Source organism: Chaetodon auriga, chromosome 21, assembly GCF_051107435.1.
Source record: "Chaetodon auriga isolate fChaAug3 chromosome 21, fChaAug3.hap1, whole genome shotgun sequence".
Taxonomy (NCBI): Eukaryota; Metazoa; Chordata; class Actinopteri; order Chaetodontiformes; family Chaetodontidae; genus Chaetodon; species Chaetodon auriga.
Genome location: NC_135094.1, coordinates 20,663,468 through 20,929,751, shown reverse-complemented (window position 1 = coordinate 20,929,751; position 266,284 = coordinate 20,663,468). Strand labels below are relative to the sequence as shown.

General features: G+C 39.8%; 2 protein-coding genes across 9 annotated transcripts; one reads left to right on the top strand and one right to left on the bottom strand.

Annotated features, from left to right (window-relative positions):
- Window positions 1–45,804: 45,804 nt before the first annotated feature.
- On the bottom strand, window positions 45,805–93,447 carry plppr4b (phospholipid phosphatase related 4b). Of its 2 annotated transcripts, XR_013079379.1 has the most exons (8): window positions 92,964–93,447; window positions 74,746–74,931; window positions 65,309–65,438; window positions 64,665–64,860; window positions 60,125–60,182; window positions 54,611–54,784; window positions 46,340–52,862; window positions 45,805–46,258 (listed from the first exon to the last, which is right to left on the bottom strand). XR_013079379.1 is itself a non-coding variant. In XM_076761232.1 (7 exons), exons 1-7 carry the CDS (start codon window positions 93,033–93,035, stop codon window positions 51,162–51,164), a joined length of 2,517 nt encoding a protein of 838 aa, XP_076617347.1. In that variant the 5' UTR covers window positions 93,036–93,447; the 3' UTR covers window positions 45,806–51,161. The 2 variants fall into 2 exon arrangements, 1 of the variants encoding a protein (XP_076617347.1); XM_076761232.1 differs by having other exon boundaries at window positions 45,806–52,862.
- Window positions 93,448–98,169: 4,722 nt separating this feature from the next.
- plppr5b (phospholipid phosphatase related 5b) lies at window positions 98,170–238,103 on the top strand. 7 transcript variants are annotated; one of them, XM_076761177.1, is made up of 8 exons: window positions 98,170–98,328; window positions 101,377–101,471; window positions 129,233–129,421; window positions 166,484–166,616; window positions 196,006–196,256; window positions 214,845–215,021; window positions 222,471–222,605; window positions 225,292–228,484. In XM_076761177.1, the coding sequence occupies exons 2-8, from the start codon at window positions 101,409–101,411 to the stop codon at window positions 225,409–225,411; spliced, it is 1,068 nt and encodes a 355-aa protein (XP_076617292.1). In that variant the 5' UTR covers window positions 98,170–98,328; window positions 101,377–101,408; the 3' UTR covers window positions 225,412–228,484. The 7 variants fall into 7 exon arrangements, with proteins under 7 accessions (XP_076617292.1, XP_076617296.1, XP_076617294.1 ...); XM_076761181.1 differs by lacking the exon at window positions 225,292–228,484 and adding an exon at window positions 232,258–238,103 and having other exon boundaries at window positions 98,205–98,328; XM_076761179.1 differs by lacking the exon at window positions 225,292–228,484 and adding an exon at window positions 232,255–238,103 and having other exon boundaries at window positions 98,205–98,328.
- The last annotated feature ends 28,181 nt before the right edge of the window (window positions 238,104–266,284 follow it).

The window sequence follows — 266,284 nt, the reverse complement described above, 5'->3', positions numbered from 1 at the left end:
TATTTTTCATAGAGATACTTATTTACTTATTTATGACCTTAAAGGATTAAAGGAAAGACTCTATCTTTTTGTGATTGTCCACAAGTCCCATGAAGAGACCAAGGCAGCTGCCAGATTCACATCATCAGACAACTCAAGATGACTTTGTGGGTTAATAATATTGTGACAACACAACACTATATCCATAAAAGATTGAGTTAAGTGACCTTGAATAACATAATTTGTCTGGTGTGAAACATCCTTTTGTTTGGTTTTCTGGCACTTCTATAGTGGCAAGTGGGATATATAGTAAAAACAGAGAATCCCCATCATATTTACGACATGAATGTCGACAGGAAGGCTTTTTACAAGCTGGAAACTTCATACAGTATTATGTTACAATAGCGCTGATGTAAAAGATTGCTAGGTGCCTGAAATCACTCCCTTGTTAATTCATTCTGTACTTAATAAACTCAACAGTTCACTCTATAGTGAGCAGTAAATTGACATTTCCGACACTTATAAATCTTCTTTGTGTTGTGTCATCACAGACAGTGTCAGCTTTTGCATCTATAAAATGTGTTATAAATCATGTGCATTCATAACATAGACAGAACAGAGACCCCTTCAAATAACCATTGCTCCACAGTCATACTAGTAGTCAAAAACATGATACATTTAAAATTCATATGTGTTCATACGTAGGGTACTATAGCATGTCTCTACTTTTAACTTGTGTTTGGAAAAAGCTGTGTCTTTAGGATTTTTTAGACTACAAGTGTGCACTTTAGTCTGCAACACAGGGGGAAATCTCTATCTGAAAATTTCTCTCTCTCTCTCTCTCTCTGTGTGTGTGTGTGTGTGTGTGTGTGTGTGTGTGTGTATGTTCAGCTGTCCATGCCTATGATGGACATGCACAGCCATCAGTGGTGACATGCAATTAGTGTACCACTCCTCTCCATCTCTCCATATTTAGCTTCAAAGAGTGTTAGCACTGAAGTGTGTACCAGCATATTTCTGTATGTTTGCATGACATTCTCTGTGTGACTCAACTCCAGTTATCCTGGGCCAACAATACAGTTGAAATACTCCTGCTTCAACACTATAAGGCACACTCGCTGTGAGCATTCAGGTTGTCTGACAGCTATATGTTTTAATGCAGAAGTCATCAGTCATTTTGATTCAACTTCCATGTTAGAAAATGTAAAATGCTTCATTCTTGAGTCCCCTTTGAAATACTGCTCTACCTAAAAGCTTTAATTGGAGAGGCTGCTGTTGCTGTAGCAACATTACCCGCTCCAAATTTGTACATAGTGGGTAGACAGACCAGAGAGAAGGAACGCCTGCTTCAGATCTGCTTTTCAAGCACTGTGTCTTCATAGTGGCATAATGATGGTATATGTTTAATGTTATTTACTGTCCCTGTTAACATCCCTGGATTCAAGTTTGTCCATTTAGGGTTTATCTGGCACAAGGTTGATTTCATAATTTGTATAATTAACTAAGATGGGATCCCACGAATGTTGTAATAGCTTTTTCATCAGAGAGCATTTATTCATTGAGTTGCAGGACACTAAGGACCCTTTGTTGCATACTGGACAGAATTAAATAAGGTAAGTTGAGTTTGAAAACCCGAAAAAGTGCTAATAATGTGTTCAGGGTGACTCTAAAAAGCAAATCTTTCTCATTCATTTGAATGTCATATCTAAGGAGGCGTGCCAATTTAGAGGGCTCAGGGAAAAAAACTCATGACCCAATATGTTATGTTGGCCAATCAAATTTGTGCAAGTTCACGTTCCCCATAGATTACTTAGTGTGAATGAAGTATATCTACTGCTTACCTTTCTTTTGTTATAAAGAAAACATAAAACAATTTACAGCAGTGATAACTTTCCAGAGTTGTGACTTTCTATCTTATTACAAACCTCTGTGCAGTGTTTGGTGTTTTGGCGCTCAATCTCATGGATCAGTTACTCAAACTGGATGACCTAGATCGTCATTCATACATCCATCATCTCAGCAGTAACAAAGAACCCACCAACGCAGCTCATTGTATTGTGTTTGTTCAGTCTAAGCATCTGCTTATGTCACAATCAGACTGCCCAATATTTAGGTTTTTTGAGATTGTCCTTTCATGAGATTTGGAGATCATAGAGTCTTAAATTCATGCTGTGATTTGGCCAAGAACATGTTGATTATATGATGCGATGAGTGTTGCACAGAGGTGATGGGTGAGGTGCCACTGGACTGACTCACTGTTTCAATAATCATGGAATCAGAGATTCTGAATGAAAGTGAAGCTGGAACCATTTATGTGGTGAAAGTGGGCTCTGTCATTTTGTGAGAAGGTGTGTGTGTGTGTGTGTGTGTGTGGGTGTGGTTCATCCAGTCATATTCATGCTGGTTTCCAGCACATATATAATAACCTCGCTTATCAATTATCACTAATATTACTCTGCTGATTAATCCCATGTTTGTTGCTGCAGTTCCCTCCATCATCCCAACCTTCTCCCAGTGTGGTCTTTTATATTGTTGATTCAACTAAGATTTCGTGTTTATATTTGTGTTTACATAAGTAAGTAGTGCTCCACACTGGTATAGCAGCCACCCTCTCCTCTGAAGGACTTTGCTTTCAGGACAATTTTTAGAGAATCTGTATCTGAACCTTGTAGCAGATCAAGTCATTTGGCTGTGATATTCACTCACATGACTTCCTACCACAGCTATACAGATGACAAGCGACTGAAACACAGGTGCCAGCAGAAATCTGTTTGTCTAGCTGTAATCTCTCAGTTGACATCTGCACACTTCCTGAGCTGCTTTCCTTCCAGGCAAGACATTTTCCATCCATGTCCCTTACCAATGAGGACTTAGTGGTGTCCCCAGCTGGATGACCAGCTGTCCTTTGCTGCCAACAATGGATACATCCATTCCTCACCCAGAAGGTGGCACAGTTTCTGGTTCTGGCTCTTGTTATATTGTGCCTAGACTACTGCAAGCCAGTCCTGGCTGCTGTGCACTGCAAGTGCCATCCAAACCCTACAGCTTTTCCAGACTGCTGCAGTCCAGCTCGTCTTCAGCATACCCGTTTCCCACATTACACTGTTTCTCCACACCCTGCACTAGCTACCAGTGGCTACTTGAATCCAATTGAAGATACTTGTGTAGTGTGCTGTGAAGGCCCATCCTACCACCAGGACATGGTCAAACCATATGCCACAGCCCATCAACTACTCTCTGCTACAGCCAATTGGCTTGATGCTTAACAAAATCATGCCTATTTGCTGTCTCCACCATTGTGGAAATGGCAGAGAGAGCTCCCCATTGATAACAGGACAGCAGAAAATGATAGAATAATCTTCCATTTCAGACAGAAAACTACCTTTTTCAGGCTGCACATTGGCCTATAACCCTTTTTTTCCCCTCTCTTCTCTCTCATATTCTCTTGTTCTAAATGTAACGCTTAAAGCAATTCAACATATTAGATGAAATTTGATGTATTTGTGTCGCTTTGGATGAAAATAATGTTTGTCATAATCAACACAACCCAATCTAAAGATATCATATACATAGTGATATAAAGGGCTAAGATCCTGCTGCACTCATTCATAGCAGTTTTCATCATTTCATCATTATATTCATTCTCATCTTCAATACACCAGTACTACTCTAGTGCCGTTAGGCTGGCACTCCCGTCTCCATGGCAACCACTGAAGTGAAGCATTTTAGCTGCTCCAGTCTAAAGATAGAGCCCTTATAAACACACCAGTTGGGCAGCAGAACCACAGTGATCATTTTCAACAAAGACAGATGAAGAGTGGCTATGGCAGAAAATGGATGACACTGAATGTTAAGTGGCACACACTGGGAATCAGCCTGAAAGACAAAAAGCTGATTTTTCTCACTCCTATATGATCACGATGGGTTGTAAAGCAGATGGGAGAGTTGTTATCTCTGGCAGATTCCCCATTCAACGTGCCTAATATTTTTTTACATGATGATTTAAAAAAAGAAAGACATCCTTTATTAGTCACACTACATGCACATGCACACACACGCCCTGCTTTGGTGAAATTCTTCCTCTGCTTTTGACCCATCCTGGTCAGTCCTTCCTCTGCGGCAGACCAGGAGCAGTGGGCTGCCAGCTGACCGGCGCCCAGGGACCCAGTTTCTTCTTCGTCACCATTGGTCAGGTGGTGATCTTCATGCATGTTTTTTAGACGGGGGTTTCATTTTTATGGAGGATACCCCCAGTTGAACATGGGGAGAACAAACTCCACACAGAAAGGCCCCTTTAAGGGGCAGCAGGCACCGAAGGTATGGTGGAGGACACACCCTCAGCACCCACAGAGCGGGAATCGAACCCGGGACCTTCTAGCTATGAGGCGACAGTGTTGCCACGATCTGCTTCTCATCATTACATTTCTCTTCTCAATCCAAATTATGAAATTGGAATCATAATCCTATTTATGCAGTGTGTAGGGTTTCTTTTGTTTTGTTTTTAAAATAATAGTACTCCATGCCCCAAATTTCAATCAAATGAAAATAATAAAGGTACTGATATTAGAGTAGTCACCATGACGCTAAATGCTCCATTATGTTATGAACCAACAAGCTTGATGAGAACAGTCAGACTGAACCAAAACAATAACATTGTGTGCTGTAAAAAAAAAAAAAAAAAAAATGAAGGTGAGGAGAACGGTGGCATTGGTTCTTTATTTCACATTACCTGTGGTCACTTGATACAAAAGCACTGTATTGCTTAAACTATCTTTACATGCTCAATATGCTTACAACAAAATGCCAGTCAAATTGTCCAAGCATCCAAAATCTCCCACTCACATTATTGTAAAGGCAAATGAAATTAATTCTTTGGTAGAGATGGGACACTGCACAATACATTCATACTGCCATTATTGAAAGGGTTGTTTGATTTATATAAGCTGCTATACGGGTCAAGTGGCCGTGTACATCCTGTGCAAAGCTGTGGCCTGTCAAATCCACACTACATTCAACATCCAGCTTGAGATGACATCCAGTGGCAATTTGTGGTTTTTTACTTTTCTGTGTCTCATCAAGGCCTGACAGTGACTGTGTTGGAAACAAGCCTTTTCTTGAGTCACAATGTATGAAAATAACATGTCATAAGCGTGTTGTTGACATGTTCATGTGCTTCATTTTGTAGCCTAAAGGGTGCGATATCACTGGTTTTAAACAAGTCCAGCTAAACTGGAGCTTGCAGAGACTTAAACTGCAGCTGTACTCCAAACTGGACCTGATTGCAGTGTCAAAACAAGCACTGAAACAACTCTAAACTGGGTGCCTGAGCCATATCAGAGAACCTCATATCATGGCACAGTAGGAGTAGGATTGTCTGATGGCTTGCACTGGGGCAATGGAATTATCATTATCATTGTATCTGAATGCAATACCAAGAGTGATATTGTGTGCATGACTATTGAGATTCTCACCTTTGACAGGGATCTGATAACTCATTGCACTAATAGTACATTTATTTCCACCGATTAATCAAATAAAATGAGATGTCGTCACTGTATATCTGTCATCTTAAAACCTTCAGGTAACTGTTTTCTTAAAAGTCTACAGCTCTTCAGGACATCACATCTGGAATGCTACTTAAAAACACTTCTTCTGGTTGTCGCACCTGGCTTTTGACTTCTTTACCGGATTTACTGACTTTTGTCGGACTGGTCTTTTGCTTGGCTAGCTTAGCTAGCACTAGGTGTTTTTCTGCCTGATTGCTATTGCTATTGCTACGTGGTCTCTGAAATATCTAATGTTCATCAAGGATATTTGTGGACACTGCCTACCAGTATACTCACGGTTACAACATCATACAACTGAAGCAGGATCTCAAGGACAAGTATGAGCTAATCCTTGGGATTTCATTCCTAACTACTACCCAAGCAACAACAGCACCAGACGCAACACAGGTCCAGTTCTGCCACTACCAGTAGGGAGCTGATCCTTTCAGCCAAGGTCCTGGCTGGAGGTGATGGGGCTGAAAAAAAGTCCAAAGTCTGCTTCACTCCCTGCAGCTCAGAGTCGTGGGTCCTGGTCAATGAGTCACAGGGGTCGTACTAAATGCTCCCTCCCGCCGTTCTCATCTGAAAGGCTTCATCTTTACAATCTTTTCCAGAACTGGATAATGGGGATGGGCTGTGTTCTCCAGTCAAGCACCAGCTGAGTGGCTATCCATCTTCTCCATCTTTCCGTTCTCAAGCTGGTTGGTGATGCCTCAGCCACCATGGACTTTGCCTTGAACCATCAGGAGTCAACTCAGCTCCTACATCCAGAGCACTGCCTGTGCTGTTCGTGCACTTTGTGGAAGCTCTGCTGTACACTGGAAAGCAGGTAATTATTTTGCACCGACCCCTTGTTTTTGTGACTTGAAGTACTGTCACTTACACCAGCTCTACATCTAGCTAAAGGGTTACTGCAGGAACAGAGATATCCTACTTGTTGACAAATTTTGCAGCCAATTTAAACAGTACTCAGCTTTTGAAACCCTCCTGTGAAGGTTCACACCTTTTATCAATCAACATTGTATTCATTTTGTACTGTAATGTTTTGAGCCCACCTGACTGTATCTCCCTGGCCTCATACAGTATTCCTGTTAGGATTATGCCTAGCTCTAATAACCACTACTCTACACATTCAGTGTTTTCAACTGCTCAGTCAGCTAATCTGCTTACAGTCTGCTGTAGCAATTCCAGTCCAGCTAAGATCCTTATCCTAGTTGTCTTTGCTCTTTCAAGCTCTGACTGTGTCCAATAATCTCTCCTCCTCAATGATTTACGTATGTCCCATAACCTAGACTTCTTAATCCTTACTGAGACCTGTCTTAAACCTGGGGAGTGCTCCCCTCTCTCTACTTGAGCTCTGCCCACTCAGGTACAATTTAATGAATGTACCTGTGTTGGGCATATTACAACTTTTGAAACTCAGCTTTTTGAAGAATCATCTCACTTGTAATCCTTTTAGTTTTGGTTCTTTTATCAGTTTTGAACAGTTTTAACTGCTAAAATTGTGTCTGATAACCCAACTTGTTGTGTAATCATTTATCAACCCCCCAATTCAAATATAGGCTTGCTCAGTTGCTGTCATCTCTTGCACTTAAATTTGATAGGGCCATTATTTTTGGTCATTTTAACATTCACTTTAACAAAATTTCTGATATTTTTGCCACAGATTTGATAACCATTTGCAAATCTTTTAATCTTATGCAGCATATTCCTTGCCCCACACATAACCACAGACACACCCTTGACTTCGTTTTCACTCTCAGCACGTCTCTGAATTCCCTCAGTGAGATTGAATTTGTCCCTGACCACAAATATATTACATTTGATGCACCCTCACTGCCTACTACAACAACCCAGGAATGTTTAATGCAATTAAATGCCCTACACACTTCACCCACTTGACGCTTCCCCTCCACTTCACTTCCAGGTTTGTCCCAGTTATTAATGCAATCCCCTAGATCAACAACATCAGAAAACAAAGAAGAGAATATAGGATTATTAAAGATGCATGAGCTCCCAATTTCTCAGGCTTAATTAATAGTAATAAACACAATCCAAGGTTCCTGTAGGACTATTAACCAGCTTGTAAATCCTTCTCCTCCTGTCATTCCGGCCTCATCTTCTAATGACTGAAAATTTCTTATCCTTTTTGTAGGAAAGATTGAATCACAGACCATTCTCCAAACTACCCTTTTCATGCAAAATCTCTGAAACTGACCAATTCCTGAAGAAGGCTGAAGGTTGTAAATTTCAATCTGGCTTCTGTCACATGCACAGTTGTGAAAGCACTTTATGGAGAGTAACCAATGATATTCTTACGCATGCAGACAAAGGTGCAATTTCCATTCTCATCCTACTTGAATTCACTGCTGCCTTTGACACCATTGATCATCCCACTTTACTTTACTTTATTTGTAACTGTGTGTTTTAAAAAGCACTATATAAATAAAAGTCTTACTGTCTTACTAATGTGTAATCTAAGAAAAGTAGTAAAGGACGGAAAAAGGAACAAGAAGAAGAAAGTGAAAGTACCATTTCAGGAGGGCTATCCCAGAAGCATGTGGCAAAATGGAAGAACAATGAAAGACTACAAACTCCACACATCCCCCTTGTCAAGTGTTGATGTGTCTCTAGTGTTGAGCTAAACTACTTTTATGCTTGCTTTGAGGCCATTAGCAACCAGCAAAAAAAAAAAGATGCACCTTTCACACCTATCACCTTTTCTGAGCATGACATGGGGAGAGGTTTCAAGCATGTGAACACCAAGAAAGCAGAAGCACCAGATGGTATCAGTGGGCGAGTGCTCAAACTGTGTGCTGACCAGCTAGCACTGGTGTTCACAATGATATTCAGTTTTTCCCTGGCTCAGTCTGCCACACCCACATGCTCCAATAAATCCACCACCACTCCTGTGCAAAGAAAATAAGCTTGTCTGAATGATTACCCCCCAGTGGCACTCATCTCTGTAGTGATGAAGTGCTGGTCAAAGATTGCATCTGCTCCTCACTACCTAGCACACTGGACCCACTACAGGTTGCCTACTGTCCTAACCAATTAATGGAAGATGCAATTGCACATGTGCTACACACCACCATATCTCATCTGGGCAAGAAAGGGAGCTATGTGAAATTAATGTTCATTGATCACAGTTCAAACTATATTTACCTTATATTACTACATGTGACAAATACATTTGTTTGGTTTATTGATTGTATGGAGCAGCATTACTATGAACCTCAGGCAGACTGACCTCTACAGGTACAGTAATTTCTACAGAACACATAGCCAGGTTCAGACTAAACCACTGGTGCAGTATAAACCCACTGAGAAAACAGCAGTGGGATTTAAGTGATCATGTAATTTTGACTGAGACAAAGTTTAAAGCAACTGAAGTCCTTTTACTTTAGACTTTGTTGTCCCAGGGGGAGATTTGTTTTCACACCCAATTCAACACAGAAACATATAGACACAACAGCATACAGATAAAGACAACACACAGATCACCCATAAATTCTTGTACATTCATACATCCAAGCACACAACATTGTCTCTGATGTAGTTTGTTCAATGCTGCAACGGCAGAGGGGACAAAACTCCTTCTGAAGTGAGCTGTCCTCCATTTTATGGTCCTGTATCTCCTCTGTCCTGATGGCTGTGATGTGAAGTGATGATTGAGGGGGTGTTCAGTGACATTTGCTATTGTGAATGCTAGGAGCGTGATGGCTCTGTCCTTCATGTCTGAGAGGAAGGCTAATTATTTTACAGGCTGTGAGTGTGATACTGTTTTTTTTTGGAGGGGGGGGGGCGGGGGGATTAACATAGTCAAGAAGCAGGGGGAACAGTACAGCAGGGTGGTTTTAATCATGCAACAACAGGACATTGGGGATCTCTTTAGGGATCAGATATGGATGGTAGTGGGACGTGATGTGTTGATCTAAGCTGGATTTACTGTTTATAGTATGTCCAAGATATTTAAAGTTATTGATCTGTTCTACTGTCTTGCCATGGATGGAGGTATTTGATGTGCTAATGACCAGTTCTTTTGTTTTGACCATGTTCAGCTGCAGTGACAAATTGAGTTTTAATGGGCTATAACAGAGTTATTATAATTGAATAGTCCAAGAAATGCGCTATCATTGAGAGTATTTGAAGTATGTGGTGATGGGTGAAGGGCTGGTACTGTCATTTATGTAGAGGGTAAAATAATCTGTGGTCTGTTGCTGAAGAAGTAGTGAACCCAGTGGAAGAGGAGTGGAGGGATGTTGAGGTGGTGATGCTTCTTGATCATCCGGTCGTGTTGAATTGTATCGAAGGCAGAGCTGAAGTCAACAAAGAGGATTATGGCAAAGTTGTCTTGAAATTCCAGAGGGTGGAGCTGACATGCGACAGCATCCTCCATCCCTCGTTTGGCCATGTAGGCAAACTGGTGGGGGTCCAGTTGTCGTCTGATGGCTGGCAGGATGATATGCAGGATCAATTTCTCCAGGCATTCCATGATTACTAAAGTCAGCGTGACTGGTCAGTAGTGGTTTGGTTCTGAAGGACTAGGTTCTTGGATACTAGTATGATGGTGGGTGTCTTCCAGAGGGTGGATATTTATGCACACCTTCTGGATCTTTCTTCTGTAGGATTCTTTAGCTCTCTAGGACAGACATCTGTGAGCTTGAGAACCTAGCTGGGATGCCATCTAGCCCTGGCTCTTGCCAGGCTCGCACCTGTCCAGCAGCTGCTGGTCATCCTCCTGTGTGAAGGGGGGATGTGCAGGCTCTCAAATGTGGAGAACCCCTCAACAGCTCCTCACAGGCAGCAGAGTGATTATGGTTGTCCAACTGTGTATAAAAAGTGATGTGAATGTTCGGAAAGGTGGCGAGGTCTTATTTTGGAATGGTTTTGACTTGATTCACCCCTTAAGGATTTTACATTCTGAAAGTCTTGTTTTATGTTCATGTTTTTGAACTCCTGCTTCACTTTTAATGATTACTGCAAATAAATTATCACACTGGTGTTCTGTAGATATTCTGCAAGATACAGGAGAATTATAGAAAACAGCAAGAAGACAAACCAATGATCCCCATAAAATGTACACAAATAGGAAGAGATAACCCCACCAGCCAAATGCATTCCTTCTTTGCACATGACCATGCCACATTCTCCACTGTGTCTCTAATGAATGGAAATGTATGGAGCATCTGTGCTGGCATCGGTGGGCCTGATGTAAGGCTGCCGGTCTCTCTGAAGAGGCCTTCATAACACATCCATAGCCTCCCACCCACTCACATTCTGTCTTGGAGAGGAATTATGTGTGCAGCCATGAGCCACAACAAAGTAGAATGATTAAGACATTACAAGGCACACAGAGTGTGGCCGGTTGTTATTCCTCACAAAAATAACAGATTATTCTAACAAGGATGCTCAATAGTTGAAGTGACAGCAGTGGTTTAACACATTTGTTTGGAAGGCCTGTTGAAGTGAAAATGGAGCCTGCTATTTTACAGAACCACAGTATATAATATGTAAAGATGTTTTTTTTTCTTCCCTTTGTTTGCTCTCATCATAAATTACTGATTTTCAAACTTCTCACCCAAATTTGATCTTGAAGGTTCATTCTTTGAAATAGATGTTGACACAACTAACTCAAAACGGCTCTGGAGCTTTTGACTGTGACGAGAAACTTGAGCTGTCAGGTTTTGGCAAAAATGTCATTATTCTTTGACCTTTGACCTTGTGTCGAATGCAAGCGATTGTGTGCTGTCCAAACCAAGCCCCTCACAACCTCATTGTAATTGGGGAAATGTTGTTTAACAGTGTTGATTTGGATTCATCACATCTGATAATTTCAGCAATGTGACAAAGTGTTTGGCCACACAGTTTGTCCCATTTGCACAGTTGCATATTTCTCACCAAACATGTTATTTGAGAATTTAACCAGAATTACAGTTATGTTATTAAGTTATTACAGTTATCCTTGGTTTGTTTGTTTTTAGCATAATGCTTGACTATAGTTACCATCAAGATTCTCTGGTTGAGTCAAAACACACAGAAACTATGGTCTAAATTCAGCTATTGTCTACTGATGTAATCTTGAGTAATGTATTAGCTTTCTTTCATGGGAGTTAAAGGGGTGACAACCAAACAATATCTACCTTTATGCTCTTGTTGATGTCATCAGTGATGTCATGGGTTCACCCAAGTATTGGTGGGATTGTATTAGGTTGAATGTTTTTCTGATTACAGTTCAGTTTCACCTGTTTTTCGTTAGTTTTCCCTCCTAGGTGACTGTAGTCTTTGTGCTCCCTCCTCATTTTGGCAGTTTGTCTTAGTACCTCTGAGTCTATCATTCCGAGCATATCTCCTGTTCCTTGTGGTAACTGACCTAACATCTTGTGTTTTTTTTAAGTCTGCTTTAGTCTTGTGATTTTGGATACCTCTGTTTTTACTTTTGGATTGACTAAACCAAACCTCTGTTTTCAAATGAAAACTTTTGTACCCATCTGCTCTGAGTGTTGAGCCATGCATTCGAGTTCCCTATCTGTCGGTACCAGTGTTACAGGTTACCTTAAAAGGTAGCGTTGAGGAGATAAAACTTTATGAAGATTTGTGGCTTTACCTGTGTTTGTGCTGAAATAATGTTTGGGGCTTCAGGGCTACAAACAGAGCAAGCACAGTGACATCTGGTGGCTTTTACAACTTATAGCAGCCCTTCAAGACTTGGGCTGAAGCACTACAACACCTTGCTGATTTTAATAATTTTTGTCACTGTCATAAAAGTGCATGAAGCCTGAGCAAATCCAAGTCATGTTTTTGTTCAGAAGTGTTGCATTAAATGTAGATGTTTATTATGCAATATGTTAAACTAAAATGCAATCAAATGCATTGTCCCAAAAAGCCAGATATAAAATATTTTTGCTTACATGAAATATTAATGTGCCTTGTCATTGTAGTTTAGGCCCAGTGTCACTGTGACTCATATGTTCTAACTTGATGGCTGACATTCATATAGCCTCTGAAGTCTTCGAGTGAACAATTAAAAGTTGTGTTTGCACTATATCTGTATGTAGACCTCACAGATACATTCTGCGAGGTCTATCAAATGTGTTTTGATTTGTATTGTGTATTGTGTGTTTGTATTTTAATTTACATGCAGGTTTACTTGCTTGGGGTCTTCTTCCATGCCTTTGCTGGTGCATTGCAACAGATCTTGGCAAGGTAAGGCCACCTGTTGATCAACGGAGTAATGTGACATCATTGGTAGGACTGTGTATCATTGAGTATATTGAATTAAATGACTTAAGGGCTTTGAAGACCTGCAGATACCCTGTGTAAGGACAATAAGTAAAATGCTGCAAAAGGATACAATTGGAGAGGGATGACTAAGATATGTTACACAACAATGTCTAGTTTTGACCTCAGAATGTTTTAAAACAGCAACATTCCATTCTGTCTGTGCCAGTTGTCCTCCTGACAAAAGTTTATATGGAAAAGCTTCATAAATGACTCACTACCACGCTGTGTAAGGAGTGTTTTTAGTCCTACTTTAACTTTCAGCACAATTCTGAGGAGGGATTCTCAGATGCTTTATAAACTCAGTATTCATTATTCAGCCATCCGTATTTCTAATATTACATATCTTATAAGTCCTGGTTACAGCACTGGATATGAGGACAGTTGTGTTTTTTTCATGTATTAGTCCATTAAGTCACATACAGGAGGATTGCACAATGATGTAACACAATTTGCATTGCTTCTGTCTTCTCATTTATTGGTAGCTCGGTCACACTGCAGTCTGTACTATATAGTATATTACCTTTGTTATTACCATTATTTTGACATGATGATTATATACATTGCTGTTGTTTGAACAAGCAAACAGGAAACAGATTAAAATTATGGACAGCTGCCTCAGTACAGAGCACATCTACACCATCATAGCCATGTAGAATGCAGTTAAGCTCCAAGGCTGAATTTGAATTACTGAACTGTATTTTGACTGTCAAGTGTTCAAGAATGCTTGGATGATGTAGCTGGCCTCAGGCCTGTCACAATTATTAGCTACAGCATATCTCACCCCACTGTCATATTTGGCTTTTTATTTCTAGAGCCTTGTGTCACTGACTGCAGTCACATTGCCAGCCAGTTAGCATCAGGTGACAGAAATAGCTCTGGTGTCATGCATTCTGTCCTGTGAACACACATGTCCTACTGGTAAGATGATGGTATGGTAGAAATGAGGCAGAAATGCACACACAATGCTCAAAAAATGAGGTGAACACTTAATCATTATAATATAACACCAAGTCAGTTAAACTTCAGGGATATCAATCTGTCCATTTAGGAAACACAAGTGATTGTGACTGAATTATACCTGCTTTGGTGCAATTGAAAGTGACAACAGGTCCAATGGAGAGCAAAAGGAATGGGTTTACATGTGTTGGCCACAGACAATTGATCCTTATCCTTCCTGACTGATTCTTCTCTAGTTTTGAGTTCTGTAGCATGAGGCGGTACCTACCGCCCAGTCAGGTTGCACAGGTAGTCCAGCTTCTCCGGGATAGCACATCCATACGTGTGATCACAAGAAGGTTTGCTGTGTCTCCCAGCACACCTCAAGAGTATGGAGGAGATACCAGGAGACCAGGTGTTACACAAGGAGAGATGGCCAGGGCCATAGAAAGGCATCAACCCAGCGGTAGGACCAGGTAACTCTTTGTGCGTGGAGGAACAGGAGGAGAACTGCCTCAGCTCTACAAAATGACCTCCAGCAGGCTACTGGTGTGCATGTTTCTGATCAAACTGTCAGAAACAGACTCCATGAGGGTGGCATGAGGGCCCCACGTCCTCTAGTAGGACCTCTGCTCACAGCCCGACATAGCACAGCTCGACTGGCATTCGCAACAGAACACCAGAATTGGCAGGGCCGCCACTGAGCCCCTGTTCTCTTCATGGATGAGAGCAGGTTCACACTGAGCACATGTGACAGGTGTCAAAGAGTCTGGAGATGCTGTGGTGAACATTATGTAACATCATCTAGCATGACCGCTTTGGCGGTGGATCAGTGATGGTCAGGGGAGGTATATCCTTGTAGCTTCACACAGACCTCCATGTCATAGCCAATGGTACCCTGACTGCTGTTAGGTACCGGGATGAAATCCGCAGAGCGATTGTCAGACCTTACGCTTGTGCAGTGGGCCGTGGGTTCCTCCCGGTGCAGGACAATGCCTGACCTCATGTTGCCAGAGTGTGTAGGCAGTTTCTGAATGATGAAGGCATTGATGCCATTGACTGGCCTTCACGTTCCCTTACCTAAATCCAATTGAGCACCTATGGGACGTTATGTATTGGTGCATCCGACGCCACCAAGTACTGCCACAGACTGTCCAGGAGCTCACCAATGCCCTGATCCTTGTCTGGGAGGGGATCCCCCAGGACACCATCCATCAACTCATCAGGAGCATGCCCAGGCATGTCCAGGCGTTGTCGGAAGTGCCATACACACAACTGAGTCACATTATGAGTTGCTGTGATGAAATTCATGTAAGTTGGATCATTCTTTGATTTCAGTTTTTTACTCTGTGTGATTTTGAATCCTGCCCTCAATTGGTTGATGATTTTGGTTTCCATTGATCATTGTATATATATATGTATGTATGTATGTATGTATGTATGTATGTGTGTGTGTGTGTGTGTGTGTGTGTATGTACATGCATATGTGTGCATGTACGTATATACACATACATGTGTATGTACATATACACATACATGTGTATGTACATATACACACACACACACATATACATGTATATATACTTCTACACTATTCTTGAAAAAGAAAAAGCTACACATTAAAGGAGCCTGCCAACATGGTAACTGCTGTATTTAACAAGAAGAACCTCACTTATGGGAGCTTGCTGCCATAAGATTCACACAACTCTTCTTTACTATTATTAAATAGGATGGTATGCCATCACAAATCAAGACTAGCTAGCAAGCCAGCAGGATAAAGAGCCGGATTGACGGATGGCTACTAACTTCATCTGGTACAGGCCAACTATTTTGCAAAGAAAACTATGCCTATATTTCTCAAATGCAGTTAAGGGTCTATGACTAATTGCATTTCATTTTCCCATTTGAATGATTGATCGATTGACGCTCTATTAACCACTTCAGAAACATACTGTTAAGCTCTAGCCTACATCTTCTCCAGCACTGATGAACAACACAGTGAGTGCTGTTTGTGTACATATGTAGACAACCTGATAATACCAGAGGGCAAGAGTGCGTGTGACTTTTTGAGGTATGATCTATGACATAATTAGAAGAATATCTTTAAAGCATAATATAAAATGATCATAACGACAAAAGATAATAGTGATATAATACTGTATAAAATAAAATAAAACCATTCAAGTGTAACCCTTTTCACCATCGGCTCGTGAAATGTGAAACCCTTTACTTAACACTAAATAAAGAATTAAAGCTCCTCAAACTCAAATTTATACTCATATGGTGAAAGAGACATCTCATTGTAAATTAACTGTCTAGGGTAAATTATGACTCTCACTGTCTTGAATATATATTTAGAGGCTAACGGGCATACCTCTGGTTTTGAAACCTTATAGTAATGTAAACAGAAATACATTAAACACCATAAACAGGAGGCAAAAACACACAAACACTGAATCTCAGTTTAAAGGATGTATTGACAATATTACAATACAAATGCCAACCCTTTAATATGAAAAATAAAAAATAAAATAAAATACCCGGGGTTTCTTTAATAATTTGTCTTAGTTTCTGAGTGCACTCTTTGTTTAAATTTGATTTTGCAAGCTTGCTTTTGGATCGTTGGCGCGCATTGAAAGTTGGAGCTCAGGCAGACAACAGTACCTCCGTGTGGGGAAATGGAAACGGCTCCTACCGCAGGGAAATCCTCCTCTGGTCTCTCGTCTGCAGCAGCAACAGCAGCAATGAGCAGCAGCATCCACAGCCTCTCCAACCAGGGGGAAAAGTCGGTCCTCGGCCCTCAGCACACACAGCCACGACACCCGCTGAAGCTCCTCAGCTCAGGCAGCCTCCTCCGACGTCCGTGCGGGGAAAGGAATGCGACAGCGTCTCTCCCACGATGGCGGTGGCGGCTAAGCTAACTCAGCTAGCTCAATTTGCAGCAGAAAACAGACACGCTCGGTCGGCAATTCACAGTCCATAACTCTGTAATTTAAGAGCGTGTCGGCTGGCGAACCGTTAACAGTCTAACTGAACAAAAATTAAAAAAAAGTATAAACACGGGGTAGTCTGTCTCCTCACTCTCTTGTCTGTCTCCATGCTCTACGCCATTGTCCTCCTGCTTCTTCTCGTCTCTTTTCTGCGCACTTTTTCTCCTATTTCCTCGCACACCCAGGTGAACCGGAAATGCAAACTTTATAGATCATTACTACAAAACACAACTTTTAACATTTTTAAAGTATCGAACCAGCAATGAAATACATTTTTAAAGGCACCATGACAACTGAATAGTAATCAGGCATCTCATCAATAATTGAAAATATCCACACATTTAAATGACAGGAAAACAATATCTAAATATAACTGATATTTATCAGGTTATTACACAAGCAATCCAGATATCAAAAATTTGGATGGGCATGATGTGTCTGGATGTGATGGCTTCCACAGATTGAACAGTCAAGTTCATATTATCCACTTAGAAATCAAACCTTTCGGGCTTACACTAGTAGTAGTAGAAGTAGTAGTAATAGTAGTAGTAGTAGTAGTAGTAGTAGTAGAAGAGGAAGAAGAAGAACAAGAAGAAGAAGACTCTTGTTTCCTGGGCTTATAGTTTGTGGGAATGACAATGACACTGCCAATCAAAAAAGGCCCACAGAGGTCTGCTGCTTCATTCCTCTCATTACATGCATTGACAGCTTCATTCTTTAATCATTCTGCATTAGCCTTAAAACCAGCAGCAGCTAAATATAGAAGAACTATCTTACTTTTACTTGTTTCAGCATCATTCATTCAATAATATGGTGTCACTATAAAGTATTACATAATCCAGTAAGGTAAAGACATTTTCCTCAGGGACACGTGAAGGATTAGGCAGAATATGTTGAACCATTTTCCTCACTGTGGTCTTGTAGCACAGATGAGGGAAACATGGACAACAGATGGATGGAGAGATGGACAAAGAATGAATGACAATGACATGGATAGAATGACTGGTAGAGCAGCAGATGGGTGATCTGTTCTCCAGCAGCACATAGCAACAGGACAGCTGAACAAACCACTGAGTAACAAGCGGCTGTTAGCACTAAACAAGCTCCTAACTGCATTTGTAGTGATAAGAAGAATTAATTAACAATTAATGTTAATGTAATATTCATGTATTTGTGATTCATGTCTGTAAGAAGACTGGTTTTGATATCTATTCACTAATTCACTTCACATTGTCAAGTTTCAGGTAATTCAGTCTCCTATTTTAATTGAAATGCTTTTATTTCCCCAAGCAGAAATTAGATTTGATAGCTAGTAGCCCTGGCACTCCCTGAGCCTCAGCACCACACTGTTGGTCATGTGCATGTATCCTGAAAATCAGACCATTACACAGCCTTATTAGCTGATTTCTGTTTGTGAAGGTTGGTTACTTTGTCCTAACAACTCAGCAGTATGGAGAAAATACATTAAAGGATATGTAATTTCATATTTTTGTTAATTTTAATGTGTCTCATGAAAAGACCAAAACAAACTGTGTTCGCCTTGCACAACTTCCTGACTTCCCTACCCAGTCTGTGGCTCTCAGCTTCAAGCCCATTGAATCTCACTGAAAACGTTTAGTCTTAAAAAGCACTTCACAAATATGTACTGTCATTTATTTAAAAAAAGGCACAGTATTTTCCTACAACAGCTGGACACGGTAGTTTTTAGCCAACAATACAACATTATTATAAGTGTGGCTCACTGATGTGTTTTTAACAGTTTGTGGAAAACAATGAATGTCTATAGCAAGGAGGAATTAGATATATCAGGCTGTGTATACAATTAAAATACTTGTTAGTGGGATACATTTACTGTTGGCTTTATTGACAATAAGAAAAATGTTGAATATCAACTAGCTTATTCTTTAAGATTGGTCCTCTGGAGTACATATGTATCTATCACTAAATAGCATGTGGTCCAATGCGTAAACCAAATGGATGGATCTCCATTCTTGAGCCCCACCACTAGTAGAGCAAAACTATATGCTATTGCCAAGAACTGAATCCAAACAAGGGATTGTTGTGCATGAGTAGGCAAGAGAGAAGTGTTGAAATGATCAGAACCACAAATCAGGGGCTTTTAACATCTGTGTCCATCAAATAATAATCAGTTCATCTCCCTACAGTGGACCCTCTTTCCATCTCTCTCCTGCAATCACAAACTCACTAAATCACACACAGACTGACAGTGTATTCATATTAGCAAACACATTCACACATGCTTGTATGAACGTCCGGTATATACTGCATATACTGAAATAGCTAAGGGCCACATTTTAACAGATGCTTGTTGAATTGCTGTGAGACTTGCAATCCATTACATCCCAACACTGGACGTAGAAATCCTGAGGTAGGACAAGAATCAATGTGGATAATAAATACAGTGTTTTGCACAGTAGAAAGAAAAAATATACAAGACAGAAAAAAATTGTGACATATTGCACGATGTAAAGGATATGGGCCAATAACAGTAATGCAAAAACAGGAGGTTTGTGGTGTTGTACTGGGAAAACAACATCAATGATGATTATGATGCTGGACTTAGTAGTTACTTATACAAATTGCGTCCAGTTTTTTTTATATTTACTGCAGTGCTTAATTCAATTCAGTATCATCTTATAGATGTACATATCTATAGGATCAGATGGGTCTCCATATTTATGAATGCACACAGAAGGATTCACAAATGTATTTTAGGATTGATATGCAATTTTTTGTATAAAATTAAATATAAATCCATAATCCATATTCCTGCAATCATATTTATGTAATCATATTTCATAATCCACATGTAATTCATATTACATGATCCACATTTTGATCCATATTTCATAATTCATATTTCACACACAACTATTTTTTTTAATGAGTACACAAATATGTTCATTCATGAATGAATTGTTTGCAGTTTTAATCAAAAACATATTTGGATGTTACATTTCAGACTGCTGAACCTGCATTTACAAAAATGCTTGTCACATGACTGCATTTGTGTGAGGCTGTTTTGAGACTGCTGCTGCTGCTCAAATGCATTTTTATTTTCACCGTGAACTATCTGTAGCCTATTAGATGTTTCCTTCTATTTCAGCCAATCACATGAGCGTAGCTGTGAGGGTGTGATTTAATATGATCACAGAGCATTAATTCTGTGCAGTCTGCAATTATGAAGTTGGACATGTGGAGTTTTTGAGTTATAAATGTTTGCTTGCTTGCTCATAGTTGTAGTTTGTGTAAAAGATGACATATATTTGTGTGCATCAGAAATACATTTGTGAACCTTTTTTTATTTGTGGATATTTTACAGTAATACCCAATAATAAATATTTTTGTATGGATTGAAAAATATTTTGGTGGTGAGTCATTTATAGAGAATGTGTAATCCTTCTGTGCACATTCAGTAATATTGAGACCCATCTGATTCCATATATTTCTTGTTCTATTAATAACAAACATACTAAATATTTCAGTCTTTATGTATGTTTCTACTGTTTGGCTTTGAAGAACCATTGTCTGTAATAAAAGTTTGCACCTGATGCTTTATATCTATACCTTGATACTATGATGTGTGTGCATGTGAAGACTCACACACACTGTCTTCAGTTAGGGACACACAATCACAAGCACAAGCACACAAACTTTCACGGGAAAATACACCCAAAGACAGACAGTGCCCTCTACAGGATTTGATGATTTGAGACAGGCTTCCAATCCTCTCCCATATGTACACAGTCAGTGTATGGGGACCTACTCCTCACACTGTCAGCAGAGCAGATGTCACTGTGGATTTAACTCTGAATCACTTTTCGTTGCTTTCACACAAAATGCATTCAATGACAACATCTTTCAAATTTCATTTTTATTATCACTCAAACTCAACCACCTCTGTGTTTACAGTCCATTTAGCATGTTTGCAGACAGTTATCAAAACTGTGAACTTTACTTTAAAACCAAACATAATGAAAAATAATTGTAAAAAATATAAATGCAAAAAAACACTGAGCACCTGTTTTCATTCCTTGAGGACCTCAATGAAAGACCTGTGTCAGGTGAGGACAGTGGGCAAGCAAGGAAGAATCCAGAATGGTTTGGAATGGGAGTGTGTGGTGTTTCTTCAAGTCACATAGAGGTTTACAGCAGATCCCAGGATCGCTTTTCCTTCCACCTTACTCTCCCCAACCCCACAGAGGAATTCTTTTCCTCATGGAGGTGGAAAGATTGTAACCACCAGCCACAAGATCAGATGCCCCTCTGTGACACAATGAATGCTGGCTGTCCAGCAATGGATCAATCATCAAAAAGATCATTTTCCAGGTGTGTAGGGGAATCAGGTCACTAATCCCTTGGGTCTAATGTTTGCACTCGTTAATGTGAAAAGGGGTACCAACCTTCCTCAGCTCAGAAGGATTTATTTATTCTTTTCTTTTAATGCTGATTTAATAATAATTAATGAATTTATGGTAAATTAATCTGATAATCTGAAGCATAAGCCTTCGATACAGGGATCGTCTATTTCCAGCTCAAAAGTACACCGTCTCACAACGACTTAAATGAAAAGTATTATTTATATGACACAATAATGAGAATGCATATGAATAATGAATAATGAATAATACGACAAATAATATGGATTATATAATGTAACACAAACAGAAACTATAGCAAAATAATAGCAGAATGATTTGGGGAATAGTGAGAAGTAGTTTTGAGGAAAAATAAGGACATTCATTAATTTCTTGAATGAATGACTAAGCGAGTCTAATGGAAATTGAGATTGTTCGGGGTGTCTGTGATGAACAGGCCTTCACACACTTAGAATGATTGACAGGGGAATGCTGTGATTCATCCTATAGAGAGAAAACATTAACTAATGATTGAGTGCGATGGACTCATCTGCTTCTCACTATGGTCAATCACAGAGTTTAAATGATCAAATTTCAATCTCACAACATTGTTTACAACATGTATGCTGACACCAATATGCATACATCAGACACATTTGGTTGATTAATGACAATATTCTTCAATACTAATACTAACTCATATGATGACTAATGGCATAACTCTAATAGAACAAAGGAACAAGGAAAGGCAGATTATATTTGGTGAATTAAGTGTTACCAATTATAACCGCCTCATGTCACGTATCTGAAACCTAACTGCTTCTAGTCTCGAAATGGCAGTATGGTTCCGTGGTAGAAACCTGATAAAACAAATGATTATGAGAGCTAAGATCATAGTTTTGTCATTTTACAAGCTAGAAACACGGGAAAAACATTGATACCATACAAATTAGTATGGTATACTAAGTGCTGTGGGAACATCCAAAGTTGAATCAAACATATAGATTGCATTATCCTGATGTGATAGAAAAGAAAGCACACAGACATACAAAACAGGAATACAGGAATGTCTACAGGAATGTCTTATTTACAACTTGTCAATGTTATCTGATTCTTGGAGTCTCTCTGAGGCCTGCAAACTGTCCATTCAGACGTTTTTAACGTGTTCATCTGGTGTGGGGCTGTAAAGAAAGAATTAGAATCTCCATGAGAACAGTTTAACTGACAGGCAATTTTGTTTTCCTACAGGTGTATTACAGAAGACAGGGTTGACTAGAAGACAGGGTTGACTAGCACTGCTTTATTTCTATATCTGTAGCTATCCTATACATGTATAGTGAATATGTATAGTTCTGTATTACATTACTGGAATTATTTAAGTTTCATTTAAGATAGATGCTAAAAAAAAGCAATAAAAAAATATATTTCAAAGGCAATTGTGATTATTAATTCTACTTGTGTGTAGTGTTATTTTAGGTCATTGTGTAATGAGTGACAAAGTGTTCCTGTTGGGACACTAACGTCAGTGTTCACTTACAGTTGATTCTGTTTTGGTTACATTAGTGCATTTTGAATGTGAGATTAAAGGTTGTGGTAAGCTGCAGGCCAGTCACTATGTGAAGTTTTGACTTTTGAGTTTTGAAATTGCTACAGAGAAATGTGAGTTAGAAAATGTAAAAGTCATAAATAATTAAATATGACATTGTGAAATAATCAAATAAATAAATACAGACAAAATTCATGTAACATGCATAATATTGTGAAATGATCCTTTTAACTCCTGAAGCTTATTAGCTCACTTTGGGTCTCCAAATGTGGCATGACAGCTTTCACATATTTGAAAATATTACCACATTGCTTTTCATACCAATTGCACACACATACGTCAAGTATCCACTGTTCATGTGCACATAAGGAACAACAACAACAATAACAACATAAGTGAATGCTGAATGAAGAGTAATGACAAGGGCTGGACGTGCTGGTTTCTGTGGAGATCTGCAGTCCTCCCTCCCATTGTGCTCCTCCTGGTCTGGATTCACTCGTGCGCCGGTGCACATTGGAAGCTGGGAATGATGACAGATACTGTATGTCTTTGATTTGTGACCTGGAAGCATTTATTTAAATAATTTAAGCCAAAAGGTCAAGTGTAGTCAATTATATGGTAACGCAGCCACTGGAGGTGGTGGAGTATTCTCAGATTCTGCCCATAGCATTGCCAGTACATCTTCAACTGACTCACCATAGAAAAAATGCATGCTAAGTCATTGCAGTACCTTATAATGCACTTCTCTTTCCTCTTCAGTGTACAGTATTTACCAGTATGCCCCAATAACTTTCCAAAATACTTGGGGCATAAACATTTGTGTAGTTGCAGGAGTAAAAGTCAAGTAGCAAAATCAAGCACACAGTTTTCAATACGTCAATGAAAAAACAATTTGGATGCATCCAGAAATATGATGGAATTGAGAGTTACATGGTTGATGTCCCAGTTAATCAATGAGTGCATTCCCATGAAACCCCTTTTTTGTAAAGACCTGTTGTAATCATACAAGCTAAATCTTATTACACATTAATTGCGGATAATAATAAGCTACTTAAAACTTGATATCAGCCAGGGCTCAAGACTTTTTCCTTTGTTATAAAACAGCACATTGTTATTGATGTTAATTGTCTATGCGTTACCGGTAACTGTTACCTGTTACCAGTTACCGGTAATACTTAACAGTTAAGTTGGAAAAAAAGTGTTGTTTTCTCTACTGAAAACTAAAGCTTCCAGTTGAGAGCACAGTGCTGCTTGTGGAATAAATTAGTCTGGAGCCCTGAGATGAAAGTAAGCAGATACATCTACTCCAGTTCTGTAGTGAAGTACATTGCTGAGGTACTTATACTTTTATAATAAAAACTTAATGTGCTTTAGATGAGTTTTGTCACCAACAACTATAGATGATAACAACAAAGAAAAGAAATCATTCTTTGATTTCTGGGATGGTTTACATTTATTTTCAGATGATAAAAATTCTTTTTCATGACAGGATGGTGGTGAAAAAAGTTAATCTGGCGCCCTCTTCAACTGAAGAATTAGACTTAGACTTAGACTTATTATGACTTATAAGATAAGATAAAATAAAATAATACTTGATTGATCCCACAACAGGGAAATTCATTAATTTACTATTATTATTATGACTGCATGTTCTAAACATGAATACATGCTTTTTGAAATGTGACTTTTACCGAACAAGACATTAGAGATGGCAATGCTGAGTTGAATTAAATAGTTTCCCAGTCGGTGTCAACATGAGGTCTTGCCTTGATTCATAACCATAAATTCCATACAAATGCCATACCAAGATTAATCCAACAGATGTCGCCATTTGTCTGTCTCAAACAAAAAACATTCAACAAGCTTGAGTCTCAGTGGTTCTGTGCTCTGTGAAGCTTTATTTTGGTACAGACAGCAGGATTATGGCCACAGGAAGGAAACTCGACAATTGAGCCAAACATGCCCCACAAGAACCACCAACCACATATTCTAACATGGCAGTGCCACATGTAGTGTTGACATGATGTCACCACTGGTTAGAATAACCTGCTGTTTGACCTGGCTCAATGCAATTTCATCATGCACTGTGTTGGACAAACAAATACGCAAGTACACAAAAGAATTTTGGTCATAAGAGCCAAAATTTATTTATTAAATATCCAGTTGTTTTCACCAATCTTAATGTGATATATTATGTATTTGTAGTCCCACACGACCTCAAGGTCCAAGCCCTGGATGTTCACCGGTGTAGTCTGTGGTACCTTCCTTTGGAAATCAATCACCATCTCCTTTGTCTTGCTGGAGTTTATGTGCAGGTGGTTTAGTCCACACCAGTCTTCAAAATTGGTTATGACCTCGCTGTATTCCAGTTTGTTCCCCTGTAATACAATGATACAATGATGGCTGTATCATTGGAAAACTTCTGTCGCTGGAAGACAACCTCTAGCCTCTCTAATCCATGGAACCACAATCAAGAATCCCCCACACCTGAAATGTGTTGTTCATGCTGACAGGAGTGTAAAACAATTCATCAAAGGGACCCACCCTCTGTGTGTTCTGCACTATTGCTTTAGCACCTGCTGGTGCTGCTGTACATCCTTTTATATAGTGCTATTCAATATCATCACTGTTGAGGGTTTCATCTTTTGTGCCCACACATCCCCTCACTAAATGTGGGCCAGCTAGGTTAAAAGCTGGGGGTTCTGTGGCAGGGAAGCACGCTGACCCTGGCCAGGCTGGTGGTTAGGGCAGTTTCTCTTGATGTGATTTGCCTTAAAGCATGCCAGGCAAAAGTGTTTCTGCCTGCAGTGTGCTAGGGTGGAGTGTTTTTCAGAGTGGCAGACCATGCAGGGCTTATGCTGAAACTGATCAGGTGAAACTGGTTTGTGTGTAGCATGGCTGTTCTGTGACATTACGAGGTCAAAAAAACTGACTTTTTCAGGTAGTCACCATTACAATGGGGTCTGGAAGTTGCACTCTACTTATTCTGCACAGGTGACTTGGTTTGCTTTGTGACCTGATGTGTGGCAGCATTTCGGCTTTCCCATTTCAAGAGAAAAAAGGAAACTGAGAAATGTAAAACAATTTGCAAATACTGCCTTCATCCAGGCAAAAGGAGCCTGAAAGAAGCATTTGGAGGCCCACTTCTGCATAACAGTCCTAGAGCTGAAGAAATAAAAAGATGCATCAGTGAATATATTGCCAAAGACTTAAGGCCGTTTTCTGCGGTTGACAACGATGGATTTCAGAGGTTAGCAAACACGCTGGAGCTTAAGTATACAATTCCATCAAGGCCACACTTTTGTCCAACAGTGATAGCAGCTCTGTACCAAGAGACAAAAGCGAACATGACACAGACCCTAAAAGAAGTAAAGTACATCTCAATAACCACAGATTCAGATTCAACTTCATGAGCTACTCAGAGCTATATTACAGTCACAGCTCATGTTAACAACATGAATAACAACAATCATCACAGTGTTGCTGTCATTACAGACAATGAATGAAATATGGATGTAGAGTGTTTGAGTGTTTTACACACACATTAAACCTCGCTTCACCAGTGGGTTTGAACATAGGCCACTCCAACCGTCTGCTTGGTCCACTGAGGTGTGTAGCAGCGTTTTTTCACCACAGTTCATCTGCCACAGCTGAGCTGACCACCAAAGAGAGACTGTTAAACCTGCCAGCACATAAACTGATCATGGATGTGGTCACCCGATGGAACAGCGTTCCACCTTTTGGAATTTTTATTTCATGAACTCTTTGAAGAGGATTATCACAGTAGAATTTTATGGTGAATGATTTTTTTTTTTTTTTTTGTGAGTGTGAAGTTAATATTAAACATTAAAAAGATAGGCTGTTTTCATTTTCATGCTTGATTTAGTAATTGTAATAATATTCATAACAACTGGGTTTGGGCTGTTGGTTGGATGAAACAAGCAAGTGTGAAGGTGTCACTTTGGGCTTGTGTAATTGTGAAAAGATGTCACTATTTCCATAATTTTCACAAATAAACCCTATAAACCCTAAGCCTATAAAAACAGTTCAAAATGAGCTGAACCTCAACCATTCACAGCAGTAAAATTAAAATCATGCTTTAAATACCTTAACAAAATTTTTCTATCTATACTTACAGCTTAAGTAACAATTTCAACGCAGTGATCTGTTGCCATTTTTTCATCCTGATTTGAAAATTACACAGGTTAATGACTGCTTACTCTGTTAATATGATACTGATTTCTGGCAAGACATTTTCTGAATCATTCTGAAAGCTGAAAATGGAAAGAGCATTAGGAAAGACAGAAGAATAAAGTCAAAGTGGCCTCTCTGGTTCAGGTACAAAAACGACAGACACACTGGTATCAGGGAGCGCACCCCTCCCCCCAGTACAAACAAACACACAAATTATCATGCATTGAAATGTGTATCTACCACTAGCCTTTATGCCAGCACACTAAATCAATTTAAATGTCATCAACAGGAAAGGAACATTTCTCTCCCCTTCTCCTGAACATCATAGCACACGTGCACATGATAGATATTCATCATATTCATACACATATTCTCTGACCTATAGCACTAATTAAAGACTGCAGTTGCGTGACCCGTAAAGGAGTGACAATGGAGTTGCAGTAGTTTTACAGTGTGTGGTCTGTCAGATTAGATCTGTCTCCTGTTCAGGCTGAGAGCTGCACACAGAGAAGCCAGGCGTATAAGGCCATCACGACACACAATTCAGACTGTCATTTATAGTAGCATCCATCTGCAAAGACAGAGAAGTGTGTATACATACTGGTATGATTCTAAGATGGAGCCAAACCAGTATGTATTGAGCAGGACAACAGGAAATACTCAAGAAGTTTGCAGGTCCAACACAGATGGACAGGAGCCAGACTCAGGCTTCATTTAGACCAATAATTGCATGTCTGAGACTAGCTGTTGAACATAGCAGAGCATTTAGCTGCTGAAGAGATGGGTATTTTAATCAGGAGGTGGTGGAGACCAAAAAACACAGCTAGAAAGACAGTGAATATTGAATTCAGCTGATCAGGTGGACACAAACATGCTGGATGGTATTGGGGTATTTTAAAGCAGCTATAGAATATGCATTGCACTGTATTTGTTACAGAATTAGCTGAAATTAATTATTGTCAGCTATTTTTCACTAAAAACAGCGACAGGATTTGGACATGTTTGGCACTACGTGATCGGTGGATTAGTTTAAGATACTGCATAGAGGAATGCTAAAGGAAGAAAGTCACAGAGAGCTGCTAAATGAAGAACTGCAGACGATTTTGTGCAGTTTGTAAGAACCAGCACACTTCTAACACGTCATCAAGGCAGCTTTGAAAAACAGAACAATCCAAACTTGTCTCAATTCATCAACAATCAAACCCAGCAAACTCAGTTATCCATGTATGAAGAACAAAGCCCAGGACACACAGTTGATAGGATTTACGGTTGCAGAAATAAGACTTATTTTAGAAAGTCTGACATGAGGTCTATTTGGTCTGGACTACTATGTTGTTTTAATGCTGGTCATCAGCATGTTGTTATCTTTGTGCTGATACTAGGCATGTGTATCCAAAGAAATTTCAACATAGCCTGGTTCTTTTTCCCCCCCATTTATACTGTTTATATTTCTTTGCATTTTTATAAACAAATAAAAGACAGAACACGTGATACAACAACAGCAAAAATCAATACAGGATCCAAGACAATAACAACACACAGTACCTATCAAGATTGGGGAAGGGAGCACAGTGCTGAAATTCAACTGGGAGTACACACATATCACATGTCAGCATCCGTGCAGATGATTCTAGATAGATAGATGGTAAATAAACAGATGGCTAGAGAGGATAGATTCTGTACACATGGAGATCTTAGGTAAGTAGAAACGTGTAGAATGGCCAGGCATACCATGAACACAAATTCTACAGGACAGAAATATCTATGTTCTTGTGAGTCTAGCAAGGATCTTAAAGTATCCCAGATTTTGCTTGTGTCATGGTCTAATCCTCCATCCACTTGTCTCTAGAGAAACAGAAGACCTTCCTCATCTTCCATTCCAACATTAGTCTGAAAACCTCTAGTCATCTTTTTGCATTTGGGAAGGATCCTGTTCCATATACCCAATGTATTATCTGCATCTGTATTCATCTGACATATTAGCTCATGAGAATTAAGTCCCTCCACGAACTTTCCCATTCAGAGGATGTCAGGCTAATTCCCACATCATGCTGACATTGCAGTTGGATCGGGGGAATTGCAGATGGGAGAGCCTGTTGTGGTTTGAGAATATTCTTTTACCACAGGCAACACCCTTCAGCTTGTCATCTATTCTCCTGTGGCCAAGGGAGTTAAATATTGCGTCTACTGCGGCTTTGACTGTTAATAGATTGGGATTGAAGTGAGTGAGTGACTTGCGGAAGCTGATATATGTTCTGTCTTTGCTGTGATTTATCAGATCAGATGGTTCCCGTCCACTGATAACAATGGATTGCTCCATAGAGGACAGAAGGAGAAGGAGATTCTTTCAATATCTTTCAATTTCACTTATCATCTCATTGAGTATAAAATGCTTAAATGCTCACAAATTCATCTTGTGTTATCCTGAACTGCATTGATGGAATCAGTGTGTGTGTGTGTGTGTGTGTGTGTGTGTGTGTGTGTGTGTGTGTACATTAAAAAAAAAAAAAAAAAAAAACTGTCAAGAGTGTGGTGGAAATTCTTGTGAGCTGAAGGAGGGAGTTCACCAGGAGACTTCAGATGTCTTAGGCAGAAGTATTTATTGCAGGCCTGATGCATCAAGGAGAAGTTGATGAGCAACACAATGTCCACAAGTGAACCAAGGTAGTGCCACACCAAACTCTGAAGATGTCCTTTCTAATGGGGTGTATAAATACCCATACCTACGTCTGCCCTGACATCCAACCCTCTAACCGAGGACACCTTTGACCTAATAATAATGATAATGAGAAAACAATCATAGAACTACATGTACGGAAACACGGGAAGCAAAGTAAAATGTGACACATGAGGAGAACCTCAACATAAAACAGGAAATAACAAAATTCAATAAACCAGATTATGACACACCACCACTAAAATGGGTGATGCTTTTAAAGCTTAAGTTCTAGTTAGATAACACAGTATCACCCCTCCATGCTATTTGAAAGGCAAAGTTGGTCTGTTTGGTCAGTGGAAGTGAAAATCATCACACCTTGATATGCTTCCAGTTTAAGACATAGTGCTTTTGGCTAGACAATATACACTGAGACCTCGACCCTGTTGCTATGCCAACCTTGAGGAAGAAAGATAGAGATGGTTACAAAGAAGAAGAAGTAGGACTAATTAAAACAGAGAATAAAAAGGGAATGAATTTCTTTCCAGGCTAATCATCTGTCCGCTCACACTTCTGTCTGATTCTATGACACTTATGATTAAACAGTTTTGAGGTCTGTAGATTAAAAACATCAGAAATTTCCTTGAGTGCTTTTAGGGCCAACAAAATCTGCAAATAACTTTGATTTGTTGGATGGCAGAGTAGACTGAGCTGTGACTGGGAGCAGGGTCCAACAGCTTACCTCTGCTCTGTTATCAAAGGCCACTGTCTTTTCTGTGAGCCCACACTGGATAGATTATACTGTATAAATAGAATGCAGAGTACCTGCCACACATACACACATACATACACACACACACACACACACACACGTACACACAGACATTTATACTTTTTTCTCCCATCTATGCTCTGTGTCAGTTTTAATCAGGCACATTTCTTAGACCCCAAGGCCTTGTAGGCAACATCAGTAGTTGTTGCATCCCAGTACTCTTTTTTTCATGATCTCTCTCCTTGGGATTTCCATCCGTACTCTTACCCTTTTCTCTCGTTAACAACCATTGAAATACCAAGCTGTCAGTGGAGACTCTTTGCAGGCTTATCCTCCAAAAATGCTTAGATCATTTATGTTAAGGTGGACTTATATATAGTAAGTGGTTAAACTATAGCTCACGTCCACCTACTCAAAAATATAACTGCACTTGGGGCTATGACGACTACAGAGATAGAGACAGATAGTCCTGGAAAATTTGCACATGTGAAAGGGGCTTTTTGATGGCTACACGACTATGGCTGGGACGTGCAGTGGGGCTGCTTGAATATGCTCATGTGGCTGTTTCTTATATGCTTGTATAAAATATTTGTTTTGTCTGTTTTGAACCCATCTCCCAATGAGAGATGAATTCCTCTTTCTTTTTAGTTTTAAGAGTTGAAAAATGGAGGATTTGAGGACTGAAATCTTTGACATTGCCACTTAATATCTTGTTCAGTTGCCAGTCTGTCATAGTTTAACTGTCCTAGTGAGTACATATTCCTAGATACTTCTCCCTAAATATTTCACTTTCTCCATGTCCCATTTCAATGGGTATTCCATTTTCAATGAAATGTACCTCATAGGGTCATAACTTCACATTTCTGCATATTTAGTTTATACCCCCATATGTAGCTATATTCTTGGGCTTTTGAAATGCCATATAATGTCAAACTTGTGCATACAGGGTACAGGAAACCAGAACCAGGTGGGACCCAAATTCAAACTACAAGGGCGGAGCTGGACAGTCCAAACAGGCTAATAAATCCAAATCCAAATCCAATAAATCCAACATGACACAGGCAAGAATCAAAAGTCTGATATATAATCAAAGTCCAGGCACACAAAACAAAGATCCAGAAACACCAAAAAAATATGGAATGCTTGATACACAAGGTACTAAGACAAAATGGCAAGGAGTGAGAGAAACCAGTCAAAAAGGTGGGAAAGACAGAAATTAAAACAAAACATGACACATGAGGAGAGTAACCTTCACCCTGAAACATGAAATAACTAAACTCAAACCACAAATCATGTATTACATGGACTGTAGCCAGGAGATGAATTTATTGTCAAAACCAGGTTTTTGACAGGTTTAAACAATGAAAGACCTCTCTATCAACTGCTTTCTCTGTAGTGCTCTGTATTATAAGCATTATGGTTTTTTTCATGTAGTTTTGTGTTCATCATTGAAAACTGTGATGAAAATACTTTTGGATGACCTATAATGAAATGTAACCTTTGAAAACTAATTAGTGTTTTAATGAAATGTCTTATTATACAACCTGCATGCATCTGCAGAATCACACACACTGTAGCTCCTGATTAGTAAAACAGTTTCCTCTCTTGTTCAGAAGTTGAAATAGCTGCTTGATCTGTTGCACTGCCATTTATGAGAATCATTTTGCATTCATTAACATTCTGTCTCTGTTAGTGATTTTATCTGATGTTATTGGGGGGGAAAAAAAACACATTTATGGACTAACTTAATCTACAATCCGCTGATGATTGGACAGTAAATGGCAACAAAACACCTAGGAAAAGCTACAAAAACATGTCTGTTACATACTTGCAGAGCTGACTGACATGACACTGTGTGTACAAGTAAGCAGTGCCTTTCCTTCTGACCTTGTGATAGATGAGAATGACACCTATAACCTTCATAACTGTAGATAGCAAGAGCTCTGGAAATGCTTAGAAACCATAAAAATGTAAAATGCAGCATTAAAATGAGATCAGATTTCACTAATATTTTTCTTGAGTAAAACCAAATCAAAATCTGGTGCGAAAATTAACAAAAAACAATATAATCATCACAAAAGTCCCATAAAGCTGAATACAGCTGAGGTATTCACGTGTTATCCAGTGGGTGTAGGTAGCAGCTGATTTATTTTCCAGTTCCAGGTTGACTCTCATGATCCTGTTTCTGTGTCACAAGCATAGTTAGCTTAAAGCTGTAGCAGTGTAAAGCTCATATGTCAAGTGTCTGCCTCACGGGCAGATTTATTTCATATAGTAATCATTGTAGGAGGATCTTATCAGGCTTAGTGTAGCATAACTTTGTATACATACTACACATAATGCTGATCTGAGTCCTGCTTTGGTTGGTGTGAAATTTATGCAAGACATTTGATAGCATCCTCTGACACAGTTGTTTATACCATTGCACCTGAACACAAGCTTTTGTCAGTGGACTTGCATAAATAAGTCTTTAAAAAAAGAGTTATGATGATTTACTGGCATTTCCCTGTGAGTGCCCTTCATCAATGTTAGGGATTGTGTGTAAGCTTGCTGCATTAGGCTATTAGAGTTGTCTTTAGTTGAATTGGTTTTCTGGTTGTGGCAGGATGAAAAACATCCTTGGTCTTTGATAGAGGGGCAGTTCCACAAATCCAGATATAAGACTTTAGACTTTACACTTTAGACTGCTTCTTTATCGATCCCAATTTGGGAAATTGTTTTTTGTTGCAGTAGCAAACATACAGACAACACAAAATGTATACAAGAATTGTTTAAACAGTAACAAAAAGTAGTAAAAAATATAGATAGGAAAAATACAATATAACTAAGAATATAAACAGATATTTACATCAAAAAATGTGTGCAGTTTCAGGTGATAAATAAGGATACTTTCCATAATCAGTAGCTTAAATGATGCCAATATTTGTTACGCTGACAGACCTGAGTGCAGCTGACTTTGTATTGCAGCTTGGAAGTCACATCTTTGACTGAGTCCACTGAGCATGGACACTTTGCATACATCAGAGAAAAAAAAATGAGGCGCAAACTTTAGCTGCTGACAGCTGGGTTTGAAGCTGCTTTGAGGAATGCTGTCTATTGTCACATGTATCCTATTACAGCAGGTCATCCTGAGTCAGTGGCTATGTGACTCATCACTGAGATGAGTCACGGTGTTTGGTCAAGCCATTTAATATGAGTAGAAGGTCACTGAACAAACCACAACAGCAAATGTATAAGGCATAAATAATAACACGTAATGTTGCCATTTTAACATGAATAGCTGTAACTACTAATAATACAGTACCATACTATAAATAAAGCACATGAGAAAACTTTCTTCCTTTCAGCATACATTTAACATTTTATGAAGATGATCTGGATATTTGAATCTGCTACATTTGACCAAAAATTACATAGCACAACTTGAAAGTTTTCTGATTTCCCAATGCAGCTGTTTTGTTCATTTTTCATGGAAATGGTTGGAAATGGTTAAGTAACACTGAACAAACTTCATCCACTAACAAAGGCCACACCATGTAGCTGAAAGTGTCTGAAAACTTCCAGTGAGTAGACCTTGCACAAAGAATTTTTTGTGAAATATTGTTTTCAATGAGCAGATGTTCAGCCAGGAGGAGTATTTTTCTGCTCACTCGTTATTTACATTCTCTTTCCCTCTGGCCCTCTCTTTTCCTGTTTCGACCTAAATTAGTTGTCTGTGAGTGTTTCCCTCTTTCACTTAAACATGTCATATTTTTCCATGACATCCATAAGTCAATCATCTCATTTAAAACTGTTCCTCTCTGCTGCTGTCAGTTGTCATTTCAGTCAAATCAGTGCAAATGGAAAATCTTCACATTAATATTTTTCAGTTTTCTTGTCGGTCGTAGCAAGCCGGGTCTAATTTCTCAGCCAAGAGAACAGACTTCTTCTCCGACTCGTTGTCCTGCTTCACAGTCTCATCTGCTATTTCACATTCCGCTGCAGGCACCACCCTTATTGCTATCATGCTGGCTAATTCCAGCAAGCTATCTATGCATTCCTTCAGTCCCTGGGAAATGCACAGCTTTTGCCTCTTCATCAGCACTCCTGTTGTAGCTTGTCATTTCAGCCTCTCACAGATAGTTCATTCAAACATACTGTATATGTCTTATTAGCCTCATCCATTATCTCACGAGTGCAACAAAAAGATCACCACAAGGAAAAATATCTATATTTTTTCTGAACTATAAAATGTGAAATAATTCCCCAAAGGTGACTTTACTGTGGTAAAGGGATTCTGCAATGGTAAGATTAACAACTTGTGAGTGGGTGGTGAAGTGAATGATCATGTTGTTAGTACAACATGGTAGTTCGTTGGTTATGTCAGCAATTTGAGGAAACCGGACAGGCAGCTGAATCCATGCAAAACATCACAAAGGCAATTGGAGAATTTACTGCAATTTACAGTGGACAGTAGTTCAATGCCATTCACCCATAGACATCAGCTGATGAAGAGCTCCTGTGCAGTTGTGTTTCATTAGACATTGTGATGATGGCTAGTAAGTGGCACATTAATGAATTAACTAGCTGGCTAGCGAGCTAACTTGAATTCACTCAATCAAATGGTAGACTGATTAACTTTCAGTTGCAATTGAAATGATTTGCTTTCAATTCAGTTTGTGGAAAAGGTTGAAATTTATGTTAAAATAATGTTTGCCTGTATATTTTTATTTTAATTTCAAGATCATAGAAGAAACCAGTAACATTTCCATATAAAAATCAATCAACCCTGTGTTTACACTCTTCTCTGATATGTATATAGCAGTGAGGACCCTTCAGCAAGGTCCGTAATGCTGCTTGCCTACCTCAATATGAGTGAATCCACTAGAGTCAAACCTGCTTGGATGTCGTCCAGGTCAACAAGGTCCACGTCAGGTGTTGGGGAACCAGGGTGCCCTGATGAGAAGTGGGCTACTGGAACTATAAATAAATGGGTTAGAGCAGAGAAGACTCTAACCCTAGAAAGAGGGTACATGAAGAGGATGCGGGATACCTGGATGCTACAACAGCAATTCTACGGCAAGGGGGAGCCAGGATGACATGTCAGAGGGCAGGTACAATCATCCTCCCCACACTCCGAGATTGGGCACTGACACCGATTTTGCTTCAACTGACTTGAGATTGAAGACTAATGCTCCCGACTACAACAACTGAGTGATAAAATTCCCTTTGACAGTCTGCTTGAAGATATGAATGCAGTACTGCGAACTATCCCGACTAGGACCATTACAGAGACCAGTCAGCTCATGTACACCTGCTGATGCTCGGCTTTAAGATGAACAGCATGAACAGCTACATCCTGATTATTATGATAACTAGTATAATAGTTATGATGATATGCAATGGGACGCTAATGATTGAGCTCTGTGGGTTTGCGTATTGGGATTATTGTTGTGGTTTTCCAGAGGGTGGTATTATGACAGACAGGTAGGATTCGCACAAGAGTGAGAGTTCCATGCATCAGCATGCATCAGGCCCTAGGGCCTTAACTGGCTTACACCAGCTAATCTGGCTTTGTAAATCTTCCTGTGAAAAGGGGGCAATTTGGGTTCAGTGGAGAGAGGCCTCTCAGCTCTTTGTTACATTCATCTGTGAAGTGCTGAGTTTCAAAGCAAATGAAGAGTGAATTGAGTTTAGTGGTTCTGCTGACATTGGTCATCACATCGAGGTCATTGCTGACCTCATTCCTAGCATTCTTCTACCTCATCAGCAGCTTAGCTAAAAGTAAAACTGTTTTGAGAATCATTTGCTGTAACTTTTTTCGTGAACACCCCCAAGCCATCTCCTGAACCATCATGTAACTTATGTTAGCTATTATCTCGCACACTGCATATTTGTTCAGTTCAATTCAATTCAGTATTCCTTTATTAGTCTGTAAGGGTTTACAGCAGCACCAATAAAGCAGATAGAGTAGTGTAACACAGAAATTATAAATAGTATTTACAGACTATTATGTACAGTTTGGATTGCCCAGATTATTGCACAGATAATTCACAGATTACTTGGAGCAGTTTTTTGTTGTGTAGTCTACAGATAAAACATGAGCAAAATAAACTTACTGGTTGATCAACATGTGGGCTCGTACTTGCTCTGTCCCCAGGATGAATGGATGGAACAGTGTGAGGCTTCAATATAAGTTTGATGGCAAAGTAGTTCTCTGGAAAAAGGGCTACTGAGGGCTACACTTTGGCTCTTGGATTTTCAGATCGGCTGATGATACATGAAGGCTCACCATTACTCTTTGGGTTTCTGTGAAACCAAAAACAGAGCACTTCTCTGCCCTCATTTTGAAAATTTAGCTTGCAAAAAACAGATACATAGTCACACCCGCCTTCTCCTTTGATACCCCTCATTTCACCGATTGTTCCATATGGAACCCTGGCTGTCTGAATCTGTGTTTGTGAGACTGTCATTTGTCCACTGCAGTTCATTGGTGGAAATGATCAGGCATAGCACTGCCTGCCTATTTACTGCTTATTTCACTTGTGATATGTCTTGTACCATATAAAATAATCACCATATGGACATGTTAAAACAGGGTTAAAAACTTGAACAGGTTGAGTGTACTCCCCATGACAAATAAACTGACAATTATATCTTAAATCTCAGAGGGTTTCAAGCTATTTTTTATGATTATCATGACATTTTGAAAATGTTACAGCAGTTTTCTAACTTTGATAATATTGTGAGGAAACCCTTTGAGTGCTATTTTACAATTCAAAATCATTTATCTTTATTCATACATTTTCTCTTAAAACCTACTCTTTCTCCATCTGCAGTTTGTAGCGTCTCCTTCCTCACTCACATACAAACACCCACATACACACACATAAACACACACACACTCACTTACACACTTTCACATGCAGGCTCTCAGCAGGGACTAAGATATTCACCAGTTAAAACAAATGGGATCAGGGTTGGGTTGAATCCAACAAAACATTATTCTGACAAGGAGAGACTTCACTGTGCCTCAGAACAAGTCACAGCTGGTGTTGTGGGTATGCATTGATTTCCACTAAAAGGTCAGAGTTACTGTTGGTGTGTACAGGAGCTGCAGCAAAGAGTGGAGGAAACATAGATAATACCTAAACCATCTCCACATCCCATTACCACCTCAAAACACCAGAGACAGACAAAATTGTGACACTGTTGGAGCCAACTTGATTTACCTTTTTCTGAGCACAACATAACAATCAATAATACAGTCAGAGATTGGTTGGTAAATAGTAAAACTAGCACCTCTTTCCCCTCAAACTGACTTGTGTTTATTGTAGTTGAAACTCAACTGTGAACTATGGTGAGTGTGCTGGAAGGAAAATGGAATTCTGGGACACTGTCAGGTGCTGTAACAGAATAAGGGTGTAAGCCATAATTCCAATGAGGATAAAAAAGACATGTCACCCTCACTTTTACTGTTTCAGTTTGACTTATTCATTAAAATCTCAGTGTCCTCCTAATGTCCACCACGCATTAAGGCATTGCCTTCATGTGTAATTCACCAGTAAATTTTTTATGGACTTTAAGCTCATATCATCTGATTATTGGACCTTGCTTGGCATGTCCCAAAAATGAGAGAAAGATATAGTACTCAGAGCTTAATTTATTAGTGTGTCCTCATCTGAAAAACCACCTTTAAAAACATAATTTGATTTTCCAATGGCAATGTGTGACATTCTCCTAAAATGTTGTTAGCATTGAATATCAATCAATATACCATCACCTTAGTTATTATACTCCACCTGTTTGCAAATAATTCTCTATTTTGTATAAGTCACAGAGCAGTATGGGTATCCTATTAGAGTACTAATTAAGTCCACCTGAAAAATGTAAGTTGGTTAGAGCTTCACTTACTTCTGAGAACTGTATCTGTCTATCTGTCTGTTAAATGCTCCACTGTTCTCAAATATTTAAATTTTATTGAATTAAAATGTAAAATGTTTTATGAATTTAAGATTATTGAAGTTGCCATTTTGCATGTATTTGACAGTGACAGCAGAGACATGAGAAACATGACAACACGGGAAAACATGAGGAGAAAGAAAAGTGTGACATAACACTGTAGCTATATGGTATCTGCCTCAACTACCACCTCATGAGGACGACCCAAGGCAACCTGTTTTGCTTGAAAACTGACTACCTATGAATTGTTTCTGGATCGATTATGGTCTACTTGAAATAAAACCAACAGAGTTAGCTAAGACGAGTCTTAAAGCAGCATAGAGGTGCTGAAATAACTATTTTTGTCAAAACTATAATGTAATATGCAATACCGATTTAATTAATAGTTTTGATGAGTGTGAACAGCTGATCTCAAGCCAGCCAAATCTGACACTGAGTACAAAATTTTGATTTTCATAGAGAAGTATATCATAATACTGACAAAAAAACCCCTAAAACTGCAAGCCGACTAGCACTTCTGTCCTCTTTTCCCAGCCACAGCAGAAACAAATCTCTACAGATCGAATGTAGCAGTGCAATGCACCTTTAAATAATTTGTCAGGCTCCTCATCCTTCTGAATGAGACAACTTTAGAATTTCTAGTGTGTATTTTTAAATTATTCACTACAGTTGTTTGAATTATTCACTGTTAACATGACATGACTGTAAGGGTTGAAAGCAGTCTTTTAAGCTACTCAGAATGGTCATGCTTTATGAACTGTTCATAAAAAAACAGCCATGAGCAATCCCATGACACTAAAGGAAAACATATTTCCATATTAAATGTAATGACAATGCAAAATGTTAACCTTTTCTTCTTCTTCTTGTGACAGTTAATCCATTACTTAAAGTAGTGACAATTTGTAAAATGTGACTCTCTTGCTGTACATCTCAGATTTAGAGAACAAATAATTCTTCCTAAAGCTGAAAGGTTGTAAACTCAGCAAATATTGCTGATAGCAAGACCAGTAAACATTGAGGATGTCAGAGACATGCAAACTCCATAACTCAGATATGAGCTCTGTAGTGTTTTCATTTGAAAGGTAGCTTTTTTTTTTTTCTCAAAGCTCCTCTGAAACTGACCAAAAGTAATTTCAGAGGACACAAGCAATGCATTGCTTTTCCTTTCTACAACCCATTGTGCACAGGTAACTTTTTGAAATATATTATTAATATATATATATAAACACACACACACATATGTGTGTATATACAGTATATATGTCTGTGTGTGTGTGTGTATATATGTATATATACATATATATACACACACACATATATATATATATATCTCCATACAGGAGGGCGGGGTTCGAATCTCGCTTAGGACAATAGATCCTCAGGCAAGACCCTTTGCAGTTAGATGCCTACAAACCATAGATAAAACCATACTGAGGATGTGGGACCTATGGATGCTTCGAAACCCCACATCCATGAATACTGCAAAGCAACTTGTACGCTCTAATATCTGTAAGAACAACCTGCTGTCACAATTAGGGATTGATGAGGTGCAAATGTGCCTCATCCATGGTACAAAGATGCTATGGCAAGGGGGAGCCAGGAGGACAGGTCAGTGCAGGGATGACATCTGCATCCCTGAATGACAAGATTGGGTACGAAGCCCCAAGAAGCACAGACACCTTGAACATAAGGGCAGCTGACCTGAGAGAACAGATAACAGAATCCTGGGGGAACACAACTACCTACCTGCCAGGCCTACCTGCTAAGAGACAAAATACCAGATGAATCTCTACTGGAAGACGTGAACATGGTACTGACTATACCCACAGAAACCATCACCGAGACCAATCAGCTGATGTATGCGCATGCTAGACTGCTACAAGATGAACAGCAGTAGCCGGAAGGAGCAGGGGAACCCTCCATGGAAGAGGAGACTGGAGAGCAAGATCACGTCAACAAGGAGGGAGGTTAGCTTGCTAAGTGACCTAAAGAAAGGTGTAAGGATCAGGAAGGAAGTGCCAAAGAGATACAACAAGCTGTCCATAGATGAAGCTCTGGAGACTGCCAAGCAGAGGCTCACAGCTCTGGCTACCCGCCTTAAGAGATACAGCAGAGAAGCCGAGAGATAATAAATAGACTGCTCTCCAATAACCCAGCTAAGCAAGGCAGTAAGAAGACCCATATAGACCCACCAAAAGCGCATGAACAGCAGAAACTGAGCTCTACTGGAAGAATATCTGGGAGAAGGAGGCATTGCATCGCATCGCAACCCAGTGGTTGCTCGAATTGAAAGCAGACCACAGTAGCCTCCCAGAACTGCAGACACCTTTCATTCACATAAATTCCTGAAAAGCTTCCAGAAAAAAATAAATAAATAAACCAGTAGTGGCTGAAAGCTGAAATTTAAGATGAAATTATTCTTTTTTTATTCAAAATTTGGAATTTAGATTGTAATAAGCCACACCCACTTTAATCAATAATTATCTATTTTTTTGGCAGTGACTGAGTCATAACCATAGGGTGTACAGACAGAATTTTGTACGAATCCATGAAATATGAACTTTTCACATGAGTTTGCCGAAGCCAACTTGATTTATGAGCATTTATGTATAATTGAACTTAGAGAGATGATCCTGAGGGTGTCAAAAATAAGATTTTGATAAAATTGACATTTTGAGAGCAGAAGGAGATCACCAGAGCAAAGATGCAGATGAATTCAGATATGAAAATGATGAAATTATTTTGACTCTAGGCCAAGCCTTTTACAAGAAAATGAATATAAATGTATAAATGTCATTTATTTGTGGCTTAGTAGCGGATGGAATTTGGAACCACCTGCCAATATTGTGTTTTTGCTGCACAAACGCTGAAAAGCAGAGGAAAAATAAGCAGAAAGAATAGTAAATAATGAGAACACACATAATAAGGTTCCAGGAATGTGTGTCAAGATTTGGACTCCAAGGCCTTGGAACCCTGAAAACAAACAAACAAAAATTAAATAAATAAATAATTTCACTGAATACAATAGGGTTCCGAGCACTGCTGGCATGTCACACACTGCCCCTACCACCCTGAGACATGGACCCCATATGAATGAAAAGTGTTACTCTGTGTCTGTGCGATGTTTGTTTTTGATTGCTAATGACTTTATAAGATGATAATATGTCAGTATTGTCTTTTTATATCCTGTTTGCCTGCCCCCCACGTGCCAGAAAATGTCATAAATGCAGCTTTAAAGAGCAACATTAAAGCAGCTGAGAATCTTGTTTTGCTGAGCTCTGGTGGTGTAGCTTCTCACCTGCAGTGATGTAGAAGTATACTCTAGGATTTGTCAGTTCTCTTTGACATTGCAGTTGGGTTTGGTTACAAGTGCATCAGAGTGGAATTCTGACTGCACTTAACCATCAGTGATATTGACTGTTCTCAGCTTACCTTTTAGAAGGTAACTGTTACAGCTATGGCCATGACTCTGGCTATCCTTATACTTCAATGTCTTCATCCACCCTGCTACATCCATCTTTCACTGCCCTCTAGCCCTCTGCCTCAGCCAGATACCTCCCCGTTCATTTGACCTCCAATTGCTGCTACTGTTAAAGTAAATCCTTTTAATTAATCTTACCTTTGAGTCTGGGTCTGCATTTGGGCACCCGCTGCGAAATTATAACAGTATTTTTTCATTCTTCATGTGGAACCCCATTAGGTGCCACAGAGTGGTTGCCAGTCTGTCTGAGGACCACACCAAAAAATCGTAAAAGTAAACAGCAATTTAAATAATACCAATGGAACAGTAAAAATCTGCACAACCAAAATTAATATTAACGTCAGAAAAAAAGAGATTTTGCATATGGCCAAGTCTAAAACAATTCAGCCAATTCAAAATGTGCCAGTGCTGTGGCAGGTTTAGACATTGAGGTAACAACTAGTGAAAGTCATCATATTAATTTATATTACACACAATATCAAAAACACTGCTACATTATTTCAAGGTATAAGGGTTTTTATTTGTCATTACACAATATGATCATCAATATGATCAATCATGTTGGTACTTGGGTCGAATGCTGAGCTGAAATAAAAAAACAGCATTCTGATATAGGTGTTACTATTTTCAAGGTGTGTGAGCACTGAGTGGAGATGGCATCCTCTGTGGATCTGTTAATTCTGAATGCAAACTGACAAGGGTCTAGACTAGCCGAGACGTTGTTTTTGATGTCCTTTAGAACCAGTTTCTCAAAGCACTTCATCAGAAAGAGTTTCCATGCCACAGAGTGGTAGTCATTTAGACCAGTGGTTCTCATCTGGTCTGGCTTCGGGACCCACCATCACCCTTTAATGACAAGCCACAACCCAAATCAAGGAAAAAAGACGGCACTCCACTGCATAAAATATCCTCTTAAAAATAAAAGCACAGGATTTTTTTTTTTTTTTTTTTTGCCCAGGCAAAGGCCCATGACCTACTGACAATGGGACCCACCAGTTGAGAAACACTGATTTAGACTAGACCGCAGACTTTTTAGAATTCAGTAATGCCTCATTGTCAAGCTCTTCTCATTGTGCTTCTTCCTTGGCCTGTTGATGCAACTGGGCACTCCACGTGTTTCAGAGACACTTGTTTGTCTACACCCTCCCCAGGTCAACAGAGTTAACAGAACTGTAGTGCAAAAACAACTGAACCTTCTAAACTGGGAGGAAAAGGGTAAAAATGCAGGAAAAAAAACACATGATTCAGATCATTCATAATAAATATTCTCTTGAAATAGTCTCAGTCAATATTTATGAATGCCCCCAAAGTCCCTGGTACTTGTGCAGTGAGGATCTGACAGTGACTTTTCTGAAAATGGAAGCACACAGCCCTATTCCATCTCCCTTAGCTCACTGCTGCGTGGAAATAGGAGACTGGGTTTTCTGGTTGTGGTGAAACTTTAGCTATGAAGGCAAGCCATTGACCCACAGGGCACAGACAAAGAATGCTTGGCTCACTACAAAAGTAAATTATAGTGTCATCATGGCTTTATCAGTTCAGACATCATTTGATTTGATTTCTAAAAAATAGCACTGCATACTGTTAGTAGTGAGATTACAATGCATAAGGTATGGAAGTTTCTAGACATTTGGGATATCAATTATGATAAATCCACATCACAGAAAGTCTATTATTTCTCTACTGTGGTGCAATGTTTTCAGTGGCAAGTCATTTATGGATTTTCTGACTGCATTTTATGATCCAATATCTATTTTAGTTCTATTTTTCACTATTCCTTTTCCTTAATTATACATCTTATAATGTGCACTTTAGACCTGCATTAAAATTAATGTAGCAGTTTAGATATGGTTTGTGAACCAGTGTGAATTAGCCCATTATTATGAAAACATTAACTGTTGGCTTCTTATGATTTTTTGCATAGTATTTTCTATAATGGTCATAGTGAGGATGGTCTGGACAGGAATTAGACAGCCATCAACTTCAGCATGAACAACAGCAGCAGTTCAGAGGTGTGCTCACCTGTGAAATGTAGCTGAAACAGATGCAAAATGAGAAGTCTGCTCCCACTGTTCACTGCAGCTTGCTGCCAATATCACTAACTGAACTGCCTTGACACATCCTCACATTCTTTCTAAATTGAGGATGTAGATCTTATCTTTTTCTTTATTTTTTGTTTCACTCTAATGTCATGGCTTACTGACTTACACAGGACATGATGAAGTTGAGGGTGCATGTAGTGTCCTTATCATGGATGAGAAATCTCTTCTTAAAACAATTTCAATGGAAGGGACAAACACAACACACCACAGTTGCTGCTCTTTGAAAAATAAGTTAAGCTGAAGCTAATATGAGACCTATGCAGTCCATGTTACACAAAGTGGGTATCTTCCAGAGTTACAATATTTTTAGTCTGAAATTCCCTCTTGCTTCCACAGTCCACAGACTTTACAATCAGCACTACTCCCAGTAGACCACACACACTCAAACCGACTAAATCAGTCGTGCAATATCAGTTCATACTAACTTGGGCAATATCAATATTTCTGATGTGCAGTAATGTGAATTCAATCACTGTCTGCACTGCAAACTTCCCCTTTGTGGGATTAATATATCATTTATCTCATCTCACTCTTTAAGAGTGTGTATTTCATGTGTGTATTAATGTGAGTGTGCCTTGTTGTGCCTTGAAATTTAATGTATGAGTGTTCGTACACACCTCCAAGTGATTCTGTAGTTCAACCTTACAGATTTCACCAGACTCTCAACAAGATGAGCTTTCCTCAGTGAATTCAGCCTTCCCATAACCCAGTAGTTGTACGTTTATTATTTTTTTTTTTTATTATTGCAGTTTCTGTCACCCTCTAGTAGTTAGAAAATGCTTAGTGCAGCTTTAAGCTGGATCAGGCCAGCCTGTTCATAATTTTGATGATGTACCTGGAACCAAATGATGATAATTACACATGACAATCCTAGCGAGTGTTGTTACACGTCCACAGTAACAAGTAACAGAGAGCCTGGTGGGGGCAGAGGAGAAAGAAAGGCAAGATTTTCTGGAAAGAGAGAAAAAACATGCCTAAAATGTGTGAAATTAATGCTGCATTATTATTGTTCTTCATCTTGTTCTTACCAGAAAATCTGTCATCCCATGCAGGAAAATACATTTTCCACATAGGTCCAATCCAAGGCCAAACATCTTTAAGTGGCAGTCACAGATTCAATGACTTTGCACCTTTCACCTTAATCTAGGCCCAATGTGCAGAAATGTTCAGATGCTTTGAGCTGGCAGGAATTAAGAAGTCCATTACTGTTTTTCTCCAAAATTGCCATTGCATGCTACCGTGGTGATTAGCTAGTCTGTAGAGTGAAGAAACCTTTGGTTTCTCCCTTACTACAAGATCATGACTTGTCCTTGGTATCTAAAGTTGTGAGTAAGAGTCCTGGGTGATGCAGAATGCACATGCTAATGTCCACTCATTAGACATTATGCTGTGTAGATTAGAGACACTTGGGATATTTTTAACTTACCTTACTTTACCTCAGGTCTAGCTACCTACCTTGCAGACATCTAGTGGTTCTCATTATCCTCCACCAGCAACATCCACCAGCCAAGACCCTGGTGGACATCGCTTGCACCGAGAATGCTGAGCTCGGGGACGGCACCACCTCCGTCACTCTCCTCACCTGAAACCATTGAAGTCTTACTTGAAGGAGGGTCTCCACCCTCAGACCATTGTCAGTGTGTTCCACACCACCAACAACCTCGTTGTAAACAAGATCAAGGTATCCATCATCTCTGTGAAGAAAGTAAAAATGAAGAGAAACAGTACTGGATGGAAATAAGCTTCAAAGTTTGATTTTCTTGTCTGGGACAATAAACAACATTTATGATATTAGTTCACAAAACCTGCTATATTAATCCTTTCATATTGGCAACAATTTCCACTATTTCAAGCTACAACCTGCTCTGTGTGATAAGATTGTAATGAAGAGCAGCAGCTTGTGGTGAATACGCTGGTAGACTTGCGCCCTGCTTCAAAATACAGAACACAGTCTTTGGCAGTTGGCAGCCACAGCCCTCTGCTGTGGTATGATAATTCTGAAATGCAATACACCTCTGTACAATTCATTCAGTTATCAAAGACAAAAAGCTAAATGGCAGTCCTTTTAACATGCTTGTCATTTAATTATAATACAGTAGAGGAAATACATAAAACAATGTTTATTGTGTTCACTTTATTTCTTTGATTTGTTTTATTTAAATCAAATCAAAACAAATGGAACTTTTTATCCAAAAAAGGAAATTCACTTGGTCAGAGGGGCATACACGGGTGAAAACAGTAACAGCAAAAAGAAAAAAAAAAACTTGACAGAAATTTAGAAATTCTTTTACTCTTTTTCTTATATAAAAGGTTTTCTTGATATAGAAAAGTCAACAATAGTTTTGAAACAAAACAATTGTTAACCTTTGACAGTTTACTGTTTTCTAAAGGATAAGGTTTAGTGATTCAATTTCCATTTGTATTTTTTGCAGTGCAATAATCAGCTAGGCTACTTAAGTAAAATGCTCTGGGATTTTGGCCAGAGTAAAAGAAACTGTTAAATGACAACAGCCACATGGATGAGAGGACATACATTGATTCTATAGCAAACATTTATTCCGATCATTTAGACAATGCACAATTTGTTATCTACCCTGATCAGCGTGCTCTGAATACTCAGTGTGATTGCTAGATTCAACTGTCTTCAAGCATTCAATACTTTTAACACAAAGCCGCAACAAATGGGGCTTTTTTTTTTTTGCTTTTTTTTTTTTTTTGGAACTGAACTGATGGTAATTTAATTTACACAGTTTTTTTTTTTTTTCTTGCTGCATAGAATTCACACAGCTGATCACAGTATCAGAAAACATTAATTATTCATCCAGGGACAACACAAGAGGCTACACATGCAGAGAGCATCCATTCACAGGTCTAACCATTGGATCTACATTTCTACTCATGTGTCACATTAAACTCTTTGATTTCACAGGCCTTTGGGACAGACTCTAAATCAGATGAACAATTCAAAAAAATGCAACAGAAACATCCATATATATATATTTTTTTTCCATTTTTTTTTGTTTGTATATCCAATCTATATATTAGATATGTCAATCTCGGGGGATTTCTGATATCTCTATGCGCCATCCTAAAGGGAGTATGGACAATGTTAAGGCTTATATCTAAAGAATATAACTTGTATTTTGCACCTTCTCATCATGCAAGTTCAACTTTGTAAAGATGACCACAATTACATGGTTTCACATATATCATGATTGTATGTTAAAATGGCAGTCTTCTTCGATATGTCCATTGTAAATAGGCTGGTATGAAATGTTATTCTTGAATAAATGAGTGCCCTACTGTATTGTCTCAGTGGCCAGCTCTATTGTGCACAACATAGAAATGTACTTTAGCTTGTAATATAGTCCTATATTAGATTTTGAAATGAGCTCCTGTACTGTACATTTTTTCTCTGATGGCAGACATATTTCTCCAGTATGTAGGCCTAGGTTAGTATGTTTTGTTAACATTAGCCAAAAAGCTATCAATATAATAGACCAGTAACTGATTTGCATTAGTCTGCAGTGCAGTGTAAGAAAGCATAAGAGAACAACAAAGGATACATCTGGTGATTTATGTCTTAATGTCATCAAATCTTATGAACAGAGCCAAACCAACAGTGAATGTTTCCGCTAACAAATATTGTGTGTGATCCCACACTTAAAATATCTTATTCCTCTCTGCCATAGAGCTCCATTGTTGTCCAGAATCGACTAAAAACACATCAGTGAGCCATACTGTTGCACTGGGTGATATGTTCCTTTATTACCACATTACACCACGTCACACACTGTAGTTTATTTGGACTCCATCCAACCATGCACTGTCTTGCTGGGAAAATACTCACTAGACCACAACATATGCATTATTCCTTTGCTAAAAAATAATTCCCAAATTCCTGAGCTTTTTTTGACAATGAAACTATATATTTGTCAGTCAGTTTCAAAAATTCATATCTTCAGTTGGAAGCAATGGGGTTGGTGCTGAGAGGGAGACTAACACGTTGTTGGTTTTGGTCTTTTCATATGATGTGTTGACAATAGGAAAATTACAATATAAGAAAAATGTAGCATTTTGCTTTAAAAAGTAAAGTACCACTGTTTGTCCTTGAAGGATTGCATTAGAAAAGATCACTTGGGAGAAGTTGCTACTCCAAAATACACTGCAACTCTTACTGGGATATGTTGTGGCTATGTATTTATGATTGAGACTGTATTGTGTATTGCAAGTATAAATTCAAACAGAAAACAATTGAATATAATATTTCTCTCTCAAAGTTGAGCCACCAGAACACATCATCTTCCTAAGACTTACATCAAACATCATTTTGTATGGTAGCCAGTCTATGTGTAAGTGTTTATTTAACAGGTAATTCATCTCTAGAGAATGCACCTCAGTAAAACTGCGAAGAATGTAATTTTTGGCTAAGCTATCTAGCATATCAGAAGTCGAAATACTACAATCCTGCAAAAATTAAATCTTCACTGAATTGCAATGTTTCTGTTATGTTTCACATTCTAACATTTTGAGAGCAGTCAAACCTACTGTAACTGCACCAACTTATTGTGTGGCTACAAGAAATTATTCTGACACGCAACTTAAAACCATCTCCAGTGACTCAAGTGCTTGAGGCAGTCAAACACTTGACACTCAGTTTGAGAGTTTAAATAACACAAAAGGCTGTATTTAAAATATTCAATCCACGTGGATTACTTTAAAAATAAATATTTTCTTTTTAAGAGTTTGATTCAGCTGAATCTAAACCTCAGCTATTTTTATTAAATTATGTACACATTTCAAATTAATATGATGCAGATTGAGTGGCAGCTTCATTTAAGGAAAAACAATAAATAAATAAATAAATAATAATAACAATAGCCCGCCAGCCTGAAGTGATGACACTACTACTACTTACATAAAAAAGATTGTCATATAACTCGTAACAGTGAAATAAAGAACATACTGTTAAACATTTCTGTAAATTCAAAGTAAAGCACATTTATGATAAAAATGTTGATAAATCTTGAAAAATTGTGATATGCACTTTATAAAAGTGACCATGCAAATGTTAACTGGGGTATAGAATAAATCATGTACAATATAATGCAGGCTTGCCATACAAATGCTGAAAATTACATCTGATAATTAATATTCTTTTCTAATGAAAAATTCTGGCTTTGGCAAATTTTCTCACAGTCACTCTGGCAAAATATTTTCATCGGACAACTGATGCCAATACTCGAGTGCTTGTATCAAATATATTTTATATACAGTGGGTGCTTATATAATCACTGAGATACTAGTTAATGATATGCAGCAAAATGTAAACCACAGTAAACACAGATTTTGTCATTACTCAAATGATAAACAGTCACCATCCTGTATGTACTGAGTATTAATGAATAAAAACAAAGAACAATGTGGTTTCTGAGAGAACTGGCAGCATCTGCTGGCCTCTAGGTTGCAATTTGATGCACTGGGTTGGATTTCAGAGAAAATGTGCTGGTTGCTTGATGGCACAAAATAAAATTATAGCACAATGCTGAAAGAAGGTGCTGTTCTTCCAGTGCATATGATGGAGGGGGTGCTAAACCCACCAAAAATCATCTGTTACATCTGTTACTTATTCTGCTCAGCAAAGCCAAAGATGCTAAAAGGTTTTCATTTAATGATGATAATTAAACAGAGGTATTAATCTAACCGCAATTTTATATATTCTTGTCAAAAAATGCTACATGTAGCGCCTGTAAATGTGTGCTACAACAAATCATGTTTGATTTTTGCTACTATGTGAGCACAGTGCTTTACAGAGTATTCTGCTTAAAAGAACTAAGATCTGAAATTATTTTATTTTATATATTGTTTTTTCTGAGAAAAAGATGATTAAAGAAACGGCAACATTTTGGGAAATAGGTTTGTTTGCTATATGAACCAGAGTCAGAGGATCAACATCTGTCTCATGTCTGTGGATCCAGTGCAGGAATAGATGCAGGATATGTTTAGCCAAGCAGAAAGACTGGAAGAAGGGGGAAACTTGTAGCTTGTCTTAATCCTTTGAAAATGAGACATGTGGGTACTTGTGTTGCTTTTTTTTTTTCTTTTTTTTTTTTTCAAATTTGTAAATTGCTGTTTCTAAATGTTCTTTTTTGATATCGTCACTGCTCCCCAACATAGAAACATGGGAAGCTCCCAGCAGTTTTAATTATTTAAATTTTGTGTCTGAGAAATCATTCCTTTTGGTTTTGTGTGGTAGTTGTTTCTCTTTTGTGATTTAACTTGGAATGTTCCAGCCAAGCCTTAGAAGTCCACAACTGCCAGTCGCCTAACCATGTCAAAGCAAAGAATGCAAAGACATGGTTTTTGTTTCAGAACTTTGTGACTGTCCATGTCAAAAAAGTTGTCCATTTGAAAGTTAAAAAGAGAGCTTTTAAGCAGAATGAAACCTGACATGTTATGATTTTTGAGGTCAAGTATTGCATTAAGTTTTGGAAAAACTAATTATCGTATGGTATAAAGAAGCATAATATTTAACTATTTTGCTGCTTTTTTGTGCTGTACATATGAGATTGACATGGACATCGAAATGTAAGTACAAGATATAAAGATAAGGTCAGGGTTTACAGTATACAAGGTACAGTAAACATATATTTCAGTGCAAGTCACAGCATATTTGACTTCATAGCTACAGAAGGAATGCTAAGCACACTTATGGTTCAAAACAGTATTCTGTTGAGTAGGTGGTATCTGTACAGTAAAAGACAAAATACAAAACATATCTCTGTCACAAATTAATGACATTGTTGTTCACTCTTTGTAAAATAATTAATTCTTTATCTATTCAAATTATACAGTATATTGTATATTAAATAGTATTTTCTGGTGTAGCACCCTTTTCAAACATACACAGTATTTACAGTGCAGGGAAGTAAACAATGGTTTCACAGCTACGAAACAATTATTTTGCTGTATTTGCTGCTTTTGCTACAGTTTGAACATTACTGTCCGACTCGCTTTTTTCTATTTTGTGATGATTTATATCCAAAACACATGGAACTGTTTAAAAAATGTTCTCCTATCCCCCAAAGCACTGGCACAGCATCAACATTACAACAGGTTTCCTTTGGAGAGACCACAAAAGTACACAGTGATTATTTCTACAACACTTAAAAGGTTGTGATTTAGTGTAAACACGTACAAAAATCCCATGCTGAATAAAACCTTTTCTTTTGAAGCAATTATGATATATACAATGGTGGGTAATACTGACTGTTGTCACAGATATGGGATACTCTGAACATCCAGCTTTCTTGTATTATTAGCTACATCTCAGGAGTCTCCATTAATTTAGTACATTAGTCCTTAAAAACAGGAGTTATCGACGTTCCCTTGTAGAAAATGTTCCGGGCATTATCAGGACTGTTGGCTCTCTCTGGAATCAGGATGATATTATTTCCTTTTCTCCGCAGTGTGGACTCGCGGCTGGAGGAGACTGAGGGGGTTTCTGAAGTGGTCTCCCCTCCTCCCCCACCACCACCTCCTCCAGATCCAGAACCACTACCATCCCCCGGAGTGACCCTTATGGTAGAGAGGCCCTGTGGGTGAAGCCTCTGCTCTGACTGGCCAGTGTTCTGGGTGTGAACAGTAACTATGGGTGGGGTGCTAATGGTGGCAGTGGTAGTAACGATGTGATTGGCACGCTTCCTGTCAATGGACCCTTCACGCATAGAGTCTGAGCTTTCTGAGTCTCTGTTTAGATCATTGAGCTCAAAGGACTGCCTCAAACTTCCACCTCCTCCTGATATTCCTCCTGTTCCACTGGTCCCTGTACCCCCACCAGCTCCTGTGCCATGATCCAGGGACCGCCACCTCCATGATCCACTTCCATCTGTGGACGGAGCTTGGATCACTGGTTTGCTATTTTCAGGGTGGGCCTCTACCCTAACAATTGCTCCAGTACTGCCTGAAATACTGCCTGTGGTACTACCTAGTGAGCTGGGCCCTGTGGTGCTAGTGGGGTCTTGATCAGTTAGCGCCCTGTAACTAGCAGAGCCCTGGCAACTTCCAGTGGTGCTGCAGCCAATGCTACTCTCATCTAAGCTCTTAGAGTGGGCCTGTAATAGGCCTTGCTGCTTGGACATAGCAATCACTTGCATGATTCGTGGTTGTGTGTTGTGCCCATTACCATTGGTCCTGCAGGCTGTGGTCTTCTCTGCTGCCCTTTGCCAGTTAGCCTGAGCTGTGGTATTTAATGTCGACATCCCCTCACTTCCTCCACCTACCCCCATTCTTGGTGAGGTGGTGTTGTAATTCTCATGAGCTTCCTCTGGTATGTGGACCAGCTGTGATGACCCAGGTCTGGATTGCATGGATATCCTAGCCCCTCCAGTGATGCCACTACAGTTACTGGGCAGAGTGGTACTAGCACCTGTGGCCAGCTTGGACATGTACGCATGACCATCAAAGCCTCCATTCAAGCCCATGGCTGATGGTTCAGAGCTGGATCGGAGCTCCATGCTACCGTGGTGGTGCGGATGCTGGGAGGACTGGCCAGATGATGAGTCTACAGAGGAAGAGAAGGAGTCTGGGACCTGCAGGGAGCATTTATGGTTGTTGTTCTTACTTTTCCATTGAGACAGAAGCTGCTTTGAGCGGCTGGAGTCCATGGAGGCATGGTGGAGGGTGGCAGCATGACGTCTGGCTGCTTCCTCATATGCTGCCATGGCCTGCGGGGTGTGGACTCGAGGAAGGGTGTGGCTAAAGGTCACCATGGCATCTTTGTTCTGAGGACTGCGGGGGGAGATCACTTCGACATCTGCACTGGATCGTTTCAGACTGTCATCAGGTCTCTGCTGTTGAATGCCTCGGTGGAGGAGGCCCTCAGAGTGGGAGGTGGGTATGCCAGCTTCCCCAGGCATGCTGGCTTTCATTTGCAGGTGGTGGAGTACAGCTTCTTGACTTATGTGGGGCAAGGAGCAGGGGGGGCGTTGCAGCAGTGGAGGCAGGCTTGCACTGGCCTCCTCACTAGGCTGAAAATTTCCCACTGCATACAACCCCTGGCAACAGAGAAAATAGAAAAACATTATGTACAGTCCATTTTACTTGATGCTTACTTTACTTAATGCCTTTACGAGTTTTTTGTCAAACCATTACAAACAGACTTACGGAAAAGTTAACCCTATAGAGATATTCATGATTTTGCTGTGGTACAGCTTTAATTGTGCATAATGTGATTCTTAAAACTTCAAAACTAACCGAACAAATGGCATATGGATTCAATTTTACTTAGCCCCCACCTGCACTGCTGTTCTTTCATCCCTTCCCAGGAGATTTAACAACTATTCACAGTTAGCGTCATGACAACTCCAATGACTGTCATTTAAACTTACCCCGTAATAGGCCCCTCAGAGGTTAATTCCTGGGACTCCCCTTCAGTCCGTTAGAACTGAAGAAGCCCCTACAATCAAGTCTAGTTGCCCTGGATTCAACCCTAGGATAACCATGATTTGGATGACTAAGAATCTTACAAGACAATTTGATTTATTATTTTACCAAATTACTTTTCTAAAATTAAGCCCTAACGTCAATTTTGACTGCAACTTCTTTTCTGTCACTGGAAGAAAACTGCCACAAATTGCATGACAGTAACTGTGTAAACTCCTAAGGACACACACGTAAGTAGAAACTAATCTTGAACCATGTCATCACCATAGCTCTACAGGGGGAAATGTCTGTGAGTCGGTCAGCTCACTTCTTTGGTCGAGACTGAAATATCTCAGCAACTACTTTAGGGATTGATGTGAAATTTGGCACAAGTATTCAAGGTGTCCTTGACTTTGACTGTAACTGACTGGTATTTTTGGTTCAAACTGAAATGTCTGGACAACAGTTGGATGGGTCACAATGACACAAAGATATTTTATCGTCAGTCATGAACTGTAATACTTAAGGATACTGTGGCAACCCCCAGACTTTTCATCTAGTGCCATCACAATATCAAAATGATTGTTTTATTTCCACATACTTAATACTGCAAGACTAATCATCAGCCTTAGCTGTATTTAGCATTTAGCAATTAACAAATGTAAACATGCTATTATGCTAAGCTAATATGTTGAACATGGTGAACATTACTTAGCATTGCCATTGTGAACATTTTAGTATGGTGATGTTAGCATTTAGCTGAAACCACTGCCACTGCAGAGTCTTTAGTTTTGTTTAGTCCATCACGTTAGAATATATGGATGTGTTTCAGATAATTTTACAAACTGCTCATGCTTCCTGTCAAAGCACAGACATGATTTTTACATTTATCTTAATTTTCTGTTGTGTCTCGTTTAATTAAGCTAAACATGCCCAGTTTTTCATATTCAGCACTCACACCCCCAGATGACTTATCTGATTTAAATATTTTTTTCAATCCAAGTAAGACTGGAAACTTCTGGGTTAGTGCATTTCTTAAAATTTTGAGGTGGAAAAATGCCAAATCAGCTGTCATGTTATGAATGATCTGTGTCTACACAGGACACACTGCAAGTGACTTGCTGTTGCTTTGGTTTAGATGTGATTTGATGTTGCACTTTCAGGTGCTTTACAAGGGTGCAGAAATTAATTTACCATTTTTTGGCAATTTCTCATTTCTAATTTCAGTAACTCTAAATCAGTGTGTAAGTTTTTGGCTAAAAAATTCTGGTAGACTGTAGCAACACATGTTTAAACTTTGTTTTTGAAGGACTGCTGCTCCTCTCTCCAGATAGGCCTTTTATACAGGGAGACCACTAGAAAGGAGGTTGGTGGCACCTACCAGGTAGACAGCGATAGCACCTCCAAGCAAGAAGCCCAGGTAGACATCGATGGCGTGGTTCTTGTACTGAATAATCCTGGTCAGACCACAAATGATGGCACAGATAATGAAGGAGAAGACCAGCAGGGGCTTGAGCAGCTTGGATGAGTCTGTCAGAGTGCTGTTGAAGTACATCTGTGGACACATGACAGATTTATTTTCCACTGTACTTAATAGATTACTACTTTGGGTTATTATCATTACTGTTGTAACAACTCTGATTCCAAAAAAATTATGATGTTGTGAAAAAATTAAATAATACAGAATACAATAATTTGCTAATACCTTCTGATATATATATATATATTCAATTGTAAATAGTGCAAAGGTAATATATATGTATGTTTTACCTCATCTATATTTGTCTCAGTACAAATCATATTTTTGTGAATACAAGCCTAATCTGAACCTGATGCTGTTTGAAACATTCCACCAGTAAACAGGTTCATTCGTAACAGGTGATTGTGTCATGATCGGGTATGTAAGGTGCATCCTTGAAAGGCTCAGCCATTCACAAGCAAGGATGAAGCAAGGTTCACAACTTTGTGAAAAACTGAATGGGCAAATAGTTTAAGAAGTTTAGTTTCATCTGCAAGGAATATCAGGATTTCATCATCTACAACTCATAATATCATTTAAAGATTCTGAGAATCTGGAGAAATCTCTGCAAGGCTTAAGACCAACATTGAATGCTGGTGACCTTCGATCCTCTTGGCAGCACTGCATTAAAAACGAACACCCAAGTATTTGTACACATCCACAATCTCAATGTCCAAAGCCTGGATGCTGACCGGTGTAATCCGTGGCATAGTCCTGCGGAAATCGATTACCATCTCCTTTGTCTTGCTGGCATTTATATGCAGGTGGTTCAGTTCACACCAATTGCCTACTCCAGCTTCTTCCAGCTTCCTCCTGAGTAGTGATAGTTGGATTGCGTTGAAAGCAGTACAAAGTTGAAAAACATTACCCTCACTGGGCTCCCAGTGTTCTCCAGGTGAGAAAGGGATGTGTGAAGCAAGTAGATGACTGTATCCTCCACACCAATGCCTGGTAGATAAGCAAACTATCAGGGGTCCAGCTCGTTGCTCACCAGGTGACGGAGGTGGTTCAGTGTGATCCTCTCCAACATCTCCATCAGGTGGGAAGGTAAGGCTACTGGCCTGATGTGGCTGGGCTCCCTGGGATGCGCGGTCTTTGGGACTTGAACCACACAGGAGGTTTTCACAGAGCTGGAACTCTCTCCAGACTCATATTGAAGATGTGCAAGTAAGGTCCAGCTGATCTGCAGAGTCGCTAAACATTCTGGAGCTGATGCCATCAAGGCCTGTAGCCGTCCTCGCCTGGAGTGCAATATACATCAACTGAAGCAACTGAAGTCGTATGTCAAGCAAGAATTGGAGAGAATATTAGTGTTCTCTGTTCCCAAACATTTACTGTGAGTTCAGATTCAGAATGCTTTACCGACACCTGCATGGAAATTGCTTAAAAGGAAATGTGATATAACACAGTGGTAAACATGCTCCTGCCCCAACTTTGAATGTGTTGCAGACCTCGAATTCAAAATGAATGTATACTGTACTTATTAAAATACAATAAAGTTGTATATTGTCTTTGTTCTGTATTCAATTGAACAAAGGTTTAAAGGATTTGCAAATCATTGCATTCTGTTTTTTATTTATGCAGCGTCCCAAAGTTTTTGCTATGTTTTGGTATTTAAAGGATCCAAAATGCCACAACACAAGACAGACGAGACTGGAGACTAATAAAAGTCAATAGTTTTAATAATTGTTCAGAGAATGTGTAAACAGACAAATCCAGAAGAATCACAATGCACTGAAGATGACTGATAACAGGCCAGATGAGTGTTGATGAATCCAATTCTTTCACTGGGCACAGACAGACAGGGCATGGACTGAGACAGGCAAAGGTTAAGCACCTGAGCACAAAGAACAAGAGTCAGGAAGGCAGGTGGCAGACAGGAGTGCATCTTCAGGTCTTGGTTGTTATCACATGGATAAACTGGCAATTTGACCATTAGATTGCGGATGGAAGCCCGAGGACAGACTAACTTATGCCCCCAGGGAGAGGCAGAACTCCCTCCAAACTTGGGAGATGAATTGTGGACCTCTGTCAGAGACAATATCTACCATGCAGATGGAATACATGATGTACTAACACTAATGGTTAGTATGACTGTGTTACCTTGGGATGGGGGTAGTCTGTTAATGAAATCCAAAGCAATGTGTGACTAGGGGCGGCTGAGAACAAGCAACAGTCTGAGGACACTGGCAGGTGCTTGATGAGAAGTCTTCCCCTGGGTGTAGACAGAACAGGTGGTGACATACTCCCGGGTTGTCTGCTCTCATCCTAAGCCACCAGAAATGTCGCCTGAGCACCCTTAGGGTTCGATTGGCATCGGGGTGGCAGGTGAACCAGGACTCCTGACTCTTTGAAAAAATGAGGATGTCATCTGACTAAACAACAACAAAATGATTAATGAAGTCCTGCAGAACATCATTGACTAGGTATTGAAAGATGGCTAGGGCATTGGTGAGCCCAAAAAGCATCGCCGGATGTTCAAAGTGCCCCAGTGGTGCGTTGAATGCCGTCTTCCACTTGTCCCCCTCCTTTATTCTCACTAAATGCTGGAATTCCAGAGATCTAATTTGGAAAAAACAGTGGCTCCCCAAAGCAATTCAAAAGCAGAGGAGATCGTTGCAGAGGGTTTTTTAGAAACAAAGATATCCCCGCATCAACAGAAGAGGAGGGACAGATAATACCTGTGGATGTTTGTAATATGGCACAGTGTTAGGTGGCAGCCTGTTGCAGTAGCTCCATCGTTTTTGTTTGTTTTTTGTTCATTTAGTGTGTTTTTTTCCAATCTTTTTAATTCGATTTCTTACTTGTGCTTTTGATAACTGTGTTGTGGTGTTTGCGCACAGTTTTACAACTTGGCCCTCCTGCTACTTTTTGCACTCTTTGTAACGGAGGGCCATACAGAGGGGAGTGGGGGTATTGTCTACATACATGAGCAGCTGATCGTGGTGTTTAAACCCATGCTGCTGCCCGGAGAGAGGATTGTAGAGAAGCTGAGGCAGAGCAGAGATGCCTACAGGAGGAAGCTGGAGGCCAAACTCCAGCAGAACAGAATGAGGGATGTGTGGGCAGGAATGAAGAAGATCACGGGGCTCAAGGCAAGAGACAGAGCAGCAGCCCGCAGCCTTGAGAGGGCCTTTTTTTTGTTGTCTCTGATTGCCCTCTATCCTATGTATATGGATTTTTACAAGCCTAAACTTGTTTATTTGAGGAACCAAATGCTCGCTCTACAAACAAAGTCCTGTGCCGGTGTGGTTCCCCAGTTACCTGACCAGGTGAGGAGGCCGTATGGAGGCTGCAGAGCCGGCGCTAAGCTAAAGGCTGAGAGGCTAGCGAGAAAGTGGAGATACAAGCCTTCGGTACCTTTTGTGATCATGGGAAATGTGAAGTGACAACCGAACAAAATTGATGAACTGGCTGCGCTGGTGAAAAATGTCAAGACCTACAGTTTGCTGTGCTTTTCTGAAAAATGGCTCACGACAAACATCAACACAAGGTGGTGTAATCCTGGGCATGTAAGCACCAAAATCTCCAACTGCTGCAGGGACATCAAACTTATGGCTGTAAATTTGCGTCCTTATTATTTGCCTAGAGAGTTTGGACATGCCATTGTTGTTACTGTTTACATCCCTCCACAGGCCGACGCAGAGGTAGCGTGTGACGTCATCCACTCCGCTGTTGCCAATCTACAAACACAGCATCCTGAGGCCATTGTGTTGATCTCTGGGGACTTTAATCACGTGACTCTGGACACAACTTTGCCTGCTTTCTTCCAGTATGTGGACTGTAACACCAGGGGAAATAGGACTATTGGCCTACTGTATGCAAATGTAAAGGACGCATACAGTGCCACCCCACTGCTTGCACTGGGGAAAGCAGACCACAACCTGATTCTGCTTCAGCCTCACTACAAACCAAGAGTGAGAGATTGCTTTGCAACTACAGACTGGGATGTACTGCAGGGGTCACACTGCAAGGACATTGAGGGGACTGTGAACTGCACGACTGACTATATCAACTTATGTATGGACGTTGTCATTCCCTTAAGGACTGTACGCTGCTATGCTAACAACAAGCCCTCTACACCAGAAGAAGAGGGCTTTCAAGGATGGTGATCAGCAGGAGCTTAAGCATGTGCAGAGGGAACTCAGAGTATTGCACCCCCCTCCCCCACCCTCTGCTCTCCCTCTCGACACCAGCACAGAGGAGACCATCCCCCTACCGAAGATCACAGCAGTCCCGGTGTGCGTAGAGCTGAGGAGGCTTCATCCCAGCAAGGCAGCGGGTCCAGATGGGAGTATCCCCTCAACTGCTGAAGGCCTGCAGGTTGGAGATGGGAGACCCCCTACAGAGCATCTTCAACCTGAGCCTAGAGCAGGGGAGAGTCCCTCAGCTGTGGAAAACATCCTGCATCATCCCAGTCCCAAAGAGACTACAAACTGAGGAGCTGAATGACTTCAGGCCAGTTGCCCTGACATCACACATGATGAAGACCATGGAGCGGCTGGTGCTACACCACCTGAGGCCACAGGTGTGCCATGCCCACGAGCCTCTGCAGTTTGCTTACCGGGAGAAGGTGGGAGTGGAAAACTGATGAAGATGAGTGTAGGCTCACATCCCCAGTCATCTCTTTATCGATAAAGTTGTCCACTGCCCTGCAGTCCACCAATGCTTGGAGCTGAAGGGAGAGAGTCTGAAAGAGTGGCAGGCAACTTTAGCCTAGACATGGGTGACGAGTTAGTTGCTGGCTGGTTGTCCACAAGGTATTAAAGTCCCCTGCCCCGGGGCCAAGAGGGCATCTGGCTAGAGAACACAACTGACTAAATGAGACACATTTGAGCTGGGAAACATGAAATACTGGATGAATTCTCATAGTGGCAGGGAGTTTTAGTCTTGTGGCAGTGGGGCTGATGATGGAATTCACTTCGAACACAAAGACACAATGGGAAAAAGAAGGGGAAAACTGCACATCCCCACACAGGGTTATATTATTATTATTATTATTATTATTATTATTATTATTATTAGTAGTAGTAGTAGTAGTAGTAGTAGTAGTAGTAGTATTGTTATTATTATTATTATTATTATTATTATTATGTATTCAGCAGACTAGCTTATAAGCTACCTACCTTGCAAAAAAAATGTTTGCAACCTGGCTTTTTCTTAGTTCCTGGAAAGTTGACACTGAGATGAGTGGATTCAACATAATGAAGCAAAAATAGCGTAGAGGAAATAATCATGCTGAAAAAGTAATCTTGGCTAATTCCATTATCCACCACTCAGTCTCAATCTTTGTTCTCTTCTACTTCTTTATAATTAGGCTCTTCGTGGGAGCATGAGCAGCATTAAGTGTTTGTGTGGGCTCAAACCATTACTCACCGAAACATAGACAGCTGCGAAGGATGCAAGGGTAGCATGCTGTGACGGGAAGGATTTTCTGAAAGAAAGGAAAGAACACAAATAGACTCAAGCAGCATTCACATCTGTATGTGTGTCAACAGAGGGTGGAGAGAGTTTGACCATAATCAACAAAATGCAAGCATAATGAAATATCTCAAACACCACCCTGAACATGCACACCTGAACTAAATTATTTGTATCTTTTCATGTTCTTTTAGTTTTTGTTCACATGTAAGAACCCCACAAATGATTTAACAAAAGGCATAGCCAAGTACCAATGAAACATAAAGTGTGAATGTATGAAGGTCTGATCTACAGTCATATGCTGCAGTGTGGTAGCAGGAGCTTGACTGTGTGCTACATAATACAAGTGAACCTGTGGCCCAGTTTCTCACTGAGCTCCAACCCAATGACCTACATCTGACGACTCCTGGTTCTCAGTCCTCCAACCAACACTCATCTTTGCTCCTGACTATGCAAGTGTGTGAATGTGTGTATTTTGGTGCATTCATGCAGTTGTATGTATCTGTGCATGTATCTGTGTGTGTGTGTGTGTGTGTGTGTGTGTGTGTGTGTGTGTGTGTGTGTGCGCGCGCGCGCACACTCTTAAACCATCATTTACAACATCTGTGGAGCCATAAAAAATTAATTCACAGCTGAAAACTCATAGTGCTGCTTTTGAATGAACTGACCTACTTTTAGCATGGAACTAATTAACACAAACTGTATTATTATGCATCTGCTATTATGCATAGATTATTATAAATGTATGTTGTTATACAGATAATAGTTTGGGTTTCTAAATACTACGATATAAATATGTATAATAAACATTTATTACAATTCTTATAGTCAGGTGCCAATGTGTAAATTGAAAATAATTTTTGCTTGCTGTAATCATTGCTCCTGTTCATACTGGCTGTAAAGAGATCCTTTTCTGACATGCTTATAGTGTAAATGATGGTGGACAAATTTCACAGTCTGTGCAAAAATATACATAGACACAGTCTAACTAATATGGCCCATACCATACATATTATACTGTATATCACACTGTTTTTTAATGATTGATTACATTCCCTATAAACCTCAGTGCTTCCAGCTACATTGTGTGTGCCTATTCACCTAGTGTTGGCATTTTTTTAGCCCTTTTTAACAAACCACTTGCAGCAACCACCTCACCTCTAGGTAGTTACTGCACTAGGAAGTACTTTAATCTTTCCTGTTTGTGTATCCACCACATCTGAGTGACTGAAGTTTAGGATGATTACATGAAGGATAAAAAGCTACAACAAAAACAACAACTTACAGTTAACTTGTTCTTTGTAATTTGCTCTCACAGTCACATTGTCATGAACGGACGTAGAAGAAATGAGAAGATTCTCCTTTATTTTACATACAATGATACTTTGTATGTGCAACAACTCCAGCCGGAAATCAAAGCCAGGATGCTAATCACTGATCCAACATGACGCAACATGCTGTAGAGGTGATGATCATCATAACTGTCCTTAATCAAATGGCAAATAAATTTTGCCATTTCTTGTCCATCTTCTGCTAGCTTTCTAACTCTCTGCTCTCTTTATCTCATTCTTTTGAGAGTCATTGGGAAGTCGAACTACATGCAACCATGTGTCCCTTCTTCTAGTATTCATATCAGTGGTATCCCATGGTGCTTACATTGTAAAAGAAGCTGTACACAAGTTATTTCAACCTGAGGTTTGTGTCTGACAAACCAGCGGTCTTTAGTCCTGTAGCAGCAACTTTTTTGGGTCCAAGACTGTGGCCAAAAAAAGTACAGAATGATCCTTAGTTAAAAAGGTTCCTTGAAAACTTTCCTTCTATAGGAATGCACTATTTTGGCTGGCTTAAAGGCATTCATAACTATGGCATTTTTTATTAGTCACTTGGTCCTTCTGCTGCTGCAGTTAAAATAGATTAATACCCCTGGTGCACAGCCACTGCTACAAAACAGCTTTCCATGCTGCTCTGGAAACGAGACTGAAGCTACAGCTGCCACAGAGAGCATGGAAGACAGTGTTTATGCCAGGAGCAGCAGGTTATATTTAGACCCGATAGTCTGCAGTCAAATCTACATGTGTCCCAAATGAATGGGTCAAACCTAGCCTTATGCCCCTCACCCACATCCCTATCTGCCTACTGCCACACATAAACATAATCTCACATGGAGATATCCCATTGAATCACACAGAAACCTCCATTAAGGTACCTGGTTAAATCTGAAGCATTCATGTTGAAGAAATGCTAGGGCTGCAGACACCTCGGCACATACAGCGTTAGCTCACCTAAAGTTAGCTTTGTTGTTGTACAAAGCCTGTTCTGCTCCAGAATTCTCACTGGTATGTGAGCATGTGCCGCTGCGGTATGTAACTTTACTTGAAAGAATTGTTCAGAAGGTAACAATAGGGTAACAAACTGCAGTTTGTTATTCCGATTAGCACCCAGCAGCTAGTTTGCTCAGACCATACAAAGACTATTACAAAACTGTAACATTGGTGTAACACTGGATAGTGAGGCCAAGACTAATATGGATCAGATTCCTGCTCAAACATGTGTGGTGGTGATGTTTTTATTTTAGATATGATTATTGTGGTGATGTTCACAATAGAGGTGCAGCTAGCTGGAAGCTAAAAACACCAGCAGAGTTGACAGGAAATATGCTGAGTGGTGCCTGCTTAGGCCTGTGTGAACTGATGGTTGGGGGGCCTCAAGGAGGACTAGAGATAAAATGTGTTTCAGACAGAGAAAATCAGTGTCGCAGCAATGGACAGTAAGAGAAAAATAATGTGCGTTTGAACATGAAAGCACGTAAACCTATTTTAATAGACACCTAAAATAATACTATGAACTTGAAATTGAGCATAATATGGCCTCTTTCAGCTAGTGTCAGTCCAGAGGACGTTTGCTGAGCATCATTTAGCTTTGCATCTGTCTGTATTGACTACTGCTTTCAGAGGACTTAAAAAGAGCTTACACATGAACAGCTAAATCACAGGGAAATAAGTCACATTTATCTCCCAGTGAAGAAATTAAAGAGGTTGGTTTCCTTGCTGAATTAATGTGTGGGAAAATGATGTAGAAATGGATATTCCAAAAATACGGATATTAGCTATTACACACACATGCACAGTTACACACAAACAGCAGCTACCATGCAAGCATTGGCCTGAACATCAGGAGCTCAAGAACACTTCAACACGCGAATAAGAGGAACTGGGGATAGAACTGTCAAACCTGTGATCAATGGACAACCCGCACTACCTCCTGAGCCACAGCCCACACATTATTACTACTCAGTTTCTAGTTTGCTAAAAAAAGATCAAATACCCAAATTTCCTAAAATGTTTAACATTTCCTTTAATATAAACACATAACATAAAGAATGCAGTAAATGTGGTTTGCAAAGATTTGTGACTGAGTATGTGTACTATTATGAGTGGGAAGTTTACATTGAGAGGCAGAGAGAGGCAGTCCGTGTAAGAGACGTTAAATCATAGTATAGAATTGAGTCCAAAAGGCACAATTACAAATCTGTGTGCTACTTCAGCACAATGGACAGCACCATGGGTTCATCAATACACAGCACAACAATGAAACAGCCTCTGATGCTGCACTCTCTGTTACTAAAGGATGGAGAAGGGGGGTGGCAGAATAACAAGGGGTATGCATCCCCTCTCATCCCCCCTCAAATCATCTACTGACTGCACTTATTTCATATTAGATTTCTTCTTGTCATCTTAGTTTAGCATGTATTAATTATTGAGTCTCCTTTTTGTCATCACTCGGAACAAGCTTCAACAACTGGGAAGAAAACATTATAATGATCTGGTTTTCTTGAAAATCCATGCAGAATTCCAGGGACCTGTCAGCACTTGTCTTTGCAACCTCATTAACATGAATATCCCAAGGATATCCCCTTCTCTCTGTCTACTTCTCTCTGCGAGCAAAATAAATCTGCTCTGGCTCATATTTGCACGAAAATAGATTCCAGCAACAAACAAAAAACAATCTGCAAAATCCTTCTACAGACATCAAGGCAACTTGTGGTAATACAGTGAAACTTGCTAACTGCTGCTCACGCTGTTTGCTATCATAAGGCATAAAACACTGCAAGTGTATGAGAACCATTTTCATGACAACATGATAGTGTAAATGCAACATGGTAAACAATAGTAGGGTCAATATGATGTAATTAAATAAACAGATTGACAGCAGTTGATATTGTTAGCACTGTCCCATTGATGACTTGATCAGAGTGGATGTCACTGTGATTCGTCCTTCTACTATAATATTTCACATGCTTAATTCAGCACAATATTTTCGCAGCACTAATTCTATCAATACAGCATCAGAGTCATGCCATACTCTACATCTATTCTGTTGTCTAGTTAAATACAAATTTTGATCTCTCAAAACGAAATTAGTGTGGCTCCTTGCACCTTTCAGTGGAAGTCTGTGTCTTTTTAAATTAAAAAAATCTTCTCAAATGCCTCCTCACCTGCCCTGGTTGATGGCTCCAGGATCGGCCCCTGAACAGATATCCTCCATGACGTAGGGGTTCTGCTCACAACTGATGTTGAGTGTGGTGTAGTTGGGTTTACACACAGTGAGGAAGTAGGGTGTTGGATAGCCTGTCATTAGTTGGAGGATGTCGGTGATGAGGGCCGTGGCACAAAGACCGAATGCATGAACGCCTAAGGACAGAGGAGGATGACATGTAATGGTTGGCAAACAATGTTATCAAGTAAACAGGCTGAATGTAAAGCCAGAAGTAAAAACTCTAACACAGTCAGCCTTTAAGATGCATAGTTTCTATCATTGATGGACAAACAGTATAAAATTCACACAGACATAAGCAGTTAAACAGATAGTAGGACTTGCTTTATTTCTAATTCAAATATACATGAATACAAATTAAAACAACACAGTTTCGCTACAATGGTTGGTTTGGGTTGAGAAATCTTCACATAACATGACTAAAAGTAAAAAAGTAAAATTTGGTTCTTGCTCAGTGGAGAAGCTGAGCAACTGCCAAATATTTCCTCTGCCTAATGCTGCTAACAGAAAAAGCAGAAAAATATACTGATCAGTCAGTGGCCATACTTTCAGGCCAGTCTATAGAAAGAAAATAAATCAGTGTACCAACGAAGCGAACGGCTCTGCGTATAAAGGAGTTGAAGTTGCAGCCAGCAGCATTGATGTTAGCTTCAGCCCCAGCGCCACTCTTCCTCCGAGACAGACAGCAGAACAGGATGGCCTCGCCAATCATTATCTGTTAACACAATAACACATTGTTCACGTGTTTACAGGCAGAAGTGGCAGACATTTTCTCAAAGGGCATCTTATGCCAGCATGCACTGTGGAGAGGCAGATGACACCCTGGACTTCTTTTGGTCTAGCCAGTCAATTGTTTTTTTGTGATTATTTGTGATATTCATATATGCAACTTCATATTTTTACATCATACTTTTACATCAAGGTTGTAATCTGCGTGGTTTGGCTGGTTGATGTGGGCGGCGTCCCACAGCTTGACGCATCCATAGCCCTCCAAGACACGAGGTGTTGCAGTGGGAGATCTGACTATCTGCAACTATCTAAGATCACAGATCTTTTCATGAAAGGAAGGAAGGAGAACAACTCATGTATAAATGTATATAAATTTGAAAAGAGAAGAGAAGCAAACAATATATGAACATAAGAAATGGGAAGGCGGCTTCAGTGATGGACAGAGTGAGGGATTAGAAGTATAATACTGAAACAGACACACTCTGTATTGAAGAGTCTCACTAAACCAGGGTTTATTCTCTTGCAAAGTACAGCCAGTTTCTCTGCATTTGTCTTTGGAATTTAGATTATTTAGTTTCACTTACAGACAAGGGATTGCTATTGAGAGTCCTTCACATTTGATAATTTTTACTGTGTATTCAGTGCTGAGAATAAAAACATCTTGACCACAAAGACACTTAGCCCCTCCGCTAAAAGCCAAAGAGCTACAAACTGGGAAAGAATGGGTCAGCTGTCACGCTGACAGTTTGACAGGTCTTTTTTAAACAAACATTCATAATACACCAGATGTAAAACAGATGTTATTTCAATCAGGTTTAAGCATGAATGTTACATCAACTTTTTGAAGTATTAATAAAGCATCAGGTTGACAATTTTCACACAATGGGGCAACCTGTTAATTTAAAGGCAATAGGCTGACATGTTGAGTTAGCTCATTTTGACCATCAGTCTGCATGGTCTCAGCAGTGCTGCTTGTCATCTCGCTGTTATCAGTCTTATTTATTAATTCAAAACTTAAAAGTTCACAGCAGCAGTTCTACCAACCACAGCATCTATCTTTTTACTCATTCCAAAACTCAGCCAGTTCACCCAATATCTTCCACAGCCACATAGGCATGTCTTATGAGTTCATCAGAGGAACATGAACTGAGTTAGAGTAACTTCAACTAAAGTCAAACTCATTTTCCCATAAGCCTTGAGGGCAGGCAGGAGCTCTAACAGAGAGTGACAGTCAAAGCGCTTGATCGCTCAGCAGCCCGAGAGAGGCATCCTGATGTGAGGACAAAAAAGCCCCAGGTCTTCTTCTGCTACACACGTTGCTGGGAGATGGATCTCTCTGGAAGAGTGTATTATCAGCTGATATGAGGACTCTATTGATGTGTGAGGCAAAAAAAAAAAAAAAAACGTGCTATCAGAGGGGGCTGTATGAGATGTGCATGGCTCAGATCAGTGTTGGAGAGTTGAGTTGTCCTTTTTCTTGTTGGTTAGACAGCTCTGCTGCACATGTCGATAGTCACTTAACTTTAGATAGTGAGCTTATGGGAAGACACTGTGGTTTTAGCTCTTTGTGTCTCTCCTGCCAAAAATGACACTGCAACTTACTATGGACTCAGCCATTCACTGGTAATCATTTGAAGTGCCTGTGAGCTAAGAGACCTGGAGTTTTGGGGGGATTTTTTCCTCTTTGTGCCTTTTTTTAATGTTCAAGGCATTTTGGAGCCTGGCAGCCAGGAACATGGAAGGGAAAGAATAAGATTTTGATGAGAGAGCTCAACGTTGATGTTTCAAAATACTCTAAATATCAAGCTGGGAGGATCATGGTTGGTTTACGTTTTGGGAACGCTATCTGACTATAACAAACTCAGAGAGCCTGGCTATTACTATATGTTGCCTTCAGTTATACACATGCACTCAAAAGTAGAACAATTTTTCCCCTGGGTTTTGCTGCTCAGGTCATATAGAGGCTGTGCACAGCCTGAGAGGAGGCTCTGCAGACACTAACCTGGACTGAAAAGAAAAAACAAACAAACAAACAAAAAATCTACTCAATATCATATGCATGTTCTAGGGGGGAAGTCTAATCAAAGCTAAAGCAGGAAGACCAAAATTATATTGAAGTCTTGCAGTAATGTATTAAAATTCATTTAGTTTTGTGGTTTGGGGCTTGAATTTTCTTTGAATTTATCTCCCAAATAAAACCAAAGCTATCTGCATGGCTGGATTAATTAAATAATTTATTCATTCATTCATTCAACCTTTATTTTAACTTGGGAATACAGATGAGTAAAAAAACATTCACAAATGATCCTGGACACCACAAAACACAAATATAAAGCTTAGTTAGAAATGACAATAAAAAATAAAAATTATAAGGCCAATTGAGAAAAAATAATAAAACATTAGGAATAATAAAGCTGATGAATCAACTAAAACAAGAACAGCTAAAAGCATAAAAAAAAAAAAAGATGAAAGATTTCAATTACCCGAAGGATAAAAATGAGGTAGGCTTTAGATGAGGGGTGAGGAACCTCCAGCCTCAGACCATTTGATCCTCTGTTTTTTAGAATCCTTACTGCCATGTGACATCAGACGCCTTGCCAAACAGAAGCAGTTCCAGTCAATGCAGAGGTTAGTGTGATATGTTTTGTTCCACTGTGTTCCGTCCTACATGCACCGTCAAACCCCATCGAGAGAGATTCAGAAGTGGAGCATTTTACCTGCCTGAATTTGTTGTCTTGCTCAGTTTTACTAGTTTGGTCTTTTTGTTCTTGATTTTTGTGCCTCTACCATGGGTAAGTAGGATACATAGTTAAATGATGTCTTGTTATGTCTGTTTCAGTTGTGTTTATTGTTGGCTTGATCTACTCTGTGCAGCTTGGTGCAGCATCAAAAAAAAAAAGACTTGGTATGTATTCTCTGAGCAACTTGCTACTGAAATGCGTTGCAGTGTGCCAGGTGGAATTGCATGCATTGTCGAGAATGCCAGCGCTCACCTCCACCAGCCATGTCAAGACATTGATTTTGAGATTATCATAATCAATATTTTTAGCTCTGGTGGAAAACACAAATTTAGTTTTATCTGCATTGAGAACTAATTTATGGTTACTGAGTGTAACTTGGAAATCAGCAATGTCGTGTTGAAAAGACTTGACACCAGAATGTATATCATCCAGAATACGGTCCAAAATAGTATCGTCGGCATAAAGATGGATGTTACACCCAAGAAGCAATATCATCCCCATAAAGGGTTAACAGGACAGGTCCCAGAATTGAGCCCTGTTGGACACCTCTTGCATTTTGCACAAATTTAGATTAATCATTACCAATAATGACACACTGACTTCTGTTCATGAGGTAACTCTGCAACTGTACTGAATAATAAATAGAGCTGCGCAGTGTCTCTTTCTAACCAAATAATGTCATTTAAAACATGAGTGACAGCAGTGACAGTGCTGTGCTTTTCTCTAAAACCCGATTAGAATAGAATAGAATGTGCAATGATTTAAGTTGACTATTTAGAAGAGATTCCGGTATTTTTGCTCAGCAGCTTAGAAAAAGATCTATGGTTCTTAAGTTTGCATGTTCCATTGCCCTTATGTAAAGGAGTTTCATCAGCAGTATTCCAGACCTTATGAACCATACCAGTTAAAATTGAAATGTTATAAATGTGCTCTGAATATAATGAATAGAATTGGTGCAACAAGCTTTAAAAAAGCTGGGAGATGAATTCTTTACATTTCTAGCTATAGAGTAATGATTGCAATTTCCTATGACTGTAATGGTACCTTGAAGGTGTCCACACATCTTATGATACTTGATGTAGCACAGCATTAACACCAGTAATTATGGTGAATGCAGATAAACCAGGGGTTGAAGATCCTTCAGTGTCATTAAAGACTGCTGTTTGGGAACATTAAGCTTTCTCAGTTAACACAATGCCAATGGACAAAGTCAGGTGTTGCTGGTATTGTACAACTGTGATCGCGTATGTAGCTGTCTGAATGTCAGACTTGCTCACTCATTTAAGACAGCTTCACGAAAGCGTGAACATCACTGGTACAGGAAAAAAAAGAGTGGAGTGCAAACCCAGCTTCCCCTGGCGTTTAAGCACCCTCTCACTAACAATTCCAGCCAGGTCAAAGCAATACAAACACTTTATATAGCAGCGGATATGCAACCATACTCTGTTGTACTGTTGTTGAGAACACAGGTTTTAAAACAAATGCTGAAAGTAAGTTACATTACATTATTACCATTACAAAGTTTCCTCTCGTCATCCCTCTAATTTTAGCCAGCAGATCATACAAGCTACAGTTGTCTGCGACACGATCAGTCATGGTGGACATCTAGGGCTGCTGAGAGTTTCTTAACAGTAGCAGTGCACAACGTCACTCATGACTGGAACATGGAAAGCCAGGTTCTGCAATAGTCTGAAAACAAGTACAGTACAGTTCAAGTACATATTATTTTCTAAATGCTTCACCTTAATGCATATTTATTTAATATTCTTTTTAGTTATTTGAATAAATCAGCTGTGGTGAGAGGAGGAAATGAGATGGAAGAATTCACTGCATTCCAGAATGTTGATTAGATTGTTACAAATCATTTGAAAGCCTTGTTCTTACTCTTTCACATGAAAAATGGAAAACAGTGCAGTCAGTTTTATTTGTTATAGTGTACCACTCTCCTGGTCCTTATTTCGAATTTATATCTGAGTTCTCTGAGTTTTTATCAGGTTTAGTCCTTAAAACCGATAAGGTAATTATTGCAGGTGACTTTAATGTACATGTTGACACTGATAATGACAGCCTTAGCACTGCGTCAGAATGTACATGAACCTACTCACTGTTTTAACCACACCCTCGACCTTGTTCTGACATATGGCATTGAAATTGAAGACTTAATAGTCTCCTCACAGAATCCTCTTTTAGCGGACCATCATTTAATAACTTTTGAATTCCAGACTACCAGCCAGTAAGCAAAGATTCGTATATGAGACTCATGTCTGATAGTGCAGTAGCTAAATTGAAAGATGTGATCCCATCAGCATTTAATTCAATGCCATGTCTCAATACAACAAAGGACTCCTACGCTAACCTTAGTCCCTCCCAAATTGACTACCTGGTTGATAGTGCTACAGGTTCATTGCATATGACACTTGACTGTTGCCCCCCTAAAAATGAAGAATATAAAACAGAGGAGGTTAGCTCCATGGTATACCCCTCAAACCCGCAAATTAAAGCAAACTTCACAGAAAATAGAAAGGAAATGGCGTTCCACCAATTTGGAAGAATTTTGGTTCACCTGGTAAGACAGTCTTAAAATATACAGGAAAGCCCTTCGCAGTGCTAGGCCAGCCTATTACTCTGCGCTAATAGAGGAAAATAAGAACAATCCCAGGTTTCTCTTCAGCACTGTAGCCAGGCTGACAGAGAGCCATAATTCTGTTGAACCATGTATTCCTTTGGCTGTGAACAGTAATGACTTCATGAGCTTCTGTAATAATGAAATTCTTACTATTAGAGACAGAATTCATCAGCTCCTGCTGTCAACAGGTACTGTTTTGTCTTCAAACACCGAAACTGTAGAAACTGTTATTAAACCTGCCGCAGTTTAAGACTGTTTTTCACCTGTCAAACTTCACCAACTAATTTCAATACTTTCCTCATCAAAATCATCAACCTGTATTCTGAACCCCATCCTAACTTAAAGAAGTTTTACCTTTAATTGACTCTTCCTTATTAGATATGATCAATCTGTCTTTATCAACAGGCTATATACCACAGTCCTTTAAAGCAGCTGTAATAAAACCTCTATGTACAAAGTCAACTCTTGAGCCAGGGGTTTTAGCCAACTATAGACCGATATCCAACCTTCCGTTTCCCTCAAAAATTCTTGAGAAAGCACTTGCTCATCAGGTGCGCGACTTTCTACACATCAATAGATTATTTGAGGATTTCCAGTCAGGATTTCCAGTGCATCATAGCATAGAGACAGCACTGGTTAAAGTTACAAATTACCTTCTAATTACATCAGATAAAGGACTTGTCTCTGTACTAGTCTTATTAGATCTTAGTGCTGCATTTGACACCATTGACCATGACCAACACTTCATTGGCATTAAGGGAACTGCGCTAAGCTGCTTTAAATCCTACTTTTCAGATCGCTCTCATTTTGTACACGTTAATGACGACACTTCTTGCTTGCTAAAGTCAGCTACGGAGTTCCGCAGGGTTCTGTGCTTGGACCAATTCTATTCACCTCATATATGCTTCCTTTAGGGAACATTATCAGGAAGCACTCAATGAATTTTCATTGCTATGCAGATGATACCCAGCTATATTTATCAGTGAAGCCAGAAGAAACCAATCAGTTAATGAGACTACAAGCATGTCTTCAGGACATAAAGACCTGGATGACCTGCAATTTTCTAATGCTAAACTTGGACAAAACTGAAGTTATAGTACTAGGCTCTAAACATCTTAGAAACTCACTTTCTGATGACATAGCATTTATGGACGGCATTGCACTGGCCTCCAGCACCACTGTAAAGAATCTGGGAGTTATCTTTGATCAGGACATGTCCTTTCACTCCCATGTAAAATAAATTTCACGAACTGCCTTTTTTCACCTACGTAACATCGCAAAAATCAGGCACATTCTGTCTCAAAATGATGCAGAATAACTAGTCCATGCATTTGTAACTTCTAGGTTGGATTATTGCAATTGCTTACTATCAGGCTGCCCAAATTCGTTGCTGAATATTCTCCAGTTGCCCCAGAACGCTGCAGCACTTCTTCTGACAAAGTCAGGGAAGAGAGATCATATTTCTCCGATATAAGCATCTCTGCCCTGGCTCCCTTTAAAGCAGGCATCTCCAAACTATTCCACAAAGGGCCGAGTGGCTGAAGGTTTTCTTTCCAACCAAGCAGCAGCACACCTGACTTGACTCATTTCATCAGCTGATCTCAGTCTTCAGAGAGCTGATTGGTCAGACTTCGTGCTCTTGATTGGTTGGAGGAAAAACCTGCAGCCACACGGCCCTTTGTGGAATAGTTTGGAGATGCCTGCTTTAAAGTTTAGAATAGAATTTAAAATCCTCCTCCTTACTCACAAAGCCATAAATGGTAAGGCACCACCTTATCTTAAAGAGCTCATAGTGCCTTATTACCCCACTAGAACACTGCCTTCCCAGAATGTAGGCTTACTTATGGTTCCTAAAGTCTCAAAAAGCAGAACAGGAGCCAGAGCATTCAGCTATCAAGCTCCTCTCCTGTGGAACCATCTTCCAGTCTTTGTCCGGGAGGCAGACACTGTCTCTACATTTAAGAGTAGGCTTAAAACTTCCCTTTTTGATAAATCTTATAGTTAGGGCTGGCTCAGGCTTGCCCTGGACCAGCCCCAAGTTATGCTGCTATAGCATTAGACTGTCGGGGGGACCTCCAAAGATACACCAAGCTCCTCTCTCCTTCTCTCCCTATTCATCTGCACGCTTTCATGTCCTACCACAGCGTGTTACTAACTTAGCTTCTTCCCCGGAGCCTCTGTGCTTTTTCGTCTCGCAGGTTCCCATGGATAGTGGCTGAATCTGGATTGTGGATTACAGCTACGTCTCCTACCATAGCCCTGCCTGACATCCACTGCAACTGCTACTACTATCACTACATCCACTGTCATTGTTACTGTGATTGCATTTCTGTCTGTCTCTCTCTGTCTGTCTCTCGCTCTCTCTCTCTTGCTCGCTCTCTCTCATCCAACCGGTCAAGGCAGATGGCCACCCACCCAGAGCCTGGTCTGGCTGAGGTTTCTGCCTGTTAAAAGGAAGTTTTTCCTCGCCACTGTCACCAAGTGCTTGCTCATGAGGGAATTGTTGGGTCTCTGCAGGTAAAAGAGCTCGGCCTGTACCAGCTCTATATGGAAAGTGTCCTGAGACAACTTCTGTTGTGATTTGGCGCTATACAAATAAATTGAAATGAAAATTAAATGATGAACTGAATATGATTTAGGAATTAAAAACAAGTAAGGAAGAAAGTCCTGAGAACCAGGAATTGAGTTATTCTGTATTCTATATTTTATAGAAGATGCTTATTAACTACTGAGTTGAAAAAAAGACTTACAAAAATGCTCAACAGCTAATTCAGCATCTGGGAATTTAGATAGATACTACTATAAGTAGTTTGTACTTTGTGTGAAATGTCCCTTTAAGGTGAACAAAGACTGGAGGGAAGCGCGTCACAAAGCGGCAACTAGGAACAAAAAGAACAAACAGAAAAATGAAAAGATTGTTCAAGGAGAGACGGAGATAAAGAATACTGGCCGTGCTGTGTTGTTACTCTTAGTTGTCAGAAACTGTAATCAGGAAGGTAAAGTATTTAAAGTGTTTCCTGTTTTTTGTCAGCACAAAATGTTGTTGAGCTTGTGACTTCTCTATCAAAAGCAGCTTACTATGAACATGCCCTGTAGTTTGAATAAGGTAATGATTCATTGCTCTGCTTCAGAGGAGCTGCAGTAGTCCGGATGCAACATGAAACATGACTGAAGTCTGAACAAGGAGATGAGGAAGAGTTTGATATAATGAACACTGTAGTGGATAAGTGGGGTGGATTCATTACACCCTTCATTATAATCTCACTGTAAAGAAACGTTTCTTTTTTTCCTTGATTCTTCTTCTAAGGAAGTCATAACATGCTTCGTTGGCATACATGTGTTTGAGAAAGCCTGTCTGGCCTGAGGTAGACAGGATCATTCCTGGCCTGGAGAGGTCTGTCCTGCTGACCCACAGCTCAACTCAGACTTTCTGGATCTACTGTGTGAGGACAATTGTTGGTATCCCTATATTAGAAGGAGTCCTTGCCAAAGGCAAAAGCTTTTTATACTGTGGGTGTGTATTTGTGTAAAAACATTACTATACTCCAACTGAGTCTCCATGTACCCAGATGTGATAATTATTAGGAAAATTGAGACAGGTGTCAGACAATAAGATATAAACATATATAATAATAATAATAATTTATAATATATAAAAAAAAAATAGACTGTTAATATGTGTACTACTACTGTATATGTCTGTCTATATGTCTATATATCAGTATGACTATAGCTAGGTGTCTTGGTGTACATGAAAGCTGTTTCCATGGAAATGCAGCTGCCAAGGCATTGGCCATACAGAAGTGAAATACACCCTTTATCACATGGTAAAGGGTGTATTTCATTGTGCGAAATCTGCATAAAATTAGTGTCATAGGTTTCTGTTTCATCGTTTTCTTTCCCAAATGTTGGTTTCTAAACCTTACCGTGATGGCAGGTCCGGCGAAGGCCAGGCTGAGCAACATCAGCAGGGGGATGACCTCATGGTTGGGATCAATGTAGGGCAGGCTCAGGCTTCGGTCATGGCAGTTGAAGCCCGATTTCACTGGCTTGAACAAATCCGTCCACTCCAGAAAGTACAGACTGACCACAGACGATACCAGGATTGGCAGCTACCAGACAGAAAGACATAAATGTAAGGGAGTTCAAAGTCATAAACAGCTGAAGGGACTTTAACAGGTTCACAATGAATGACAATGAATAAATAAATAGCTGAACAGGCAGTGAATGCTGCACATGTCCTCATAACCCCATGGTTCATTGACCATACTAATTTGATTTGATAAAGAGAACGAAGGCATGGAAATTGTTTTCATGACCTAGGGGGTTGAGGATGGGACTGAGGGTGAAGGAAGATGTCAGCTCAGCTCTAAACTGCTGTATAAATTCTAGTACTAGTGTTGCTGTTTCCCACAAGCTATCTACCTCTGTGTCAGTGTCTCTCTGTCTTCTCTCTCTGTATCTTTAGTTTTCAGGCTTCAGTTTGCTGAACCATCGACCATGCGGGAACCTCTCTGTCTTGGCAGTTAGGACCTCATTCAGATGTTTGTGACAGAGATCCAGCCTCTGTTCTTCTCTCCCTCTCTCTATTTTACATTCTATCAATCTCTGTCTCTCCCTCTGTGTGTTTGTCTGTCTCTGTTTGTCTGTCTCCATTTTTCCTTATCCGAATTGAGGATGTAATGACAGAGGGTGTCGTCCAGGTTTCGTATGGCTAACTTGAGGTCTTAAAATCATAAAAGACCAATCACAGCACAGCAGGTCAATCCCAACCATGAAGTAAAGTTAAAGTAATTAGCTGGTGTTGTTCTCTCAGTTGAGCAAATCAAAGTGCTTCAGTAGTCTGTGGAGGAAAGCCAGGGATCAACTTTGCAGAGGGCTCAGTTAGTTATGCAGTGTTCTGCTTGAGACATGCTCAATGGCTACCAACAGCAATTTCACCAGTGACCGGTCACAGTGTCACTGTACAGTGCACTATAAGCTGGTGGCATTTTACCAGTGGATATCCATTCCTGTCAAGAGCACACAGACAGCAGAGCTGTTGAGTTCAACTGTTTACCAGAAACACCAACAAAGCTAGTCAAAGTCTGCTTTCAAAGTTTTCACTTGTCCATATAATAGCTACATGTTGCAAGTGTATAGGAGGAAAACTAGAGACAAGATGCAAGATGGCACATGTTCACGTCAACAAAAGGTGTTTACCCAGTGCATACACAGAAATTCTTTTCTCTCTTTCTGGCTTGGTTCTGTGTTGAGCAGCTCTTTACATATGTGCAGTAGTGGTTCTCTGAATTTTCTTCATTCTGGTCTCTCTCAGTCATCAATTTCTGCAACTTCTCCAGAACACTAGAATCTTACATATACATTTTTTACCACATTGCTCCAAACCTAATCTCATGCCAGAATCACAAAACACTCACCCTGACCTATAACATTATATATGGTCACCTCTACGTTATTACAACATATTCACCATTCTTTTGATTCTGGGTATTTATGCATCCCTACAAGTCACAAAAATCTGCAATTTGACAAGCATTTTTATACCATGGTCTTCCCACTTAAATTAGAATAACTCCTTCTTTGGAAGGCCAGAAACAAAACTCAGCTATTCTCTGTCATACAATGTATGACGAACCGCAACCTTCTGTTTGGTTCATCCACCTGTGTTTAAGTCTTACCGTGCACCTTGTGGCTTTTAATTGCCATATTTTTTTGTTTTTTATTGTTTTTATAATTATATGTCACTGTCACATTTTGTTAGTTTAGCATTTATACATAAACTCTGGAAACCATAAACATATGTTCTGTTTTGTGTTTGTCCTTTCATGTACATTTGTGAGAAGTGGCCTACACAGCCCAGTAAAGTTGAAAGCCCTTGTTGTGAAGAGATACAGAGGTAACGTGTTAGCATGTAACATTACATGTAGCACAGTAACTTACGTAATGTAAAGACAGTAATTGTCAGGGTGTGGGGGGTGGAAAGCACCATACGTGATGTGAAACATTATACAAGTAATTCTTTCTGGTAAAAGCCATCCACTAAACATATGAAAGTTATTACTGTAACCGCTATGTGTTAACCATTTACACACACTTACATCAGACCAGTGATACTTGCCATAATGGGGCAGAAACTTGCATGGAACAGACTTTACCCTGTACCACATCAAAATAATGGAAGGTAGAATTACTCATCCTAAAGTAATTTTCTTATGACCTGAAAAACTGCTTAGTAACAAAAGTATCTGCAGCTACTGTGACCGATTGTCAGAGATCATTTATTCTCACATAACAATAAACTCTGGAATGAGATCCCACATTACATTACAGCAATAACTTCTATTACACATGTAAAACAACTATATAAACACGATCTGATGGAAGGACACACCTGCAACCACTGATTCCACTCACATGCCATCTTACTCCATTCAAGTCCTCTCCTCTGTAGTGTCTGCGTAGCTGTTTGTGTTTGTCTGTTGTCGTTTTCATTTTGTAATTTAATCCTGTCTTTTATGTGCTGCAGAGCAGGAACCTGCTGTAAACCAGTTTTCACAGAGTCAGGCCAGTTTAAATGTATTATATATTTTAACATCTATAATGTTACCTTGAATCTTGAGAACATTGTGTAACTTATATTGTGATCTGTTAAAACCATTCCAAGGTTTTTGCTGTGAAACAGAGAAATGTCTCATGTTGCTGACAGTCACTATTTGCTACCTGTAGTAAAGGATTACTTGAAAAGTCTTTCACATTTTCATCGACAGGATGTTAAATACACCAGGTTTTTTGACCCTTCTACATGCATGAAATGATGTATTTCTCTGATACCACGTGTTACGGCTGCCACCGTTTTGGGTGTGTTTTGTGTGTGTGCGTGTGTCTTGCGTGTTTGTGAGTGGTTGCAGGTGAAGGGGTGTGGAAACTGGATTCCTCCTCCGAGCCAGCCGCTGCCCAATCGCCTGCAAGCTGTTATTTCCTGCCGGCTACAAGAGTCGTCTCAGCCTGGCAGTCGGTGGCTGGCATCTTTCATGACCAGTCCTTGGCACAGGAGAGATTCCACTGTTTTGTGACAGATTTGTCAGAGCTCTGCTCCTCGTAAATTTACGGTAACCAGACTCGAACTGGACGAGGACTGATTTCACACCCACACTTAGTTGTATTGTTTGTTAGCCTCAATAGGCTTAGGGGTGCTTTTTCATTTTGTATTTTGATTCTCGTTTCTCACCTTTTACTATAAGGCCTCAATTAGGAGGGTTTTATTTCTATTTCTTTTTGTGTGATAGGCAAACTCTCATTTTTGAAGAGTTCTCTTTTAGTTATAATTAGTTAAGCTCTCATTTCTGGAGAGTTCTCTTTTGGTTTTGATTATTTCATTTGTTTGAAAAGCACCCACTTGCTCTTTTCGTTGTCTTGGCCTTTTGCCTTTTGTGTAGTAAAACAATTTAAAACACTTTGATTTAAATAAATAACTAATTTCAACCATTTCCATCCAGTTGTTTTTAGTTACTTCCTTTCCCCTAGCGAGCTGGGTTGCAACACCACGCAACCTTTAACACATTTAAAAATGACCAAAACCCACCTTAAAAATAAAGCACTTTATTCATAACCAATGAAATGGAAATATAAATTGGGTACATATAATGCACAAAGCAGCAAAGCCATAACTTTTATGTAAACTGTCCAGATCATGTCCTCCATCAGGGTAAAAGGTCTCTGGTACACTAAAGTGTCAGCTGGTTGTGGAGCTCTCAGGTCACAGTGGATATCCTGACAAGTTCTGTGGATACTGACACTTCATGATGCGGCTGGCTCCTGTGTTGTTGCTTGACTGAGGCATGACACCTGCCCTGAGGAACACCTCATCAAACATGAGCTTCATCAGGTCGCAGATCATCTGTAAAACAAGGCAGACTCACTGTCATTTACATTACATTGTCATGTTTATCAGGGTCAACCATGCCATCCTACAACTGAAGATAAATTTGGTCTTGACTGGAGATGCATGTAGGTGGATGGTGATCACAGTATGACCAGAGGAAGCCAGACAGAACAACATGTGAAGTGTGAAGTGATCCGCCCCTTGTAATCTAGGCTGATAGCGTAAACTATGTGTTTCATTTCATTTCTATTGACATTGAAATATTTTTCTTCAGGATCACTTCCAGAGTTGGGTTGATGAAAGTGTTGTGACATTTGGAAAGGTTTTTTTTTTTTTTTTTTTTAAAGTTTATTTTAGTGTTTATTGTAATTGCAGTAGGTATGATTTATTTTCATGGTAATTATTTTAGGTTTTTTTTATTATTATTATTTTTTTTTTGAGCAGTGAAACACTTTCCCTTTTATTTTTTTTCCCCCATTGTCATATTCTCTGTTTCTATAACTACTCTCAGTAATTGCACCTACCATGGTCTTTATGTAAAACCATAGGATTACACAGTGGAAAGCCTCAGTGGTGATGGCTCGGCTTCTCCACATCCCTGAAGACTGCCTGGATTAACATTACAGAAAAGGTTCAAACACTGAAGTAGACTGCATTAGTTTCAGCAAATAAACTGGTAACTCATATATACACACACTTATAGGGATATTTGAGTAAGTCACAACATGTCTGTCAACTCTGTCAAAGCTGTGACGGAGTCTGCAGGATCACAGGTAAGGGAAAGGAATTCATTGCAGTTTGACCATTTGTTTTTCATGCGTACCACGGGGCAGGTCTATCAAATACATTTACATACAGCTGCAACAGATGTACATACTATCAATCAGCAGAAGGGACTTTCGTGTTAGTTGACAACAAAGCCAGCTGAGCTAGTGTTGCAATATTTCATTTTATAGTTTTACAAAAAGCGATGTGAAAAACCAGTTACGTTCATCCAACCTGCTACTGTCATTGATTAATTGGCTTGAAATGAGGCCTAATGTTCAAACTGTTTCTCTTGACTGTCCCTCAATTTTAAATACCCCAACACTGCTCCAGCGTGTGGGCCTACAATAGACACTAGCCAGATTAGTCGTGCAACATGCTAACACAAGTTCAACAGGCTAACATGCAAAATAAACAGTAAAGCAACATCAAAATGGCAAAACTTACAGCTCCCAAGTTTGAAGTTGGTATCGATCCATCCTTGAGCTTCATTAATCCTTTGTACTCGCGCTCATTGAAAAAGTAGTCTGAATTAAAATGATTCATCCACAAGTTTTCCAGTTGTTTAGCAGACATTTCCCTCAACAATAAAGTTAACCCTCTTGGCTCTCGAGTCCTCTGAGGATTTAGAGATTAAGTTTTTCATAATATGGTTTTTGTCTTGCAGTGCTGCATATGGCCACTGGGACAAACTCGCTGCATGTCTGGCTTTGCACACATTTTATCCACCAGTCTTGTATCCATAGGAAACAACTGTGTATGTTGTGTGAATCAGGCATCTTAAGAATGTACAGAAACTATTAAGAAAACAGTGTTGGTTCATATGTTTGCATGAGCTTCTGTTAGTTCTTTCGGTTCCTGAGTTAGAGTAACATTCATCCTTGACAGTCAATCAATCATGTTTTGTATGGTAGAAACAAGACTGTGGTGTTAAAACCTCCCATACAAAACCAAAGTCACATAATGAGTAGAGAGATGGACTGAAATGGCACAACTGAGTCAAGTAAACATGACCTACACATCAACAAGTGGCTGGTAATAACACTGCATATCTCTTGGGGTAAATGTGACCACCTAAAATTGCTCTGACATATTTCTCATTGAGATTTAAGAAGAAAGAAATGGAAACTGACAGACAGATGACTCCATTTTGCACACCTCTGCTGTCATGTTGTGTCTAAATTCCTTCCCAAATATTTTCTAACAGCCCCTCAGGCTCTGTGGTGTCCCATGAAAGAGTACCAGAGACAAGTGAGGTGCATGTGTAGGCACAAAGCTCTTCTGTAATTGAAGGCAGTAGAGTGTCCACAGAGGACTGCACTGAGGTGCATCAGTGGGAGTTGAATGTGGCCTAAAGCATCATGGGCTTTATCATGCAGCTTAATACCCTGATTCACTGGTACACAGTGCATGCTCACTCAGCTAATGCTAAGAAGGGCAGCGTGATTGAGGAGGGCCCCACTAGGAGCCCAACAAAAGGAGATCTCTTCAAGTCAACACACTCCTGCTGGGAGATGAGCCACTGGTAGACAAACACACAACTACACAGAGAGCCTCTGCTTGCAAACTTTATTCCTCTTGTCTGACTCAGGTTTCTGAATACTTTTCTTACCTTTCTGTCCTAATTCTGTCATTAGCATTTTTTTAACAGTGATCCTGCAATACTGCTGAAAAAGACCCATTGTTACGCTATTTTGCTTCTTTATGCTTAACAATGCCAGCATAATGCTGCCAAGTGTGTGATTCAAGATTGCATGCTGGCCAGAAGCAAAAGTTATGTGACATGTAACAGAACAGCGTCAGCCTCTGCGGTGATGTAACATACGCACCGGGCGGTGGCATTGCTTTGGAGGGAAAAGAGCTCACAGACCCCGTTGTTTCCCCAATTCACAGACATTTCGGTTGCTGTAGGTTAGCTTGCTTCTTCTTCAAGACAGCTGCTAAATGCTGCAAGCCCTTTTTTAAATCCCACAGTGGTCTGTCACAGACTCAAAACATCATCAAAATGTCACACTCTTGTCCAGTCCTGCAAGTTCCCCCACTTTACAGAGACAGCAGTTCGGCTCTGTTACTTCCTCCATTGTCAGGTCAATGGTGGAGCAACAATGGCCCCCTTTTCTTGTTTGTACAATTTATACGATGAAACATTCCCACCTTGATGTAGCTGTATAAAAGGGGCTTCTCCCACTTTTCTTTCCTTTCTTCTTTCCTTACAAAGAGGGATATTTTATCCAGTTTTGAACCAGTGAGTTTACTCAACCTCAGAGTAATTACAGTATCTGGTGAGACAGGGAGACATGCACATAGTGGGCAAGAATTAGAATTGTCAATCAGAATCTTACTAAACATCGAGCCTTTTTCTTTTTCGTTGGACTTTTCTGCACAAATTAAACCACATATAAACAGTGTAAGTGGCTGCCCTCCATCTTGGTTTTAGACCAGAACCAGCAGAATGTGCAACATTTAACTGTTCTTGCAAGGTTGTCTACCACCACAGTGGTTACTGACCAGTGGTTCAGTGTGATGTTTACAGTATTTAGTCAAAAGGTTTATGCACCTTACTGACAGTCTATAACTAAAAGAATCTGTGTAAGTTAGTGCAAATAGTGTTTATGTGTGGTTTGCCCAGATTTCAGTTAAGGGTTCCCTGTGCAGTTGGTAAAAGAAGTTTCTATTCATATTGTGTATCCTTAAGGTCATGAACACTTTGAATATACTTCCTTCCTCATTAAACATTTGCAATGCCACCTTTTGAGCATTTTATCTTTTATCTTTCCCTGTTCAGATCTAGGTTTTCTAGTCTTCTTCTCTGTCTTTGTTGGCATAATGCTAAATTTGTTTTGTGCGACTGGAGATCAGTGAAATAGTGTCAAACCAGTGGTATGACTATGACTGTGTCGCCTGCGTTGTCATGCGTGGACACAAAATGGATAAAAGAGGGACCCACTCATAAAGCACAGCTCCACAGCGTTATTACAATAGAGGTCAGTCCACCTGATAAATTAAATTGCCATCTGAGAAGATGGTAACATCACATAAAAGCAGAACTCCTCTAATTCCTGCATCCATTTTATGTTTTGATGAAAGTCCTTCTCCTCACTCTGAACACTGCTGTCTTGAAGGATACGCTTTTGGCTATTTTATGGAAGAAATCATATCGAAAATGTCAAAATGCTGAACTTAGAAATTGGATTAGAAATTAAAAACAAATATATTTCAGGTCCAAAATGCATTGAGCTCAAAGGGTATCAGTGGTGCATTACTACTACTTACATTTCTGTGTAATTTCAGTAATTCAGAATTAAAAATTTCACATAATGATAATTAGATTCATTAACTGATAATTCAGCCTTTTTGATGAATAATAGTAAAGGATAAAACTCATTAATAATTTAATAAAATCAACAGAACATCCTGCTGTATGTCTAAGAAATGTCACAGATAACACAGTGTTGTGCTTAAAATTAGAAAATTTCAGCTCATGTTGATCTGATGAAACCTAGGGTTACGAGCGATAAGTTGTGTGTATTATACCTGGACAATGTCATATAGATACATTGCACAGAATAAGCCATTTCCCTAGATAAGAAACCTTTTACAGTGCAGACAGGGTTGGAAGACAGATAAGGTTGTTGATCTATTCAACAATAAAGGATTTGAGTAATTCACAGATATCAATTTCCCCTGTTCATGCATCTTGCTGAAGGTACATCCAGTACACGCTGCCTGTCCGAACAGCATGTGTGTCACTGAACCTCTTGCGTTTCATTTCATTCTTCACTCATTCATTTCTGTGTTAACAGGCTAAACACACAGCCTACGTGAGCAGCTGCAGTGGTGCTTCATCAGAGGTTTGGCGTGCCACCTATTGTTTTCATGTGATGAACCTGGTTCTCACCAAAAACAGACAGTGAAAAGTATGTCATTATGTCATATTGACATCACATCAGTAACATTACACTTTTACTACACTTTCCAATGTCTATATCTGTAGACTGACAGATGTAAAGAAAGATACATTTTTTAACAGAATGCTTCCTGTAATCTGGATTATTTTTCTGTCTAAACTAAATCTAAATTAAATTTGTAACAAAATGACGCTAAACACTACGGTCATTTTCTAAGGTAAACACAATATAAGGAGGACAGGGCAGGTAGTAGCAGCGCCGCAGCAGCAACTCACTCATAGGTAGAGGCAGGCAAGACCGATCAAATGCACTGCTGAAAACTGTTAAGCTTGAAAAAGCCAGTTACACTAATTGAGTGACACTTAATTAGTCACCCTTCTTGCTTCTGTGTCCTGGAGACTGAGAAACATTTATAAGAACTTTTTCTCACCTGTTTAGACTAACTTTTTATTATTATCTTGTGTGTCTGTAAGTGTTTTGTATTTGGTTTGTCAGCTGTATAAAAATACAGGTCACTGCATTTACTCTAATTAATTAATTAGCTATTAAAAATAACATTTTTATGATTGTTTGGTTTATAAAATGTCTTAAAAGAAATAAAAAGTCTTTCAAGTTTGCAGATATCATCATATTGCTTGTTTTGTATTTTCCTTGCGAGGCAGCTGGACACAATATCATGCAAAACGAGAATATGTTATACCTGAGTTATATTAGAAATAGAGTGTATTACTTCATTGAAAGTCATGTGTTATCATGTGTGGACCTGGCCATTCACTGCCAGGTACACACATGAGAACAACATGAATGCTGGAAGAGCATCCACTGTTGCCTGGATGTTGAGGGTAAAAAGAACAATTATTTTACAGCTAACGCCTGTTGGGCTTTGATACCCAGGAAACCTGTAAAGGGACATCTGGAACCTGGACCAGCACACACATAATCCTCGCTAAAGAAAACAACATGTGAGCCACAATATAGCAAAAGAAGAGTAAAGAGAGATCTAACGATTTCCTATAAGATCAAATGACATGTTGTATTTTTTCTTTTCTTTTTTTTTTTTTTTTGCTCCTTTACAGACAATCATAAGATGTAGCGAATTATTTATTGGATCTTGAATGGATGAATAAATGCATGAAACAACATGCATGGAGTAAGCATCTTGCTGGTGTGTTCCATAATGAAAGCAGCTCATGCAGCCCTCACTGTCAGCCTCCCTCACCTCTCGTCCAGCGTTTCAGCTTGTGGAAATGAGAAATATAGGTCAGCAGCATTGGCACTCGCACTGCACATGCTCTGCAGAGGAAGCAGCAGAATACTGTACTCTCTGGACTTCAAAGTAGATTTCTGCAGGATATTTTATGTCACATCCTGTTATTTTGAAAGTGCGGTGTGATTTGCTCAGGCCAGTAACAGCTAATCGTATTTGACACGCTTCAGTGTCTGCACACATGCTTGGGATTTCTTTAATTTAATGGTGAAACTAAGTACTGTACAGAAAGTAAGTCATTCACTATCTCATCAAGATTTATGCATGTGCTGTTCAAATCACTGCAAACAACATTAAATTGTCAGGAAAGATTTCATACAGAAAATAGAGTATCAAGCATAACATGAATAAATTATGCATGTTGCACACACTACCTCTTGGCCTAATAGCGGCCGGGCCGGCAGTTTATCAGTCGGTCTTTTGGTCTGTCTGTCCAACAGGTAGTGGTGGATTTGGAGCGGATATTCATGGCCCCTGAAGCAAGATGCGTCATGATTTGATGACCTCTTGAACTTTGGCCGAGGACTCACCAAAAATCTGTTTGCCTGCAGAGATTACTAGTGACTCACAACTAAGTCAAAATTCCCATTTGCTCTATGACATCTGTTAAACTTTTGCTGACCTCCTAATCATTCCTAAGCTAAGCTTCCTATTTTTGTTTCTTGGTGTCTAGGATTTTTTGTCTGTTTAGTTACTTGTTGTAAATGAGGCCTCCCCCTCAATGTATTTCCAATTTAAAATAAAGGTAGAATGAATTAGTGAGTTCCTCTTGTGTGGGGCTTCTGAAAGTATTTAAGTTTAAGGCTGAAGCCTCAATTTATTCACCCATAAAAACATAGAAATGCTCTCATCCTGATCTACCAACACTGATTACCAAAACACAAGACTGAATACCCATAAAATAAAACCAGAAATAAAAACACAAACTACACTCACTACACTTACTTTGCTGGGTGTTGAAATTTGGCCTTGTGCCATACCCCACTGAAGGTGTTCCTGATGATAATCCCTCTACTGGCTCCCATGTGTTGCTGGCTGCCCCTCAGTGATTACAGAGATGAGAACAGGAACGAGACAGTGCAGTTTGAATAATAGATGTATAAAAATGGAAAGCAGGCTCCAGTGGGCTTCGGTTGGCAGTTATTTTTGGTGGGTGCTGGGCCAACAGTGCTGACAGTCATTGCGCTTTCTCAGTGGGTTGAGGTGTCCAAATGGTAACGATTCAAGTCTCTCAGTAGAAAATTGGTTGTGTTATACAGTGGAATAAATCAACACATGGATATTTGGATAAAATGGAAGGAAATATGTTCTACAATTGCTGAAAAGTGATTTGTAAACTGGCACTATTTAAAACTTCACTGGCCAACTTGGTTAACTGAAAATCTGATCGTGTCAACAAAAGCATCAGTTTCTAGAAATCCTGATATCGGTTTGGATTCACTCTGGCTTTTGCATTAGTCAGTTGTTGAGTTACTGTGGGTTTAGAAGTCTTCCTGATGTGCCTCGTCAACTTTAGATACAACAGTGTTGTGTTAAAAAGAGATATCTTTTTTTTGAAGAACCCTTATTTTAACTAATACATATGGCAGCCAAAGCTTTTCAAGTAGGGACATAAGCCTTGTGAACAGATAATGTTCCACAGCTGCCCTCAGTAGCATTACTTCCACAGGAGTAAGAACAGGTACATGACAGAGGAGGCATTTCTCATCTTCATTGCAAGCTTAGGGTTTTGCATTCGCACATCTGCCCTCAATCACGTTTGGATAAATATTTTATATGACCATTTACTACTCCAGTAAATAGTGCTGACCGATAAATCATATTTTCATCATCACATGAAAATGCACAATAAACAACAAGAACAACATTTCACTTCACCTGCACCCATCAAGGGATCCAACATTAACAACAACAAGTGCCAAATGTGGGTAGATTTTACATTTGTGAAGTAAATCTCGGAAAACTAGCCACTATCTAAACAGACATGTAATAAAAGCTATCATTATTTGTATAGTTGTTTTGCTGTCTGTGCTGGAGTTTGTTCATTCAAGCACACACAGGGACAGGGTAAGCCTTCATGGTGCATTCAGTTGCGCCTAATAAACTCTGAAGTGTATATCGCTTCATAGAGCAAAGCACATGGGCACCAACAGTGACTTCATAGTGCATTCATGTGCACCTCCAAAACACAGAAATCTATACTTAAATGTCCATGAAAGATGTTTTTTTTCTTTCCTTTGATGGAATACATAGGCCTACATCTGACATGACTTTCTTGTTCTTTCACTACAGCATTTTTATTAATTGGATTAAAAATTCTATACGAAACAAAAAAGGATCTTATCAAATGGTTATCAACGAATTCAAACATGTTATTGTACAAAATGTCGATAAGTATATCTGTCCTAATTTTCAAATTGTTTCTGCAATGCTTTTTATTACATACTAAATATGCATTCATTTTGACGGATTCAAACACATATCCAGCTGGTGGATTTACTAACTATAGCTGTTAGATAAATGTAGTGGGGTACATACTATACTTCTCTCTGAAATATAGTGGAGCATGATAATAAAGCAACAGAATGAAAACAAGTAAAGGATAAGTACGTCAAATGTGCACTTAAGAAGAGTACTGGAGTAAATGTACTAATTATAGTTCATCACTGGTCATGTCAAACACATAGTGGAAAAGAGCTTCTGATGAACACAAATCAAGAAAAAACATGCAGAGCAAAACATGAACATACAGTAGGCAGCTATTGGACAGAATTGAGAGAGAGAACATGTTTCAAGCTCAGTGCTCTGCCTCAGGCTGAGATGCTGTATACCTGCCTTCATTTGCAGCAAATCAGGTGCTTCTGACTGATTCTGACATTACTATTAGTTGACTATTTTAGTGAGTGACTGGTTTTACTAACTGAATGACGGCCTGCCTTTACTGGCTGATCTTACGGTGACAGTGATGAGAGAATCTTCTGCAGGCTCATAGAACAAACAGTGTAGTCAGAATGAAGGAATATGAGAGTGATAAACCAGAGCAGAATGTCTTAGTATTCCTTACGCTCTCTTTCTCTGAAAAGTCTTGGCTCCTCTGGGAGAGTTCAGCTCAACAGAGATGCTCCATTGCCCCACATCTGCTAACACTCACTGCCAGCCAGCTCTCTGTGTCTCATTCTCTTTGCCTTGCCTTCATTACCTCAGTTTCTGTCACACGCAAAGGCTCTATCTGTGTCACATATTGCACTGTTCTATCTCACTATCAGCTTCTTTTCTTTCATGCTGACTGGATCTCTGGCAATGTCCTACCATTTTCCCCTGTTTATCTGCCAGTACTCAGATCATCTGATATGAATTTTCAAAGCCTGATAAGATGGTGAGAGTTTTGGATCAAAACCGCAAATGAAAAGCATTGCATAAGCTAGACTGTAATTTACAGGTTTTCACCTATAGATTTGACTCTGGAGAACCAGGTCAGACACATACAGGAACAATCACCACACTATGAGGGTATCACTCGATGCTGAAGTGTTCAGTCCAAGACTAAAAATGATGGTTTCTTCTTCTGCTAATCTGCCTCTAAATACTCTTAATAGCATCAAATATAGGCTACATGTTTTGAATATTTTCTTTTTCTGCACAGCTGGGGTTATTGAAAATGCAGAGGCATTTGACGTCAATAATTGCAATCAAGACTAGACCCGAGGATAATTCAAACAGCCAACACAATGAAATCTGTGAAGTTTACGGTGAAACTGACAGCTAACAGGTGCGTCTGACAGCATTGCCGTCACTTTGCATAACCTTCTCAATTATGGGTCATACTTTGGATGTCAGTTATTTACAGGAACATTGTAACCAATAAGTAAAACGAGTAAATATTTACAAAAGTAAACATCATTGTGCTGCACTTCAGAAGAGTGGAATACAACCAAATCTGATGCACGCATTGCTTGGATCACCATAGTAAGTTCACCAGAGTGAACCAAAGCCTACAGCTTATATTGCTCAGAAGGAACAGGACTTTAGACTTTTGATTGACAGTAAGACATACCAATGGGTTCTCAAATATTCCTCACTCAAACAGAGAAATGTAATGTTGCCACAGTGCTGTATGCTGCATAAAGAATTCCTGAAATAAAATGTCCACCTCCTGCATTTCACTGTCGTTTCAGTTCCTAGTTTGTGTTAAAGGGCAAGAAATATTCTGTGTCCGACATGATTCTGATTAACCTCACTGAGTCTTTCCTAATGACAGTGGTGTAATTACCTGCTGGATGGAGCTGGGAATGCTGAGGGTACCTTTGTTGGGGTTACTTATGGTCATGATATTAACAAGTTGATGCTGGAATTACAATTATTTGGTGAAAAAAAACGAAATTTTCCAGATCTTTCACACTGATCCTAGAACTCCCTGAAGAGTTCCACTTATTGGTTGTTCTTGTTAAGCTATTTGTATTTGAGAATGGAAAAGTCATTGTGCCTCCTGCAAGAACCACTCATATGAACGAATTTGTTCTTAAGTAATTTTCTCATATTTAGAATATTCTCTTAGGGATAAACTAAACTGACATGTGGACCAGACCTGTTGTACTGTTTTAAGTCAGAAACAGATAGCCTGCCTTTCTCCAAAGGGGACAAACACTTTTGTGACTTGATTATAAAGTCATAATCTGAAGGAAAAAGCTTAAATGTGTTACCAAGTAACTTCTTCTTTTTTAAGAATAATGTGAATATATGAATAAATTTCTTCTCTGCCTCAGCTGCTGATCTGACACTTTTCTTTTGTTCTATTCTCACATGGTTCATGATGACTTTTTCATGTGATTTTGTTTTTTTCTCCGTAATGGATTTGACTTGAAATGTGCCGACTCGACTCACTTTCATCCACTAAAAGCATTTTGATCATTAAAGAAGTCACAAAACCAGAGTTTCTATTGTCCAGAAATTACCAGAACTTGCTGCTTTTTTCCCCACAACAGAATTAAAATTTTCACAATCAAATGTCAGGATGTTTTTTTTACAATTCGAATATATATTTGGATTTAGAATATTCCTGGACAGCCCTACTGCCAGGAAGTTTTCTCTACTTTTTTTTTTCTGCATATACTACCCCTCAATGTAGGCGGGATTCTTAGCTCACTTCACATTTCCAGCAGCTAGGAAACAACACATGGGCGTGAGTGATGATTCAAGTGATGATTCTCTGACCAATCAGTGGTCTGCAGTGTCTTCATGTCATCTTTTAGTCTCAGCTCAGCTCACTTGGAACCTTGACTGACTCTTAAGATTATGTGATATGGATGTGACAAACAAATCATTAAAAGGGAAAAACGTGAACTGCATGAACAAATGAGACTCATTGATTATTTTGTTATTACTTTCATACCATGACATTACATTAATTGACATAATATCTGACTTTTCTTGTTTTCGGTTAGCTTACAGAATAGTCAAAGCTTATTTATTAATTTGTCAAAAGCTTTTATAGATCATACTATATTATCAGATATTGGTATTGGTATTGAACTTAACTGGTGTAAAAACTCTCTGCTTAACAGGAAATAATATGTCATTTGTAAAGGAACCAACTCATCATACCATCACATACAGTGTGGGTTTCCACAAGGTTCAATTCTAGGTCCTCTTTTATTTCTTCTATACGTCAATGATTTGCATTTAATATCAAAAATTTGTGCATTTTATATGCTGAAGATACCAATATTTTCTTTCAGATAAAGATGAATATAGGTTGATAACTTGTACGAACAATGTTCTTGATAGGATGGCTATCTGGTGCAAATGCAATAAATTATCCTTTAATATTAAAACAAATGCTTATACAAGTTTAAAAATAGAGCCCTGTCAGATCATCTTCACCCTCCTCTCATGAATAATAATGCAATTCATAAAATGCTCACTAATTCTAGCTCGAATGCTCAACATCAATAAGTACTTTTGTATTTCAGTTTCTTAATAATTCACTTCACTTTTCCTTTCACAGAGTCTTTGTAACTAGGTCTCAAAATTCACTGTTGTCACACCAGGTCTACTGATGTTTATAGTCAGTTGTACAGAGCTAGCTATGGCCAGTTTTCAGTTAGTAACAGAGGTCCACTCATATGGAACAGCTTGTCTGCTTCACTTTGCAGTCACACCTCACTTTCTGACTTTTACAAAAGATCTTAAATAACTTCTCTTAAGGGAGTACAGCACAGTGCAAATGAGGTATGATAACAGGGTATGGAAGCAGTGTAAATACATGTAATTGTAAAACTTGGTTTTATCTCATTTTCAATCAAGAAAATACTTGAAATAAAGAGTTAAACTCTTTATTTCAAGTATTTCTTGATTGAAACTTGTTTTTTCTTCTCTTCTTAGATATTTTAAAAATACTTACATCTGTAAATTTGTGGCAAGCAAACCAAGCTCTCTTTATTTTCAGTGTTAGGTGTGTGCACCACAGATAATACAAAAGTACAAATACAAAAAACAGACCCTGAGGCACCAATCAGACATCAGTCAATTACATTTAGGTCTGTGTGAGATCTGCTTTTCTTTTTTCTGACTCAGGAGCTATCAGCATTAAGAATGCATATGGCAGGTGAACAGCCATGAGTTCTGATTGCAGAGTTAAAGGGAAGAGGGACACTTCATGATTGGCATGCTCTAATGTCCCCTCCTTGTCTATTGTGGGAGTCACAGCTGACAGGAGAGCAGGATAGGATTGAGCTGAACGGGCCACCATCTCCACTCTCTGCGCACCGGCCACTGAAACACACACTCGGGAATGAGTCTGAGTGGGCCTAATTATGCTCAAATGCTGTGGTTCACTGAATAGAATTAACTTTCAGCACTGACCTAGTTTAAATGCTTCCTGCTGTTTGTAAAAATAGAGGCCAAGAAATCCCTCAGTGAACAGCATCTTTAGCAATTTGTAAAGCTCTAGGCTGACATTTCTTGTTCATTGTAATTGTAGTGAGAGTGCATTGAAATGTAAATGAAAGATTCTGAAAACAAAACCAAATCAAGGGAATCCCCTGGCCAAGTCACCGCTGCAAGAGAAATCCATAGGAATGATGCAGTCATCCCAACAGCATCCATCATAACTGTATAATATATGATGCCAGTTTGATTAGAGAGCCATGGGCCCGTGGTGAACTAGAGCATGCATAAAGTGCACAGCAGGGGAACGAGTGACAGTCACCACAAGCTGCATGCAATCTGTACTCCACTGTTTGAAACCTTCAATCCATTAGACTTATTCTTATTAAATAAGTATTTTCAACCCAATATTCTTAAAAATACAATGCAAAACATCATTATCAGGAGTCTTGTTGGCCCCATATTAAAGACACTGTTGCCACTAAGAAATCCCTCCATCCACATCTATCGTGGCTGCACTACCCTGTCACATTTAAAGCCACTTGACCGTATGAGTCTACCATTCTGTTTGTCTAAATTTCCTCATCATGTTTGCATTATGCCTGTGCTGCACATGTTAATCTACTTTGTCTAAAATCATTTGTTGATGTGGCAGCAATTTTCAGAATGTGCACTGCATTACAAATATGATATAAATTATCAAAATATGTGTTTGAGTCTGTGATTGCAAAGTTGTCTGTTGCATCTGTTGGAATGTTGTTCATTAAAAACCTGAACTGCATTTAAAAAAATGTGTGTGTGTGTGTGTGTGTGTGTGTGTGTGTGTGTGTGTGTGTTTGTGTGTGCGTGCGTGTCCTGTGCTTTCTTCCCTCAGGAGATGTTTGAGAGACTTACTCTGTAGGCCTATATGTGAATATACACAGTCGAACTGTTACAGTACTTTGCTATGGGAACAGCGAATTTCAGGTTGTTTGGAAAAGAGAAATATAGATGAAAACAAAAGCAACATGTAGGAAATCCAAAAAGCAGCAATGCATTTCTTCATAAAATAATCAATCCAGTCATTTCTTTACATTATGGGTACAGGTGGCTACACGGTATCCTACAAGTAGGCTACCAGAGGAATGATTAACCATATTCAGGCTTCTGTTGGAGGAAAATCATCTCGACGCACTACATGCACATTGCATTTGCTGAATACAGTGTTGCGTTTTAATATTGGCTCCGTTCTTTTTGACCTACATATCTAAATAGCATCAGTCATGTTCAGATGATCGTCATAGGAAGCCCACTTTCATTTGGGGTGATCTTTAGTAATGGATCTTTGGTGATTGGTAGACACAACCACATCAGACTACACGCTCAATCAGCTGTAGTGTTGTCGATCGGGATACAGACGCGGCTCTGAATGAGAAGCATGCACCATCAACCCACCTCTACAAAATAGAAACAGGGCAGCAGGCTGACACTGTCTTTGGTCAGGATCCCCTTCACTCTCGCAGACATGGTCAGGCCTCCAAATATCCAAACTGATCCAAGATGTGACGACGGAAGAATGGCTGAGCTGTGTCGGGATCAGGAGCGCTCCATGCCTCTGTGTGCAGCAGGATGCTCAGGACAACAGCCGGTTTGTATCCAGCCCAGACTCCCGATACCCAGACCTCCGCGGCCCTTTAGCTCTGCTCGTCAGAGGCTCCGGGCTTGATTCTGTGCATGCCTCCCGATGAGCTGTCAGGTAGAAAACGAAGCCACAGAGACGGAGGAAGGAGGAGGAGAAGGAGGAGAGGGAGAGAGGCGCAGGCGCACTGCTGACACTCACAGTGAATGGATCAAACTGAGTCTGCACGCAGAAGTGTCAGTTTCACACAAAACACAACAATTTCAGCAGTGACCCTACATCCTGTCAGCGCGCTCTGGCACAGGATGGCACACATGCAGGTATCATGACCTCATCGTGACGTGCTCCCATATCCGCTGGCCTCTGTCACGACCAGGTAATCTCATCTGTGTTCCACTATACCAGCAGTCGTTGTTTGTGATTGCTACGCGGCAGAGATGAAAGCAGGATCGTATATGGCACTAAGGTTCCCTTCTGGGTTCCGCTCGTCTTCAACAGTGAGGTTAGTAGCGCCACCATGCAGCCACATACAGGCCAATGTCCAAAGAAGTATTCGCATCAAGCATCATTCACCACACAACAGTTTTCAGTATTTGCCAATTAATATTTCAGTTCTTTTATCTCACAGCTTTTTATTATTCTTTCATTTAGAACATTTGTTCTAAAATAATAATAATAATAATATGTGGACTTGTCCAGTTGTAGAAAGTAACCACATTCACTCAAACACTGTACTTGGGGGGGATATCCAACACTTGGATGTGTTTTTTAGCCTTCTCCTAATTTATGCATGTGTATTACTTCACCTCTAACATCTTTGGAATGCTCTTTGGTCTCCATTTTCACACCTTTCCTTCACAGTCTGACCATTTATACTGAAACTTCAGCTGTTACTTTAATGTGTTACAAGTGGAGGCCAGTTGTAAGAAGTTGTGTCCTCATGTGTCCAATATTTCTGTGTAAACTTGGAGCTTTCAGACAATCGGTGCATACATAGCAAACTGCATATTTCAGCTATTTATTTGTCTTCAAATATTTTCTTACATTATACCATGTCACTTCAAAATAATACATTTTACACTACATTACTTTTAAAATGAGAATGATACTGTAGTTTGTTGTCTGGTAGAGACAGAGCGAATACTCTGACTGACAGCGTAATGTGATCTTAACTTAAAGTAGAAGTTTGGTAACAAAAACTGTTTAAATTAATAAATATGTTTGCCAACAGCCTTTTTTTCCATGACTAAGATGAGATGATGACGAGACAGCACAGATGTCATTAAACACTAACTGTGACCAAACTATAATCAATTCACTGTCAGTTTTATTTATATAACGTTAAGTCACAATTGAAGTTGTCTCAGGACTCAACAGTTCCTATGAGCAAGCACTTTGGTGAGGAAACACTTCCTTTATCCTTTATGGTAATATGCAATATTGTTGCTGAAAAAAGATGAGCCAAAAACACAGTAAAAAATATGTAGATCCAAAGGGCTATGTGTGAATGTGAACAAATGACTGATATGGTTTCTTGTGCGCACAGTCTCTTCTGTACAATGTCTTTTGACTAGCAAAACAAAACAAAACAAAACAAAACAAAAAAGGACAATAATCAGCATGTCTGTAAATGTGGCAGTTATAGCCAGTTGGCTAATTTTCAATCGCAGTCTTTTGCCAACATGTTGTTTAACCAATGAAGTGACAGATTAATAAGTACAAACGTAAGACAATAAAATGCTAGAATGACAACACAACAAAACACAACCAACAGGCAAAGGACAGGATAGGACAGAAGACAGAAAAGGACAGAAATCATGTAGAGCAACAGGAGGAAGCAAAACACTGAGGCAGCAATACAATGAGCACATGCAGCTATTCAAAGCAGTGCAGCAGACAACAGACAACCCACTGACAGTATCATTAACTTCTGGTAAGATTTGATGATATATACAAGATGTGGTTTGATCAATCTATTCTACAGTGTAGAAATGTAGAAATCTACAGGAGTGCCTTAATGCTGATCAGATTCCACACAAATATTTGTGAGCATGTCAACTATATGATGGTTTGTTAAATAATATTTTGAACTTCGAGTTTTGAGTGTGTGTGTGTGCTGTGATGAGAGAAACATCATCATCAAGCCTGCGGTACAGTGTGAGGTTTAACATCTCAGCTTTGACACAGTAGCTGCCTCCCAAGGTTTCTTCGCACTGCTCTATGACTGCTGGCCTGGTAAATGGACACCACATGCACAGTAGGTCTGTGTGTGTGTGTGTGTGTGTGTGTGTGTGTGAATACGACTCTTGTTACTACTGCTGTAACAGCCACAGATAGACAGGTGTAATGCTGCCTTCATGGTCCACTGTAAGTTGCAACATCTGAAATCTCCAAGTCAAAAGACACCATGTTGCATATCAAACTTTAGGTCAGATACATGTGTCTGGAGCTAAAGCAGAAAATACAAATTATTATGAACAAATGTTGAGATGGAGTCAAAGCTAGGGAAGGTAATGTAAGGTAGGTTAACTATTTTCCATTAAAACTCTTCAGAGGTTGACACCACCTTCATTGGGCTCATCAGTGGGGACTGACCATATGGTTATGTGGGGCCTCACTTCAAAAACAGCGTGTAGAGTCCATACTAAAAGCGTAGGTGTGCACAAAAGCCAGAAATGGTTTGTGCCAAAAAAATAATCAGATTTACAAAATTGTGCACACCCACACCTGCAGGCAATGTTCCCTATATAAATCACAGCCCACCTGGAAATGTGCAAATGTTTTCTGCTGTCTGCACTCCCACATTCAAGTATAAAAGATAAATGCAAAGCACCCCTTGAATGTTGATGCATAGAAATGAGTGAGTCAGAATGAGAATATATTTACAGCAATAACACTGATTGTGTCTGGCAGCCACCGTGCTATCTCCAGTGTGCTCTGTGCGCCTGACAGCACAGTTGTGTTCACTGCAGTGATTTTACATACAAAATATACAGCTAAAATTGTACTCTGGTGATATATGCACAGCACTAGAAGATATTACTGAAAACTGCTGACAGTGTTCTGCAGTTCTTTAATGCTATGGTTTTTTGAATTTCATCATTTAGTGTAGTTAACATGGTTGAGGTGAAAACAGCTCAGTATAGTCTCATTTAAGGCTTTCCTGAATCCTGCAACATCCCACATCTTGGCGTCATCCTAACATTGAAATAGCTGTGGTGCGACTCACTACTGTGCATACACAACAGTTATAAATGAGGCCCCTGGTGTGGACAAAAAACTTTGAGCTCAACACTCTGCAGTGGAAATTGTGGATAACAAAAAGAACCTGCCTCCACCCAGCCACCTCCATCACCCTATGTGACTCCCCAGTATACACTGTGGAGTCCGTCTGCTTCCTTGGCACCATCATCACTCAGGACCTCAAGCAGGTACTGAACATAAGTTCCCTGACCAAGAAAACACAACAGAGGATGCACTTAATAGTGCACTTCTACACTGCCATCATTGAGTTCATCCTCACCTCCTCCATCACCATCTGGACGCTGCTGCCACTGCCAAGGAAAGGACAGACTGCTGCGCATCATTCACTCTGCCGAAAAGGTGATTGGCTACAATCTGCCATCCCTCCAGGACCTGTACGCCTGCAGGAAAAAGTGTTGTCTTTGCACACCCTATCCTCTTCACCTGAGCAGCTCTGACAATTTTTAAACAGATATTTTTAGATATTTTTTCCAGTAAATTTGTATTTTATATTTAAGATTCTTAAGTTACAGTACCTGTTAACTTTCCATTTCCATTACTCTGTTTATTGTAACCATGATGCATCAAAATACCAAAACAAATTCCTTGTATTTGAAAACCTACGGAGTGATTAACCTGATTCTGAGCTGTTTTCCGAAGTCTGCTCTCATTTTCCCGTCCCCCCTTGCCTTCAGCTGTCATACATCATTCCTGTTCAAAACTGCTTTCTACCTGACCTGTTCACCCTCACGAACAAACAAAATCCCTCTTTCTTTTTTGCATGAATTTACTTAAGTGCTTGCTCTCAAAGGCTGCTGTTTGTTCTGTAGTTTATATTTTACATTTTGAAAGAAATGCAACTACAAAAACTCAGTATAACTCTAACTAATAAATTATTTTAGAAAACAAGCATGAAAATATAAAGGGGTTAAGGAAACTAAAGTAAATATCTAAATACAATAATATAATAAAATGCTTAAATTAATGAATGAATATATAATTATGTGACTATGTATATCAGCGGCCATAAAGCAGCCACAAAGAAGGAGAAGGCTATGAGAAGATAGTTAAGTATTTTCAGATAGTTAACAACAACATCAAGTCAACATCAAATTGAGGTGTGGAAGACGAAAACATTTTTCAATAGAACAGCTTGTAGGATTGCTAGAAAGGCAAATCAAATCCCACTTCAGGGCGATTAGCAGACTCTGGAGTGGAGTCAAGTCAAGAAAACCTTTTGTGTGTCCTCAACACAAAATTCAGCATCAGAAGTTTGCAAAAGAGCATCCAGACAAGCCTGATCCATTTTGGAATCAAGTTCTGTGCATGGATGAAGTTTAAGTGGAACTTTTTGGCTGCAATGAGCAAAGGTATCCTTATGTAGAAAAGGGTGCAATGGTGTTTTGTTTATTGCAGTTGATTATTGCCCACTTTAGAGCTGGTTAAGTCTTTGAAAATGAAATGTCAAACAGCTTTTCTATTTGCATTTTGAAAATGAAAAAATATAATGCTATTGTGGAATTACATTTTCAAACTTACATGAACATTTTAATATAGTCCCATTTGGGCTTCCATACTCCTGATATTTTTTAACTATTACATTTTATTTTATGTCATATACAGTATTTATGTTGCTTAGCCTTTACTCCCTTTCACATTATTTCCGACAGTTGTGAAGGCAGCATTCACCTCAGCCCACAACAGAGCCGCGCATGCGCCTGAGCAGTGGAACCCCCTGTATGCGCCAGCAGGATCTGACAATTAAAACAACGAAGATGCGGAAAAGTGTGAGGAAATAAGCCGGAAGCTACGGAGCTGGTGTAAGCTGGTGATGTGACAGTAGCAGACACAACCGGACACTGCTGTCACGACCTGAAACTGCTGCTGTTTAGCCGGCTGATAGTCCAGAGAGGCTGAAAACTCGTGGAACTGTCCAAGGTAGGAGGCTCTCCCCCCGGTGTCCTTTAGCTGAGGAGCTTCACAGCGGACCGGCGCGCACAAGCAGGAAGTGCAGCCATGTGTCACACACCGTGAAGCGGTGTCACACAGCTTTAGCAAACCCTGGTCTGCGTCAGATCAAACAATAACTAAACTAGAACCAAGTTACCTCTCATTCTACGTCCCAGACACCTCCGCTGAACCTCAGCAAGGTGAGCCACTTCTTTACTTGCAGTTCCACAAAAGTTGGGACGCTGTGTGAAACCTAAAACTAAAAACACAATGCCGTCATTTGCAAATGAATGTTTACCAGCAGTGTTCCTGAGTCTATGTATTAATATCCTTCATACAATCATGTGCTCACAAAGTGCTTATCTTCACTCCATCCTTGCTTGTGACTGCGCCTTTCATATCCAATCATGATACTGTCACCTTTTACCAATGAGCCTGTTTAGCTGTGGAATGTTCCAAACAGGTGTTTTTGGAGCATTCCACAACTTTCGCAGTCTTTAGTTGCTCCTCTCAAATAGTTTGAAACGTGTTGCTACTGTTACTATCTCAGGAGAGTAACATTAAAACTTGTCTTTTAAAAGCGACATTGCTAATCAGCGTAGCAGTGTCCTTTGCCAAAGAGATGCTGATATTAATCAATGAAAGCTGAATATGGAGAGTCATCAGTGAGCCAGTAATCAGTCTGTACAGTTGGTGATTTTAAACAGTTACCGTTCCAACTCTTCAATTACTTCTTTGCTGTTGCGTTTTAGCACAGAAATCCTCAAGATCACAGTCAACAGAACAACCAGTACTATGAAATCTTCTTTAACATTCAGTTATAAATGCATTGTTTAAAGACAGACAAAGGAAATAGAACTATGAATTGACATATTTGATTAATCAGTTTGCCATATTTTTTTAAACTGATTAACTAAAAAAAATGTTTTAATAATGCATGCAGCCTTGATCTGTCTTTTGCATTCCTTCAGCAGATTTATAGTTTCTTTATAGTTTCTGGTGGGGATGTTATGCTCGAAGACATCACTCGACACAGATTTGACCTTTCAAGGCAGAAGTATAATGGCAAGATGTTTCCATGCCTCGCTTCACCATGCCAGAAATTCACAAGTCTGAGTCCAGCCATGACCACTGTTTCCCTGCTCTCTGCCTTGACTAACAAAAAAAACTAGTCCCTTAAATAAAACCTACTGAAGATTCTGCTTTACCAAGACCGTCTTTGACGGAGCGGTTTCTTCGGACAGTCTCACCTAAAACAGGTCATGACAAGATCTGTACATTAGTTACAATAGCATGAACTGTTTGAGTTGGGAGTGCTGTGCATAATCAATCCATCAAGGAATTTATATTAAATTGTATTCTGATCTTAAAAAAGGGAATAATATTTAAAATCGATAATTCTTTGTGGGTTTTATTTATTTTTTTCCTCAAATTAGTGACTTATATTCCCAGTAAGGGGAATGTCTACATTGTCTGTGTAATATATTAGATATTATGATATTTTGGAAATTTGTCTTTAGGTTATTTGACTGTTTCAAAACTCTCACACTATAAGAAGTTCAAACCCTGCCTTCTCTCACACCTCCACACACTTTTTCAGTATGTGTGCTGGATTTGTGTGCAGCGATGGGCCACATGGGCTGTGATAGGTGTTCAGAATGCAGTGATGTATTCAGATCCACACGGGTCTGTGACGATAGGCTGGCTCTCAGTGACTTACTGTGGTGCTGTTTGAAGAGGGCTGGCAGACTGCTGCTCAGCTTGATAAAGGTCACTGGAGTTCAAGCTGGATGCGCATGCTGTGCTGGGCTGTAAATACTGTGTGTGTGTGTGTGTGTGTGTGTGTGTGTGTGTGTGTGTGTGTGTGTGGGGGTACTCAGAGTGGATTGCAAGATTTTGAATGCCATCGTGATCTTCCCCTGAGTATCCACAGGTCCTTCTGATGTTTGTCACAGATTGACTTTAGGCCATCTTGGGCTTTCCAGGGTCTTGTGTATCATTAAATCAAATCATCAGCTTCACTGGATGTCATGGCCCAATAACAGTTTGTTTCCAGGCGTGCTAAGTCCTTTATAGGCCTGACTATTGAACCTCATTAGAATGTGTCCGATATTTGTTTTTGTTCTGTTTTTCAAAACAGTTTCAAAATAATTTTAGATTTGCCGAAGTGAGACGTTACAGAGGCAAATATAATTTGAAGTCTAAACATGGTGTAGAACACCTACCATGTAAGTCTTTAATTGTAGAATATTAACTCGCACCAGGTTCACAAAAAACACAGATGACGTGATCTTTGTTGAAGCAATTCTTTTGGTCAAAACACTGTTATATCTGAACATGATGATGGTCAAAATGACCTAAATTAGACGTAAATTGAAATTAAATGGAATTCTCCTTTGGTGTCCGAGCAAAGGCGATGTCAGTATCCTGTTAAATTATGGCCTTTTCATATCGACCTCTAACTAGCTGTATCGATTATTGCCGCATTTTTATATCTTACATTTTGTTTTTCTTATCAATGTTCCAAAGGGATGTAATCCTCATTAAATTTCTGCTCATTCTAGTAGTTTTGTCATGGTCCTTAATGTCTCTCTATATTGTGCTGCTACACGAACACATTTTGAGTCAGTGTGGCATCGTGACCACAGCGGTATGTTTATACTGGTTTGTAATGAATTACCTGCTCATGCGTGTTCAGCACAGCAGACTGGACGTTAGAGTTGAGGTCATGTCCTCTGTTTAATAGAACATTCCTGCAGTGAGCTTGGACACTGACTTGGTCCATCCAGAGACAGTACTTGTGCTCTGTGTTGTATATATAATACTAATGTACCAAGACAGAACAAACACAGTGTATTGATGTTCATAAATGCAAGCAAGACCTGCTGGTTTAGTGGGTTTTCAGTTGACCAAGACAAATCGTAGTCTTGGGTTTGAATCCAGTCCAGAATCTTATTGTGACCTCCTTTTCTTTCCTGTCTGTCACACTTATCCTCAGTCTGTCTTTTTTACTTGTCTGTTATTCTTTCTCTGCAGTTCTGCAGTGCTGATAAGAAGAGCTCGTCAACATGCCTGCAAAACGACTCAGTAGGAAAGAGAGAAGGAAATTGTACACCTCACTGGCAGGAGAGGTAAGTTTCACAGAGACAGTATGAGGCGATGCATGGATGAAAAGTTCACTACTTCAGTTCATTTCACCGGGTTTTCCTGTGAAGGAGATGAAATCAGCATTATTTATGTGCTTATTGGAGTTGGTGATGATTTAGTGCACACCTCATGAGCCGTCGAGCACAGTGGTGCCTGAAGAGTGTGTTTGGTTTGGTGAATAATTCATACAGCTCAAACATTCAGCTCATCAGCTCTGCAAACTGTGTTTTTTAGTCACAGTGGTGCAGTTATACAAACCATCATTTCCTGATTTTTGGTTTCCTTCAGTTTGTTGAGCGGGTCCTTGTTAACCGTAATGCCATCTAAATGTCCGTTTTAAAAGTTTATTTCCATTCACATTTCCCAAATTGCTGATTTCATGAGGGATATTAACTGCAGACGGACTCACTGTGAGCAGACTTAGACCTGCCTTTGGAGCTGAAATGATTTGCAAATTACTCTTATACTAAGTGTTATATAGTTAGGGGTTAGACCTAAGCCTCTTACATGAAGGAGTTTCTCCTAACTCAGCCAGTGAGCAGCTTCTTTTAGCTGTAGGATGGTTCACCAGTATGGCTTCACCTGTAGTACTTCTTGAAATCCCAAGGTGCATTTTACAAAAAATAATATTCTGTCGCCATCTAGTGACAAGAGAATCTAATCACATGTCTCTGCGTGCAGCAGACCAAGCATTAAGCCACGCTGAGATTCCTTTACTTCACCATATTTAGAGGCTTTTGAAAGGATTTTCATGAGACTGATCATCAGGGTTTGGACTTGAAGTGATGATGAAACACGGTCAGAGCATCCTCAGCTCCATAACATTACATATTTCAGAGGGAAACAGAGTGTGTGGTATGGTGCAGTTTGTAGAGAGATAGAAATCAGATCCTTCAGATCTGATTGGATTGCTGCTTTGGGAACACTCATAAAAAGAATTACAGAGAGATATGGAGCTGTAGGCCTCACTGTTGACCTCCAGTGAAGTGTTTGGTATCTCAGACATAAGCAAATGGAGTAAACCACAATAATAAGAGCACAATAGTGCCTTTATATCCTACAAATGCATTTAGAGGATATAAAATGGTAATATTGGATATAATCATTCATTGACATATTGTCATAAATTAGTCCCCCTTACTCACTTGCCACAGTTCCAACACTGCCCTGTAACACCCAGAGGTCTGTCAGGGATAGATACCATGGTATGAAGGGTCTGGCCAAAAAACCTGACAAATCCTCAGCTTTCACAGGTTCCAATCAGAAATGTCACCAGCCACAGGTCATATCATCTTTAACTAATTAATGCCAACTCTATGAGTAACGTGATGACGGGCCAAAATGAGAAGTGTCAGTTGTCAGTTTGTGATCATTTGTGTGGGAAGAAGCTCCACGCTGTAACACGACTATACAATCAGAGTGAACTGAGTCTGTCTGTGGTTCAAACAGCTGTGTAGAAAAACTGTCAGTTTCAGTTAAATTTTCATTCATATCAGATCAATAATTTAAACATATCCACTCAATAGTTTGGAATCAGAACCTTCAGTGCTTGGGTCAAGTAGCTCAAGTACTGAAAAATAAGGTGCATCAGACACGTATTTGAACGGGCATGTCATGTCCTGCGGAGTATATTGTTCTGTTTAGTATGTAGAGGTCAGTAGTAACGAGTTGTTTCAAGTAACTTTAGTTTGAGTAGTTTTAATGCAGAATACTTTTTACACTGGACTTTTATTATTTTTATTTATTTAGAACAGATGTAGAGAAACAGTCGTCAAGCTCAGCTCCATCAGTTGTAACCATGACAGATGTTAGTTAGCTCATTGGAAGGTATATGCTGTAAACTGCTTTAGTGCAATGGAGTGTTGAGCTGCAGGCACAGTTTAAACACATCTGCCTAAACTCCCTCTGTGGACTATATGTTGTAGATGTTGAATGAATTCAGATTGTAGATTTTGGCTTTTTTCATTTCATTCTGTGCTCAAATCCATTAAGAAGTAGACTTAGAGAGGCTGACACTGGGAAAATGAACCAGAAAGCTGTTGCATTGAGACCAGCACATGCTGAAGGTAAACTGAGACGTTACAGTGACTCATCCTTTGTGATATTTCTTCCGAAATGTCACCAGGCTCTTATTTAGTACAAGTCTTGCTCTAGAATATAACAAAAATGATAAAAGAGAAAAAAAAAATCTTCCTTTTTACTTCCCTCCTTTGTCATTTTCTACTTTTGAACAACACTCATTATTAATGCATAGTAACCAAGGCGTGAACTGCACAGTGTCTGAGAAAAGACAGCAGTGTAGAAGAACAGCTAGACAGCAGAGAAAGTCACAGAAAGGGACACCGAGTGAGACAAATGAAGCAGGAAGTCCGAACTGTGCTTGTGTCTCATCCTCTCCCAGGATGAGCCAATCACGCTCGAGTATCTCCATGGCTTCCACAAAGGACATCATCACTTTGATCTTCCTTAATTGGCCACAGTTGTCCATATAAAAAATGTGAAAATCAAGAAGTTAAAGTACTGCAGTTCCATCTTTTACTTCAGGAAATCCAGCAAGAAACTCTAACCATGAAGGCAGATGACCTGACAACTGAAAAAAGGAAAACACACTAACTTCACGAGAGAGGGAAGACTAGAAGGACAGATGAAATCCACAATCACAAGAACCGGAAAGAAAGGATAAGTTCGCTGTTATTCTTTGTATTTCAGTCTGGAGAGACATGAGAAAACAGCATGGGTGCATCCACGTCCATGATCCCGCACCTGTGCTGGTCACATCAAAATGAGGGGAATGGTCCAGAAGGTTGTTGGTTGCAGAGCAGTTTATTCAGGTCGGAAATGTACATCATTTACATTTAAACAAGGGTAAAGCCCGCACTTCTGAATATACACTACAGATATTTGGATTGGTTAAGCGAGATGTGTGGTGGTGAAGAGGAAGATAACCTCCAAAAATAATTAGACTTTCTTTAAAAAAAAAAAAGGCGACTTTAAAAATCTTTATTGTCAAGCTGTATTGTATTGATTTTGATTTGGCTGATCATTAATTGAATTTGGCAATCAAGATGGAAAGCAAAGGTAAGGAAATAAGACGAATGCTGTGAATTGTGAATATAGTTTTGTTAAATATTGCAAGAAGCGCTCCTTCTGTCTTTCTGCACTGTTGGTGTTCCAGGTTGGATTCAGCAGAGTCCTCTTCCAAAGCACTGCACGTGTGTGACTGTGAGACTCATGGACAGTTGAACAGTTCAGACAGAGATCTGGGTGTGTTGCACCTGTAGAAGCTAATGTAGCCTAGACCCAGCTAGCCTCAGTGTAGGAAGAGGAATAATCAGGACGTCATGGTGACAGCAGTTATTGATGGAGAGAAAGAAAACTTTGGCTCTGGGCTGTCTCAGCATGATAAAACCTACATGACTCACATTATGTCGATGAAATGCCGCTGGCATAACTGATTCACCTCAGGGTGGATGACCAGAGAACTAAAAAGGAAAAATAATAATTCTCATTCATTTAGAATTCCTTTTAATTAATTTTGACTTATTTTGCTATAGTTACTTGCAGCGTAATATAGACCTAGAGTGGTGTTTAAACTTTCAGGGCTGTGTTTCAGGTGTGCTGATATACAGCCGTAACAGGGCTTCAGTTTACTTGTCCTGTGAACACAGTTGTATAATGTGCTCTGTGGCTGTGGAGGAGCTTTGGTAACTTGACAGACCAGATGGTTTGTTACACAGAGCCATCTGAGAAGTCACCCTTGAAAACTTTGGAGAAGGGCAGGCACTTTCAAAAAATATTTGGCAGGTGATTGGATGAACCATCTGTCTGTCAGCATCTATCGCAGGTTTACTTCACCGGACAAGATCAATGAACAAGCAAAGGCAGTCGGGAGGAGAGCGAAAATATCTTTTCCATGGAGAAAAGCTTTCAGTGCTGTTCTTTGAGCTTCTTTCAGTGAAGACCAAGGTTATTAGAGTTAAACTAAATATTAAAAACAATGAAACTAAAATCTAGGAGACTAGCTGTGCATTAGCTGTAAGATAGTAAGAAATGGCAGTGAAAGTGAAAGTGAGGATAAATCCACTTTTTAATCCAGGAAGTTTAAAAATTAAACTCTGAGGTCTCCTCCTGCTGGTAAATGGCTCCGGAGCAGAGCAGAAGCTATGTGGGGCCAAATAATTTAAAAGACCAGCCATGACAGACACCACCTGTCTAGCTGCCCTGCACTGAGCACACAGCTCTCCCATTCAACATCAGACATGACTCAGCTGAGCACAGCACTGACTGTTGATGAGAGGGAAACCTTGTATTTATATTTGGTCAAACATTTCTGCAGCAGCCAAAAGAATTCTTTTAAAACAGTTTGTTTTTGACTGGCCTGGTGCAAAAGCATACATTACATGCAGGTTTTATATTTTGCACCTTCACTTCAAATTTGAATAATGAATGCCAAATGGAAGGTTGTAGGTCTGAGGTGCACAGACTGGGTGGACATCTCTATGTGCACCTTCTGCTCTGGTACATGACATACCTTAATTTCCTAAGAAACTTTAGAAGATAAGATAGATAAGATAGGACTTTATTGATCCCTTCACTGTGACTCGTTACAGCCCCAAGTTATAAACAGCAAGCACAGTGGCATAAAGAGGTCAAAATGAAAATATAAACGTATACAAGATACAGAATAGAAAAAACAACCATGTCTATGTACATTTGTACAGATTATTAAAAAATAGTAAATGCTAAAGAATCCTGCTGCCATAAAAAAGTACTGTTGCTAGTAGTCTTATTAGAAACTAACTACTAACATGACATGTATTGCGCTTGAGAAAATATTATTTCACTTGAGATGTACTAGGTCTATGTATATGCACAATACTTATGGTTTATAAAAATACAGTTGCTAATATGGATAATATATAATAACAGTAGTGCAAGTCAAAAGTGGGTTATGATGTAGAATTGAGAAAGACATTATCAACACGTTTATCATATCTTTATCTTATCAAAGGAAAGTTGCAGGTCAAGTTGCATTGCCTGATAACTGCCTCTTTAGCAGCTTGTTGGATTGCCTCAAAGGCAGCCAAAAAGACTGATGGTTCTTTTGGATTGGTGACAATGCAAAACGGTACAATATGATGCATATTTGGCACCTCTTTCCCTGTGTAGAGCTGTACAGTGTGATGAGCTCTGAAGGAAACCGTCCATGTGAGAAATGAAATAACCATAGTTGCAATGTGTACCTCTGAAATGGCGCTTAAAGCTGCAGTAGGTAACTTGTATAAAAGTATTTTTTTGTCATATTTGCTAAAACTGTCCCTATGCCCAGACAGCACTACATGAAACATGTAATCTGTGAAAAAAAAAACGGCTCCATTGGTCCCACCCACTGCTCCTGCTGCGATTTGCAAGAATCCACGGCGCCCGACACAAAACAACCAATCAGAGCCAGAGGAGCGTCTGAGGGAGTGTCTGACATCTGTCAATCACTTCTCACAAATGCTGCGAACCGCCCCCTCCCTCCTTTATTGCTGCCGCCTGCTGCTCAGTCAAACAGCTCTGTGAGCAGCGTCAGGAGGCTAGTGAAAGCTATGGCGGAGCAACCTGTAAACCTGTAAAGGACAAACTGCCCATACCACCGCTGCCAACAACGGCATAAGGCTAAGACAACAAATAACCATAAAGCTAATATAGTGATTGCCAAATGGCCACAAATTGGTACAGAGAAGCTGTGTATCCTATTGCATTTTGAGGCAGGAGGTCTATTCACATTTGGAATTAATGAAATTATTATTGAAATTATTCAATTAACATACAAATCAAACAAGATGTACCTAACACATGAAACATTAGCTAAACAACAACACACCAAAATGTTGGTGCCTCCATCTCCCAGATTGACAGCCTGTGAAACTGAGGGGGGAGATCAGGGAGTGGTCTGCCTTTTAACCACTGTGCCAACAGCTTTCAAGTGTTGCATCAATGTGCGTTCATGCACTGCACAGTGATGTAATGGAACTTCCTGTGTATATAGTTTCCTTGGTGACACAAAAACATTAAATATAAAAATCAAATTTGGCCCATGGCCCTTTTCTTCATTTCCTGTTTTTAATTTTAGCATAACATTTTAGTAGGAAAAAGGTCTATGTACTCTACATTCAGTGTAACTGACAACACCATGGTGTTTACAGTAAAGACAGCTTCTGATTTATAGATATGGAACCCAGGTCCCAAGATTAAGAGACAGGGTACTAAACCACTTTCTGTGCCAGCCACACAGTGTCAGATTGGGTTGTGCTGAGCTATGATGTTGAATTGTGTTGCGCATGCAGCCAGGGCTGTACAACTGCACAGCTTGTGATTTCCTCTGGTTGGAACATCTTGACTTGATAGTGCACGGTAGAAAAAGTGGAGAAGTGGTTTCTATCTTGGCCAGGCTTTTAAATTATTCCATCCCCCATAATAATCTGGTGTGGCTCAAGGTGTTTATCCCTCAGAAGTTCTGGCTGTGCCCCCGATGCCCTCCTCCAGAGCTCCCCGGTACTCAGCAGCTCTGTCCTTACCACACCACACTCAGCAAAGCCCTGGAATATTTTCACATCTAACTCACTGAATCAAGCGTTTGTATTGGCCAAAACTAAAGTTGGTGTTTTTTGGAACAATGGAAAGATGAACATGGTTTTGTCGAGTTTTATTTTGTTTCTCTTGAGTTTGAATGAAGTGTGTTTTAAGATCTGCAAGGTAAAATTGTGTTTTCTGTCAATGCAATTTGGTGGCTTTGAGGGGAGTGAGGTGAATTAAAAGCTGTTTCTGGTTAGCGGGTAGGTGTGGCCATCATACCCATTTGTTTTGGTCAGAGATACTGCTGCTAATGTAACATCTACTGGCAGTGAATGTTGTACATAGAATGTTTAAACAATAAAAACTGAACTGGAACAAACAATCTGGAAACTAACTGAAACTAAACTGAACTGAAAACAAAAATTAAAAATGGGATGGATGTCTCAGCCCTTGTCGAGACAGATTTTTCTTTTTCTGTCTGTTGTGATTCGACTTAATGGAAGTAAAATAAATCACTACATCACTGGCAATTGCCTGAATGGAAGTCTGCCATGTAACCAAAAGCATTTTTCATGCCTCTGGTATAGGCTAATGTAAGGTAAACAATACCGAAGTGCCATTTTGTGGGTCTCCTGTAACATTCTGGCATTATTTTGCCAACACCTGCAGGGCATATTCAATATATTCTTTGCTCTTAGTATCCTAAATTCACATCAAGGAAGTAGAACCTGAAAAAGGACAGAGCAATACATCATAAGGTGTGACAATACATTTTGTGTATTTGTAATGGAACACCCACCCACTCCAAGCATCAGTGGAGGAGATTAGTGAGTCATCATCAATGATCATTGTTGGTCATCATCATCATCATTCAGCTCATGTCATTTGTAAACTGAGGCTTCTGTTGGGACTCTAAATGACCAGCAGTGAGGGTGAGGGGGAATAATTGTGTTGTCCACAGTCATTTATGATCACAGACAGTTCTGGCCTCATCAAATATCAAGCTAAAGGGCCTTCAGCATCCACATTTGAATTGTGCTTCATCATATTTCACAGAAACCTGTACAGACAGTGTGAATATTGTTGTATTTATTGTTTTAAATGAGAAAGTCAGTTACAATGGACTGTTGTTGTTCAGGAGTTCACCACTGGAGGGTGCAGCCTGTACATGCAGTGGAGGGTAGGGATAGACACATACATAGACTCTGTGGTTTGTTCACTCCTGATATGCAACACATGTTTGCTTGTATCGACCAGTACAAACACTGATTGACTAAATACTGATACTAAACTATTATTAAACTATACTAAATGATAGGTCTAGTGAAGTGAATTGCTATACACTATCAGTCATCTAAAGTGTACTATAAATGTGGTGCTTCTGAAGAATGGTATTTTTAAATATGCTATACAATATGTTATATCTGCTGGTCTGTGCCACATTATACTGCTGTGTTTGTATGTCTGCTGTGCTATGTTAGAGTATCCTATCACATGCCTTGCTGTAGTATTCAATACAGCACAAAATTAATATACACTGCATTATATATTAAAATAAATAAAATATTTATAATGCACTTTTCATTCATGTTTACAGACAGCACAAGGCAATTAAGAAATATTACAGTTTTTGCTAATTTTACTGTTACCCAAATGTAGATATTCAAGCTTCTGCAAGTTAAGATGGATGAGATGGACAAGAACCCTTAAGTGCTCCCCAGATGTTACAGTATCATTGTCTGTGATGTTGTGACATTTGACTTTCTTGTTTGCTACTTTTGTCTTCAACAACTAAGCCTATGCAAAGGCTGCTAGGATTTTGAGGAGGATGTGTTGACTGCACTTAGCATGCTGGAGTGAGTCTGTCAGTGAGCCTGTACATGCACGAGCAGGTGGATGTAGAACAGGTGAGATTTATCATTGTTTGTTGTGTAGCTTATTTGACCTGAAGGATATGAAATCACCATAGCAAATAACAAATTTTTTATTAAAGGAAGTAGAAGACATCATGAGCACATGATTCAAGGACCGTCGGAATGGTGATAATCTGATTTCAGTTTCAGCTTTTTCAGTTTCACGTTATGAACATGTCATTTTCAATTTTTAAAATAAAACACGCTTTTCAAATCGGCTGGCAGGTTGTGGGGTTCAGAAGATTAACTTTTCATGTTTTGTCATTATGGGCATCATTTTACAACCTCTGTTGCATGTATAGGCAGTATCTATTGATTTAACCTATATACTGTATGTATAGGCATACCGAGAGTATTGCACAGCAGATTAAATGAGTAAAATAACACCAATATATGTCAGTGTCCATACATCCTTATATCAAAATGTTCATCAGCATTGTGTTGAAGTTGGGCACACACCATGCTCGATAAACATTGATTTTCTTGTTTGTGTGAACATCTCCTACTTACACATTTAGAACTTGTCATATGTATGTTTTGATAAGTGACGTTACTGGATTTCATTCAATTTGTCTCATCAGCAGCTAGAACGTGTCATGAGTCAGTGATAGAGAGATGACAGGAAATGAAGGGAGAGAGAAAGACATGGAGAATGACATGCAGCAAACATCCACAGCTGGTCTTGAACCTGGCACATGCATGGGAGGACTGAATGTGTTTATAGCTATGATGATGCCTGGCAAAGACAGAGCAGGAGGTGTTGGCTTTATGAATGTCCACAGCTCTGATATCTCAGTACAGATTCATCATCCTGTCTTTGTCTCTTTGTCTGTTATGTGTCTGCCTCTGTGTGTTTGTGTCTGTCCATAGTTTCACTTGAAAGAGGGATGAGAGAGATACACAGTGTGAGAGAGCATTTATCTTGCTTTCACTGGGTAGAAGTGACAAAGTAATTAATCTTCATTTCTATACAAATCAAGTATGCATCACCCATTCTCCCCAGAACCACTGTGATGTTAGTGTTATACCCTGAGCAGCTCTCATTTAAGTCTGAAGTCATAAGCATATGTGAGGCTGGACAAGCATGCTGCATACGTCGTCTACTGTGATCACTGTCCCTCCCCATCGCTTCCTGTGGAGCTTGAAGGATCTGATGAATGTCAATGTATACAGATTGACTTGTTATTAACAAATAGCTGGGAGGTAGTTGACCTATTAGGTCAAGCAGGTAGCGGCCTGTTATTTTTATATGCTATATATTTGTATTGACTCAAGGAAAACCTACATGAATCTGACCTGCACAAGTGATTTGTTCCTAATGGATCCTAAGGACAGTCAGATGTGATCCATATAGATCCATGGATAATTAAACCCCATCATATGTGATCAACCTGAACAGACCCAAATAGAGAGAACCAACTGGCAGCTGCCATAAAACAAGACCCTACAAAACCTCATTAGGCTAAATATAATCTGGCCTTTCTGGGTTCCTGGTTCAGGTCTTGGTTACTAGTAACTGCGTGGACCTGTAAAAAGCTCTCTTCTCAACTTTATTGGGTGACAGTGGACACTGGATTACCCTCAGTGATGACATTTTGAACATTAACATTTGAACAATCAAACATGAGGAACGTTTATTGAATGATTTGTTTATTCCTGAGCCTGAAAAGGATGTCAGACATAAGCCACATTTCCACCAAACACTTTTGTATCTCACCCATACCCAGTGTTTCCTCTAGGATTTTTTTCAGCAGCGGGGGCAGGCTCTCCGAGAGCCGTGGTGGCCTAAACAAATGACACTTGACTGCAGATTTTACTTTAACAACCTATTTATTGAATGGCCAGTTGAAAAATGCTTTTTAAAGGCTGAATGTAAAAACTAAAAATAAATAAATAAAACAATAAAATTACTTAAATAAAAAACAATAAATAATAATTTCTTGATGGGGCTGTACAATCAGTGGCAAAGTTTGCACCCAGGCTCAGAACAATTAATTTTTCTGGGTGTTTTATAGAAGAGCTCTAAGGCTCAGAGGCTGCATCATCACTTTGCTCTCCTGCTCCTTCACTCGGTTCTCCCCCTACTGTTCTCTGCTCTGCTTCACTTCGTTCCACTGCTCCTGCCTGTCTGTTACTTGTCTTATACGATTACATAAAACATTAATGTTAGATAATTTACACTCACATCACATCTGATTACAAGTGTAGACTCAATTTTTTACCTAACCATCGTCATTCACGAGTCAGTAAAAGGCTAATGATACCTGACTAGCGTCATCTTCATCAGCTGTCTTTCTCTTCTTAGAGAAACATTTGAACAAGCTCATCTGAAAATGCAGTCAGCAGTTACATCATGGCGTGTAGGTATTAGCTTAATGCTATCAATTAGTTTACTCACATTAGAGACACTTGTGTTGGCACTGGGCCCAATTAACTTAAGCTACTGATATGTTAAGTAACGTTAGCTGGCCATCAATATTTTGCAAATGTCTATTTAACTTGTAAAATCTATTATGAGTTTTCTTAAGCTAATTAGTCTACCTTTTCTCCGGTAAGTCGCTGCCCTATTTTCCAAGACGACACTCCTCTGACTCTCTGACTTGGGTACTTAACATGATGTCCCTTTCAAGGCCCCGCTCTTGCGAGTAATTAATGTCGGACTCTGTTGTGAAGTTGGAGACATGCAATGGTGTATTTGCGACAATAAAAATAAATAAATTAATTAAAAAAAAAAAGAAATTTGAAGGAGCAGCGGCTAGGATTTAGGAATGGTGGCCCGCCACTCCAAAATGAATGTAGAGGAAACACTGCATACCTACATGGACTAAACCGTTTCCACCATGATGGGGGTTGTTACCGTGCTTCACAGCTTCACTTTTCCAGCAGTCAGGAAACTACAGACAAGACTTTTCATGGTCTTGAAAAGCTGGAGCATTCATTTACTGACACACTGTACCAATACTTAACATGAACTGCCAGATTGACAGCGTCCTGCTAACCTTTTCTTCTGCTCTGCTCACATTCAACTAACCACACACAGTGCCTTACACACTGATTGCACACTACTCTTATAACACGACCACAGTGGAAGACATTGAATGTTTTGTGTTCTTTCTTGGTTGGAGAGAAGGCTGGAGGCAGCAAGACAAAAGACTTCTGGAAAAAAACAGGAGAGTTGGGAAGTCCTACATCAGAGTGCAGATGACAAGACAATACTGGTCATTCCGAGTCTCCCTGACCAATGAACGGACTGCAGCATTTCTAGGTGCGCTAGGTACCTCAGCAGAGGGGTAGTGAAAAAATGGGATGGATTTGAGTGGTTCTATTGGCAGCATTCAAGAAAGCATGGCTTTACTGTGCCTGTGGTCTTTCACAGACTTTTGAGGCTAGAGATTTTATTTAGTGACATAAACAAACAGTTTTGGCCCTTCGCTCCTAAGCATCATATCAGGTCTGCAACAGAGGTTTTATTTGTTGTTTATTTTAATATATGCTGGCTTGTGAGTGTGCATATGCTGGGCGAATGTGGGCCCACTGAGTGTGGTGTAAATTTGACCTGGAGGTAACCTGAAGTTAGTTAGATTGTATTGTTGTGATTGAAGTCAAAGATAAAAATGTGATTGAATTAAAGAACCGGGGGCATTCCCAGACTAGAAGAAGGATAGGTGGGCTACATACATTTAGAAATTTAACACAGACGCTCATAATCCAAGACATGCAAAACAATGAAATGGACAATATTAATGTTAATAGAAATACAGACTAAGAAATAACTGAAACATACAAGTCAGAAGCCCAGGCATTAAAGTACATAAATTACATCAATCACTCCCTTAGATTAAAGATAGATGAATTGATTCTTTGTGACCCAACTTATTTAAGGTTCTTTTGGAGGCCAGATGTGTCACAGTGCCATCAACTCACCTCACTACTCAGGCCATACCTGTCCCCTCCCATTTCTTCTGGCATTCTCCTGTATTTTTCTTGTCTCTCCTGATGTCCTGTAAACCTCCTGTATTTTTAGCATTTCTAAAAGAAAAAAAAAAATTGATGGGATGCATAACCACCCATGTTATGTGTTTGGCACATTCCCCTCCAGTACAGCAGGTGGCAGTATGTAGAGGGTAGAAGATTAGCAGGCATGCTTTTGTCGAGGAGGCACTCACTCAAATGCCACCTGACAACAGAAGAAGGAGCGCAAGAAGACAGAATGTTAGAGGGATGGATTATCTGCCAAAAGGCTCAAACTTTGTGCAAGTATCTCATTAAATGGAAGGAGGCTTACCCATACTTAATGAAGGGCAACATCAAAGTGCTGCTTTTTGTAAAATATGTCACGTGCATTTCAGTGTATCACACGGAGGGAAAAGCAACAACCCTGACAAGCATAATGCGCCCAAGAGGCACAGAAACATGCTCCACCAATGACTGCATTCATGCTAGCTCTACCATCCATTTTCATATTGACCCTCTGATACCAATGGTCTCTCTTGCCAGTAGCCTCTCTCAAAATTACAACTGAATCATAATGTGTCAGTGATGTGTACATATCCTTCAAGTAATACATAAATAAACTAAGTAGTGTGTTTATATGCCCCATTTGTGTTTTCATTTATAGAATACAGGGATGTTCACAGCATTTTACTTTCAACCAGGTATCTGATTCTGACCACCTAACTGTAGTCACTTAATGTTGTCCTTGTTGCTCTGATATTTTAAAGCTATGTGTTTTCTTGTCTCAATGTAAGGGGTGTGTGGACAGTGGTAAGGGTGGTGGGACGGACCAGGGTGGGGCACCGGAAAAGTGTTTTCAGACACACATTTAATGTTTCTATCCAGTTTTTTTTTCCTGTGTTCCCACAGCAATGGATGAGAAATTCTGTGTAGGCACTTGTAGGGGTCCAGTAGTCCCACTGCCAAGTGTAACTTCAGACAGGGCCACTACTAGTCATTGGCTAATCAGTTTTGTCTTCTGTCTCGTCCAGAGGAGCTTTGATCTTCTTAAATCTTAATCCCAGTCTTTGTTTTGATATCTGGTTCAAGGTGGCCCAAATGGTCTTTTGCAGCTGTAAGACAGGAAGTAGCAGCCTTGACGTCTGGAATGGGTTTTAACATTAAACAATCTCTGAGTTCTGCTAAAGAAGACCCTACATTTATGTAAGCCCTTAAACAGAATTCCTTAGCGTTGGGGTTGAATATCTTTACTTTAGTTTATGTCTTAACAGCACAGTCACAAAGACCAGACCATGATCATGTGTGAGAGGCCAGTGAGGACTTATCATAGTGCTCTGTGTTTTGCAACACAAGTGGAGTGGCTCTAGGGGTGGCAGGGTCAGCCCACCGCTTTGGTCTTGTCTGAAATATCCTGATTATTGCTGTAATATTTGGCACAGACATTCCAGGATGACTCATGATGTTTTTGGTGGTACTTGACTTCCTCCAGAGTCACCAGCCAGTTCAGAGGGAGATGGCTCAAATGGCTCTTATTTGATGGATTGCCATCAGAATTAGTGCATATATTATTTTTTTCTCTCAGGATGTATGGCAATAACTTTGATGATTTTCCAACTTTTCATTTCGCACCATCATCAGATCAAAATTTCAATTTGTCCAATACTATTTTAATCCTTGCAAATCGAATGCCTTTGCCATTACAAAGGATTATTAAAGGCTGAGCAAAATCCATGCACATGTCTGATGCATGTTGTAGAAATTGTTAAGTACAGTTCAATCATATTCTTTGGTCTGGTGCAGCAAAATGTCCAATACAAGCCACAAGAACTGACTCTTCCTTGTATTCAGTGCAGAAGGCAGTGCATTTGAGACAGTGTGAGGAGGTAAACAGCAAGCCTAGGAAGCACAAAGGCTTGATTGGGATGTATCATTAATTGAAACACTAACGACCCAAGAGAGAGTCTTGATCTACTTTGTAATTATCTGCCCACCAGTTGCCAGGAAAGAGAGGGGGGGAGCTGGTCCACACATGCAGGCAAGAACATGCCAACATGCAGTGATATAACTCTAACCCTAAAGCCGTGATGGCCAGTCAGAGGCCTGGAAACTCAATTAGAGGTCTGACCAGGTCTGGATCAAAACTGCAGCGGCGTCTGCAGCGGGGTCTGTGTCATGGCAGTGTTGGATTATGTCACAGTGACCTCCATAGCACATTCTGATGCTTCTGTTGCTCAGTGTAGTGGAAGAGTAACTGTATGTGTAAACAGGTAAAAAGTCCTTTTAGCAACATTAGCACCAGCACTTTTTTGGCTACGTTTACCATTAGAAATCAAATCAAATAGTATCTGGGGCCATTACAGGAAGCCAGTGTGTTTTTGGATCTACTCCTTTTTTATTTGCTGTTAATACAGAGCCCCTTACAGTCACTTATTTCAGGCCATCATTATAACATGTGATGCACATCGCTTCTCAGAGGTTCTCTTTTAAGCACAAACACTGTTGTCATTCTCTAATTTCAGTCTTTCAGCGTTTCACTACAATGCCTGCCAGCAGCTCAAAGGGCATACTTTTTCAGCAGCAAGTTAACTGTGATTTAAAAAATTACTGCAAAAAAGCACAAGTAATTTGAATTACGTTAGCATGACTTTGCTATGTGTAATGCTTTGTGAGTAATTAATCCACCCAACGTCCTTTATTTATTCTAGCCAGCAATGAACAAATAAAGGCTACTCATCCCCTGTGGGCTTGAAAGGTGTAGCTCTTAAATCATAATGCCTCAATGTCCATTGGCCTAACCCTAATACTGAACAGCCTCAGGTGTGTTTTACTAAGTGCTAATTAGCATTGTTAGCATGTCAACATGGTAAACATTAGCATTGTCATTGTGAATATGTCAGCAAGCTGATGTTAGCTTTGAGCTTAAAGCGCCACTGTGTCAAAGTAAAAGCTCATGAAGCTGCTAGCCTGGCTGTAGTCATTAAATTAGAAGCACGTCTTGATTTAAATTTTCAAAGTTTGCATTGTAAATTATGAATTAGGGTTAGGGTTAGGGTTAGGGTTAGGACAAATTATATTTGTCATGAGACGTTAAGTTCCATTTAAAATGCAACCAATCTGAAAATCAAAAACTGTAATAGCAAAAACTGCAACACAGTGTATTCTCTGTGCTTCGTGGTGTGACCTGGTGACTCCCACGTGTGCAGAGAACACAGCACTGGGGGCCTCTCTGCAGAGATGCTCCAGCCTTCAATCTCCACTTCCTCCCATGCCTGCCACAATTATTTTCATTCAAGAACATGGGCCTGCAGGAACCGCCTTCACATCAGCGGGTTGCGAGAAAGACACTGCATGAATTTCTTATGAAGTGTGACATGCCAGATAAGCCTGGGCTGCTTGAAGCATGTTACTTTGAAGTTTTCTCCTCTGCCGCTTTGCCTTTTAATAAGAGCTGTTTATTCACACGTGATGATGAAATCAAATCTTGTGGGCGACACTTGATCGCCTGCAGAAAGCCATGTATTTTGGCCCATATTTGTTATAATCAACACTTATTTAGCAAATCCAGGTCCTGTTCCTCTCATGGCTGCTGCTTGATTCTGTGTAAAAATGAACTCAGTGTGAATTTGTGTGGACTGAGAGAGATTGATATTCATTTCAAAGTGATGTGTGTGCCTGTTAGCTAAGGTGTTTTTGCATGCCTAGTTCTGTGATGTATTGACTGTATCTGGGTCGCACTGTTGCCTTTAGCATAATGGTGTGATAAAACACAATGTAAGCATTTCTCATATTTCAAGCACAACACGCCTATTTATAGAGTCTCAGTCAGTCAGTGTGTTGTTGTCTTGGCAGCATATCAGTTCAGTTTGATTTGTTTCATGTCTTTTGAATATGTCACACAGGGAGACTGAGTGATTGAAGGCAGATTCCACTCAATAAACAAAATCTTGTGGCCTGTAAAAGAGCCATTTAACATGTTAGATCTATGAATGAGTCGTGTCAGTCCCCATACCCAAACTCAGGATTTTGTATCGAATACTGATCTGATATTGGAGCTCTTTTTTTCCAGTTCATAAATCTGCCAATGTCTCTGTATGGATGTGATTCAGATAATTATTCTCTGTGCAGATGCCCCGTGCAGATTGGCTACTATATATGTATATGAATGGACAAAGGGGAGCGTCAGTGTTCCAGGAACATAAGAACCCTCTCAGTGGGAGAGACAATTATTGGTAATGCAACTCAAACAAAAAGTAAACATTAATGGTTATTGTCACTCATTTTATTATTATCTATGTTATTTCTGTTTGGATAATCATACTTGTTTTGCTACTAAAGTTGCCATAATTAAGGTGCTTTGGGAGATGTAAACTGAAGGATAATGCTGCCATGGAGACAGTTATTAGCTGAGAGCTGCAGTGCTGTTCTATGCTAAATCAGCGATTAGCAGTTCCTGAGTGCAGTTTACCAGTGGATGTATGGACAGCTGTCACTCGATTATTTTGATACTGAAGAAAGTGAAGAGTGTGTTTTTTTTTAATTTTCATTGTGTGTCATGTCTGTGTGTTCAGGTTTGTGAGTTATCACTCCCTGGAGTAGGCCTCCATGAGGCTGCGTCACCGTCACTGCTGCACCTGACCGTGTTGATCAGCAGCCAAATCAGCAGCCAAACTCCTATTGTGACCTTCCTCTGTTAGAACAACGGCATGCACCTGTGCCTTTCATATCATGCAGTATCTTTACATCACAGCCCTCCCTCAGCCCCCTCGGGAGGTGCCTCACACTTTGAACAGTCCTGGTGAAAGGCAACATGAGGCTGTAAGCAGACTTATCCACAAGGATATTAAATAGTGCTGTCATGTTTTATTCACAGTTCAAACTACAGCTTGTATGTGGTAAAAGACAAAATATTCAATCTGCAGTTATCCATCCAATTTTAAAACTCACACTACATAACAGTGGCAGCCAGCCAATAGAGGCAAATGTGTTTCGCTCCACCGTCCACAACTGATTTCAGACTCAGCAAAAAATGAGCAAATGAATGAGTTTTTCATTTTTAATCATCTTAATGTGACGTAATGTGAAGATAACAGATAAACAGTATGAAATTAACCACAAAAATGGCTCTATTTCATTTTCTCTTTCCTAAAGTGTGCTATCGCAGCCATGCAATGCACACTAATTTACCACAAGCTTCCTCCGTCTGCAACAACTCAGTGGGAATAAACAGAACAAATAAAACAATGTTTGTGAGTGATTGGCTGAGAAACAAATCAAGACCTCACACAGGGCTGTCCCTGTTAGTATTTCTGATGCTGTCAATAGTTGTATCTTATTGTTCTAGAGGCAGAGACCTTGACTGTTAGTGTGGAAGAAGCCCTCAGTATCTGTGGCGCCACACAGGTAAATAATTACCAGCAGACACTGACGCATAAACACCACATTTCTACATTTATACCAAAAATGCTTAATTATTGATTGCACACATTCAGATCAAACTTACACTGTTGAGGAGAGTGTCCAGTTTCTGTTTGAATTTAGAGACTCTTAAAGATCCTCATGTTTTTTTTGTTTTTTTTTTCCCCAGCTTTACTTTCATTATCATAGCTTTGTTCATCATTCCTGTCAGTAATGTGAATAGCTAATATCTGGGAACACAGTGACATCACTTAAAAGACTGATTCAAGACACAGAAAAGATATGTATCCGTCAGAGCTTACAACCCGCTTTGCTGCTGGTGTTTCTTGGCCCGTCAGACTGTGCTGGAGCTCTGTTGTCATGTACCACAATATCATAACTGATAGAATAATAAGAGAGAATAAATAAGACCAAATACAGTATAAAAAACACAAACTCTCTGACATATTCTTCCCTCTTAGTGTCTTCCCTGATCAGTTTCAGCAATAAGGAGGTGTTTTCTGACTTGTTAAAATCTCATTTGCATGCAGAGATAAGTGGAAGGTGAGAACACTCTGATAATCATCACTTGCCCTGGTGTTACTGTGAGATGACACCACTGTCACACTTACCCTGGGTACCGTGGTAATATTTATGGTTAACTTATGGTTGATGCTTAAAAATGGCACATTTATCACACCTACACGATGCAGTAATAATGAAGTCTCATTTATTTGAGCTGGAAAAGGCATTCACAGTCTTTATTCCGCACAACATGAACAGCCCTGTGATGTTTACAGTGTCGACAGAGTTTAAAGCAAATCCTCAGGTTTCATTTTGTTGTATTAGTGATCAAAATTGTGCTTTGGTCTTGCTTTAACTAGTTATTGCCTAAGTCTGAAAGGTTTTGGATTGTGCTTTCATGTTCTCTACAAGTGTGTGTGTGTGTGTGTGTGTGTGTGTGTGTGTGTGTGTGTGTGTCAGGCTCGGAGTCTTTTCATGCTTTAATGCTGCTGCTGTGCTGTGAGACTCCTGTATTCACCAGACAACAGAGCTCATTAGTCACTCCTCAGGGAGAAGAGCAAACACTCTCATGCTCCTTATAATAGGAAGAAGACAAAGAAAATATGCCTGTCATACTTTGCTCTGATGTCATATTTACTGTGGCAGCTTTTTGTATCATCCCTCATAGTTTTACCACTGGTGGACAGCATCTATAGCAGATTGCATACTGTGATATTATAATAAAGATTGTTTATGTTTGAAGAATGTTGAACAATATAGGTGTTTTCAGACATTAAGTGGTTGCAGCAGCGCGTAACTTTGCTGTGCCGGCTCCCGACTACCTTTGACCCTATCAGGCTGTGCTCCACAGGCTGCTGCTCGTCACTATCCACCGAGTGTAATCTCATCACACAGCTAAGCAGGTTGAATAGAGAAAACAGGCAAGAATATGACACGATTAATATACATGTTGCTTTTTGTCTCAGACTGCATAATCAAGCCTTGAAGCTGATGTTGCTCCAGTGCTGTTTTTCATAATCCATCTGTCTGTTCTGTGCTGGTGAAGAGCTGTAAAAGTGAACTCAGAGACGAGTGAACTCTGCTCCTCGACCGTTTTCTTCCTTGCAGATTCTGTGGTTGCCAGGGTCACACTGCAAAGCACAGCAGCAAGTTGGAAAAAGCTCAGCTATCACAAATTCAGACAGCAGCAGCAAGGAGTTGTGCATAGAAGCGACAGCCAGCGTCCCTCTCCTCGTGTTTACATTGAGAACAACACTCTCATATCGGCATATAAACATTGCCTGAACCTGGTAAAGGGTCTGTTCAGCCAAATGACACAAATATTTTATGACTTCCCTTCTTTCCATGCAGATAGTTTTGGGTTTATCTGCCCATGTTTTGAGAGATCTGTCTCTGGAATTTGGGCTTCCAACTGGAATTTCATCTGCAATACCAAAAGCAGTGAATATGGGAATGCTCTTGAATCAAAACTGGAGTTGTAAAGTGTCCTCTGTGCTGCTTTTTTCCTGCAGGATTCGTTAAATGCCAGGAGAATAGTTGAGGAGAAAATTGTGTTTTTCACGTTCTATAATTTTTTGTTCTAATGCCTCAAATTAAATTTGTTTCCTGCTCAGTTCAGACAGTGTTATATTTGTGATTTTCAACATTTACTCAACCAGGCAGATCTCACTTATCAAGCTTGCCTTGCTTAAACATACTACCAGGAGTTTTTAACTGGTCATGAAACAGTCTCAGTTTAATACTGGTGCCTCGCGATGACTTACAGAAGCGAACAAGACCATCAACCATCATGTTTACATGTTTTGGCCAGAGTTCTGCAGTGAGTCGTATGTTAGCTGATTGAAAGGAAGGAGCAAGAGATTTTTCTTTAGAGAATTGTATTTTTGATGTTATGTTTTGTGGTTATGGCTCATAATGGCGTAGGATCAGCAAAGAGAAACAAAAGCTAAAAGAGATAGAGATAGAGGATGAGTGTTAACAAAAGTCAGCCTGTGGGACTGTGGGATTTCAAAGGATTCCAAACTAATTGTCCCTCCTCCTCCTCCTCCTCCTAAAGGACAATCTGACTCTGCATCCTGCAAACAGCTGTGTTTAAAAAAAAAAAGGTAGTAGCTTGTTAAAAAAATAGCTCACTAGCCAGATCAAGAACTTTATGACACACAGCAGTGAAAACACGTGCTTTTGTCCACAGGGTGAGGAATTCATAGGAATGTCTCAATCAAGGCTCACGTTGTTTTGGCTCCAATCATGATTTGCTAATGCCAATACCAAGTTATGCACTTTGGATGAATATCAAAATGTATCTGGGACATTTAAACAATGGGTGTGACCTACTGACTTTGATACAAATGAAATCCAAAGTCCTGGGTCGAAACTACTAAAGTGGTCAGCTTAAATTGTTCATATGACATGAATTAGACATGTTTAATGTGAAGGTCCTGACTCCTGAAGCTGATGACCAGATGATCATTTTACGAGAGAAGACTCTTCACTCTGTATATACAGAATACATATATTTAATACCGCCATATGTCATATCAATATCAGGGAAAACAAACAAACAAGAAATACAGCCCACAGGCCCATCAACCTTCAGCAAACCACGCACAATATAGAGTCACTAACAATCCAACATTCATTCAGGTTGACATGCATGTGGGAGTCCAATGGGAGAAGAGGTGGAGACACATGGAAACTTCAAGCTGTCACACTGTACCACCGTATATCATTTGTGTGTGTGTGTGTGTGCGTGCGTGCGTGCGTGCGTGCACGTGTGTGTGTAACCTACTTGGTGCCTCAGCAGTACAGCAGACTGTGGGAGCCTTCATAGGCTGAGTGGGACAGTGACAGATGGACCTGTAGGTCTACAGAGAACTCAACTGTGTTACACACTCGCCACTGCTCACTTCAGCTGCTCTCTGATTGGCTGGGTTCAGAGCCTCCTTTCTGCATGATTGATCCCACGCGTGTTTGTATATCAAATGGCACACACACTGCATATGTGTAGAAATGAGTGCATCGGTGTATGCAAACATTGTTGAAGGAGACTTGCATTTTACATTTTTTATGGAGACCAGATTGCACCACACAACAAGCGCTACACAAGATGGAAACAGCACAGCACATCTGAAGTATTCAGAGAACAACTATATCTGAAGTCCCAGGAGCACTTCTTCTTCGCTGTCATCAGTACGTGTGGATCTTCTGCCAGTCACCTTATATGGCAATATGTGTAAGTCTATTCAAATCAATATTCCAATCAGGACATAGTAATAATAATAAATAATAAATAATAAATAATAAATAATAGAACTTATTACTATTGTTACTAACTTACTATCTAAAACACAAATATGAATTAATTTCTTTTTACATGTTAATACATGTTATGTAAAAAATGTCTCATGTGCTCAGTGTTCCCACACGTCCAGGAGAGGTTTGCAGCCGTAGAATTGATAAACTTGTCCCAGATGTCCTGGAAACAATGAGTTGCCCTGGAACTGTGTCAGATGTGCAGCATGATTACCATCAGGCTGATGTATGAAGTGTCACAGGTGTCACAGGCTGCAAATGTCTTTTTGGCCAGCATCCCTGAAACAGCTGCAGCTGATTTTAAAGCTCTGTTCAGCAACAGGAACACTGAAACTAATTATGTCCAATTTTTACATATATGACAGTATTGCTCCTAAAACATAGAACTCTTCAGATAATAATAAAAGTATATCTTTATATAGTGCTCTCTCTCTCTCTCTCTCTCTCTCATTATATAATATTAGAATTATCTGGAATATATTTTCCATTGTTAGCTCCACACATCTCCTCCATGATAAACGTGTGTTTCCAGGCCTGCTGCTGTATTGACTAATTGCTGGGTGACAGTTTAATGATTTTTTTTTTTTTTCGATAAAAAGTAACAGATCCTTGGGGGGGAAAAAAAAAAAAAAAAAACATTCGCAGTTTGACAGTTCCTTCTCTTTGTTGGATTTTTAGATCAAATAGGAATTTGTTCAGTGCTTTAGTTAACAGCTAAATGCAGACATTCACATCAGCTTCAGCTGTGCTTTGTTAATGCCAATCAGCAAATGTTAGCATGCTGCCACACTAAATTAAGAAAGTGAACATGGTAAATATTATTCCTGTGAAACATCAGCATGTCTGCATTGTCACTATGAGCATGTTTGCATGTTAACATAAGCATTTAGCTCAGTGCAGCTTCACAGAGCTGCCAGCCTGGCTGTAAACTCTTGTTTTCTATGTTGTGTATTCTTTGTCAGTTATTGCAACAATGATTCCAAAATAAACCTTAGCTATTCAATGCATGTTGAATGAAGTTACACTAATCGTCGTATCATCTGCTGTCACTCAATCCCTTGGTTCTCTTGAATGTCCCCCAAAACCACATAAAGAAATGGATCACTCCCTAAATTATTAAAAAGATCCTAGAAATGTTCCCTCTTAAGGAATTATCAGGTATCATACTCATGTTCTGAACACCAGGGTGTGAAGGTAATTTTAGTCTGTGAACACTGGATTCATAATGTATGTATCCTGTGATTAACCACTTACTGATGACATTATATAGTGAGAGTACATCATTAGCATCTCTCTGGTGTGTCTGAGCATGACGCCAGCAGCATATAGATTTGACCTGGTTCGTATTAAAATGGGGAGTGATGACGGAGTGACACAGTAATGACAGCCATTACTCACAGCTGTCAGTGTGTGCCCACCTGACTCCACACACCCTCTGCATCTCCATCTCTGTCTGCCTCTCCATATCCAATCCGTCTCTCTGTCTTCTCTGACAGCCTTCACTTATGGATTCCAGCGTGACAATGCACCCGATAAATGCATTTCCACTGCTGGAGAAAGAGACAGAGAGAGAGTGTGAAATAACAACTATAACAAAAAAGAAAATCTAAATTACTAAAGAGCCAGAGGTGGGTATTTAACAAATCACAAGCATTCCAGCATGTCAGGAAATGGAAATGTACGAGGTATGACAGAATTATGAGGAAGTTCTCCCCGCAGGAGAATGCAGCGAGACAAAAACACGCCTTTTGGCAAAAAAAAGAACATAAAGTGTGTGTGAATGAATAAGGGAAAATTAGAAATAAGATAGGGTGTGCTAATCATTCTAGGGGCTTGCATGGTGTAAAGATAATGAAGATAGTGGTTTCTGTTTGCTCTTATCTGAAACTGGGCAGGAAATCTTACACAGAATACTTGAAATGAATGAGGAAGACATTAACAAAAATCAGACTGAAGGCTTTTTTCTAGTATTCACCAATGCACATGCAGTTTATATGTTTGCCTCTTGATACAACTTTACAATATGTTGGCCTGTACAAGTGGCTTTTAAGAAGCTTTTCAATGACATCGACCTTGACTTAAGATTATTTTGTAAGGCTGCTAATCCTGAGGTCAAGAACTTGTACTTACTTGTGTATTTACAGTATCTCTCAGAAGGAAATACACTGAGTGTATTTGTCTTCTTTCATGTGAATTCCAGCCCCATTTGCTGCCTCAGCTCTCCAAATGCTGCTCCATAATTCACTCACTTCAGAATCAAAACTTCATATTTTTTGCATGTCATCAAGCAGCAGGCTGTCTTTAAGTGTGATTGGCTGAAATCACATCAAATATACTATTTTGACTTGTCATAGGGAACAGTGTTTGGGGCTGATGCAGAGGTTACAACTTAAAGGGGAGATTCACTTTTCATCAAGTGTCTCTGAAAACAATATTTGCATGTCCATGTGTGCAGAGATCTCTTCCTAATGCTCTTCCAATGTAAGAGATGGAAGAGAAAATCCACAGCCCTTGTGCCATGAGAAAGTGTATTCAGGATTTAGCTGAAGCTAATATGAGTCTTGAGCAGCCTGAGTTAATCAGATCTCATGGATTTTACACAAACAATATGTTGTCCTTGACCGTTTTTCCTTGCTGTGCTGCAGTGACTCAGACAAGTGATTTTGTACAAGAAGTATCCCCCTGGAAGAAAATGTTATCAGTTTGAAAAATTAAATGCGCCAATCTGGAGAGAATGTTGAAAGATTTTTTTAACCTTAAAAATGTATTATTTCCCCCACACATTTTATCAGCAGATTAAATACAATAGGATTTTAGAATCTGCACAAAGGATCCAAAAAGCCTGTGCAAGACAACAGAAAGTAAGCTGTAAAATCACCTAATAGTAGTTTGTGTAGTGTCCATTATTAATAGTCGTCCATTGCATTTGGAAACTGGTGATCAATGAAAAAGAGCAGCATGTCACTTTCTCTAAATGTTTTCCTTCTGAAAATAACACAAGAGGCAACACCTAATATTTCTTTGTAACATCCAGCATTTTCTATGCCGTTGTCATGTTTCCACTCAGCCTGCACCGAGACAATCATCTATCAATGTTAATAATTCTCTGTTCTGCTTTGTTTCTGGTCTGCCCTGCCAAAAAAAAAAAAAAAAGAAGAAGCTTATTTTAGAAAAAAATGGCTGTCCTCTGCCACTTATTCTTGGAAATAAGCATTAAATGAGCAACTTCCCATTTTACAATAACAGGCTATGAAATGCTTTTTGTTAACAGAGATGGTGGTGTTTGGACTCAGATTATGTCTGACAGGCAGCGATTTGAAATGGACTGCCCACCTACAGCAACTCAACACGACAACAAGAGTGGAACAAGTCTTGCACCAGGTTCACAAAAATTGGATCGTGCTCATTTAATTGTACACGCAAAATCAATCAGTGTGAAATAAATCATGGTTTTGTAACAGGACAGGCAAAATGTACTGGCTTTGTCTTCATAGCAATGGTGGCAAAGGATCATGGGACAATTTAGCCTTCCAACAGCGATGGCGAAGGCAGGACCTGCCCTACCCTGCCTCTGACTGGCTAGTACTTGTTTTCATTGGTTTGGTTGGTTAGCTGTAGGGATGATGATGTAAGTGATGATTGGTTAGGGTCAGGATATGAGGGTAAGCCAATCAAAGGCAGAGTTGGCCAGGTCATGCCTTTGCCATAGAAGGATTCATAAATTTGCCTCCAGGACATGCTCTGGCCTTTGAAGCCAGTTTGACGCTATAAAATCTTCCTCCTTCAGTGACAGAACATCATCAAACAAGTGCATAAGTAACACAACAGTTCAGATAACTACACAACACAAAGAGAATGATTCAAACAACGTGCAAGTTATATTTTCAGTGAGAGTCCTGCAATCACCATAGCAGCAATAAAAAATGTTAAAAGAAATCCTCTGTAATAACTAACAAATTTAAAAGTTACACACATTCACTCAATGAGCAGTATGACAATAAAACATACCTTTCTCTCTAGAATTGTTATCAAAAATCTTAAAATATTCTTTTCCACTGACAATGACAGAAAGATCTGAAAGAGATGTCATATGAAGAGCGATTAAAGCACTTAGAATTACCAACTCTCGTCTATAGGAGGTACAGAGGTGACATGATAGAGGTGCACAAACTTGTCCACAAAGTATACGATTCCACAGTAGAGCCTGTTGTCAGTTTTTGGAATGATGGGTATGAATTAAGAGGGAATTCCTTAAAACTCCTCCCAAAAATGTGTCATTCTGACAAAAGAAAAAACTCTTTTACACTTAGGGCCGTAAGAGTGTGGAGAGTGAGCTTCCAGAGGAGATAGTGCAGGCTCCATCAGTGAATTCTTTTAAAAATAGACTAGATAAATTCTGGTCAAATAAGGATTTTTTATACAATTATAAAGCAAGTATATGATTTTTGTGGATTTGGACTGTTTTTGAGATAATGTGAGAGACTATCCTGGATACGTTGTTATATGTATTTAAGTGACATGTATGCATTATTGAGGTTTTTAAACTGTATATTGTATTTTCTTTATTTGTTTTTTTTGTATGGTTGTTATTATTTTGAGTCTGATGTAGAGGATTTATATCCTGTGTCAGATGTATTTTCATTAAATTTCATTAAATTAAAATAAATTTCATTAAATGTCTCCTTTTTTGTTTGCTTTCACAAACAGAAACTTGACAGTCATGTGACATAAATGCTGAACATTAGAAAAAAATAGGCAGAAAAAAATGTATCTCACTATTTTCAAGCCTTTATTGTTAAATTTGAGTGTTTTGTGCTGTGGACCATCAGTATATACTGATATAGCTAGTTGTGATGTTAAACTGATGCTGGGGATTCTCAAGAACCGCCTGAAAGCACGTATGTTAGGAAGAACGTGGAATATGCAGGACTTGCAATCTCATGTTTCTTTTTCCTTTGAGGATCAATGAAGTACTCTATCTATCTATCTATCTATCTATCTATCTATCTATCTATCTGCCTGCTTCTGCTAGCGTCATTACAGCGCGCCACCCAGCCGTGTGCCATGGAACACGCTGCTTCAGGAGTTGTCATTTTCATTTTCATTGGCTGTTACATCTTAGCTGTACTCCAAACAAGTGGATTTATTAACTCCAGAACAACATTACAGCATGAGCCAACCTTGCTCATTCACAGTTTGTCTCAGCTTAGCTGCTTATTCTAACTCTCTGATTGGTTCCACACTATGTCTGTAAACCTGTATTACTAAATACTTGGACACCCAGGCAACTTCACAGCTACACTGTTCACCAACACATCATCAGGTGACCCATTTGGAACTCAAAATGGATCATTTTGCTAAAATGTGAGGAGTGAGCATGCCTGACTCAGGATCCTGTCAATGAGATGATATGACAAACAGCACTGTTAACAGTCTTTTCTTATTTCTCTCTGATGAAATATGGGCAGAATGAGACTCAGCCTTTGACAGTGGTCAGACTCTCTCTCTCTCTCTCTCTCTCTCTCTCTCTCTCTCTCTCTCTCTCCAGCTCTCCTTCCGTTCTGTCTCTTCTTTCATTGTCTCCCTCTGCTTTTCTCCTGTCTGCTCCTGATTTGGTGAAATATGGTAATGCATGTCATAGTTCTATGTACAGTTTACACACACACACACACACACACACACACACAGAGGGAGCTCCTCCTATTTGCTTACACGTCCCTGTAATCTGTCAATCACACACACAGACGTGGAAAGGGGGTGAGCCAAGCCTCCTCATCTCTTACATACTTGCACATCCTCACCCCCACCCTCTCTCTCTCTCTCTCTCTCTCTCTCTCACACACACACACACACACACACACACACACACAGTCTGTAGTCGCAGCAGAAGCGAGCAGAGGAAGCCAGGGTGCTTGAGCCTCCACCACGATCAGAGAGCGGCTCTTTGCGTGCAGCGGAGCCATCATGAGCCGGTCAGCGGGTTTCGATACCGCCGGAGAGGAGGAGGAGGCCGGCTAGGAGAGAGACAGAAAGGCTTTGTTCTAATTAAATGTCTCTCGCTCTCCTGCATCATGCTGTACTTCCAGCTGGTGATCATGGCCGGAACCGTCATGCTGGCCTACTACTTCGAGTACACCGACACCTTCAGCGTGCACGTGCAGGGCTTCTTCTGCTACGACACCACCTTCACCAAACCGTACCTGGGGCCGGAAGACAGCAGCGCCGTCCCGCCCGTCCTGCTCTACACCGTGGTGGCCGGGCTGCCCACGCTGCTGGTGAGTGCGCCCTTCATCCGCAAACTTCATCCATCACACCTGCAGGCTCGCTGATGCTCACTTTTGAAACACTGTAGATCACTGAAAGATAAAATCATTTCCCTCGACCGACAACCGATAATTGTGAACTGTTTGAATCACTGATGAATTCTTTAGGTTATTTGACAAGCAAAAGCATTCTGTGGATGCAGACGCTCCAGCGTGGGTTTGGGCTCTGAAGTGTTGGTTGGACAAAGTAAGACATTTCTATCTTATTCTGGGCTTTAGAATCACTTGATGACAAACTGTCACAGTTTTCTGATGCTTCTTGACAGAATAACTAATAATGAAAATATTTATTAGTCACTGCCCTCTAAAAAAATATCTCATTTTGCTGCTAACTGTCCAATATAATGCAAAACAAAATGTCAAATGTCACATACACTGTACATCAAATGTGAAGCCCACCTGTTTAATCTGGTGAATTTTTAGCCTCATTTCATTTGAGATAAATGATCTCCTTGATTTTTTCCCTCAGCATAGCCTTTTCTTTGAGATGACTTCTGCCTGATCGTTGCTCCATGATGTAATGTCAGAAATGACAATGTCAGATTTAAAAATACATATCCAGACTGCTTCCCCATAACTCACCACACAAGATCAAATGTGAAACCTACACGTTTATCCGTATTGACTTCTTGTCCTGGAAATTCACCAATGTGAGATGACTGCTGGTCAGTCTGATGAATTATGAGCTGTCATCCTCGATGGAACGTTGTCCTGAGTGATTGTGTCAGGTTTCAGCCTGTGTGTAGATTACTGCTGACTTTGGTCTGATCTTTGCTCCACAATACAATGTCAAAAATAGCCCATCAAATTTGAAATGGCGTTTAACTGAGGTGACTTGCCATTGCTCAGTAAACATGGTCAAATGTGAAACCTACCTGTTTGTCTGCTTCAGAGTGGAGCCAAGAAAGATAAGTAAATATCAACCTGAACGATTATTAGCTGCTGTCTCTGAGGGAATATGGACCCCCAGTTTTTAGTGTTGTTGTTGTCGTTTTGCCTCTTGGGGGCAGTGCGAAAGCTGTACAGCATTTCTGTGTTATCACCTTATAGGTTCAGCTGATATGGTGAATGTGTCAGCAAACAGTTGCCTGCTCATCCAGGACATACAAAGCAACATTAGCATTCATTTGGGTTGAGCTCAAGATCTCTGTTGAGCTGCTGAAAGCTCGTCCTGTGTGTTCATCAGCTGGTCACTGGCTGCTGTTTGGTGCCGAGCAGGTGGTGCATGCTAGGCTTATCTGAGCTTCTCTAGAACAGTGACTTTAAATTTCGGCGTTGGAAATGTGCTATTGAAAAAGGAAACATTGTTATTGAAATGCTTGTGTTAGAAAAAGTTGTATTGGCACTGAAAAAAATATTTGCACTGAAAATGTCCCACTGAAAAATAAAACACAACCAGTAAAAAATATTTTATTTTTTGATTTTTTTTTATTTCAATGTGTGTTTCAATAACAGTCTTCGGGCCCTTTTTTTTTTTTTTTTTTTTTACCCTATCAGGTTTTTAGGTTTTCAGTTTCAACTTTCTGTTTCTGTTGTATTGTGGAGGGGGGGTGGTTTGAGGGAGGTGCAAAGAGAGAATCATTCGCACATCTACATACTAATGACAAAATGCACTTCTCTGGATCCAAAGCCTCAGATATGACCACACACTGAGCACATAGTATCTGCTTCCATGAGTTTACCTGGTCTGCCAGTGGGTTGCAGGAACAGGTGCTAACCTTAGCTAATGTCAGCTATCAGAGCTAAGCTAAGCCAAGCCAGCTCCTACCTGGATTTTGTTTAAAAAAAACAACAAAAAAAAAAACTGTCATTGAAAAAAGACAAAAAAGACAGACGTGGAGAAAATCTCTGAAGATTGTCATTGAAAAGCACATCAAAATCCAAAAATACCAAAATAACTTGTTAAGGTTCCAGTACATCTTTTCCAGTGTTTCAATGACAATACATCCTTCTTCAGTGCCAAATTTGATTTCCGATGCCAAAATTTAAACTGTTTGTTTGACAACAGCTGCCTGCTGCTCCTGGAGCAGGACTGATGAGAGTGGAGTTTGTGGGCCAGAAAACCAAACCAATGACCTTTAAGAGGCTTGTTAGTTTGACTGACATCTTCCAAAGTTCTCACAGTCATTTGATCCATTTTGAATATTAAAATATAGATTGGTGCAGCTATGAGATACAGCTTCCTGGCAGATCACAGCTGACTTTTGCCTTAGCTGACTTCTGTGTTGTGATGCTTAACACGACAGGATCATATTTAAGAAACCTTCAGCATCTGTGTATCTGTATTGATTGGATGTCTTCCAAGTGGAGCCATCAAACATGACTATTTTTTATCTGATCAGTCTGATGAGTTGTTAGTCAGTCCAACATCTGCATATATTCCTGTGGTTTTTGCCTCATAACCTCAAAATAACAGGTTTAGACTTAACTTGGACTGCAGAGATGTCCTTAACTCATCATATTAACTCCCTGAATGAATGATATTTGTGTTATTTTTCACTGCTCGTGTACTGCTCTGCCAATTATGAGCTGATTGTGGAATGAACATATAAACTGTAGTCAGCAGGGATGCAGTGCACCTTGGATGTTAAGTGCCATGATTACTGCTGCAGAAGCTGGTCTGAAGTTTACACACCGTAACCCTGCTCTGGACTGTCTGTACACCTCTGTGTCTGTTTCAGCTGCTCGCATGCTTGCCTGTCTACACACGCACGCACGCACACACACACACACACACACACACACACACACACACACACACACTAATACACACCGTTGTGTTCTCATAACTTTTGGGGACATTGCAGAGACTTACCCAAACCATAACCATGATAACTCTGACTCTAACCTTGACCTAAACCTAGCTTTACCCTGACCTTAAACCAAGTCTTCACCCTAAAATTAAATGCGCGCAAAATGCAAATTGCAATGGGGACTTGTGTTTTGTCCCCATAAGGAAGGCAAGTCCCCCACAATGTGACAGTGTAAACAGATTTCTATCCCCACAACATGACTAATACACGTCCACACGTACACACAGCTGAAATCACTATGGAAAACTGAACACAGCCCAGGCATCCTGCCACATCACTCAGCACATGGTCTCAAAGCAGCAATATTGCATTTAACCAGATTTAGCAGCATAAGTTTGCTTCTATCTCCTCTGCTGCCCTGAGACTTTCTCTTTGATGGCAGCCTTCACTGCTCTGCATACCACTTTTGATGTAATTAAGTTGGGATGTTTTTATTCAGACTGACAGGGTATTCAACATGTAGCGTGGTAGTACAAGTGAGCAGGTTCAGTGCAACATGGGCAAGGACTTGGACTAAGCATAAGAGATTGTACTGGTACAGAACAGACAGCATGTTAACATGTGTTTTCCTTTTCAAATTAGAGTAGAACAAGGGAAAGCAACCCCGATAACTAAAGCTTAACAACCCGAATGATGCTTCCTCAGGAAATTGTATTGTTGTCTGGATGATGCAGCGAGAGGCAGATGGTGTGGGCTTTTAACAGTTTATTAATACAGTAACAATAGCAATAATTCCTCTGTATCTTATGTCATAAATGGTCACATCATATTGTAAAATGTGACACAGCAGCATTTACACAGTGATGGATTTCAAGAATAAAACATGGAACGTCACTTTTTCTAAAAAGAAACGAGGCATTGACACACAACATAAACTGTGAGTGTGATGTGTGTAGAGGTGCATGTGGCCATTTTGTAGCAGCCTGTTGTTGGTTTCACGTGATTTAATGAGGGTAAACACAGTGGACATCCGTTTGTGATGGCACTGAGCTCTGATGCTGCAAATCAGATCAGAAGCTGCAGATTTATCAACATATGTGTCCTGCTAAGTTCAGATGGCTGCAGGGTTTTAATGAACTGAAGGAGAAACTTTTCATACAGTATAAAGCAGCTGACACCGTAAGAATCAACATAATCATTTATAGATAAATGCAGAATGATTTGCTGTTGTTAATTTTAACACATCTACTGGTTGGAAAGTGTTTAATTAAATTCGTTTATTGATATTTTTAGTCTCAAGTCTAAGATCCGTTTGCTACCAATATACCAACAACTCACTTTAAGCTGCCTCATTTAAATGAGTCTCCCAGCTGTCTGTGCCTGTCCTCCCACCCATGCACCAAAATACCACACAGCTGGGCAAACACAATTTCATGGTCAGGGACATATCAAACTGTCGGAGCACCTCTTGTATTGGTTGTTGCCCTATTTCTTTATGGCACAAATGAATAAGATATATCAGGTTGTGGATACACACATTAGTTGAATGCATTTATTGCTTGTTTGGCTATGCACATGAGATTTGTTGACAAGAAGAGAAACCTTGTTCTTTAAAAATGAAGTGCTTCAAAATTCTGATTGAGGCTACTCATGAAAGAAAAAAAGAATTTGTAAAATGTTATCAAAGTATCAAAATTCTGACTATAAAAACATTTGATTGCACTCAAATTATTAACTGTATGGTTGGAAGCCATCTGTTATTAACTATGCATAGTTAAAATGACATATTTCTGTGTTCATCTAGAGTTTTGAATGTTTTTTTCAAAACAGACTGCAATCCTTTGACATTACTGCCAGAAGTCAAAATCTGATCCAGAAGACAAACAATGAGCCGACCTGAATGCTGTGAAAAGGCAAATTTAAATTTGCAAATATTTCTATGAAAGCAGTTGCTGTTCAGAAGCAATGTTAAGAGAGTGACTGTTCACCAGCACTACCATGCCTTTTATTTCAATCCAGCCCATGTTGCCCTGTCATGGTCACTATAACACAGAGATACGGCAACTTTGACAAAAACCACATCTGTTTTTATGTTCACTGTCATGGATTTTTCGATTAGAGCAAGTTTATCAAATATCGAATATCATTTATTGAATATCAAAAAGTTAGTTTCAAACTGTAATGAAGTGAAATCAGTAGATACTTGGACGGGACATCAGTCGTGGTCTGCAGTAAAGTGATATGTGCTGTTATACTGAGATAAAAAGTGTGAAGAGAGTGCTACATTCTCCCTAGACTTACACTCACATGTCTAGCAGGGACTTGGGGGGGTTGTGTTGTTTGTCAATGAACAGGAAAGCCTCTTCCTCCTGCTGAGACTAAGAAAATGTAATGAGTAGCTGTGATTCAAGTGTCAGCAGTACCGGAGGGGAAAAAAGAAATGCTTTAAAGGTACTCAATAGTACAGCATTTAAAGGACAGGCTGACGTTTTTTAAAGTCTGCTTCATCACAACACTCATATGGTCCTGTGCTATAGTGCAGACAAATAAAGGCTGGTCTCTAATAAAGGTTAGGTACAACATTGAGGAGGGATGGAATTACCTGAATCCTAACACAGGCATGCCACCCTGCTGCTCCTCACAGACATACTGTTTTCAGTCACTGATTATTTGCACTCACTTCTATTCTGTCTTCTGTGCTGTCTTTTTTTTTTTTTTTTTTTAACACTATTAAGTTATTGTCTATAAAATTCAATACTTCCTGCAGAGAAAAGCCTATCAGGAGCAGGAAGGCTTTAGTGTCAAGTTTAAACCTAATTGAGGGGAAGAGAAAGCAAGAGTTTCAGTTTTTCAGTGAGGGAGGTGTTTTACTACAGTGTACTTTAATAAGATATGCTCATAAAACAGGGCAAATCAAAAACCATAGCCTGGTTCATCCTGTAGCAGGCTAAAAGGCTAAAGGCTTAGGCCACTGTTTAAGATTTAATTGTATTTGGCTTTGGTAGTCTGAGGTAGACAAAAGTTCCAGTATTTTTTATATGAAATTCCCTGTTTGTGTCATTATTCCTTTACTGCAGCTCAACAAGCACCGGTCTAAAAACACTGCAATATTGGAAGATACTGTTTTGATTCGTCTCACCCAGACTGCTGAAGCCTTATATTAGCTTCACCAGCTGCACTTGTTAATGGATTTTATATAGAACAAGGATCTCTCACAGTGGAATTAGATTGGCATGAAACACTTCAGCTTGAATCATCCCTACAAAAGACGAGTTACAAAATATATGGTTCTCAAAAAAGTACATTTCAGCAAAATATATCCAATCACCAAGCGGTCTGTTCTGTGTTCTGTGGCGGGCACCATCAATGGAGGCTGAGAAGCCAACGATTACAGTCGTGAGAAAGCTGATTTACAACCTGTTGTTTAAATCAGTTCACTTTCATTCTGGGTTCATTTTGAATGACTTCAGCAATCATGCCCTGCATTTTTGTTCTCAACTGCTGTGATCTGTTTTGAATTCACTGCTGCTCTGATTCACATCTCTGACTGGCGTCTTGTCCAGAGCAATGGTTGCCAAGGCATATGGGTATATTGTAGTATTTACAATGACAAATAAAACATGATTTCTCTGAAATGAAGCAGAGATAACTTAAGTGGTGTACTGGCCTTATGGCCGCAACATAAACCTATAGGAACACAACATTATCCAGGAGTGTCCTGACCTTCAATATTAACAACACTGAAGAGGTGGCTTGAAAAAATAAATAAATAATGGAACTCAGAAAAAAGCCTTATGCCTGTGCACAGAAGGACAGATCCTTGAAAACTGTGATAGGACTTGTAGCTCAGTCATTTACACTAAGACATCACATTGATAAGACTGTCACCGGCATGGCTCAGTGCCTCTCTAAAGGAAAGAGGGAGAGGTTCATTAATCCAGTTTACCCATGCAGACTACCAGCAGCTATGGGTAATGAAAGCAGCAACACCAAAAGCAATGCCTATTTTAAATCATGTCTCTCCATGATATCCACCAATATTGCCTTCTAATGCCATCTTTCCACCTTTGAAGCTGTAATGCTGTAATCTGCTGTTTAAAAAAGGTCCGTGCAGGTCACCTCTTTCTGTTCATTCCTTGCAGCAGGTAGTGTGTCTTATGTGTAGTGAGGTGGAAAGTAAGGCTGTGGAGGTCTGGGTGGTGGATGGACATGTAGCACATCTGACTTTCATGTATGAGGCCTGAGTTCTTGTCCTATCACAGACGTGCAGTTGACATGTCAGTTAACATTTTTTAAGTGATTCATACAGCTCTGATGTAGTTCTCATCTATGGTTGTTTTCCCAGTTGGAAAAGCAGCCAATCAGAGCTTTGTGAATGAAGAATGGGGACATCGTTATTTTGTGCTGGGCTGAGCAATATGACGCAGAAAAAGGCATGACGATGGCACCAGGCAGGCATGAGATGGACAGAGGTGTACAGGAGTTGACTTACAGAAATAACAACTCTGCGTAAGCCTAACGACGAACCTTATCTTCCTCTAGTAATCGTTGTGTTTATGACATAATGACAGAATGTCTGAGCCCACCACAACACCCCTTACTTTAAGCTCCAACTTCATTTGACTTTGTTCTCATGTGCATTTTTCGAGGGTGATTAGATGGTTTTTTTGGTTTGTTTGTTTGTTTTTTTTGCACTTGACACTTTCTTTCTCTTCCCCTCAGCTCAGAAAGTCCTGACAGTCTGAGTGTTTGTTTTCAGAATCCTGTGGATGCGTGATAGATGTGATTGGCAGCTTGAAAATCATAGAATATTCTGTAACATTGCCAGCTTTAGTCGGACTGCTTTAGAGACATGTTGTGTAGATTAGGTCAGAGACAGCTGATTTGTTAGAAGTCACTTGTCTGTTGTCTTGGAGTGGTCGATTACCTGTCTGAGGTTTAACGCCATGTTAGTTAGTTTGCATGAAAGTGAAGCACAGAGGATGTTCTTCCAAGAGAGAATAGGACACTGTGATGTCTATCTGCAATCTGGCTGACACCGCTGTGTGTGATGTTACACACACTGTTTTTAGAGACATTTGTTCTGAAGACTTTTTCACATGGAGACCATGTCTGGTTGGTCTTCTCCATACACTTTTCCTCCTTCCACCTGCTCTGCATAGGAAGGTTTTTAACTGTTGTAGTTGTGCATTGTGTTCATTCACCATAAATCATCAAGTTTTGCTTTTCAGAATTAGAAAGTGACAATTGATTATGTGGCACTAATCATTTGGAGTGAAATGATTTTTCACAGTGTTTGCAGTGATCATCTCCACGGTCACAGTTCAGACTGTGATGCTATTCAGTACAACTCAAGTCTGATCTGTTGGCCACTCAGCAGCTCCACTGGAACAGTAGAGGGTTTTCAAAGTCTGACACTGCAGTTCCCATCATTTTCAGACTTGGAAATACAATGTTGCTATATAGTCAGTGACAAAGCTGTGGGCTACTTGCAAAATCCTGTTTTTTTAGCCTACATTTTTTTACATTTTGGCAAATTGTCACCATTAAAAATATGCTGAATTGGCTATTTGCTGTTCCTGTTAGCAATGTAGCCTTGCATGTGCAGACAGCTATTACTGGATTACTTTGATTCTGAAGAAAACCAAAAACGTATGATTCTCATACAAATTCTGCCATTATAAGGACAGTCTTTTTCTTGAAATTCTTTAATTGCATAATTTCTACGTCCATAATTCTCAGTGGGTTTATAGATGGTCATCAGAAATAACGATCTCTTGAGAAACAGCTATGACTCAGAAAAGAGAATGATTTTTTCATGCACATTGCAGTTATCAGCAGCTAAGGGTTTTAAAGTACCTTGATTGCCTCCATGAGCACCTCCATGTATCACAGCCACTGCAGCTGCACCAACCACTGACCGCATTGATGAGTCAAATCAGCAGCCAAACTACAATAAGTAACTTACACTTGTTTTTAGAACACCAGTATGCACCTGTCTCTTTCACCTCATGCAGCATCGTTATCCCACATCCCTACCTCTGCACCCCATCTTCAACTCTCCTGCATTCACTGGGGATGCACCTCACAGTGTGAACACCTCTGCTTTAGGATCCAAACCAACCCACAACATACATTCAAATATTACACATTTTGGAGGAAAGTGTTTCCTCTATTGTGTTCATGGGCAGTGCATCCTGACTGCTGCTTCAAGGCAGTTTTCACATGTTCAGTATTTAATTTGATGTTAGCTGTCTCATCAGAAGATAGAAATAATGAATGGGTATCCTTACTGTGCCAGCTGCACACAGCGCTGTGGTGGATCCTGGAGAGGGCTGAATGTGCGCCCATGCCATGGAGTTGGTTCTGAGCAAACAGAGACACATGGAGGGTGTTTGCCTCTGCAAAGAGTGTTTTTTTTTTGTTTTTTTTTATCTTCATCACATTTTTACCCATTTGAGCTTTGAGGTGCAGGGAAAGTACAATGACCTCACATCTGTGATGAGGGAAACAATCTGACATTCTACAAGTTGTGGAAAAGTCATTCATCAGCATTGACATTTCTGCAGAACTCTAACTCACTGGATTAAACCATATGGGTGATATTATTATTACTGATAACCTGCTGGCCTGGGGATTGAATAAGCAAATTTATGATTAAAACAGTACTGCTCACAGTTATAGTCCTCACCACCTGCGTACTTCATTCTTGCAAATTGCAAGATGCATTATTCTGCTAGTGTTCATTATCACTGCTTCAGCAGCTTCCAGGACAAACTGAGTAACTAAACCATGTAAAAACAAACAAACAGATCCACAGATTCCTAATTACCAACATCATTCAGAATGGGAGTATTGCAGAAGACAACAGGGTGTCCGTATAGTTTTCCTGCTCCTCTCACACTGCCACCCAAAGCAGCAACCATTGAAATGCATAACACACATTGGCTCCCACTGTTCTCAGTAAACTATTTTCTTTCCAAGAATAAAAGTGCCATAAAGATGGATGTGCATCGGCACAGCAGAGAGCTTGGCAGAAAGCATCAGCCTGCAGCACCCAGCTCCTGAGAGTAAAATCCATCTGAAAAATAAAAACACCGCTAATCCCAGTATATGCCACATTCCTGCCCCGACTTTATTGATTTATTTTTATTGATGATTGTTTCCTTTTCCTGTGAATTCTTTACTTGACAAAGACAATGGGCTTCACACAAGACCTATTTGTATGAACAGATTTGTTCTTCTGTGACTCGTGTGAGTGATTTAATTGAATTTAACAAGATTTGTTGTATTTCAAATTCTTTTTTGTTTTTTTTTTTCTCTCTCTCAGGTGAGAAATTGAAAGTGAATGGTCGGGACCTGTCACAGGTCACATACAGATAGTGGGACTTTTTCCACAGAGGGAAAAAAACACTTGATGTTGATGATGTTATCTTCATCTAAATGAAGTTGGAGTTTAAATATGATACCAAATTAAATATGCTGTGTGACTGACATAAAGTTAGTATTCACTTCCCCACATTATCACCATAGCTGCCAATTTACAGTGAAATTTTACAGATTTTATGACTTTTATTGGCATATTTCAGAACAGCATCTTCAGTCAGTGGTGAGAACACTCTCTCACTCAGCTGTCTTGGGGAGTTTCCCTGTTCAAGATCATCCTGTTACACCTGGCCATGTAACATCATCTAATTTGGGCAATTATTCTCTTTGATGTCATATAATGTTACCTTGTTGTCTGCTGATCTCTGACTGCAGGAGCAGAACAGGCTGTCTTGTTTTGCACTTTTAGGGATATTGATTATACTAATGATCAAATCTTGTGAACATGCACCTTCTCATGTACATGTGGAATTCATCACCCTGAAAGCAACTTCTTAAGTTTGCACAGCAGGAATTTGATGAATCTAACTTGGACAACTTATGAGCAAACCTCAAAGGAGAAGAAGAAGAAAATAGAAAAATAAGTGTTCAATTAGTTATTCTGATATGGAGAACTGATCACAGTGCTCTCACTGCACTGAACCTATTAGTATTTTTCTTATGAGGTAACATGAGCCTGCAGCTTTATGAGCTCCAAACTTGCAGGTTGGCTTTTTTCCTTCTTTTTCTTCACAAATCAGAATTGACCTGCTAAACATCATAGCTGCCAAGTAAAGACAGTTTAGCCAGACTGACCTTTATGGTGCTTTTCATGAGTTGATTTGTGTTCTCTGCTGACATTCTATGTGCTGATGTAGAGCTTGATGGATAGAGCAAACATGGCGTTGATGTGCTCATCTGTGACACAAAAGCACTGCCTCTTCACTGCAGGGAATTAAATGAGAAGCAGCTCTAAGGTCACTGTTAACTGGCAAAGGGTCTATTCCACACTAAACCCAAACTCTAAATCCAAAGCTCATGTACCATGGCACATTTGAAAAAGGATCATGATAACAGTTATATTAGGCATTCCGGTTCTGATCTCCCATAAGCCCAGGGGTGTACTTTGTCCTTTGACCCTCCAGTTTGAGCCAACTTTATTAATGTATGACCTCACACATGCAAATGCACCCATTTCACTTTAATTAGCATTCCAGTCCACAAGTTGGATGTAGCGGTTTCTAAAATATTGCTGCATGGTGCTGTGCTAAAAAAGTAATGAGAGGAAGAGTAGGAGGAAGGGGGGAGTTAGAAGCTTAGCTGAGAGCCAAGAGAGACACATGCCACTCTAACATCTGCATTATAATCACGCAGTAAAGGATTATCATCCTCATTTGTAATAGCCCAGTTAACCTCTTGGAAGAATCCAGTCATAGATCTCAGTGTGACAGACGAGATACCGCAAAATACTAATTCACTTTGTCTCACATGACACATTGCAACTGCAGTGGGTTTGAAAACAGCAAAAGGCATATGACCAGATTAGACACATACTGGTGTCAGTAGTTAGGGGACACATGAACACAGAGGTTCTGCAACGACTGAGAAAACCCCAAAATTGCAATACTGTATACAAATGCTATTTCCTCCGTTTATGTACTTCTATCAATCTAGCAAATAACATGGAGTAATTAATACACTTACACCTCTTAAAACCTCAACCTCAGCTGTCGAAAAAAATGTGTTTACCTGATACTGATATGAACATTTAGATTAGAATATTGTATTTGCCTCTGTCCTTTACTGCCATATATTTGACTGATTTGACTTTTACACTACAAACAAACCACAGCAAAGACCGACCACAGGACTTTGTGATGGCAGCTTTGTTATTGTGGCATAAATTCAAAAGCTAAGATACTATTAAATCCACCTGCCAACCATTAACTATCAAGGAAATAATCTGTAGAGGCGATCGATCTGATTATGTGAATATGATACTTTGGAAAACAGCGAAACAAGATGATTATGAGATAAGGTGTAATCTGATCTCAGACCAGGTATATGATTACAAGATTATTCCACTAAAAATCCAAGACTGGATTAAATTATTCTTGATATTATAAAACATTGACTGTGGGGAAGAGTGAGGCCATTTGTCAGAATGTGATGCATTCTTCCCCAGATACACAGTGTGTCAGTGTAGTGTTTATCAAACATAGACTGTATATAAATATATGCTTTGTTTGCTGCCATAGAACATGTTCTTCAAAAGAATCACAGAAAAAAAATCATGTTAAAGGTCCTCAGTGTGATTGTGAAAGTGAATGATGGAGTGTGGTGTGATAAACTTGATTCTGATTTTGACTTTCCTGTAATTGTAATACTTTGACTGCATTTACTTCAGTCCTGTACTGAGACATGTGAACACCATCTCACCTCCATCTCCTGCATTTAGAGCTTCTGGACCTCTTGTGTCTCCTCTCTCACTCTTGTGTGTGGTGTGTGTCTTTGATGTGTCTTATTGTGTCACTCCATATCCTTTTCATTTTCCATGATGCTCGTTTCATGACTCTTATTACATTACGAATATTGTGTCTGTGTGTGTGTGTGTGTGTGTGTGTGTGTGTGTGTGTGTGTATGTGTGTGTTGGTTGCCTCTCTCCCTCCCTACCCCGCCTCTGGTTTCATGCAATCTCATCCCTGCACTCCCATTGGATATAGCCTGTGTGCTCTCACTGGACACTGTCCCTGTGTACTGTTCATGTGCTTTCATTAGATATTGCACTTTTCATGTCTCAGTCTTGTTTCCAAGGCGCTCTGACATCAAAGTCATCCAACTTTAGGCCAAGAGAAAATCAAGCATGTTCGAAACTGTGGTCGTGTCTGGACAACTCACAATGAGGTGAAGACAGGTGTCTGAACTGCTTGCACTAAATGACCTGTCCTGACAGCCATAAGCACAGATTCTGTGCTGTCTTGAGGGTTTTAGTTTCAGATCAAAAAAGATTTGTCTGACACAGCCAAATTGTGCCAGAAGTCTTTTAATCTGTACTAGCCCTGAAATGTATTTTCACATGTTCTGATCTGAGTTATGACTCTGTTTTTGAAGCCTGCATTTTGTGGTCATTTGAGGCAGTGCATCTTAATGCATCTCTGCATTGGCTTCATGCCTCAGCTGTGTAGCTGCTGGGTTTAGGGTGCTGTTCCAAAATGACTGCCATGTATCACTGTGGAATACAGAGGCCAGAGGCTTCATTCATGCCTCAGTGGCTGCTCCTCCTCAGTCCCCGGAGTCTCTTTGTATTAGCGTGTTCAAAAGGCCTCTTCAATTGTTCAGATGTCAGGCGCTGTCTTATTTTCCAGTTAAAACTTGTTGCCATTGCAAGCCCAATTAACCTGTAAATGGAGACATATTGAGACACTGACTTTTATTGTGAAAACTATATCTGAAGGCAGGCACACTGACCAGCAAACCATTGCAAATGTTGGTTCAATGTCAGTGTCTTTTCCCATTGGCTACACTCTGACTTGCAATGCTGATGAAGATAGATTAGACAGAGATTGGTGTGAAATTAAATAAGTAGGAGACTCTATAGAAGAGCTATGGAGGAAGAGAATGAGAGGAGTAAACAAGTTCAACCCTGACCAGAGGAACAGTTGAGTAAATAAGCAGCATGGGTCACCCTGGCCCTGTCATCATGACTTAGCCAGCAGGGAATTGCTCTACAGTGAGGGAGACAGAGAGCGAGAGGGCAGGAAGGTAGTTAAGGGACTAAACAAGCAGCACATTGTCACTGTGGCCCTGCCAGCTTGTGTTATTGACGATGAGAAAGTGGGACAAATGGCCTGTGGCTGTCTCAGTGTTGCTCAGGCTTTTTGGAAATCAGGCCTTCAGCCACTTCTTGCCATTCTCAGTGAAATCACAGGCAGTAAGTCGTGGCTTCTCAAAGTCCATGAGCCACGCTAGTATGGGTGACTGCTACTACTAATAAAAGTAATAATAATAGCACTTTATAAAAATAGTGTAGTAGTTATTTCTCAGTGGATTAATTGATAATGACACATTGAATTTTCTCTCATTTTTGAAGAATTTCTTGCTTTAAAGGCAGCTTAATTCAGAGTAAGTGAAATTTGACTACTAGCAAGAAAAAAACCCAACATGTCTGTTGGGGAGTTTTTTTTGGTTTTGTCCTGTTTGCTTTTCTCCTGCTTTTGTGATAAAACTGTCTGTCTGTGGCAGTGTGACAGTAGCACAAGAAGAATCATAAGGTGCTTTCAAACCTAACCTGTTTGGCGCAAATGCTCTCTGGTGCATGCGTTCTTTTGGCTCGGTCGGTTTGCTTCTGATGGAGTTTGCTCAAAAAAGAGGGTCACGTTGTGCTTCCAAGTAGATTCTGGTGCTGTTTTTTTGTGGTGTGGAAGCAAAGTGGACCAACCATATTGCAGTCTCAACCAGTAATGATTACAATCAGTTATGTGTTCCTTATCTGTTTGTGACACCAGAGACGGTGAATCAACGCAGGTTCAGAAAAGTGTTGCTTGGCCAGTCTGAATGATTTACCCATCATGTTAATACCGCTTGTTTTGTTTGTAATAAGCCAGTGACAATGACACAAAATGGACCAGAAGGAAAAGTTTTTTCCCAGATCAAATGAACTGAACTGCAGGTATGAAAGCAACCATGAAGTCAGTGACCTGATTAAATTCACTGAATCAGTTAAGGTACAGAGATGAACAGTTATCTTTCTGAAATTAAAAATATATATATATGTAATCATTTTTTAAAAATCCACCAGTATATAGCTTGTGAAAGACCTAAGGACGCAATCTTCTTCCTTCAGATTATTACTGCTCTCCAGTAGCTAAATTCCACCGGCACGGCAGCATTCTGTTCCAACCACAATGAGGCCGCCAGAGCTGATGGCGGCCATTCTTGACAATTGCTTGCAATTTCACCAGGCGCACTGCAGCACATTTCAGAAGCGTCCCAGAAGCGGCTCTCTGCTCTGCTCCACGGAGAATATCTGTCTCGTCTATTTTTGCTGGGCGCCATGTCAAGCTGCAGAGAGCATATCGAGCCAGGCAGGAAGTCAGACACAGGAGTGGCATAGAGAATCCTGTCAATTTTCAAAATAAAACAGCCTGTGCAGACTCCTGATCATATATCAACAATAAACACAACTAAAACAGACAAAAAAGAGAATGTCCAGTTTGGGCACCTCAGAACTGCTTTTCTGCTCTGTGCAGATTACATGGTTCTGCAGGCGTTATCAGATTGTGACCTTCAGCGTTCACTGGGGTGATTTGCTGTCTAATGCGAACTGGCTGGCATGAGAGTCAGCACCTCCGAGGCCACTGGTGTCTTCTGGGAAATCTGGGCTTGCTCCTTCTGGGCTGTTTCTTGTTCATGAGTGAGGGTAGAATGGAGCTTGAGATTGACATGCACGCTGGTATAGCATCAGCAGCAACACAGGTATTATACTGGACCACTGTAGTGAAGCGGGAGCTGAGCTAGAAGACAAAGCATTTGATTTACTAGTCGATGCACATTCCAACCATTGCCTATTGTCGTGAGCTTTGGGTGGTGACCAATAGAATGACATTGCAGTTACAAGCAGACTAAATGAGTTTCATCCAAAGGATGGCTGGACTCAGCTTTCGAGACAGACATGTCCTGGGTCTCAGAAACTGGCATTTCATCTTACAATGTCATCAGGAGCCAGTTGAGGTGGTTTGGGCATCTGATCAGGATAACTCCTGAACGCCTTGCCTTAGAGGTTTTCTGGGCATGTCTTACTGATAGAAGAGACCTTGGGGTAGACCCAGAACACTGGAGTTATTATGTGTCTCATCTGTCTTGGGAATGCCTCAGGAGTCCTCAGGAGGACCTCAAAAATATTGCTGAGGAGAGGGACATCTGGACTAAATTCACTTACCCTACTGCCATCTTGACTTGGCCCCATGACACCTGTCATATGGATGGATGGAGCAGAGGTCAGAGAGAGAGTGAAACAGTGTCAGAGAGAGCAGCCTGATAAAATATCACCAGTTAGACAAGAATTAACTCCAGGGGAATGATCTTTTTATGTTTGCTACCTGTTGTCCTTCCTTTTTCTCTGTCTTTCCTTCTTTCTGAAAGAAGTCTCCCTCCTGGTACAAAGGGATGATCCTGTTATACCAGGAGAGAGACTTTGTCCTGTTCTAACAAGATTAGTGTCTGCAGTGGAGAAAATTCTCTCAAAAGAAGAGAGGAAAGCCATATTTGACTTGAAAAGTGGCATTTGACATTGTCCTTTTTTCTTGTACAATGCCTTGTGTTGTCCACAAACAGTATTGGATCTTCACTTAAAACAAATAACATGTCTGCTCAAAGGAACTGAAAATTGCAAAAACAAATGTTCCATTGCAATATTAATATGTTAAATAATATCTTTGCACTGTGAAACATCTGATTATCAATGTACTTTCTTAGAACACTGAAATCCTTTGGTTTTCTGAGTGCTTATGTGACCAACTTTAGTCACTTTTCCACATTACTTTGCTCCCAAAACTCCCAAGTGACATCACATGTAAGGGTAGAAAGCAAAGCATACAGTAATAAGGGAGAACTTATGAGCAGATTAAGATACAAAGTTGTTGCCGTAAACTGCATGAATCACAAGTAATTTGTTGAAAATGTTCAATACCCCAAGAAGGAGACGTCCCTCTCTGCTCGGTGCAAAATTAGCTCTCTGAATCTTGTTATCTGTACAGAGCCCTGGATTCTGTTTAGAGCTGTTTAATGAATGGTTAGATTTTATTATCAGTGCCTTGCTGATCAGTTTGATATTTTTTTAGAGTCTTCACATGGGACAGCTATACATAATACCTGTTAATGCCCCTACACAGCTATGGGACACCCAACGGGTGTTTCAACTAATTCTGCTGAATAAAAGTTTTTCTCAGGACTACTTGATTGACAGCTGACTTACTTTCCTGTTAGTTTTGTTAAATTTGTTCGGATGGACAGCTTGTTAGGGTGGTGACATCATCTAATTATGTGTTCATTAGCTAAAGTCCATGATCAGAATCAGAAATCAGAATCAGAAAAAGCTTTATTGCCAAGTACGCTTTTACACATACGAGGAATTTTTTCTGGTGAAATTGGTGCATGACACATCTACTAAATATGACAGATCAAAACCAATGTGTGGTGCATAGTTAAAACATTTTGGAAATGTGTCCTTTATTTTTACTGGTTTCAAACAAGTTGCTTTATTTCTAGGTATTTAGAGGCATCATATTGTTGTGGCATTGTTTTCTGCCCCCTGCTGACAATAACCTCTCCAGCCTCATCCTGTAGATAGCTCCTACAATGAAAGGAAGGAGAACGCATTCATGGGAGGGTGTTTTGAGGAGAAGAAGTGTCCTGTTCCCTCCCGGCTTGTGTTTGTATTTAAGTGAGATGAATATCATGGTTTTGTTTCATAATAACAGAAGTAATTTGTCTTTAATCAGCATACATGTTATGAATTAAATCGTGGTGTGTTCTTTGCTTCTGGCTTTGGAATGCAAACTGAATATATTAGTGTACTATTCACTGGCTGTTTTTAGTGGTGTAAAATGATATATACAAGGGATGTAACAACATATTGAATCTTGTGAGAAACAAAAGTGACACAGAACCTGAAAGAAGAGGAGTGCATCTCAACAACCACAGATGGGTGAAATATTCTGAGCTCTACTGCAGTCACAGCTCATGTTATGAGCAGCGAATGGGAAATGAAAAGTTGTGTCCCACAGACGCAGCCTCTTTTCCAATCACACACTGGACTCAACGTAGCTGAGATTTTAAAATCTGCTGTTTTGGAGTGGGAGCTCAACATGAAGAATAAAAATCATCAGGGCATTGTCGACGTTATAGACAATGCACGAAATATGGATGTAGCGGTGAGAGAGGCCAGACTGTCCCCACACATAAAGAGTTTTACGGTCCGTGTATATTTTGGCGATTGGATTTTCCGTTCTGAAATGGGTATTAAAAAACAAAAAACGAGTGGTTATTTGATTTTTGTTTTAAAATACAAAAATTAAAATTGAAATACAAGGCGTTTTTCCTTTTCATGGTCAAAAAGGGATATACAAAATTTTAAAAATGCTTTGATTTTCATTTTCTATGTAGAATAACAAAAAATGACGCTCTCCCACCACCTCACATTTTTTATAAATTAATTAAAGACAATTTAATTCCGTGATTCATTGTCATTTCATCCTCCCCCTATAACATACAATAATATCGTCATGTAGAAAGCTGGTATTTGGAAAAGATTCCCTGGTAGTCACTGAAAAATGTTAATTGAGAAAGGGTCGGAAATGAAAATGTATTTATTATAACTTGACGTGTGAATTTCTTGACAGGTCTCATCTCGTAGTCTGTACATGACTGACGACGCAAACATGGCATTGTTTCCTGGGGCATCTGGCGTTTTCAGCTCATTGGACCTCAATCCACGAACTCATTATGAGGTTCATGGTGAGGATGAGGATACCTCAGGACCTGCAAATAGCACAGGGCAACGTTTTGCATTCTGGTCCATGTGAATCTTGTGTCCCATGTATTCAGCATGATATGGTATGGAGTTGAGATTGCGGGCACCCTAAAAGAGAAAAAAATGTAACTACTTCACAGTATAAAAAATCCCATTAATCATATACTGCATCAGTTAAAAGTTTTATAAATGTAACCATGTCTATTTGTACTATCTCTGTCAAAATGAAAATTAAAAATAACATGATTTTTTTTAAATCTTTTGCTATGTAACTGCAGCTAAACAAGCACCAAAACACACACACAAGCTCATAGTTAGACATAAATTACACAAGTCTGATGATGTAAAATATGAAGGCTGAGACAGTAACATGCCTGACGCCTTGCTTCATGGTAAGGCCGATGCATAGTTCTGAGCACTGATCCAATTCGTGTCTCTGCAGCATGCGCTCCTTTCATGGCGAGATACCCCTTCATCATTCTTCTCCCATATGTAGGTCCAGTCTTGAAAATAACAAATTAACATGATTTCCGTATTCAAAAATCACACCTGCTGATATATGTTTATCATGACAATAGACAGGGCAGTTTGTGTGTGTGCTTTGTGGAGTGTAGCAAGGTTTACATGTATGTTGACTATGATTACCAGTGGTGGAAAGAGTACTGAAAATCAGTACTCAAGTACAAGTACTATTACATTGCTAAAATATTACTCAGTTACAAGTAAAAGTACTGGTGTTAGAAAAATACTCCAGTAAAAGTACAAAGTATTCCTAAAAAAAAGTACTCAGAATATTAGTTACTTTTAACCGATGTTGTCACTGTCACTTCTCCAGATTAGGGTTGCAAATTTTGTGTTTTGCGTGACCAATAGTTAAAACGCTAACACTCCAAATTGATAAGATACAAAACAAGTGTCTTTTCCCTCATTTTGATTGGTTGTTTGTGTTTGTCTTTTTTTCTCATTTTAAGGTTTTTATTTCCCTATTCAGCAAATGTCTCTGGCAGACAAAACAAAATTAGATGAGGTGCATTTACTGCCACAACTATTGATTTAAAATCCATGAATACATTTTTAACTGGTTAAATTCTTAACACAAAATCAATTAAATCAAAATCAATTAAATCAATCATTAACATCCTTTTTTTTGTTTTGTTTTGTTTTTCGTCCATATGGCCTGGTTTTGATTGGTCAGTTTGTGATCAGATCACCTTATTGGCTACAAAAATGCAGATAAACGGTTTGGATATTAATTAAAATTGTACTAAGTACTCAACTATGATTTTAAAAGTAACTAAGTAGATTACATGGTGAAAAGAACACTGAAGTACAAGTTAAAGTACAAACTTGAAAATCTGCTCATAAAAGTACATGTAAAAACTACTTAATTACAGTAATTTGAGTATTTGTAATTAATTACTTCCACCCCTGATGATTACTTAGAAGTGATGGTAGGCTGAGGCTCTTTATTGTGATTTATTACCTATTTGTGATTATAATTGTACATAATCCTTGAAGAGATGCGGACATAGTGTGTATGTGTATGTATGCATGCATAAACACGTTTGCTCTCACACTCTTTCACTTCTCACACGCACACACACACAGAAAGAAACAAGTCGTGAAGAGCAGATGCATACCTCGGTTATAGCTTTTGCCACCTCTAACTTCAAATGTGCGTCAGGGAGTCCCATTAAGCTGCAGCCATGGTCAGTGCAAAATTTCCTCACATTTCTTTCAGAAAATCCTCTTCCACCCCTACTTTCTTGCAAAATACGTGCAGATATTTCTGCGGATGACAGGCCCTCTTTTGCCATGTCTAAAATAACTTCACAGTAGGGTTCCAAAGACATTTTACCTTGGCTTTATCTCTAGCCTAGGATCCAACCGGACTGGACACACCGGCACACATATGGGGCGCTCTTGCTGATGACCACATCCGGTCTCAGAAAATGAAAAAACTGACCTTTTTTCGTTTCTGTCTTACTGGTTTTACTTTTTGTTATTCTAAATAGAAAGTGAAAATCAAAGCATTTTTAAAATTTCGTATATCCCTTTTTGATCATGAAAAGGAAAAACGCCTTGTATTTCAATTTTAATTTTTATATTTTAAAACAAAAATCAAATAACCACTCGTTTTTTGTTTTTTAATACCCGTTTCAGAACGGAAAATCCAATCGCCAAGATATACACGGACCGTTTTACACACTTTAAACCTCATTTCACAAGTGGGTTTGAACCAAGGCCACACCAGCTGTCTGCTTGGTCCAATGAGTCATTTTTTCACTGCATCTGAGCTGACCACCAACAGAGACTGTTGAACCTGGCAGCACATAAAGTGATCATGGATGTGGTCATCAATGGAACAGTTCTTTTAGTGACTGTATTAAAGGACTGGCTGCTGTATTGTTTTTGTTTTGAAATTGTACATAGTTTTAGTATTTTGCACATGCTTAGGTTATGTCTGACTGCTTTATTTTATTTCATGAAAGAAGAAAAGCAGAAGCACTTTAAGTTAAAAACAAATTTTATGGGATAAAAAGTGCTTTACAGACTCATTTATTAATACAGGACATGTTAAGTCATTTTGGTATTGTTACACCCCTAATACAAGCACAAACACTAAGAAGTATGTGAGATTGTGTGAAATCTGATCTGGTTCAAACCACCTCTGAAGTGGTTTGAGACACTATCCAGCCAGTTGTTCAGAAGGTGTAAATGCTTGAGACTGTCTCCAGTCTGATGGCAGTGGAAATTACAATGAATGCTAAAATTAGTCTTTCTATCTGTCATATTACACAACAAGACACAAGGCTATATCATGTACAGAAATCGAGTTTTGAGATTCAGCCATTGTTTGAATACACTTTTTTTGAGAACATATACCATATTCCTGCAGATGCAACTTCAGCACATGCAGATGACACAAGAGTTATTCCTTTCTCTTTTTATTTGTTCTTCTGTATCTTTTTTTAGCTATAGTCCCAGGTTTAGCCAGGCAGCTCTTCAGAGGTGAGAATGAAGGGGTTTGCATGGCTGGACCATCTGTGTAAGGTGTCTGTAACCTAGATTCTGAGTGCTGTGGCATGTTATTACCGGAGATCATACCCATGTGGCCCCAACAGAATGTAATACTAGTCATGAGGAAATACTGACTATCAATGGTAAGTTGCTGTTGGTGCTGATGCAAAATGTTTCTTTGGAAAAGCAGATACCTCATTTACTTATTTTCCTTGCATTACCAAACTAAAGAGACACTCCATTTACTGTACTAGCTTTTTCTGGGGTTTTCAACTGCATCTCATGGTTTTCCTCAGTAGATGTAGTGGCTTAGTTTTCATGGAGATGGGTCCCTCTCATTATATGACATGAGTCTGGAATTTCCATCACAGGTGAATGTATGTGGGTGGAGATGGTAACCCCTGTGTCTGTTCAAAGCTGGTCTCCAGTGTCAGGTCTGTCCTCCTTGATCTGTCTCTGGTCATCCACTGACTCATGGTCGATGACCTTAGACGTCTTTCCAGTCAATGCTGGAATTAGTTTTTGGTGTGGTGTTCAGTTGATGTTTCTGGTGTTCATTCAGACTCTTGTCCAGGGTGCTTGCTGTTTCGCTAGTGTTACCCACACGTTACATGTGATTTCATGATGACATCATACACCTCCCCTGGGACAGTCCTGTCTTCAGGGTGCAACAGCAGAAATGTTAAGTTGTTGAATGGCTTATGATAAGTGCTGATTCTTTGTTACTTGAAGACTCTGGTTACGACATACTCTGGGGTACCTCAAGTGATCTCTATTTAGTTAGCAGTGTCTGTCCTTGTTTTGAGTCCTGTTGCGGTGAAAGCTCCAGAAATTGCTAGCAGATGGACAGTGTGTCAGACTGTTTGTCAGACTACTATTTCCAAGGTCAAGAAGGAACTTCCATGCTCAGTGCTCAGTGTTGACCCTACTCATAGCTGATCCCATCATCAGGAATGTTAAATGTTATGTCCCAGGTGCCACTGTACACACCATACAGAAGGCAAAGCTATTGAGATCCTCACAAAAGAACCAGACTAGGGTTATTGTGTATGTTGGTGTGAACAACATTTATAATGAGCAGTCTGAACTTCTGTGAAGTGACTTTGTGCACTTGTTCTGTTCACTTAACAGAACGGTGAGACATGTTTCCATGTTTGAGCCCACCCCTGCCTGTGGCTGCAGTGTTGACTGCTTCAACAGGCGAGTTTCTCTCCACACCTAGCCTTCTTAAATGACAGGTATTTTGTCAATTCAACTTTTGAATTGAATGATTTTATTTAAAAGCATTTATTTTAAGCTGCCTATTTTTAACTGACACCTGACGACACACAGACACATCAGTCACTCTGTCACTGTACGTGAACCAACTCATCGCTGTGGTCATACATTAGACCTGGTCATTACACAGGGACTGACATTTCATCAGTCATGGGTGTGGTTCTGTCTGTCTTCATATGCTGAATTTTAATTCTAGATGCACTATGAAATGCCAGTATCATACAGCAGAAATGGCAGAAAATTGTATGTCACATATAAATGACATGTCTTAGCCCCGTGATTCTCAACTGGTGGGCGGTCGCAAACCCATTTTCAGTGGGTTATGGGCCTTTTCCTGGGCAAAAAAAAAAAACATGTTAAGAAAAAAATCCTGTGCTTTTATTTTGAAAGAGATTTTTTATGCAGCGGAGTTCCATCTATTTGTGCCATGGCTTGTCATTAAGGAGTGGTGCACTACACACCAAGGAACAGGTCAGAAACCTTGGTGTTATCATTGGCTGTGATCACATTAGAAACATGATGAAAGTGTCCTTCTGTCATTTAAGGAATATTGCATCAGAGTAGGATCTTTTTATCCCAGACAGACTCAGGAAAGTTCAGACATGCTTTTATCTCCAGCAAGCTGGACGACTGTGATGCTCTTCTGTCTGGTGTGTCAAAGAAAGCTATTGGTCAGTTATGCTTGTACAGAACGCAGCAGCATGTGTTCTGACAGAAAACCAGACAGAGAGCCCACATTACTCCAATCTGGAATCTTTACAATGGTTATCTGTCTGTCACATAATTCATTTTAAAATCCTTTTAATGGTTTTTAAATCACTGAATGGCTTTTCCTCATCCTATCTGTCTGACATGGTTAAAGACTTGTGTGCCTGTCAGATCCCTTAACCCTCTGACCTCTTCACTGTTCCTGAGATCAAAACTAAAATGTACGGAGAGGCAGCCTTTTTAATCACACTCCAAAATTCTGCAATAATCTGCCTAAAGGTCTTAGAGGCTCAAAATATTTTGACACTTTTAAACAAATCTCAGGACACATCATTTTACCACTGCTTTCTCCTGAGTTTTTTTTTTTTTTTTTTTTTATCTTATGTTTAATCTAATGTTTGCTGTTTTATCTTTTCTCATCCTGCTTTTTAAAGATCAAATTTAATTTTATTTCCTTGTTTTCATTGTTATATCATTATATCATATATCATGTTATGATTATCTGCTTTATGTTAAGCACTGTGTGCACCTATTTTTATAATGGATGGTGGAAGCCATTGCTTAATGCTTGCCAAACTTTGATTGACAACTTTGATTTGGGTTGTAATGTCTCATTCGACAATTTCAGTTGTCACATATAAATGCTACAGTGTAGATCACTGCCAGGCTTACATTCAAGATGGTGGTGAGGATAACAAAAAATGGGATTTATGCCTAACTAGTGGATCATAATATACCAGGTATGAAGTTAATCTTCAGATTCTCCAGTTCAAGATGTGATCAAACTTTACTATGGATGTCAGCTTTTGAGCTACAATGAGGGCCGAAATGTGACCTGCAACAGAATAAGTAACTTTGCTTTTAGCCGAGCCGAATGTGTTTTGCTGTGTTGTCCTTGCAGCCCCTACTGGCCGGTTAAGAGGAGTGAGAGTCAGCAGTCAATGACAGTATAGCTGTGTCCCAATTCAGGGGCTGCATCCTTCGGAGGATGGATTTGAAGGCCGATTACGTCATAACGCTGCGCGAAGGCTGTCCCAATTCGTCCAAATTCGAAGGATCCTCCAAATGCAGCCGACAAATGCGTCCTCCTTTTCCCTGTATTTGGAGGATGCGTCGCTACTATCCTTCTCGGCCTCCCATATCCCAAGATGCTTTGCGCACCGATAGTTTTTTTTAATAATGGCGACCTGTTGATATGAGGAGCTCAGTTAACAGTTAGCCTTATAAACCCTTCACTTACAAATGTTACAAGCTCGCATGTCAACTAATATCTTATTTTGGGTGAATACTCGATTGTGATTGGCTGCAGGGTGTCTGTTAAAAAGTGTTGTAGGACAACTATAAAAAAGTTCTGGTCAAATAGCCTGATTGTTCTAAATTTTTGCGCTGGCTCAAACGCTAGTTGGTAACCGTGGCAACAGAAACTCAGAACATACGTTATTTCACAGTTTATTTATCACAACAGCAAGACAGTAGACAACATGAGTGATTTTATAGTTTCCTTTAACCACATTTAATCATCAGAGTGAATGGTGGATAATATTTCTTGCAATAAAAATGATTTAGGAAACTATCTGTGGACTTTGAGTCGTTGAAGCAAAATTTGGCATCATCCTCTGGACACACACAAGCGGTAAGAGGTGCACTTGCCCTCTGAAACGATACTTTGTATCACGTAACATAACGTTAAGCAATCATGTCACTTCCCTCCATTGATTGGTCTAATATAACAGTTGCGCCGACCGAGCTGCAGGTTCTGTGGCCAGAGCCGGTTACCTTGGCAACGCGTCACAACGAGCGATATTAAATAGTCCACTCAGCCGCGTCTTGTGAAAAACTTACGATTTTAACGGTAAAAAACAACATTAACGTATTAATAATTGATTTAATATTTATTTCTTTCGTAAGTGACCATGGTATAAGCGGGATAATGCCCTTCGAGGTGTCCATTATCAGAAATTAATGGACGATGCGGAGGCGTGAACCGTCCGACGCGAAGCTGTGAAGATATTCACATCAGGTGCATTTGTAAGTTGTATAATAGGCTACATTTCGCGCCTCTTACAAGTGATAGGAGCTGTACGGGCGCCTCTCTGCACCCCGTGCGTGTGTTTTTCCCGGGTTAGGAGGGAAGAAGTTATGACGTCGTGACGCAATCAGGAAATACTCCGAAGGCTAGACCGTCCCATTTAGCGATAGTTGATGCGGCCAACGGAGGATCCTCGGAAGGACCCAGCCGCCGGGGACCGCGTAGGCTGGGTCCTCCGAAGGATGCAGCCGCTGAATTGGGACACAGCTTGGGAAACAGAGCAGACAATAAAATAGGTTTTTTAAAAATTGTGAATCATGGCAACCATAAGAGGCCCCTGAGCATAAAGCCATGAATGTGAACAGAAAATATTAGATTACGCTGATTGTTCCAATAGTACGTGTTATTAGCAGCAGACAAATACACACATGGAAATGTATATTTGCAAGTTGAGGCCAAGTTTTTTGGTTTCAGTTCTCCTCCTGTCCTCTCCTCTACCTCATCCGCCCTCTTCACCAGTCGACCTGAATAAATCACTGTGGCAACGCCTGAGTGCTTGGCAGCTCTGTGGGTTTCAGCTCTGGGCCTCAGTACCCATCATGACCACACACACTGACTGGCACATGTGCCCAGTTGCACACACACTAGAATTCACTGTGCTGTATTCACTGACAGAGCTTTATACGTCTGGATGTTCAGCCAGGTGGAAACATTCAGAACGGGCAAGGTCAGGAGGTTGTCGGTACAAATCCCAACAGGGGTAACCTGTAAATTAAAGATTAATCCCTCAGTGCACTCACTGTGAAATCGGTCAAGCGCTGGAAGCACAACTCTGGGCTCAGAAGACACAGGGGCGTGGGGCATATCCTTGAGACAACCAGCCACAATAGTGTTTATCCTGTCCTATTGTGGGCCTCTGGTCATGGCAGCTTACTGAGAACACAATGAGCTTTAGCCAGCAGTGCCAACGCAGCCCTGCAGTTTGGCCATTGCTGCTTTATCATTGTTGTTCCTGCAGAGACACACAGGAAATGACCTGCTGACACAACTGCACAGGGGTAATCAGCTCTCTCCATGTGCTGCAAATATACTGTCTAGTCCTTTATTTTCAAGGCTTGATAAGTCCACCGTGCCTGCCATTTGATGAGTAAAATCAGTTTTCAAAAAGCAGAGCTGTTTTCTCTGCTCCACCAACTCAAAACACTCACACACTTCACACAGGTTTCCACTGGCAACTTGAAATATGAGTCTAGTCATAGCAAATCACACGCCTTTCTTCTTCAGACACAGCCACTTAGCATGTCATGTCTTCCTGAGAAAACCATGGTCGTTCCTTTCTTTCACTCATATGAGTGTGCTTTTTCCTGCTTTCAAACAGGCCCCTGTTCTCCCAGTTTAAATGGATAAATGAACAGTTGAAAAAAGAAAATTCCTGATACACATCAGAACTGGTATGATGCATGTGATGCATTTAAAAAGATTTAGCTACAGATTTACATTAAAACTAATCAATATTGTGGTTGTTGGCTGTGAAAAGTCCATACCCTGAACTTGTTCTAATCACTCCTCAGAAGTATTGTACATGTCACTATATTTTATCAGTTTAACTATCCTTCCAGAATTCAACATGAATTCATTGATTTTGGGAACCTCACAGCTCTAAGAGGTTCTTACAAACCAAGTTCTTAAAAAGGTTGTTTTTTGGACAAAATTTGGGGAGTAAAGAGTCAGTCCAAAAATATTTGTATTGATCCTCAAAAACCCATATTGGTCAGGATCACATTATCTGCCTCCCCTAATGCATATGGCACTCACAACTTTACACAGGGAGAAGGGATCTTGTCACAATTTTCATGTCCAAAGGAGTTATCCATTATTAATGTTGGGCAGTCTCACTTCACTTGTGCAGACTTGGCTTTTAAGTATTGATGAGAATGTTTGCCCAGTAATTAATGTTCAACTTATCATCATTTAAAATTGAGAATCTGCAGCTTGTCTACAAAAACACAGCACACGCTATCTGTTTACACACAAGTGCATTTTAACCATGTTTAAATCTAATTTGTCAGCGAGTGAATGTCTCTTTATGTAAAGTTGTCTTTTTTGAGTCTTTGCCAGTCCCACTGGGACCTCACAGAGTTTTGTTGTGCAGCTTCTCTAAAATAGTGAGTTAATGTACAACTTTATAGCCTTATATCAAAAAACAGACTAGTAGCTACAAGTACTGTCAAAAGATCCAAGAGTGTAATATTCCTTCTTTGTTGATGCAGCTCTGGAAATCATTGCAGTTGAAAATATTAGCATGCTATATAACACATTCTCAATTTGGGACTTAAAAGCTTACTTTTATTGGTGCATTGATCTCAGTAACATTAGTCAATGGCACTGATCACTCTACTCAATCATTCCATTCAGCCACCAGTTGGCAAGACCCACATTTAGGCTGTAATATTGACGCTAGCTGTCGTGCATTTACTGCTAAAGTTAGCTAACTAACATTTACTGCCAACTTGTCTACTGTTAATGTTACTCATTGTTTGCTGCTGTCCCAGACTGCGTTTGGATGGATGAGCCCTGCATGCTTTACAGAGGAGGAGAGTCATGTCAGTCACCTCTTTAACACCAATCAGTCTAATTTTCCATTTTTCATTTTTGCCCTTTGCCCCCATTAATTTCTGACACTGCTTTTCACACTAAATTAGGCATCAGCCAGGGGGGTAAAATCAGGCAGACATATGTACCATTCTCAACATGGTGATGGATATGTTGGAGATGTTTTGCTGAGTCCTTTTTGCATGCAATACACATCAGTCCCTCAGGCATTAGTTGTTTGGAAGTGAAAGCATTGTTTTAATAAACCATGTAAGCAAGATCTTCAGTTTCCTTAATTGATATTTGTTGAATGATTAAGCAGAACTGATTTGACAGTATTTCCACTGTGCTGCTTTTCCTTCTGCAGCTGTAGCACAGGCCCCCAGTGATAAACAAACACTGATTTCCCTCAAGGCAAAATGACAGCAATCAGGACAGAGGAGTGACAAAATATGTTCAGCACAGCGGAATCTCCATGGTTTAGCTATGAAACTGAGTGAAATTAAAACCATCCTGTTTTTAAAACTAAGAGATATATTTATTCCCCACCAATCAGACTATCTAAAAAGAGGTGGGAAGGGACTTGAAAGGATTCGTCTTGCATAAGTGGATTCAGAAATGGATTCTGGTCTGATAACATGCTATCAAACACCATCCCTAGTCAGAAGCCATATCTTTTCCTGGACATGCAGAGATAATAATAGAGTAAACTAAAAGAAATTTAGAACATGAACACTGTCCAAAAAGAGCTCACTTTGCGAAGGTTACGGATCTATTGCCAGTTTCCACCTTTCCTATAAAGCATGACAGGACAGTCATCTCGGTAGACAGAAGTGCAGTTTACAGTCATCCCCTTGAAAGACTTTGAAGTTCAGATTTTTCACACTTACATCACACTGCTTTTTAAGCTGCCAGTGTGTGAAGTTGTATTTGTAGGTTTGAGGCCTGGTTGAATATGGCTGGTCAACATGACTCAGATCCATGAGGGTCTTTTGAACCTGCAGTAAAACCTGAAACCCACCAGGCCCGGAGGAAAGACGCTTTCCAGCAAAGACAGGCCATGCCAGGGGCCAGCTTGACAAAACCACTGTTATACATGAATCCAGGGTCTTAACTGTAGCTCCAGCTCATGAACCTTTTCTTCAAACTCTTCTTACATTCACATTTTCATCATCTCAAACACAATTTATCAAAGGCATTTTTCTCTTTCTTTAGATATTGAAACTATTTTGATGTTTCAACATTAAATTTTCAGTTCTTGAGAAATGCTCCCTCGTTTAATGCCGTATTTCATATTGCATGTCAGTTATTTTGCCTTTCTTTTCTTTTCCTCTTATGTAACCTTGTTCTAATTTATCTTGGGCACACCAAAGTGTTACATAAATGAAGATGTTATGATCAAATTTTGTTATTTCATCACTGTTGGAGCAGCAGCAGCTCGGCCGATATGCAGTCAATGCCACCTCAGGCTGCAGTATGGCTGTGCACAGAATGAATATCTGAGACCTTTTCCATTATTATTTGTTTATCCAGAGCTGCTGTCTTGTTTTGCCTTGCTGCCTTAACCTCTCCTTATCTTGGCATGATGGAGAATAAAGACAGAAAACAAACTTTCACTTTTGCTTTTACTCTCACTGTTCCCTGTCAGTTTATAGGTTTTCAGTGTTTGAGATAAGGTTGTCTGCGGGCTTGTTGTTTTAAGTTTTAAACAGTATTTTAAGTTGACTTGCTTTTGGTATTCCGTTGAGATTTTTTTTTTTTCTTTGTAAAATTGTGCTGGTCTTCCAGCATGTGTTATGTTTTTTTCTAGTTAGAGAGTTGCATTCCTGGTTAGAGTTAGTTGTATTCTTTGATACTGTCTTCTGGGAAGTCATTGAAAGTCAGGTTGCTTTTTTCAAATGTTTCACCAAGTTTTTTAAAAAACTTTTTGTGCATTCAGTTTATTACATTATATATTTTTTCACCTTTATGAAAAGTAATACAAGACACTGCACAATTTGGAGATGAAATCTGAACTGACAAACAGACAAATAAATCTAGCCTGGGTCCAGACAGCAGTGATTTCAGTGATAGACTGTATCGCTCACCAGTTTCTGAAGAGCCATTGTCAAGCTCAGCAGCAGTGTCTCCAGCTGCCTGACTCCACCTAACTCCCAGCTAGTCCCAAAAAATGGCAAAGAGGTTGAGCATGGGTGGAGCTGAGGCAGGTCGAATGAAGCCTGGTTGCTGAAACACACCCATCAAGCTTGAAGCCACGAAGCTAACGAAGGCTAACAAGCTAGGCTAAGAAACTAGGCTAGATGCTACTCTCCATTGCTAGCTGGCTGACCCAATGGTCTCGATGCTCCCAGTTGGTACCCAGTAGTCCCAGCTTACCTTACTTGAGGTAAGTACACCTGAAAATAGACAAGAAAACTTGAAATAGTGATTGATCTGTTATTGAGATTATACTACACAAGCTTACAACTGCTTCAAAGTTTTTTGAGTGTATTATCATGGTAATTTGCATCACTAGGTTTTACAGAAATTTGGACAGTGTTACTTAATTTGAAGTAGATCAATAAACCTGAATTTTGGATTTTTTCCTAACTTCGGTCAGAGTTGTATATTTGGATGGCACGTGATTATACTTTTAATAAGTTAACGTCAATTATACCAAAAGAGAAATTTGCAATTTGATTCTCAGCGCAAATGATTAAGGATTTTAATTCCCTGCACTGTTTTTGCAAATGCTGTGTATATTTATGGCTTTGACACTGATAGAAGTCTGCAGGAGACAGCGCTGTGTGAGGTTATTATTATCTTGAATATGACTGTTGAGAAAGACACTTTCATACTTTTAGATATATTTTTTCATGACCTGAAGCAGTCATAACACTCATTTATTTTCCTCTCATTGTCACAATGTGGATCACTGGTGACAGCTACGTATGTCTACCGTGGTGACCAGAGAACAGCAGATACCTTGGGAAGTTATCTCAGTGTGCTGGACGTCCATGTCTGTTGGTTTGGTGGGCTGAACTGCGGTGGAAAGGCTTTCTCCTCTTCTTTTTCCACTCTCACCAGGGAAGAACAGCACTGAATATCCTCATCATCCACTGTGTTTGCAACAACATGCTGGAGGTCAACTGGTCAAGCTGGTCTCTGTGACCATTAATGAAGATCACGCTTTCTTAAGGCTTGTTACGACCCTTAGATGGATTGAGCTAGGGAAAAAGGGAAGCAACACGGTGCCGTGATGTAAAAAAAGCAGCATGCCGTTTATTGTTTAATGAAAACCAAACCACCATAACAATTATTACCAACAACAAACAAAACCCAAATATAGAAATAACCAAGGGAGAGGGCGGCGGGTGGCGGCAAATCATAAAACAAACAAAACACAGCTACGCCTAACTTAAATTCCAGCCCAAAATTGACTAACTTACAAAGAACAGCAAAAGGAAGAAATTTTAGCTGCCTGCCCTGTTTCTTACCTCAACAAAAAAAGTTACACGGGGACCACCACCCATAAACCTAGTGCGCAAACAAAAAAATTGTCGGTGTTGTGGTGTACGGTGACGTGTGTAAAACAAAATAAACTAACTACAGCCCAGCTTCCCAAACCTAGTGCCTCAGTGCAATTAATGGAACAAAACGATCGACTCACAGTCAGTACTAAATTGTACGAGTTTCTCAATGAGGCACGACGAGGCGAACTGATCACTGAAATCACAGCCGCCCCGGGCGTCGACAGCACACACTTTTTATAATGTGCGCGCGTGTCCGGATTGGAGAGGAGAGACCAGCTGGAGCCACTGGATTGGTCGGGAACACTCACGGAGGGGGGGGCGGTTCTGGGACTGGAGAGAGAGAGCATCTCCAAATTAAGAGCCGCCGTGAAAGGGAATCCCCGGTGACGTCATGGGTTCCACGCTGCCGAACTGAAGAGGCTCAAGAACACAAATTAAAAGAACCAAACACCTGACGCCCGTAACAAGGCTGAAAAGGCCAATGAGTTTGTAGTGTTATGGCTACATTTGTTCGGATCTTAACTGGTGCCATGATGGAACACCCTCACATTAACATGACAGTGCTGGGCTATTTTTGGAAGATGGACTTCATTTCATACCAAGGGGAAATGATATGTTTTTAAGCACATTAGCTAATTGGCTTGAAAACCACCTCCAAACACAGTGAACTGCTTACAGTTGGCAGCCTCTCTGCTTTTGAATTTGGACTTAAGGACCCATTTTTTAGACCAAACAGGGCTCTGACTGTCACAGCAAATGTTGAGTTTATTTTTTATGTTAATTGTCGTTGATAACAAATAACATGTTTAGCCATAACATTTACCATAACACGTTACCACGTTTTCCCTCCACACCCCGACAGTCCCACCCTTTATTCCCTTTTCCTTCTACCACCCCATGGACTCTATAGCTCTCAGCTACACCCAGCACCCATGCTCAGTGTATCTAACTGTTACCACTAGGACAGACCCAGTCTGTTGATTTTGTTTGACTAATAATGTTTACATTTAGATTTTATAGTTAAATGCTGAGCACCTTTTTTTGTTTTGTGTTCTTAAAAAAAAAAATCGTATAGCATTATCTATGGTAACTTCTGGTTCACATTTCTTCACTCCTGACTGAAAATGTTATACATCGACATTAAAATCTGACCGTCAATTGAAAGGACAAGCAAATCATACAATACAGATAAAACATGAAGCATGAATGCTCAGCTCTTTTGCCAAGGGATGTAAGTCTAGTTTAAGCAGAAGGCAAAACTACTCCCACACGTTTCTCTCTTCTGACCTTTGTCTGGACATTGTCATGAAATGTCCAGCACCAGAGTTCTTTGATAGAAGACTAATTTAAACACAGAAGAATGTTCACACATCCAAACAAACCAGTGGGTCAGTTGCTGGATAAGAGGACTCCAAGTGAAGAACAAAGAATTATCTGAACACTGAATAGTTTTGAAGCGCCCTAGGAGGCATCATTTAGGTGTGATGATGCAAACTCTGAGAAGGTCTTCCTTCCAAGCACAGGAACTATGAGACTTTTATTGTGAGGCAAAAAGAAACAATCATCTGATCGATAATGATCTCTATCACTTTTTTTTTTGTTACAACACTGGCGGAGGTGACTTTGTTGCATTTGTAAGAAAACGACATGCCAAATTTTGATAAACAATCACTAATAGGGGCTTGGTTGAATACTTGTACTGGAAATATGATCCTTGCTGAACCTACCCCACAAAACCTCATGTTTGACTCTGAAGCATGACCGTATCGTATTTTACAACCATTACAGGTGGCTTAAAGTGCACATAGATAATGTTGATGACAAAAATGCTGTGGGACTCTCTGCCATACTTGAGGCTTTTGATCTGATTCAACATGTGACAGTCGACCCATAATAGCTGACACTCTCTAGATCAAGTTGTTACTGAGAGTGCTAACATTGCAAATGTCAGTGTTTGATGTCGCTCTATTAGATCATTTCTGTGTATTCTTTGATCTATTGCACCGAACATCGACATTAGTCTGAAACTGCACCAACAAAAACTACATTAATGAGAATACCAGGACACTTTTTATGGAAGTCATCAAAACTGAAACTTTCCTATCTAATCATGTTGATGATCTACTGAATACCCTCAGCTCTGCAATTTCAAATGTAATTTATACCATTGCTTCTGCAAAGGTTATACAGATCACCAGTAAGCAAAAAATGCATTCTGGAAGGATCCAGAAAAGGGCATGCCAGAAAGATGAGCACAAAAGGCACAAATCAAATCTGCAGATTAGGGGTGGCCAAAATGACTTCAATTGTATATAACAGGATTTTTTAAATGTATTTTTTTTTTTATATATATATATATATATCACAGTATTTCAAAAAAAAAAAAAAAGGATACTCCACTCAAAACATGATTCCACCTCTGGTCATTCTATTAATGTGTAGTGCATATATTATATTAATGAAATGGAACTTACTGTAAGAGAGAAAAAGTGAATGAAAAAGCTGATGTATTTCATGGCTCCAAATAGGAATGACAATGAGGTATAGACCAACATGAGTAACCTGCTCCATAATGTATGTTAATTAGTCAATGTAGTGTCATTCATTCTTAGTTAGACAAGGGTAGGATTAGACATCTCATCAGTATGTATTTGGCAGAAGACCCAGTGTGTGTTATATAACAGTCAGCATTCCGCAGGGCATGTCTATCAAGTACATTTACATATGGCACACATAAAGACGCAGCACACAGCAGAGGGGGCTTTCCTGTAAACACAAAGCCAGCTGAGCTTGCCTTGTTGTATGGAGTGTGGAGATGGCATTAACATTACATTGCCCACATGGAAAGTGTAATGTTAACATTGCATAACTTTAGCAGTGATGTGTGAACCTTACTACCAGTACAATTGTCATGAGTTAGAATTAGCTATAGAGACCCAAAATGTTTTTCTCACCAAGCTGTTAACATGATTATTTCTGCTGTAAAGTTTAGCATTTTAATATGGGGCCTTATGGGGATTGACTCACTTTTGGAACTAGATTGATGAAATAAATGTTTAAATAATAATAAAATAATAAAATAATTGTAACTAAATAAACGTAGCTGCAATCAGTAATCAGCATTGGTAGTTATTTTGCTGAATCAGTGCTTAGTTTGACAAGACAGGTACCCCTGCAAGATATGAGCTATACTGTACACATCCAAAAGGCCACGGGAATGAATCAATTGTATATAGACTGCAACACAATTATTGCACACTCCCTCTGACTGCGTTAAATGTCATTGACAACCTATCCTCCATTGATGTAATGATAGAAAATATATATAGATTAATTAAGAGTGATATTTTTCTATTGGTGCAAATTATCACCTAACACAAGACAATGTGACTTTATGTGTGTGCCACCTAAAGGTGTTCAGTGGTCCCACCTGGCTACCCCTATGAAAAGTTTCCAGCATCACTGGTTGGTACACCGCAGGAAATCAGTATTGAACAGGCGAACTGACATTTTCCTGGGGTGCACTGATTTCCTCAACTGTACTGATTTGGTATCTTGGTGATTTGCCACGTGCCACAGTGGGAGGAGAGGTGCAGTAGAGGGGGTGTGGTGAAGCCAAAATGTTGGCGCAATCTTTGTCGACTGTTGTTGACACTTGTTCCAGAATATTTTGCCCACTTTATTTGATTAAGGCACATTCATATAAACCTTTCTGATTTCACACAAACCCCTTTATTCACATTCACTTCATCTTTCTACTTTTACTCTGCACTTTGGCATGAAGTGATCATGCCAGCAAGACAGAATAAAATGTATTTCATCTAACACAGTTGGTAGACTATATTGAGGGTCTTCCTTCCCAGTTAGTTCACTGAAGGAGCTGCTCAATTGCAGAACTGGTAATCTGTTTTCAGCAAACTGCACAGATCGGTTTAGAAGGCTGAAAGAGAACATTTGTAATTTCCACACATATATTTTTACTTCTCATGTATTATGTATGTATGACCCACTTGTGATTCATTAAACATGAAGATGTGATTGGGGGTTCCTGGGGCTGTTAGATCACAGGTAGTTACTCTGATGAGGTGAGGATATGTGAGGGTTGGTGGCACTTGAGCTCTCTGGGCTAACAACTGCTACAGGGAGTCACCAGCAGCGGTTTTTAGCCCAGAGAGCTTTGGACTTTGGCTCTGGTAATACCCAGCAATTTTGATCTTGAAGCTGTTGGTGTTGCAGTAAATGTTGTACGGGTGGTTGTCATTATGTCTTAGGTAACTGGTGGCTGCAGTATGATGGAGAACAGTAGCTGGTGTAATGTGACGGGCAAGCTGTGGAGCTGTTGGCAGCAAAGTGCAGCAGCTGTCACTATTGACACTGCACTGATTTTGGCAACACAAATGCATACAAATACATACCAGATGAAGGTTTAAAAGCTCGTATGGATACTAATCCTTCAGGACTGAAGTGTCCAATTGCTGATGTTTGTTTTGTACAGTATTAAAGATTTTTGTGATAAAAAAATCAAAAAATGTTGATAATTATTGTGTATATGCGGGGGGCTGTGGCTTCAGAGGTGGAGCTGGTCACTCATCAATCAGAAGATCAGTGATTTAATCCCCAGCTCCTCCAGTCTGCATCTCAAAGTGTCCTTGGGCAAGATACTGACTCTGTGTTGTCAGTGTGTGTATGTATGTGTGTGTGTGTATAAATGGGTGAATGTGGCACATGTTGTAAAGTGCTTTGAGTGTTCAAAGTAGACTAGAAAAGTATTACATAAATGCAGTTCATTTACCATTTACTAGGATAATGCCAAATAATAAATATCATTGTACAATGTAAATAAAATGCACCACTTGCTGCAAGAGAAGAGTTAATCTGCTCTTAATTAGTCTACATCAATAAATCAAAGATGGATCGAGTTGTGGACCAGATCCTATTTTTTATAAAAAACAATGTCACCCTGCTCACATGCACACCTGTGCTCTTTCTCTCATAGTATTGTGAGCTGACGTCCTCTCTCCCATATGTTCCTGTGTATTCCACAGCTGTGTCTGTGTAGATGGAGCCCACTGAGTAAGTAGTCACACAAGCTCTGGGCTGTGTGACAGAGTGTGAGAAAATGGTGCTGCCAACGACGGCAACTCCGACTCACAAATAAACGGTTACTCAGTTCATCTGAATTTTCTTTCCTTTCCTTCTGTGTCTGTGGCCTCTGTTTCTGTTCAGATCACAATAACAGAGACTGTGCTGTTCCTGGTCCAGTACACGTCCAAAGAGTTCGATCGGTCAGAGAAGACAGTGGCCACAGGGGATTGCTGTTACCTCAACCCACTGGTGCGCAGGACCTTCCGCTTCCTTGGTAAGTCTCAAGCTTCTGTTTAGCTTGTGATCACTGCAAACACATACAACATTTTTGCTACTCTGCGTTTTCAGATGCACAGTTGAGTTTCACTGAAGCATTTTGGGAGAAAAGTGTGCTCTCTAAATTGTTGATTGGTGTGATGGGTTGTCTACTTGCATGTGTCATTGCTGTAATAGACTTGCAACAGTTCTGGGGTATTGACCTTATGCGCTTCAGCAACAAGGAGGTGCTCCATCTCCATTATTTTGTCTTTTTACATCTTACATCTGCTGCATGTGATGATGTTGCACCCACATTTTAGCAAATAAAGTTTTAGAATCTACCACACAGCATGTAGGACTTACAGAGCTGGAAGAAAGCTGCAGTCAGACAAACATCATCAATGGAATGATTTTTCTTTCATGTTGATCAATCAGATTACAGACAAGCAAAGCAAAAATCAGTGGTCGTTTGTGAAAAAAATGTGAATTACTCAATAACTTGAATAATCTTACTGATAAATTAAGAACTCTTTAAATTTTTAATCTGTGGAGAATGTGGTGTTGTCAGTTCACATGAACCCCTCGAACATGTGGACATTTGTTCCCAACTTCAGAGAGAAATTCAAAGAGCAACTTGTGGGTTGAATTTCTAACTAAATTTATACTTAACATTTCTTGGAAGTAATGATTTGAAAACTTGGGCACAAGGGGCACAAACATGTGAAAGTAGGTTGTGCTGAGTGGTTTTAATTGAGTCTGCCTTTTACATCATGGTAAATTATTGTAAACTCCAGCTCATCAGGATATAGAGTCCACAGTTTTCCTAACAGGAAGAGGACTGGCACTAGCATTTGTGTCTGTAAACATTCTGTGCAGGTGAAAAAATGGGACTTCTGTAACGGAACAGGTGGTCGCGTGTGCTGCTCAGTTTAGACCAAGGATTATGAGCCCAGCAATATGATTGAGTTCAGGATGGGATATTGACAGTAGTACCCCGTGAGAATGATGGCTGGTGCGGTTTCTGCAGCACACACAGCATAAGTCCAACTGTAAGCAGCAGCCTCTGGTACTGCTACTGGCAGAAGTAATGGTGACAGATCTGTCAGATATTCAGCTCAACGTAAAAAGAATCTGTACACCGTGGGTCTTTGTTGTTTTTTTGTTTTTTTTTTTTTAACATTTTCTAACTTTCAAATTAGTCAGCATAATGATTACAATAATGAAAAGCAATTAATGTTAAGTATTTATTGTTGTGAGGCAGCATGGATATCTTGTTAAACTGAGCAGCTAATAAGGCATAATGGCTAATGTTACCCACCATTAGACCTTTTGTAAAACCTACCATTTGATTTGACATTATATTCTTTGTAAAGGTGCATTTTATGGCGAGGCTGTTGGATTGAATTGGATTAGATTGTACAGGTGTACCCAATAAAGTGACCAGTGAGTGATGTTGCACAATTATATAAGATAGACCTCTTTTATCTCAGCTCTATAGTTACAACCCAAAATGGTCAGTGTGAGGGAAAACGAACGTTAACCCCACTGCTCAGCCTTGTACACAGTGATGTGTTTTCAAGCGCCAACCTGGTGTTCTTTGGTGAACCATCACAAGAGCTACTGCAGGATCTCACCCCGACCTTAAGTAAGACTTTGTTTAATTTTAGATTATATGTAACGGCATTGTGTCATAGTCAGAACTAATTAGTGTTTCTCTCTTTTTTTTTTTTTTTAGTGTTGCTGACAAGTTCATTATGTGCCAAAGCTGGCTGATGTCGTTGTTTACCATTTACCCTGCCTGTTGTTGGGCGATGCAGGGTAACATGGAGCAGCAGGGGGGAACTTGTATAGACATAAAGCTAAAGGATATGTGTGAATTCTACTGATAGAAGAACGGAGGTGTATCATAACTTGTACGTATATTTTTTTTATTAATTCACTGTGCGTATACTTTATTCTTTTTATGAATAAAGTGGCTGTGTTGTGTTCCAGCTGCGACGCATTTTTTTCCATCCTCTGCCCACCAGGAGCATTTCAGAAGTGGAGCATTTTGTTGATTTGGTGATTTGGTTATTTAACCTTGATGTTTGCTCGTCTACCATTGGTAAGTAGCCTACACAATTAAATACTTTCAGTTTTGTCTGTTTTAATTCTTAGTAAATGTTTGGGAGTCTGCACAGGGTGTTCTATTTTATAAGTTGACTGGATTCTCTATGCCGCTTCTATGTCTGACTGCATACCCGACTTGATCTGCTCTGTGTAGCTTGACGTGGCTAAGCTGTGGAATCTTCCACCATCAATTCATGTACATAATCTCTATCATGGCGCACACCAGGCAAAATAAGCAGGCAGTGATCATCAGAGAACTGAGCTTGTACACTTGGGCCTGATCATTAAGATAGAGAACAGAGAACGTCTGACTTAAACTGACTTCTAAATTAAACTGGTGTAGACTAGTACAAACACATTAACTCATTACACCTGATAATAATTGCACAGTCATGACTTATCAGTATATGTAATGAATGCATACTGTATGTAGAGTGTTCTTGCAACATCAAAACTAAATATATGTTTATGTAGGATCAGCCGTAACAATTAAACTGGAGAGTGTTGCTACTAGAACAGCATAGGAGAAGGATGTCGGTGGCATTTCACAGGTATAGCACATAAGTAAAATGTGATAATGAAATAATGAGTGAGCTAAAACTAATGCTGTCTAACACCGCAGTCCAAATTTCATTGATATAAATGGGACAGAGAAAACATAAGCAGCATAAGCTCCATCCCTCTTGTATGACACAATAGAATTCAACATCACCACAAACTGCACAAACTAAAACTCTAAAACAGTTTGACCAAAACACAATGTAGCATGAGAGGTTATTGCAGTGTGGTTGTATTAGATTGCATTAATTTTAAACTTTAACTATTTATTGTATTTTAATATTCTGTCCTGTCAATGGCTAATGGCACTGAGAGGTTACTTGAACCAGTAAGGGGCAGGTATGTTTTGCAAAGTTCTGCAAAGGTGGCTGGGTAGTCTGACCTATCAAGGTGAAACCATCATACAGTTTCTGACATTTCAGTCAGTCCTGAAATATTATTTATTATGTGAGTCAATGCTTCAGCCAACTATAATGTCACTGAATGTAATTTAAACATTTTCTTTTTCCTCCAGAATATGCTTTGGCCCTCATGGATTCTCTGAGAGCGGGCTGCTTCAGGTCACCAAAGACTCTATGAATGAGAGAACAGTTTTGTCTTCCAGTGTGCCTGCCCCTAATTCTAGATTCTGCCTGGAGGTCTACAAGGATGAGGCAGTTAGCCTCTATCTTGGACGACATTAAATCCTTTTTACGTTGAGGTTGTTGAAATCAAAAGTTCAGTTCATATTAACCTAGGCCAAAGAGGTGACATATTTTGTCATGTTTTTTCATGAGATATCTCCAAAACCTGGTAAGAGATTTTGATGAAATTTTGCCATTGAAAACAAAGCCTGGTTTGAAAAAGGAAACATTGGCATTGAAATACTTGTATTGTGAAAAGTTGTAATGACACTGAAAAATAAAACACAGACACTTATTTTTTTTGTATTTTTGTGTTTTTTGTAATTGATGTTATACTGGTCTGGCAGAGGTCTGCTGGAACAAGCACTAACCTTAGCATCATTAGCTAATGTCAAAAAACATCTGACACATAGCTCATGTTTGTCTCTATGTATTTTGATGTAAGTTAAACAATTCCTATTAGTATAATAGCTAATTTCAGATTGAACAGCTTTAGATTGAAGTATGCATTGGTCAGTTGTTTTTAGTTAATAGTAGTTAATCGATTGTCTTCAGCTGCTGCTGCATGCAGGCCTTGCCATTAATACTGTTTTATGTATATGTTACCTGCATCAAATGGTATCATCAAAAAGTGTGAGATAGCTAGTGATGTAAAAATGGGCAACTTCTAATAGAGTTACAAAAAACTTCTCAAATTCTGATTTAATATTGTTTCCAATTTTCTTTTTTCCAAAATACATCTGCTCCTCCATCTGCTCACTGGCAGAGCAGATGGTTTCAGCTATGGTCTTCAGCACCTGGTCATGCCACTAACAATAGTGGCCATCTCCATCTCCTACAGAATTGCAGAGAATTGCATGCTGGCAGATCCAGGCTCTTTAACGGCTTCTCTGAGATAGATGGAATTGGAGTGTCTCCCAGGGAAAAGCAGAACTGGTCAGCAATCTTCCCTCTCCTCAGCACTAAGGATCTAGACTTTTCTGGCTTGAATGAAGAATGAGGTCTGTGATCTTCCTTGGGACATGGTGGTAACTGAGGGCAATGTTTGGCCCATCGCTCTTCTGATTGGGTTTGAAGCTTCGGGTGCACAGAGGCTCCGGGCACTGTGGGCCTAGGAGGTGTAATGCCTTTGGCAGCTTCTATAGGCAGGCACCATGTCCTCTACCCTTGTCTGCGGCACTCATCTATAAGGTTAGCATACCCCACATTCTTCCTCTCTGTGGCCTCCTCCATCTGATCCTCCCAGGGAACTGTGAACTCCAGCATTACCACTTTTCTTGTCCTGTTGTTTCTGACAAAAGAAGTATGTCTGGTCCCAGTATGGTCATTGTGATGGAGTCAGGAAACCAGAGCTGTTTCCCCAGGTCAACCAACAGCTACCAGTCCTTAGCCATTGCCAGGAGTCCTGATGGTGCCCTTTGGCATGCCTTAGGCTCCAGCCTTAACGAAAGGGATGAATCGCTGTGCTGGCCTCTGCTTTTTGGAATGGACAATGGCAGAGCAGATGGTCAATATTGCCTATAAAAATCAAGAACATGTATTAAAAGCAATGTCTTCTGCATATAGATACGTGCTTAACACTCACAATCGCGTAGTGTAATTCAATATTCCTTTATTAGTCCCGCAAGGGGAAATTCCAAATAGTCAACCCTGATAATGACCTACAGATAAATTTTGCATCTTTCCTAGATGAACAATTTTACAGCTTCACAGAAAACTGAGGAATTTCTGCTACACTGTAGCTCACCTGACCTCTGGATCATGAAATAGGTCCTACCTGAACAGCATTAATGGGAAGTTAAGTGTTAAGTGGAAAACTTTACAACAGTGGCGCCTGGCACTGGGCTCAGCTGACTCAAACTCAAATGTTCCAGGATGAGATCTGAAAAGTACTGAAGTTTCGTGTAAACGTTCTGATGCTGATTCAGGAACAATAGAACCTGATTTACAGGAACTGTCTCTGTGTATGAAGAATTGAAGTCTATATGGTGTCATTACAAAGCATGACTCACCATTTAACTATCGTTGACACAAGCTATTTGTCAGCAGCTTGGTAGGTAATTTGGGACACACAGAATCATTAGTGAAGACCCTTTCTTTCAAATGACATTATTCAAACAATATTTTAAACTAATTCCTGTTTTCTTAATGTTAAGTATGTAAAATCCAGCAACCTTAGAGATACAGTATATTAGGCTGTTTAGATGTGTTTGGTTAGCTTCAGACTGTCCTCACTGCACTTGACATAGCTTGTTACCATGTGTTTGGACACTTTGACTCGATTATGTGAAAATTGTAAACGTGTATGTATGCACTCATCCTCCTCCTTTCTCTCCTCTCAGTGGAGAAGACACATACCTCTGATGAAAGGACACTGAAATTTATGACCACTGATATGAATTCATTTTATTTCACTACTTAATTTGCTGTGCATATACAGTCTGTACACATATGCATCTGTACACGTGTTTTCGGAATCATAGTTTGTACATGATTTCCATTTATCATATTTAAACTTAAGTTAACACTGTTACTCACTTATTGCTATATTTTAGTGATAAAAAGAAATACCCGAGAGTGGTCCACACAAGAAATGGTGATGCTTCCCTTCCTGTCCTCCAAAGCAATCCCTTCCCTGTCAGTGGAACCGCCAAATGAAACAAATACTTTTTCCTGTGATATTGGGTTGATGCTGTGGAGTACTTCCAGGAGTTCCCCTCCATCAATATGATTATGATTGTTAATTACTTCAGATAATTTGTTTTAGCTTGCCATCCCTCTCACCTGCTGAATGGTGCCTTAAGCCTTATTTTACTGTTTAGTCTTAAAGATTTCATCCACTTGTACTTTTGTGTTTCCACTAGTTAATGCATCTGATTCAGATATCACACTCTATCTGATCTGTTGGTCCTCAATCACAAATTTGGTATATTGCTGCACTAGCAACTTAGGTCATTCAGCCATTGCCTTTATTTATATTTGCTGGTAGTTGCACATATTTGTTCACTTTTATGTTCAGCAGTTATTAGTGGTGTGTGTAGTTAGTAGTTATTATGCATGCAATTAGCAATGACGTTAATACTAAAGAACCTGGTTATATGAGTTGTGTGTATGGAATATTACAGTCACTGTACAAATATACAAATTATAGGAACACAGTGCACACTCAGATGATCACAGAGCTTGCCAAAGCGTGCACTACTGCATACAGCAAAACCATGTCCATCCTGGTGAAATTGCAATGCTTGAGTCAAATTGTTAAGAAGATTATGGCCTATGCCTTCTTCTTGACCTTGATGGAAAACGTCAAGAAGTCAAGGAATGATGTGAGGAAGAACCCACAACCATGGCGGTAAGAGAATCTGACCTCATTTATACAAGGCTACGTAATTACCCTATCTTTCCATGTGTCACATACATGTGGACAACCCAGTTAAAGATATTACTTCATTAGCTGCCAAGGTTGGAATTGAAATTCCTCTATGAAATGTCTGTGTCCGCACTGCATTATTATATACTAAGATGAACTGGTGACCCACGACCAGTTCATCCTAGTATAAAATAATGCATCTCTAGCCTTTCCTTCTTCATCGCCTTGGTTCCATGTTACTGGCTGTGTAGTTGCTGTGGCTGCTTTGAGATACAGTATTGGTGATTAAGTTTGCTGTCTTAGCATAGTGTAAATCTTCTCAAAGTAGTATTATTGTATGAAAATACTTTTTTGCAAGATAGGTATTACATGTTAGACCTACAAATCTAATGATGTATGTAACCAGGCTCAGCTTTACTCTACTCTGTATCTCTACTTCCATGAATCAATAACCACATGGACCAGTGCATCAGAGACTGTAACTTAGTTCACAGAAGGAATGTTAGGATCTGGACTATTTAATTTGTTAGTTCCTGTTTTATTTAGGTAGCCATCCCTCATGTGTCTAAGTGTACTTTACTTCCTGTATTTTTCCCACTCTTGTGATTGTCTGAATTAGTTCTCCTTCCCTGTCTATTTAAGTCAGCGTGTTCCTTTTGTCTTTGTGGCATCATCCCTTATGTGTGGCTTTCCTTGTTCAGGATTAATTCTAGTCTAGTCCCTGGTTTCCCTGTTTGTATTGCTTTGTTTTTGGATTTTGTACTTAGGGGATTTTGTTTGCCCTTATTTTTGTTTGATAAATCATTTGGACTGTTCCTCTCAGCTTGTTTTTAAAAGTCTGCATCATTGGGTTCACTCCGGCCATAAATCATAAAAAGGAATGAGTAATAAATATTAGGTTGCAACAGTAAAGAATATCCATAGACCAGCATTTTTTGTAACTGTTAATGTATTAATTGTTTGTATGAAAAGAAAACAAAATGAACATTTACAGCGGACATCTCAGGACAGAGCTGGCCTTCTTAAGTCTCTTCCTGTCAGTAGTCAAGATGCTCCCACCCATCAAGCTACTCCATAAAGGATGGCTGTTGCCACCACAGTCAACAAAAAAAGGTCCTTAGTCATGTCCCCTGAACTCCAAAAGACCTGACTCTCAGCAGATACAGTCTGCTCTGGCCTTTCCTACATAATGTATTTGCATTTTCAATCCAGTCCAGTTCACTGCTCAGGTGAACACCCAGGTACTTGTAGGATTCCTCCATCTCAATGTCCATTCTGTGTAAGCTACGGAAGCCCTGAAAGGCAAGGTGGAAAAAAAAAATAAAACGGGCAATGTTTAAGTTTATCTCGTACGTACGAGATAGTATCTCATACGTACGAGATACTGTCTCGTACGTACGAGATAACTCGCAATTATTATTTTTTTTCACCTTGCCTCTCAGGGCCACTGGCTCAGTTATTTTGGAGGAAAAAAAAAATCTGAAACGAGAGGTTTAACCTTCTCAGTTACTTTAACTACAAATATCTGCTGTAAACCACAATGGGACTGAGAGATTTCTCCATAAAACATTTATATCACATAATTTTATATAGAATTATGAATGAAAGCTCCATGTGACAACACGTAGCTGTTCCGCCACTGACAGTATGCCACGTCATCCAGACTGACCTGCCGTGAAAAAGTGAGCCGCAAGCGGCTCAAACATATTTGTAATCATTTTTATCAGGTGTTTGTCTTTTTCAATCGATGCTTTAAAGTAGTGGGCTAATGCACGTCATGTAGCCTACTGACTCTTGCGACAACAGATTTTAGATTCAGATCGTGGTCGATTTGTTTTTGTTTTTTTTGTTGTTGTTGTTTGTTTTTTTTACTATGGTAACTAAGTGGCGTGCTCTGATTGAGTGGAGATGCAATCTATATCTATCTTTCTATCTATCTATCTGAGAATGTCTTTTTATTTGCGTTATGTCGGTTTGTGTAATTTATGGTACCACTCAATAGGCTCTGTGCGCAAGCCTCATGACGTACTTCCGATTCCGCCTGAAATCGGCAAACCAGTTTCCGGTTTACTTCCCTCTCCAGTCAAAACAGCGCTAAAATAAATACAAGGAATGAAAAATGAATCAACATCCACGAAAGAAGACGAAGTATAATGTGAGAGGGACTTTTAAGTTCCAGAAGACGGTGAATGGCTCTAATGAGCACTGTTGTGTGCCACTTTGTGCCGGCTCAAGTCGCTATAACAGCGAGCTTAGCTTCCACTGCTTCCCGAAGGACACCGAACTTCGTGCACAGTGGCTGCAGAAAATATGCAGGACGGGATTTTCGGTAACTCAGCATACGAAGGTATGCAGCCAACATTTCGAAAATGCCCAAATTCGAAATACCCCCAAAGGTAGACGGGTTTTAGCAGCAAACGCAGTGCCAACACTGTTTGAATGGAACAGTTACACAGCAACCAAGACAAGAGCCGGTGTTTGGGATCGCCGCCCTTGACTGACATCAAGCCGAGAAACATCACCTGTGCCCTGATCTTTGTCTGACACTGAAATGGACATAAAGTCAACACAGTTAGCACAACAAGTAACAGTAAAGAACATACGAAGCAAACACAAAACTAAAAAATTAGCACGTTGCTAACGTCAGCTAGTCAGCTAACGTCACCAATAAATCACTTATCCTCGTACTGGTGAACGTGACTAGAGATGTAGAGATGAAACCCTTTTTCCCGTTTGCTCTTCGGAGCAGGGGAGTGGGCATCCACGATACGATGAACATCGTTGATAGATATCTTTGACAGATTTTGCAGGCATCTTGTAAAGTTCATTGTGATGACTAGCTGACGTTAGCAACGTATGTTCTTCTTCTGGAACTCAAAAGTCCCTCTCACATTATACTTCGTCTTCTTTCGTGGATGTTGATTCATTTTTCATTCCTTGTATTTATTTTAGCGCTGTTTTTACTGGAGAGGGAAGTAAACTGGAAACTGGTTTGCCGATTTCAGGCGGAATCGGAAGTATGTCACGAGGCTTGCGCACAGAGCCTATTGAGTGGTACCATAAATTACACAAACCGACATAATGCAAATAAAAAGACATTCTCAGATAGATAGATAGATAGATAGATAGATAGATAGATAGATATAGATTGCATCTCCTCTCAATCAGAGCACGCCACTTAGTTACCACAGTAAAAAAAACAAACAACAACAACAAAAAAAAACAAATCGACCACGATCTGAATCTAAAATCTGTTGTCGCAAGAGTCAGTAGGCTACATGACGTGCATTATCCCACTACTTTAAAGCATCGATTGAAAAAGACAAACACCTGATAAAAATAATTACAAATATGTTTGAGCCGCTTGCGGCTCACTTTTTCACGGCAGGTCAGTCTGGATGACGTGGCATACTGTCAGTGGCGGAACAGCTACGTGTTGTCACATGGAGCTTTCATTCATAATTCTATATAAAATTATGTGATATAAATGTTTTATGGAGAAATCTCTCAGTCCCATTGTGGTTTACAGCAGATATTTGTAGTTAAAGTAACTGAGAAGGTTAAACCTCTCGTTTCAGATTTTTTTTTTCCCTCCAAAATAACTGAGCCAGTGGCCCTGAGAGGCAAGGTGAAAAAAAAAAATAATTGCGAGTTATCTCGTACGTACGAGATAGTATCTCGTACGTACGAGATAGATAAACTTAAACATTGCCCGTTTTATTATTTTTTTTCCACCTTGCCTTTCAGGGCTTCTGTAGTAAGCTCCTGTGGAAGTTATATGTTCACATCCAGATTTATTTATTTATTACTTGGAGTTTGATTTTCACTTCCACATTTCTTTCTTCTATTTTCCCTTCAGTTCTCTTCAATGGACCGTCAAGTATCTTCAAATGCTTTCTAATATATTTATTTACCTTTTCTCACCTTATTTATTGTATTCTTCATTTATGACTTCATTGCAATCTGCAGTAGAATGGGCTCTATGCAAGAACCCCTCACACAAACACATTTTTGTGTTGTTAAGCCTCATGTGTGAGGGATTTGAGAGAACTTGTCACATTTATCAGTTTTGTGAGTTTGTGAATTTGTGACTTTGAGTTTGTGAGAGACTGAAGCAAAATGACTGTTGCATTCTCTTGACTGCCTGACATTTCAGCCATGGACTGTTTTGCTTTAACGAGATGCTTTTGTCATCTAACTACATGTCAGAATGTCTTTGTCATAGTTCATCTCTGTAATGTCACAGCGCTGACAGCTATAGTAATATTTTCACATTTTGCCAGGTCCCCTAATGTCACTACTGACACTGCTGTATGAGCAAACCTCATTGAAAAAACAAGAGATTTAAGATGACAACATGAAAATATTCTGTGTGTGGCACAGTGATGTGCTGGTTTCATACTTACATGGTTACATATTAACATCTAATTAGGTGCTGATCCACCTACTCTACACAATTTACAGATGCATGTGGATACTCGGGTAAAAAAACAGATGATGTTGATAAACTTTGAGGCTTTCCAAATGCACACACATCTTCCTGCTAGTTTACTGCACACTGTACAGTTTTGACAGGTACAAGCAGCATCGGTGCATACAGACATGCAAACACGCACACATTCTTACAGGTAAAACAGCAAAACAATCTCCTCAGCTACTTTCTAATGAAACACACTTTCTAGTCAAACACACACTGTAGCATAGTGTTGGCCTCTCCTTGTCCTCTCATGCCTAAGTGAGAGCAGAAGATAAAGCTGCAGAAGAGGATTATTACCTAGATCCCTGAGGGGGAATCCACTTGGTGGCCTTGCTTTAGCCTGGCATTTACACATCCAGCATGTCATTCATGCTGCTCATTAATGTTAACAGGATTCTCTTTCCAGGCTAAAGCTCCTCTTATCCCTTAAAAGACTCATTGGAACTGGTTGTCATGCATTATATACTGGTACAGTGTTGTATCTGAATAAGGCTTATGTCTTAGTGTTAATAAATGCCATTTTTAAAAAGTGCTGTCTGATGACTTTTCATTAAACCAATCTTTCTACAACATTCCAGGGGCACTCACTTTCAGTTTCACATCCAAATTAAGTGTTTTAAATAATGCAGATAAACACCTGACAGTCTGTCTGCTTGTGTTTCCTGACCCCTTGAATTCTGTTGTGGTAATGCTATAGATCTGAGTAATTCCTTTGAGTAAAATGTTATCAAATAACAGAAATGATGGACAAAACTACAAAAAATAAGACTCAAGCTTTACATCTGAATTATACTTTGAAAGTATCCTTAGAGGAAGGTGCTGAAAGTGTACAGCACCTTTCTCATCTGCGACACTTACTTCAACAAACTTCTTCCTGCAGTGTTTGAGAAATGGAGATCGTTGTTTTTTAATGTTATGGGAATGGGTGCAGAATAGTGCCTCTGCCCTTAAATTAAATGCTAACAGCTCACTGAAGCAAACTGCATAAGAGATGCAGCATTTACTTCTCTTTAATATTCCAACATCATCTTATGGGTTTGTGGTGAGCTGTCAGTGCCTCTTTACAGCAGCATTAGCAACAGCAGTTATCCCAAATTACAAAGCACTATTTAACATACACAATCTGAAAATCCCATTACACACAGTGTGTCTGCCTGTGTATTTTATAGTGCATTTGATCCATGGCTATTGATAACTACTTTTGGCAGGGTTTTTGGCACAGTGACAGAGCCAAATGACTGAATGAATCCAGGGGAAACTCTGCTGCACTGTGTTGAGCAATCAGGTGTCCAGGCACTGCTGAGCTCCCTTGTGAGGTTGAACGCTGTTGCTCACCTGTGTCTCTTTGAGTCTTATAGCCAAGGGCCCCCTGAATTGATCTGACTTGAGTGTGAAGGGATTGTGTGTGAGAGATCAGAGGGCATTAAGTTCTACAGCTGGGGAATGGTACAGTGACTGGGCTGCCCTGTAGGTTTCGAACTGTGCCTACTGGCAACACTGGAGCTGAGTGCTTCCCTTGTACAGCAGAGGATTGATAGGCTGAGGCAGTGATGTGAATGAATCCTGCCATCAATAAGTTGTTTTTTCACCGTACTTTACCAGCTTTAGAGCTCATTGTCAGAGAATCTGCAAATATGGAACTCTACAGGGTGGATTAGTAGCATTCATCTAAGATATTCAGTGAAATATTCATAAAGATAGCACTGTGTAATGTAGTGCTCGTAAATATCCAATAGGTGCTCAGTTGGATTAAGATCTTAAGAATTTTTATACTAAAACAATTGACTTAGCCCTTGTGCCTCAGCTCAACTGTCTGTATCTATCAAGGCATATGGGCCTGTTGATTAGCATTATCCATGAAATTTGGTTTATTTGTAACCATGTACAAGTTTTGACTTGTCCAATACTTCGGTTTATGACCAAATACCTACAAAACTAATGACATACCCATCAGCTTCAGCTGTAACTTGTGTTTAAAACTAATTAGCCTGTTTAGCATGCAAATATGCTACGCTAAACTACTAACTGCCCTACCTCAAAGCAGCACACAGTCACTTCCCAACACGTTTTCAACTTATATTCTTCTGTCCTCCATAACACAGTATTGAATAGCCATAAGGTGTTTCCAAAACAAAGACACATAATGATGAACAATGGATTACGCAGCTTCCTGAACCATTCTTTGTTTATGTTCTGGTGTGAGGAAGATGGTGACACGGTTTGACTTCCTGAATGGTGGGAGAGGGTTAGCTTTGTAACCCTTCTTCCTACCCCTCTAGTGGGATACAGAATGTGTTCATAAAAGTTTGGCATGTTACAATCACCAGTCACAACAAAGACAGCATCTAGGTACCAGGTCCAGCCCCAGAGCAGAACACCATGCAACTTCATCAATGCTATATCACCATCTGCTTGTTGTGGTGCACACTCAGTGGAGATAACAACAGTAAACTCCCAAAAAACATGGACAGTAGGAGATCATTAGATGCTCAACGCTGGGCAAGCAGGTGAGGTGAGGAAGAGAGTTTTAGTGTCTCTTGGATTACAGCAATTCTTGACTTCACCATCCTCTGACCAGCTAAACTTCTCTGCTCTGTCCACACAGAAAACTGAGAAGGACACTCCGTCTCCCTCCTCCAAAGATCATCCTTCCTGGTCTCCAAAGACTGGGTGCTGGCATGTGAGATACTGGCAGGAGTGGATGGTGGGCTTGGGTTGTCAGACTTTTTCAGAACACCAGCTCATCTTCCAAAATGTATTTTCTAAGATGAACTTCTGTTGTTGTTGTTGTTGTTGTCGTCATGGTGAGAGTCTCACAGGATCTCTGTCACTACACCCAATCAACACAATAAACTGTGTTTGTGTCAGGGAGAAATAACATCTGAGAGATAGTCCTCGCAGATGCAGGATCAACATGTCATGTTCATGCACTTTACACCTTGTGTCAGGTACGGTGACATGTACAGTATATACAAGTGTATCTCCAATGCTGTAAAAAAATATTCAAATTCTTTCCTTAAATGTTCAGTATGTAAGATTTTACTGGGATCAATTGGCGAAAATGGAATATAATATCCATAGTACTGTTTTCAAGAGGGCCTTTCATAATTGAAGCCGCCACCAGAGGGAAGGTAATGGAGAAGATATTCAGCTGTTTGCAGCCTCTACTTCAGATGCTACCAAATCCTACACACTGGACTTTTAATTTTACCAGTACCATAATGTAAAAATAAATGCTGCACATTTAGTTGAGGCTTGTTTTGAATTGTACGCAATCACTGTTCCAATCACTGTGGCAAGTTTACATACATTACTCAACTAAAACTGTAACCACACAATGAATTGTTAAAATCAGAAACAGATTTTATATATGCACATTCAATGAATTTGGCTCTGGCTTAAACATTGCACTCAATGAAAAAAAGACAAAAGCAAATAAAAGACTGAACAACAATTGAAGTAGTGTGAAAATATAAAGGAAACAATAAGCAATATATACAAAGAATGATGAGGAAATAAATAAATGCAATGAAATTTACAATGTGTGTGGATTTATGTTGACAGTGACAGTGAGTGGTGAATGTAAATGGTAAAAACTGTGTGTTTAATGGCCAGTCAGTGGATGCTTTGGTGTCAGAGACACTATATAACTAGCTAACTGTTCATCTGGGTGTTGGCTAGTGTTGAGGGGCTTCTCCTGAAGTCCGCTGTCATCTTCACAGTTTTGAATGTGTTCAGCTCCAGGTTATTCCAACTGCATCAGAGGAGAAGCAGTTTAATCTCCCATCTGGATGCTAATTATTGTTATTAATATTATTGTTATAACAGTAGAATAATAAACTTTGTATAACACTTTTCAGAATGAATGCAAAAAAACAGGGCTAGAAAATGTATGTAAAATAAGATGGAGAATAAAACACACATGATAATAATAGTAAAAATAAGATGTATAAGAATGCATAACAGAAGATGAAAAATAAAACCACTGAATAATATCAAGAAAATAAATTTAAAAATAGATTACATAAAATGCATAAATTCAAGTAAAGTACAGCATTTAAAAAGAAGTGCAGTAGTGCATAAGTTCAAAAGTTTCAGGCCTGTATCAGAAAGCCATAGCTAGTTAAAGGTTAATGCAAAGAGATACGTTTTTAGCTTTCTTTTAAAAATATTTAGCAATCTGGCTTCCTTCTGGCTACCTTTGTGTGTGTTCTAGAGCTTTGGGGCGTAATACGCAAAGTCAGAATCCTTGTTTTACTTTCTACTGTATCTGGAAATCTCCAATAAACCAGCAGTTGCATGCATTGATCGCAGGGTTTTGTATACAAGGGTTTTGTATTCAAGGAGGAGGACCTTAGGATCAATTCTGAATGTTACAGGATGCCAGTGCAGAGCAGCTGAAACTGGACAAATGTGCTCTCTTCTCTTGGTTCTGGTTCATAGACAAGCTGCAGTGTTTTGGATTAGTTCAAGTCTTCTCAGACTCTTCTCAAGTCTTTTCCTCCATTTTCTTTCAGATGCCGATTAACTCTGTTATCTGTTTATCCATGGGGAGATTCTGTCAGTGGGTGGCTTCAATAAACACAGTGATGGTCAGACGTAAATAATTCACACTGAAACATTCTCAATTTTTAGCCCTGTTGTTATGACCAAGTCCAGAATGTTACCATGCTGATGAGTGGCTTCATTTCCATGTTGTGTAAGTTCAAAGCTGTCCAGTAAATTCACAAGCCTCATAGCTTTGGAGTCATCTTTGTTTAATATGAATATTCAGGTCTCCATTCAGTCATCAGTCATATCTAGTGACACCAAGTGCGATCAGCTCTGAGAATTCCTGCATAAACAGCAATGAATATCTTTCGGCTGCTGCACCTTTGGCAACTTTATCGGATTGGGTCAATGTTTGCTCAGTGGCAGTGATGAGGTCACTCCAGCTTTGATGCTGAGAGGCATTTGGCAGTGTACTGGTGGCAGCAGAAACAATCAGGCTCAAAGCAGCTTTCCTTAATTCAGTGATGATGTGTGGGAGACATCTGGAGCAACAGGCCAGCAAGTCTTAGGGTTTTGAAGGAAGGAAGGTCCATCCATCCAACAGTTAGGTTGAACAAGGTCATGCAGTGTCTTGCTTCGGGTCAGGGCATCAGCTGGGTTGTTTGGACTGTACACATATCACCAGTCATCTGAGTCTGTTGTGAGTTCTTGGATCTCTGCAATTCGAGTGCCAACAAAGACCTTGTAGTGGCATGACTTGGACTTCAGCCAGGTCAGTGCTGTTGTGGAGTCACTCCAAAGGATGGTTCAGGCCAATGACAAGGTAAGTTCAGACTTCAAGGTGGTGGCCAACTGCGCCCCTAACAAGGCAGCACTCGGTTCAAGTCCAGGCATTGACAACTGTCTCTTCGGTAACACTCTAGAGCGGGCCATGATGAATGCCACATGAACATGATTTTGGCTGTCATGGACATGTAAATAGACCACGGTGCCATAGGCCCTTTCCGAGGCATCACAGAAGACCTGCAGCTCTCTGTATACACCTGACTGGTCAGCACAAGGGGGCAGAAAGCAGCAAGGCAGTCTTATGCTTGAGAGGTCCGCCAGTTCCTGTTCCCACTTCAGCCATCGATCATCCCAGCCTTGTTTGGTTTTCCACAAGTCCTGAACCAGCACTTTGGTGCTGGTGGTATGAGGTAAGATATACCCTAAGGGGTAATATTGACTGGCAAGAGTGCGATAGATTAGGCGGAACGTGGGAATCTTAATAGGTGTCACACAGTGTTTGTATCAATGGGTATCAGGAAGGCAGCTCCAGTGCAAGCCTAAGGTGGATTCCTGGGGGTCAATGCCAGCTTGAGAGAGCCACAAATCAGTGCTACCAGATCTTGCCTCTGGAGGGAGGTGTTTGACAACACTGGAGTCATTACTCGCCCATTGGCGAATTTCAAATCCCCCATGGAACAGTGTGGCGTGAAGTTTGTCCAAAAGTGCTTTGGCTGTGGCTGAGGAAGGGAAGCTTTGCAGGCAATTGTCAAAATAGAAAGCCCTAAACATGAGTTCAACACTTCATTGTCTTTGGGTGTGTAGCTTGAGCCATAGTTCGCCAGAGGAATCTGAGTAATGGCCTGTCAGCAGGGAGTTGATGAACTTGGTGGAACATAGATTTTATGTCACCACTGATGGCCACGCTATGCTCACACGCTATGCTCACAGGAATGGAGGAGGAGGACGCCAAGAAGAGAGGGACCCAGAGTTGGACCAGGAAGAAGGCTGTGATTCAGGTTCAAACCATGAAGCTGGTTTGAACACCAGTCAATGTTTCCCACTTGCTTGTTTGATGATGTGATGTGGAACATACCAAGATTGTGAACCTGGCTGATCATCTATGGGATCCACCTCCTTCACATACTCCATCTCAACCAGTTTCCAGATTTCCTGGTTGTAGATCTCAATTAGCTCAGGGTCCTTCTTCAACCTTCTGCATTCAGTTTCTCGCAGCCATGGCAACAAGCTATGGGTTGAAGATGTTAACTGTGGACTGTTGGGTGCTCTGAGCAATGGGGTAGCATACCAAGAGACTCCAGTTGCTTCTTTTCACTGCAGTTTCTGTCACGGCACACTTCCGCCTTTAACCCATCCTGGTCGTCCCTCCTCCGCGGCAGACCAGGAGCGGTGGGCAGCCAGACCGGCGCCCAGGGACCCATCTTCAGGTGGTGATCTTCTTGCATGTTTTTAGTGGGAGTATATTTTTTTTATGGAGGATACCTACGGAGAACATGCAAACTGCTGGAGGCACACCCGGTGCCCGCAGCGAGATTCGAACCCTGGACCTTCTTGCTGTGAGGCGACAGTGTTGCCACCGTGCCACCGTGCCACCAAGTAATGCCAAAGGCAGTTGCCACTAATAGTTCTATGATACTAGCGCCCTCTGATACACTTTCTGTGGGGTTAGGCAAGGAAAGAGGTGCAGGTTTCTCATGAACTGGATCTGAAGGCCTTTGACTCTTGGCCAGATGAGGTGCAGTCCACGCTGTATGGTGAAATGAAGGAGGTGAGGGAGCTGCATCAAGATCAATATCAAGATCAATATTCCTTTATTTGTCCCGCGAGGGGAAATTCCAGAATACAGCAGCATCAGTAAAGATTAATATAAGAAGTGCATGCAAATTAGAAACAAAAACAGTATTGTATTTAAGAAATTGTAGATCCTATTTACAGATTGTTATGTACATGTTTTTATTGCACAGCTTATTGTCCAGACTATTGCACTGATTACTTGGAGTAGCTTTTATTGTACAGTCTGACAGCTGCAGGGAGGAATGACCTTCGATACCGCTCTTTCACACACTTTGGATGTAGCATCCTGTCACTGATGGAGCTCCTCAGTGCAGTGAGTGTGTTTTGGAGGGGGTGGGAGTCATTGTCTGTCATGGAGGACAGCTTGGCTGTCATCCTTCTCCCCCCCACCTCCTCCACCAGTTCCAGAGGGCATCCCAGGACAGAGCTGGCCTTCTTGATAAGTTTGTCCAGCCTCTTCCTGTCAGCTGTAGTGATGCTGCTCCCCCAGCAGACTACACCATAGAAAATGGCAGAGGCCACAACAGAGCTCTGGATTGGAAGTTTGAAATACTGGGTGACTCTCTGTAGTGGGATGAGAAGTCGCAGCCTGACTCACAGCATTTTTGGGTAGACCTACAGCTGGAGGTAAGTGTTGGAACAAAGAAGGGGTTTGTAGATTCACTGGAACTGGATAGGAAGCAGATATTTGAGGATCTGCAGGGGGAGCTTGCCAATCGGAGAACAGGTCAACAGGTTTAGCTGAATCCAGAATTCTTGAGCTCATGCAGAAAGGAGCCAGCACTTGAGGTGGGTCATTCACACTGGACATAGCCGGCGGAGCGGATGGGTGCTGTGTGGTCATTCCTTCATCCCCTGTGAATGATGTTATTAATTGAGCCTCTTCCAATTCTCTTTGGACTTTCCACAGCCATCGCTGTAAAGTAAGAGATCGGGTCAACCTCTCTTGCTCCTTTAAAGTTTCTTGTGCTTGCCTATCCAGTTCTTGTGCCCGTTCATCTAGAGCTTGTTCCTCCTGGATCTCACTCTGTATCTCCTGCAGTTCTCCAAGTTTCCTCCTCTCCTCAATCATGGCAGCCTGTAGAGGGGTGAGCTCCACCTGCTGGTTCCTGCGTGAGCTTTGGGAACTTCCACTGGCATAAGTGTAGGTAGAAGAGAAGGTCTTCTTTGACCTTGGTAATGGCTCATGCTTGTCGCTCTTGCCTCTAGATTTGCTGGGTTTCATCTCTCCCAGGTGGGGTGGAGCAGATGCTGACATTGGAGCTGGTCATGGAGCTGGCTGTAGAGCTGGCTGCAGAGCAGGCTGTAGAGCTGGCTGTGGAGCTGATTGTAGAGCGGGCTGTAGAGCTGGCTGTAGAGCTGGCTGTAGACAGGGCTGTAGAGCTGGCTGTAGAGCTGGTGTTGGAGCTGGTTGCTCTCCCACTGCTGATTCGGGCTGGACATAGTTGTGGGTGACTTCTTCCTCCACTTCTCCCTCCTCAGCGGCTGTCTCCTCTTCCTCCTCTACTTCTCCCTCCGTAGCTGCTGTCTCCTCTTCCTCTTTGAGCAGTTGACCAGGGGTTTCCAGGTCATCTGCCTGGAGATCAGCAATTATTGTGGGTGGAGGCGGTTTGGCTGCATGGCTGTGATGAGGGAGGCTTTAGGGCTTACTGGAGATTTTTCCATCAGGATCCAGGAAGTCATAGCGGTCAGGGCGCCTCTCTTGTTGTGGCCTGGATACTGTCTCCTCACTGCTGGTTTACACTTGGGGAGCCTTCCCTTCCGAGTGCAAATCTCTTGACTCCTTACCGTTGCCTGCCATCATATCACTATCATCATCACTCACTCCGCATCCGGCTTGAAGGACCATTGAAGGAAATGTAGGGGTGATATGGTCCAGGGAGAGTGACTGTGTGGGGAGCAAGACGTCAGAAGATGTCAATGGCAAGGAGTGGAGTGATGCAGCTAGGCAAGGGAGAAGGCAGGTTTTGATGCAACACCCGTGGCTTTTATTTATCTTTGATTTTATCTTTGATGTTGTTGATCCTGTATTTGTCTTTGTCACGGCTTGTTTGCGTGTGATAGCTCCTGGCACATGCCTGGGAACAAAGAAATTAGGGCAGCAGAGCACATGTCAGCAAAGCCACCACAAAAGGCACACAAATGACACACTCAAAATCATGAATTGACCACTCATGTTAACTTTGAGGACGCACACAAATCAGGATACGTGGATATACTGGAGTGCTGGCAGGGAGTGCAAGGGATGAAGGCTTCCATTCATGATCTGACATTACAAATAGTTAATTTCAGCTGTCGGGACTCTGTGACAGGAAAGGAGACTGACTGTGGCTGAATATTAACAAATTTCAGATTACTGAGACAGGTACCAGATGGTCTGAAATTGCTACAGTATTTGACCATGCCACCAGCTGTTTCAGGTCAGCGGTATGTTTGGGGAAGTGGCATGGGGTCTGTCTCATTTGATAGACACCTGAGTGATGATTTCTGTGTTATTGTGTTTAATAGTTCACCCTAAGATGTCCTCTTTGTCCTTTTGAAATGTAGTTGAGTAAAAGTACAAAGTATAGTAGCATCAGGATCAGTGAGAAGCTGTTGCTCTTTCACCCAGAATGCTCTGCTGTGTCCTGCAGCTGTCATGCAGAAGCTGAATTCTTTCAGCCTAGCTGCTCCCTACTTCTTTATTTTGTGTTTTTCTTGCCTGTCTTTGCTGATGTCAGTGTCCCAGTGTTCACACGTGACACTTTCCATGTTTGTGCTTGGGTTGTTGGTATGTATGCTTGCGTGTGTGCCTAAGTATGTGTATTCATGTGCATCAGTATGTCTACTTGCACATGCTTGTTGCCAGAATTTGCATCTGCTGGAGAGCAGCATCATGTGAGCTCAGCCATCTCACAGCTCCACAGCCCTCCCCTTTCACTCATGCCTGGCGTTGCTTTGCATAATGACTCACAGGGCCGTGCTGTTTGGGAAAGATTAAATTTAGAACACAGCCATGGGTCGTGTTGCTCTCTCACACTCAACCAATAATGCATTTTAAGACTTTGCTTGTTGAACTTTAGATTTGGGAAGTACATCCACAGCCCCGTGTTTCAGTGACATTATGTAAAAGAGTCCACATTAACATAAATGTTTAAAAAGATGTGAGGATAGCTCTTCGGGTACACAAGGCACAGTTTTTAAAGTGCATCAGTACTATTGGTAAAAACCCTCTCAGTCTCTTTTCAACATAAGTCCCTATGTATACATCCTCACAAAAGTCCTTCTAAAGCTTGCAGAAGCTACACATTTACATGATGATACAAATATAGAAAAAACTACGAGATATTTTTGTCATTTGAGATGGATAGATAAGGTGAAAGCCATCATTTCTGTGACTTTGCTGAGAGTTTTGGTAGACTACATATTGGACCCCAACCAAGCACAGCTTGCCATTTTTGCATCCTGCATGACGTAGGTATTCGGGAGCAACTTCACTGCTCCACCTGACAGAACCTAGACTTAACATAACCTGGGGTTTTGAAGGATTCTCAGTCAATGGTGTGATTGTTATGATGTAATGCCCCTCAGCGGAGGATGATAGTCAAAGTTACAGGAGCACTGAAACACATCTTTCCTCTCATTTCCCACATCTTTCAGTTTGAGCCCCTATCAGGCTGATGGTGGACTATCTAAATTTGCTATTAATTCAGTTTAATTTAAAGCCATCATCTTGAAGGATGAAAGCAAAACTCCATGCTCAAGATTTGGGAAGAGTGCACATCCAACTTGTATCCTGAAAAAAATGTAATGAATTAAGAGACTTACAGGGGCACACAGTTTACATAGAGATAAAATTCCTATTTCACCATTGCAGACCTGGGCTTTCACTCCTGGTAATGACATTTCCAGATTGGTTGTGTGTTCCAATAAACCCAACTGGCTGTCTTCACAGGTGGGAAGGCGTCGTGTCTTTGTATATAGAATACAACAACAACAACAACAACAACAACAACAACACTTGAAGTTACTCCAACAGATTAGATTTTAAAACAGCTATTATGTAAGTAGATTTTAAAGTGCTGTTGTGGTGCAAGGTCTCTAAAAATTGGTTTTTTTAGGAGGATGCCAAAGCATGCCACAGTCATCTCAATTGTTGATTTAGATATTCACCAGAAGCCCATGTTGTAACTATACACAACAGTCTGTGCATCCACTGGAATAGCAGGACAACTCACAGCAGCTCATTTCACCAAGAGCTGTCCTCCATAATCAACACTTAGCAGTATCACAGAACTGCCCTGCCTTCCCCTTTTCCTCCACCTCTCAGCGTTAACGTTTTATAATCTGTGTCACACTCCTCTGTCACTAAGAGCAGCATCTCCAGAGACTGCAGTGCTGCCGATCGTAAAGTCTATGTGACTGCTGAATGCAGCACAGCTCTGCTCTGATTTCAACACAGAAACATCCCTCTCTCTTCCTGTGTTTGGCTTCGACCTCCCTCCCAAGGTTGCTCTGCACCATGAGCACTCTTTGAACAAGTTCTAAAAATGATCTCTGAAAATGGTAATCCTCAGCCTCTTCAGTGTTTTCCCTTCATCTCAGGAAGCTTGACTTTGTGATTGCAGAAGTTTTTCTCCATCATGTGTTCATCCATGTACAATATCATCCATTTATCCCAAACAGACTAGACACATTAACCACATCACTTCCTGTGTTATAACTGCATATTATTAACATTATTATTTTGTGAAATTAATCAGTTATGGTAAATCAATTATTGGGATTCTATATACAAAGTCTAACCTGGGACATGTATTAGGAATAAAACAGAATCAGCATATTCAGGTACGTCACTCAGTAGTCACTCTCCTGCTTCTCTTTGTTTGGAATGACATTTTAAAATATTTTTCAGACAGAGGTGGATGAATGAGAATATTTATTTTCTAATGTTATTATTATTGGCTACATAAGAAGTCCAACAGTCTAATTTTGCCATGTTTTCTGGCTAATTGTTGAGGCCTAAAATGAAATGAAAATGGTTACTGCAAACACTAAAAGTGAGGATTGTAATACATGTGTCTGTACCAGCTCTATAGGGAAAGTGTCCTGAGACACCTTCTGTTGTGATTTGGTGCTACATAAATAAAATTGAATTGAACTGAATTGGTCTCCATCCAAAGAGAGATTTGTGCACACCGCTATGTGTGACACGGCTCTCCTGAGGGGAACCCCACTGACAGAACACATGAGTTTTTCCAGTAGTGTCAGTGTCAGATCTGACTGCAGGGAGGGAGGGACAATCATAGTTAAGAATGGGCATTTTTATCTTGTGGCCAGTCATATGAATTGATTTGAAGAATCAATTCAGATGACTTACATCCCTACCAGTTAGTTTGGTTCTTTTCTTCAATTCAAATATTAAGACAGTTAAAGAAAACGTTGTGCAGATACTAAGGCAGCAGATGCTGAGATAACCTTACATTTAGTAGCTGGTGTTGGTCAAGGTCTGAAACCACTGGATGCAACTGGATAGTGTCTTTGACACTCCACACAGTGCACAAAACTCCTCCCCATGAGCAAACTCACTCTGACATGTAAAACCAGTAAAGTGCTACCTTGAAATAGCAGTTGGTTGCAGACTGAGACCTTTTCAACACAATGATCATATCTTCAGTGGGTGGTGTTTCTGTCTGCATTTCTATAATTGATGCCAGTACAAAATAATTCTCCACTGATTCATTAATATCACTACAGGAAGGCTAATTCATCTAATGATGCCCTTTGGCAAAGCTTAGCACTTTGAATTGTAAAGGATAATGGTGCATTGTAAAAACACACATTCTTGCTCACTACAAAATAGCAGTGATGAAAATAAAAAGAGCCTAAATTGTCAGAGAGATTTTAGATTGTGTGTGATTTCATTTGCAGTTGAGCAAAACATATTTGAAAAGATTAGATACCGACTGAGATGTGTTTATAATTTCATAATACCCGTAGCTGGTCAGAAAAAAATGCAGGTCTTGAAACTAGATTTTGTTTCCCTGTAGTCTAGTTGGGCTGGACCAAGAGGAAAATCCATTGTTGCCTTTTCATTCTTGTTTGGTTTGACAGGTATCCCCACCCCACATGTACATCTTTCACAGTATAAATTGCTTATATTGGTTCCTTGATAGTCCCCCATAATCAGCAGATGGATTTTTAGAAGGAATAATCAGGCAGCCTCAGCCTGGTTGTTTGATGAGCAGCTTTCAAACCAGCCTAAATAAAGTGAACCAAATGTGCCAGAGTTCATTTGAACCAAACCAAACAGGTTAGACGTGACCCTAACGGCATTTCCCAGCCATACTGTGAGTGTTTTGCTTTGGTTTGAATCATTCAATGGGCTGATAAACTTTACGCATTTTCCTCTAGGTTTGGTTTAATTTCACAAGAAGAAGAAACAAATCTGAACATATTATCTACAAAACAGGAAACATGCATATGCAGTCTTTTGGTCAGATTTCTAAAACCCCATGTACGTCCGTTACATGTATGTCTCAATCATCCTGAAATGGTGTGCATGTACATGAGCCTTCAGACCATCGCCAGAATTTACTCTAAATTGCTTCAAGCCCCCAATTGCCTTGTTTACATGTAAAGGGCCAGCATTTAATTTAGTTTGGATGATAGAAATGGCATCTGAGAGACAGTTGAAGAAAATTAAGCACAATTTTCCTGACTGTAAACTTGAAATAATGGTGCGTCAGATGAACAGAAGGAAAAGCATAGTATTTGGAAGCCTAAGCTTAGGCATTACAAATGAAACAAGTTGAATGGCTGGAAGTAAGTGAAGCAGTGAACAGCATTAGTTCTGAGCCACGGACCCTGGAGGAGATTAAAAAAGTGGTCTGATTTCAAGCGTGAGACCAAGACACATATTACTGCACCCAATGAGTGACTGAGCCATACTGTGGTATTTTAAAGACTTGTTAGTGGGTCACACCTGAAGATGTGGGGTAGTCTTACTTCCCAATAGGATAATAATCTTAATGCATTTATATAAAAATTACGTCTTTGTTTATTTACACAAAGATCTTTATCATTATAATTATTGTAATGCAAGGTGACAAGCATATTTACTCAAGAAAAATCTTGAAATTAAATGACATCCACTTTCACACTTTTATTTTTCTTTCTTGCTAACTCGCAACATCATACTTTTCAGACTCAAAAGACTGTGTAAGACGTATGGTACACACGGTGCGACAGATGTGTACTAGTATGCACATTCTCACCACCCATCGATTTTTATACATGCAGAAACTTGTGTTATGAATTGCATGGAGTCTTCTTTGTGTCATCAACACAGTCACATTGTAGAGTTTCCAAATATGATGTTATTGTCTGTCATGACATCGACTCTAAGACTTTGGAGTGTATTTACTTTGTCTGGCAAGATAAAATATGGATAGACACAAACGTCAGTGAGAGTTGGACACCAACACACAGGTGAACAAAGACACACAAACACGCTAAAAATACCAACTTCCTGCTGGTGTTCTTCCCAGGAAAAGGGAGAGGGCTTTGGCAAGAATCCCCAGAAAATGTACCATGATCTCAAATGCTGGTATCCAGCCATTCTCCACACTGAAAATAAACTTGTAAAGCAGCTCATCTGATTGTCTCTAACTGTCGTGATGAAAATCCTATTAAACAGCCTCACTGCCTGTTTATACTAACTGATTTTGTTCTCAGGTGAACACATTTCACTGATATATGGCTGCATGCCTTAGCACTGTCTACTGCTGTGACATCTTCATATTCACAACCAGCCCAGTGTTGTGAGGTCTCTAGCTATGACTTGTCTGTGTCAAAGTGTTTGTGTGCATGCAGGGAGTCTGGGAAAGTGTGATAACTTTGAGACTGACTGGGTTGTGCATCACACTGCAGCATTGTGGGGACGCTGGCACCAGATCAAAGAATAGGTGCATTGCTTCAACCCGACTCACCCTCCAACATACACACACACACACACACACACACACACACATAAAGAAAGACAGGATGATCACATATATCCAATAGCCATGCATACTTAGACTCTAGAGCATGCAACACATGCATGGAAACACAGTGGGGTCGGCAACAGATCATGGCATTGTTTGAAGCATGCAAACTAAATTAGATTTATGCCCTAATAAGCAATTTTGGTTGTCCCTCACTGTGTTCCCAAAGCCAGACAAGATGAAGGAGGGGGGTTAGCTTGTGAGCTTAAGTCGTCCATAAAACACAGCACACCCGCATTTCCATGTTCGTGTTGGAGAAAGTGGGACAGACTGATACGTTGTGTGGCGAGTGCTCAGCGAGTGAGTCACACAACGCTTGACAAAACCTATTTGATGCTTGTTAAGAAATGGACCTGTCAGCATCTGGAGCCTCACGTGGCTGCTCTGTGTGGCTGATGATGAAAAAAGAAAGGCAATGAGTTAGACAGTGACATTTAAAACAAGAACTTGTGAAAGAAGACGAAAGATGTGCCTTGGTCAACAGCCGTGAGGCCTCACCCATTTTCATGGTTGTCATCCTGCTAAATTTGAATTAGTTTGCAGAGGCACAAACACTTGACAATGATTGGAAAAGCTGCCATTGTTACCCTAGCAAATAATGCATCCTGGAAGTGTGTGTATGTGTGTTTGTGTTGTAGTGAACACCTCTCTCAGGGTGTGTGAGAGAGAGTTGTCTGACTAAGCGCCTGTTTGGTAATTTAGTGTGACAGAGGGCTAGGCTCTCGTAGGAGGAAAGCAATTATTTCTGTTAAATCCCCTCAATCACTGAGACGTAAAGCCTGGCTGGTTAGGTTAAGAGCGTATGAGAGAAAGAGAGTATGAATGGACAGTGGCACCTGGGTGACTTACACTTTGTGTGTGTGATTGGAATTGGTGAGCAGCAGGGGATTGTGTTCCTGGTACCTGCAGACAGCGGAGCTGTTTTATGCAGTGTCACACAGTGTGAGGAGCAGCAGGTCTCTGCTGTGGGATAAATAGGCCTCGTCTGCTGTTAGAGGGAATCATTCACACTGAAAATACAAGTTAGTTGAATGATTTATGTCCCATCCGTGCTGTATTAGGAGGCACTTTGCTAGTGTCTCAATACATGGTGCCCTTTTTAGGAGATAAGGGAGGGTGGAGACAGCAGACCTACAGACAGAGGACTGACTCAGATGTTTTATGTGTAGCATTATTGTTAATTACTATCATCTAACTTTGCAAGATTAGACTGAATAAAACAAAATATCATAAGTGTAAACTAGAGCTAATGGTCAATAATGCCACAGTGATGTGTGCTCTACTGTTTACACTGGTCATAGTGTGTTGATCCTTATGTGGACGTGATGTGAATATTCTACGTACTCTTTTTGGTTATATATATTTAGAGGTACTGGGATGCACACACATGCAGTCTCTACAAGATATGTCAGGCAGTGAGTGGTTGCTGAGTCTGCCTTCAGTCTTACCATGTCATGTTTATATGTCATATAAACATGACAGCAGGTGTGGCGCCAAGGTTGGTGGCAGCAGCAAGAGAGAGATGATATCTGCCTCTCTCATGAATGTGCACAGCTATTCCACACCAGTCTCTGTTATGGAGTTACACCTTTGCTGCCATTGATTCAAAATATGGAGCATTGACTTTAAAGCAGCTGTAAGTCCTTGCTATCTGAAAGCATCTTAATACAAGCCTGATTCAAAACAGTTGGGACAGAATGTGATAATTTGCTATTCGGAGACGATACATTTAATGTTTTACTGGCAAAGTTGTGGAATGATAAAATGGATGAAATTAGAGTAAGGCTAACCAGTCCCTGCATGGAGAGAACGCAGGACAACTTTTTAAAAGAAATTCAGACCTGTATCAGGAAGTCATAGCTAGTTAAAGGCTGAAGTGAAGAGATGCGTTTTTAACTTTCTTTTGAAAATATTCAGCGAGCTGCTTCCCTGATAGCTGTAGGTAGTTTGTTCCAGAGCTTTGGGGTGAATTTGACAGCTGCCTCCCCGGTTTTCTTTCTGTTGCAGGCAACCTTCAAGAAACCAGCAGCTGAAGTCTCTCAGTGTTTTTCTTTCAGAAGGACAGTAAATAATGTGTTGCAGTAATCAAGTTGTCTTGAGATATAGACATGAATCAGTTTTTCAGCATCTTTTTTGTTTGGTCGTACTTCAGCTATGTTTCTGAGGTGAAAAAAAATTACTTCACTCTGCTGATGTGCGACGTGAATCTTAGATCTGAGTCTAGGATAATACCAAGATTTGTAACCTCAGATGTAATCCAGGGACTTAGTTTCCCCAGATTATTAAATATCATTTGTCTCTTTGTTTTTGAGCCAACTAGTAGGATTTCAGTTTTGTTCAAACAATTACTGCTCATCCATTTATTTATTGCCAAGAGACAGTTGGTGAGTCTATAGCTGCAGCATCATTTGGTTCAGCACAGATGTACAGTTGTGTATCATCTGGAAACACATACTGTGTTCTCTAATAATGTCACCCAGTGGCAGCATGTATAATGAGAACAGTAACGGACCAAGGCAGCTCCCTTGTGCAACCCCAAAACAGATGTCATGTTTCTCAGACACATGATTTCCAAACTTACGAAAAACTTTGATGTTTGTTTGAAAGCAGTTTAACACACAGTCAGAAAGACCAACCACCTGTTCAAGACGATTGATTAAGATATTATGGTCAATTGTAATAAATGCTGCACTTACGTCTAAGAGGACAAGAACTGAGACCTTATTTTCATCAGAATTTAGTCTGAGGTCGCTGATGATTTTATCAAGAGCAGTTTCAGTGCTGTAGTGTGTTCTAAAGCCTGACTGAAATTCCTCCAGAATGTTGTTTTCTTTAAGAAAGCCTTTAGGTTGCACTGAAACTACCTTTTCCAGCCTCTTACTAATGAATGGAAGGTTGAATATTGGACAATGTCATTCAGATGTCAAGATTTTAATGTTGAGATGCCGACCATATTATCTGCCCAGAGAGTTCACCAGTGTTTTTGTTGCCGCTGTTTACATTTGAACGGTATTTTTATTGTAGGTAGTGATTTTAATCAGACCTCAGAATTGTTTTTAACGATGCTGAAAGCCGAGATGGCTGGTAGAGAGACTAGTCAACGTTGCTGCCAATGGTAGCTCCGCCTGTTTGTGTGTGTTTCCTCTTAACACCCTCTTTTTCCTTCGCAGGAGTCTACACCTTTGGCCTCTTCACTGTTGACATCTTTGTCAATGCAGGCCAGGTAGTAACAGGGAACCTGGCACCCTACTTCCTGACTGTCTGTAAGCCTAACTACACTGCACTGGGCTGCCAGCAGGCCCTGCGCTACATCAGCCACCAGGAGGCCTGCACAGGAAACCAGGATGATATCCTGCGTGCTCGCAAGACCTTCCCATCCAAGGAGGCTGCACTCAGTGTGTATGCTGCACTCTACCTGGCTGTGAGTTACTCTGCTCCTCCACGTCCTGCTCTCATTGTATATACTGTGGGTCAAATGAAAAATGATGGTTATTCATGATGGTTTGTAAATGAAATTTCCAAAACATTTTTGTTAACTTTTTTTAAAATTAGAATTTCCCATTATTCGGCTCTGCTGCTGTTCACAGTTTTAGGCAGTACATTTGCATAGCTTTATTAAAGGTTCAAGCAGCATTGCTCACTGCTGGAGCTCTATTCTTCTTCTTCTCCTTCTTTCTTCCAGCATATTCAGATGTCATAGCAGGCTTTGTGTTATCTCTTTCCAGTTGCACTTGCCACAGCTTTAATTTCACTTCAAATAATTTCACATTTGAAAGCAGAGAGCTGAGAAGCTGTCTGGAGCTTGAGGGCCAAGTCAAACAGACACTTGCTATCTCGGTGTCAAACAACAGTTTTTTTTTCCTTAATCTCTATTAATTATTCAAGGCAAACTTATCTGGAAGAGGAAACAAAGGCGGACAGTAAAAGTGTGACCCAAGCTGTCCATTGTAAACATCTATGACAGTTTGTAAACACTTTTGTGCCTCATCTTTAATCTGTACTTACTGTAGTTGTGCTTACACAGTGTCTGCGCAATAAGGGTTTATCAATAACATTTCAGATGGGCTTACTTTCAGTTTGACTTCCAAATGTAGTGGTTTAGATAATCTGGATACACTTGCTTCCAACCTGTCTGATCATCTGATTGCATGTAAGCAGTTGCAATTGCTTTGGTGAGTACAATGTTAGCATGACTGATATAGATGGCTCGTTTTTATTTATGGTAGGTTTTTGTTTGTTTGTTTGTTTGTTTCTTTCTTTCTTTCTTTCTTTCTTTCATTCAATTCCAATTCAATTTCAGTTTCAATTTGTCCCCATGCTCACCCTCTTCCAATTTTCTATCAAGTGAGGTGTTGTAGGCATGAGCCCAAGGATTGGTACATGATATAGTATAGTGGTGGCATCACTTACTGATCATTAGCAGTTTTCTTGCAGACTGCAGCAGAAAGCTCCACTGCGCCTGAGCTTCAGAAATGCTTGGGAGCAACATATTAAATACAACAATGACCACACCCTATGTCGTGCCATGTGAGATGAGATTGTCAGTAAAGCAGCAGACACTGAAGCTGTCATCACCAAAAGGAATTAGATGCTTATTATTGTTTTCAGTTTCTTTTTTTAATTTCAGGATTCTGTTTGCTACTGAGGAGAACATGATCAAATAGAAATACATCAAAAATATACAAAATTAAGTCTCGTTCTCCGAGCAGAATCTTTGATGCTGTTCAGATTCTATGAGAGCTCCCTCATCAAGCAGGTCTTTCTCTGGCAATCCAATTGTATATCCATCTGATAAAAATGACTAGCTCTTTGACTGAGTGTCTGACTGACAACCTAAAGGACATTTTTTGTAGTGTTGTTGCATTAGTTTCTTTTTCTGGTTCAATTTAGATGTGAATGTCCTCACAAGAATAAAAGCAAAAAGAAATCATCCTTTGTAGCATTTACATCTAACTGATCCATCACCATTTGGTTAGCATTCCAACGTGCTTCGAAGTTTAAACCCACAGACAGCAGTGCAGCCGCAGAGTCACTGTGTGATTCACGATGGATTTGTCCTTGAAGCACAACACACAAATCAAACATTTCCAGAAAGGCTTTGATTCTGGCAGATTTTTTGATAGCTTTGATTTTCTGTGTCAGAGAGCCAACGTCTGCCTGAGTGCCCATGAGCAATGGATGCATGGCTTTGGACCATCAGTGACTCCCTGCATGATGGGGAGAGCAGATTGCATCTGTTATCTAGGTCATTTAGCAAAGGCCATTGTGTACGTGTGTGTGTGCACAGCTCGGCATTTAGGACATACATGCAGTTTGCGCACACACAGTCTTAAAAAGGATAGCACAAGGGCACAAACCCTGCAGCTCGAAGGAGATAATGATTACTCCTCTTCAAACTCTCATTGTCTCGGTTATTACAGCAATGGCAGGGCCAAACACAGCCACCCAGCATCCGCTGAACCAGAGGATTTATCAAAATGAGGTCTTAATTACCCCCATTCAAATGGTAATGTAACAGTAATGTCGAGACATAGACTTACTCATTGTTATGTTTTGGCCTGAATCGACACTGTAAGGTTGTGTCAGTTTAAACTGCAACCAAAAGCAAGTGTGAATCATTTGTACCAAAATCTGTCCCTGCATAGCAGTGGCACTTTCTTAACAACCTTATTATTTTATTCCTTTTGGTTATGAAAACATATTATACACCAGTGTCATTCAGAAGCATGAAATCACAATACAAGCCATTACACAAGTTTGAAACTAGTCCAGTCTAATTATCTAAAACACTGATTTGAATGTGAATAATAATAATAATAATAATAATAATAATAATAATAATAATAATAATAATAATAATAATAATTTGTCAGGTCAAAGTGCTTTACAACAAACAGACCACATTCACAAATTGCTTCACATAAAAAATGACAAAGACAAAGAAAACCATTATGAACCAAATTGTCCACTGCATTGCAGATCTCTGCTCTGATTCATTTGACCTACCATACTTGCCATAGTTATAAATGCACAATTTTGCAATGCGGTGGACCATTACCAAGGAGTTGAATGTGTTTTTAAATATAAAGAATTTCCTTTTGCAACCTGAACTAGCTGTTAAATTGTTCAAAACCTCTTCTCCTGCATGTAGCTGTGTTTAATATACAGTAGTTACCTTGACTCTCATATATATGCGAACACTTGCTCCACAGCACTGTCTGTGTGTCTCTGTCTGAACAGCACTCCCTCAATAATACCACAGGACATCATTTGAACTTGGCAAGACAGAGAGATTGATGTCTGAAAGAGCAGTGAGAAGATGAGCAGCTCAGCCTCATCTCCCCAGGTTGAATTTTTCATGTCACACTCTCCATTTAGCTGACAAGCTCCTGATATAGTGAGCATGCCAACAGCTGCTAATGTCTGACATTAAATGGGAAGTATAGATTAGAGCGTACACCCAGCTATGAAACGCTTGCAAAGGCTGTTAAGACAAATCAAGCTGACCTAAGTGGTTTCAGGTCAAATGAGGAACAAGATACACTATACGTTTATATGTTGTGTGTGTGAGTGTTCGTGTGTGTGTGTGTGTGTGTGTGTGTGTGTGTGTGTGTGTGTGTGTGTGTGTGTCTAGGGTTAGGTTAGGTTAAGGTTAGGGTAAGGGTTAGGGTTAGACAAGTACTGGTTTTGGTTATGGATAGGGTAAGGCACTAGGAAATTAATGTAAGTCTATGTAATGTCCCCATAAGTTATGTATACACGACTGTGTGTTCATGTATGTGTGTGTGTGCATGTGTTGGTTGGCGTGTGTGTTTGATTGTGAGTGTGCATGAGTGTGAGCATGTGTGTTTTTCAAAGGTCAACTAGCTGGTTTTCTGTGCATCTAAGTATAAAATTGATAGTATATGACAGCTCATACAAGCCAGAATGACTCACAGGGAGAAATCCCCTTGACCTGGTGAAGGGCAGGCATATCCACACACATGTACCACAGTACAACCAGTCCAACCTAATAACAGTTGTCAAAGTAACATGAATCATGACTGCAGAACAGACATGATATGTTGAGGGGCAGTGGCTCCTTTCAAAACTGGGTACGACATGACCACATAACCAAACACAAATATAACATCCTTCAGCACACTCTGTTTCAATAAATGGATTGATGAAAACCAATCATGAATAAAAGAAAACAAAACCAGTAGTATGCAGTATATCCATACACGTAAAGCAACCACTGTTGAGAGAATCACCTACAGATTGACAAATGTCAACTCACACTAAAACACTAAAACAGAGACATTTCGAGCAACAAAGTGCAGAATTCTTCTTCAACTCACCTACTAGAAAAAATGAATGCTGATACTGTCGACGACATCATCACTTGCTGAACTAAAGCTAGTAAAAAGTGTTGCAGAAGCAACAATAATACTAGTAGTTGTAACAACTGCTGACGTCAGTTCAAGTCAAGTCAAACTTTATTACAGCCCAGTATCACAAAGCATGTCTCAAAGGCCTGTGCAAAAACAGCAGTAAGCAAGATTAGAAAAACACACAAAAATCTAATCAACCTGAGATGAGCCACATTAGCAGTGTGTATAATACTCTACATCAACATAACCATGTGCACATAAACTGAGTATAAGTTGGATAGCTGTAGTTTAGCACCCAAGGTTGATGCAAAAAGATGTGTTTTGAGATCTGCCAGATAAGTATGATTTAAGTAAGGAGAGAGCAGTGTTAGTGAGACTAATGTAACTTTCTCGGCAATGTAATAAAACCTGCTGATTAAATGTATTGAAAGCTGTGTTGGGGTTGAGGAGCACCAATCGTGAACCAGAGTCTGAGGTAAGCAGTAAATCACTTATCACTTTTGTGAAAGCGAATTTGGTGCTGAACCTGGATCAATGAGGTTCATACAGGTTGCTGGATGACAGGTGATCTATGAGTTGCTGAGTCACTGCTTTCTCATGGAGTTTTGAAAAGAACGGCAAATTTGTGAGGGTGGGGTCCATCTTATGTTTCTTTTGAAGTGATCTGATAACCCCTGTTTTAAAAGACGCTGGTACAATTACACTAATAAGAGAGTTGTTCATTACCTGTGGCGATAGTGGGCTGTGAATTGGAAAAAGGTCCTCAATAAATCAGTGGGATAAAGTAAACAAATAGTTGGCTTGAGGAGTACCAGTTGGAGAGTACCAGTTTAGAGATGATACTGTCCCTGGAACAGACCTGAGGGCAGCTGAGACAGTTAACCAATGAGAGTGTTGCTATTTTTAAATCAAATGTAAGACCTACCTTTTTAATCTGGCTTCTCATTTAACTTTATTCATATTATTTTATTTCTTTCCTTTACTCTTTTGTTTTAGCCTGTTTTAGTACTTGGTCTATTCTCTTTATTCTGTTTATATTATCTCAGTTGTTTCCCTCTTCACAACCTATTTTTCTGTTTGGTTTACTTCACATTTCCTTTCATTTATTTATTTATTTTTTTTAATTATCTTCTTATTTATATCTTTATTTTCCTTTTAATACCCCACCTTACACCTCTGGTTTTACTTAACCCTTATGTGGTGTTCAGGTCAAATTGACCCGTTTCAAATTTTTACAATAAGAAAAATGATACAAAGATACAACATTTCGACCTGAAACTCCATGGCCTTGGCTTATTTTATGTGAGGAACATGTGAAAGAAAAAAAAAAATTGACTTCACATGATAGAAGACCCCTACACATTTATGTCCTTCACAGGATGTTCGGGTCAATTTGACCCGCATGCATATAATGCCTGACAGACAGACTGACACACACACTAACACACACACACACACACACACAAACAAACACACACACACACACACACACACACACACACACACACACGCGCACACACACACACACACACACACACAAACACACACACACACACACACACAGACAATACAAGCTTTCCCGCTCTTTTTCAGACAGACAGAGAGACAGACAGGCAGACAGACACACACACACACACACACACACACACACACACACACACACAAACACACACACACACACACACACACACACAATATACAGGTTTTCCCGCTCTTTTTCAGACAGACAGACAGACAGAGAGACAGACAGGCAGACAGACACACACACAAACACACACACACACACACACACACACACACACACAATACAGGTTTTCCCGCTCTTTTTACCCTCTGAAGCATTGGAACCTGGGAAAATTTTCTCTTACTGTACCAGATGTATCATACATCATAGGTCACTTCACCCACGATCTCCACCAGCAATATGAGCCAAAGATTCTCTGCTCAGAGGGCCTTGGAGCTTTTTATGTTAGCTGCTAACATAATAAGGATGGTAAACACACACTGAAGATCTGTGCATCATGTGTTGTTTAGACACACTTCCTTCATGTTGTGACACAGACCACATGCAGCAAATGCAAAAAGTACATCTGTAGTACACACAGACTACATTTACATGCAGTCAATATTCGGGTTATGGTCAATATTCCGGTTTCTGAAACATTCGGAATAACCTGTTTACATGCGTGAGCAAACAGGGTTATTCCTGTAGACATGGTAATTATAATTAATTGGGATATCCCGATCAAAACAGCGACACATGGACAATGTGTCGACGCATGGAGAGCGTCATGATGCAATGCGCGTCATTTCAGCTTAACGTAGTGTAACTTTTCGCTCACCTTCTTGTATATCTCGCTATCCCAGTACTTTCTACCGTCTACAAAAGACATGATATTCATGTCTTTCACCACACTTACGAGGTGACTTATCTCCTCCTCGAGACTCCTTGCGAATAGAACATGCGCAGAACACAAATTAATGTTCTGTTTGACGGGGATATTCCGATAGGCGTATACACGACCAGATATTCGGGTTAGAAAAGGAGTAACCCAGGGGTCATATTCGGGTTTTTAAAAACCTGAATATGAGCATATTCTGATGAAAATCAATTGAGAATATAAGTTTAAAATAAAAAACATCAATGAAAACATTGTTTCATTTCATTTTTTCATAGATAAGCATAAATACCACCCAAGGCTTTATTATAGTGGACTTTATCACAAAAAAACGAATGACACTTCCACTGTTAAATGTTATCTAGCAGAGATTAATTGAAAACATTTATCATGTATGTTATCTATATTACTTGGAATTGAGATAAAGACAATATATGTTGGAGTTTTTTTATGTTAATTTTTATTTTTGTATTTCTTTTAAAACCAACAATAATGTCCCGGGTCAATTTGACCCGAACAGTACCAAAGGGTCCAAAAAGTGAACATAACACAAGGGTTAAGTTATTTATAGTGACTTTACATTATTATTTATTGATTGCATTTCATGAAATTTTTATTATCTTTTGTTTTATTTTATTACAAATTTTTACACCCCACCTCTGGTGTTTCTTCACTGCAGATTCATGAAAAGTTATGATAGTTTTTCCTCATTTCCTGTTTGTATTCAATCAGTATTTATAACATTGGATCAGGGTAGTGTGTGGAGAGTGTTTGTGTTGGGGGTCGGAATTGGAAATAATGTCTGATTGATTGGTGGATTGATTGATTGATTATCTCAAAGTGGTCGAGTTTGTGAGATGAAAAATGTTCAGTTGTGGTCGCCCAGTCCTGGGTGGGAAATGCCAGAGAGGATAATATTATTTTTCTGATTTCATCAGTTTTAGGAGTGAAGAATTCTATGAAATCAGTTGCAGTGAGGGAGGAGTTACATATACTGGACGGTTTATACGTGAGTTTAGGGACAGCGAAAAAAAATTTGGAGTTATTTTCGTTATTTTGCATCAGGCTGGAGAAATAAGGTGTTAAAGTAGCACAAAGAACATGTTTATATTCCAGCAGTCTGTTTGGGGCGACTGAATTGAATTTGTCCGGCAGTATAAGACTGAAGTTGTCAGTGAACTTGTGAAGACAGCAGGGCTAATCTATTGCTTTCTTCAACGAAAATTATGACTAAATATTGTGACGAGACAAGACGAGACGCAACATAAATGCTGGTCATGTGACGATAACTGTAATTAAATACATATTGCAATATTGTTGACGAATTAAAACAAGATTAAATGTGGTTTACAAAATAAAAACTCTGCTAAAATGTCTCTTCATTTTTGTTGACTAAAACGAGACGAGACGAAATAACGTTATTATTTCGTCTCGTCTCATTTTAGTCAACGAAAATGACCAAAACAATTTAACAGTTTTTATTTTGTAAACCACATTTAGTCTTGTTTTTATTAGTCAACAATATAGCATTATACATTTAATTATAGTTATCGTCACATGACTAGCGTTTACGTTGCGTCTCGTCTCATTTCTGTCACGTTATGCAGGTTCATTGACGATGATATTTAGTCAGAATTTTTGTTGACGAAAGCAACACTAGTTACAGCAGACACAAATTTTTCAGCAAGTTTCTGAATGATAGTTGAGTCAATCTGATGGGTACTGTAGGTTTCAACTGGCTAGTTACAATGCCAAGAAAGTGTAGCCTTAAAAGTAAAGAAGCAGTGATTTGAAAGGACAGGCAGATGTGCTGAGATGGCTTGTTCTGAAAAGGAGGGACCATGTTTATTTGGGCAGTATGTTTAAAATATGATATGCTGTGCCTACATGTTCAGCAAACGTGTTGGTTTGATTAATTATTTTATTCAGTCTTTTCTTAGCAATGCTGTCCTGATGTTGGGTAACACCAGGTAACCAGGGCAACAACAGCATGCATCGTCTTCTTTTTAACAAGTCTTTAGCCAAGTGCCGCCTAGAGCTATGCATTTTTAATTATGTTACTCTCAAATATGTAGCTGTGATGAGCAACATGATGTCATAGAGTTTGTTCAGGTTACGTTTTATAGTGGTGTCCCCACAGGCAAAATGTTCCTAAATTGTCAACATTTCTTTTGCATGTAAAACAGTCAAACTGTAACTGAACAGAATTTTAATAGAATAACTTCAGAACCAAATAATGACAAACAACATGCAAAAAACTAGAACACATTTTTGATTCTACATTTATTTTATTTATGGTACTGGTAGCATTTAACTGCAGATGGTTATTGTGTGGATCATTGTGGTGCAATTTCTTACAGTGCAGTGTAAGTAAGGAAAACATGACTGATTTCACTTCAACTTTCACTTCTGAACCAAGTTCATAATCATGAATGTACGATGCACAGGACAGTGTGCACTTCACTGTGATCTGCACTCCGCCCATTGATTCATGAACAAAGAACAGAGCCCATATGAGAAAGTATATTGGTGTCAAACAGCAGAAACAGAAGAAAAGCTAAGAGCTAAGGCCTCGCAGAATTTGTCTCAGGGGACTGCTTAAGGAAGCTACTTCCTTCTAGCAAGATATGCTCATGAATGACTATTATCGTATTTTGTGCTGTCTTAATGTCTACTTCTCACATGAAGTTATGATTGTACCTACATTTCTCCTTGTTTTGGTTTGTGTTTTTTTGTACATTATCCCTCCTTGATGAACGCTCTGTCAAACCACTCTACTTTGTAGCCATTTCACCCTACCAGTGGAAAAACGTGATATTTATGTCCTGACCAACCAAAAGAAATGAAGAATAAATGAATGTCAGCGAGAGAAAAGGAAACATTTGATCTGGCCTTGGAGAAGATTGCACACTCTAATGAAAAATACAATTAGGCCCTTAGAGCCTGTCTGCTGCCTCCACACAACAGATTAGTGATTAGAGCCAAACATAGGCATGGTTCCTCTGGTCTATATTTGTCCTTCTCTCTCTCTCTCTCTCTCTCTCTCTCTCCCTCTCCCTCTCTCTCTCTCTCTCTCTGCTTCCTTCCTCCATCTTCTCCGAGTATGATACCATGGCACTAAAATGAGGCCATATTGGATATTAACATACACATATCACATGGTACAGGAAGCGGCTCCAATGTGGAGGGTATCTGCTAAAACACATTATCTACATGTGTCGAAAAGCCCTCTTACTAGGAGGATTTTGAGTACACTTTGTGTCTGGTGAACAATCAGTGCAGTCATGCTGACAGGTCTACACCTGTCTGACAAAACACAATTATTCATATAAAAATGACTTATGCTGTAAATAATTGTTTGTAATTATTCTATGGTGCATCTGTTCCACCTGCAGAGCTACAGGCTGTTTTGTGGCATTTCAACAGCCAGACAGAGCCACCGCTCTGGCTAAAAGTACCAGAGGCTCCTCTCGTCCATCCTCCACAATGTTACACAATTGGTCAAAGGTCTTGAAAGGTCGGAACATGAGTGCATTTGACATTCCCTGGTTGTATGATGTCACTGTTAAATGTAGTCATGCTGGGGATTGCAAACAAAAAAGGAAAGAAAAAAAGAGTTATTTCAAATTTCAAATACAGAGGAGGTTTGGGACCGATTTCTCCTGTTATTGAGGGTGTGACGGAATAACAAGGAAAGATGCAGCACAGGCAGACTGAGCCAAGGTCAACTTTTATTTGTCATTTCAACCATAAAAAAATACACCTGAATGACATTTTTTCCCCCCCTCAATAATAATAGTAATAATAAATAATGATTTTTACCATAACAGCAAACCTGAGTGCAATGAAACATATCATTTTAATTCAAATAGTGTGCATATGGCTGAACAAGGTGGTGATTAAAAACAATGTAAGTGGATGTCCTCTATGTTAGCCTCTGGGTGCTATACATTGTTCATATAGTGGCAACATCCACAGCATTTTGACTAATCATAGCAGGAAAAGTATGGGTGGGAATAATAACATGAGAAGTTTTTGTCATTGTTAGCAATAGTTTTATTTTTTATGATATGACATATCTGAAAAATATGCATGAAAAGACACATCATGCGTCTCCAGCATCAAACCATTTCTGGACAGTTTTAGCCCAAATACACTGAATGCTGTGAAATATTTCCTGATTGTCTATAGCAATGTTTGAATGCAACTGAATTCATTTTATACATGAACTCTTTCATCTTGGACAGATCTGAAGATCACTTGAAATAACAGACTTATCGAATGACATTGATCTAAAGATAAATAATCAAGTCACTTTACAGTGTGCTATCTCGTCAGAGAGTAGTGAGCAGGCCTTATGATAATGATTTATTATTTACTGCAGTTCATCTGAGGCCCATATGGTTAGGAGAGCAGAGGGGAAGAGGAAGAGGAGGAGAGGAGGATGATGCTGGAGGCTCTAACTCTCCTCTTGACTCTCTCTGTTAAATGTTCTTTTTATTAGTAGAGACGTAGTCAGATGGATGGTGGGTGCACACATGGATGGATTATGGAACATGCCTACTAGGCACAAGCCCAGGGGCCCAAGCAGCAAGAGTAGGGATTTCCATATCGCATTTTGTGGCTTGTGAACCTTTAAAATTGAGTTAGATTTCTTGTGCACATAAAATTATTAAGCAAATTCAGTATGTGCGATAGCAGAAAAGCTGTACTTAAAAAATGTAACATGTACCATAGGTTTTCTATAATAATAGTAATAGTAATACTAATAATTGTTATTATTAATTCCATCTAATTTTTCCACTGTTTCAACAATCACCACATCTGGTTTGGTTGAAATAAACCCTTAATTCACCAAAGTTAGATGTGGAAATCCCTGTTGCTGATGCCCGACTTTCCTCTTGCTCCTCTCCAGCTTCATGCCTCATGTGTCTTTGTGGTCCCCAGTCCTGGTTGGAACCTCTGCAGATTACCTCAGCACTGTCATCAAACTGGCCTCCGTCAGTTTCGGAGGCTTTGTTTGGCCCTGATCCAGCTGTGGTCACTGGGATGCTGCTGAGCCCAGGCCCGTTGTTTGTGGCAAAAATACCAAACGTCAGCTAAGAGAGCCAATCAGCTATCTAGCTAACAGTATAATGAGCAGCAGTTAGTTGTTACTCTGGGGATATGCTGCCCCCATTTGTTCAGAGTGACTTTGGACAACTGGCCATATCTTACATATGGCAGTGTTAAAGACTGAGCTTAAGTTTTTCACAAAATGTATTTGCTGTTGAACAACAGTAGAATTATGGAGTATATTTAAATTCTCAGGACGCGTGGTTTCTCTGCTGTTGTCTCTTCTTTCCCCTCTTTTGCCCTTCTGTTTGCCCAACAACTCTTTCCTTGTCTTTTTCTGTCCTCTCCTCTCGTTCCTGTTTCCGCTGAGCGTGAGCGTGAGTGGCAGTGGTGGACGTGCGAGTGTTGCGGGAGTTTTGAATTGTTTTCTGTCCCTATTTCTCGGGTTTTTTCCTCTGTGGTCTTCACTTCGTACATGATCTGGTAAGTTTTCAAAATATTTTTTGTGTTGGGCGAGTGATGATTGGTTTAGTTAGGGGGTTTTCGGGAGGATAGTCCCCCTGGATGGTAATGTTATGGTAGAAGGGGTTCTTCTGGCTGTCGGTGAGCAGGTAGGTTATGGTAAACTATCGTTTGCATCAAGAATAAATTAAGCAGTGGTTGTGTTCTTGAAAGATGAGTTTCATGTTTATTGCTGAGACTGCAGGGGCGGCGGCTGGTGCCACGCCCGGTATTGCTGAGGCTGCGGGGATGGCAGCTGGCCCCGCATATGGAATTGCTGAGGCTGCAGGGGCGGGGGCTGGAGCCAAGCCCCGTACTGCTGAGGCTGTGGGTGCAGCGGCGTTGCAGCCGTGGCCGGCCAGTTCCACTGGTTCAAAGTATGAGAACAGGCCTGATGAAATATTGATGAAATTATTCTATTCTTTAGAGGAGATAAATGGATGACACATTCAAGAAGTCTGTTACAGTGAATGACTACTTTGCTGACACTGATAAGTTCATCAAATCTGTTGACACACTGAAAAGGTGGGTTGGTTTTGACCTCTTGGGTGAAAAGAAACACTTCTGACTTAAAAACACATTACAACTCTGAGAAAAGCAACAAAAGATCAAACTGCAAAAAAACCCCCAAAAAACTAAAGGTGTTACCTCTACTGTTTTCTGCTTGTTTCAGCTTGTCTCTTTCTCTTTGACCCCTCTATGCGGAGCATAAAAATAGGGTCTTTGAACATTAATGGTGGGAGGGATAGGTATAAAAGAGCTTTAATTACTGAAATCAGTACTCAAAAAAGGATTGATATATTGTTTTTGTTACAATCTCATATATTTTTCATACTATAACAGATGAGATTGGGGTTTATGGTGGGAAAGCTCATATGCCCTAAGCCATGGCCAGAACTTTAGGGCAGGGGTAGCTATTCTGTTGAGAGCAACTGCAAATGCTACTGTTTTATCTTCCACTGAAGTGGTGAAGGGTCGCCTGCTGATTGTCACGGCAGAAATAGAGAGTTCTGTATACTGCTTTGTTAACATATATGCCCCAAACCAAGAGCAGAAAGGGTAGGTTTCCTTACACTGCTAAAAAATGAGCTCAGGAATTACCATCAGGATTAGTTGATCATCAATGGGGATTTCAAATGCACTGTAGACTTCACTATGGACAGGACAAGTGAGGAACCCCACTCACAGTCATCTCAGAGCCTTAACAGTATCCTCACCCACCTGGATCTGTTAGACACATGGAGGGTCAAACATCCAAAATCCAGACAATACACATGGATGAAGGTCAGTAATAAGAGGATGAGTGCAGCACGACTAGACAGGATCTCCATTTCCCAAAGTCTCAGTTCCAGATTAGTTCACAGCGACATCAGTCCCTTTGGTTTCACTGACCATCACTTGGTTAGTATAGACTTGGTCATTTCGCTAGGTGAAAGGGTTAAGTCCCATTGGTATTTTAACAATAAACTCCTGCAATACAGTACTTTCTGCGAGAGCTTTGAGTGCTATTGGCGTGAGTGGAAAATCAGAAAAGCTGGATTTAGTTCTTTGAAACTGTGGAAGGAGGTTGGTAATGCAAAAATGTGTGTGTTTTACCAGCAGTTCACCTCTCATTCCACTGCTGAGATCAAAGCAGCAGTTCAGGAACTTGAATCCAGCATTAGGAATATTGAAGAGGGGTTACATAGAGACTCCCACTGCAGGTCATCTGTTGAGGGAAAAGAGGTTGGAGTTGAGCTCCTTCCTGCAGGACAGAGTGAAGGGAGCTCTCGTCAGGTCTCGCTTCCTCCAGCTGAAAGACATGGATGCCCCGAGTTCTTTCTTTTTCAGTCTGGAGAGATTGGTGGCACAGAGAAAGTAGATCACCTGCCTTAAACTTCCAGGAGCAGAGTGATGACCAACCCTAACGAGATTAGGAGCCATGCGGTGGATTTCTATGCTGAGCTCTTTGGGGCAGAACCATGCAGAGCTTTTGGAGGGGCTTCCTCAGCTCAGCCTGGAAGAGAAAGCTGCTCTGGTCTGTGAGCTGACTCTGGAGGAGCTGACAGTTGCTGTCAACCAGATTGCATCAGGACGGGCATCAGGGATAGGTGGTCTCTCCTCTGACTTTTATAAGCGATTCTTGAATATCCTTGGACCTGAATTACATGTTGTGTTTCAGAGAAGGATGACCTACTATCTCCTGTCAGCATGCAGTACTTTCCCTGCTGCCCAAGAAAGGAGACCTGGCCTTACTAAAGAACTGGAGGCCAGTTGCCCTCCTGTGCACAGACTATAAGGTGCTGTCCAGAGCCTAATCAAACAGACTTAAGGGCATCCTGGAAGTTATCATAAACTCGGATCAAACTTACTGTGTACCTGACGGGACAATCATGGACAGCATTTTCCTTATTAGGGATGTTATTGATTTGTGTGGTTCCTATAATGTTGATTTTGGTATTGTCTCTTTGGACCAGGAGAAAGCTTTCGATAGGGTGGCTCACTCTTATCTGTTTCCTGCACCTAAGGCTTTTGATACTGGTGATGGTTTTCTGCCTTGGATCGGGTTATTGTATAGTAGTGCTCAATGTATGGTAAAGACGAAGGCAGAGCTGAGTCGGCCAATTCCTGAACAGCGGAGGATAAGACAGGGTTGTCCTATCTCAGATCAACTATATAGCTTAGCTATTGAGCCCTTGCTGTGCAGGTTGAGAGGTCGGCTCAGAGGTCTCTCTCTGCCTGGGTCCTCCAATCTTGAACATCCTCCTGCTGTTTCTGCTTATGCAGATGATGTCAACATTTTTGTTGCAGGCCAGGGGGATGTTTAGTGTTTGCTGGACACCCTGTGCCTGTATGAAAAGGCCCCATCTGCATGGGTGAACTGGGCAAAAAATGATGCTTTGTTGGTGGGACAGTGGGGATCAGGGAGAGAGAGGGATCAGGCAGTGCCCTGTCTGCCTGGAGGACTTGAGTGGGGGAAGGCGGGGCTGAAACTGTTGGGAGTATTTCTGGGCACAGAGGGTTTTCAAACTAAGAACTAGGAGGAAGTTAAGGAAAAAGTGTGTGCTCGGTTGTCTAAATGGAAAGGGCTGCTACCCCAGATGTCATATAGGGGAAGAGTTCTGATTGCCAATAATTTGGTCGCCTTGATTCTTTGGCACATATTCAATGCTCTGACACCACCAAGAGGCCTGATAGAAGACATTCAGAGAGTCATCCTGGGCTTTTTCTGGTCTGGCCAGCATCGGGTCTGGGCAGCAGCTCTCTATCTACCGATGGCTGAAGGGGGGCAGGGACTGATCAACATCCAGTCAAAAATCGCCTCAGTTCGATTCCAGTCTGCCCAAAGACTGCTGTATAACTGCGGCCCAAGCTGGCTCAACACAGCTCATCTGCTGCTGAGGAGAGATGGGCGCTTGGGCTATGATAAACAGCTTTTCCTCTTACAACCTGACGATACGGACCTTGTCAGACTGACACCCTTCTACAGCTCTGTACTGCAGGCATAGCAGATTTTTAAATTTGCACATGTCACAAATGAGGTTCAGGGCATGTGGTTGTTTGAGGAACCTTTGTTTTGTAATAGCCTGCTAAAGACTCATACACTGCAGTCTGCCAGCCTCCAAGTCAAACTCACAGGGGCTGGCTGCACCAAACTGGACCATCTGATGAAGATTGTGGAAACATCTGTAGACTCCCCAAGAGAGAACAGCAGCATCACCTCTATCAGGCTGATCAACAGAGTGGTGGAGGAAGTCTGTGCTGCCCTGCCACAGTCCCTGAAAGCTTTTGCTGAAAATTGAACTGCGTGTGACCAGTGCAGTGAAGACTGTGAGTACAGTTTCCCCTCTCTGCTTATCAGTCCAGCTGTGGGGGAGTGGCAGGAAGGAGGAGGTCAACTGCTGTCTTTCACAACCCCTCACCTGGACAAGTTCCAGGATACTCAGAAAAAAACAGTATATCAAATCTGTGTTAAGGTTCTGAAGCTGCCCTCCTTGGCAGGGTTGAAGGAGTTGAGGTGGACTGAGTTTTTTGGGTCAGACATTTCCCCGAAAGGCAGCTGACGGTCCCTGTACAAGCCAGCTGTTGAAAAGCAGACGGCAGACCTCCAGTGGAGGGTTGTGCACAGGGCGATAGCTACAAACAGATACAGAGCATACCTCAATCCAGAGTTGGGGCAGGAGTGGCTGTTTTGTTCTCAAGTTGATATCCTGGTTCATTTATTTGTTCAGTGTCCTCAGTTGTCAGCACTGTTTGAACTTTTAAAAAGGTGATTTTAGGATCTCGGAGCGCATTTTTCTTACGAGCTGTTCATTTTAGGTCCGAAATATTGTGCAAAAAATAAGAGTGTGCAAATCTTGATGAACTTTGTGTCTGGTTCTGCCAAGTTGGGTATCTGGCTGACACGCAACCACCGCGCTCAGAGCACTGGCAGTGTGCAGCCAGTGCCATTGTTGCAGGGACTGCTGAAGGCCCGGCTAAAGGTGGAACACACATATTATAAGATGACGGAAAATATGCTGGCCTTCAGTCACACACGCTCTGTAGGGGAGGATGGAGAGCTCCTTGTAAGTTTCTGATCAATGAAACAGTTTTCTGTGTTTAAGTTGACAGGTTTTGTTGTTTTTTAAGGTCTCCTTGAATGGTTCAATAAAGGGACTTTGAAAACCAAACCTCTCTGTTTTGTCACCTTCTCTCCTCTTCTCTTCACCTCATCTCACTTATTTGTTATGTCTTTCTCCTTCTGGGTATCATCCTCTTGCTCTACTTTCTTTTTTCTTTTCTCCCATTGCTCCTGTTTTCTGTCTATTGCTCTCCATCTGCTTCATTCTCCTTATTTTTTCACACCCTGCTCTTTTTTTTCATCCTGTAGTTCTAGTGGCAGATCTGCCAGCACTTCTCTAAATACAGGGGAGAAAAAAGAAAGATGCCCCGAGGAGAGACTTAACGTATCAGCTCATATTTACACGCAGACACAGCTGTCTAGTGGCATTTCACCACAGAGATTTTAATAAAACATCAGGAGCACAGGAAGGAAATTTCAGAATATTTTTGAAAGTCAAACTAAAATAATGTTTTTTTCTTTAAGCATTATCCTGCCAGGAGAACATTTTAAGTGTGGAAAAAGTTTTTATTCTCATAAACATCTCTGAGACATGCAGTATAAGTTCAGTTTCCTGACATATGACAGTTTGTACTTTCTGCAGTCATTTACATACTGACAGCTTCTGTGAGCAAAACATTCCACATTTTTCCATCAGCTGTCGAACCAATAAGCACTACTCACCCTCACTATTTCAACATGAATTTTAACACACAAAGTTTAACTGTATACAGTAGTCACTTCATAAAGCATGTGGGACCCTAATGTGTCAGATATAGTGGAAGGTAGGGACATCTGATTTACGAACTATAACTGAAGAGAATGATGATGACTTGTAGGATGCATCATATTCATATAACTTCATTGTAACACACAAATATGTCAAACACAGAAAAGCAAACAGAAGCCACAAGTCAGCATTTACGGTTTCATTTATAAGCTGATGTCCAGTGGAAATCATCAAATTTGTGAGCAGATGACAATGAGGATGAGGAGAAAGTGAGCCACATTTTTTGATTCAAGCTTTTTTTTTTTGAGTGAAATGAGAGGGAAGATTTATTGATAAAACACTTTAAAACAGATTTCTCTTCGCGAACTTTCAATGAGGAACAGCAGCTCTAGTTGTGTTGCTGGTACACAAAAGATCTGAGATGACTCTTAAATAATGAATCTTTTTATTAAGAGATGTCTGCTCACAGACTCTAGTTGTGGCCAATAGCTTGAATCTGTTGCATTCTGTTAAAGTTGTTACACAGCTTCCCATGTTTGTCTGTGCAAATCACTAAGAAGAGAACAAAAGCATTTTCCAGATTTATACTGTATGATCAATATGAATTTAATGTTAATAACATTTTATGAATGATGATATAAATTTACTGAGATTTGTGGCCTAATGCCCATTTGAAGCGTGATATATGGATGTTTTGTATAGCAGGAGGTGTTATGTTGCTGCAGTTTGCCATTATGGGCAAATAAAATGCTCTGAATAATTAATGTGCTTTGCCAGTCACAAGCCTGTTTAAGTGATGAACTGCACTTTTAAGGATGGTTACAGATGTTTTACACTCTTGCCACAATTATGTGGCCTGTGCTACAAAACTTTCAACCTCTCTAGCACCAGTGCTATGTGCCAAAAATGTTAACATATAGCACTGCACCTAACATATCACATATTCATATATCCAGCAGACATCAACAATATTACCATTCTTTTTGAACTGCGTGTCTCTCCACTTAATCTTAAAGGTCCAGTCTGAAGGATTTAGTGGCATGTAGCTGTGAGGTTGCAGACCAAGGAAGAGGACCTGCTCTGTCTGTAGATGTAATAGCTCATTCTAAGATAACGAAAACACAGCTATTCTTATTTTCAGGTGATTATAATCTAATGAAAAATATGACAATTATATTACATTTCTGCAGTATATCCCCCTAAATCTTGCAAACTGGACCTTTAAAAGGGCTAAATAGCTCTGCAGAGTTTTGGGGAACTGCAGAGATTATTGACAATTCTCTGTCCTGAGTTTTCCATGGAACTAGTGATTGTACAAGACATTCAAAAGTTCAGGTGATCTAATCCTTGCATCTTTCTTCCCTGGCAGATGTATGTGACCTACACGGTGCAGGCCAAAGGTACTCGTTTGGCCAAGCCAGTGCTGTCTCTTGGGCTCATGTGTCTGGCTTTTCTCACCGGTCTGAACCGTGTGGCTGAATACCGCAACCACTGGTCGGACGTCATTGCAGGCTTTATCATCGGCACGGCCATCGCCACTTTCCTGGTGAGACGCACACCCAAGAAAGCCTTATGTGGTGCTGTATGTCTGTGTAGAACAGAGGTATTGTGGACTGTGGAGTGTGTGAGAAGAGACATGGTGACATACAGTATTTCCAGCTGTTGGGATGATGTTACAGTTTTTCACTTGCATGTACAGTACTACATATACTGTGCCCACATGTGGACACATGTAAATTCTCAGTTGGTGGCCAGGGACTCATTGTTCCTCAAATCCCTTCCTTTTCTGCAAGGCTTTTCACATAAAAATCGAACAGACAGTGCTATAGAATTACTGTATAATGCTTGATTTAAAAAAGAGAGAACGTGAAATACAATATACATTGTTATGTGTATTTGCTTCTAATGTGTGCTTTTTACTGTGTTGTAATTAAATGAAAAGCATATGTTAAAAAAAGCAGTTAATTTGCTTTTAATAACTGAGTTGTTTTTCTGAGTTGACATGAATTTTACATACCAAGTCACAGCACGGAAGTAAAATCAATTATAAGCTTTGTCCACAGTTCTGCCCCCAAGATGTGATTGGACAACTGATTGTTTCTTTTATTTTGGCATGGATGATGTGTCTTTGTCTCAAAAACGAAAACTTATCCTCCTAAAAACTACCGGCAGTGCTTTGCTTTGGGCATCAGCAAACAGTGTTGGCCAACATCACATGCTTTAGTAACACACTGCAGTAATGTGATTATTTTTTTCAGTAACAAATCAGAATCAGAATCAGAATCAGAAAAAGCTTTATTGCCAAGTACGATTTTACACATACGAGGAATTTGTTGTGGTGAGGTTGGCGTATGACACATCTACTAAAAAAGAGTACAAAATATAACAATATAAATATAAATACACAAGTCTGTTTTTTGTTTGTTTGTTTTTTCCGGAAACACAGTCTGTTGGTGTAAGAGATGACAGTTTTAGTACTAATCCCAGTAAATCTCTGTTACTTTGATCTTTGGGGATTGGCCTGTTTGCTATTTTACCAGGAGTCAGGGTTAATATCGAATGCAGCTCTTTAAGCTAAATGCTAATGTCGGCATCCTAACATGCTTACAATGACAATGCTAGCATAATTAATGCTTAGCATGTTCACCATCTTAATTTAACATGCTAACCCTCGCTTACTAGCACCAAATACAAAGTAGCTGAGGCTGATGAGAATGCCACTGGTTTTGCAGGTATTTGGACATAAAATTTAAAGTTTAGGACAAATGAAAAAAAAAAAAAAAGCCTGACAATGACGCTAGATGGAAAGAACCTAATGTCCTTGCAACCCATCCAATAGTTGAATTACGAAAGTAATTGTTGACTGAAAACAGTGTTTCTTAGAGAAAGCAAGAGCAGAATGGGAAGTGTGACACGATGTACTGATGCACACCAATTAAATCTGTGTAAATGTAAATCATACTGAATACTTAAACCACATAGCAAATTACAGGTCAGGTAGTCCAGCCCTCATAAATGTGGCGATTGGCCTTCATTTGTTCATGCTGACCATACCCATGCCTTGTGGCATTGTAAGCATGTTAACGACTATTATTTTATTATTTTGAGTTGACATGTACAGCATCCAGCGAGGTCACAGAGTTTAGCTGTACTCTGAGCAGCACAGTGATGTACCAATTACTGTAGTGGCTGCCTGGCTACACATGTTTTTATATACATAGCATGTGTCCTTCATGAAAAACTATGTATGCAAACTTTTCTTCCATTACAGCTGTGCTGCACACTGTCATGAAATACATAGTAATGATGAGTGTGCTTCAGATACAGCATTTTTCCAAGCAGCAGCTGAATGAAAGCAGCAACAGATGACCATCTCACCCCCTTTTTTCCCCCCTTTCTCATCCTTTCTTGTTCCTGTGTTCGACAGAGAAAGGCCAGTACATTCTTCGTTGTGACGAGAGTGCTTGGAGATACCGATGGTCTGTGACAAGGCCTCACTCAGCCTTTTCACACAGAGCTCCATTAATACTGGCCTTGGTTAAAAACATCTACAGTGGATTGTAATATCAGAGCAACTGTCCTGTTCCTCACCTTTTTTCTCCTTCTATCATCTCCAGTCCTTGTTTCTCTCCTCTCCTCTCCATGTTTGCTCTCTTCCTCTCTCTGTTCTTATGCTCTCATCTCCTCCTCTCGTCTCTCCTCATCTGTGTCCTTCTCTCCAGTTCTCTCCTCAAACAAATAGCTCTCATTATCACACAGAACAGTGAATCAGAGAGCAGATTGGCCCACTCCTAGCATTGTAGTCATGCTATTTTATATATGCAAATTATCTCCACAAGAGACAGCTGATATATTGGGGGCAGCAAAGCTTTTAAAAGGCCTGCATTTGGGTTTGGGGGCTAACAATGCCGTTTTCGGGAAGTCGTAAATAGAGCCTTCTAATTAAAAAAAGAAAAAGAAAACAGGTGCTTAGTCAGATTAACATACAAACTAACATTTTGGAAGCCACCAGGAAGCTGAAGCTATAAACACACCTCATGTATCAATATCCATATCAATACCACATCGTCCTGTATGATTAAAAAACATCTTGGATTGTTAATTGTTAATGCAGGCTTGCCATCAGCTGTTGAACTGTCATCAGTTGCTGCGAAGTGTTTCTCTGTTATATCTAAATGTCAGTATCCTCCTGACTACCAGTAGTTCAGATTTGTCCTCGGTGGAGGACTTTTCTAAACCTGAATATCTCCCACCCACTGCATACTGCTGAATTAACTCTTTTGCTATCTACAGAGAACATTTAGGGCTTTTCAATGATACCAAATGTGAAGAGGTGGGGCTTTGGTACCTTTCTCTTTCTCATTAAGGAAAATGGTGTCCATCAGTTCAAGCACATTTTATGGGAAGGGAAAAGTGCATCATACTTTTTATTGAGCAAATTTTGGCTTGAAATGTTGTTGACATATTTTATATAAGTCTCCTAACAACACATTAAAACATTGTCTTAATTATTTTAACTGTATTTTAGCATAGTGTTTAAGTGTTTAAAAAGTGTCCTAAAAAAAAAATCTTGCAAATGCTTGAAAATGCTTTCAGTATTCTAATTACCTTACAAAGATTTGGGAATTAAAAAAAAAAAAATGTGATTGGACAATATTTTTTTTCCCCCGGTAGTCAGGAGGTTATGTTTGGTCCACACAAGTCTAAATCATTCTTGAACCGACACCTTACCATGGTGGAGGAGTTTGAGTACCGGGAATGATCCTAGAGGCTATGTTGCAGCCCGAAGGAGCGACGTGGGCCCACCTACCCGTAGGCCCACCACCCGTGGGAAGGATCAGAAGGGGCCGGTGCTTTGTGTTATGGGTGGCAGTCATAGGCGGGGGCCCCGACAACCCAAACCCTGAACGACCACTCTGGATATGGGGACATGGAATGTCACCTCACTGGGGGGGAAAGAGCGAGAGCTAGCGCGGGAGGTTGAGCGGTACCGACTAGAGATAGTTAGGCTCACCTCCACGCGCAGTCTGGGCTCCGGAACCCAACTCCTTGAGAGAGGCTGGACTCTCTTCTACTCTGGAGTTGCCCGCGGTGAGAGGCGGCGAGCTGGTGTGGGCTTGCTTATAGCAGAGGAGAATCTGGCCAATAGTCGAACCTCGGATTCAGGAGAAACAATACTGTTTTCGTCCTGGCCGTGGAACACTGGACCAGCTCTATACCCTCCACCGGGTGCTTGAGGGTTCATAGGAGTTTGCCCAACCAGTCCACATGTGTTTTGTGGACTTGGAGAAGGCATTCGACCGTGTCCCTCGCATCATTCTGTGGGAGGTGCTCCGGGAGTATGGGATTGGAGGCCCTTTGCTGAGGGCTGTACAGTCCCTGTACAACCGGAGCAGGAGCTTGGTTTCGTCTCTGCTTTTTGCGGATGATGTTGTCTTGTTGGCTCCCTCAAGCCAGGACCTTCAGCATGCACTGGGGTAGTTCGCAGCCAAGTGTGAAGCAGCTGGGATGAGAGTCAGCACCTCCAAGTCCGAGGCCATGGTTCTTGAATGGAAAAAGGTGGCTTGCTCTCTCCAGGTTGGGGGAGAGTTCCTGCCTCAAGTGGAGGACCAAGGATCACAAGCTTGTGGTCTACAATGCTCCAAAATGTTACAGTACACCATGACCCTTATAGAAGCTGATTACAGTGTGGAATTCCCTCAGACTGGTCAATACTAGCTGATGGCAAGTGAAGACCATCATGGGGTTGATATAATACTGTTTAGGTTGTGCCTGTATGCGCAAAGTTGAAGGATTTCTGATTTCTGCTTAAAACTCAAGAAGTCTGAAAGATCAATATAATGTGCATTTATAAAGATTATTCTCTCACACAACACAGACATTAACATGAAATCTGCCATTTTTATATCTACACGTCATTTATATGGTTCTAAACTTTCTCTGTGCTCTGAAAAGATCACAGAGGTGATTAACTGCTCCAGATTTTACAGATATGAGGTTCTTATCATCACTACATTTAATTATGACAATTATGGCATGCAGAACAACTGGATTACTTTGTGAAAACAGCTGATACAAGCAGATTGTATTGACTTATTTCAATAATGTCATAATTATTGAAATAAAAACACAAATTGTGCAGTTGCCAGGTTGTACTTTTGTTTGTCCTTTGATATTTAATGATCACCAGGCACACACACACACACACACACACACACACACACACACACACACACACTCAATTAATTCATTTCCATGTTCTAGTATTTTAACGCACTCTTTGCCAAGGCATGTGATAATGCATTCATGAGATGTCGGAAATATTGGAAAAAATGAGTTCACGACTGGAAAACCTCATGTGAACACCACCTCAAGTCAGAAGAACAACTCGAAAAGGTAGTGAAAATATTTGCTTACTTTGACGTCATATACGCAGAAACATGCGGACCAAAGTAAATGCTTGGTTGATCACGTATTGCATATTGATTTTTGCTCATGTATAATAAGTTGTAACCATTGCTATCTATGTCAAGAGGTGACGTACATTTGTTTATTAGCATTTATCCTGATAATAAGTCAGGGAAAGTGATATTTTTGTGGTTTTACAGAATGCACTAGTGCAGCAGCAAGTCTGGAACGAAATGACTTTGTAATAAAAAGCTTCAAACGGTTTCAGCATACTTGGATAGCAACATCAATCTTCACTGGGAAGCTATCTCAGCCATCACCCAGAGTCTATACCAAAGAGAAGTGGATCCCATACCTTATGTAGTTGAAACTCTAACAGTTAAATTAAACTGAATATTGATTGGGTGTGCCCCTGTGGAGCATTCCATTCCCATGCCCCACTTGCAAGCACAGCCTCTGCAACCACAGCATCTGAGAGTGTCAGTGCTTCTGTCCAACCAGCAGAGGGTACATTCAATACAATGAAGTGTCATCAATAAGAACAACCCCTAATCTAGCTCTGCATAGCATTGCTATTGGTTTTGCTGTGTTAAGTTTTGGACATATGTTGCCAATATTTTCTTAATTGCAAGCTACATGTCCATCTCTCACAAGTGCCAAACACCATCATTTTAAGCAATTATGAGACATTTTTTCTATTAACATGCATATGTTTGAAATTAATCATCCTTCGTGGCTCAGCTGACCCATTTCCTTTGCTCTTTGCTGTCAGTCAAGTACTGGATACAGCTATCAACATGTTGTTTGAATGCTCTAAGCAATAAAATACATCTCTGTAGCACCCATGTTGTTCCCACATTATGACTTAAAAGCTTATGAATACACAGAATCCAGAAGAATGAGCACATGAATGCAACGTGTGTCCAAGTTTCTAATAACAATCTAGAAATTATTTTATTTATAATTATTATTATAATATTCCATTGAATAAAATAAACAAACAAATAAATAAAAGCATTTAAAAAAATATTCATTCTGAGTAAAAACATAATGTCAGTATATGTTCTTCGGCCTTCATTGAATACTTTGAAGGCCCAGAGGATTGCTGATATTGATGTTGTTGTTACGCTTTGTGCATGGTAAGTTTTTAGGACTCAAATATGCAGACCAGAGACCGGGGTGACTTATCAATTATTTATTTTCATAAACATGAGAAACAAAAAGCACACACAAAGGAGTGGAACAAACAAAAGGGCACTGAGGAACAGGCAGGCAGCAACAGTGCAGACGGGACTGGCAGGCACTGAAACAAAGAAGCACACATTATAGTGGCACACTGGCAAAAATCCAACATAAATATAAACACAATCGCGACGGGTTACTCACACTGGGAAACACATGCAAGTATGCCAGAGAGATCAGGACAATCTGGCAACAGGTAGCAAGGGGAGCATGCCTTTTATCCTGTGCTTTAATCAGGTGAATGCACACCAGGTGCGCAGCTGACAAGGCGGAGCCAGCTGGGTGTAGGGAAACACCCAGCTTAGGCAGACAGGGGAACAGACAGACTTCCAGATAACACTAGGGAAACACTGCTGGATGTTTAAATAAGCAACTATTTTGCTGGCAGTTTGCCATATTAACTTGTGTGTACACAAAAAAATCAGTCACTGTTTTGAACAGATGAAACCAACAAAGTTACGTATACTATGATGTAATGTTAACCAAAGGAAGAAACACTGTAGTATTAGCACACACACACACACACACACACACACACACACACACACACGATATGATGATTTCTCTACTCTCTCTTCCATTTCTCTTGTTTAATTGCCTCTCTTCAAACGAAACACAAGAATAGAGACCTGATTGGCTGTTTGTGGTTAAGTTTGCCAGTGTGTTTTATGACCCTCCATACAACATTCCCAGGTTGCACTGCTCTGTAAGATAGAAAGGACTGCAGAGGACTCCACACTGCTCCAGCCATCAGAGATTCAATGTATCTCTTCTTTGCTCAGCCAACTTAAAATTGGTTATTTCATTTTGAACCTCAAAGCCATGTTTTGCTCCTTATTAGAAGAGCTCAGGCAACACCCACATCCATCATAGCTGCAGTAGTGCCCCCAGGGAAAAGTCAGTACACACATATGTGACCTACATACATGGGCTACTCTCTTAATCCGACGAACCACTCAGGAATCTGTATCAGTCCTTGAAATTCAGTTACACATCACACACACTGCGTCTGCTGCTGGGGTGTGTTGCTATCGTGTGTGTGTGTGTGTGTTTGTGTGTGTGCATGTGTGGTGGCCATGTATTAGTCATGCGTGGGGACATAAATCTGTTTACACATTCACATTGTGGGGACTTGCCTTCCCAATGGGGACAAAACACAAGTCCTCATAATGTAATTCATTCAACTTTAGGGTGAAGACTTGGGTTAAGGTTAGGGTAAGGGTTAGGGTTAGCAAGTAGTGGTTATGGCTATGGTCGGGGTAAGTCTCCAGGATATGAACTTGAGTCAATGTAATGTCCTCTGAAGTGATAGAAACACAACTCTGTGTGTGTGTCTGTGTTGTAGGTTGTGTGCGTGGTCCATAACTTCAAAGGGAAGTTACTGCTGAGTGAGGAGTCACCAGCAGAGCAGCAGTCCAACACAGCCATGCTGAACATGGGCCGAATGGAGAGTCCTCTGGAGAAGTATATTGCCTCACAGGTCAGTAGTGCACAACACAACACAATGCACCTGCACTCAGAATACACACCTTTGTGTGTCCTGAATAAAGTCCAATCACTTTTACATCCTAGAATACTGCATGTCTGTATGAAGGACTCATTGTACATCAGCTTTAGACCAGTATGGTTCTTTGAATGCTCATAAGGTGGAGAATGGTAATTGTTTGTAGTAAATAGACTTACTAATATTCCATTTTTCAATTTTCATGCAAAAAGTTACAGTTCCTCTATATTTGGTAGACATTACAGATTCAGTCATTTATTGCAAATAGCGTCAGTGTTATGCATATTGAAAGCTCTCCATTTGGACACCAGAGTCAATCTTTTTTAGACAGGGTTCATGGTTGGGATGCCATACTGTGCCTGAGCATACCTGTGTTAAACAAAAAATAGAGACAAGTGCAGATGAGACACACACAGCTGTTCAATTTACAGAAATAAGAATTCATTCAGTGTGTGTTCAGACAGAACATAACGCTAATTTTAGTGGCCGCATGATTGCATACAAAGTCAATGAAAAGGGGCATTATCAACTGATGCATAGACATATTTGTGTGAGACAAGAGAAAAAATGTTTACTGGCTTCAGAAATACAGACCAGAGTCAGGATAACAAACAAAAGACATTTCTTTACAATAATAGTGAACAAAAGTGCACTCTCAAGGAGCAGTGGAAAAAATAACAAAAGATCACAACTGGACAGGTTGAGGCAGAGCAAAGACTGGACATGGCTGGTAGGCAACAGGGAAATACTCAGTAGTCACAGCAGAGATCAGGACAATCTGACAACCATTGGAGGAGAAAGCCAGGCTATATATTGTTGGTCTAATGCACAGCAGGTGTGCAGGTGATAGGCAGGTAAGAGCAGGCAGTGAAGAAAGCCACACCCAGCCTAAGACAGACAGGGGAACAGACAAACAGTAAAATAGCAAGAGAAAAGTGGAAAAAGGAAAACACTAGGAACAGACACGAGGGCAGATCCTAACAAAAAAGGAGAGAGACTGGAGGGAAATAAAGAAAGAACCATAGTTTCTGAGTCAGGGGCTGAACACAAACATAAACTGCTTATGCCTAAACCTAACCAAACCAAACAACAACTGCAACAAGTACTAGCCAATCAGAGTCAGAGTAGGCCAGGTCATGACTTTGCCATCCTGGAAAAAAAAAAAAAAAAATGTCATGCCAGCATGGTAAGTGCAATTGGGAATTCAGACTCAGCTATGAATATTTGAAGTCCAGATTCCAGTGGAAAATAAATCTCACATTTTTATGCAAACTGTGCAATGAATGTCAGCGGCATCCAAAATTATGGTGAAATGACACTTCGAGTTGAGGCAAGACCACGAGCCAACAGCCACAGAGTTCCTCCAACCAAGTCAAACTCAGCATTTTGTAAAGGACCAGTTACCTTCATGTCCCAACTACATTGTAGATCTGTAGCCTTTGCAGCTCATCATTAACAAAAAGAAAAAAAGAAAAGAAAAGAAATGAATGTGAACTTGGGACTATGAATTTAAAAAATTTGAAAATTCTCAAATTATGAACCATGAGCAGGAACTAGTTTATTTTAATCTGTGTGAACAGAATTTTGATCTAACTCTTATGAAGTGTGAACTTGCACAACACTGAGTAAGACAAAGGATGTGAACCCCTTTTGGAGGCTTTGGAAAGAAAAATAGCTATGAACATAACCCTGGCAGCAATTATTAGTCATACAACCCCTTATTGGCAAAGGCAGTTATTAGGAGATAAACCTTTTTTGCAAGAGACAGGATTACACAGGATAAGATCTCCCCTATCACCCAAATACCTGACATCTGATGATTTGGGAGCACACCTGGACAGGAACAGGGTCACCTATAATCACTGAGTCAATCATCATCATAAGACACGATGCTGCTGTTTGTGTTCTCAGCATTGTACTTTGTTGGTGGTTTCACCAGCTGAGTAAAATCATACCACAATATATTAACTTTCATTTCATTTAAAAGAAAATAATCACTAGATTGACATATGGTGGTCTGGCTTCATAAAAAGCTGCAACTGCAGTTAATCAAAGAAACAATTTTCAATTCTTATTTTATTGCTTAGAAAATATCTAAAAATGCTTCACATGCTGGTTCCAGCTTCACAAAATTGCTGCTCTCCTCTGTTTCAAATCATTGTAAATTAAATAGCCAACCTTTGAGTTTCATAACACCTGGTCAGAAAAACAAATATACTTTTGAGGCATCACTGATCATTACATCACAAATAAAGAAATAGTCAATAACTAATCTAATCATAAGTGAGTGCCAATGAATGACTTTTTCAATTTTCCCGATTCTGAGACAGCAGCTGCACCTCGACAGAGATGTTAGTCAGAGTTTTCGCTAAATCTCTCAAGGATGTTGCCCTTGGAAGAAACCCCAACTCCACCACTACAGCAAACCACTATAGGTCTCCTACACCACACACTCAGAGAGTGTATGTGCACATATATATAAGGGCTCTTTTGTCGATTATTAGAGAGCGTCATAGGGGGTTTAATCAAAACAATGTATTTGAATAACAGATGTCCAATTAAATTGGAAACAAAAGAACCAATTACTTCACACAGTTCAGCAGGGTGAAACAGCTGCAATATGAGCCCAACTCTTTTAACATTTATATGAATACATTTGCAGAAAAACTGCAAAAAATCCACAGCCCCTGGTGTGACTCAGCAGGACACAGAGATCTCCCTCCAGGGACGGCTAACAGCAGGACCTGGACATCCTCCTCAAGTTCAGTCAAATATAGAGTAAAAATACTAACCTACTAAAATGATCCTCCCTGAAAAATAAATTCACATTAAGAAATATAGAAATTGATTATACAAATCATTCTAGATGTTAAAGCTTGAACATAAGTTCCACTGGGCATTTTTGGCATTGCTGTGAATGAGCTGAAAAAGACAGTAAGACAGGCTTTTCATGCCATGATATTATATGATTACTGACCCAATGATAATAATTGTTCATAAAGTGTGGGGTCCTTAAACAGCCAAGACCTCCCGAAATGGGCAAAAACATCCACTTTGAGCTGTGGATGAATTGGGCAAAAACATTCCGAGTTCACAGACACACGGCCAGTGATGCATGAGGAGCTTGGTCAATACCCACTAATAGTTAACAATAGTTCACTAACTAATAACTAACTAATAGTTAACACTAAACAATCCAGCCCAACCAGATCATCTCAAAACAAAAACAAAAAGCTATCAAACACTGGAACAAAACTACCAAAACACCATTTGGTTGTTTTGTTAGAATTCCATTTCACTCTAGACAGAGAATACAGAAGACCTGACCACCATGACAGACAGAAAACTACGGAAAACATAAACAATGTGCAGACTGAGTGGGCACTGTGTGGCCATAGAAACGGGCCTATGGTGGCCAGGCTTGAAAATAACAAAAAAAAAACAATGTTGCCTTGATATATGTTGAGAGAATATTTGTATTGGTCTAACCCTGGTATAAGTAAGATAATATGTTTCTGAAAGTTAGCAGTGCATTGTTGTCTGTACAGTTCTTGTTCTTTTCTGACACAGTATGGCCCATTAATGCCATTAAAGGGTCCAGATAACAGTGTCTACATTTTAATGACACACCTACACACACACACACACACTGCTGCTGTAGGAGACAGATGATGAAGATGAAGAGTCTAGCTACATTAAGGAACGCCTCCTGGACTTCCTGCACTGGCTGCAGGGTTTCAACTGGTTCCAGCGTCTCAGAAACAAAAGGCAACAAACTATAAAGTGTTTTGAAAGCTGATCTCTGGCAAATCTCTGGACATCTCTACTATACCTTTCTTTTTATTCCAAATTTGAATTAGGCTGATACCACTGGCTGATATTGTTCTATAGATGTCACAAGGAACCTATAGAATACAATCATAAATGTATAAGGTTTGTGCTCTGCCCTCTAAATCACCAAGACTGAACAAATAAATCAAATACACAATGATCCTCACCAGTTGTGCTATTCTCAAATGGGTTTCATGATGTCCAAAAATCAGTGATGCTCTATGATATTAAAGATGGCTCTGTGTGAGATATTGCAATTGAGTTTTGAATTGATATTATGGAATGGGTTAAAGTGATAGATATAAAACAGCCACTACCACCAGTGTATGTGGTGACAGCAGTAATTTGCTTTGCAATGAGACCGGACTGAACGGGGTGTGTGAAATTTAGTGTTCAGCTCCAACTATAGTTCCCAAGCTTTGTCTGTCATGCCCCCCTTTGGAAGCTTTCATGCCACCCCAATGACTAAATTGATTGCATTTATATCAACTGGTATTTGGAAGCTGTATATTTCTATAGATGCATGTTTCTCATTAGTTTATATAATGTTCAAAGGGAAAATACATGGGAAAATATGTCTGACTGCAGATACTTTTGTATCACTTGCCAGATGGCAGCAGGGTGAACAGGCTCTGGCTGGGGTAGGACTGTCTTTTCATATCCTTTGGGCTCTGCGCAGGCGGTGATCCGTCGATAAGGAGAATTTGCTGTAGTTGTGTTTTCAAATACAGTGAATATAGTAGGACTAAAAATTGCAGGATAGCCTGAAAGAGATGTGTCTCTTCCTTTTCTTGGCATGTGTCCATATGCTGTCATTAGAGGGATTTATGGCGATGTTGTCTTACAGTGTTAGAACAGTATAAGGCCACAAACATGCAGGATTAAGTACCACATGGCAGAAGATAATTAACATATAGAAGAATCATTCACTGTAAGTGCCTTGAAAAGCTTTATTCTCGAAGAAATAATACCAGGCTTTTCCAAAGCTGACTTTAGATCATCCAGATCATTATCCCACAGTGAGTGTTTATATTTTAAAATGCACAATGCTGAACATGAATAGGTGAACACAACACGAACAGTTGTAGATTGTATTGAATGTGTACATTTATCAGGTCAAATGACTGAAAAATAGCTGTGAGTATATTTTGGGGTCCACTTTCAGCATATATAGAAACAGCAAGCACTCGAACTCTGATCTGGCGTATTAACGCAAACATACAACTCTGTGGGCATGTAATCATTAATATTGTATTCTTGCTTACAGTGACAGACAGAGACATTTAAAACAAGTAACAAAACACAAAATCTGCCAGTTGTATCACATGCAAAGATGTTTCTCTTGGCCTGTCAGGATAACTCTGGTTTATTACAACTTGGGTCTCATTTTTGTCAGTGTAGCCATCAATTCTGTTGCTAATTTGAACATTGTATTTACCACTTTAACAGATGAATATTTGTATTCATCAAGTATTGATGAATACTTGTCCAGACAAACACATTAACTTTTTTTCTTTTGTCCATCATTCCTAACTTAATGTGCAACATGGTGACATCACTAAAAAGGATTCAGACAGGACAAGAAACACAAAGAAGTCAGACAATCAGACAGCTTGTCAACAAAACTACACCTTAGCCAAACTTATTTGAAAAAAGAAAAAAAAAGTGAACAGTAAAATTATGACCCAAACTGCCTGTTGTAAACATCCATCACAGTTTACAGACTACATCAGACTACAGACAGTGTCCCCGGTTCAGACCTCTCTGCCCTCATTCTTTACTGTCAGAATCTCTACGGAAGGCATAAAAATGCCCAAAATACTTACAAATATCTATTTAGATATTGCAGGGACAGGAATAGTCAGTGACCAAAGGAAATCAAGTGACTTCAATTTGGGAACTTTCAGATCAAGACAGTCCTGAGACCTAAGGCTGCAGAGAAGATGGAGGATAAAAGGGCTGTTTTCTTCATTTTTTTACATTTCTACGAGTGTGCGTGTCTTCTCTAGCTGAGATGAGGGTCAACCTGCACTTCTGTGCACACAGTCATGATGAGTCCTGAAGCCACCACCTGATATGAATGTCCGAGCACGATGAAACAAACTTCTAATGACTGAAGTGTAGATGGTGGAAAATGCATGAGATGATATCATCATCGTTCAGTACAGACTAGAAGTATTTGTTAACATGTTTTGAGTTTGTACTGACGGATAAGGATTGGTTGGACATTTCCACATTTCAGGTGCTCTGACTTTAAGTTTGACCTTTGAATAAAGTGATTTAGATCATCTGTAAAAAAAAAAAAAAAAAAAAACAATCCTGTGTCTTTACCGTGTCAGTCCTTTTTTTAGTGATGTCACCATGTTCCCAGATGTCAGTGTTAAAAAAGTCAATGTATTAAGTAGACTTTCCCTTGAGCAAGATTAGGTATGTTGGTCAAATGCTGGTCCTTTGGCCCACTGACTATCCATCTGTTGGGCTGGTAGCCGTATTGGTCCACGGTGGCCAAACCAGTTTGTATCCAGTCAACCCAAAGAGAGGATGAGGCTGATTTCAGCCAAATGTAATGCTGTCCAAAATATTTGCCATATGTGGTTGAAGTGCTTTTTCTCCTTTCCTTCTGAATCTGAGTGAAATCTGTTTTTAGAATTCAGTGCCAGATGTAACAGCAGCATGTTTGTATTGACTCTAACCTGCTGTTTTCTTTTAGCTTCCTCTAAACAAGATACACATTTAGCAGTAAAACACTGAGAATGCACGACTCCTATCTGATGATTCAGTTCACAGCTTCCTGCTGAGAGAGCCTGCGCTCAGTTGTCTGACAAAGAGCAGAGATTCTCACACTCTCACCTCAGCTACAACAGGCTCGGCTGAAAATTGCCTGCTCTAAAAATAGCCCAGCCGAAAGATGCCTGGAAGCTAAACAAGCCGCAGTGAGCAACATGCCAGAGCAGGCAAAAAAAGAAGAAAATGATTCCCACACTTTTACTCAGTTATTTTTCCATCTTTCGTGGGATGGAATGATATCACTTGTCTCTACCATATGCTGAACCTGGCTGGAAGACACTATAGCCATACAATTATCACTGGCTGAGTATGGTATTCTGAAAGATAATTGAATGAACAAACATTTTATCAGATTGTTGCACCATTTGAACGTATTATTTGATGGCTTTCATTAAGCACCCAAGAGGAAATCACACTTTCTTGTTTTCGAGGATGAATTATCACTTTTGTGTCTTAGAAACACAAGAGGAGAAAACTGCAACATGTGGGAGGTATTTCATCTAATATAAATGCTAATATCTCTCCTTAGTCAATTGAAAACACTAAAAAATGAAAAGGGAGACAAATCACTGGCTTGACCTGACAGCTGTTTACAGCTGTGACCCCCTCATGTAATAGATGTGTCACACCTACGTCATAGCTCAAATGTAGATTCAGAATTTCTTCAAGTGGGGAAGTGTGTTGAACACGTCATGTGCTGATTCTGAGTGGTATGTCACTGTTCTACTGGCTTATAGCACTTATAGCCAGTGGTATAGTGGTGCCTGAAGAAGCGCGTATACTCTTAATTTATGCCCCATTTTTTTCTAAAGTGACCCATCCAGCAAAGAATAAACACCCTGTGTTATTAACACTGACGTGTAAAACTATTTTTGCATATTTATTTCACCCAAACAATGTGCCAGTAGTATTTGTACATTGTCACTTAACTTCTGCTGCTTGACTTCAGGGAGTAACGATCATTATGAAATTAACATTAGCCACAGACGGACGGAGAGGCAGCAACAGATCCGTCCAATACACAGATATGCCGTATACCTGCATATACCCTGCACTGCACCACTGCTTATAAATGGTGTGTCACTCCTGTTCCACTGTCATACACCACTGTCGACTGTCATAGAAGTGGTGGGCCGCACATGCTGATTCTAGTCATATGACACAAAACAGCAAAAACAGACTCTACATAAAACAGAAACAAAAGCAGATACTAATATGATATCAACAATAATAATGGTGACAGTAGTTGTATTACAGAAACTGGTAGTACTGCCTTTGAAGACAATACATGTGGGGGAAACCCTGTGCTGCTTTTACACAGCACATGGAAACAGCATGGCTCTGTGGATCCACTGTCACAAATTAATTCCCACCAGTGACAAACTGTTTTAATGTGCTACATGGACATCGACATCCTTCTAGCCAAAGTGACATATGATGCAAGAACAAGAGTGGCATACTATTGGTATTTGCTAGTGGTAGGTGGTATCTGTCACTGGAGCATGGGTGGTATGTGTTGATAGGCAGTGACATACCACTGTGAGTTGGCATATGCCAGTAAAACAATCCCTTTTCCACCTCCACATTACTCCAAAAATAGACCTGCAGTGTAAAGCAGAACAGGCCACGTGCGAGCCAGTAAGATGCTGTGCTCACACATCTGCTGGATGTTTGCTCACAGGCTGAAATGGAAGCGGATCATTTCAAGCAGCCTTGATTGAAACAAATGACAGACTAAAAAACCGAGAGAAATGTTTAATCCAGGGACACACCCATACAAAATTCTGTATCTGTGGTTAAAGTCAATTAAATTCATGGTGAAATTCACATTGACTGTAGGAGAGAGGATATGAACTGTGGTCTCTCGCATTAAAGCCAAGCCAAGTCCACCCAAACATCCACCACTTGTAACTTTTCAGGAAATCATAAATAGAGATTGTTTGAAAAAACAACCAGTCCTGTCATGTTGTCTGGCACAGATAATCACAATTTCACATCATCTCCTTACATTCTTAGCTGTGTAGCTACTTGAGGAAGCAGAGAGAAAAGCACACTCCAGGCTTGCATGTTCACCCCTCCTCCTCTTCTTCTCTTGCTCCACAGTCAAACACACACTGAGGCTGGATTAGAGAATCAAAGCTTCTACTGTGCACGAACAGCCATCTCTGCTTCTGCCTCTTACTGCTGTTTTGAATGATTTAAATGCTTTGATATACAGCATGTTTAGGGCTTCATGTGAATGACTTGAGTGCTATGATGGTGTGTTTTGGAGTTATGGATGTTCTTAGCTTTAAGGAAAATTCAGGTGTACTCCCATAAACGTGGCCATTGTGACTCTATGGGTTGTTCTTTTCACTTGTGACCTCCTTTGTAGAGATTTAAGGAAACAAGGACTTATATTGAGGCGAGCTGCACAAGCCCTCTTTAGCTTTCAAAATGCACACAATTTCTACATTAAGAAGTTAGACGTTCTACAGAAGTTTCAAATGCCTATCTGGGAGTCTGACCCAAAGTAACCACAGAAAGCAGCTCCCTGGAAGGGCCACTGTATAAGAATTTACATCTGGCTCAACATGCTAGCCGTTTTCTCAAATCCAAAACTGAGGCAGCAAGTGCAAAGTTAGCACAACCTAGAGACTCACAATGGCCACATTTACAGGAAATATACCAGGTTGACACATACTGCAATTTTCCTCCCCAGATTCCAAACCTTTTTCTATGTGGTTTTCTGTTTTTTTTTATCATTCTTTTATTTGGAGTCTTTCCTCACAGACATATTGCTAAACTCTACGACTCTACAACTCGTAAAGTTTAGCAACGTGTCTCTAGGAGACAACTCTCAAACTATACTATACAACTACTAAAAGAGGCAATAACTAAGAACAGCTTCAAATTACTTTTGAGGGATTTGTCCAAATAAAAGCCCTGACAGACCAACCTGGAGTGGTTATTATTTATTATCATTCCCATTTTCGTGATTTTCCGTCTGTTTTTTCCTTCTTCCCAGCAGAATCACATCGCCTTCGCTGAGGTCACATGACGTGGAGTCAGCTGTGTGGCAGACCCATTGGACGTCCACGCTCTTCACCGTCCAATCCAATTAACTGGAGCGCAGCGCTAATTCCATTCTGTGTGTGTGTCTGGTCTGCGGTATGCTGTTCTATGTTGTCTTTATTAGGCCCCTGTTGTCATTTGCAGCTTCTTGTATTCAAGAAAAAAAAGAAAGAAGTGTCAGTAACTTAGCAGGAGAGGTTGCCTCTGCTTTCTCCACCTATGCACTTGTTCAAAATCCTTCTCAGACTCTGGCCTCCCAAATGAAGCTTGCTGTTAAACAAACCCTGGAGCGAACTTGTTGCACACTATGGGACACTGGAAGAACAAGTGAAGAACTGGATTGCGCCATCTCAATTCTGCCTCCGTAAAATATTTTCACATGGTTTGGTTATATGTTGTGTGAAACTGCATTGTTCCAGTGAAAAGACTGTAGGGAAAATTGTCCAGTCACAAAGTTGACTGAGAGTGTCCAAACAGGGAGAAAGATGGAAAACCCTCACTTTTTGTGTTGCTAAATTTAATTTCCACCTTTCAGATTTTGTTATTGCTATTACCACCTTCATAATATCCACAGGACTGCTGTGAATATCAGAATGTGACACTGACTGCTGGGCCCATATTTATCAGACTAATTAGGGTGAAATTTTGGGCTTAAAGGGAAGATAAAACTAAGAGTAATTTACTAACAAACTGCAGAATTTGAGCTATTTATTTAATGTCTTCTAACTTGAAATTCAGCACAATTTTAGGGCACTCCACGGGGCCCTTGAGTTGCTTCAGAGTACCAGCTCAGGCTCTGAGATGGATGTGGTACAGAGACAGAGGAGAGCACTGTTCAATATATCATTGTTCACGGTGAACAAAACATTGACTAAAGCAACAGGTATAATTCAGTATTACCCAGGCATGGCCACGTTGCATTCCGGCTATGGCGCATTTTTTTTCCGTCCTCGATTCCGTCCCGATTTTGTTGACTTTGCCGATTTGTTCATTTTTCCTTGATATTTGTGCTCCTACCAGGGTAAGTAGACTATGTGGTTTGTTTTTTGTATGTTTTAACAGTTTTTTCTATATGATCACCACAGACTGTTATATTTTGGAAATTTACTGGATTCTCTATGAATCCTGTGTCTGACTCCCTGCGTGGCTCAATCTGCTCATGGTGACATGAGCAGATTGACATGGTGTCTGTCTGACATGGTGTCTGTCAAAAAATAGACTAGGCACATAATCTCCAAGGAGCAGAGCAGAAAGCCACTTCTGTAACACTTCTGGCTAGTTAGCCCAAGGTAGTTAACAACCACCATGCTACCAACTTACCACCTATTTCATAGGACGTGCAGATTCATTTTGCTGTGCCACTTCCTGTATTGTGTGGGCACATAGGCTGAAAATGATTTTGTTTCTGGACTCTTTCCTCACACTTTTTTCTCTTCATTTGTCCATTTCTCAAGAGTCATCAGATGTAGAGACTCAGATGTAGCCAGTGTACCAGCAGCAGAATCTCCTCCTTAGATCCACTTTGGAATTCATTTATTTCCATTTCAAACAATTTACTATTACTTCTTCCCTATTTATGTGTTGGAAAATGCTTGTTGTTAAGGCTGTAACATGCTTCTCCAAGCTGCACGTAAATGGACATAAGGGTTGTTCACATGAGATAGTCACTTGGCTCTTTCTTTCATATATATTTTGTTTTTGTTTTTTCACTATCAGCCTTTTGACAGTAGCTGAGCGACAAGAGTGCAGCTTGACACTCAGATCGGTAGCAGCATGGTTTTGAGATATGCAAGGTGTATAAGTATGTTGGCTCCTCTACATCCTGTGGTTACCCAAAAACCCTTCTCTACATAGACCTGTTGAGAATTTTATATGTATCTTTGGAAAATCATAATTCTATCCCCAGTCCCTCAGTGTCTTTGTAAATTATGATTATAATATGTAAAAATAACAGACACAGGTCCATCCATGCCACTATAAAACTTCAGTGTTGTTGTGATGCAGTTCTGGAAAGGCTTTGACAGGTGTGAGAAAATAACCATGATGAGCTGGCATTGAAAAGTATGTTTGTGGAGGAAGAATAGTATATAGTATATAATAGTATAATAGCACATCCTCATACCTAAACGACTGAATATGTTGATAACCAATGACTCCCAAAATGCCATATGTATATCACTGACAGGCCGGCATGTACCAGACCGTCGTCAATCAATTGTCGCAGTTTGCTTAGGTTTAGACAACCAAACCACTTCAAAGAAAGCATTATGGTTTCGGTTAAAATAAGTATTTACTGTTACTGAAATGTTCACAGTTTGCTTTGGTGAAGTACCAAAACTACTTTGTTATTGTAATGTCTGCTTAACATCTGATATGAAGGACAATCAGATAATTTGGAACACTCACAGAAGCATTTATTAATGAACTGAATTGCCTCCACATAATCATCAACATTGATTAAAAAAAAAAAAACACTAGTCTCTTCCTTCCTGTTTACACACTAACTTAATGTACTCCGAAGTCTTGCAACCCATTTACTGATGCCTTCGAGGTACCACTCCCATCAAAAGAAATTATATTGCAATTAGGCACCAAACTATTTGGTAAGGCAACTTAAGTACATTATGGAACTTAAAAGGGGACAACCTCAACTGTCATGGGATATGAGCTGCGGTCTGGGTCAAAGTTCTGCCTTTGCTTAGCACATCCATCCACCCTACCTTCCTACCATGTCATCTTACTTCCTCCTTTGCTCCCCTCATAATTACTACGTACATTAAAGTTTGCTGCCAAACAATAAATAAAAAATATGGGTCGTAATAAACTGCTCACACAGTTGACCCAGAGGGTCATTTTTCTGATGAGGATGGGCTGGTTTGAAAGAAGTATGTGCTATACTTTGTCAACTGAGGACCACTTCAAGTGTAATTCTTCAAACTTTGATGAATATGGGCTCAGGTCAAGTAGCAAATTCAGAAAACTGCTGAACTTAATGTCTGTCTTTGTGCATTTATGTGTTATTTAGTTGTCCTGGCATCTCTACGAGGGTTCAGGGTGTGCATACAAGTGTGTATGTGTATGTGTGTGTGTACTGTATATACAGTCAGCTGCAACCAATGAAAACACTATACACTCTGTTATTCTAACAAAACCATCAATGGTTTCATAGCCGCACCAGACAATCACCTCCTCCTAATCTCTTTTTTTTATCTCTCTTTCTATTTTCCTTGTAGATAAAAATAGGTATTGGTTATGTGGTAGCAGGTATAATCTAACACTGTATGTGAAGAATGGACATGGTGAGAGGAGCACACTGTCTCTGCAGTCCATAATCAAAAGAATGCAACTGGCTTTCCTTTTTTTTTTTTTTTTTTCTTTTTTTTGATGTGAAAGCAAAAAAAATACAAAGGTCAGTCTGACTCACAGGCCAAAACTGAGATTTTTATTGTATGCATTTAGTAGTCAGATGTAATTAATTCTATGTAATTAGCTGTCCCATCTGATGTTTTCTGTTTTCAAATCAGGTTACAGTGGTGTAAGAAAATCTACAGTTGTGGTTTTTCCTCCTCTTTTCTCAGAGAAAGTATTTATTCATGGCCTCTGTCTTCAATATCAAAGAGACATGGAGGCACACTGGGCTGCCTTCACACTGGGGGAAAGCAGTCTGTAGTTACATCTCACAGCCAATCCAGACATGAACGTCTTTGATCATCAGTGAGGCTACAAGTTTTGTTGTTGCACTTTTCTTTTTCTCTACAATTTCTATCGTGTAGTTCAGTGTACCATCAAACATAAAAGAATCATTTTTCTGGAATCTGGTTGGCTTTATAGTTGCATTTATACATCAATTTCTATCCATTATAATGATCTAATTCAGTTTCTTTTAATGAATAAATGTTTTGTATAATTAAAAAGTCAGTCATATTCCTATTATACTAGATGTCTTTCAGAAGGTCTGAACCTATTACAAATCTGGAGAGACTTTTTCAACTTCATACAAAGCACTTTGTTGGTCAAGAAACAGAAAATGACAGCATTTAATATATCTTCCTGTTTGCTTTCTTCCCCAGATTCAAATGAGGAGATTTATTTCAGTTTGTCTCTGTGTGTACAGTACTGAAATTGCTCCAAGATATATTTAGCCTATCTTCATACAAAGACTGGACATGGGAAGATACTGCTTAACTGTTCAATTATAATTTTCTTTTTTTTTCCTTTTTTAGAATCTGTGTTGTCACATCACCCACTTTTTTATGTTAAATACACAATATGAATATACATAAGGGAGCTTTGGAGTTGTTGCAAGGTGTTACTTTCTCTTTTGATGTAACTATGCTATCTCTGCACTGGACACACATGATGTCCATACTCTCATGTTACTCTGGGTAACATACATATTTCCCAAAATGCAGGAGCACATTACAATAATCATTACACATAACATTAACCATATATATACTTTTATAATAGTGGTCAGTCAGGGCAACCTCGTGGATTTGGGGTGCCAACCATGAACCTCAAACTAAGACTGCAGGCAGAGAGCAGACAGACACAGTTCGAGAGCAGGAACTAAATAGCCAGATATTTCTCTCAGGAGTTGGTGGAGACCAAACCAGAGCTAAAAGGAGAGTGAAAATTGGACTTACGTTTATCAGGTGGACTCAACCACCACTCCAAATAATATTTCTTTGTGTCTGCTGAATGTGAAAATAGGTCAACAATAAAAAGGTTTTTTTGTTTTGTTTTGTCTCCCTAGGAGCCATAATTTGACTAATGCAGCTTTAACTGGTCCATCTGTCCATTGATCAACTGATTGTTTTAAGCAGCAAGTAACATTAATGTTAGTGATAAATGGCCATGTGTATTTGCATTGTATTGAGGCCTGAGTGCCACCCTTTATTCAAATTAAGTCATTCTCCTTTGTAGCAATAACATGTCAGGTTTTCTTTCCCATCAGGATAGAGGATACAAGTGCATTCAAGGTCTAATTCTGTTTCCCCATAAAATCTCTATTTTTGTAATAATTACTGAAGCACTTATGATTGATGACTTCAGGTAGGAACATGCAAAAGCAGCACTTTAAATAAATCTCTAACTCCTCCCTTTGCGAATGAAATGCCCACCCATGTTTCTGCTGCTTGAAAACAGACATCACAGAATATTCAGGAGTCTAAAAAAATAAAATATGCTCAAATGTGCATTGAACTACTCTATCCCAGTATATGTAAATGAAAAGAATTAATATATATATATATATATATATACACACACATACACACACACACACACACACACACACACACACACACACACACACGCACACACACACGTACTTTTACATATATACTTATGACTGTGCACTGTGTGAGTGTTCACGATAAATGTTTCTTTTACTCTTCAGAACTGTTATTGCTTCATGTCATTTGACTAAAATGAGGTATATTTCATGTTATTGTTGAATTACAGTTAAATTTTTATACTCTGTTTTGTGAAAAGTGACATTCATATTCTTCATGTTAGTATTTATGTTCCTTACAGTTCTACATCTTTCCTCAATTGAGCTTGTTCTGTGAAATAAGTTGTAAACATTTCTAAACTAGTGGTTTTCATCTTTTTTCCTCACACAGTCATGTGATTTCTTTGCTTCTGGTGGACCATTTTGTATGGAGGCTGTTGTTTTTCTTCAATCCGAGTTCTTTTTATATAATGCATTTTTCTTTTTTTCAAGTTTCCCTTCTTTTCAACTTGAGTTCAAATTTTGACCTTTTACACTGTAGAGAATAAGAAATTTACAGCCTTTGAATAAAAACATTGAAAAAGATCAAACATATGTCTCCAAAAATTGTCTCACTCTTCTTTTTTAAAAGCAATGTAACATGTGATATTGGATCTGCATTTTTCTTTCAGAATCATTTTAGAAACAATTGATTGAATATTAGTCATTTTCCTCTCTAACCTTTTTATGTCATATGGCATTTTTAAACTTTACAGTTTTCTAAGCAAGAGGAAGGCAACCATCAAATGAAAGAAAGAAAGAAAGAAAGAAAGAAAGAAAGAAAGAAAGAAAGAAAGAAATGTGTGCACAAATGCACTCAGTGGCATAAAGAACACTGTGCCAAGGCAAAAATGCATTTTTCCTCTGTTTGATCAAGATCACCGCCTGTGCGATTTGTGCTGTGTGTTAATGATGATTTAATCTTTGATTATCCAAATGCGTCTGGTTTGGGGATGTACTTTGTTTAGCAGTGTGCAATTTAGGCCACAGGCACTCAATGGCACGAATGACCCCATTAGAGGTCCATGTTGTGAAGGTGGGAAATGTTACAGTTTTCCCAGTTTCTGGGGTTATGGACAAGTCATCCAAATTAAATTTTATCCAACTCCAGAGCAGCACATAGAAGTGTTTTATGATCTGACAACCATATTAGCAGGACTACAACTGTCATAGAAAGGCTGGAGATGCAATTTGCTACTTTATATGCTTTTTTGGTTGTGTGTTTGCTTATACACCATCAGCCCAGAACCTCTTAAATATGTCCACTGTCCTTCAGATGAATTCAGTGTTTCTAGAACACATTCACACATTTGGCATTCAACCATGGTTGATCCAACAATGGTGCATTTTGCATCTTGAGGAACATCACTGTTATGATGTCCATAAGGTGATGTCCCTGTTTGTTGCCATAACAACTGAAGCATTAATTGATGGTCCTCTAGGTTCACCTTGGAAAAACAGCTGAGCCAAAAGCTTAATAGGCTGAAATAAGAACTGGGACATCACCTTCCATTAAGTGTGTCAGGAAAATGAGATGGATGCAGCTGTACAAGTTGTAGACAATCATGTTTATTCGATTGACATTAGAAAACTGAAATAGTCCTTGCAAACTCTACTGAAGCTTCTATGTTAAGTGAAAATGATGTTTGCATGGCAAATATGTCAGTCACTATTTATTGATTAGCACATCATTTCCAACAATCTTTTATTCTCCTCATTTAAATTGCAAACAGGACAAAATGGTTATTCTGTGACACCACCTTAAAGGCCCTGCAAACTCATGTGGCTGTGCAGATGTTTACAGTCAGCCTGAATGATTAGACCTTTGCTCAGCTTGAAGCTGGGTCATCCGATGTTTATAATTATGAGCGAGCCATAGACAGTGAAGGAAAAAAAGGAGGCAGTCAGTACATGCTCACACAGTCCCAGGAAAAGGCAAAATAAGTAAACATCTTTATGTACGCACTCTAAGTAAGTAAGGCTTTATTGATATAGTACTTTTTAAAACACATAGTTACAAAGTGTTTCACATCCATGGAAAAATAAAAATGAATAAACAAATAAGGTAAGAATACAGTACAAAATAAAACACATCACAATGGGAGACAGACCATACAACAAAAAGAACTAAAAACAAATCTCAGATTGGAGATCTATAAAAACACTTGCCTTTAAAAATGTCCTTTTAAAAGGCACATGAAACAGTCCAAAGATTCTGCATATCTGATAGATGGAGGAAGATGATTGCAGAAAGCTGGGGCTACAACAGCAAAGGCACAATTGCCTTTTTTTGCAGTTGGAGTTGGGGAAAGGATAAAAGGCCAAGATTAAAGGATCAGAGTAGCCGAGAAGTGGAATACAGGAAGAGGAGATCAGAAATGTAAGTGGAAGCAAGGTCACGCAAAGCCTTATATGCAATCAACAGGATCTTGTAGTTTATTCTGAAGTTTACAGGAAAAAAGTGGAAGGAAGCAAGAGCAGGGGTAATGTCTGACCGTCAAGAGCCTGGCAGCGGCATTCTCAACTACTCTGAACAGTGCAGAGCAGTTTGACTTGGATACATCTAGAGGGAGTTACAATTATCAAAGTGAGAGAAAGTGAATCAATAGTTCAAGATCTGTAGAAGACGAGATACCTCTGATAATTGTCATTTTTCTTAGCTGACGAAAACAAGAGTGAACAACTTTAGAGACATGTTGGACGAAAGTCATATACTGATCAGAGATGGTACCAAGATTTTTAGCAGTAGATTTCATATTTGAGTTAAATGGACCAATAAACTGATCAACTATAATTGAAAAATGATCAGGACCAATAAAAAAAAATGTTTGTTTTGTCAGGGTCTAGGTAGAAAAAAATAAGAGACATCCATTCTTTGCTGGCAGCTAAGTAATCATGGAGGGAGGACAGTTGAGAAATAGATTTGTGTATCATCAGCATAACAGTAATATGCCACATCTTGAAAGCAGCTGCACAAGTGATCCAGAGAAAGCATGTACAATGAAAAAAGGATAGTTCCAAGGACCGACCCCTGAAGGACTTCACATGGCTGAGGAGGATACATGATTGTTGATATGAGCTACAGTATTTATAAGGATCTGCAGGGAGATATGTGCAAATTCAGACAGTAAAGTAGGACAACTGAATGTTGTGGATGGTAAACATGTAGCCCTGTACAAAATTTATATAGGGTACAGTGCATAAAAAATCAGTTAAATATATGGTGATGTTTTGAAAGTTCATGATAACTGCAGTTCATAATAAAAACTGTTAAAATATGTGCTGTATAAAAATATAAATATCGTGTGGTTTACAAGAATGGACTTTTTACAGTTAAAAAGATAAATAAATATTAAAGTTTTCACGTTCATCTGTTCATAAAATAGCTACGAAAGGAAGAAGCAGTGTTTATGTGTAAAACCTAACCTGTTACTTGTCATGTGTCAATCATTTTATTATCTGTTTTGCCTTTGGTTGAGGTCAAGCTCACAAGCCAATCAGAACGTGTTTACTGTGTAAGAGAGCGGGACTAGTGGCACAGGTTAGTGTGGTGTGTACTGAGCATGCGACAGGAGAGAGACCAACGCTATCGCCCGTGAACGCTAAGAAGAAGAAGCCTCATTGTGTGGGGAGCGTTTAAGTTTAAGTTTATTGAGGAGGACGACTACTCGTGGGTCCTGCATATAAACTTCTGTGTAACCTGCCAGAGGTGAATATGATATGTTTGTGCTATATCTAATCTGTTGTAGTGTGAAGAGACGGAATGTGTAACGGATTTAGCGACATGCTAAATACCGAGAGCGTACTGTGCTAATGGGCCTGTGTATCGTAGCTGTAGCATTCAGATGTTTACGAAGCTAAAACGAGCTAATGCTAAGTCGCACAGAGATGACATTTGATATTGTGGCTCATTTTATGATAATATGCTTAAAGGAGGCGGACGTTGGAGAAGGAGAGAGGTCGAGACGGATCTTCCGACAGATGGTCCCGGTTGTCTGTGTGTGTGCTGTACCGCACCGTGTTTTGCCTTCGTGTGACTCGCCGCTGTGTACCATCGCCACGTGTTGAGACTGAACTGTGACTGCCACGGCCATTACGCTGCCGCTGCCATTTCCATTCCCCGTGAGAGTTTCATCATTCCCCTCTTACCCTTACCCCATGGATTTGTGAGTACTAACAGAATAAACCAAAGTGCACGTGCTTTTATTTTAAGCTCAGTTGAGTGAAACGGCCATTGTTGTTTTGGGCCTCACCGCACCCGAGCGTCGTCTACAGGCCTGCAACGGGTTGAACTTGTGAAGTGTATTTCAAATGAGGGTGTGGGCCCACAGGTATAATACAGAGTTTGAGTTTAGTGTGTATTAAAATGTTGTATTTTGTATAACTGAAATAAGTGTAAAGGTATCAAATTAAGGGTTCTAAGAAAGAAAAGTTTTGTGTGAAACAGAGAAATTAAAGGGTAACTGTTAACTAAAATCTCTAACAAAAAAAGGGTTAACTTGTCATTTTGAGTTGAGATCAAGGTGAAACCAGAACAAGAACTTGTGAATTTTATTTTATTTTCTTTATTTTTCATACTTCTCATAGTGCAAAAGGTATTTTATTTGAATTTATTTAACTTCTGTTAATAAATACCTGGGAAAGGATATTTTTGCATTCATAATACAGTTGTGGTGGTCCTCATTTTTTTCAAACACAATATTAAAGTTACATAAAAAAAGTTGTATTTCCCTACAACGAGCCCAGGCCCAGTCTCATTGTATTGCCCACTCTAGTTTTATTGTCAACTACATGGGACCTGGGTTACAAACAGATAAAAAGTCACAGCCAATTGAAGTTGAAGCAGATTGACAGGAGGAGGATTTACAAGCTTGTTACATAGGAAACATTGAACAGTGCTTATTATTATTAATTGAGCCTGTAAAGTTGACAGCTCACAAATCTGTAGTAGTAGTAGTAGTTTAAGTAATGGCTTCTTCATAAGGAGGTGATGAACTTCAAGATTTTTTTTACATCTACTTGTGTGTGAATGGATAATGCTTGTAAGCGGGTGAAAATTTACCCCAACAATAAGCCATGGGTCAACAAATCTGTTAAGTCTTACATAAAGAAAAAGAAACAAGCATTTCAACAAGGAGGAACATCAGATCTACATACAGCCACTAAAGAGCTTAAAGTAGAGATCTTGAAGGCAAAACAAAGCTATAAAGTTACGCTGGAGAACAAAATGGTTTCAAACAACCTCAGCTCAGCTTGGTCCAGTATGAAAATGATCACGGGCCTCCAGAATACCAGAACTGGCAGCACTAGTGTCACTTTAAATGGTTTTAGCTCAGATAGCGATTTTGCCAATGCTCTTAATGGTTTTTATAATCGTTTTAACATGTTTGATTTTAGCAGAGAAATACAGACATTAAGTCTTGAATTGTGTGACAACCAGCATTTCTCTGTAACACAGGAGGAGGTTGAAAGAGCATTTTATTCCACAAAGATTAATAAAAGTCATGGACCAGATAACATCTGTGGTCGGTTACTTAAAACCTGTGCAAAAGAACTAAGTCCAGTTTTCAATAGAATTTTTAACAGATCCTTGAAAGAGCAGCATGTCCCCAGGATTTGGAAAGATGCTGTTGTTGTCCCAGTCCCCAAATCCAGTCACCCCACGGTACTGAACGATTTTAGACCAGTAGCTTTGACCTCGATGGTCATGAAAATCTTTGAAAAACTGGTTCGCTTGGAAATCCTGAAAAATACAGAGAATATAATCGATCAATTGCAGTTCGCCTACAGGTCGAAAAGGGGAGTGGCGGATGCTACACTCACTCTCCTTAACTTGCTCTTTAAACATCTTGAAGGAAGTGGGTGTCATGCACGGCTTTTATTCATTGACTTCTCCTCTGCCTTTAACACAATTCAACCGCACATTTTAACTCAGAGACTTTTAGAGCATTTTAACTTGAGTAATAATCTTGTGGGCTGGATTTTAGACTTTTTAACAAACAGGACACAGAGGGTCAGAGTGAATGGCTTTTTATCTGACAAGGTGTGCTCCTCCACTGGTTCACCACAAGGGTGCGTGCTCTCACCCTTGTTATTTATCCTGTACACTAATATGTGTCAGAGTGCTTTTAAGAACCGATTCATTTTAAAATATGCCGATGATTCTGTTATTGTCAGCCTACTTTAGGGAACAGAAAATAGTCACGGCACTATCATTGACGACTTTGTCAAGTGGTGTGAGGACTCACACCTTCAGCTCAATGAAACCAAGACTAAAGACACGGCCATTGATTTTAGGAAAAATGCCAATACTCCTGAACCTATCACAATAAAGGGACAAGTCATCGAACAAGTTAAGTCTTATAAATATCTTGGGACTATCATCGACTCCACTTTGAATTTTAAATTAAACTGTGAAGCTGTGAGCAGGAAGGGACACCAGCGTCTGTTCTGTCTGCGGAAATTGTCCCGTTTCCACATTGACAGGACCATGATGACACTTTTTTATCGTGCTTTTATTGAGTCGGTTTTAACTTTTTCACTTGTGGCATGGTTTGGAAACCTTCCCATAAGAGAAAGGAACTCACTGAACCAGATTGTTAAATGGTCTGGTCGGCTTATTGGGGAGTCACAGCTGTGCCTAGAGTCGCTGTACACCAGGCAGGTACAGCGACTTGCCAGCTCCATTTCCATTGATGACTCCCATCCACTGGCATCTGAGTTCCAACCGCTCCCATCTGGATGGAGATTCAAAGTCCCGAGAGTTAGGACCACTCGCTACAGGAACAGCTTTGTTCCTGCAGCGGTCTCTCTTTTAAATAAGTCTTGACACACTTTACTTTGTGTGGTCTGTCTTATTTTAATGTGGTCTTAACTTATTTATTTATTTATTTATTTATTTATTGTTATCCCACTGTTCCTTGTATCATGCTTTTATGGTTTTAGCATGTTCTTAACAGGTTTCATATTGGCATTTTAATGAGATCGAGTGACTCTTAATTATTTACTTAGGCCTATTTATTAGTCTCTCTACCATGATCAGTTAGCTGCTAAGAGTACCTGTCATGTCTCTTGTCTGTGCTGTTTTAACCTGTTTTTCTGTATGTGTCCTGTGTCTTTAATGTTTGTGTATAACATTTGAGATGCACTCTCCAAACTGCAAAACAAATCTACCTACGGGTACCAATAAAGTTACCTTGAACCTTGAACCTCGAACCTGTTCAGAGCTACAGTCAAGATAAATAGAATTAATGGAGTCAGAACAGATGACTGGACAAATGGGTGTTCAGTAAGACTTAACAGTGTTAGTGTTTGGAAAATCCAAATAATGCATTGGACCCATTATATCACTTCCAGCTCTTCTTGTTTTACTTTAGTTTAATTGCTTTATTTATTCCAAAGGTTTTGTTATTTCACTGATTTAACTTTTAATTATTTTTACTTTCTATCAACATTTTTAGCTAAGCATTCTATTTGTTTTTCTTGGTGTCTAGTATATTTTGCCCCTGTATATTTACTCTGCTGTATTGTATATGAAGTCTTTACCTCAATGTATTTGTGAGTTGAAATTGAAAGAATATCGATGGCTCTCAATAATAATAAAGGGCCTGAAGACCAAACAAGGGTTAATTCTGTCAGAGGGACAGAATCACAGATTCAACAATGGCGCTTAAAGATTGGCATCCACCAATCGATTAGTGAGTTTTGCTCTTTGGTGGAAGCACCTGGGACAGATGAGCCCTCCCATGAATTGAACAAATTAAATTCTGTATGATAGCGATGTCATGTATTATGATATGTGCAAGTGTATTGCATTTGCATTGCATTTTAGCAGCCTGTCCACAGGAGCATGGTAGCATATCCAGCCTGGTCCTTAATAGAAAATACAACAGCGATGGTTATTTGCTGAAACATTTCAAACAATCTGTGTTTCCTGACAAGTGAGCTCGATTTGTATGAAAATTGCAGAAAATGTACAGCAAATGATATCATTTGATCCACCTTTTTGCTCCTGTCCAATGGTTACAGTTTTTCAACACACATCAACTTTTCTCAGTTTAAGAAGACATGAGTTGACACTTGACACCTGTGCTACTGGCATTATATGCCACAGCCTGGAGCTGTACACGTCTTAAACTTCTCAAGAAAACTTTCACAAGTTGAAAAATACTGTCTGAGTCTGAATGATATTGTGTTGTGTTAAGACAGATGACTGTGAATCTATGTAGGACTGTTGAGTAAATGTTGAGTAGAATTGTGATGATTTCTCACACGTCATTTATTTATCATCATCTAATTATGGAGTCAACCTGGTTTCATTTTTGGAATGCTATAGAAGTCAATATGAAGAATTCTAAGACGAGGGGAAGGATGTGGAATGACCTTAACAAGACACACCTTTGTATAAATTATATCTTCCCTGTCAGCTAAAACCTCGATTTGAAATTCTTTCAAATTTGATATTAAGAATATATCATATCTTTGAATGTAGCATTCTAATGTACAGTCTGCAAACATCATGGCACATCGATTTCATGTTTGGGGGTGGATTTCTACTAGTAAACTAAAGGAGCACCTGTATTTTCATCCATGTATCCCATTTTATCTAACATTTCTAACACTTTGAACAGATTACCCTGTCAACAGTGAGGATAGATAGATAGATAGATAGATAGATAGATAGATAGATAGATACTTTATTCATCCCCAAGGGAAATTCACAAATTCCAGCATATGCCACAAATTTAAAGTAGAGGGCATGCAATAAATAATCCAAAAGCACAGCAAGCAAAGAATTAAATGTTAAAAATAAAAATGTCTAGTGTAAACAGAATGCAAGTTAAGGTGCACTCATACCTGTGCTCATGTGAAGACTGGTGCGAGCATAATGGTCACAGACATTTTCTCACACAGACCCAAGATCAAAGATCTGGGTCAGGAGTTCCCTGCACAGAGGGCTTGAGACCAACACTGGCATCCCTTTAAGCTCTCTGTGATACATGCAAACACACAAACAAACACACACACACACACATGATTTATATAATATAATAAATATCACTATATTTCATACAGTGGCCTATGTGTGCTCTTCAGAAGTTAAATGAGTCTAACCCAAGCCCTTTGAATTTTAAACAAGAAAAGAAAAAAAAAGTCCAGCCCAGAGTGACTCAGTGTATCTTCTACCACTGAGGAGGGACATGAGCTTTGGCTGAAAGCTGTGGGAAACTAAGTAGCCATTGTGATTTTAAAAAATGTCAATCATGACACATTTTTGTTCCCACTGCTGTGAACATTTTGCTATAGGAACTTAAACATAATTTCTGTGATGCATAGTAGTTCACAGCTTACTGAAGGCCATGAGCAGGTACATATTGGAGCAGATTCACAACTGGTACATGTGTGTGAAAGGAAAAGTGTTCGGGATCTAACACGGTCAAGTGGTGACAAAGCCTTTTTCCTGAGGCACACAGATCTATCACACTAGAGGAGAGTTCTTGATAGTTGATCCTTGGGGGGCTGTAGAATGCCACTGGGATACCTCTTCTTCATCATCCTCATTCACATGCACACCTATATTAAAGGACTTCTCAGTGTTAGTGACTGGTGCTGCTTGTTGGCAGAGACAGTGAGCCTGAGCTCAGCAAAGCCTCTGAAGCAAAAAAATGGAAGGGTGCACTTGCATCGCCTCAGCTCAGGGGGAGGACACATTAAACACACTAAATTCCACCCAGCAGGGGTTGATGGAGGATGAAGCTGAAATACAGTCAGGCCAGTGTAGCAGTTGCAGTGCGGCCACCACACCACCATAATCCTTAATTCCATGCATTCACATTTCAGATTTGAGATAACATCTCAGCCAGTGGTGTGTGTGAAATTCATTATCATCATGTGTGGAGATCAGAGGGGGAGAACGCCACGGAGATATGGAAAGAATGTGAAAGTGTGAAATCTGGCTCTGCTACTTATCTGTGGGTGCGAGTGCCGGATCGCTGCAGATGAAATAGTTTCATTGCATATCCAAGAGCATATAAGATGAAGTGGATCATTTACCCAGGGAAAATGCTGTCATTATGAAGTTAATGACTTGGAGAGTGCTATGGCATTCATAATCATAGTATAGGGAAACACTGCATCTATGTGCTATTAGCTACAGAAGCTCTGCTAGTGTATCTGCACACATGATCCACGTTTTAAGTAGTACGGTGTACAGTGTAAATCAGTTTGGCCTTTCAATCACAATAGTTGAGTAATTTGTGGTGCATGTTTTTCATAATGCACATCAAAGAAAAGCAGCAAATGACTCACTTATAAAGGTGGAAAAAAGCCCTGATATCTCCAGCCATGTTGACTCTGTGCAGACACCAACAGCAAAAATATGACAGACAGTGAAAAAAAGACAAATTTTGACATTTGGAAAAAAAAAAAAAAAAAGGCCATGGCCACACACTGAAACCCTTAAGATACAATACCACTAATATGTCACCAGGTGCAAGATCACAAAACTCATCTGATTCCTGAAGTCAGAAAATCAGCTCTTAGTCTGAGAGACGTTATAGGTGGTCGAGAGGACTCCTGAGCCACTCAGACCTGCTCACACAGCTGCTGTAGGTAATGTGACTCACTGCATTAGCGTTTGGTGAGTTAATAAGGATCCAGTCAACTCACCAAAGAATCAAAACAATCCAATAATACCAGAAATGGTTGTTTAAACAACTCAGTACAGCTGAGACACGAGACAGATGTAATTTGCTGCTCTGCTGAATTTGGAGTTTCTGTCATGTATATGTCAGAATTATTCGTGAAACCACAAATGCACTCTTGAGAATCTACTTTGTTTGATAATTCATTGAGTTAATCAAATAATCACCAATTGAAACACATAAATAAATTATTTCATGCTCATTACTAGATTAAAATTGTGCAAAATTGCACTATATGCAGGATTAAACCATCAAATGATGCAGATTTGTTTAGAGCTAACATTCAGATGACAAAACTGCCTCTCCACAGGGTCCAGTGCCAGCTCTCTTCCTCTTCTTACGGGACTTTCTATCCAATCATATTATATGATCATCATCTGCTGTCATGGAATTTTATATGTTCCAATTTCCATTTTATAAGCTGATGTTCCCAAAAATGAAGTTTCGATTTCAGCTGTTTAGACACATCATTTTAAATGATGAACGTTGATAGAAAGACATTCTTTTCTATTTGTGATAGTTAAAATATTAAAGTAAATTAAGCCTGCTGTCCTTCCTTCAGTCCAAGTTTGTTTTTTTCTGTCTACAGTCTACTTCCCATTGGTTTATGGGTTTGAATGTATGTTATGTCCCAAACCCAATATCCTGTTTCTACATGACATGCTTCATATGAAGAAGGTAAAGATGACTTTTCACGGACTCTTTACAAAATACAGCTAGAAGTGACGCCACTTGTCCAATATTCACTATCCTTACGCAAGTATGAAATTAATTCAAACTGTACAATGGGAGACACTATAGAAAGCCCAGACAGGCAGATTAGTATGACTGTTCAGTAAACTGTTGGCAGAAGGTGATCATTGTGCCTCTTCCTCTGCTGCATCCTGAGCAGTGAGTTGTCTCACCATATTTCTCAGTTACATAAGCTTGTGTATGAGGTGCAGCTCCTGAGAGAGTTCTCCATCAGAGCCACGTCTATAAACATCAGCATGGAGTCTACCTTGACCCAAACCCTGATGGATGTGTGTGTGTGTGTGTGTGTGTGTGTGTGTGTGTGTGTGTGTGTGTGTGTGTGTGTGTATATATATATATATATATATATATACATATATATATATATATATATATATATATGAATAGATCCTTGGTTGAAATAAGCATGCGGCTGAAAACATAGGTGATGTAATGGAAGTACATTATGTAACTTAAAATGGGTCTCACACGGGACACCAACAGCAGTCTCCCTGGTGAAAGTCCTTTGGAGTTTTAATTTCATTTACATTTTTTACTGCAAGACAAAAGACAAAACAGTGACATAACAACAGGAGGAAGACAACAACAGTGAATACAGGCCAGTAAACACAATTTCAGAGGGAATAACAGAACAGGGTTACTTTAGCTGTGTGTGTGTGTGTGTGTGTGTGTGTGTGTGTGTGTGTGTGTGTGTGTGTGTGTGTGTGTGGATGGATGGATATCACTGATGTTGTGGGGACAAACACACATTTCCCATTTTCTTCATCTCTTTCCCCCTCTTTTATGTATGTGTGTGTTATGGCCGCCACCGTTCTTGTGTGTTTGTGTGTGTGTTCTTGTGCCCTGCATGTATGTGAGTGGTTGCAGGTGAGTGGGTGTGGAAACAGGACTCCTCCTCTGGACAGCGATTAGTGAGGAGCCAGCCGGTGTCCAATCTCCTGCAAGCGTTATCTCCTGCCGGCTACAAGAGTCGTCTCAGCCTGGCAGTGTGTGGCTGGCATCTCTCATGACCAGTCCTCGGCACAGGAGAGATTCGTTTGTACTGTGATAGATTTGTCCGAGCTCGTGCTCCTTGTGAGTTTGCTGTCACCAGACATGAACTGGGCTAGGTTTAGGACAGGGACTGATGCTCCACCCACTTCCAGTTATATCGTTTGTTAGCCTCAATAGGCTTAGAGGTGCTATTTCCTTTGTATTTTGGTTCTCGTTTTCCACCTTTATGGTAGGCCTCATTTAGGAGTGTTTTATTTCGTTTTGTTTTGGTGTGTGATCCTGGTAAGCTCTCCTTTTTGAGGGTTCTCTTTTGGTTATGTTTATTTCATTTGTTTGAAAAGCACCCAACTGCTCTTTTCGTTGTCTGGGATGTTATCCTTTGTACACAAACAATTTAAAATCACTTGGGTTTAAATAAATACCTATATAAACCATTTACATCCGGTTGTTTTTTTGTTACTTCCTTACCCCTAGCGAGCTGGGTCGTGACAGTGTGCATGCATACGTCTATGTGGTTTCAAATGGAGGTGTAGATACCACTACACGTGTATTAAAATTATGATTGATCTAAATTGGTGACTGTAATGTGACATTTTTGTTTGAATGGATGATTTAAGTTGCAGATATTCAAAAGCTGTTTGCTCCTGATGCTGTTCTTTTGGACCAAATGGAGGAAATTGGCATATTGTTGTGGAAAATGTGTTTGAGGTGTTTGTTGCATTTTTTGGATCATGTTTGGAAATTGAGAGAATTTTTGTTACTTAGAAGAGTAGTGTTTGATTTTGTGGAAATTTCCACCGGCCTGCCAGAGATACTGCTATTGTTAATGTTTTGAAAGAAGGATGGTGTTTGATAGACTGACTGACGAAAGGTAAATCTGAGATCTGAATATCTTTACAAACTGTCTGCTCAATATCTAGCCATGTGTTATGTGATTGATGAGCGTCTGCCCATTTGAACATGTATTTATGTTGATTTGCCAGTGAGTAATGGATTTGCTACTATGTTGAGTGCAAAGAGCTCTGACAGACTGGGCAAACATTAATGGCTAAATATGTGATGTGACCTGTATAAAGGGGTAGCTGGTAATGGAGCATTCAGAAATATTGGAGTATTCTTCAATATATTTAACTGTATCTTGTAGCAATGAGTGAGGATTCTGTAGGGACAGTAATAATCATGTACATAGAGACTGATCTTATTATGTGCTTTGGGTGTTGGGATTCCTTTTATGGGGGTGTTCTGACGAATGGCTGCAGCTAATGGTTTGATGAAAATAGTGAATATCAGTGAGAGACTGGACATCCTTGCCTAATTCCCCCGTGGAGTGTGAAGCTTTGTGAGGTTTGTTCACTGGTGATAATTGTAGCTTGCAATGGCTGAAATAGTCAGTTGTTGGTGTTTTTCAGTCTCAGACAGTGTATGTGGTGAAATGTGATGTGTCTCAAGGTGCATTTTGAGCTGCTTAAACATAAATTCCTTGACTGTATTTTTAGAGGTCATCTGTGGTTTTACAGGAATGCCAGTGAAAGCTAGGTTCTCTCTCAAACTGACCTCTTGTGAGTCCAGGATGGTTTCTTTCATGCCTTTCAAGTCCAGGCATTGGTGAAGTGCCTGAAATTGACTGTGCAGTCCTTCAATCAATCTAATTCTGGAATCAAGTCTGCAAAGTTTATTTTTGATAGAAAGGAGTATGTCGCTTACCTCGATACTGCATCGTGGTCTGGGAGATGTGAATGGTATTGTACCTGGGCTAGCTGGAGAGTGAAGGGGACAGAATCTCTTGCTGTTTGGAGTGAAGCTGACTGAAGCTGCCCGCTTTCATGTTGTCTGTATTTTCCTTTTTCGTAATGCAGATTCTGCTGAAGCTTTCACCAATGTATTCTTCGAGATGATCCGGGTCAGTGGATGTTATATTCCGGCTTTTGAATGGAAAAAGGAAACAACAGTTGAGGAAAAATGGACAAAATGGCCAAGGAGAGATGTTTGTTTGAATCAGTAGATTAGCAGCGCCATCCTGAATCTCACACCTCCTCCTCCTCCTGAAAGATACACTCACAGTTTCACCCTTCCTCACCAAGTTGCATTGAATTGAATGCTACATCACCTGACTTCCTCCTTTGCTCCCATCATAATTACTATGGTTACGAGAGGTTGCCACCTAACAATAAAAGTAAATATGGGTCTTAAACACCAAAATGCAAAGTTCATGTGTACAGTCATTTTTCTGGTGAGGAAAGCTCCAAAATCAGCAGTGGTGACTTTTTCTTTCCTGTACTGTGTTACTTGTTAATTGTACTGCTCTACATGTTTCTTATTGCATCTTGGGGACAAATAAAGTGATTTGAATTGAAGTGAACTTAAATCCACTGCATTGTTAACGTTTTTTTGTTTTGTTTTTTTAACATAAACAGCAAAGAAACAGAAGCAACCATTTCTAAGAACAGGATTTCTTTGTTTCAATTTTGCCCTGCAGATACAGTATTGAGAAATGCTGGCACGAGATTAGAAATTACTGCAAACTAAAACCATCTGTGTGCTTCTAATATGCAAAGATCCTGGCAAAGAGAAAAATGCCCCAATTAGTGAAAAAGATCTTTTTTTTTTTTCTTCAATAGCTGTTTCACATTCTTGCTGCTCTTCACAGATAGTTGGGGTCGTATTCATAAAGCTTCCTAATACAAAGAATTGCTCCTAATGACAAAATTCTAACAAACTTCTTGGAATTATGGCTTTTTCTAAGAATTTCCACTGACAGCTAGGACTAGATCCTGATAAAGATTCACTGTTATTCACAAAGCAAAGTCCTCTTTTTGGCTTAGATGCTGGCCTTTGACTATAGTGATTGTGAATACAGCCCAGGGTGTTGTAGTAAAAGGAGTAAATTGCACAACAGTCTAGGCAAAAGATATCTCATGTTTTGTGCATGGTGACATGGCCTGAGGGTCTTAAAATTTCCCAGAATGTAAAGCATATTCTGGGGAGCACTCAGCAAATTCCATAACAAAAAAATATTACTGCTTATTAAAGAATTTCTGTTTAAAAGTGGAAATAAGAGTATGACGGTGGCGCGAGAGAAAGCAGTCCCCAACACATTATGATTAATTTCTCGGGACCAATAACAGTCACAATAAATTGAGCTGGCATCTGTCCAGTAGTTTTTTAAGATAGCTTGTCATTGAGCATTGGAATTTGGAACTGAAGTTTGAGTGCAATAAAAGACCAGACGGTCAACAAATTCAGTAACAACAATCCTTTGGGGACAATGAAAATTCACAGTGAATTTCATGGCAATCTGGCCAGTAGTTGTAAGGCATAAGATGATCTTAATAAGTGACCTCATACTGCACATCCAGACAGAATGTATTGAAACTGCTGTACGTCAGATTCGTCCATTATTAACAATCTAAGCTGAAACATAGCAGCAGCTGTACCTGTCAAACAGTCTGTTGCTCAGTCAGTGCAGACTCTGCTGTCCCGCCTGTCCTCCCAGCTCACATAATGGAAGGTCACTGGATTCATTACCATCATTTAGCCCTGTGGCAGTGCTCACACTCCTCGCTGTACAATTACACCCTGTCCTGCTGAGGCTAGACATGAACCAACACACAGACACACAAACACACACACACACACACACACACACACACACACACACACGGTATACACAAATACTACATGGATTATTATATCTTTTTCAATCTTGATTTATTTGAAATAAATAATTGTACAAGTGTAAATTATTCATAGTGACAGCACAACAGGTACCACAGTGACTTCTTTTTACACAGATTGATGCATATGTCACGTATGTGTCTGTCTCCTCAGGGTCAATCACCTGAGAAATTGATTTCACAGGCTTAGCCAATGCCACAAAATCGATAACAAAAAATCAAAATAAAACCTCTGATAGGAAATGTCATGTTAGAGTTTTATGAGGCAAGGCAATGAATTAAAACTGATTATGTCCTTGTGTTAGAGACTGTTTCCAGGTTGGTTTTACAATCAGACAAAGCTGACTCGTGTGCTGGCCTGACTTAACTCTGTCTTCTTGACAGTCTTTTAGGAAACAGTCTTTTTCTAACACCCTTGTTTTTCGGTTATTTTACTTGAGTCAAACTTTGGTAATTATTTATTAATAGTGAACTGTTACTCGTAGCACCTTTTATGTTCAAGGAGCATTCAAGTAGTTGCAGTCATGCCCCACTTCCTGGCCAGCCTCTACTCTACAGTGTTATTTTACGTTAGATGTTGCTGGTTATAACAAAATAATCCAGATGATGAAATGTTTTTTTTAAAAATTGCCACCACTTGTGTATTTATAGCATGCAGAATAAAGCTCTATCATTACAGATCATTAAAACAACTGCAAAGGGACAAGGCGTGTCATAAAGTGTATTTCACCATACTTTCATCACATTCATTTGCATTTGACTTTCAGGAGTCCCACATCAAGGTTAGGGGTGGAATCATATTTACATTCCTTCCTTTTCTATTATTTCTTCACCATCCTTCTATGCAGCAGGCATCAACAGTGCTGTGTTCTTCCCCTTTCGAAAGAGGCGAGGCAGCTTTCTCACAGTCCTGCCACAGTGTGCATGAATGGAAGGCTGCCATGCTAAATGGGAGGTTGATTATTTACTGTCGTGTCAGTGATCTACCTCCCGAGACTTCCAGGCTCCTACAAGGTTTGCTGCCGGAATGAGACAGAGAGAGGTAGATTGGTGATGGGGAATTAGGATTTAGAATTGTGCATTCCCATTACCATAGGCTAGATCCCCTGCACTGTCAGTTACACTGAAAGCAGTGTCTGCAGGGGGTTAGACCAAATGTAACAGGTGGAGATGACTGACAATCAGCCTTGTGGGAACGCTTTTAATGAGGCAAATGTTTTGTTGCTCTTGTCAGATGATGGCAGTGAGACTTGTGGTGTGAAACATAGAGAATCAAGCAGTCTTATCACATCTCATCTTCTTGGAGGACACAAACAAGTGGGACATACAATCGGTGGCATTATCTGCAGACATTTACACAACTGGTTAAATCCTTCTTAAATTGTTAACTGTTAACTGCTGTTTGGGACACAGTAAAGATGATTCATGTGCAAGATTAATTTTCTAAAAATAGAATTTTCTTTGTTGTTTGTTTGTTGTTCAACCATGGTTGTACATATGTGTGGTTTATGACAGTTTAAGTAGGTTAGCACTACGGTGAAGTCTTAACAGTACACATTGCCCTTTTCATTGAATAACGTGCCCAGTTCTTTTTTTTGTTTTTGTTTTTGTTTTTGTTTTTTTTGTTTAAAATCAATAATGATATAAACAGAAGTTTCAATCACTGTCTTTTGAGAGTTATTCACTCTTTGTTTACTCCTGGCACATCTGTAATATGAGCATTGTTGGTGTTTACACCACGGGCAACAGAACTGGGCTGAGCAGCCTCCCAGTGAATTTGACTGGGTTGGGACCAAACACAGCCTCCAAGACCAATGGAGGCCAGTTTTAGGACAGGGAAAACAGTGCCAAGATGTTCCTTGGCTACAACCATGACTCAGACGACAATGAAGACATAGCAGCCCGATGCAGGAGTGTCATGAACCAGGAGAACAGCGAGGAAGGTCATTCATCACCAGCATGTAACAGCAGCATCTGGAGCCAGAATATTTTCAGATCTAACCCGCAGAAACACTGGAGTGACAAAACGATTTGGTGAGTTTTATTTTCTTTCTGTCGAGTTTGAATGAAGTGTGGTTTAAGATAAGTTAACTAGGCAATTAAGCTTATGTTAGGCAATTAAGCTTATGTTAGTATAATAAAAGAGAGACACTTTAATTCAGACAGTTGTATTATATTTTTCTGCTAAAAAAAATCAAATGAATATTTCCTTTCTTGATATTTTGTGTTTATTTTGTTTATTTATTAGACTTAAAAAGTGAAGAGTGCTATCAAAACACATCAATCTTGCATACATCAACCAGCCACGGGCCGTGGCTCGCTGGTTAGCATGCTAATTTCAGTGGATATTTCTGCAACACATAGATGTCTTTAGTGTACCATCAGAAGTTTTTACACATTTTGTTGATAATGTTAGTTAATTGTTCTTCATTCATTTTCTATACTGACTATCCCTTTCGGGGTTGCAGGGGAGCTGGAGACTATCCCAGCTGTCAACGGGCAAGAGGGGTACAGGAAGCCGGAGTGCCCAGAGAGAACCCACGCATGCACGGGAAGAACATGCAAACTTCACACTTCTCACTGCTCGACTGAATTTTTTAAAATGTGAAAGTCATCACTTGTAACCTGATCACTATGAAGCCCGGAGACCCTGTGGGCTCTGTGATGACAGTCTCTTCTGTTGTTTAACTCGAAACAGTGAAGGTGGGGAAGTAGTGGTGCTGAGGGGGTTTGTTAGTAAAGTGACTACCACCACAGGTCAGAGAACAGTCATCAGCAGCGATTAGCGCTTTACATGGAGAATAAAAATACAAGTACAAGTAGTAGTACAGCATAGTGATGAATATTTCTGTAGTTTCTGAAATGAAGCACACACACAAAAAAAATCTAATTATCTATACAGTAGTACAGAGCAAGCTAGCTACACTAGCCAGTTAGCGTAACACTCAGTAAGGCTAATTTTCGAACAGGTTAAATGTGGTCTTCATAGAAGGTGTTACAGATGTGCATTTAGGCTTTGCTTATCCCTTCTATGAAATGTCTGTATTTTCACTGTGGTGCATTATTAGAAAGTAAGAATAACTGGTCATGGTTCACATCTCTATCCTGCGTCCAGACGCCGTCTCTCCTTCTTCTCGTTGCAGTTCTCATGCATTAGTTCCATGTTGTTGACTGTGTATGCTCAGGCTGCTTTGACAAATAGAATGTTGATGTTTGAGTTTGCTGTTGTGTACAATGTTCTCAAATTGGCGTAAATTGCTGTTGATAACAATTATATATGTTTACCTGGAATCACTCGCTATTTAATATGATGTCATTACATTACAGACTGACCTTCTTTCACATGTCGGGTAAAACATAACAAGGTCACAGCAAATTGAAAAAAGACAATTTATCTAAATAATCTGTATGTTCTAAAAGTTTAACAATGGATTTCCAATTACCACAGTCATCGATAGACTAGCACTGATGACGAAGAGACATGAACACCAGTCTACAGAACTGAATATGATTTTCTCTGGAAGGATTTATACATATACATTTATATTTTACACGTACAACAAACATGGTAAAGAAAGCTAACAATGCAATGAAGTCCTGACAGTATATTTTTATCAGCTTCTATATATGGCTTATACCACTGCGACTTCTAAATGAAATAGATAATGAGGCTAATTTTGTTTTAAAATAACTGCTCCAACAGGGCCATGAGTTGTCCAACATCGTTATGAAGCGGATGGATAAATCGTCTTCTTTTCTGTCTGCTCATCCAGATTCTCAGCGAGGCTCTTTGGCCCCAGAACTCTGTGGCTGATGAGTCACTGCACACTAATACAGCTTTATATCGATCTCAGTGAGCAGCATTTGCAATCATCCACGTGTAATCTGCGTATGCTCACGAGTCTTGTTAAATGGCAAGGCTTTCAGAGTGTGGATTCGTGTAGAGCAAAGAAAGACACAAATCTTCAAAGTGGAGGAAGGATTTCTTGTAAATCCCCCCACAGTCCCAGCCGAGGACAGAGGGTTCATTTCAACTACTGGAGGGACAGACTCTACGCAACCAATCACATTAGCACATCAACAGTATTCATCATAAACAAGGTCAGGGCAGGCTGATGAAATGATAACAAGGCAATAATATGGTGAAGCAGTGATGCCTGTGCAGCATCAAAAGTGGGCTGTGGTCATTAAGTCGTATTATGTCACACTGTGAGTCTGGATCTCCAGTGGCCTCAGGGCTCACTGCGTGGGATGCAGTGCTCACATGATGTCAGAAATAGAAAGAGCACGCCAGGCCATCAGTGTTCGCAGGATAAGACACTGTAATGCAGAAAAAAGGGGTGATTCATATTTAAGAACACATTCTGTGGTTCAGAGAAGGACAAGATGGCAGCACAGGAATTCTACAATGTTCCTTCGATTAATTTCTGCAGGCCTGGGGCCAGATGTGTTGTTTCAGATTCTCAGTTATTATACATAATAATAACCGTTACAGTAATTATATGCCATTTGATTATAGCCTTTACTTCAACAAGACTTATTGAAAGGGTGGTTTACAAAACCAGACGATGGAAATATGAACATGAGGAATAACGGTTAAAAGATAATTACACTTTGTTACAGCTTGAGTCTTTTTCTTTTCATTTCTTATTTATGTATTGTTTTGGCCACCATTTCCATCAGTTATGACTGAGGTGAAAGTAGAAACCTTGATGTCTTCATATTGTTCATCCCCAGCTTCATGCATCCTTGAATGGTGTAGCATGGTGGAGAAAGCAATTACAAACACTGTCATCATACATGGCAAATGATTTATTTAAGTGGTCTAAGTGCCACAGAATACTGAATACTGACAAAACATACTAAATTAAAATCATTGCAATTTGTTTTGTTGTAAATTATAAAAATGTAATTTTTCTGAACATTGGGCACATAAATGCAAGAAGAGATGATGATGAGTAAAATGTCTCTAAATGTTTCTTACAATGTGTGCGATGGTGGAATCATTTATCATTCTTCCATGGGGTTGGGTGCAAATGACACCAATAAAGTTGACTGGGTAGGTCATTAAAAAAAGATGAAATACAAGAGCAATGAATGATATCAATATCATGTGCATAAACACACTGTTATTATGCCAGTGCTACAGAACTTCTTTGACCTGCTGTCTATGTTGTTGGAATAAAACTGAACATTTTACTGTTGAGATTTTTGAAAAGACACGACTTCCTGCCAAGTATAGCCCAGTTGGAGGGCTGAGTGGTTGACCTGGAGCAATATTCCAGCAGAATATAACAACCTGATTGTCAGAGACTTGGAGACCTGTTCCTATGTGAGTGCAGCGGCAGCAGAAAATGGAGAATTAACCAAGCCAGATCTGGACTCTCTTGAGCAGCAGATCATTGCTTTGATTGACAGCAAGGCAGTACCCATGGACATTGAGGGTATGCCTTCCTCTCCTTTAAGAAAAAAAGAGTCAGAAACCTGCGATCATAATTTGCTCTGTGAACAGAAATCAGGAAAGAAATAGAAGCCTTTACTGCAAGTTGAGAAACTAAGTCACCAAGCTACAGTTCATCCCAAAAAAAAAAGTATATATATATATAAAGCCAAAAACTTGCAGTTCCATAACAGCCAGTAAAAAATGGTAAGACGTCAGGCAATCTGCAAAAAAAAAGTGGAACATGCAGGTCAGTTCATCACCAGGTCATACAATGTTGCTAATTATTTGGACATCCAACAAGGTGGATAATTTGAGATCTTCTATGAAACTGGGTGATGTCAGGAGCAACTGATGAATACATGAGTGATAAAAAAAAAAAAAAAAAACAGTTTTGGATTTGATGAGCTTAGCCAGGACAACATTGAGGAGATGTTGCTGTCTCTTTCAAATGAAACATCTGAAGATAACCTAGATGGATTTTCTTTCAAAAAGCTGTTATCAAAAGCACTATATTATATTCTTAATAGATGCTTACTCGGTAGACCCTTTCCAGAGCTTTGGAAAGAGACTAAAAATCGTACCTTTACCCGAACATGGAAAAGCAGTGCTGAGATACTTAATACTTGAGAAGACAATCTTCACTCGAATGCTAATTTATTTTAGTACAGTTGACTACTGACATCATCACAGCATGCTTATTCGCTGGGTTTTGGCAGGAATCTGCTGTCCCCTCTTCTCAGAACTGCATTCCAGCAATGACTCTTTTTGCATTCCAGCAATGACTCTTTTTGTGGTACAGAGTATTGGACCATACAGGCCTGCTTTCTCCCCTGATTATGACATAATTTTATGTGAAAACTGTGATGTGTACAACAAAGTCTGATGAGTCAAAAATCACAGGCACTCAATCTCACAAAGTTTATGGACAAACCAACTGTTTGTGAAGATTATTCAAACTATGTTATTTGGAGATCAAACTGAAAATGAGTGGGCCTAAAATGTAAATAATAATCATCCATTAAGAAGAAAAAAACTGTGTGCACACAACTACACTAAGTAGAGTGGGTCACAGTTGAAACAGGAACTGGATGTTTACAATTGACTGCTTGAACTCAGTCACCTGTATATAAAAGATGTATAACCACAGTTCATGTTGCCTTCGTCATTTTCCTTGTGGCATGTCCAAAATACCTCTATCACTTCCAATGTCCTGGCAGCTAGAGAAGTTAGAGCCACCAAGTGTGATGTCAGTTTGACCCTACTTCTCTCAGCCTGCCCAAATCACACCTACTTCTATGACATTGTTATAACATCCCTCTTCAAATACAGAGAAAAAAAAGACAAGGAATATATTTTGGACTATTATTATCAGCGTTGAGGGTAATGCATAAAAGTAATGCATTTAAGGTTCATTATATTGTCAAACTGCACGTGTTCCATGGCCAGGTTAACATAGGAAGAGGCAGAAAATGAGCCACTGGGGCATATTTAAATCCCTGCTTCTCCCACTCTATAAGAATCGTGTTTTTCATTGCTGAAATACTACTTGGCCCCAAGTATGATGTGTGTTAATTTGATTAAACAACATGTAAGCACAAAATTTACATAATGATTTTCCGAATGGAATGAAACAACACAACATATTGTCACACTCCATATACTGGCAACAGACAGAGAAGAAGTAGGGCATGCATGGTTGAATACATTAATAATGTGAGTGTGTGTGTGTAACAGACATGTTCACATTCATATTTATTTGCACACATAGACAACCGTGCCTGCAGGGCCTCTGGAGGTCTCTCAGTGCTGCAATACTTGGATTGACTCCATCACACTGAGCATGTCATACAGTATCAGCGTAGTTGGCTTTAGTTCATCTCGAACATTCCTACTCTGCCAGGCCAACACTGTAGCCATGAGGAGCTTTTTCTTACTTGGTGAATTATGAATCTTCTCCCCACCTGAGGGACACTCCATTAGTGCGTGCTGTCCAAAGGCTGCAAGAAATGAGCCAAGAGAGGGACATACCAGCCGTGTGGTTTGTATAAGTGGGATTCCAAAAAAGTTGGAAGGCTGTGTAAAACATAAAACAGAATGCATTGATTTGCTAATCTTTTCTGACATATATTCAATTGAAAACCTCATCAACTTCATTGATTTTTGTAAATATATGCTTTCCTGAAGCAACACGTCTCAAATAAGTTGAGACAGGAGCAACAACCAGCTAGGAAAGTTGTGGCTCCAAAAACACCTGTTTGGAACAGTCCTCAGGTAAACAGGTTTATTGTTAACAGCTGAGACTATCATGATTGGGTATGAAAGGGGAATCTTTGAAAGGCTCACTTTGTGAAATACGTGATGTATAAAGGATATTACTACATGGACTCTAGAACACTATGTAAAACTGTTGCCAGTCAACACAGTTCATTTGCAAATGATAGCATTGTGTTTTTATTTTTATTTTGAGAGTCACTGAAGAAGACAGATGTCTTGAACAAAGAGGGTTCTGGGTCATTTGAGTCTTTACTTTTGTTCTGTTATACATATATAACATGGATCTATCTGTCTGTCACTGTTAACAGAGACTCCAGTCTGCAGTGTAGTACTGTCCGTCATCTCTCACGTTTTTCCAGGGATTGTCCAATATGATACCCTTCTGTCCCACTGACCTCCCATTTAAATATTTTCCCGTTGATAGGAGGTCTGTCGACTAGGCCGTCCTGATGTATTTGCTACATCCTCTTCCAGTAAAACAGGTGGCAGTATGTAGTAACAAGAGGTCATTTACTCAAACTGCACCCGCCAATAGAAGAGTTACTTACTGCAGCTTTAATGCTGCAGTAAGTAACTTGTATAAAAGTAATTTTTTTTGTCATATTTGCTAAAACTGTCCCTATGCCTAGACAGCAGTACATGAAACATGTAATCTGTGAAAAAAAAATGGCTCCATTGGTTCCACCTACTGCTCCTACTGCGATTTGCAAGAATCCACTGCGCCCGACGCAAAACAACCAATCAAAGCCAGAGGAGCGTCTGAAGGAGTGTCTGACATCTGTCAATCACTACTCACACACACTGTGAACCGCCCCCTCCCTCTGCCCATACTGCGGCTGCCAACAACAGCATATACGTATACGTACGCATATAGACAACAAATAACCATAAAGCTAATATAGTGATTGTCACAATAACACTCCACAGTGCGTACGGCATGTTAGCGACTGTGATGTAGCGGCTGGGCAGAGTTAGCTTGTTTTCGATGCTAAGACTAATGTTACGGGTTGTCAGCTGCGCAGACGCCGCATTGAGGAGGGGCTTGGAGGCAGGGCATGAGTGCAGCGGAGAGGGAGGGGGAGTGATGCGGACCTTGTGGTGGTTCAAATTTTCAGGCTAAGTCTGCTCCCTTCTCGATCTTGCCTACTGCAGCTTTTATTACAACTGAATCATAATATGTCAGTGATGTGTACATGTCCTTTATGTAATACATAAATACACTAAGTAGTGTATACATGCCCTTTTGTGTTTTCATTTATATAATACAGGGATGTTCACAGCATTTTACTTTCAACCAGATATCTGATTCTGACCACCTAACTGTAGTTACTTAATGTAGGAACTAGTTAACCCAATCCTTGTTACTCTAACATTTCCAAGCAAGAGGGACAACCTCTTGCTTTGAAATGTGGTGATTGTAGGATTCACTGTGTGTTGCCTTGTCTAAATGTAAGGGGTATGTGGACAGTGGTAAGGGTGGTGGGACAGCCCAGGGTGGAACACTGGAAAATTTCCCTTATTTTCAAATCTCAGTGTTGACAGGTGACAGAATAACATTAGCTTTCAGAGTGAAGGGACAAAGAGTGCTCAGGGCCATTTGGGTTTAACCTTTGTTGTTTTCTATGCACAGTTTCATACAGATGAAAATTACAAAAGCATATTTTAGTGGTAATACAGTGTTCTATAATGCAGTGTTTTATTGGAGCACTAATTGCCATCACTGTTAGTGGACATGATAGTGTGTTTAGGATGTATGGAGTTGAATACACTGCAGATTATGCAGTTAAATCAGGCCAATAATGAAATAATAATGAAGTAACATTTGACAAAAATGGCTCAGCAAATGAATTAACAAGTCATTATCGACTAGAAATACGAATGCTGTGTGTAAATCTGTAAAACAGCTTGTAAACACATGGTTTCACTTTTAACCCATCACTATTATGCAGTCAGCAGTGACCCCAAAAGCAATTAGGTCTACTTAATACTTAATACAAAATGACTATTGTGCAGTGGTTATTCAAGTAATTAAGCTATTTATATGACATGTATGACTTTTTGCATGCAATTTTTAATGTAGTAAGTCTTAAATTACAGTTATACTAGGCATTATGTGAGAGAGGATGGATGAAACACTGAAACGTCACCAAGCTGTTTATATTTTATTCTATATTTTTAGTGCTCTCATGAATTTTCTGGGTATATGTGGGACTGACTCCAAATAAACTACAGTATGTGTTTTTATGACAATGAGTGCAACAGTGTGGTTCGTTTATGTGTTTTTAATAGTTTTCCAACAACAAAGGAGCTCTATGACACAGAGGAATAAGATATATCAGGCTCTGGATTACACACAATACTTGCTTTGTTGTTTTGGGTCTTTTCACAGGATTTATTGACGTTCAGAAAAATATAGACTGTCACTAGACATTTTGTGCAGTTATATTCTGACTATTACGAGGACAAGTTTTAATTGTCATGTACAAATGAAAACATGTGCAAACAATTTAATCATCTGTCTTTCTACAGGGGCCTCCACGCAGGGCACAGCTGTCGTCAGCACACTTAAGATCAGTGTAGAGCTCTGCTGTATGTACGTGTATAAACACGTGTTCTCTGCTTCCCCCTCTCTCCATCTTCATCTCCCAAGCTTGTATTCCCCTTTGCATTAGGAAAAAGTGCTTCTGGAGGGCCTAATTTTCAATGCACTGCTTTATTTAAAGAACCCCTTTAAATTTTTAATGTGATTAAGTGTGTAGGACAACCTACTTAGTAGTTTCATGTACAGCTGCGCAGTCACCATACAAGGACAGAGGAAGAGACAGTAACTGTCATTTTTTGCTTAATGTTTAACTCAAACCTGAAGAGGTAGTTTCCACTTGCACACAGATATTGTACAGTATGTAGAAACCAATGACCTTCTAACAGCAATTGTTGCCAAAGATTTTGGTTCATATTTTTAACTACCCCTTTGTATGAAAATGGTTTGACTGGTATGGTTGGTTGAAGACTAAAAATCTAATTGAATGTTTTTTTGAGAAGATGTACAAAAATTCTATATTTTAAATTAATTTGAGCAATTGAATTCAATTGTATTTATTGAAAGCTGCACTAACAATATTGTTCATATTAACAATTCATTAGATGTATAATGTATAATGTGAAAGAGGTCAGTCATTGTGTTCCCTGTTAACTGCCAGCTCTGCAGTGCCACTAAGTCCTCCACACTGAACAGCAGAACATGAAAAATAAATAAGCCCACATACTAGCATTTCCAGAGATCTCAGTTGCATTGCCTATGGTTTAGGTTTAGGCACAAGAACCACTTTGTCAAGGTTAGAGTTTGGAAAAGACTGTAGTCATGGATAAAAGAACTTAGTGTGACTATCAGTAGGAAACAAGTGATCTCAGGTGTCAAGGTCACATGCTTTGTAGTAGCTCTGGAGAAAGGTCTGGCTGCATCCATTATCATTCTTGTATAGGGGCAGAAAACATTCTGGTTTGTTTGTATGTCTTTAAACCAATCACCAGCCATTGAGCCATCAATCCATGATGTAGGGCCATAACCAGGATTTTAGAAATGCCGAAATGACGAACATGTCCATCAGACAGAAGAAGGGTCCCTCATTTTTCTTAACTATATGGATTCTGCAAATTTATTTCCAACTATAAACATCTAAATTTTGTTTAAAAGCATTTTCTAAAAAGCCAGACATAAAATTCTGTGTGGAAATAGTGAATCTCTGGTTTATTTATTTGGCTTAAAAGTAAATGCATTTACTACATTGAATTAATATTGTAATTCCACTATGTGTAAATTATTAATTATAAAATGGATATATAGTCCTTGATTGTGATCGGCTGAGCCACATTCAAAGTGGTGATCTATAAACACACACCTGTGACTGCACTGCATCAGTATTACTGCACCAGACAGATTGTTTCAAAATGTCAGATTTTGTTGTGTATTCTCATGTACTGGCTGGGCGTATCATGGGTGACTGGAAAAAGATGAACCAGACAGCTGAAATGATTAAAAGAGAAATTTTAGAGATGGAAAAGTGAAGAAACAAAGGTTAAACAAAGGAAAACAAAGTTAGACAGACTATGAGGTCCTTTTGCTATTTTCAGACCTGGTGTGCCGAGAAAGATCTGGTTATTGATTCTGAAAGAATAACCAAAATCAAGCTAAACCAGGTTATCCATCATATTTATGACTCTGTGAAAAACGGGAAAGGTGAACCCTATGGTTTACTTACTGGTACCAAACCATTGCAAAAGAAGATGTTGGAGCAACATCCTTCTTTCTGCTTTTATTATATTATATATTTTATTATATTATTATAATATTATATAATGTGTATTATACTTTATAATACACATTATATAAGTATATATCTTGAGTTAAATTCACTGCTGTTATTCCTTTCTATATTTTTTGCTTTTTTGTTACTTTTTAAATAATTCTTATATACATTTTGTGTTTGTCTGTATGTTTGCTACTGCAACAAAACAATTTCCCAAATTGGGATCAATAAAGAAGCAGTCTTAAGTCTTCTGGCACTGTGCAGTTAAGCATACCTGTCCAGAGTCACACACTCGCGTAGCAGCACAGAGAATGAGCACTGTATGGTTTACAGTAATATCCAAATGAATGTTTCCAATCATCCTAATCTTTGTAGCGTGCCTTCTACTGTGTCTGTGTGTTGCTTGGCAACCAACCAATGTTGCTGAAGAGCTACATTGCTTGGCAGAAGAATGACTGTCACTAAATTATTACATTTTTTTGTTGCTATGGGTTTATTTTCTGAAACCTTGTGAGGTATATGTGGTAACTGTTTTAGGCACTGTGCTCTACTCTAGTGTCA

What these genes read in the sequence shown, in the direction of transcription:
- plppr5b (XM_076761177.1), top strand. Translation starts at nt 101,409, where the DNA reads ATGCCTGCAAAACGACTCAGTAGGAAAGAGAGAAGGAAATTGTACACC. An exon ending in CCGGGCTGCCCACGCTGCTG is followed by an intron (nt 129,422 to 166,483) that starts GTGAGTGCGCCC and finishes GTTTCTGTTCAG; the next exon opens with ATCACAATAACAGAGACTGT. An exon ending in AGAAGTATATTGCCTCACAG is followed by an intron (nt 222,606 to 225,291) that starts GTCAGTAGTGCA and finishes ATACATTTGCAG; the next exon opens with AAAAACTGCAAAAAATCCAC.
- plppr4b (XM_076761232.1), bottom strand. Translation starts at nt 93,035, where the DNA reads ATGTCTGCGAGAGTGAAGGGGATCCTGACCAAAGACAGTGTCAGCCTG. An exon ending in TCGCCGGACCTGCCATCACG is followed by an intron (nt 65,439 to 74,745) that starts GTAAGGTTTAGA and finishes TTGTGTTAACAG; the next exon opens with ATAATGATTGGCGAGGCCAT. An exon ending in TCGCAGCTGTCTATGTTTCG is followed by an intron (nt 54,785 to 60,124) that starts GTGAGTAATGGT and finishes ATGTGTCCACAG; the next exon opens with ATGTACTTCAACAGCACTCT.